The 288,358-nt window shown below is 40.8% G+C and overlaps 2 protein-coding genes across 2 annotated transcripts; both read left to right on the forward strand.

Moving 5' to 3' along the window:
- The first annotated feature begins 2,302 nt into the window (after nucleotides 1–2,302).
- snx9b (sorting nexin 9b) lies at nucleotides 2,303–119,898 on the forward strand. Its single transcript, XM_072265365.1, has 18 exons — nucleotides 2,303–2,534; nucleotides 30,681–30,767; nucleotides 45,412–45,486; nucleotides 47,142–47,264; nucleotides 52,372–52,561; nucleotides 56,142–56,289; nucleotides 56,694–56,778; nucleotides 67,635–67,760; nucleotides 68,957–69,074; nucleotides 70,618–70,748; nucleotides 77,131–77,234; nucleotides 77,469–77,572; nucleotides 101,825–101,902; nucleotides 111,645–111,721; nucleotides 112,219–112,308; nucleotides 114,043–114,157; nucleotides 116,592–116,683; nucleotides 117,184–119,898. Exons 1-18 carry the CDS (start codon nucleotides 2,523–2,525, stop codon nucleotides 117,232–117,234), a joined length of 1,806 nt encoding a protein of 601 aa, XP_072121466.1. The 5' UTR covers nucleotides 2,303–2,522; the 3' UTR covers nucleotides 117,235–119,898.
- A 14,877-nt stretch (nucleotides 119,899–134,775) lies between these two features.
- Nucleotides 134,776–247,014, forward strand: LOC140201364 (synaptojanin-2-like). Its single transcript, XM_072265366.1, has 27 exons — nucleotides 134,776–135,070; nucleotides 139,369–139,455; nucleotides 154,850–155,114; nucleotides 160,006–160,231; nucleotides 169,051–169,134; nucleotides 175,130–175,191; nucleotides 181,339–181,435; nucleotides 184,883–185,055; nucleotides 190,043–190,124; nucleotides 191,766–191,918; nucleotides 198,967–199,123; nucleotides 199,253–199,444; nucleotides 204,144–204,228; nucleotides 204,947–205,087; nucleotides 211,387–211,579; nucleotides 215,617–215,775; nucleotides 218,246–218,405; nucleotides 219,541–219,646; nucleotides 226,486–226,707; nucleotides 227,536–227,614; nucleotides 229,838–230,006; nucleotides 231,935–232,090; nucleotides 232,182–232,304; nucleotides 232,390–232,505; nucleotides 238,042–238,150; nucleotides 238,270–238,361; nucleotides 239,515–247,014. Exons 1-27 carry the CDS (start codon nucleotides 134,947–134,949, stop codon nucleotides 240,124–240,126), a joined length of 4,224 nt encoding a protein of 1,407 aa, XP_072121467.1. The 5' UTR covers nucleotides 134,776–134,946; the 3' UTR covers nucleotides 240,127–247,014.
- Nucleotides 247,015–288,358: the final 41,344 nt, after the last annotated feature.

A 288,358-nucleotide genomic window follows, 5' to 3' on the forward strand; every position in this document is an offset into this window, starting at 1 on the left:
ATCCTTTGATGAGGATTGGTGTGTGTTCCCTTAATTTCCCCTTCCTAAAGTCCACAATCAATTTCTTGGTCTTACTGACGGTGAGTGCAAGGTTGTTGTGACACCACTGATCTACCTTGCTCCATCTGAAATTTCTTGTTACCGTCTGAAATTCTGCCAACCATAGTTGTGTCATCAGCAAATTTATAAATGGTGTTTCAGCTGTGCCTAGCCACAGTTGTGGGTGTAGAGAGAGTACAGCAATGGTCTAAGCACACATCCTAGAGGTGTACCAGTGTTGTTAGCGAGAAGGTGTTATTTCCAATCCGCACTATGGTCTCACGATGAGGAGGCCAAGGATCGAGTTGAAGAGCAGGTACAGAGGCCCAACTTTGGAGATTGTTGATTAGAAATGAGGGTATGATTGTGTTGAATACTGCTCTGTAATAAACAGCAGCCTGATGCTTCAACATGTTGTCATCCTTAGAGGTATTCAATACCAAAAGGCCCTTCTCCATTGGTTGCTCCTTCCTACTTTTTGAATTGTTACAAACTTAAGACTTCCCAATATCCCCCTGGCTAAATCATGACCTTGTCCTAACACTTGAAATCCATGAAACAAACTGTCCCTCTGTACTCTGTTGTGAGTCCAGCAGAAGTTCAAAGTACCCTTTAGCATAGGTTCAAAAGGTGATAAGTCTTCCTGCATACAAAAACCTCATGGAGATGTCCTGCAGTTTCTACATCTTTCAGAAATTGCAGGCTATGGATTTCAGCTGGTCTATCACTCTTATTAGAATCAGAATCAGAATACAACATACACATCTGCCCCTGGCACTTTCCAGGGCGCAAGCCTGGGCAAAGTTGTATGGAAGATCAGCGGTTGGTCCAAGGGAAGGGCATTAGGACCCATAAAGCTTGGCACCAGTGTCGTCGCAGAGCAATGTGTGATTAAGTGCCTTGCTCAAGGACACAACACATTGCCTCGGCTGGGGCTCGAACTCACAACCTTCAGGTTGCTAGTCCAATGCCTTAACCACTTGGCCATGCAATATAAGTTACAAGAAGAATATAAATAGTGCAAAAAGAGAACAAAATAATGAGGTAGTGTTTGTGGACTGTTCAGAGATCTGATGGTGGAGGGGAAGTAACTGATCCTAAAATGTTGAGTGTGCATCTTCAGGCTCCTGTACTTCCTTCCTGCTGGTAGTAATGAGAAAAGGGCATGTTCTGGATGGTGAGAGTCCTAATGATGGATGTTACTTTCTCAAGGCACCATCTTTGAAGATGTTCTCAATGGTCAGGAGGTTATGCCCTCTATTATTTATACAATAATTGTTAATTACATCTAAACAATTTTAATATATTAAGTTACATCATTTTCAATTCAATCCTTGAGGCTGTTCACTTGCCTTTTTGTTCTTGATTTGCTATTAATTATCCATTCAACACTTCCTTCTTAAACCTTGTTCTGTTAATTTATTGATCATTTAATCACTTATTACTTAACTAATTGTTTACCTTCTTCCCTTTGGGTGCCAGATACCTGATTTTTCATGGTGTAATCATACAAGTAAGCACTTTCAATATTTCTCCCCACTAAAAACGTTGAAGTCTGGATGAGCAAGATCTAATGAGACCCTACCACAGTAAAACCTGGGCCATTATTTTAAGTTGTCACAAACAGAAAAATATAGATTACTGGACTCATTTTGAATTTCTTCCCCCAAACTACATAAAATTTAAGCGTCCACAATTCAGATCTATTATCCAATATTTTGACACCATTTCTGCCGCGGGTAACACTTGTCGCTATATGGGGAAGCTGTCAGTTTGCAAATCAACAAATCTGTGTCCAACACCGATTGGGACTCTTAATTACGCGTACGTTTAGCAGCAGGCAGAATACCCATTTAGCTGAAGGGTATCCTCTCTCTCTGAGCATACTCCCCCCATATTATGATTTTGCACGGTCCCAATATCCCAAGACCATGCGTCCAAAAGACCACTCCCACTACTGAATCCCTCTATTCTGAGACGCTTCAGCCCTCTAAATCTATCATCCGTCAGATGGTCCTAACCTTCACTTCACTCCCGACCACCGAGCCTCAGCTGCCCCATCTCCCACTCACCCCTCAGCTGTGCCGACCTCCCCAGTCCACGGTCCCGAGGATCTGATGAAGAAATAATTTACTGGGCCTACCCGATCCCTGCGCCACATTTAACAACCGAATCTGTTTTTGTTTGGTGCTTCGGATGTGCAATGTTTTATGTTTCTATTAGCAAAGCAGAAGCAGCGGAGGTGGGAGGAGACGCCGAGAGGCGGCGGCGGCGCGCATCCACTGCGGCCAGGCCGAGCAGAGCCTGCAATTTGGCTTGTGTGGAAACTGTGTAGGAAGTTGTGTAAATCGGAGGCTGCTCGGGTCAAAGGCCATCAGCGTTAGGTGATGTATTAAAACTTCGTCCGGCTGGCCCGGGAAGACTGAAAGATACGGCTGCGGCGGCCAGGGAAGTGAAACCAGCACAAAGAACAGAGCGACGGGATGGCGACGAAGGTAAGGCGGAGGAGGGATGGGGGAACACGCCCGGAGGGGTGGGGGTCGTAATCTTGGCCCCGGATCCCCAGCTCGAACAGCGAATCGTGCCGGCTTCCCTCGATCCCCCCTCTCCCCAACCGGCCAACGTTCGGGAATGTTCTCCCACCGCTCCGAATGAGGGGAGAGGCAGTAGGTGATTCGAACAAGAACTGGAACTTCCAGCTGTCGAGCTGGAAGTGCGGCGCTGGCGGAGGAGGGGGCTCTCCTACACCAGCCGGATAACCAGGGAAACGGGGCTGATTTCACTTCGGGCCCTGTTTAGGCACACATTCACGAAGACTTCCCGCGAAGCCAGGGCTAAAGTGGAGTTGCGTGAAATGAAATCGGGTGTGTCTGGAAAATATATCCTGAGATGTGCTGAAACGGTGACTTCAGAGTCGACTTGTTATGCTGCCCTGTAGTCGATGAAAATGTGGAGTTTTCACATGACTTGCTTTAAAAAAACATCATGACTCATGCTCCTGCACTGACGAAAAACCGATAATGACTTTTTGCAGTTTTGGTTTAAAAGTATTTCGGAGGTAGTACTCAGCATTGGTGCAGGTATTCTTATCTTGCCAATAATGTCTTTATTACTTTTAATCTGCTTCAAAGCCCAAAGCCTGTGGTTTAGCTACAATGTTATCTAATTTGGCTCACTCAGAGATTTTATGTCGAGTAGCAAAGGGAGGAAGCTATGTTTATCTAAAAGAAATCAAACCTCAAGGTCTAGTTTCTCATGAGTTTTATAAGTTTTAAATCTGGCATTGTTATCTCTGTTGTCAGGAGCAGTGATGTCATCAAGCAGCCTGAACAAATCAAGGAAATTAAAAGCTTGGATCATAAATTGTATAAACAAGAGAAAATATGCAGATGCTGGAAATCCAAGCAACACACACAAAATGCGGGAGGAACTCAGCAGGCTAGGCACTATCTATGGAAATGAGTCAACATTTCAACAGTCAACATTTCGGACCGAGACCCTACATCGGGAGTGGAGAGAAAAGACAAGAAATCAGAGTAAGAAGGTGGGGAGAGGGGAGGAGGAAATACAAGGTGTTAGGTGATATGTGGCCTTCATAGCAGGTCTGGGTGAGCACATGGTTGAAGAGTCAGCAGGGATCAAAGGGGGAGCAGTGGGCCAGGGTTTCACTGAACTCTCCCTTCAATGGAAGTGCTCACCCAGACCCACTACAATGGCCACATATCACCTATTTGTATTTCTTCCTGTTTGCTCTTTTCCATTGATGCTGCCTGGCCTGCTGAGTTTCTCCAGCATTTTGTATGTTTTAATAAATTTTATTATCACTTTACAGAAAGTATATTTGTAAGTAACTTATTTTCTGATGGTTTTGATGGCAGACATTATCTACGACAAAAATGAAAATTCCATTTATTCTTTTCAAATTCTGCAGGGATGTTTATGCTACTCAGTCACCAAGAAGTTTGATATGATCTTGGTCAAACCTTTTGTTCAAAGCCGGTCCTTTTGATGATGGAGCACAGAGTGTTGCTTAGATTGTTTGTTCACAACTCTGCAGTTATACTGTACCCAAAAATTTAGGCAATTAAGAGTGTAATCACGTTCATCATGGCTAACAAGTAACAGTGCTGGCGTCATTTAAACATAACAGTTCATAAACTATTACATTCATTTTGCTAAGTGCATTTAAAGGCATCCTATAAATTTTTAGATTATGAGAACACTTAGTCCTCGTTTATTGTCATTTAGAAATGCATGCATTAAGAAATGATACAATGTTCCTCCAGAGTGATCACAGAAAAACAGGACAAACCAAAGACTTAACACTGACAGAACCACATAATCATAACATATAGTTACAGCAGTGCAAAACAATACCATAATTTGATGAAGAACAAGACCATGGGCATGGTAAAAAAAAATCTCTCCAAGTCCCGAGTCGAACGACTCCCGAGTCCCCGATAGCAGGCGGCAAAGGGAGAAACTCCCTGCCATAAACCTCCAGGCACCGACAACTGCTGATGCATTGGAAGCAGCCGACACTGGTCCATCCGTCCAAAAACTTCAAACCTCCAACCAGCCCCTCTGATACAGCCTCCTGAGAGCCATCCTCTGCTGAGCACCTTCGACCTCGCCTGGCCGCCAGAACAAGCAAAGCCGAGGATTCGGGGCCTTCTCTGGAGATTCCAGACCATATAGTAACAGCAGCAGCGAAGCGGGCATTTCATAAGTTTCTCCAGATGTTCCTCCGTACTCTCACGTCTGTCTCCATCAAATCAGAATTGTGCATGGTACCCTACTTGACAAATAACAGACATCACCACCGAAGTGGCCGTGCGCGCTGCGCGTCAGATTTATTTAACTTTTATAGGCAGCTCCTCCATTGTAACAAGAAGCATTTTCATACATGGACAGAAAATGCAGAATTGATTTTGTATATAATCGTAGATTCTACTTGCAGATAATAAGTTTGATATCAAGTAACAATCTAAGTGTTGAATTACTCCCTTTAGAACAAATGTGCTTTCACTTGATGCAAAGGATAGAGTAGTTGCACTTTTTCTTAAACTCTTTGGGGCCTTCTAAATGTGTAGCTGCAAATACAAGGGGGGATCTGGAAGAGGAAGTTGGACAGCTAGAGAGCAGCCAAAAAAAGATAAGCTGGTAATGGAAGGCTACCCATGAGCTGTCTCCTGAATGGTGGAGAATGGATGGATGGTTTTAAAAAAAAGCAAAGTTAGCATGCAGTCAGACAGTCAGGAAGGGCAGGCAATTGATAGGACATATTTCAGCCAGTAGGGTGAGTATCAGTGTATTTGGGATGCAGAATCAAAAAGGGTAGCAAATACAGTACTCAAAGTGTTATATCTCAATGCACAGAGTATAAGAAATAAGGTGGATGATCTTGTTGCACTTTTACAGATTGTCAGGTATGATGATGTGCCCATCACTGAATCATGGCTGAAGGGTGGTTGTAGTTGGGAACTGAATGTCCAAGGTTACATGTTGCCTTGGAGTGATAGGAAGGCCAGCAGAGGGGGCGGCATGGCTTTGCTGGTAAAGAATGGCATCAAATCAGCAGAAATATGTGACATAGGTTTGGAAGGCATTGAATGTTTGTGACTTGAGTAAAAAAACTGCAAAGGTAAAACGACCCTGATGGCAGTTATATACAGGCCTCCCAACAGTAGTTGGGATGTGGACCACAGGTACAACAGGAAACAGAAAAGGTGTGTCAGAAGGGCAATGTTATGTTAGTCATAGGAGATTTCAGCATGCAAGTCAAGAGGGAAAATCAAGTTGGTAATGGATCTCAAAAGAGAGATTTTGTTGAAGGCATATAAGATGGCTTTTTAAAGCAGTTTGTCAATAGAGCCTACAAGGCGATCAGCTATACTGGATTGGTTATTGTGTAATGAACCGGAGGTGGATTAGGGAGCTTAAGGTAGAAGAACCCTTAGGAGCCAGTGATCACAATTTGATTGAGTTCAACTTGAAAATTAATGGGGAGAAAGTAAAGTCTGATGTAGCAGTATTTCAGTGGAGTAAGGGAAATTACAGCGGTGTGAGAGGGGAGTTGGCCAAAGTAAATTGGAAGGAGATGTTGCCAGGGATAATAGCTGAGCAGCAATGGCGTGAGTTTCTGGGGGAGAATAAGGAAGATACAGGATAGATGATTTCCAAAAACAAATACTCAGATGGTAAAATAGTACAACTGTGGCTGAAAAGGGAAGTCAAAGCTAATGTCAAAGCAAAAGAGAGGGCATACAACAAATCAAAAATTAGTGGGAAGGCAGAGGATTGGGAAGCTTTTAAAACCCTACAGAGAGCAACTAAAATAATCATCAGGAGGGAAAAGATGAAATATGAAAGCAAGCTAGCAAACAAAATTAAAGTGAACAGTAAAAGCTTTTTAAAGCTATGTTAAAAAAAATATAAGTGAGATGCCCCTGAAAGTTCTGAAAGAGGTAGCAGTAGAGATTGTGGAGGCATTAGTAATGATCTTTCAAAAAAAAAATCATTGGACTCTGGCATGGTACCAGAGGACTGAAAAAATTGCAAATGTCACTCCACTCTTTAAGAAAGGAAGTTATAGACCAGTTAGCCTAATCTCAGTGGTTGGGAAGATGTTGAATTCAGTTGTTTAGGATGAGGTTATGGAGTACTTGGTGACACAGGACATGATAGGACAAAGTCGGTATGGTTTCCTTCAGGGAAAATCTTGCCTGATGAACCTGTTGGAATTCTTTGAGGCAATTACAGTAGGGTAGATAAAGGAGATACAGTGGTTGTTGTATATTTGGACTTTCAGAAGGCCTTCAACAAGATCCCACGCATGAGGCTGCTTACCAAGTTAAGAGCCCAAGGTATTACAGGAAAATTATTGGCATGGTTAGTGCTTTGACTGGTTGGTAGGGGCAGTGAGTGGGATAAAAGGATCCTTTTCTGGTTGGCTGCCAGTGAGTAGTGGTGTTCCGCAGGCACTGGTGTTGGGACCATTTCTTTTTATGCTGTGTATCAATTTAGCTGTTGGAATAGTTGGCTTTGATGCCAAGTTTGCAAATGATACAAAGATTGGTGGAGCAGCAGGTAGGGTTGAAGAAACAGGTAGGCAGCAGAGGGAGTTGGACAGATTAGGAGAATGGGCAAGAGAGTGGCAAATGAAATACAATGTTGGAATATGCATGGTCATGCACTTTGGTAGTAGAAGTAAATGTGCAGACTATTTTCTAAATGGAGAGAAAATCCAAAAAACCTGAGATGCAATGGGACTTGGACAGAACACCCTAAAGGTTAACTTGCAGGTTGTGTCAGTGGTGAGGAAGGCAAATGCAATGTTAGCATTGATTTCAAGAAGTCTAGAATACAAGAGTAGGGATTTGATGCTAAGGCTTTATAAGGCACTGGTGAGGTCTTACCTTGAGTATTGTGAACAGTTTTGGGCTCCTTATCTAAGAAAGGAAGTGCTGGCATTGGAGATGGTTCAGAGGGGTTCACAAGGATGATTCTGGGAATGAAAGGGTTATCTGTTTGATGGCTCTGGGCCTGTACTTGCTGGAATTTAGAAGGGTGAGGGGGGGGGATCTCATTGAGATCTTTCAAATGTCGAAAGGCCTAGATAGAGTAGATGTGGAAAGGATGTTTCCCATGATGGAGGAATCTAGGACAAGAGGGCACAGCCTCAGGATAGAGGGGCATCCATTTAAAATGTGGAGAAATTGATTGGACACAGCATCAAAGGTTTTGGGGAGAAGGCCAGGGAGTGGGGCTGAGGAGGGCAAAAAAAGGATCAGCCATGATTGAAAGGCGTAGCAGACTTGTTGGGGCAAATGGCCTAATCCTGCTCCTATGTCTTATGGTCTTAACATAAAATCATCTCTACTTGAGGAAGCAGGATCATGGTTAAGGACAGAATAATCACCATTTATTTTCATGTTACGTTTAATCTTCTAGAGATGACAAATAACAAAAATAAAATGCTGTTACTTGAGAGGACAACAATATTGAGATTGACCAAGTCACCTGATGTGTATGAGGTACAGCTTTGATGGAAACTCTGCTAACAATATTCCAAACATTTTTAGTTGTCTTGAGTATTTAGTGGTAGAAGATTAGAGATATGCAAATATTATTTTGCTGTTTTAAAAAGTGGTTGAGGAAGTGTTGAGACTGCCAAATATAATCTAGAATACCAAGAATATCAAGGTTGAGAAACCTTGCTGGACATGCCCAAAGCAAAATTAAGTAGCTCTTAGAAATATTGGTAAATAAATGTACATTAGTACATCCTTCTAAAAGCAAATCAGATGTGACTAACTTTAGTGAATTCTTTGAAGTAACAGAAGGTTGATCATATATCAATCAGTATTATATAAGTTTTCAAAATTCATTGAGGAAGTATTTCACTTTAGCCTTTTCAGCAAAATTTGAGGCTGCAGAGTTAAAAGAGTACGTGACTGCTTGTCACAAGATAAGTGGTAGTAGCGGTTAGTTTTCACACTGGCCACTAAGTGATACAGCAGTACAGGTTTCCCTCTCCATCCGTAGGTAGAGCGTTCCTATGAAACGGTTCGTAAGCCGGAATGTCATAAAGCGAAGAAGCAATTACCATTTATTTATATGGGAAAAATTTGTGAGCGTTTGCAGTCCCAAAAATAACCTGCCAAATAACGTATAAAACCTAAAATAACAGAAACATATCGTAAAAGCAGGAATAATGTGATAAATACACAGCCTATATAAATTAGAAATACTTCTCTACAACGATTGCCTGCACTGTTCTCCGTAGCAAAAATCTCACGCAAGCGCTCTTGGCAAAACATGGCGCAAGTGCCATCGTCAGAAAATCTCGCGCAAGCACTCTTGGCAAAATCACTCTCTCCTGTAACCTTTAAGCTATGAAGCTGCCAAATCATACCAAATAACCCATATTGCTGATTGCATAGAACAAGTGAAACTGGCAATCGCTTCTGATCTGGGCTGACATTTATGTGCCGGGCGGCACCTAATTAATTTGCTTGTTTATTTCGGCTTTTTTCTTAAAGACGTGCTGGTTGCCTCCCGGCTACCACTGCATTCTCCGCGAATTGGTATCTGTCTACGGCCTGGGGGTTGGACCAGTGGGGTGTCATCTCATCGTCGATCAGGGCAGGCAGGTCATCTTCTTCTATGTTTGCCTGCCTCAATGTCGAAGGTCGAGGTTCGTTGTCTGCTGTGGCTGATGTGGAAGGCTTGAAAAACGACATTATGCTTGACTGCTAGCCTCGCACATTTTTCTACCATACAGTTCTTTGTAAACCATCTTGCAAATACGCCCTAAGCCGATGTACCCTTTCAAAATTAAAGTCGTACTTTATCATTGCAGCGAAAATCTCACGCAGTTGCCTCACGTTCAGTTCCTGGACGACTTCACTTTCGGTCCGTTCGCTACTGCATTCGGTTTTGATTGTTATCCTTTCCTCTTCCAATTGCATCAGCTCTTTGTCTATCAGTTCTTGGTCATGTGATGCCAAAACCTCTTCAACATCATCTTTGTCAACTTCCACAAGCCAAACTCACTTTGTCCTTACTTCGTTCACCACGATCAAAATGCTTAATTATGTCTAGTTTTACGCTAAGTGCAACACCCTTACGAGTTCTTTTAGGCTTTTCCGATACCTTAGAGCTCATGTTGCTAACGGATGCTCACAGGCACGTAGTTAAGCAATGCTGGTGAGAATGCCGTTCCCGGGGAGAAGCGGCTGCTCGGGGTGTGCGCTGCTTTTTTCGTAACAGTGAAAATACCTTCTGTTCACGAAAACAGGTAACTAATGTAGGTCTTTCGTAACAGCGAGGTTTCGTAAAGCGAACGTTCAAAAAGTGGGGGACACCCGTAAAGAGGACCCTTTTTTCCTTCTGGATGGATCAAGGATAGAATTTCAATGGCTTTCACTTTCCATCCCACCAGCCTCTGCACTCAATGCACTAATCACCATTTCTAGAACATTGAATGAGATTCCACTGTCCTCCCCTCTGCTTCCTCTTCCAGCATTTCCCTTCAAAAATCTTTGGTCTTCTCTTTCATCTCCACTAACTATTCCCTTTGCAATACTTTTCCTTTCAACCATATACAATGCAGTGTACCTCTTTCTACCATCCAAGGATCCAGTCATCCTTCCAGGTGAAGCAGTAGTTCAACTGCACTTCTTCCAACCTAGAGAACTGCATGTAGCATTCATGTGGCCTCGACTCCAGTGGAGAAAGAAAATGTAGATTGGGTGATCACTTTGTAGAGCACGTGGGTTCAGTCTTCAAGGAAGTCCTTGAGTTTCTTATCATTTAAATGCTCCATCCCACTCTCACTGTGACCTATTAGTCTGTGGACTCCTGCATGGGCTCACTGTAAACTTAAGGGACTGCATCTCATCTCCATCTGGACATGTTATGGCCTTCTACATTCAACTTTGAATTCTACAAAACTGAGTAACACTACAGTACTATGCAAAAGTCTTAGGCACATGTAAAAATAATTCCATATAGCAAAGATGCTTTCAAAAATAATGAAATGAAGTTTCTAAACATCAAAAAAATTTACGATAAAGAGCAGTAAACAGTAAAAAACAACTGAACTAAATCGATATTTGTTGTGACTACCCTTTGCCTTTAAAACTACATCTGTTCTGTTAGGTACATGTCATCTGGTAAGTTGTTCCAAACATCTTGTGAAAACTTTCCATAGTTCTGTAGACTTGGGCTCGCTCACTTGCTTCTGTTTTCAGGTAATCCCAGACAAGCTCAACAAATTAGAGATCAAGGCTCTGTGGAGGCCATACCATCTGCTGCAGAACTCTTCATTCCTTTTGTTGAAGAAACATAGTTCTTTATGACCTTGGCTGTGTGTCTGTCCTGCTGCAGAATGAAGTTGGGACCGATCAGATGCTTTCCTGATGGTATTGCGTGATGGATGAGAATTTGTTTGTACTTCTCAGCATTAAGGATTCCATTAATTCTGACCAGATTACCAACTCCATTTGCAGAAATGCAGCCCCAAATATGCAAGGAAGCTCCATGGTGCTTCACTGTTGTCTGCAGACACTCATCCATGTAGCATTTTCCAGCTCTTCTATGGATAAACAGCTCCTGTTTGAGCCAAAAATTTCAAATTTTGACTGTGTGTAGGTGAGTCTCTTGGCTTTGTTTCCACTTTGGAGGAATGGCTTTTTGGCAGCAACTCTTCCCATGAAGACCACTTCTGATAAGACTTCTTCGGACTGTACAGGCATGTTCTTGTGTTTCAGTGGTTTCTGTGAGTTCAGAGCTGTTAACGGTGCTGGACGACTTCCAATTTAGAAGAGACATCAGTTTGATACATCTCTCATCTGCTGCACTCAGTTTCCCTGGGTGACCACTGCATTTCTGGTCCTCAGCCTTGCCTGTTTCTTTGTACTTCAGAAGAGTTTGGTCAGTACATCTTGAAACTCCTGTCTGCTGTAAAATTTCTGCTTGGAAGAGACCTTGCTGATGCAGGATGACCACCTTGTGTTTTGTTGCTGTGCTCACTCTTGCTATGGTGTAAGAATTAATGATTTGTAGGTTAAATTGTCACATCTGCACACTCTCACCTTTCAGTTTGGTTGTTCTTCGCGTAGTTTGATTCATTCTACATCTGTTTGTTTCAGTCAATCACTTGCAGTTCATTCAACTCGTGTCATTGATCATTAGCATCTTGTTTGTTATCTTTGTTTAATCACACACTGGGATATATACCTACAAAGTTATCAAGTTTTTATTTGAAAAGTTTTACTTCGTATCACAAAGATAGGAAAATCTGTAGATGATGGAAATCCAGACACACACAAAATACTGAAGAAACTCAGCAGGCCAGGCAGCATCAATTAGTTAGTCCTGATGAAGGGTCTTGAAGTGTTACTCTTGACCTGAACGTCGTCTGTTTACTCTTTTCCATAGATGTTACCTGGCCTGCTGAGTTCTTCCAGCATTCTGTGTGTGTTGCTTTGACTTATTATGTTACTTTCTTCAACAACATTTTTTAAAAAAATAAATATTTGCTTGTAAATTCTTTTAGTATATTTTCTTTTCTTGCTGGCGGTTTGATGTTTATTTTTAGAAGCTTTTTGTATGACGCATGGCTCCGGGGTTGTACACCTAATGGGTTCTCTTTTTTTTCTCACTTTTCTGCTCAGTAGGTTTTTTTTGTTTGTTTTCAATCTTTAAGATGATGGTTTTTTTTTGAGGCATTGTAAGTGTTGTTACTTCGATGTACTCATTATTTTTCCTATATATACAATAAAAAGATTTGAAAAGAAAAATAAATATTTGGGAGTCTAAAATTTGTTCTTTTTTACTGACATCATAATACAGAAGACAAAACAAATCTGTGGTGCCTAAGACTTTTGAGCAGTGATGTATGTCTGTATCAGAGCAGACTGGGTCACCCATCTGTGATATGGCTCAGTTTTACTTTCCAATTTGCATACCCTGATCGGCCAGTAGTGCCTTGTAGCCCTGCATTTCAAAACATTTCATTCCTTTACCTGCATTCTCACTATGTTGACCTTATTTCATTAGCTTGTATAAATAAAGGACCAGGATCTCTCTATAGCTATTAAACCTTTGATCAGTTGACCTGCTTTATAGTTAATCCCCAGGGCAACCCTCATTTTACCCTATCACAGAGATTCCCATTGCATTTATTGCATTCCAGGTTTGACTGAGGGTTTTTTTTAAAATAACACTTGTCTGTATTAAACTACTCCTTTGTGTTAAGTTGCAAAAAAACCTAAGTGGAGATGTGGATATTTGAGAGGAAATAATTTGCTGGAGGATAGAGTGGATGCAGTGGAGTTTTGTTGAGAGGAAGTATAGCTGGCTCCTATGAAGTAATAAATAATATTTCCTAATTCATTTAAGGGATGTGGAAATGGAGCTTTAGCTGGTGGAGAGATGAGGTTGGTGCTGTTCTCCTCAGAGCTCCTTAAAGGAGCTCTAAAATGCTAATTATTGAGTTTATTATTTTCAAATATAGCAAGGTACAGTGGAAAACTTTGTTTCTCATGCCATCCATGCAGATCATTTCATCACATTAACAATCAAGGTAGCATGAAGGGAAAACCAAAACAGTATGTGGAATATAGTCTTAACTTAGAGAAGTGGTGGTGTCGGCAGACAATAAGGTGCAAGGCTAGGACAAAGTTAATTCTGAGGCCAAAACTCCACCGTATCATACACAGGTTAGGGTCAATTACCTTATAAACAGAGGGGTTGTCCTTGAGCCTAATGGTAGGTACTTCCAGGCTTTTGTATCTTGTGCCCAATGGGAGGGCGGAGAAGAGGGGATATCTGGTGGGAGTTGGGGCTTTGGCTGCTTTACCGAGGCAACAATAGGAGTATAAAGACTTTTTGGTAGGGAGGCTGGGTTTTCTGGTGTGCTGCACAACTCTGCAGTCTTGGACAGAGCAGGTGGCCATACAAAGTTATGGTGCATCCGGATAGGATATTTTCTATGGTGTATTTATAAAAATAGGTGAGATCATTGGGGCAAACAGTCTGAGGAGAGTGAAGGTGCCCTTTTGGTTGTGACATCTATGTGGTTGATTGATGTAAACTGGAGAATATGCACCACCCCTTTCCTGAAAGTTACTGATTAATTCTGTTTTGCTGACATTCAGGAAGGTTGTCATGAAACTGTCACTCGGCTCTCTATTTCCTTACTGTTCTCTGGCTCATTATTTGAGATATGGCACACTATAGTGATGCTGGTAGATGGAATTAGCACAGAATCTGGCCACGCAGTCGTGATGTATCGGGAATAGAGTAGGGGCTGAGGATGTAGTCTGGTGTTGACAATAATTGTGGTGAAGGTGCTGCTACTTAACCTTACTGATGTGGTTTGTTGGTCGGAAGTCAAGGATCCAGTTATGAAGGGAGTTGTTGAGTCCCAGGTCTGGGGTGGGGGGGGGGGTGCGGGGTTAGAGATGATGGTGCTTGGAACCTGAAAAGATTGGCTTGTCTTTGAAAATTGAACTGTGAAATGGAATGCAAAGCCAAAAACGGTGTTAGATGTACCTTCAATAATACATTTTGTAAGGGAATTCAATAAATAGTTGAATAAAGAAAACTTCTTGTGAGGAAGAGCAGAAGAGCGAGACCGAGTATCTTTTCGAAGTGTTTGTAGTGGTACAGTGGGCCACTCGACTGCCTCAGCAATGCCTCATTCTATGAATGTTTACTATTTTAATAGGGTCCAAAAGGTTAGTTCAAACTGCCAAATGAAGTGCCTTTATTTTTACTGTAGATTTTGAAGTACAGGAGGACGGTCCTGACCTTGACTCCTCTATTTTACATTTTTAAAAAGTTAACCTGTTTTCTGTGATGTGGAAATGCCATAACCTTACAAAGTCTACAACTACAATTGTATTATCTGCATGTAACTTTTACACTTCTGATGCACAGTAGAAATGTGATCTGTTAGTTTTCAAAGGCACATGTACTCCAATATATTTTGGCTCAATACAAGTGTTCTCACTGCTAGATCAGAAAATCATGCATAGATTTGGTGGTTGTAACATCAGTAAAAATGCTAGTTTCATGCCATTGCTCATCATGAAACTCATAGCAACTTATGAAGCGCACATTTGCAGTTAACCAGCTAGTGCCAATAATTCCCTCCACCACAGAGAACTGTTTTGCAGCCGTCTCTAGTAATGATTGATCAGACAAGAAATTAAGCTATTTAGGCATCATTTTCACTCCAAGGTACCCTGATATGATATTATGCAACAGTTTTTAAAGTTATAAACTATAATTACTGTTCAGCACAGATAAGAAAATCTGCAGATGCTGAAAATTCAAGCAACACATGCAAAATGCTGGAGTAACTCTGCAGGCCAGGCAGCATCTATGGGAAAGAAAGTCAACAGTTGATGTTTGGGCCGAGACCCTCCATCAGGACCGAAACATCAACTGTTTACTCTTTTCCATAGATGCTGCCTGGCCTGCTGAATTCCTCCAGCATCTTGTGTGTTTCACTATTCAGCAGCTTTTATTAGTAATCTATTTCTAATGTGTGTGATTTTCTCCAATAAATATTTCAAAATACAATGCAACTTAAAATATTCACAATTTTAACTTAAGCTTGTATGACAGTGTCACGTACTCACAACCCTGTAAAACTATCAGCAGCAATAGAACACACCTGGAGTCTGGTTTTGCTGATAGCAAAACACTATTTTATTAGTAACTACGTCATATAGTAACTTAAACCAGGTAAATTAAGAGTTAATGGTGTTATGCATATAATGGTGTACATGTATAAATCCCCAAACTACTTCAAGCTTAGGTGGTAAGTGATACAGTCTTATGATGGTGTGGTAAGAAAATTCAGTTCAGTCCACGGGATTGAAGTGAGAGAGAGATATTTGTAATCCAAGTAAACAGGTGTCGTCGATCCTTCTCAATGTCCTTCAAATCTTCCAAGTTAGCCAAAAGTGACCAACTTAAGAGCGCCATCTTCAAGTGATAATCTACCAATCCATTCAAGGGTTAGACACACTGGTATATTTCACAGGGTCGCCCTTACACACACTGATAGTCACGGATCAATTCCTCTTAGTTGATCCTCAGCCCCACCGTTGTGGGCACTTAAATGTTCAGTGGCAATTCTGCCACCAGCCTTCGTGCGTCTGCGTGTCCTGCGAAAGAGACAGTTATGCTTGTTTAAATACTGGTGTGCTGAACAGCAGCTGTCCATCATGTAGCTCCTCCCCTTTCTCTTTCTGCAAACTTCTTCTAGTTGCTGCACTTGTGAGAGTCATTTATCAATACTGTGGATCGATCTCAACTCACCCCTTTGGGCTACTGGAAGTTTAAACCAGTGACCGACTCACTGGTGTCTTCCATTGACTGAGTCCATCTTGACTCTGACTTTGTGTCTCTGTGTCTTTGTATATTCAAAACAAGCTGCAGAAAAAAAATGTAAACATTCATTGTCTGTCAAATAACTCCACCCCTCTCACGATAGTAACCAAGCAATTTTGCAGTCAGCAGAAATCTAACAGTGTCTAAAAGTCAGTCTCATTCTCTCGGCGTTTTAACGTGACAGTCCACAGAAAAAATTAACCCTGGGGGTATATAAGAGACGGCCCTACACTTTATTTTGTATTCTGTAAAAATGCCATCTTCTTACATGAATAAAAAGGGTGATGCCTTTTTTCTTTCCTTGTTTACATCTGCAAGTGCTGGTAGGCCTGGCCTATAAGGGAAATTAATTCCTGAGAACTGTCCATAAGCCTATGGTTTTTTTTCTCTCTCCAAGACAAACATCCGTTCTCTATAGTTATCCACATCATATCACTGATATAATTCCTATAATTTTTCATCAAATAATCACTCACATATTTTCAAAGATTTAATGACAAGTTTTATTTGTCACCTGTACATCTGATTTATTCAATGGAATTTGTACTATATCCAGTCATTAATTAATACCACATAACATATTATCTGGAAAAATTCTTTAACAGTTAATGGAAAAAAATGTATAAAATCTGGTTTCCTTGACTTAGGTTTTCAATAACCTGGGAAGCTCCTGTATTTTTCACCATCCTTGGCTGGCTGATCTGATAAATAATCTGTTTTATGCTTGAACCCAATACCAGACAAAACCAACTTGGATCCACACCACACAGAGAACAGTAGATCTTTGGGGGTATCTATCTTTGATTGCTTCCAGGGGTCTGAATTCAAACTACATAGAATGGTCTTCTGCTTTGAGCTTTAATCTAGAGATTTCAGAGTGTAATCCATGCTAGTACTTCAACACTGTTAGATACTTTCCAAATAAGATATGAAATCATGGCCCCTTCTGCTGCTCAAGTGAATGTAAATTGTCTTGCAGTCAGTAGAAGTTCTGTTCACCAGTAGCTTTTCTTCAACCAATATACCATAAACAGATAATCTGGTCATTATCTCAGTGTGGTTTATAGGATGCTGTGCTTAAATTTACTGTTATTTCTCCCACCATTACAATGCTAACTTAAGTTTAAGAGTAGCTGTTTGGCTGTAATGCATTTGGGTTTAAATAGTGGTTATTTTAACTAAGTGTTTCCTATATTATTTCTCATTAATGTTTAATATACTGGGACATTGTGACCAGATCTGGGGCAGGATGCTGTTGTGGGGTTGCTTTGAAATTAATTTGGTAAGGAGAGAAGAACTAAGATGAAGAGATGTATGGATAATCATTAGGGACAAATGACAGAATAAAAGATCCTTCAGAAGTGGGAGGAGTAATTTTGAAAGAGATGTGGTACACCTTAAATGTGGATTTTATGTGCACGTATGCAAGTGTCGAGCTCCTGTAGGCAAGTGCTGCTAATAGGTTTATTACTTTTGTGATCCCAGATAGTGTTGCATTCTTGGAAAAGCTGACAGAAAACAGAGAGTAGCGATTAACGGGTCTCTTTCAGAATGGCAGGCAGTGACCAGTGGGGTACCGCAGAGTTCAGTGCTGGAACCGCAGCTGTTTACAATATATATTAATGATTTAGATGAGGGAATTAAAAGTAACATTAGCAAATTTGCCGATGACACAAAGCTGGGTGGCAGTGTGAAATGTGAGGAGGATGTTATGAGAATGCAGGGTGACTTGGACAGGCTGGGTGAGTGGGCAGATGCAGTTTAATGTGGATAAATGTGAGGTTATCCACTTTGGTGGTGGTAACAGGAAGACATTATTATCTAAATGGAGTCAAGTTAGTAAAAGGGGAAGTACAAGGAGATCTAGGTGTTCTTGTACATCAGTCACTGAAAGCAAGCATGCAAGTACAGCAGGCAGTGAAGAAAACTAATGGCATGCTGGCCTTCATAACAAGGGGAATTGAGTATAAGAGCAAAGAAGTCCTTTTGCAGCTGTACAGGGCCCTGGTGAGACCATACCTGGAGTACTGTGTGCAGTTTTGGTCTCCAAATTTGAGGAAGGACATTCTTGCTATTGAGAGAGTGCAGAGTAGGTTCACAAGGTTAATTCCCAGGATGGTGGGACTGTCATATGTCGAAAGATTGGAGTGACTGGGCTTGTATACTCTGGAGTTTAGAAGGCTGAGAGGGGATCTTATTGAAACATATAAGGTTATTAAGGGATTGGACACGCTGGAGGCAGGAAGCATGTTCCTGCTGATGGGTGAATCCAGAACCAGAGGCCACAGTTTAAGAATTAGGGGTAGGCCATTTAGAACGGAGTTGAGGAAAAACTTTTTCACCCAGAGAGTGGTGGATATATGGAATGCTCTGCCCCAGAAGGGTCTGGAGGCCAAGTCTCTGGATGCTTTCAAAAAAGAGATGGATAGAGCTCTTAAAGATAGCAGAATCAAAGGTTATGGGGATAAGGCAGGAACTGGATACTGATTGTGGATGATCAGCCATGATCACAGTGAATTGTGGTGCTGGCTCGAAGGGCCAAATGGCCTACTCCTGCACCTATTGTCTATTGTCATTTTAGTTTAAATCCATTTGCTTTTGCTGGGAAGAGGAACTATTAAACTGCTTCTTGACTACTATACGAAGGCCATGGAGGAATATTAATCTAGAAGAAAGTATCATAGCTGTGACACTGGTAATGCTTGGTTAAGAACTTGGAAAATTTTATGATTTTAAAATCCTCAAAGTTATTACACAGCAGACAAAATGAAGTTAAAGAGCAAGGCACACAAAATGCTGGAGGAACTCAGAAGGCCAGACAGCATCTATGGAAAAAAATAGAGTTGATGTTTCAGGTCTGCCGAACAGTTTGAGTCTGAAACACCGGCTATACTTTTTTTCCATAGATATTGCCTGGCCTGCTGAGATCCCCCCAGCATTTTGTGTGTATTGCTTGGATTTGCAGCATCTGCAGAATTTCCTCTTGTTTGTAAAGAGCAAGGGATGGTTTCAGTCCATTGATGTCTGGGTTTGTTTTGAAAGGAAAATCTGCATGAAAGGTTGTTCTGTCAAACAAGGAAAAATGCTTTAGAATGAATAGAGGATTAGTCAAAGGTCAAAACACTGAGAATGATTGAGCAACCTTTAACCAGTTAGCAAGGATAGAAGAAAGATCAATATTGCAACCTCTGCTTTTACATTCTGTATTTATGACTTGGATATACTGTTAAACTACCTTCCTTTAAGTTTGCTGATAATACAAAGTGAATCAGCCATGATTGAATGGCGGAGCAACCACAATGGGCCAGATGGCCTTTTTCTGCTCCGATGTTGTATGGCCTTCTGGAATCCTGAGGTTGATGGAGTTGGCAGTGAGTAACAGGCAGGTTGAGCATGTGGGCAAGAGGATACAGGAGAGTTAATGCATGAAATGTAAGCTTTTTGTTGGGAAGAATAGCAAAACAGTGCAGTTTTTCAATGGTGAAAATATTTTAAGCAAGAGAGCAGTAAAACATCTGTTATGTTGACTGATTTCCATTTTGTTTTGAAGCCTTGCACAATTGGGAGCCTTGTGGTCTCCTACTATTTCTCTCATTAATAATAGTATATTGCAGGAGACTTACAGAAAATTAAAAATAATAAATGAATAATAAATATTGACCTATAATTATCCTAAAGCAGTCTGAGGAGAAGAATGATTTGGGACAGAGAAACGTAGAAAACCTCCAGCACAATACAGGCCCTTCAGCCCACAATGCTGTGCCGAACATCTACTTACATTAGAAATTACCCATAACCCATGCTCCATGTACCTTTCCAGGAGCCTCTTAAAAGACCCTATTGTATCCACAGCCACCACAGTCGCTGTCAGCTCATTCCACGCACTCATCACTCTCTGCATAAAAAAAACAACAACTTACCCCAACATCTCCTTTGTACCTACTTCCAGCTGTGCCCTCTCATGTTAGCCATTTCAGCCCTGGGAAAAAGCCTCTGACTATCCACACGATCAGTACCTCTCATCATCTTGTACACCTCTGTCAGGTCGCCTTTCATCCTCTGTCGCTCCAAGGAGAAAAGGCCAAGTTCACTCAATCTGTTCTTGTAAGGCATGCTCCCCAATCCAGGCAACATCCTTGTAAATCTCCTCTGCACCCTTCCTATAGTTTCCACATCCTTCCTGTAATGAGGTGACCGGAACTGAGCACGGTACTTCAAGCGGGATCTGACCAGGGTCCTGTGTGGCTGTGACATTACCTCTCAGCTCTTGAACTCAATCCCATGGTTGATGAAGGCCAATGCATCGTATGCTTTCTTAACCACACAGTCATCCTGCTCTGCAACTTGAAGTGTCCCATGAACTCAGACCCCAAGATCTCTCTGATCCTCCCCACTGCCAAGACTCTTACCATTAATACTATATTCTGCCATCAGATTTAATCTACCAAAATGAACCACCTCACACTTATCTGGGTTGAACTCCATCCCTACAATTGCCAAGGTCTTTTTCCGTAGTGAATACTGAAGCAAAGTGTTCATTAAGTACCTCTGCTATCTCCTCCGGTTCCATACACATTTTTCCACTGTCACACTTGATTGGTCCTATTCTCTCACGTCTTATCCATTGTTCCACAATGCTCACTCATCTCTTCATATTATGTAAAGTGAATCACATTGTTTGAAATCTTCATTTGTGGGGACCTCGGAGTATGAGGGAATCACTTATTGGACACCCCTGATAGCATGTGATAGCAAGTACACTTATGACTTACGTTTCACCCTGATCCCGGGCTCAGCCTTGAAAACAGCATTCGTGGAGGATCCACCAGCTGATAGTTCATTAAATGTCCAGTGTATTTATGACACAATTTGCAGCACTGAAGTTTTTATTTTGATGCTTAAGGTGCATGATTCTAACTCTTAGTCTACGATATGCAGTTTTGTGTTCTATCACCAATATGACATCCTACTTTCAAAAATGCCTTGTTCTGTGTTGCCATGAACTATACTCAGGGTGTCATTCATAGTCCTGCAGTTAGTGCTGCGCCTCTGTTCCAAACCTTGGATTGTGTCTGTGTGGAACTTGCACATTCTCCCTGTGACCTATATGCATTCCTGCTGACTTCTAGGGTTTCCTCACATACCTCAGAAACTGGCTGGCTACTGCAGGTTACCTCTTATTGTGACTTACACTAAGAAACAGAAAGGAGTTGATGGGAATGTGAGAGAATAGGGAAAAAGAAAAGAGGAACGTGTGTGATATGATTGCCCTGCTGGGATCTAGTTTGGCTCCAGTAAGATGAATAACCTCATTCTGTTCTGTAATAAGTATAATTTTTCTTTTGAGGACCAGATCATAGAGCTGGAATGCTGTTCTGCTCCTGATACTAGACAGTGCCATCTTTGAGCTTTGGGTCTCTTAAACAAATTCATTTATCACATTTTTGTCATTGACATAGTGCAAAGTGTTCCCTGTGTGGAAAATAGGGCTTGATTTCAGGAATGACTGTGTGGTGTTTACTTCTAATTTTGAAATGCATGGGTATCTTCACCAGTCATAAAGCTTAGGTTTGAGCCTTATTTTCTAGTTTAAAGTACATCCCAATCTGTGGACTGATTCTGTTTAATATGTGGCTTCTTCAATAATACACTCAAGTTGAAAGCTATATGTCACATGAAAAAGGAATACTTACTGTTAACAAGCTGTGCCTATCTATTGTGACTGATTGAGGAGACGTATGGAATATTGAATGTGGCTGTGGATGTCAGCTTCATTCAGATGTAATTCTCTGATCTAAACTGAAAGTCGTTCTTGTACGAGTCCAAAGAGGAACAGCAGATGTGTCTTTGCTTACACCTGTTGATCAATTTATCAATCAGTTGGAAGATGGTTATAAACGAGGTTTTCATTTAATGATAGGAAGTTTGCAAACATACACTTGTGTAGCAATAATCAAGCAGCCTTTGATGCTTATTCAGCTTTGCTTCCTGTTTTGTGAAGGACAACAGGTATTTGGTTGGAATAATAGATATGAAATTTAGTCATTTAAGGAAACAAGAAGCCTTCATGGTCTGCTCATTTTCACACTGGCTTAGGAATATTATTTCTGATAGCTTGGTGGTTGTTTGCAAAGGATAATTCAATGACGTTATTGTCTTTAAAGATACAAGTTTACAAGTTTTTAAAGATGAAAATAGTTTATAATTTGAAGCTTACTAAGTTTAAAAATTGGAGAGTACAAAACAATCTAGGTCATTTTTGTGATATATAGTGAGACTGGCAGAGGGGACTTGAGATTGTTCTTGTGCTGACAAATATAATTTGCAGTGAATCTGGATTCCGTGCTTCAGTTAGTCAAGCTGCTGTGTTAGCTCCAGTAACCCAGATTCAATCCTCCAATGCTTTCTATTTGGAGACTGTATGTTCTCCCAGTGACTGCTTGGATTTCTCTTAGCTCAACTTGTTTTTCTCTCATTTTCCAAAGTTGTTTGGGTTGGTAGATTATTTAACCTCTAGAAATTGTCCAAGAGTGTTGGGAATTATTTTAAGTAGTTGATGGTTGGTGTGGACTCAGGAAGCTAAAAGGCCTGTTTCCATGCTGTATGACTCTGATTTAATGACCTGCATTTGGTTTGGTAATGAGAATAAACTGTGAATGGAGCTCATGGTATGCCAGATGTTAATATTGACGAGCTGGAGATGTTTGCACCAGCAAGATTGGAACCTGGGGAACTTGGGGCTATAATGGAGAAATAGTCAGGATGATAATGCTGTTGAGTTGTACCTAAGGCTGAATAGAAATAAGGGTAAATCCATTTTACTTTCAATTTAGACCACTTTCTTCCTCCTTTCCAGAGGTAAATGGGTTCGTAAGTAAAATAACCTCTTGTAAATTGTTCCCAGCGAGTCAAGGTGTTGAGGAATCTGGAGAAAGTTGATGAGAATAAAATGAGATGAGTTTAAGTAGGTGCTTGGTGGTTTATATGGATTCAGGAGGTAGAAAGAAAATGGGTGGTAGTTGTGCTGTCTGTTTAACATGAAAATAGGAGTAAGTGGTCAGTGAGGAAAGGAGGAATGTTTGTGGAATACATTTCTAACTAAGGGGTTTCTTCTTTTATGTTACGGCTAAGACTAATAAAATGGCTTCTTTGTTATGTTATAATAAAATGGCTTCTCTGTAATGTTAACTGCTGAGTTAACGGTAGCAGCTTGTTTGGGTTATAATTACTGATAATGAGAATTGTATTCAATTACTAACCAATTGGGATAGATGTTATTCTTGTGTGTCTGTAAACTACTGTTTTTGCGGGCTTTGGGCAGAAGGCGCGATGGGGACAGAGAGAGGAGACATGATGCTGTAATCTGGGTGATGGAATGGACCCCGAGCAGGAGTCCGAGGCCCAGGGTCTTCGGTGAGGAGAGGAGACAAGGACAGACTCGTGGAGCGTTTGGTTGACCATTGAGGGTGGTCCCATTTGAGGGTCGGCGGAGTTCTGGAGGAAAGGGAGACTCCATTAATTGAGCTCCAACGGTTGTGCACGAAGTGGTTGACCTTTGATAAGTTTGGTGCCTTTTACTTTCCTTTTGTATTGTATCTCTATTAGTTACATAGTTCCAGTACATACTTATAAAGTGTAATTACTTAATCGCATATGGTGTACTGTCTGTTATTTCGCGTGGTGGGGTACCTCACTCAGCATCTACACAAACATGATTACCCAGTTTGGCGGGGCTGAAGGCTGTTCCTCGTAGACAAAAGCGAGCTGAGCGAGCCTGAGGCTTACCGGGGGCTACATAACCTTTGTTTTATAACAAGTACTCTATAAGCATTTAGCTTGCAGAAATTGATGAGATTGTTAGATTGGAAGCTACTGATCATGTAATTGGAGCATTATGTCTCCAAAAGGAACTTGAGGAGACCAAGCGCAAAATAAGTGTGCAAGAACTGAATTAATTCATCTTTTAATCCTAATTGAGTTGCATCTGGGACAGAGACTGTAGGTCCTGCACTGGAGTTGCCAAGCACCTTCAACTCGGATTATAGTGAAAGCAAGACATCCTTTCTCTTTTAAAGAGGGAGCAAGTCATTCTAAGTTCACTGATGCCAGGATAGTGGTAGGGCTCATCAACAATGATGTAATGGCCTCAAGAGAAGAGGTGGAAGAGCTTGAGACCTAGTGCCAGGCAAATAACCTCTTCCTCAGTGTCAACAAGACAAAGGAAATGGTTGTTGACTTCAGGAGAACTTGCACTACTCACACCCATCCTTATATCACACACAACTGCTCATGGTTCCAGAGCATATTCTGCATAATCGGGAAAGCTTACCAATGCCTCTACTTTCTGAGAAGGCAGAAGAGAGCTGACTGTGCACATCTGTACTTGTGTCATTCTGCAGATGCACAGCTGAGAGTATCCTGACAAGCTGCATTACTGCATGGTATAGAAACTGCGCTCCAGTGTGTCACTGGCTCCAGCCCATCCACCATCAAAGAGATGTACAGAAAGGTGCCGGAAAAGGGCCAGTAACATCATGAAGAATCCCACCCACCCTGCTCATGGACTGTTTGTCCCACTTCCATCAGGGAGGAGGCTACATAACATCCATGTTAGGACCACCAGACTCAAAAACAGCTACTTTCCTAAAGCAGTAAGGCCGATCAATACCTCCACCCACTAATCCACCCATCCACACCCCCAGTCACCACTGCTAGCATCACTTTATGGACATTTTCTCTCTCTATCTCTGTCTGTAAATTGTGTTTTCTATTGTGTTCTTTATCTTATTTTTGTGCTGTATCAGGTCCAGAGTAACAATTACATTCTCCTCTTTACTTGTGTACTGGAAGTACCATTAAACAATCTTGAATCTTGAAATCTCCACCCCAAGGGACAAATTAAAAAGATAAAGTAACAGTAGGAAGTACAGGATAATAACCTCCAGATTGCAGGAGGCCTTTGTCAGTTTATGACAAAATAAGGAACTGGTTTCTGTAATCACAACTCTGATCAAATATGTTTTCGATCTTGGACAACAATTTGTACTTGTGCACTTGTTAAAAGTACCCCTGAGAATTAAAAGAAAAATTGGAGATTTTGAACCATTGAGAAAGCTTAAGACAAAAATAACTGAAGACTAAGGAGAAAGGAGTGGTAAGATGATGATGCACTCGGATGCAGCTGCCAGTCTGGATCCAATCAAAGGTGTAGTTGTTCATCTTGCACATCTCTTTTATGATCACAAGTTGCTGCTGGATACTAAGAACGATGAGTACCGCAGGACTATCCTATCAGTGAATTGCTCGATAGTGATGGAGCTGGACTTGCTGAGTTGTCGCCTGGACCTGTTGCCTACCATTGTGCCGAGATAGTGTATAGTCCAAAAAAAAGGTGTGAATAATTGTCTTGGATGTTTTTATTGTGATCGGGAGACCCTGTCAGATATTGGTAAAGTAGAATACTGCAAGCCCAGTACACTGGTTCATTACCTCGGTTGTTATGTGAAAATGGCCCACGTGCCTTGGAGTCACTGACGAAGGAGATGAAGATTAAATAAATTGAGGATTAACTTGGCCCCAGCATTCCCAAGAAAGTAATATTCTATGTAGATAAGTAAAAATTAGAGGTGCTGCAGATAATTGGACAGGAACAACTTGATAACTGCAAGAATTTGAATGATTCTCATTCAAAAAGTGTATTTTTATGGAGCGTGGGAGGCTAGTTGGAAGAGCGATATAAAGTGTTGTGGGAGGTGGAAGTATTGATAAAGAAGGTATCCAGGTTGAATCATTTGGAATCTTATAGTGAGATTAAAAAATCTGCAAAGTATATTTAATTTGAAACAGAATTTTCACCCAATTGAAAGCATGCTTATTTGTCAGAAATATTTTTGCTCAGCCTGGCAGATTTCCCATGTTGTGTAGATCATGAGCAGATCATGTGTGATGTATCCTAAGATAATGGATTCACCATGGATTCCTGTTAAATTGGCTCACATGAGGACCAGTACATTTTGGCCCAATTAAGTGGCTGACTCAATTAGTGAAAATTTCATGCAAGTAGTTAAAAGGGTAAATTTAAAAAAATAACTGCCATTTTGCTGAGTAACAAGTTATGCATTTAAATGAAATGCAGAACAAATTAGAACACTCAATATTTTTACAATACTACTAGACAACGGGGTGACCCGTTGGGGCACCTTTGAGAGAAGTGTAGTACAGTCTGATGTGACTAGAATGAACATTAAATTTTCCTGAATGCTATTGGTATCGCTCTGCTTTGGAAACTGAAGTAGAAAACCTCAATTTATTAAAGAAGAACGACATGTAGCAAAGCGAATATAGCTCCTCCATGTTTAACGAAGGACACTTCTGATGGCATCATTTCTGGTTTACCTGCCACCCTTGTGCTGCTTGTTGTCGTTCTGGAGACGTGCAGACCTTTGATCCCCTGTCTCTTCATCTCTTCTGCTGTTTGTTGTTTGTCTCTGATCCTGGAGACGTGCATGCCTCTCCTCCTCTGTCTCTTCTCTCATTTTTTTTGTCCTGACACTCTGATCCTGGAGTCGTGCAGCCCTGGCCTCATCCGATTCTTGTTCTCTCCCTCTCCTTGCTGCTTCTCAATGACATTTGGCGTCATCTCTTGACCATAATGTCCCCATTCCCTGTCCACACGGCATAATTAGGCTGGCCATTTTTTTTTTTACCCTAATGTTGGATAGAAGATACGAAGCAGTAACACCAAAGGATGCTGGTTATTCTTGATGATGTGGTTGGCGCTGTCCTAAACGGATGTGATATAGTCACCACTATCCTTTACTGCAGCAAAGGGTTTTATGGGTATCTCGAAGTACATCATTACAATAAGATTTAATTATCTCTTATTGATGGGTGGCAGTTAGATCTGTCCCAATCCTGCACATGCTGATGGTGATTAGCAGAATGTGACCCCTCGAATAGAGCTGCCCTGCCCTTTTGCTCTGGTAGGTGTCGCTGCTGAGGCTGGCCGTGCGCATGCATTGGGCTGTCGCGTCCCGACTTCCATGATGGCCGATCGGCTGTCGGGTTAAAAGGGAACTTGTTGATTTGTGCAAATGAGCAATTTTATATGAATATATAACCCTGAACTTTGCCTGCATTCTGTAAGTTAGCGCATTTTAATTTGATTTAGCCCAAAAAAGTGCCGCTGTAATGCACCGTTTGCACTAATTGGAGGTCACAAACAGACAGACAGACATAGCATGAGAGTTTTAGTAGTATATAGATAAAATTGTATTGGTTTCTAATAGTTATTGGTGGTGGAATTAATCCAGTCTATGCTGCTGTGTCCTATTTGACTGTAAATAAACAAAATCAGCGCAGACACCTCGTGTAGATAATGGAGTGCCTTCAGACAATGCTTTTGACAATTGCATTCTCCCAACCTTCATTTTCATTGTTAATATTAAAGATGATTATTGATACCCTCAAATTCTTCTTAGAGCATTATTTGTTGAAGTAGCAAAATCATTTCATTTTCATTCCTTGCCATTTCTGGCATCTCCAAGCCTGAATGTTTGGAACAGCAGTGAGCAAAACAGTTCTGAACTGTCTTACTACTTACTTCTCATGAACAATCAGTGACAATAATATGCAACTGATGCTACTTAAAAACTGTTTGCTCTAAGCATGGTCTAACGGCCGCACGAGTGTACATGACTGATACTAGTTAGAAACTTTTTGGCAAGTCTCCTGTCCCAATAAAGCAGCATAGTGTCCCAAATCAATGACGGGAATCCCGACTATTTTCTCACTTGGTTTTTGTTGTTTAAGAGTTGTTCTAAATAAGCAGCTTCCTCGATTAATCGATGGCCCAATTGACCAGAATCCACTGTATCTATTTCTCTTAATTGTTTGGGTTCTTCTGTGCTACTTTTATTAACTTTCTGCTCTTGTTGCTTCTCAGTTTTGTCAAACCTTGCGGTCACATACTTTGAAATTTTTTTTGGACTCCTTATAGATAAAACTGCTCTGTTTTAGATTGCAAAACACAGAACAAGATGCTAGAGGAATTAAATAAGTCGGGCAATATAAATGGAGGAAATAAACAGTCAAGATTTTGAGCTGTGGTCCTCATCCAAGGCTGGAAAAGAACATGGCAGGAACCAGAGTAAGAATGTTGGGACGGGGTAGGAGTACAGCCTGGTAGGTAATAGGTGAGACCAGTTGAGGGGGAAGGTAGGTACATTGGGGAGGGTGGGAATGATGTGAGAAGCTGCAAAATAATAGCCAGAAGAGGGAAAGGGTTGAAGATGAACGAATCTAATAGGCGAGTGAGTAAACCATGGAATAAAGAGAAGGAAGTGGAGAACCAGAGGGAGGTGATAGGTGGGATATGAGGGTGAGAAAGAGGAAGGGTAGGAGGCCTACTAGAATAAGGGAAAACAAAGGGGGAGATCATAAAAGTGGGTACTGAAAGTTAGAGGTCAATGTAGATGCCATCAGATAAGGGGCTGCCCATACAGAATATTAAGCGTTGTTATTCCAACCTGAGTTTGGTCTCATCATGGCAGGAGGCAGCTGTGGACTGGCATGCCAGTGTGGAAATGGAATTGAAATGGGTGGCCACCCGGCAATCCTGGCTGTTGTAGACAGAGTGAAGGTGGTCAACAAAGTGATCTCCCACTCTGTGTCGATTCTCACCGATGTATAGGAGGCTGCACCAGATTCAATAAGTGACATTGACAGACTTGCAGGTGAAGTGTCTCCTCACCTAAATGGTGGTGAAGGAAGAGGTGTAGGGGCAAGTGTAGCATTTAGCATAATTGTAGGGATAAGTTCTTGGACAGACAAGTGGACAAGGTTCAAGCATTCGTGGAGAGAATGGTTGCTATGGAAAGTTGTTGGAGGGTGCACAGAAGGAAGATATGCCTGGTGGTGCCATCTTTTTGGAAATGGCAAAAGTAGCGGAGAATGATGTGCTGGATAAGGAGGCTTGTGGCATGTTAGGTAGGACAAAGGGAACCCTATCTCTGTTATGTGGGAGTTGGATGGGATGTGAGAGCAGATAATGTGTAAAATGAAGGAGATATGGCAGGCAGCATCGAGAGTGGTGGAAGGAAAATGTTAGTGGTTTGGGAATGGAAAGCTTCATCCTGAGAACAAATGAGGTAGAACAACTGAGACTTTTTTTTATTAGTAAGTGACAGAAAAGGAAGATAACTGGGAGTCAGTGGGTTTGTAAAAGGTGTCAGTAGATAATCTGGGTCCAGAGATACAGATTATTTTAAGCGTATTTTTTAATTTATTTAGAGATCCTAAGCAGAATAGGCTGCACTGCCCTACAACCGACTTATTTAACACTAGCCTAATCACAGGACAATTTACAATGACCAATTAACCTACTAATCGGTATGTCTTTGGACTATGGGAAGAAACTGGAGCACCTGGAGTAAACCTGTGTAGTCACAGGGAGAACGTACAAACTCCTTACAGACAGCTCTGGAATTGAACTCCGGACTTCAAAATATTCTGAGCTGTGATGGCATCGCATTAACCACTACGCTACTGTGGTGCCCTCATCGAGAAAGGGAAGGGAGGTATTAAAGATGTCCAAGTAAATTTGAGGGCAGTGGAAGTTGGAGGGAATGTTAATGAAATTAATGAGCTTAGCATGGGTGCAAGAAGCAGCACCAATACATTCATCAATGTAGCAGAAAAAGAGAGGACCATTACAAGTGTAGGTTTGGACCATTGATTGTTCCACATGGTTGGTGAAAAGTCAAACATAGCTGGGTAACATGCAAGTTCCCATGGCTACACCTTTTTGGGAGATTAGTATGGACCCATTTATCACTAGCCAGATTGTACTCCTCCCCCTTCCTGCTTCCTTTCCAGTTCTAATGAAGAGTTTCAGCCCGAAGTATTGATCGTTTCTTTCTCTCCATAGATTCTGCTTGACTTGCTGTGTATATATTGTTCAAATTTCCAGCATCTGCAAAATCTCTTGTGCCTCTGTTTTGGATTGATACTGTTCACTGAATTTTGAGTTGTGTATTAAAATAGCAGTTATGCATTAAAATAATTGTACTCGTCAAATGTTTTTATCCTACTTATGAAAGGAGTTATTTTACATGTACGTGGTTTACAGTTAGTTCAATTTGATCATTAAAATAGAAACTATGGGCTGAAACATTTTATCTTTGTCATGACTTCATTTTTTTGAATTATTATTTTCACACGACTTTAAAGACAGCACATCATTTTCTTTGCAAAATTTTCTTGGTAGATGAAATGATTTTTTGAAATTTCAGAAAATGTGCAAATAGTCTACAGAGTAAACTGACAGTTTTGTTCAAACCACTACTAAGTTTGACTTTGTACCTTAGACCAGGGGTCCCCAACCTTTTGCGCACCGCGGACCGGTTTAATATTGACGATATTCTTGTGGACTGGGGGGCGGGGGGTGGGTTGGGGAGTGGTGTTCAAGTTCAACAGTGTGTGACAGGGAATGAGGAAAGGTGCAGCTGACTCATGTCGTTTCATATCGCCAAATCATATCGTTTCTGCGCGGCCTGTTGGTTGGGAACCACTGCCTCAGACAAAGGAGGAAGAAAAGTCTCATTCCTCTTTTGGTTGCTGCCCCAATAGGCTTTGTTAAGTGACTGGGGTGAATTTGATTTGCTGTTATTTTATATAAGAACAATTTGACAACATTCAGTTAATATTATTTATTTGTCATTGAACAGGCCCGTGTTTTGTACAACTTCGTAGCTGAACCTGGAAATGATGAACTGACAGTCAACGAAGGAGAGATCATCACCATAGCCAATCGGGTAAAATTCTTTTCTGAATAGTTTTCTTTACTTTCATTGGTTTCTTCCTTTTGTTCTGAAAGCCAGGACACAACTTGAGTCTAAGATCTTGCTGTCTGTGGAAAGTCTACTCTGCTGATAAGCACACACAAATGCTGGAGGAACTCAGCCAGACAGGCAGCATTTATGGGAGGGAATATGAGATTGATGTTTTGGGCCAAGACCCTTCATTGGGACTGGAAATGTAGGGGGTTTAAAGACAAAACCAAGATTTATATCACTGCATTATTTCTTGTGTCTTGATAGCTACAACTTTACATTGTATGCCTTGATAGTTAGACCCTCTTTATTATAAATATTCCTTCAATATCAAGAAATGTAAAGGATTCACTGATATCCATAACATAAGTAAAATAAAATAAATTAGGAATTCAACAGGACTATGTCAAGAGAGGGTGACTTTTGCATGTTATGGGGAGTACATTGAAAATGTCAAGAAATTGTTGTAAAATATAGATCTGAACATTAATTCCTTTATATTTAGAAAAACAGTCCCAATAAGATCTTAGTTTTAATAAATTAACATTTTAAATTAAAGAAAGTTCATCCTTTAGGCTCCAGTGCCTTTTTGAAATGCATATTATGATCGTTAGCCTTTACATTTGTCTATCAGTTTCCTGATTTTATTTTGCACTGAATTTCATTACTCATGTGCACTTCTTAGCTTTTTGTACTACAATAAATAACTTGAGGCCTAAAGATAACACTCACCAAAGATTCCATCTTTTCCTATTTCTCTAAGATTGTTTTGAAGTGTATAATGACCTTATGATTCTGATCTGATTTTTTTTAAACTTCTATTTGTTTTATTTGTTAACAGATTTGCATATACATTAACTCTTATTTCTACAACAGCTTCTGTATTAATTCTACTATATTTGCACTTAGCTTCACATTTCCTGTATTTATCAACACTCCTCTGATATTTCATATATTTTGATTGAAGCTGTTGTACTTAGGATTTTTTCAATAGAGATAAGCATATTATTGAATAATTAAAGATTAAAGTCTGTCACAAGCCCTGTGGCCCATCAGGCCGGTGCTTATGCTGGTTTCCGTGGCGTGAAGCGACTGCGAGTACGAGACTCCCCCCCCCCCCCCCCCCCGGGATAGGATGCCATTCTATTGCGAGGTTAACCCCCACCATTCTCAGCTGGGTAGACTGGACTGGTTAAGTGCCTTGCTCAAGGACACACACACGCTGCCTCAGCTGAGGCTCGAACCCACGACCTTCAGATCGTTAGTCCAATGCCCTAACCACTTGGCCACATGCCGCACTATTCAGTAATTGAACTGAGTTTTTTCAGGTTGAAATACAAGTTTAACTTTCAATATGGAATGAAGGACATTAAGAAAAATTTTTTTAAAAATCGATTTTCTTTTGTTAAGTTGTCAATACAGAAACATTTGTCAATAACTTACATAAATGAATAGAAAGCAAATTCACTGGCTGCATTGCAAGTCGACTGGAAAGGAATGAGACTTGTCAAGTGTATAAAATGTCAGCTTGTGCAAGAGTTGGAAGTTCACTTGCTGTTTTGTGTAATTGGTGAGGACTCTGTGCTCCAAGAAGAGCCAGTGACGTAGGGGAGATCAACAAATGTACGAAAAGAGAGTGAAGAGACATAACACTCATAAAAAAAAAAAGTAGAACCGTGGAGTTAATATAAGGCTATTATACCCCCTGTGAGCAAAATGGCAGAGGGAAAAATCAGGAGCATCAGGGCAATGGTGCAAGGTTCCCATTAAAATAAAATGAAACTGACTAAAACAGAAATTTTAAAAGAAGGAGGGAGCAGCTTAAAAATTGTGTGGAGAGAGCAGGAGTGCACATGGAGGGGTGTCCAAACTTTCTCTGCATTGCAGCTCTTGTCTCATTAGAGCTTTGTACACTTATGGCATAGGTTATTTGCCTTCAATCTAAAGCTTAGTACTCTTGCTATTGACATCTTTCTCTTTTGCAAAGATCAATAAATATGGTGGAAGTGGATCACCTCTGTTATGTTTTCCCTGTTAAAATCCTCTGTAGCATTTTTGTTGTCACAAGTAATTAATAATATTGTTTCTTTCTATATTATTAGCAATACATTTTCAGTAACTTGAATGTATGTCCTTTATCCAGACAAAAATAGACATGATACTACTTGAATTTCAGGAAATCAGTTGTTTCCACCCTTTACGTATTTGCACCTTCCCATTGTCTGTGTGCTATTGTTTTTCCTTGTGATTTCTAGTCTTGTGCTTTTTAACAAGCTCTCCATCCATGCTGCTTTCTTTGTCACCAACTTCCTGTGTAAAATCTTCTATATGTCATTTTCCCAGTAAATGCCTTTGGAAAATTCAAGTAGAATAGACAGACTTGTGCTCTTGTAACAATCCTTCTTATGTTGTCAAAAATTTTTCATTAAATTTGGTAAATATCTCCCTTTGAAATCTTGTCAGCGTACTCATTTGATAATTTTCAACTTCCATAATAGTAACTTCCAGCATTTGTTTCATAATTGACTTGAACATTCTCTCCCCCCCGTTAACTATTTATATGATATATGCTTTTCCCCCGTGACTGCAGATGTGAGAACCCAGAAATTATATTTCCAATATTTCTGTAGCCACCACCTTGAAAAGTTCAATATAAAGGCCATCAGGCCAGAAATTAGTTAACAATTTGTTAAATTAATAATTTAGAATTATTAATTTCTCCAATCCCTCTTATGTCACTCACATAAAAGTTGCTGGTGAACGCAGCAGGCCAGGCAACATCTCTAGGAAGAGGTACAGTCGACGTTTCGGCTTCGTTAGTCCTGACGAAGGGTCTCGGCCCGAAACATCGACTGTACCACTTCCTAGGGTTGCTGCCTGGCCTACTGCGTTCATCGGCAACTTTTATATGTGTTGCTTGAAATTCCAGCATCTGCAGATTTCCTCATGTTTGCCTCTCATATCATTGATTGCATTCAATCTTTGGTTTCCCATTATCTTCATCTTATTTTGTGTCTTTTAATGTCCAAATTGGTACAAGATGTTAGAATAGACACATATGTGTTTACTATAGTCATAGTCATACTTTATTGATCCTGGGGGAAATTGGTTTCTGTTACAGTTGCACCATAAATAATTAAATGGTAATAAAACCATAAATAATTAAACAGTAATATGTAAATTATGCCAGGAAATAAGTCCAGGACCAGCCTATCGGCTCAGGGTGTCTGACCCTCTGAGGGAGGAGTTGTAAAGTTTGATGGCCATAGGCAGGAATGACTTCCTATGACGCTCTGTGTTGCACCTCGGTGGAATGAGTCTCTGGCTGAATGTACTCCTGTGCCCAACTAGTCCATTATGTAGTGGATGGGAGATATTGTCCAAGATGGCATGCAACATGGACAGCATCCTCTTTTCAGACACCTCCGTCAGAGAGTCCAGTTCCATCCCCACAACATCACTGGCCTTACGAATGAGTTTATTGATTCTGCTGGTGTCTGCTACCCTCAGCCTGCTGCCCCAGCACACAATAGCAAACATGATAGCACTGGCCACCACAGACTCGTAGAACATCCTCAGCATCGTCTGACAGATGTTAAAGGACCTCAGTCTCCTCAGGGAATAGAGACAGCTCTGACCCTTCCTGTAGACAGCCTCAGTGTTCTTTGACCAGTCCAGTTTATTGTCAATTCGTATCCCCAGATATTTGTGCCGATGACACAAAGCTGGGTAGCAGTGTGAAATGTAAGGAGGATGTTATGAGAATGCAGGGTGACTTGGACAGACTGGGTGAGTGGGCGGATGCAGTTTAATGTGGATAAATGTGAGGTTACCCACTTTGGTGGTAAGAACAGGAAGACAGATTATTATCTAAATGGAGTCAAGTTTGGAAAAGGGGAAGCACAATGAGAGCTAGGTGCTCTTGTACGTCAGTCACTGAAAGCAAGCATGCAAGTGCAGCAGGCAGTGAAGAAAGCTAATGGCATGCTGGCCTTCATAACAAGGGGAATTGAGTATAAGAGCAAAGAAGTCCTTCTGCAGCTGTACAGGGCCATGGTGAGACCACACCTGGAGTACTGTGTGCAGTTTTGGTCTCCAAATTTGAGGAAGGACATTCTTGCTATTGAGGGAGTGCAGTGTAGGTTCACAAGGTTAATTCCCAGGATGGTGGGACTGTCATATGTTGAAAGATTGGAGTGACTGGGCTTGTATACTCTGGGAATTTAGAAGGCTGAGAGGGGATCTTATTGAAACATATAAGATTATTAAGGGATTGGACACGCTGCAGGCAGGAAGCATGTTCCCGCTGATGGGTGAGTCCAGAACCAGAGGCCACAGTTTAAGAATTAGGGGTAGGCCATTTAGAACGGAGTTGAGGAAAAACTTTTTCACCCAGAGAGTGGTTGACATATGGAATGCTCTGCCCCAGAAGGCTGTGGAGGCCAAGTCTCTGGATGCTTTCAAAAAAGAGATGGATAGAGCTCTTAAAGATAGCGGAATCAAAGGTTATGGGGATAAGGCAGGAACTGGATACTGATTGTGGATGATCAGCCATGATCACAGTGAATGGTGGTGCTGGCTCGAAGGGCCGAATGGCCTACTCCTGCACCTATTGTCTATTGTATTTGTAATCCTCCACCATGCTCACACCGACCCCTAGATGGAAACAGGGGTCACTGGTGCCTTAGCCCTACTCAGGTCTACCACCAGCTCCTTAGTCTTTTTCACATTAAGCTGCAGATAATTCTGCTCACACCATGTGACAAAGTTTCCTACCGTAGCCCTGTACTCAGCCTCATCTCCCTTGCTGATGCATCGAACTATGGCAGAGTCATCAGAAAACTTCTTAAGATGACAAGACTCTGTGCAGTAGTTGAGGTCCGAGGTGTAAATGGTGAAGGGAAAGGGAGACAAGACAGTCCCCTGTGGAGCCCCAGTGCTGCTGATCACTCTGTCGGACACACAGTGTTGCAAGCACACATGCTGTGGCCTGCCAGTCAGGTAATCAAGAATCCATGATACCAGGGAAGCATCAACCTGCATTGCTGCCAGCTTCTCCCCCAGCAGAGCAGGGTGGATGGTGTTGAACGCACTGGAGAAGTCAAAAAACATGACCCTCACAGTGCTCGCTGGCTTGTCCAGGTGTGCATAGACACGGTTCAGCAGGTAGACGATGGCATCCTCAACTCCTAGTCGGGGCTGGTAGGTGAATTGGAGGGGATCTAAGTGTGGCCTGACCATAGGCTGGAGCAGCTCCAGAACAAGTCTCTCCAGGGTCTTCATGATGTGGGAGGTCAATGCTACCGGTCTGTAGTCATTGAGGCCGCTGGGGCGCGGTGCCTTTGGCACAGGGACAAGGCAGGACGTCTTCCACAATACGGGAACCCTCCAGAGCCTCAGGCTCAGGTTGAGTACATGGCGAAGTACTCCACATAGCTGAAGGGCACAGGCTTTGAGCACCCTGGTACTGACACCATCTGGGCCTGCAGCCTTGCTTGGGTTGAGATGTTTCAACTGTCTTCTCACCTGTTCAGCTGTGAAGCCCACTGTGGTGGTTTCGTGTGGGGGAGGGGTATAGTCATGAGAGCAGGGTGGGGGACTGTGAGGAGGGGTAGGGGGAGAGAGTGGAATATGTGTTGGTTGGGGGCTGACAACAGATGAATCGTGGGGGATGGGTGGGGGCCACAATGTCAAATCTGTTAAAGAACAGGTTAAGTTTGTTGGCCCTGTCCACGCTGCCTTCAGCTCTTCTGTTGCAAGTTTGCCGGAACCCAGTGATGGTCATTTACCATTTTGGCCATTTGCAATGTAATTTATTCTGGCATGGAATTTAAATAATCTATTATGTGGTTAGTAGAACTCTGTGCGTTCTCTGGGCATTCTTCAGGCTACAGCTGTGGATTGTCCAGTTTGTACAAAAGTTACATTCTCCCCCAACAATTACTGCATGACCTGACTTACAGACCCATTTCTCTTGATTGAAACCATTGTGAAGTACAGTTACATAAGAGGCTTTCCATATTTGAGGTAAGGAATTGGTTTGTGCTCCTTGTTTCTGATTTCTACCTATTTTAATTCTGCCTGCTCAAAAAATACCAGTCATTCTCACCTAAATTTATAACTTATATAAACTGAACATAGACTGTTACAGCACATAACAGGCCCTTTGGTCCATGATGCTGTGCTGATGTTTTAACCTACTCTAAGGTTAATCTAACCCATCCCTCCTACGTAGCCCTCCAGATTTCTTTCTTTTGTGTGTCTATTGATGAGTTTCTTAAACGTCCCTAATATATCTGCCTTTACTACCATCCCTGGCAGGACATCGTATGCACTCACTGCTCTCTGATTTTTGTATTTCTGCCTTTAAGACACTTTAAAATTGCTTGGGAAAAGTGTTTGAAACCCGTTTTTACTGGGCGTCTCTAGAGGTACAGCTCATAACCCCTCACTAACAGCCACCGGACTCAGTGGTGAGAAAACTACTTTTCTCAGCTCCGTACATCTTGGATGGATATGACTTGGGTTCCACCAAACCCAGGGGTTTGGATGTCTCGCCCACCCAAACCCTGATCTGTGTGAATACTGTGTAATTACTGTTCCCGTGCAATCGCCCGTCGGCAAGAAATAACAGACTGTACACTGCATGTAATTGTAAAGGAAGTATGTTTACAAATTTCAGCTTTATTGAGTAGTTAGTAGGAAAAAGAAAAGGAAAAAAATAAAAAGGGCCCATTACAGTTAATCCAGTCAAAATATACACAAGTTGGAGCTCATCTTGAAGTTGTCTTTAACTTGCGTTAAAGACTTCGACCCACAACAGTGTCCATTACAAAACCTTTTCCGCACAACACTTTCTAGAATCTTTTCCCAATTTAACCATCCTGATTAGATGACACTACGTTCCTACATCACACCCCCTTATCTTTAGCTCAAACCCAAACATGCTGAAAGCAGAGCAGACTGCTCTTCAAATCTACTAAAATGAAACACCTGCAGCGCAGCAGTGTAAAAATCTTAACCAGGGTGTTACACTCTTTCCCCACCAAAAATAGTCATGTCCTCATGACTTCGAAATTTATCAACCCATCTGTAATAACAATTTTCAAAGGAATTTTGTGACATCAGGACCTCCAATCCATTTGTAAATGGTAGTGATATGTCTCACTGTGGGATAGATGCAACGCTGTTCCCTCAGTGCATCATAGGCCAGCCTATCTGGGGGTTTCCTGACCCTTTGAGACTTCCTTATACCATCTTTGGCTCTTCCAACTTCAACCATTCCTTGTGACCTTTCCTGTCTACTAGAGGGTGCCTCCCCCTGCCTATCACTCGTGTCATCTGGTGGCTCAGGTCCCCCTGCTCCGTGACTGAACTTAGCTTCCTTCAGTTTAAGCAGGTACTGACAAACATCTTCAACCTCCACTGGTGCTAACCAGTGAGACTTCTCTCAGAAAGGTGTGTTCTCAGTTGCTCTAATAGTGTGACAAGTACTCCTGGAGTAACCAACCTCAGCCTTGTTAGTAGAAAACACATCTTCATGTCCAACATCTTCTCAGTTAATCTCTTTTTCCATTCGTCGGGCATTCCAGCAAACATGGGGGTTCCTGTCACTGTAGCTACTTCTCCAGGATCTAACATGACAGGTATAGGTCTGGGTGTACCACACAGTTCCTTGTTTCTGCTCATCATCCTGCTTAGGAGGAACTTGCACCTTCTCAAAAGCAGCCATGAACACAGGGTGAATGAATAAGGTTTTCAAAAAGGTCTCTCCATTTCTCTCCTTGTATGCTCCCATGAGCCTTCTCAGAGCAACAGTATTTGTTCCCACAAGCATGGAGGCTCCGCCCTTTTCAGCTGGGCCCAGGCAGACCAACACTGGTGTTTCGATAGTCTCAGTTACTTCAACATTGTTTCCGAAAACTCCAGTTTCAGCGACAAGTAACCATCATATGGGTACTCATCAGTTACTAAGCATCCGAATCTCAAGGGTACTGTGTGGTGTCAATGGTAAGTGCGTCAAATATTGGTTGTAAAAGGATCTAGAAAGCAAAGTAACTTGAAAACCTGTGTTAACTATGGCTCTAGTAATAAGCACCTTCAATCCATATGGATACATCAGAGCTTGGTCCCACTAAACCTTAAGGAATGGTGTTTTGTACTTTACTATTTCCCTTGAGACATTGTCGGGAACATATCCTCTCCAAAATGCCAACCCACTCCTCACTGGGTCCCTCCGTAGTTTTACCTCTTCTTCTCTGTTTGATTAACTGCTGATCAACTTTCCGAAGGTTTTCCTGTCCTTCACACTTCCACTTGAAATGTCCATCTTCTCCATAGTTGTAACAGAAAATACCAGTCACTTCCTTTGTCAAGGGACTCTGCTCAGTAACAGCCCTGGTCTTGGTACGTCCCACCAGTGGGTTTGGCTTCCTATCGTCCTTGTCATCGTGGTGGCAGCACCAACTGATATCATCCGCAGTACTTCAGCCCTCAGATCTTTCATGGCATCCTGCAAAACCCCCGCTTGTGTGACATCAGGGGTCGCTTTGGCAACAGAGGCTACTACCGAGGACTTTGCCCTGCTGGCTGAGGACTGGTCCTGGACTCCCCCCACGATAGGAAACATTTTCTTCATGTTCACTTGATTCAGACCTTCCAATATTCAATAGGTTGCAATGAGATTCCCCCTCATTCTTCTAAACCCCAGTGAGTATTGGCCTAGAGGTAGCAAATACTTATCTCTGGGATCATTCTCGTCAAGCTTCTCAGAACACTCTTCAATGCCAGCACATCTTTTCTTAGATAAGGCGCTCAAACTATTCACAATACTCCAAGTATGGTCTAAATGATGCCTTATAAAGCCTCAGCACTGCATCTCTGCTTTTATATTCTAATCTTCTCAAAATAAATGCTAACATTGCATTTACCTTCCTCACCACCGATTCAACCTGCAAGAGGACTCCCAAGTCTCTTTGCACCTCTGATTTTTGGATTTTCTCCTCCATTTTGAAAATAGTCTCCACCTTTTTTCCTTCTGCCAATGTGCACGATGATGCACTTCCCTACATATTATTCTATGCCACTTCTTTGCCCATTCTAACAATCTAAGACCTTCTGCAGACACTCTGCTTCCTCAACGTCACCTTTCTTTGATCGACTACAAAGTTGGCCACAAAGTCATCAATTCATTCATCCAAATCATTGACATACAATACCAAAAATGACCCCTGTGGCACACCATTAGTCACTGGCAGTTAACCAGAAAATGCCCCCTTTATTCCCACACTTTACCTCAAGACCAATCAGCCAATTTTCTACCCATGCTGGTACTTGTCGTGTAATACCATTGGCTTTTAACTTGTTACACAGCCTCATGTGCAACACCTTGTCAAAGGCCTTCTGAAAATTGAAGTAAACAACATCCACTGACTGTCCTTTGTCTACCCTGCCTGTTATTTCCTCGAAGAATTCCAACAGATTTGTCAGACAACATTCCCCTCATGGAAGCCATGCTGACTTTGGCGTATTTTTTCAAGTGGCTGCAAATACCCTGAAACTGCGTTCTTAATACTAGACTCCCAATATCTTTCCAACCACTGAAGTTAGGCTAACTGGCATCTAATTTCCTTTCTTATGACTTCCTCCCTTCTTAAAGAGTGGATAGATATTTTCAATTTTTCAGGCCTCCGGAAACATTCCAGAATCTAGTGAATCTTGAAAGATCATTACTGATGCCTCCACAATCTCTCCAGCTACTTCTTTCAGAACCCTGGAGTGTAGTCCATTTGCTTCAGCTGATTATCTACCTTCAAGCTTTTCAACTTCTCAGGAAACTTCTCCTTACTAATAACAACGACACTCACTTCTGCCCCCGACACTCTCGGATTTATTGCATTCAACTATTATCTTGTGAAGATTGACGCAAAATACTTATTGAGCTCTTAAGTCATTTCTTTGACCCCATTACCACCTCTCTGGCATCAATTTCCGGTCATCCAATATCAAATCTCTTCTCTCTATTTGTATCCTCTTTATATAATTAGCTAGATAACCTTCATATTTTATTTTTTCTCTTCATTTTTTAGTTGCCTTCTGTTGTTTATTCTTTTTTTTTAAAGCTTCCTAATCCTCTAAAACTTCCCACTATTTTTTGCTATATTATATGCCCTCTTTTTTTAATACTGTCTTTGACTTCTCTTGTCAACAATGGTTGCCTCATCCTTCCTTTAGAATACTTCTTCATCTTTGGGATGTATCTTTCCTGTGTCTTCTGAATTTGCCCCATAAACACCAGCCATTGCTTTTCTGGCATCATCTCTGCTAATATTCCCTTCCAATCAACTTTGGCCAACTCCTCTCTCATGTCTCCGTAATTCATTTTACTCCACTGTAATACTGATACATTTGATTTTATCGTCTCCTCTTAAACTGCAAGGTGAAAGCAATCACATGATCACTGCCTCCTAAGCATTCCTTTACCTAAAGCTTCCTAATCAAATCTGGGTCATTACATAACACACAATGTAGAATTGCAGTTCCCCTAGTGGGCTCAACCACAAGCTGCTCTAAAAAGCCATCTCATAGGCATTCTATAAACTCCCTTTCTTAAGATCAAGCACCAACAGGATTTTCCCAGTCCACCCATGATCTTTATCGCAACATTGCCAGTTTTACATGCCTCTTCTATCTTCTGTTCTACTTTGTAGCCCCCTTCCTGACCACTGTTTGGACGGCTGTATATAACTCCTATCAGGGTCTTTTTACCCTTGCTGTTTCTTAACTGTTCCCGCAAGGATTTTACATCTTCTGATCCTATACCACCTCTTAACAAGGATTTGATTTCATTTTTTTACTAATAGAGTCATTTGACACCCCCCCCCCCCAACCTACCTCCTTGCCTGTCTTTCTGATACACTGTGTATTCATGGGTGTTAAGCTCCCAGCAATGATCATCTTTCAGCCATGACTCAGGGGTGCCCACAACAGCATACCTGCCAGTCGCCAAAAGACCATTCCGTATGCTGTGTGCATTCAAATATAAGACCTTCGGACTTGTGTTCATCACCCTTCTTGATTTTGGCCTCCTGTTACACTTTAACGTATACCACTGACTGCAATTTTGCCCTATCATCTACCCATTCTTTTTCACAGCCTCACTGCATGCTGCATCTAGTTGTATACCAACTGGCCCGTTCTGAGCCCTTTCATTCCGGGTCCCATCCCCTTTGCCAAATTGGTTTAAATCCTCCCCAACTGTTCTAGCAAACCTGCCCACAAGGATATTGGTCCCCCTTGGGTTCAGGTGTAATCCAGCCTTTTTGTACAGGTGATACTATACCTTCCTTAGAAGACATCCCAATGATCTAGAAATCTGAAACCTTGCCCCCTGCACCAATTTCTAGTCACTCATTCATCTGTCAAATCAAGCTATTCTTGCCCTCACTGACACATGACACAGGTTGCAATCCAAAGATTAGCTACCCCAGAGGTCCTGCTTCTCAGTTTACTGCCCAACTTTCTATTTTATCTCTTCAGGACTCCTCCCTTTTCCTATCTGTGTCGTTGGTACGAACATATCCCACAACTTCGAGTTGTTCACACTCCCCCTTTAGAATGCCGTGTAACCGATTTCCCCCTTTAGAATCCCTGACCCTGGTACTTGGGAGGCAACATACCATCTAGCTTTCTCTTTCACATTCACAGAATCTGCTTTCACTACTGCCTTCCTCTTCTCCCTCCTTTCCCTGCTGAGCCACAGAGCCAGGCTCAATGCCAGCAACCTAGTCACTGCGTTGTCCCCTCGCAACAGTATCCAAAGCGGTATACTTATTATTGAGGGGAATGGCCATGGGGTTGTTCTGCCCTGGCAACTTATATTTTTTACCCTCTCCTGACAGTCATCCAGCTACCTGCCTCCTGCAACTTAGGGGTGACTACCTCCCTGTAGCTCCTATCTATCTCCACTTCATTTTTCCATATGAGCCGGAGGTTATCCAGCTGCAACTCCAGTTCCTTTACACAGTCCTTTAAGGAGCTGTAGCTTAATGTACTTTGTGCAGATGTAATTATCAGGGAAACTGGAGCTCTCCCAAATTTCCCATTTCTCACATAAGGAGCATACTGCCAGCTCTGGATACATTCTCTGCGCACTAGCTATGTACGAACAGAGAGGAAAAAAAAACTTACCAGAAACTGACTTTCTTACTTAGAACCCATGCCTGTTCTTGTCAAAGGCTGTTCTCACCCCAGTCTGTTGAGCCAAAGTAGGACCACTCAAACTCAGGCCCACTCACACTATGGCAGCTCCAACAACGTCTGCTCCGCTTACACCTTCTTTCTTTTATTGGTCCTGTAATGATTTCACCCTGCCGAAAGGAAGCTGAAAGCTTCTGAGCTCTTTATAAACTTAGCACTGTGTCACCATTGAATGACCTCATGCTGATTTCAGCCCATCAAAAGAAATTTGAATGCTTCTGAGCTCTTTTTAAACTTCAAGCTGCTTCACCAAAGAACGACGTCTGCTGAAAAGGAAGAAAGCTGGAATTAGTTATCGAAATACTTTGGCTTATGGCTGTTTTAACATATTTTTGGTAAGTTCTTTGGTGATTTTTTTAAAGTCAGCTCAGAAATATAGGATTCAGAATTAATGCCCCTGGTGTTTTCCCTGGAAGAGAGAACCTTAATTTTTTCTTCATTTGTTGGAGGGGAGCTTATTGGCTTTGACCTGGTGCATTCTCAAAGTAATTTTGACACTGGAAATTCAGTGCTATAAAACCGTACACCGTGAATCATGCACATCTTCCACTGCTTTCACAGGAAGAAAGAAACATGATTCAGAGAGAATCTCACTTCCCTTTTATATGAGTGACCCCTTGGGTTAGAACAATGACCTTTACTTCCAGATTCACCCACTACTGGAACCATTGTCTATCAAGATTACTCAGAATTTTAGTTTGTCCATCACAGTGGCAAACATATTCAAATCTGGAAGTCAATCAGTGTATGGTTAGATATATAATACTTAAATGAAAGATGAGAACTTGTGCAGTGAAAAGCCATGTGATTTTTATGATACAAGAACATTGAGATTAGTTTTGATGCCATATTTTCCACTGGAGTGCAGACTGACGATTATTGCTGCAGTGTCTTTTTATATTATTTAATCTTTATAGGCCAGTTATTATGTAACATAATTATGGGGAATGTGCACTTTTATCCAAATTACTTGCAATACATGCAAGTCTTTGAGCTTGTTGCACAGTTAAAAAAAATCAGTGGATGTGTTATTATAACACAGTTGGTCAACCATTAACCAGATGTGTACTGGTGTATATTGGATTGTCCCAGATTAAATTTTACGTTTTCACATTGTCAGATAAAATACGTATTACAAAATTGAAATAGTAAATTGGATCCTTGCTCCAGGTTTAATCTGTTTCTGTGACTGTCAGAAATTCCAAAAATTGAGAGTGATGCTGTTAACACATACAAAGTGTTGGAAGAACTCAGCAGGCCAGGCAACATCTGTGGAAGAGTATAGTCGACATTTTGAGCCAAGACCCTTCATCAAGACCATAGAAAACAAGATGAGGAGTCAGTTAGAAGGTAGGGGTAAGGGTGGAAGAAACACAAGGTGATAGATGAAACTGGGATGGGGGGAGCAAGGCTGAAGTAGAGCTGGGAATTTGATTGGTGGAAGAGATACAGGACTGGCGTTGGGGACATCTAATAGAAGAGGACAGAAGGCCACGAAAGAAAGGGAAGGGGGGAAGGGGGGAGGAGCACCAGAGACAGGTGATGGGCAGGTAAGGAGATAATGTGAGGGAGGGAAAAGGAATGGGGAATGTTGAAGCGGGGGAGGGGGCAATACTGGAAGATTGAGAAATCTATATTCATGTCATCGGTTTGGAGGCTACCAAGATGGAATACAAGATGTTGCTCCTCCAACCTGAGCGTGGCCTCCTCGCCATGAACTGGCATATGGGAATCGGAAGTGGAATTAAAAGGGGTTGCCATTGGGAGTGATGAGGTTGGAGGAACAACACCTTGTCTGGGTAGCCTCCAATCTGAAGGCATGAACATTGATTTCTTGAACTTCAGGTAATGTCCCTCCCCCTTTCACAATTCCCCATTCCCTTTTCCTTCTCTCACCTGAACTCTTTACTTGCCCATCATCTCCTTGTGGTGCTCCTCCCCCTTTTCTTTCTTCCATGGCCTTCTGTCCTCTCTTATAAAATTCCCGCTTTTCCAGCCCTGTATCTTTTTCATCAGTCAACTTCTTAGCTCTTTACTTCACCCCTCTTCTCCCCTCCTCCCGGTTTTACCAATCACCTTGTGTTTCTTCCTACCCCAACTTCTAACTCTGACTCATCTTTTTTTCTCCAGTCCCGATGAAGGGTCTTGGCCCAAAATGTCGACCATACTCTTTTCCATAGATGCTGCCTGGCCTGCTGCGTTACTCCAGCATTTTGTGTGTGTTGCTTGAATTTACAGCATCTGCAGATTTTCTCTTGTGAGTGATGCTATTAGGTTGTCTCTTGGCTGCAGAGGCTTAAAAGTTTCCATTTCTTGGCAATAAATTCTTCATGACATATTCTCAAATGTAGCTTATGCTTATTTTCAGAACGTAGGTGGTGGATGGTGTGAAGCAACAAATGCTCAGGGAGTGACAGGTCTTGTTCCAACTGACTATGTGGAGGTGAGTATTTTTCTCTTAACATGGCCCAAGCGCTGGCTGTTCTCTATGTAAAGGAAAATGACATCAATCTAAATTTCCTAAGTAGCTGAAGAGATCTTTTATTGACCTGCTATCTTTCATTGTTCTTTATTGATTCATCCTCAGTAAATAGGAGAGGAAAAGGAGACTTTGCAATATGCTATGGATTTGTGCTACAAGCTACATGCAATGATAGTTTCCAATGTAACAGTGTATTAGCTTACCTTCAGTATTCAATGATAGTCCCTTTGCCTGGCCCTGCTATCAGCATCCTAAAGAGAAACATTAACCAAAAATTCTGCTGGACCAGTTATGTCTGTTGGTTGGTTGCAACAGTAGCTGCAAGAGGAGGTTGGGTATCTTGAGTCAGTTGCCCAGATAGCTTCAAAACCTTGTCACCATTTACAAACCAAAAGTCATCAGTGTGATAGAATATTCTCCATTTGCCTAGATGAATGCAGCTACAACAATTCTGAAGCTCAGCATCCAGAACAAAGTAGCCTGCACTGCAACTGGAAGTGGAGATAATAATATGAACCCACATTTTCTACTAAACAGTAAATGCGTAGAAGCACAACCGCTTGCTAATCGCCTCAAAGACAGACACCATCGAGACTCAGAAATACATTACAGGGTCTAAATTCTGGAACAACAACCCAGAAGATTCACTAGTATCTTTCATAAAGGATATTAAGTAAGAACTTTGACCAATGAAGAAGGTAGGTATAGGAGAGAGGGGAAAATTGTTTAGTTTCAAGAAGTAATGATTAATATGATGGACTGACTAGTCTGCTCTTCTGTATGCTATTGACCTTAGTAATGTGATAGCATATGTTCAAGAAAAACACACAAAAAAAACAATAAATGCTGGAAATTCAGAACAAAAAACAGAACCTTGGTTACTCAATGGATGAGAAGCATCTGCAGTAAATGAAGTGTTCATAGATGGAAGGAATACAGATGTTAATGTATTATGACACGCAACATGAGAATACAGGTTCAAGGGGAAAGAGAAAAAGGCTATATTTACATATTACCTTTAATGTTTTTCAGGACATCCCAGCTTTTCACAATGGAATTCTATTCACAGAATATGATGGTAAAATTGTGAACATCACGTTCTCACAGACAGGAGTGCAGTAATAACTAGACTCTGTTTCTTGATACTAGTTAAAGGATATAATTTGACCATACTGGTAGAAATAATTACCCTGCCTGTCAAAGAAGTATGAAATCTACTTGGGGTATCTGTTTTGGCACTTCTGATATTGCAGCTCTCATTCAGTATTGCATTGAAGTGTCAGCCTAGATTGTTTTTCTGCCAAAGTAGGTGATCGCCCATCTGCTGTCAGTTTTGCTGAAGGGGCTAAGGAACACTGTCTGGGAAACTGGTGGAAACAATTACTGAAATCTCAATCTTTTCAATTATAAAAATATATTCCAAACCTCCTAAAATCTATCCTTGCTGTAACATTTGCATGACTTTGTCACAGGAATTAATTATTTAGGAATTACTTTCCTGAAGTTTTATAACAATTAATAAATGATTTGAGGTTTTGAGGAGAAAGGCCTCTTTACTGTTGGATTGAAAATTACTGTCAATTTTAGAGCAATAAACTTTATACTTTGACTTTCAGATTATTTCAGGAAGTGGAGCAGCACAGAGTCAAGCAAATAACCTTGCAGCGTTTGATCCCTTCTCAACATCTCATGGTGGTGCAGGATTCGGAAGTTCATTTACCCCACAAAATAATAGTCAGGTACTGCAATGTTTAAATCAAAAAAAAAGCTAAAGCTCTTTGTGATTTAATCTGCAAAAAGTTAATGAATTACCAGCTGCGGTTTGTAAATAATGAGTCTTCCTTTTGCTAAAGCAATTATCTCACTTGGGTGTCAACAAATATTGATTGGCATCCCATAGAGCAGGGGGTTTAGATGGGGTGGAGTTTGTTAGGTGGTGTTCAGGAAGGTTTCCTGACACAATATGTAGATAAGCCTACAAGAAGAGAGGCTGTACTTCATCTGGTATTGGGAAATGAACCTGGTCAGCTGTCAGTCAGCTTTCTCAGTGGGAGAGCATTTTGGAGATAGTGATCATAATTCTACCTCCTTTACCATAGCATTGGAGAGGGATAGGAAGAGACAAGTTAGGAAAGCATTTAATTGGAGTAAGGGGAACTATGAAGCTATCAGGCAGGAACTTGGAAGCATAAATTGGGAACAAATGTTCTCAGGGAACTGTACGGCAGAAATGTAGCAAATGTTCGGGGGATAGTTGTGTGGCATTCTACATAGGTACGTTCCAATGAGACAGGGAAAGGATGGTAGGGTACAGGAATCGTGGTGTACAAAGGCTGTTGAACATCTAGTCAAGAAGAAAAGCTTATGAAAGGTTCAAAAAAACGAGGTAATGATAGAGATCTAGAAGATTATAAGGCTAGCAGGAAGGAGCTTAAGAATGAAATTAGAAGAGCCAGAAGGGGTCATGAGAAGGCCTTGGCGAGCAGGATTAAAGAAAACCCCAAGGCATTCTACAAGTATGGTGGCATGCAAAAGTTTGGGCACACCTGGTCAAAATTTCTGTCACTGTGAATTGCTAAGCAAGTAAAAGATGAACTGATTTCCAAAAGGCATAAAGTTAAAAATGACACATTTCTTTAATATTTTAAGTAAGAAGACTTTTTTATTTCCATCTTTTACAGTTTCAAAATAACAAAAAAGGAAAAGGGCCCGAAGCAAAAGTTTGGGCACCCTGCATGGCAGTACTTAGTAACACCCCCTTTGGCAAGTATCACAGCTTGTAAACGCTTTTTGTAGCCAGCTAAGAGACTTTCAATTCTTTCTTGGGGGATTTTTGCGGCCAAAAAGTTCTATTCAAAAGGTTCAAAGGAACATATAAACAAGCCTGATGCATCCTGTGGACTGATGAAGTTAAAATCGAACTTTTTGGCCGCAATGAGCAAAGGTACGTTTGGAGAAAAAAGTGTGCAGAATTTCATGAAAAGAACCCTTCTCCAACTGTTAATCACAGGGGTGGATTGATTATGCTTTGGGCTTGTGCTGCACCCAGTGGCACGGGGAACATTTCACTGGTAAAGGGAAGAATGAATTCAATTAAATACCAGCAAATTCTGGAAGCAAACATCACACCGTCTGTAAAAACGCCAAAGATGAAAAGAGGATGGCTTCTACAACAGGATAATGATCATACACACACCTCAAAATCTGCAATGGACTACCTCAAGAGGCACAAGCTGAAGGTTTTGCCGTGGCCCTCACAGTCCCGACTTAAACATCATCGAGAATCTGTGGATAGACCTCAAAGGAGCAGTGCATGCAAGACGGCCCAAGAATCTCACAGAACTAGAAACCTTTTGCGAGGAAGAATAGGCGAAAATCCCCCAAACAAGAATTGAAAGACTCTTAGCTGGCTACAGAAAGCGTTTACAAGCTGTGATACTTGCCAAAGGGGATGTTTCTATGTGCTGACCATGCAAAATGCCCAAACTTTTGCTTCAGGCCCTTTTCCTTTTTTGTTATTTTGAAACTGTAAAAGATGGAAATAAAAAAAGTTTTCTTGCTTAAAATATAAAAGAAATGTGTCATCTTTAACTTATGCCTTTTGGAAATCAGTTCATCTTTTACTCGCCTTGCTATTCACAGTAACAGAAATTTTGACCGGGGTGCCCAAACTTTTGCATGCCACTGTATGTGAAGAGCAAGAGGATAAGACGTGAGAGAATAGGACCAATCAAGGACCAATGACAGTGGAAAAGTGTATGGAACCAGAAGAGATAGCTGAGGTACTTAATGAGTACTTTGCTTCAGTATTCACTACGGAAAAGGACCTTGGCGATTGTAGGGATGTCTAACAGCAGATTGAAAAGCTTGAGCATATAGACATTAAGAAAGAGGATGTGCTGGAGCTTTTGGAAAGCATCAAGTTGGATAAGTGTCTGGGACCGGACGAGATGTACCCCAAGCTACTTTGGGAGGCAAGGAAGGAGATTGCTGGGCCTCTATGATCTTTGCCTCATCAACAGGGATGGGAGAGGTTCCGGAGGATTGGAGGGTTGCAGATGTCGTTCCCTTATTCAAGAAAGGGAGCAGAGATAGCCTGTGAAATTATAGACTAGTGAGTCTTACTTCAGTGGTTGGTAAGTTGATGGAGAAGATCCTGAGGCAGGATTTATGAACATTTGGAGAGGCATAATATGACTAGGAATAGTCAGCATGGCTTTGTCAAAGGCAGGTCGTGCCTTACAAGCCTGATTGAATTTTTTTGAGGATGTGACTAAACACATTGATGAAGGTAGAGCAGAAGATGTAGTGTGTATGGATTTCAGCAAGGCATTTGAAAAGGTACTCCATGCAGGGCTTATTGAGAAAGTAGGGAGGCATGGGATCCAAGGGACATTGCTTTGTGCATCCAGAATTGGCATGCCCACAGAAGGCAAAGAATGGTTGTAGACGACTCATATTCTGCATGGAGATCGGTGACCAGTGGTGTGCCTCAGGCATCTGTTCTGGGACCCCCTTCTCTTTGTGATTTTTATAAGTGACCTGGATGTGGAAGTGGAGGGATGGGTTAGGGTTCGGCACAGCATTGTGGGCACAGCATTGTGGGCCGAAGGGCCTGTATTGTGCTGTAGGTTTTCTATGTTTCTATCTCAGGATCTATCCTGGGACCAGCACATTGATGCAGTTATGAAAAAGGCATGCTAGCAACTGTAATTCAGAAGAAGTTTGAAGAGATTTGGTTTGTCATCAAAGACTAGCAAATTTCTATAGTGTATGGTGGAGAGCATTCCAACTGATTGCATCACCGCCTAATATGGAGGCTTCAAAATGCCAGATTGAAAGAAACTGCAGAGGATTGCAGACTCATCCAACTCCATCATGGGCACAACTCTCTCCACCAGGAGGTGGTGCCTCAAGAAGTCAGCATCTATCACTAAATATCCTCACCATCCAGGTAATGTCCTCTTATCATTACTACCATCAGGCAGGAGCCTGAAAGCTCACACTCAACATTTCAGGAACAGCCTCTTCCCTTCTGCCATCAGATTTCTGAAAGATCCATGAACACAACCTTGCTATTCCACTTTTTTTTTGCACTGTTCAGTTACGTTTTGTATTTCATAGTTATTTTTATGTCTTGCACAATACTGCTGCTGCGAAACAACAAATTTCACAAACGTATCAATAAGTAATCCTGATTTTGCTCTTAAATAGGAACTAACAGTTGGTAATTATTTGGTGGGAGATCTATCTTTTTCCTATATCTGTACCTGTCCACAGACACAGGGATCTGCTAGTGGAGAAAATATTTTTGCTTGTACAATCAAGCAGACTGCATTTCCTGGAAGGAAAAGGAACAATATTCTGGAAATAGCAAATCAGGCAGCATCTGCAAGGAGGTTAGATGCCTTGGAGAAGTTTAATTACGCTTGGAACTCCATTTGTTTCAGCATGTCAGGAATGTAATGAACTGCTTCCTCAAGGAAAAGCTGAAAGAGGCAGATTGTGAGCTTACCTATCACTGGGTACCCAGTTTCTGATCTGTGGTAAGCGCCAAACCCGAAGAGATTGATGAGAGAGACCTTAGTAATGATAATATCAGTGAATGGCAATATTCATTGATATTGCACACAAACCTGAGATAGAAATATAATGGCACCCATTTGTAGCTATTGGTTCAATATCCTGCAGTTTTCTGCTGAGCTGTACGGTGTGTGTTCCTTTCCCACACACACTTGATGGTAGAGATTAATCAGGACCTGGTCGGGGATAAAGCATTTGAGGATGGGCAATAAAGACAAGTGGGCCCCACTCCAGTAATTTAAAATTTGTGATTTGCTACTTCCTACATTGAACTTCCTGGAATAAATTACAGGCACGTTAGTGCCAGTTTGGATTTAAGAAAGTAGTGGATTTAAGAAAGTGGAAATGTTGTTGTTATTTCTCTCTCCTGCTTTTTATCCTCTGAAAGATGGTTTTTCGAAAGATGGACTTGCATTTTGCAGTGTTGCTAACCATCTGGTAGAAAACCAGGAATTGCAAGTTAAAATTCTTGATTTAATGTAAAATCATGTACAGAAATCAAAATGGAATTCAGAAAATAGGGCTGAAGAGAAGTAATAAAGTAGAACATGTGATTTTATTTCTTCAGAAATAAATCAAGCCTGGAAGTCATAACTATTTTGATTTGTTTATGGAATAAGTATCTCAACTTTGTATTGATGTGAGCATGTCATGAAGGCTCTTTGTGAATTACATGTGAACTGAACTTCATGGAAAGGCAGGGCAACCAGAAAGCAGCTGCTTGAATTGTGTTGTTTTCTTAGGGCTTAGTTTGTAATCTGCCATGCCATATAACATAGGCGATTATGGTCTTTCCATGACATTACTCTTCGTGGCAAATTTTTCTTCCGAAATGGTTTGCCATTGCCATCTTCTGGGCAGTGTCCTCAGTCATCATCATTTCTCTTCAGAGATTGTCTGTCTGGCATCAGCGGTTGCATAACCAGGACTTGTGATATGCACCAGCCGCTCATACGACCATCCACCACCTGCTCCCATGGCTTTATGTGACCCTGATCAGGGGCTAAATAGGGTGGTACACCTTACCCAAGGGTGACCTGGAGGTTAGTGGAGAGAAGGAGTCCCTTGCATCTCCTGTGAAAGAGGCGTATCACCACCCCGCCACCTAATTAGGACACGTGTACCGATAGCAGAATGTGCTGTCCAGTTGGTAAAATTATAATGATGATCTCATTTGGTGTTGGTGCAAAATCCAAGCGTTATGGTGGACAAATCATTTTTGATTTGTCATTAACTTTTACATAATTTATATTAACTTGATAGACACAGAACATCACTGATCCGTGGTCTAACTGGCAGACAAGCTCAGCTGGAAACTGGAACACAGATAATGCACGTAACAGTGGAAATGCCTGGAATGCCTGGCCGACAAACACAGAGAGTTTTAATGCACAGGACAGTGGCAATGGCGGTACAGCTGGCTACGGTCATCCACAGGCTTACCAGGGTCCAGGTCAGTGTTGGTCATGCATTTCACTTTTGAAAGAAGTTTTGGGACTTGTACCCATATTGTTTAATGTCTATGATTGAGAATGAATATAGCTTCAGTGGCTTACAAATCTTCTCCGCAAATAATGATCTACAAAGCTGGTGTGGTACTAGAGTGATGTGGAAATAGATGTATGAATAAGGGGTAAGGTGTATGTTCTTTTCAGATGACTCCCTCAAATAGTGAAGGCTAGTCCATTTATGAAACTGTTTTCTGTTAATTAGCAATTTATGATAGTTCTGTTACTTTTGGAGACTTTTATTCAGCGTGTCAGTACCTGCAAGGGAAGAGCTATCCAGTCTGTTCATCTGTACCCACGTTCTGCCTACTGGTCTGTAACGCTTTAGGTTAAGGCTTGTCGCTTGGATATCAAGAAAATTTTCAAACATGGCTGAGTTCAGATCTGTTGGCACACTTCACCCCCCCACCACTCTCCACTTGCATCGTACCTACATCTTTGACTTCCAGATTAAAAACTTCCTTTGCATTTCTGCTAATATCCTTTATAGAGCCTTAAAACATTACAGCTCAGAAACAGGCCATTTGGCCCATCTAGTCCATTCCAAACTATTATTCTGCCAAGTCCCATCAACCTTTACCATAGTCCGCTATACCATTCCCATCCAAGTTCTTAACCAAAATTTTCATAAATGTTGAAATTGGACCTGCATCCACCACTTCTACTGGCAGCTCTTTCCACACTCTCACCACCCCCTGAGTGACGAAGTTCCCACTCATGTTTTCCTTAAATATTTCACGTTTCGCCTTTAACCTCTGTCGTCTAATTTTAGTCTCACCCAACCTCAGTAGGATAAGCCTGCTTGCATTTATATCTATATCCCTCATAAATGTGTATATTCCTATCAAATCTCCCCTTATTCTCCTATACTCTAGGGAATAAAGTCGTAACCTATTTGACCTTTCCGTGTAACTCGGGTCTCAAGTCCTGACAACATTCTTGTAAATTTTCATTGTACTCTTTCAATCTTATTGACAACTTTCCTCCAGGTAGTTAACCAAAACTTCACACAAAACTCCAAATTAGTCTCCCAACCATAAATTGTGTTAGCTGCTTCCATCTGTCAAATGGAACCACAGCATTAAAGCCAGGACCAACAAGCTACAGGACAGCTTCTTTCTACAAGCCAATAAACTTACAAATTCACATGTTTGTACATTGCAGTGGAGTCATAATGCAAACATTTTTACTCCCTCACGTTGTGGGACGGAGGTAAGATTTAAATAAATTCAGAAACAAATTAAAAAAATTAGGTCTCATCAACATCTTATAGAACTTCAATATAACATCCCACTCCTGTACTGATACTTTGATTTATGAAGGCAATGTTATCTACTTCAACCTATGCAGTATTTTTTTTGATCTTGCTGCTATTGGGCCCTATCTATACAATTTACACTGTTCATAATTTTATATATCATATTCAAATTTTCCCCTTGTATTTGTTCCAAACAGCACCGGTCTAAGCAATCTCTCTGTGCTGTTAAAATTCTCAACTCCTGGCGCCATTCCTGAGATCTTTGTTGTCTCCTCCAGTAACAATGCATACTTTCTGCAGTGTGGTGGCGATCATATAACGTGTCCCATAGACCTTAATCACCTAACCTACTTTCACTACCAACTTCAGCAATCTGTAGCTTTGTACTTCTCTTCCTTTACAGTTCTGAACGCATTTCCTTCTTTTGTTTGACCACCCGCAAGTCCTGGTTATGCAACCACTGATACCAGACAGATAATCTCTGAAGAGTATTGATGATGGCTGAGTTTTTTTGTAATGGTTTCACACTTCTGCAGGTTAAATTCCATTTCCAACCTTTCTGTTTGCCTTACTAAAGATTGATATTTTCATTTCTAAGTCTTTCTCACTGCTATCACACCTACAAAAATCATTATAATGTTTTTTTGTATATAAATAATTGATATATCCCTGTAAAAATCAAGATGCCAAGCTTTTGTGTCCTGTAGAATTGTTAAAATTGTCACTGAATGCCTTGCTATCTGAAATGAATTTTTAGGTTTTAGGTATAATATCTGTTCATATTTGCAACAAAAAGTCTTCATTATCATTTTCAAAGTGTGATGCAATACACTGAAATGTACATATCTTTCCATATTTTGTTTAATAACCTTATTCTTACAATCTGAAGTTTTTATTTTAGCAATATTTTCAGTGCCATGATTGCTCTTGATGGATGGAAAAGCAGTGATTGGTTAGTGATAATCACAATTTTGTTGGAAACCAAGGTGGGGCAATTTGGTGTGCTGGATTATTGTTAGGATACTATTCCTAGTCTATCCTTGAGGATCAGTTTTGAATGCTGGGTAAATTTATATTTGGAACAATATTCTTTGCCCTCAAAATTGTTTTAAGGATCAAATGCCACTCGTAATTCAGTTAGATTGCAATAGTTCCATTTAATATCAGAGAAATGTATACAGTATACATCCTGAAATTGTTGTTCTTCACAGACATCCACAAAAACAAAAGAGTACCCCCAAAGAATGAGTAACAGTTAAAACATTAGAAACCCAAAGCCCCCCTTACTTGCCCACCCATGCACAAGCAACAGCAAAGCAATGACCCTCCCCTCCCCACCCACTTTCACATGAAAGCATCAGCACCCTCTAACCACCAAACATACAATGGGAAAGACCCCAATAAAGACAGTGATCCGCAGTACAAAAAAAACCATCGTTCACCTGACTATTTGTCATGCAGCAGGTTCTCTCTGTCACTCCCTAATAAAGGGAAAAAGAAGTGTCCTTTTTCACAGTGAGACAGGAGACATAACAAAACAACTTGCTGCTATACGGTGATGAAAGTCTGTTGCACTACTATTTTTTCTGAGTTCTCCACTCAGAGAATTGGCAATAATCTCTTGCGAGAGAGAGAGATAGAGATATAAAAAATAAAATAAAATAAAATAAAATAAATGAACGCACACACGGCCTGGCCAAGTACAGAGCATCTGACAGCTGATTGAATATTCCATGCTCCTCAGTTGGTGGCACCGGCTTAGAATCAGCCGGTCAACGGAGCCGTGAGCCCCGGGAGCAGGTCTCACCACCGCAAAGAGCAGAAGTCTCAGTGTAACAGGTCATGGTCTTCAGCAGAACCCCCATCCATCCTGAAAAGGAAAAGGAGAGGTTTCAAAGGTGGAAATTAAGCTATTTTCGCAGATGAACACGAAGGGGGTCTCAATTTAGTGTCATTGTACTTCTGCCTTGCCTACGTCACAATAAGTCTTCAGTCCCAATTTGGAGTTGCACATTTCAAGTATACTCCTTTCAACTGACAAAGCTTAATGTACTGCCATGAAGAATCTCAGCTGTCTGCAGATTATTTGCAGAACTGCTCCCAGATGCAGGTGGGCTAATTGGCCTTTTCTTTTTAACATGACCTGAACTGAAAGAATGAGAAGAGACAATGCAGAGCAAAAAACCGCTAGAAGATAGAAACTGCATTTGTGGAGAGCTCCTGCATGCATGACTCCTCTTAATTCAAGTTTGTTTTTTCTCCTCTAGGTGTTGCGGATGATGATGAGTGGGATGACGAATGGGATGAGGCCAAGGTATCTCCAAATATTCTTCCACGGACTGAAACGGAGTCACCTGAGACAGCTTTGGCTCGTGGAGGTCCTCGTAACGCTTCAGTGAAGATGTCACTCAACAGGTAATGTAAATTAGTAACAGGGACATGTAAGTGTACTTGTTACTAAAGCAATGAGGAAGAAGTTTTCTGATGAGATGAATAATTACCCAAGTAAAATGTACCAAAATAATTAAAATGAGAAGACTATTTAATCTTTTGACCTTGGTCAATAGTGTTGGCTGTGTGTGTGAGATCATGTTTGGATATGAATAATAAGGTAGTGTTTGATTTAAAAAGAAGTGCTTAGCAAGGAGGCTAATTTCAATCTTGTGATGGTGTTGCTAGTTAAAATGTGGTGGTTGGTCTCATTGCTGCTTTATTTTGAATTCTGACTTTAATTTAAAAAAACAAAAGGCCATGTTAGTTTTAAGTATGATTATCTGGGGAGAAAATATAGATGCATAATCCAAATTTGTTTTTTGTAGATTTCCAACATTTTCTAAACATGGGCCTGAAGTCTACCTACTTTCAAAACAACCATTAAAAACTGATGAGAAGATCATAATCCATGTAAGTTATAGTAGCAATTGGATAGGAAGAGTTATTCCTTAAAGCAACTCACTATTGGTTAAGAATGTAGTTATAGTAATTACAGAAACTTTTCTGTAAATTCAGTTTGAACTAAGGCCAACAAATGCATGACTTGGTATCTAGGTAGGGATAGAAGAAACTGTGAAATGAAAAATACTTCAACCAGTTATTTTTTTGTCATTGCTAAGGCAGTACAATATCTTAGAGAAAAAAAGTCCATTAGACATAGGAGCAGAAGTAGGCCCTTCGGCCCATCGAGTCCTCTCTGCCATTCCATCATGGCCGATCCCTTATCCCACTCAACCCCGTACACCTTCCTTCTCACCATACCCTTTGATGCTCTGACCAATTAGGAAACTATCAACTTCTGCCTTAAATATACCCACCACAGTGGGTATATTTCCACACTGTGGCAGAGCATTCCACAGATTCACCACTCTCTGGCTAAAAAAAATCCTCTTTGCCTTCGTTCTAAAAGTTTGTCACTCAAATTGAGGCTGTACCCTCTAGTTCTGGATGCCCCCACCACAGGAAATATCCTCTCCACATCCACCCTAACTAGTCCTTTCAACATTCAGTAAGTTTCGATGAGAATCCCCTGCTTGCTTCTAATTTCCGGTGCTGCCAAATGCTCCTCGTATGTTAACCTCTTCATTCCCAGAATCATCCTTCTGAACCTCCTCTGGACTCTAGCCAATGACAACACATCCTTTCTGATATATGGGGCATAAAATTGTCAACAATACTCCAAGTGTGGCCTGACTAGTGTCATGTAAAGGCTCAGCATTAACTCCTTGCTTTTATATTCTTTTCCCCCCTGAAATAAACACCGCTAAAACATGGTTGATCCTTTTTTTTTGTCCTCCTCAACCCCAGTTCCTGGCCTTCTCCCCATAACCTTTGATGCCACGTCCAATCAAGAAAATATCAATCTCTGCCTTAAGTACACCCAACGACCTGAGCTCCACAGCTGCATGTGGCGACACATTCCACAAATTCACCACCCTTTGGCAAAAGAAATTTCTCCGCATTTCTGTTTTGAAAGGGCGCCCCTCTATCCTGATGCTGTGCTCTCTTGCCCTAGACTCACCCACCATGGGAAATATCCTTTCCACATCTACTCTGTCTAGGCCTTTCAACATTTGAAAGGTTTCGATGAGATTCCCCCCTTATCTTTCTGAATTCCAGCGAAAACATACTTAGAGCCATCAAACATTCCTCGTATGATAACTCTGGAATCATCCTTGTGAACCTCCTCTGGACCCTCTCCAATACTAGCACATCTTTTCTAACAACACACGTCAAAGTTGCTGGTGAACACAGCAGGCCAGGCAGCATCTCTAGGAAGAGGTGCAGTCGACGTTTCAGGCCGAGACCCTTCGTCAGGACACCTTTTCTAAGATGAGGGGCGCAAAACTGTTCACAATACTCAAGGTGAGGCCTCACCAGTGCCTCATAAAATCTCAGCATCACATCCTTGCTCTTGTATTCTAGACCTCTTGAAATGAATGCTAACATGGCATTTGCCTTCCTCACCACTGACTCAACCTGCAAGTTAACCTTCAGGGTGTTCTGTACAAGGATTTCCAAGTCCCTTTCCATCTCAGATTCCTGGATTTTCTCCCTGTTTAGAAAGCAGTCCGTACATTTGTTTCTACTACCAAAGTGCATGACCATGCATAATCCAACATTGTATTTCATTTGCCACTTTCTTGCCCATTCTCCCAGTCTAAGTCCTTCTGTATCCTACCTTTCCTCAACACTACCTGCCCCTCCACCAATCTTCATATCATCTGCAAACTTGGCAACAAAGCCATGTAGTCCATCATCTTAAATCATTTATATAGAACATAAAAAGAAGTGGCCCCAACACTGACCCCTGTGGAACACCACTAGTCACTGGCAACCAACTAGAAAAGTATCCTTTTATTCCCACTTGCTGCCTGCTACCAATCAGCCAATGCTCTAACCATGTTAGTAACTTTCCTGTAATACCATGGGCTCTTAACTTGGTAACAGCCTCAAGTGTGGCACCTTGTCACAGGCCTTCTGAAAGTCCAAATATGCAACATCCACTGCATCCCCGTTATCTATCCTACTTGTAATCTCCTCAGCGAATTCCAACAAGTTCGTCAGGGAGGATATTTCCTGAAGGGAACTGTGCTGACTTTGTACTATCTTGTCCTGTGTCACCAAGTACTCCATCACCTTATTCTTAGCTATTGACTGTTAACATCTTCCCAACCACTGAGGTCAGGTTAACTGGTCTATAATTTCGTTTCTGCTGGCTTCCTCCTTTCTTAAAGAGTGGAGTGACATTTACAATTTTCCAGTCCTCTGGCACTATGCCAGAGTCCAAATGATTTCTGGAAGATCGTTTCTAATGCCACCACAATTTCTAACGCTGCCTTGTTCAGAACCCTAGGATGCAGTTCACCTGGTCCAGGTGACTTGTGTACCTTTAGGTTTTTCAGTTTTTTGAGCACCTTCTCTCTTGTTATAGTAACTGTTCCCACTTTTCTTCTTTAACACACTATAACGTCAGGCATACTCAGTTCATCAGCCATCTCCATGGCCCCTGTTATTATTTCTCCTGCCTCACTTTCTACTGGTCCTGTATCCACTTGTCATTTCTCTTTTATTTTTAACATATTTGAAAAAACTTCTCCTATCCACTTTGATATTATTTGCTAGCTTGCTTTCATATTTCATCTTTTCCCTTCTAATGATTTTTTTAGTTGCTCTCAGTACGTTTTTAAAAACTTCCCAATTCTCTATCTTCCCACCAATTTTTGCTTTGTTGTATGCCCTTTCATTTGCTTTTACAATACTTTGACTTTCCTTGTCAGCCACGGTTGTACTATTTTACCATTTAAGTACTTCTTCATTTTTGGAATACACGTCTCCTGCACTTCCCAGAAATGCACACCATTGCTGCTCTGCTGACATCAATGCCAGCAGCTCTTTCCGGTTTTCTTTGGCCTCTCTCATACCACTGTAATTTCCCTTACTCCACTGAAATACTGCCACATCAGATTTTACTTTCTCCCTATCAAATTTCAAGTTGAACTCAATCATGTTGTGATCACTGGTTCCTAAGGGTTCTTTTACCTTAAGCTCCCTAATCGCCTCTGGTTCATTATATAAACACCCAATCCAGTATAGATGATCCCCTAGTAGGCTTAATGACAAACTGCTCTGAAAAGCTATCTCTTAGGCATTCAACAAACTCTCTGTCCTGAGATCCATTAACAACCTGATTTTCCCAATCGACCTGCATGTTAAAATCTCCCATGACTACCATAACATTGCCCTTTTGACTCGCCTTTTGTGTTTCCTGTTGTAACCTGTGGTCCACCTCCCAGCCACTGTTGGGAGGCCTGTATATAACTGCCATCAACGTTCTTTTACCCGTGCAGTTTCTTAACTCAACCCACAAGGATTCAACATCTTCCAATCCTATGTCACATCTTTCTACTGATTTGATGCCATTCTTTACCAATAGAGCCACACGACCCCCTCTGCCTATCTTCCTATCACTCCAATATAACGTGTAACCTTGGACATTCAGCTCCCAACTACAACCATCCTTCAGTCACGATTCAGTGATGGCCACAATATCGTACCTGGCAATCTGTAATATTGCAACGAGATCACCCACCTTATTTCTTAGACTACGTGCATTCAGATACAACACCTTGAGTACCGTATTTGCTATCTTTTCTGACTCTGCATCCCTAATGATTTGATAATCAGCCTGTTGGCTGCAACTAAGTCCTGCCTGCACTTCCTAACAGTCTGACTGCACACTATCTTTATTTTTTTTTACCATCTGTCCTATCCTGACTCCCTTCACTCCAGTTCCCAACCCCCTGCCAAATTAGTTTAAGCCCTCCCCAACAGCTCGAACAAACCTGCCTACAAGAATATTGGTCCCCCTTGGGTTCAGGTGCTACCCATCACTTTTGGTCAGTGCCTGTAACCTGGTCGCCATGGCATGCTCCTGGTAGGTCATCCCCCACAAAAGTATCCAAAGTGATGTACTTTGTTTGCATAGAACATAGAACAGTCCAGCACAGTGCAGGCCCTTTGGCCCACAATGTTGTGCCGACCCTCAAACCCTGCCTCCCATATAAGCCCCCACCTTAAATTCCTCCATATACCTGTCTAGTAGTCTCTTAAACTTCACTAGTGTATCTGCCTCCACCACTGACTCAGGCTGTGCATTCCACGCACCAACCATCTCTCTGAGTAAAATCCTTCCTCTAATATCCCCCTTGAACTTCCCACCCCTTACCTTAAAGCCATGCCCTCTTGTATTGAGCAGTGGTGCCCTGGGGAAGAGGTGCTGGCTATCCACTCTATCTATTCCTCTTATTATCTTGTACACCTCTATCATATCTCCTCTCAACCTCCTTCTCTCCAAAGAGTAAAGCCCTAGCTCCCTTAATCTCTGATCATAATGCATACTTTCTAAACCAGGCAGCATCCTGGTAAATCTCCTCTGTACCCTTTCCAATGCTTCCACATCCTTCCTATACTGAGGCGACCAGAACTGGACACAGTACTCCAAGTGTGGCCTAACCAGAGTTTTATAGAGCTGCATCATTACATTGCGACTCTTAAACTCTATCCCTCGACTTATGAAAGCTAACACCCTATAAGCTTTCTTATCTACCTTATCCATCTGTGAGGCAACTTTCGGGGATCCATGGACGTGTACCCCCAGATCCCTCTGCTCCTCCACACTACCAAGTATCCTGCCATTTACTTTGTACTCTGCCTTGGAGTTTGTCCTTCCAAAGTGTACCACCTCACACTTCTCCGGGTTGAACTCCATCTGCCACTTCTCAGCCCACTTCTGCATCCTATCAATGTCTCTCTGCAATCTTTGACAATTCTCTACACTATCTACAACACCACCAACCTTTGTGTCGTCTGCAAACTTGCCAACCCACCCTTCTACCCCCACATCCAGGTCGTTAATAAAAATCACGAAAAGTAGAGGTCCCAGAACAGATCCTTGTGGGACACCACTAGTCACAATCCTCCAATCTGAATGTACTCCCTCCACCACCACCCTCTGCCTTCTGCAGGCAAGCCAAGTCTGAATCCACCTGGCCAAACTTCCCTGGATCCCATGCCTTCTAACTTTCTGAATAAGCCTACCGTGTGGAACCTTGTCAAATGCTTTACTAAAATCCATATAGATCACATCCACTGCACTACCCTCATCTATATGCCTGGTCACCTCCTCAAAGAACTCTATCAGGCTTGTTAGACACGATCTGCCCTTCACAAAGCCATGCTGACTGTCCCTGATCAGACCATGATTCTCTAAGTGCCTATATATCCTATCTCTAAGCATCTTTTCCAACAGCTTTCCCACCACAGACGTAAGGCTCACTGGTCTATAATTACCCGGACTATCCCTACTACCTTTTTTGAACAAGGGAACAACATTCGCCTCCCTTCAATCCTCCGGTACCATTCCCATGGACAGCGAGGACATAAAGATCCTAGCCATAGGTCAGCAATCTCTTCCCTCGCCTCGTGGAGCATCCTGGGGAATATTCCGTCAGTCCCCGGGGACCTATCCGTCCTAATGTATTTTAACAACTCCAACACATCCTCTCCCTTAATATCAACATGCTCCAGAACATCAACCTCACTTATATTGTACTCACCATCATCAAGTTCCCTCTCATTGGTGAATACCGAAGAGAAGTATTCATTGAGGACCTTGCTCACTTCCACAGCCTCCAGGCACATCTTCCCACCTTTATCTCTAATCGGTCCTACCTTCACTCCTGTCATCCTTTTTTTCTTCACATAATTGAAGAATGCCTTGGGGTTTTCCTTTACCTTGCTCGCCAAAGCCTTCTCATGCCCCCTTCTTGCTCTTCTCAGCCCCTTAAGCTCCTTTCTTGCTTCCCTATATTCCTCAATAGACCCATCTGATCCTTGCTTCCTAAACCTCATGTATGCTGCCTTCTTCCACCTGACTAGATTTTCCACCTCACTTGTCACCCATGGTTCCTTCACCCTACCATTCTTTATCTTCCTCACCGGGACAAGTTTATCCCTTACATCCTGCAAGAGATCTCTAAACATCGACCACATGTCCATAGTACATTTCCCTGTAAAAACATCATCCCAATTTACACCCGCAAGTTCTAGCCTTATAGCCTCATAATTTGCCCTTCCCCAATTAAAAATTTTCCTGTTCTCTTTGATTCTATCCTTTTCCATGATAATTATAAAGGCCAGGGAGCGGTGGTCACTGTCCCCCAGATGCTCACCCACTGAGAGATCTGTGACCTGACCCGGTTCATTACCTAGTACTGGATCTAGTATGGCATTCCCCCTGGTCGGCCTGTCCACAGACTGTGACAGGAATCCATCCTGGACACACTTAACAAATTCTGCCCCATCTAAACCCTTGGAACTAATCAGGTGCCAATCAATATAAGGGAAGTTAAAGTCACCCATGATAACAACCCTGTTATTTTTGCACCTTTCCAAAATCTGTCTCCCAATCTGCTCCTCTGTATCTCTGCTGCTACCAGGGGGCCTATAGGATACCCCCAGTAGAGTAACTGCTCCCTTCCTGTTCCTGACTTCCACCCATATTGACTCAAAAGAGGATCTTGCTACATTACCCACCCTTTCTGTAGCTGTAATAGTATCCCTGACCAGTAATGCCACCCCTCCTCCCCTTTTTCCGCCCTCTCTATCCCTTTTAAAGCATTGAAATCCAGGAATATTGAGAATCCATTCCTGCCCTGGTGCCAGCCAAGTCCTTTTGTTCCTTTTGTTTCATGCTTCTGAAATTTACTGCAAATTTTGCTCCATCTTGCACACATTTGGTGGCTTACATCATGTTTTCTGTAGCATAACAGCAAATCTTCTGTTCCTCAATTCTAACCAAACAAGATTCTATTTTTGAATCCTTTCATTCTGTTGTTGCTGTACAATTGGTCATTGAATTGTTTTTAACTGCCTTATTATAATCCTGTGTCTGCAGCTCAAGAAGATTGTTTGTCAGATCTCCACATAAATGCAGTTCAAATCTGCCTTAATTATTAGCGTTGCTCCTCTGCTTGAGCCTTCCTTGTCTGCTCATTAAAATAATATTTTTCTTCATCCATCTAGCCATCTTGAATCTCTTCTCTCTTTGGTGCCTCTCACCCTGCCAGAGAACTACATTTCCCTACAAGAAATATCACCAAATTAGACTGTAGATAAATGGGCTATGAATTATTATCAAAGTTAGAATGAAATGCGATCCCCAAGTGGTCAGTTTTATGATTGTTGTTTTTCATAAGGTATGTAGGAATGATCTAGACACCAGCAAAGTTCAGGGAGACTGAAGATTTACAATGAGAAAACAATTTTGAGAGGAAATATAATCACAAAGGGGGATGAAGTTGCTAAAGAGGCTTTAAATGCCTACTTTCCAATCTGTGAAGTTCCGGGACATGTTGATAAGTCAATCAAGAATTTGAAATGCTTGGCTTTGTAAATAAGGAATTAAAGACAAATTGCTGAAATTATCCTGGACTCTTTTGCTCTGCTGATTTGTTTTTCAGTGAAACATTTTGTCTTAACATGCCATTATTACTTCCTATTAAGTTCTTCAAAATTAAATTATCCCCAATGTGCAAGATTATTTTCTGAAGTTAAAGCTATTCTGATAATTCAATAATTCTTGTAAAGGATCTTGAAATTGTGGATTAAAATGGATATTGCATTTTATTTTGGTTAATTTTAAATTTATTAAGAATATGAAAGGGGCAGGAGTCTTGAAAACAAATTTCCATTTATTTTGGACCAGATTGTGTTGTCTACTATTAGTTGGTTTGCATTTTCAACTCAAAACCCTCTCTGACAACAAACACAGTCCTTCAGGACTGGAAAGAAAGGGAGAGGAAGCCAAAATAATAAGGTGGGGGTGAGTAGGGGAAGGACTACAATTTGGCAGATGATAGGGGAAGCCGGGGAGGAGGGTGTATGAAGTAAGAAGCTGAGGGGTGATGGGTGGAAAAGGTAAAGGCCTGAAGAAGAATCTGATCGGTGGGAGAGTGGGTCGTGATAGAAAGGGAAGGAAGAGGGAAACCAGAAGGAAGTAGTGTTCCTCTGCTGAGAGGGATACCACTTCCCTCTAGTGTGTTGTCCCTCTGACCAAAGGGACACGAATTTCCTTTGCATTAGGGCAGGTGAGGAGAAGGGAAAGGGGTGTAAAGTATGTTGACTGTTTATTCCTCTCCATAGATGCTACCTGACTAGTTGAGCTCCTCCAACATTTTGTGTCTTGCTCAAAATTTCCAGCATCTGCTGAATCTCTTGTGTTTATGATTTGCTCTCTCAAGTTGTTGAGAATGCAAGCATGCAATCGTGACATAGTGAGAGAAGAAATGTCATATAGAATCAAACTCTAGAGCAACCTTTCTCAACCTTTTTGCCCTGGAGGAACCCTTGAAATAATTTTCAGGCCCCTGCATAAAAATTATTATATCTGCAGGTATGTTAGTATGATCAGTAAGTTGTAGATACAATAATCTAAAAATAATTGCCAATGCTTTTTTCAGTAGAGAATGAATTTTTAGCCAACCTTTCTTGGAAAAAAAAAAACAGGTAGTTAAGTGTAGCTTATCTTTCTTGAAATTAATCTTTCTTTCCCTTTCATAAATTTTAAATCTCAGAAGGCCAACATAATAAATTTCTGTTAAATAACTGGCTTAAGCCAAAATGGGATATAAATTTTCTAAAGGTAGGCTCGGTAGATTTAATTTAAATAAAGGTTGTAAATTGATTTTAATTAATGCTATTTACAACATTCAAATTTATTGCCAGTGACTTATTCAAGTGGTTCATATGATGAAAAATATCTGCTGAGTAGGCTAGTTTCTGCAGCCATTCTTCATCTTCAAAGCACTCAGCAAAATCTGGCTGACTGTTTTCTTGAAAGTACTCCTGCAATTCACCTTTCAACTCAAACATCCTGTTGAGAACTCTTCCTCTGCTAAGCCACCAGATTTCCCTATGCAGCAGGAGATTGATGTGCTCTTTGTCCAAGATTTCACAGTTTTTAAACATTCTCGAGTGAACTAGCCTTTGTTTAATAAAGTTAACCATTTTTGTCGCATCATCCCGAACTTTTTTCATTTCATCTCCCAAGAGTTTTTGACATCTTCACCTCTGTGAAGAAAGCAGTGTGTTGTGAAAATGTCAGAATTTTTCTTTTCTTGAGAAATCAAACCTCTCATGGAGTCAACTATTGATGGGGCACCATCAGGATAAATGACAACACAGTTCCTCTAAGACAGTCCTCTTGTTTCCAGATATGAAGACAAAACATTAAATATATCTTGGCATTTGCTTGTTTCAGGCTACTATTTCCAACAGAAAACATTTTCTTGAATTTCGCCATCATTTACAAATCTTACAAATGCTACAACATGACATTTTTTGGTGAAATCTGTTGACTCATCAACCTGGATAGAGAAGCTGTTGTTTTTCAGTTTATCACCCAAAACCTCTTCAGCATCATGTGACACATCATCAATAAGTCGACTTATCATACCGTTTGAGAGTGAAAGCTTTCAAATTCTCGTAGTTGCATCTTGTCCTAACATTTTACCCTCTATAATTTTACATGCTGGCTTTATTCGGTTCTCACCAACTGTGTGACTTTTCCTTTTCTGGGTAATAAGTTCTGCTACAAAATAACTTGCTTCCTGAACCACCTTTAGAATTAAAATTTCCCTCCAATTTTCTACTACACCAGTAGTTTGCTTGCTCCCACAAGTCAATTGGCAGTGGATGAGGGGAAGTTAGGGGAGGTAATTTGAGAAGGAGAGGCTGACGTCACAGCTGAAGTTAGGCAAGTCCAGAAAACGCACTTCAGAAAACGCACTTCACACTCCTCATCAGCCTACCCGCCGTGCAAAACAGTGTCACCAATTATCAATGGCCTCCCCAATCTCCCATCAAAAACAGAGATTGCTAATGAGGCTGCTCGGTCACTGCCCACCACAGTGAGTGTTGCATCACGCATTGTGCAAAGTTCAAAACAAAATATGTATTTTTTAAAAATTATATTCTCTCGCCTAACCCTCGGGTTCTGTGGAACCCAGGTTGAGAAACCCTGCTCTAGTGATATAATGAGTGAAAATGGAGTACTTTAAAGCAATACTAGATCAAAGGGAATAAAATTGTCATCTTGTAGGTGTAGCATCACAGTTGAGGGAAACAGGAAAATCCTGTTTCTCCATCTGTTGTGCAGTTTTAATTACATGACATCTTTCATTAATGTCGACTCCACCTACAGTCAGCCTGATGATGGCCTTGAATTCCAATTGTCTGTGATGCTCTAACAGTCATTTCACAGAAAGGAAACCTGCAAGTTGCTTTTTTATGCATGTGGGCAAAATTGCATTTGAGGAGGCAGGAGAGAAATGTTTCTGTCTAGCTGCTCTACAAGCAACAGTCTAAAGGCACTTCCCTTGCATGATTGTTCTCACATGCAGGGGGCTGTCAGGTTTCCCAGTGCTTCAGAAACCCTATCAGACAGAACCATCCTTAAGAGAAATCTTGGGGAGTGTATTGGTTGTGCTCTCTGTCTGCACCCCGCCCCCCCCCCCCCCCGAAACCCACTCTGCCTTGAACTTGGTCACATTTGTAAGTTGGGGGAAAAAGTCAGCGCCTCATGATTTCAAGTGTTTTGTTTTGCTTTTGAATGGATGGGAAGAATTAAAATTGATCTCATCTTAGTCCAGATGTTTTTTGCCTACATCAACATTTGAGAACAATATTATGATTTCTTCTTTCAGAAAGGTGAAGTTGGTCCTGTTTGGGAATATCCTGCATCCTCTCTGAGCTGTGTAGTTGCTGATCCAAAAAAGGGATCCAAGCTATATGGATTGAAGAGTTACATTGAGTATCAAGTAACTCCCAATGTAAGTTTAAAAAGGAAAATTATTTACAAAAGATTAGTACTGTGTTATTTCACCAACTGCATTGCCATGCCTAACTGTGATTTCACATAGCAAACTTGTGAAAAGAATTGACAAGGCTACTCCTCTCCACTTTGGTAACGTGGGCACCTGATCAGGATTCTGGATATGGCCTGTAATTTATTAAAATGCTTCAAGGAAGCAGGTTTCTGATTTTTTGCTTTCTTGTTTGGAAGAAATATTCTGAACAGGTGTAGTGGATTCTGATAATTGGGCCATTGGTTAATTGAGTCTTAAATATTAGAGATACTTGGATACTAGAAGAGTCAGAGGTTATAGGGAGGAGTCAAGAAAGTGAGGTCGAGCCAGGATTAGATCAGGCATAACCCTGAATGGCAGAGCTGACACTGACAGACCACATGGTTGCTCCTTGCTCTGATGTATATTTTCTTAACATGAGGTTGAGTAGGGAGGTGGGACTGAAGGAAATGAGGTTCAAAAATGGGTTTACACTTCCAAGAGAATTGTCTCACCTAAAGTTTGGAATCTTTTTCACTATTTATGTTCCTGGCTTGTTGATATTATCTGAGTGCATTTTACTGACCAGTTACTGTTCATCATTATTTTTCTGACCTATACTCTCCAATTCCACCAACAAGACAGTACAATTAGATGGTTAAGTTGCTAAATATTAGTCAGAAATCTGGACCATTGACCTGGTGTTTTGGATTTGAATCCCACCTCAGCAGCTGGGTAGACTTAAATTTGGGGGGAAAATCTTGGTAACATTAAGCACAAAGTAATTGGAATCCTCTGAGCATTCCATTTTGTTTTCTACTGCTTTGAGATTTGTCCACTTTCTTCTGCAGATGACAAAACATGGAGGTGAATAGAAAAAGATACTAAAGAGAGAGCGACAGACAGCTTGCTTGGGCAGATAAGTGACAGGTGAAATTTAGTGCTGAGAAATGGAAAGTATTAAATTTTGGGAGCAAGAACGAGCAAGATATATGTACATGACTGTTGAAATTGGCTGGTCATTTGGTTAAAAATGCACATGACTTTTGATATCTTTATGGCAAAATATGCATTAGAATTCATACCAATGAAATATTTGACTTGTTTAATTTGTTAGGTTTTTAGTCATGCATACAGAATTGAGTGTTGAAGTTTCTTGATCTTGTGCCTCTTGTGTACAGAACACTAATCGATCAGTCAACCACAGATATAAGCATTTTGACTGGTTATATGAGCGTCTTCTGATCAAGTTTGGTTCAGCTATTCCCATTCCTTCACTTCCAGACAAGCAAGTTACAGGTAACTGGAAACACTTTATAATCTACATAACAGATGTTGGTTGTTCTGCGGTAATTTTTGAATGAATCTATTCACCACTGGGTTTATAAGTCAAAGCAGAGTTATTTGACATTGTTTTATTGTTACGCAAATCCTCAGCATCCTTTTGCAGTATGTGAAATTCAAACATTGAAAGTTACCTAAAATGCAGCATTTGGTATTTTGAGTATAGTTACACAGTTTCAATTCATGTTTATTGTAATAAGCATGTACAATGCACAGATGCAATGGAAAAACTTGCAGTAGTATTACAGGAACATGGGTTCAAAACACATAGACTTCATAATTTATGTATCATTTCTACAAAACAGTGAAGAAAAAGACCAAAATATTAGTGCTGAAAATGCAATGGGAAATGGGTTCATGGTTGTTGCTGAGGTATGATTAGGGTTGCACGTTTGGTTCAAAAACCTGATGGTTGTAGGAAAATAGCTGTTCCTGAACTGGTGATATGGAATTTTAGTCTTCTGCCCAATGGTAGCAGCAAGAATAGGATGTGGGTACCTTGATTATAATGCTGCCTTCATGAGGCAGTGCCTCCTGTAGATGTGGGGAAGGTTATGGCTGTGACGGATTAGACAATGTCCACTTCTCTTTGTGGTGTTTTGTGTTCCTGTGCATTGAATTTCTCCCACTGGGCCATGGTGCATCTAATTTAAATGTATTGTTGTAGACATGCATATCAAAGTTATAAATCAGCTGCTTGCAGCATCAGCACAGTAATTATTGTTTAGCATCTTAAGCAGCTGCATACTTTCTGAGTCACCAGTTTCATTAACATAGTAGTGACCTCACTGTCCTCAGAAACAATATCTTCTTCCCAGTATTAATTTTGATGTATTTCAATTACAGTTATCATAAGCAAGTTATGAAATATATGCCCATATTGCATTTAACTCTAAGATTGTAAAGCTCTCACAATATGAGAACACAGGAAAATAGAGGGAAAAAGAAGTTATCTGGCTTAGGCCTGTCATCCCATTGAAATGATCATGGCTGATCTACTCCAGGCTGCAAATCACCTTCTATGTCAGTTCTCCATTATTTTGAATTCTCCAATCTTTCAAAAAAAAAAAAATCTACCTCTTTAAATACCTATAATTTCACAACAATATAATTTCCACAATGCCCAGCATGAAGAATAATTGTGATATGAAAGGATATGTTTAAAAACTTTCTTGCTCCTCCTGACCCTGAGAAAAGTAAGATTAACAAATTTACTTTAGAAACAAAGGCAGAGTTTTGTGGTTTAAATACAAACAATACAAATATAACTTCTTTTCTGAAAGTTTTGATTGTGTGAAAAGATTTGAGCAATTAAAGATAATGAGCTGAAATAAGAATGCACTGAAATAGCGATATTACACCAGGAATAATACAAAAACCCTGAAGGGGAATGTTTCTGTTGTTTTTCCAACGTGTATTTTCTTAGCGTTTGAGCTGTGAAGTAGGCTTTGATGTTTGATATCCTTGAGACTTATTCACCTGATTTAATGTGGTAAAGGTCGGTTTGAAGAAGAATTCATCAAGATGCGAATGGAGAGATTGCAGGGTTGGATGAATAGAATGTGTCACCATCCAATCATTTCAGAGAGTGAGGTCTTCCAGCTCTTTATCACTTACCGAGATGAAAAGGTAAGAATGTGGAAGCTGAATACTTTGCAATGAGTTGGTGTCGTGTTAGTAAAATAATGAAACATTTTTTTGTGAAAAATTGATTAAAGGAATAATCAAACATGATTGATACTTTCTCCTTGGTATATTGAAGCTCTAATATTTCAAAAATCATGTTTAATGTTTTTTAATAGCCTAATGGTGTGATGTGGAAGCAGGTGGTTGCAGCTAGTACTTTGCTTTCTTGCTGATAACTAATTTGGAAGTTTTTTTTTCTCTGCTTGTCCCTGAGGCAAGGGAGTGTTTGACTTCATTCCCACATTAAAGTATCTTGTTATACACTCCAAAACTTGACAATTAGAAACAGCATTTTTTTTGATATTGTCCTTCTAGCTGCAATTTACCTTTGCTACCATTTCACCTACTTTATTCCATTCAGCGATGTTTAGTGATCAGGATTCATGGAGTACTACTGCACAGAAATACTGCCACTGGATACTGTAAAACAGTTATTGTGATTTAACTATTTAACCTTACAACTTGATCAGAGCAATTTGCTAAACTTCTGTTCATTCACTGGTTTATTTTTCGGTATTTTCACAGTTTTGGTTTTAAAATAAAATTAGCATTGAAAGTTAAGTAATGACATCCCTGATGATCTGGTGGACGAGAAGAACAGCATATTTCTAATATTAGTTGTATACCATTGCTGTACTAAAATGTGAAATGTCCTACTTTGAAGCAACATCAGAGCTGTTTTGGAAAAGCTATTAAACATTATATATTGATGTCTGGAAAAAATAATTCTGTTTATTGTGTCACCTCATGTGATTTTTTTTCTCCCCTTGATAATATTTATGAATTTCAGTTAAAATTCTTGTTTATTCTCCACATTTCTCCTTATTATGCCATCAAACACTTGCTAGTTCAGCAAGATCAACAGTATTCTTGGAATTAAAATTTCAGGTTGAAAAATACAATAGTATGACGAATATGGTCTCCATTCTGACTCTGCTGCATTTGGGCTGTCAACTAATGATATCTCACAGGCAAAGATGGAAAGTGCACCCAGCTCTTTAAGCAATGAAGAAGGAATAAACTTTTAGAATGAATTACTTTTCAGCCATAAGATACTGCTTTCTTTTAGAAATTGTGTAGAAATAGAATATTAGAAGCTATTTGCATTTTTAGAGTCATAGAATTTGTTGTACTATACCTGTGTTTTAATGAAATGCTGGTTTGAATGTCAATAAGAGTACACTTCATGCAACAACGTTTTATTTCAATGAAATAGATTCATTGTAATTCTCGTACTGTTGAGATATTTTAAGGCAACTGTTTGTATATTTTCACAGTCCCAATCCTACCAGAAAATTACACAAAACCCTGGCTCAGGTATGGTTCAATATCCACTAACTCTTAGAAATGACCAGTCTTAGTAAGTGGGCCTAGTTATTGAAAACTGACAGGCAGTTACACCCTTGAGTGTCATCAGTTGTTCCTGATCTTAATCAGATGTGTACCCTTAGGAGAGTAAAGGATAATGCTTGTGCTGGAGAATTCTAGTTGACAAAGCCAACCTTCATTATCCACATTCTGTAACCTATTTCAGCAGTCCCACTGCTATCCTTTGTAGAAAGCCATAAATGGAGCAAGAGTGAGGGAGTATTGTTTTTTTAAAAATTGTTGATTTAGCCTTTGAGGTGTTGTATCCAATTCTGCGCATCATGGTTCAAGAAGAATGTAAACAAGTTGGAAAGGCGTAATGAGTATTAGTAGATTGGTGTTAGAGTTAAGAGCAAAGAGAATGAAAGGAAGATTTAGTGGAGGTTTTCAATGTTGTGAAAGGATAAAATAGAATAGTACAGCACAGTACAGGCCCTTTGGCCCACAATGTTGTGCCGACCCTCAAACCCTGCCTCCCATATAAGCCCCCAACTTAAATTCCTCCATATACCTGTCTAGTAGTCTCTTAAATCTCACTAGTGTATCTGCCTCCACCACTGACTCAGGCACTGTATTCCACGCACCAACCACTCTCTGCGTAAAAAAAACCTTCCTCTAATATCCCCCTTGAACTTCCCACCCCTTACCTTAAAGCCATGTCCCCTTGTATTGTGCAGTGGTGCCCTGGGGAAGAGGCGCTGGCTATCCACTCTATCTATTCCTCTTATTATCTTGTACACCTCTATCATATCTCCTCTCATCATCCTCCTCTCCAAAGAGTAAAGCCCTAGCTCCCTTAATCTCTGATCATAATCCATACTCTCTAAACCAGGCAGCATCCTGGTAAATCTCCTCTGTACCCTTTCCAATGCTTCCACATCCTTCCTATAGTGAGGCGACCAGAACTGGACACAGTACTCCAAGTGTGGCCAAACTAGAGTTTTACAGAGCTGCATCATTACATCGCGATTCTTAAACTCTATCCCTCGACTTATGAAAGCTAACACCCCATAAGCTTTCTTAACTACCCTATCCACCTGTGAGGCAACTTTCAGGGATCCATGGACGTGTACCCCCAGATCCCTCTGCTCCTCCACACTACCAAGTATCCTGCCATTTATTTTGTACTCTGCCTTGGAGTTTGTCCTTCCAAAGTGTACCACCTCACACTTCTCCGGGTTGAACTCCGTCTGCCACTTCTCAGCCCACTTCTGCATCCTATCAATGTCTCTCTGCAACCTTTGATAATCCTCTACACTATCTACAACACCGCCAACCTTTGTGTCGTCTACAAACTTGCCAACCCACTCTTCTACCCCAACAGCCAGGTCATTAATAAAAATCACGAAGAGTAGAGGTCCCAGAACAGATCATTGTGGGACACCACTAGTCACAATCCTCCAATCTGAATGTACTCCCTCCACCACGACCCTCTGCTTTCTGCAGGCAAGCCAAGTCTGAATCCACGTGGCCAAACTTCCCTGGATCCCATGCCTTCTGACTTTCTGAATAAGCCTACCATGTGGAACCTTGTCAAATGCCTTACTAAAATCCATATAGATCACATCCACTGCACTACCTCATCTATATGCCTGGACACCTCCTCAAAGAACTCTATCAGGCTTGTTAGACATGATCTGCCCTTCAAAAAGCCATGCTGACTTTCCCTGATCAGACCATGATTCTCTAAGTGCCCATAAATCTTATCTCCTAAGAATCTTTTCCAACAGCTTTCCCACCACAGACGTAAGGCTCACTGGTCTATAATTACCCGGACTATCTCTATTACCTTTTTTGAACAAGGGGACAACATTCGCCTCCCTCCAATCCTCTGATACCATTCCCGTGGACAATGAGGACATAAAGATCCTAGCCAGAGGCTCAGCAATCTCTTCCCTCGCCTCGTGGAGCAGCCTGGGAAATATTCCGTCAGGCCCCAGGGACTTATCCATCCTAATGTATTTTAACAACTCCAACACCTCCTCTCCCTTAATATCAACATGCTCCAGAACATCAACCTCACTCATATTGTCCTCACCATCATCAAGTTCCCTCTCATTGGTGAATACCGAAGAGAAGTATTCATTGAGGACCTCGCTCACTTCCACAGCCTCCAGGCACATCTTCCCACCTTTATCTCTAATCGGTCCTACCTTCACTCCTGTCATCCTTTTTTTCTTCACATAATTGAAGAATTCCTTGGGGTTTTCCTTTACCTTACTCGCCAAGGCCTTCTCATGCCCCCTTCTTGCTCTTCTCAGCCTCTTCTTAAGCTCCTTTCTTGCTTCCCTGATAATGATAATGAATTATCATTTCCAATAGCAGAAGGTCTGCTTAGCTTGATGACATTAATTGCAAGTTAATTTGCAAGCAAATTAAATGGCATGAGGTGGTCTTTCACATTATTTCATTAACATGAATGATACTACAGATGCTGGAACACCAGAGCAAAGGACACAAAAATGCTAAAGGGTCTCAGTGGGTTAGATAGCATCTGTGGAGAGGACCAAACAGTCAACATTTCAGGACGATGCCCTTTATCAGGACTGGATAAGAAAAAGGGAAAATAAGGTGGGAGGAAGGGAAGAGAATCAACTATAGAGTAATCCCTGTGGAAAGCAGAGCGTGGAGAAGATGGAGAGATTAATGTGCTTAGTGGTAGAATCCCATTGTAGATGCTGAAAGTTACAGAAAATGATTTGCTGGATAATAACAAGAGGGACAATGAGCTGAGGGCAGAAATATGGCAAGTGGAGGAAATGCAGGTGAGAGTAGCATCTTACTGTGGCTTCCCTTCCTTTCCAGTGCTGAGGAAGACTCTTCGCCTGAAACATTGATTGTTTATTCCTCTTCATAGATACTGCCTGACCTGATTTTACATTATTTGTTAATTGAAGGAAAAATGCACCAAAAGAACCAGATAGTAGGATTTATGTGAATAATACGAGTATCGGGCAGGAACTAGGGAGAAATTAATTGGCAATAGTTGTTTAAATGGACATCTGACACGATGAGGGTGTTTAAAATCCCAACTGCAAGGAGTACAAGACAGGTATGCTCCAGTAAGGAGGTAGGACAGGTATCTTTGGACTGCAAGAGAGGTGGTGAATTTGGTCAAGAAGAAATGTTGGATACAGCATGATATTGATCAGAGTTTTTAACTTAGCCAAGTGTGAAGTGTTGCACTTTGGGAAATCTGATGGAATGGGATAATACACAGTTAACAGCAGGATACTTAACAGTATTGGTGCACAAAGGTCAACTCCGTACCTTCTCAAGTTGATAACGGTAGTTGAAGCATGTTGCCTACTTGCCTTTATTAGTTGAATCATTGAGTTCAAGAGTCAGGAAGTTATGTTGCAGCCTTATAAAACTCTGGTTAGGTCATATCTGGGGTATTCAGTTCTGGTTATCCCATTATACGAAGGTTGGAGGGGATGCAGAAGAGGTTTACTGGGATGTTGCTGGATGAGAGGGTGTGTACGGTATTATGTGGAGAGGTTGAACAAACTTGTGTTGTTCTCTTTGGAGTAGCGGAAGCTCGGAGCAGAACTGACAGAAGTTTATAAGATTGACGGAGTAAACAGTCAGTAGTTTTCCCAGGATTGAAACGTGTAATACTAGAGGCCATGCATTGGAGGTGAGAGGAAGTAAGCTTAAAGGAGGTGTACAGGATAAATGTTTTTTATTAACATTCAGAGTGGTGGGTGCTTGGAATGCACTGCAATTGGTGGTAATGGAGACAAATATGATAGTCATTGAAGAGGCTCTTAGATATGCTTATGAATATGCAGAGAATAGAGAGAGATGGACTTGTGTAGGCAGAAGGGATTAGTATGTGTTTAATTACTAGCTTAATTAGTTAGGCACAACATCTTGAAGCAATGGCTTTGTTCCTGTCCTGTACTCTTACACATTCCATGTAATTATTTAAAATCCAAAAATGACATGAATTTGCCTCAACAGTGCTGTGATGTGTGACTCATCTGCTCCTGTTTGTCCTATGATCATCACAATGTTTAATTAAATGTTATGCTCCTGTGTTGTTTGACCAACTTTCTGCATAAATGACTTTATAACAGAAGTTGGATTTAGTTAGATAGGATGGTACTTAACCAAACTTGACCAATTTTCTCAGAGGTTATAAATATCTTGATGATTACTTATTGTATTGATAAATGCTCTGCAATTCTGGGTAATATTTTTATTGAATCTAGTATGTAACTCTTGTCTTTTCATGTAGACTTTCCTCAAAGAATTCATTCTAGTTGGTCAAGCCAGATCTTCCCTTTTTAAAATCTGGACTGACACTGTTTATGATATATTTAACAAGACCAGAATTAGAGTTATTCTGTTAAGAAAGTTGTCCCCTCTAGAGTGTTATAAGTATTAATTATATTATAACTGTTGCTTTAATTATTTTGAATAGTTTTGTTTTTCCCTGGTGTTAATTTAGTTGCGAGAGTTTGATGAAATAAATATATATTTTTAAAAAACTCAAACCATCAGTTCATTTTGGCATACTTGCTGGATTTGAGAGGATCTGAAAGTGGACCTCTTCTTATGACAAATAATGTATTCCATGGAGTGCACTTCCACCATGACAGTGCTCCTTTTGAGCTGATTTAAACTGTAATTTTGAAAGAAACATAGTAGGCCTAGATCAACTGGCATTATGCCATATTTATACTATAAGCTTTTTCAGGAATTGAAGATACATCTGAAAAGCTGCTGCATTCATTCTAGCTGGCAGCTCTTAATGAAGCCTAATTTCAGCTCCTTCACAACAAGTTACAATTGTTGCGCCACTTGTTTGGATTATAGCTTTGCAACCAAGCAGATGCCAAATTGTCCTTTGTTGTGAATGAGCTCCTGTTCAGTGCAGAAAAGGGGATAGATTGGAAGGGTTTTAGATTTCTTTACATTTAATGCTTCTTTTCTCCCTTATTTACTGAAGGAATGGAAATTAGGCAAGCGAAAAACCGAGAAGGATGATGTTGTTGGTGTCATGATCTTTTCAACAGTGGAGCCACCAGCCGAGGACATTGGCCTATTGGATGCGTATGCATTAATTTTACAAACTGCAAGCTCAGCACTGCAAAGCTGAAAAATTAGTAATTTTAAGAAATGGCAGAATCATTTTATGTATCAAGTATAATCATGCCTAATTCTTCGCTTTATTATTATTTTGGTTTTGGGTTTATGCTTTATTTTGTACGCTTGGCCTTGCATTCACAGAACTTTAATTGATCCTTGTAAAGGATCATGTCATTTGATGTGCCTTTTATCTTGCAGGGAACAAAAGGTTGAAGTATTTAGTAAATTCACTAAGGCCATGGATGATGGAGTCAAGGATCTTCTCAATGTGGGACAGGAGCATTGGAAGAGGTGTACAGGGGGTAAGTATGAAAAGCTGTTTTATCAATGAAATTAAAAAGAGAAAATGCTGGAAATACTCAGCACTTAAGGCAATGCAAAAATAAAAGGAACGTTTCAGGCCAGTGATTCTTCATTTCTCTCAGAACTTCAGTCTTTATTCCAGGTTTCCAGTATCTGCTCTTTCTGAATTGTTTTATACTGAATGCCTTTCATTGATTAAAAGCCTGTGAAAGGTATGGTGAAGTGCTCTCTGCCCTATTTTAGAAATGTGTGCATCCATAGTACAAAGGAGGACATCATGTGGGCAGGGAAGAGGTATTCAATTCATGTCGTGATACAAATGTTCCGCAGAACAGATCAGTTTTAGAATCAAACTCACATCTGACAACGATGAGGACATTTAATTATATAAACAGTTTGATTTTCTATTTCTTGTAATCATGCTTGTAGACAGAGTTCTCATTGCTCCACTGTGCCTTAGTCTATCACTAATGTAAAACATTATTCTACCATGCCAAGCATGTACCCACCAGTACTCTATCTCATTATTATACAGTGACAGATGTATATGCATAGAACTGTACTGGTTTTAAGGTGTCAAGTGTCCACCAATACCATACCCCAGTGTTATATGGCAACAATGTTGTGGGTGCTGTGGCTCCATAGTTGTACATGGACAAGGTTCTGAATTCTGGATGCAGAAGATTAGACCTGGGCTGATATGGTCCCTGGGTTCCTTATTCATGGGTTCTCATGTGAACCCCCTGATAGAATACTGGGTCAAAGCTGTGATCCCAAGGTTTAATGTTCAGGTGTGTACTTTATTTGGCAATTGAGAGAGGACAGCATCAACTTTTCTACTGTCTACACATAATTTAAATCACTCATTCCTTGTGTGATTCTAGTCTGATTCTAAACAAAGTCATGCTCCAGAGCCAAACCAGTAATTTATAAACTTCAAAAACAGCTTCCTTACTTTTGCAGATTAATGCCTCTATTATAAAGCTAAGGATGTTATGTGCTTTTTCAAACAAGTGTTGCTCACAATCTGTCTTTCCAACTTCAAAGATTTATTCTAAGTTCCCATGTCTTTGCTCCAGTAACCCCTTAAAATTTTATTTATTCTCCATTCTTCACTGCCCATGAGCAGTGGTGAGCTGTAGTATTCCCACAGTGCTATTAGTTAGGGTTCTAAAGGATTTAGACCCACCTACAAAGAAGGATAGACGTTCATGTTATAATTCTACTTGTCTTGAAGGGGATCATGTAAGTGGTAGTGTTACGATATACCTGTGTCCTTTGCTTTTTTGATTTGGAAGCTTGATCAGATAGCCGAGATAAGGAGCTGGAAAGCGTTTTGTTACACTCTTCAGCTGAGGTATGATGGTACTGGAGTTTGAGTATTTAGCATGGTGTATGAAGTTGCAGTGTTGATTTTTATTCTGGATGAAGTTGAGTTGCTGGACTATTGTTGGATTGGCACTCAGACAAATGGAAAGTATTCTATCGTTGACATATGCCTTGCAGTTGGTTGAAAGGTGGCATCAGATGGTGATTTGCTTGGCACAGATACAGGTGTTGACCTACTCTTGTGGCTCATTCAGATGAATTTGAGGTCAGTAGTGACTCCACCCTCCTCAAATATAGATATTTATGTATTAGTTTTAGAATGTCAAGCATAAATGACTTGATTTTGTTGTCAGAGATAGTCATTGCTCAATACTTGGGTGATGCAATAGTTAACAAAAATTTACAACAATGCTCAATCATGTTCAAAGTAAGCAGCAGCCACTGTTTTCTGTAAACTATTAAGAACTAGTGAAGGCTCCTGAACCGAAACGTGAACTGTCCATTTCCTCTGTAAGTACTGCCTTGACCCTTTGATTTCATTTTGCATTTTGTAAGTTATTCCTAATCATGTCTTGGGTTTCCAATTGTAAATGAATCCTGTACCTCAGACTCTTTTCCATTAACATTCCTACCACTGATTTAAGGCTCACTGGACTGTAGCTCCCAGACATATCGCTGCTATCCAATAAAGCGATAACATTAGCCATCCTCCAGTTTTCTGGTACCTCACCTGTGGCTAATGAAAATATAGTTATTTTCCAAGGACCTAACAATCTCCTCTCCTATTTTTCATAACATTCCAGTATGTACCTTCATCAGCACCAGGAATTTATTTGCGTTTGTGTTTCAGGATCTCAAGTACCTACTCCTTTGTAATGTTCAAGTTAAATTGTTATTCACCATATACATGGGAGCGGGCCAGAGTTAGAGTGGGGAATTCAGACTTTGGCTCATAGAGGCTTTAGCGAGGAGAGGCGAAGGCCGTAGATAGATTCTTTTCATTTAATTTTCCTTTCCTCCTCCATTTCTTCTTACACAGTTAGAACAATGGGGATGCTAGGCAGGATAGTGAAATTCTTATCTTGCGGAATGTGGGAAGGCAAGGAGTCCCTGATGACTACACCTACAAGAAGTGCATCCAGCTGCAGTTTCTTTCAGATTGATTTAAGGAATTGAAGTTGGAACTGGTCGAACTCAGGATCATTCGGGAAGCTGAGGGGTTCATCGACATGGAGGTAGTTACAACCAAGGTGCAGAACACAGGTAACCAGGTGATCATCAGGAGTGGGAAAGGAAATAGACAGCCAGTGCGGAGCAGTGTGTCCATTCCCTTCAACCACAGGCATGCTTCTTTGGATACTGTTGGTAGACGTAGATGGGGCTGGATTGACCCAGTAAAGGAAAGCCACAGTGGTCAGGTCTCTGGCACTGTCTGGCTCTGTGGGAAAGGTGGAGGGGGGACATGCTGTAATGATAGGAGATTGATTGGTTAGGGGAACAGGCAGGAGGTTCTGTAGACGAGACTTGTATTGTCGGATGGTACGTTGCTTCTCAGCTGCCGGGGTCAGGGACATCTCAGATTTAATCCACAGCATTCTTAAGAGATTAGCCAGAGGTTGTGGTCCATGTCAATGCCAGTGACATTGGTAGTAAGGGGGGGTCAAGATCCTGAAAAATGAGTTCAGTGAATTAGATGCTAAGTTAAAGGGCAGAACCTCTAAGACAGCGGTCCCCAACCACCGGGCTGCAAAGCATGCGAGCCGCGAGGAAACGATATGATTTGGCGATATGAAACGATATGAGTCAGCTGCACCTTTCCTCATTCCCTGTCATGCCCACTGTTGAACTTGAACGCACGCGAGGTCATCAGTGACCCAATACGTGCAAAGGAATGGGTCCGTGACCCATTTGTGAATGTTTCTGGTGAATCTTCCATGTCAGCGTGGGAAAAAGATCAACTCCTTGAGCTTGCAAATGACGGCGGGCTGAAACGTATGTTTGACATAACATCTCTGCCGGCATTCTAGGTCAAAGTCAAGGCTGAATATCCTGAGATAGCCATGAAAGCACTGAAAACATTGCTTCCATTTCCAACATATTTCTGTGAAGTGGAGTTTTCTGCAATGAATGCAATGAAAACTAAATTGCGGAATAGACTGGACATAAGGAACCCCCTTCGAGTATCGCTGTCTCTCATCACCCCTCGATGGGACCGTCTTGTTGCAGGAAAACAAGCCCAGGGCTCCCACTGATTCAGCGATATTCGTGTGTTGCAATGATTTTATATGTTCATACGAGGAAAATATGCGCCGTGTGTTTAATATCCAAACATTACTTAAAATGTTATGATGCTAGTGACTTATAAGTGACTTATAATTCAGTTGTTCTCAACCTCTGGGCTGCGAAGCATGCAGGGGTACAGCGGTGGTCGGAACGCACCCAGCACATCTTGAAGAAAAAAAAGCCGAAATAAACAAGCTAATTAATTAGATGCCGCCCGGCGCATAATTGTTGGCCCGGATCAGAGGCGATTGCTGATTGCATCGCTTCTGATCTGGGCTGGCATTTACATGCCGGGCGGCAACTAATTAATTAGCTTGTTTATTTCGGCTTTTTTCTTAAAGACATGCTGGGTGCGTTCGGACTACCGCTGTACCCCTGCTACCCCTGCATTCTTCACGGCAATGTATTGGCCCACGGCCTGGAGGTTTGGGGCCACTGTTATAATTGACATCACTATATTCACGTGAGGAAAATGTGCGCTGTGTGTTTAATATTAAAATATTAAATTCGTTAGATAAACCCCCTTAGAAACGAAATTGAGTGTATTTGCCACTTATAAGTGATCTATCACCTATATTCCGGTCGTGATTAACACCCCCCGCCCCCCGTCGGCCGGTCCGAAAGAATATTGTCAATATTAAACCGGTCCATGATGCAAAAAGGGTTGGGGACCCCTGCTCTAAGGTTGCGATCTCAGGATTGCTACATATTCATGTGCTATTAAGGCCAGAAGAAGGAAGATCAAGGTTAAATAGATAGTGTCGGAGGCAGGGCTTCAGGTTTTTGGATCATTGGGCTCCCTTCCAAGGAAGATGGGTTCTATACAGAAGGATCAATTTGTACCTGAACAATATCTTTGCAGGAAGGTTCACTTGTGCTGTATGGGAGTGGTGGGGGTGGCTGGTGGAGGTGGTTTAAACTAGAGTTGCAGGAGGATGGGAACCAGAGCTCCAGAGCAGATGATGGAGTGGATGTGGGAAAAGATGTTGTTTAGCTTACATACAAGTCAAGAATCAAAAGATTGAGATTGAGTATGGTGGGCCTAATGTTATGAGTTGTGTATATTTCAATGCAAGGAATATTGTAGGAAAGGCGGATGAGCTCAGCATGTGGAATTATGACATTGTAGCCATTAGTGAGACTTGGTTGCAGGAGGGGTAGGACTGGCAGCTCATTGTTCCAGGGTTCTGTTTTTTTTTTAGACATAATAGAGAGGGGGGATTAAAAGGGGAGGGGTGGCAATACTTGTCAGGAAAAATGTCATAGCAGTGGTCAGACTGGACAGGCTGGAGAGTTTGTTTACTGAAGCTCTATGGGTGGAACTGAGGAATAAGAAGGGAATGACCATGTTAATGGAATTATATTACAGACCACCCAACAGTCCGCGGGATTCAGAGTAGCAGATTTGTAGGGAGATTGCAGACTGCTGCAAGAAATATAAGGCCGTGATAGTAGGTGATTTTAATTTTCCACATATTGACTAGGACTCCCATACTGTAAAAGGGCTGGATGGGATAGAGTTTATCAAATGTTTGTTTAGTAAAGTTTCTGTTAAGTTTTGTAACTCTAAAACATAAAACTAATTGAAAAATAACCATGGGAACAGGGAGGTGCATATCAACTTTGTTTTTACATTATGTGAGGTGTGTATATATATATGACATGGTGAGTTAATAACATATGCCACATTTACATACTTTTACATATAACCTGTAATAAGTTATTTCATAAAGAATGATTAATTATGTTTACAATGTTACTGAAATATTAAATACATAACACTCCTTGCTGCATTGCTAAAAACTCCAACTCAATATAGAATGCAATTCAACTTGCAAACTCACTTTTTTTTTCATCTCACCCCTTATGAATGGTACGTATGTGTATTTTCCCCTCAATCTTGTGTCCTCTACCAGAGGCCTGGGAACTTTGAGGGTTCAGCGCAGTATCTTTGCTATTCCTGGTAGTGAGCTCTTCTGAATCGAGATCTCAGATATTGTTCCCTGGATTTGTTGGAGCCTCTCTTCCAGCTGAGGTGTCACAGCTCCAAGTGCTCCTATCACTACTGGGATTACTCTGACTTTAAATTTCCACATTCATTCTATCCAGTATTTCTTCAGCTTCTCATTCTTTCTTCCTGATGTTATTGTTATTCAGGTTGCCATGTCTATTTACTATTGCTTTCATCTCTCTCAAATATTACAATGTGTGGTTGGTTGGCCACACTGGCATATATATACAGTGCCTATAAAAAGTATTCACCCATCCCTTGGAAATGAACATGCTTTATTGTTTTACACTATTGAATCATAGTGGATTTAATTTGGCTTTTTTGATACTGATCAACAGAAAAGATTCTTTTGTGTCAAAGTGAAAACAAATTTCTAGAAATTGGTTGAAATTTATTACAATTATTAAACACAAAATAATAGGTTGCATAATTACTCAGCCCCTCGAAGTCAGTATTTAGTAGATGCACCTTGGCAGCAATGACAGCCTTGAGTCTGTGTGGATAGGTCTCTATCAGCTTTGCACATCTGGAGACTGCAATTTTTTCCCATTCTTCTTTGCAAAACTGCTCAAGCTCTGTCAGATTATATGGCGATTGTGCGTGAACAGCCCTTTTCAAGTACAGCCACAAATTCTCAATTGGATTGAGGTCTGGACTCTGACTTGGCCACTCCAGGAGATTAACTTTGTATTTAAGCCATTCCTGTGTAGCTTTGGGTTTCTTTGTGTGGTCATTGTCTTGCTGGAAAACAAATCTTCTCGCAAGTCGCAGTTCTCTTGTAGACTGCATCGGGTTTTCCTCCAGGACTTCCCTATGTTTTACTACATTCATTTTACCATCTTCCTTCACAAGCCTTCCAGGGTCTGCTGCAGTGAAGCATCCCCACAGCTTGATACAGCTACCATCATACTTCACAGTAGGGATGGTGTGTTTGTGATGATGTTCAGTGTTTGGCTTGTGCCAAACAACATTTAGTGTGCTGGCCAGAAAGTTCAATTTTGGTTTTATCAGACCACAGGACCTGTTTCCAGCTGACTTCAGAATCTCCCACATGCCTTCTGGCAAACTCTAGCCGAGATTTCATGTGAGTGTTTTTCAACAGTGGCTTTCTCTTTCCCATGGAGCTGCAACTGGTGAAGCATCCAGGCAACAATTGGTGTATGCGCTGTCTCTCCCATCTCAGCCACTGAAGCTTGTAACTCATCCAGAGTTGTCGTAGGTCTCTTGATGCTGTCCTCACTAGTCCCCTTCTTGCACGGTTACTTAGTTTTTGAGGATGGCCTGCTCTAGGCAGATTTACAGGTGTGCCATATTCTTTCCATTTCTTGATGATTGACATAACTATACCCCAAGGGATAATCAGTGACTTGGAAATTTTCTTGTATCCATCTCCTGACTTGTGCTTTCCAATAACCTTTTCGTGGAGTTGCTTGGAGTGTTCTTTTGACTACAATCAATTGAAACACTCTGAATGCACACAGGTGATCTCTGTTTAACTAATTACCTTTTGGCCACCACAGTGATGATCTGGCGTGTCGTATTAAAGGGGGTGAATGCTTATGCAATCAATTACATTGTGTTTTATATTTACAATTAATTTAGATCACTTTGGAGAGATCTGTTTTCACTTGATGTGAACTTTTTTTCTGCTGATCATTGTTTAAAAAAAGTCAAGTTAAATCCACTGTGATTCAATATTGTAAAACAATAAAACTTGAAAACTTCCAAGGGTGAGTGAATTTTTTTTATAGGCACTATATGTACAGTATACTATATAATGCAATTACTATATACACATCCGTGCTTAAAGATTTAATCACTGTGGAGGATTTCTTACTCTTGTGGGGTAACATCTTACCTGACTGGGGGGGGGGGGGGCGCTCTGCTTAGCAGGAGAGACTTGTGGCTGTGACACAATCTCAGGTTCCGGGTTCTCCTCTGTGGTTGCAGGCGTTGACTCTGGGATTGTAAGAAGTGGTTCTAACTGCTCTGAACACATTTCTTCTCTAACAATTGTCTCGGCTCTCCTCAAATGATCAATGTAACATCTTCAGATATAGGAGAGTGGTCCAGTTCTGCCCTTAATCTTTTCAAGGACCCACTTTTGATCAGCTCTAGTCCCTCGCCAGGACTGCTTGACCAGGAGTGAAACATTGAACCTCCTTGTTTGAGGAACCCTCAGCCTGTGTCAGCTGTTGGATCTGCATACTCCTGAGATTGCATTTGAGGAGATTCAAGTGTGAGCACAAGTGAAGGTCCAGGAACAGCATAGCAGGTGAGTTGTTACTTGTGGAGTGTTGTTGCATTGCGATATGCAAAGAGGAAATTGGCGATCTTCTGATTCAGTGATTGCTTGCAGTGCATTCTTTAGACTCTGGATAAACCTCTCCACCAAGCCGTTTGTACCTGGGTGGTACGGTGTAGATGTAATATGTCCTATTCCATTCATTTTCAAGAATGACAGAAATTGTTCCACAACAAACTGTGGTCCATTGTTACTGGTATTCTGGAACACCAGTCCTTGAGAAGAGAACTTGCAAATGTCACTCCACTCTTTAAAAAAAAAAGGAGAAGGCAGCAGAAAGGAAATTATAGACCAGTTAGCCTGACCTCAGCGGTTGATAAGATGTTAGAGTCAATTGTTAAGGATGAGGTGATGGTGTACTTGGTGACACAGGACAAGATAGGACAGAGTCAGCATGGTTACTTTCAGGGAAAATCCTGCCTGACGAGCCTGTTGGAATTCTTTGAGGAGATTACAAGTAGGGTAGATAAAGGGGATGTAATGGATGTTGTATATTTGGACCTTGGAAGGCCTTAGACAAGGTACCACACATGAGCCTGCTTACCAAGTTAAGAGCCCATGGTATACAGTAAAGTTACTAACTCGGTTAGAGCATTGCTAATTGGTAGGAGACAGCGAGTGGGAATAAAAGGATCCTTTTCTGGTTGGCTGCAAGTGACTAGTGGTGTTCCGCAGGGGTCGGTGTTGGGACTACTTTTTATGCTCTATATAAATGATTTAGATGATGGGATAGATGGCTTTGTTGCCAAGTTTGCAGATGGTATGAAGATTGGTGGAGGGGCAAGTAGTGTTGAGGAAATGTAGGAAACAGAAGGACTTAGACTGGGAGAATGGGCAAGAAAGTGGCAAATGAAATACAATACTGGAAAATGCATGGTCATGCACTTTGGTAGTAGAAGTAAATGTGCAGACTATTTTCTAAATGAGAAAATCCAGGAATCTGAGATGCAGATGGATTTGGGAGTTCTTGTGCAGAACACCCTGAAGGTTAACTTGCAGGTTGAGCCGGTGGTGAGGAGGGCAAATGCCATGTTAGCATTCATTTCAAGAGGTCTGGAATACAAGAGTAAGGATGTGATGCTGAGGCTTTATAAGGCACTGGTGAGGCCTCACCTTGAGTATTGTGAACAGTTTTGGGCCCCTCATCTTAGAAAAGATGTGTTGGCATTGGAGAGGGTCCAGAGGAGGTTCACAAGGATGATTCCAGGAATGAAAGGGTTATCATACGAGGAACGTTTGATGGTTCTGGATCTGTACTTGCTGAAATTCATAAGGATGAGGGGGGGATCTCTTTGAAACCTTTTGAATGTTGAAAGGCCTAGACAGAGTAGATGTGGAAAGGATGTTTCCCATGGTAGGAGAGTCTAGGACAAAAGGGCACAGCCTCAGGATAGAGGAGCACACTTTCAAAACAGAGATGCAGAGAAATTTCTTTAGCCATAGGGTGGTGAATTTATGGAATTTGTTGCCACATGGAGCTGTGGAGGCCAGGTCGTTGGGTGTATTTAAGACAGAGATTGATGCCATATCAAAGGTTACGGGGAGAAGGCTGGGAGACTGGGGTTGAGGAGGAGAGAAAAAAAGGATCAGCCATGATTGAATGGTGGAGCAAACTTGATGGGCCAGCTGGCCTAATCCTGCTCCTATGTCTGATGGTCTTAAGAGGCTTTTCGACATACCAATCATGTGTGAGGTTGTGGTGGAGGCTATTGGGAAGACCTCTGGCCATTTTGTAACTGCATCCACTACTATCAAGAAAGTTGTGCCCATGGTCTGGCAAAATCTACGTGAGTCCTCTGCCAGTTCCATTCCCAGGGATGGAGAGGCGCTGCTCTTGGCATCTTCTGGACATGTTGGTATCCCGAACAGTGCACAGCAAGCTATCTGATCTGCTGATCTATCCCAGCTGACCAGACAAACCTTTAAGCCAACACTTTCATTTTAACCGCTTCTAGATGATCGGCAGGTAGCTCCTCCAACACTTTAGCTCTCAACTTGGATGGTACAATAACTCTCAAACCCCACATAAGGCAACTCCCCTCAAGAGAAAGTTCATCCCAGCGCTGGTAAAAATGGGGGAACTGGGATTTCTCCAGCACTTTCGGTGGCCATATAGACCTGAGACAGTGTGGGGTCTTTCTGGTTTTCCTTTGGATTATCTCTGCTGTAATACGAAGACTTTTACTCTGCATTATGGGAAATATTTAGGAAGAGTGTTGTCTTTCATCAATTTTTCAAATATTTCCTTATCTATGGGTAAATGGGACAATCCATCAGCATTTCCATGTTTGGTTGTCCTTATGAATTCAGTCTTGTAACTGTGTCCTCCAAGAAACATCCCACCTCTTCATTTGTGTTGCCACTGTTAGTGGAACGTCCTGTGGGTTGAAAATGGACATAGTGGTTGATCGGTAATGAGAGTAAATTCTCTCCATACAAGTACTGGTTGAAATGTTTTACATCTTAAACCAGTCTCAAGGCCTCTCTGTCAATCTTTGCAAAATTTTTCTCTGCAGTGGTAAGGGAATGTGACGCAAAGGCTCTGGGGCGTTCACTTCCATCACTCATTACATGCGCCATGCCTGCACCTATACCATCAGGCGCCACAGACAAACTTCACTGGACGATGTGGATCGTTTTGTGTGAGTACAGTGTTTGATGTCACCACTTCCTTTACCATTTTGAAAGCCACCTCACACTGCTTTGTCCATCGCCATTACTTCCCAAACTGTAGTAATGAGTTCAAGGAGTGAAGCACAGTGGCCAGGTTTGGCAGGATCCTCTTATACTTGTTGGCAAATCTCAAGAAAGACCACAACTGTCCTTTGGCCTTGGGGCATTCACCATTGCTTGAATTTTCTCTGCACGGTTATGTGATGCTTGTGCTCCAATGATGTGACCATAGTAAGTAAGTGATGCTTGATTTAAATAATTCACACACTTAGCTTCATGTTCTTGAGCCCCTTAATCTTTTAATCTTTTGAACGCTGTCTTGTGATTTTGGAGATGTTTCTTGTCATCCTCACCAGTAACAATGTCATCTATGTAACACTGAGTGCTTGGGCAGCCTTGCAGCACCTAGTCCATTGTTTTCTACCAGAGTGCATGTGCAAATGCTACTCCAAAAGTAAACCGATTACACCCTATCCTCGTTATATGCGGGGGATACGTTCCTCGAAGTCGCGCATAATGTGAATAATTATTTGTGGAAAAAATAGGGATGCGTTCCAGAGGGCTTCCTAATATGTTTTATCTGTAAATTATTCACATTTTCATACCAGTATGATATAAAAGCAGTACTACAAGACAACATTTCTATTATATTTCATCAATTTAAGGTAATATTCAATGTAATAAATCACAGAAAGTTAACATCCTAGGGTGTACAGTACTCACCAACAGTGGCAGATGTGTTCGCTCTGGGAGATGAGTGGTTGTTGTGGTGTCAGGCAGCTTTACATGGATAAGGTAGATGGTTGTGGTCGTCAGGATCATTTCAAGCACAGCAAGGGGTGAAGGAAGACTCACAGAACTCTTAGAACTACCGGCAGCAGAAGATGACACCAATTTGAAGAAAGTGGTGAGGGTTGTTTGCTTGGCAGCATTTTGTTTTTCAGCATAAATTTGCTTGTACGGAAGAAGGGTTGACTGTAGGGAACAACTAAACTGCTGACTCCGTTCTAAACTTGAGTCCATGTCCATCGCCATTTGTGCCAAGTGTTCCGACTTCCACCATTCCCTCACCATTGGTAAACTCCTGGGATTTTCAAAATCGCCTGTTGCTTGCAACATCTGAGAGATGTTTGCTGCTTAAAAAAATATGTACGCCTTGAATGTGGATTACACCTTTGTCGAGTGGTTGAATCAGCGATGTTGTGTTAGGTGGCAGGAAACGCACTGTTATGTTAGGATGAATGCTGTCCAAATGTTTACGATGGGCTGGCGCATTGTCAGGCAACAAAAGAACTTTAAAGGCAGGATTCTTTTCCTGGCAGTAGTGTCCCAGAGCTGTGTTACCTTCAGCTGATGCTGCGCTGTTTATAATTTCCAACTTTTTTTCAAGTGTTAAAGCGGTTCTCTGCTGCTCAGCTGATGGCCCAGCACATGACATAGAGACATAGAAACATAGAAAATAGGTGCAGGAGTAGGCCATTCGGCCCTTCGAGCCTGCACCACCATTCAGTGTGATCATAGCTGATCATCCAACTCAGAACCGTGCACCAGCCTTCCCTCCATACCCCCTGATCCCTTTAGCCACAAGGGCCATATCTAACTCCCTCTTAAATATAGCCAATGAACTGGCCTCAACTGTTTCCTGTGGCAGAGAATTCCACAGATTCACCACTGTCTGCGTGAAGAAGTTTTTCCTAATCTCGGTCCTAAAAGGCTTCCCCTTTATCCTCAAACTGTGACCCCTCGTTCTGGACTTCCCCAACATCGGGAACAATCTTCCTACATCTAGTCTGTCCAATCCCTTTAGGATTTTATACGTTTCAATAAGATCCCCCCTCAATCTTCTAAATTCCAACGAGTATAAGCCTAGTCGATCGAGTCTTTCGTCATATGAAAGTCCTGCCGTCCCAGGAATCAATCTGGTGAACTTTCTTTGTACTCCCTCTATGTTAAGGATGTCTTTCCTCAGATTAGGGGACCAAAACTGCAAACAGTAATCCAGGTGTGGTCTCACCAAGGCCTTGTACAACTGCAGTGGTACCTCCCTGCTCGAATCCTCTTGCTATGAATGCCAGCATACCATTCGCCTTTTTCACCTCCTGCTGTATCTGCATGCCCACTTTCAATGACTGGTGTATAATGACACCCAGGTCTTGTTGCACCTCCCCTTTTCCTAATCGGCCACCATTCAGGTAATAACCTGTTTTCCTGTTTTTGCCACCAAAGTGGATAACCCCACATTTATCCACATTAAATTGCATCTGCCATGAATTTGCCCACTCACCTAACCTATCCAAGCCACCCTGCATCCTGTTAACATCCTCCTCACAGCTAACACTACCGCCTAGCTTCATGTCACCTGCAAACTTAGAGATGCTAAGTTTTAATTCCCTCTTCTAAATCATTAATACATATAGTAAACAACTGGGGTCCCAGCACTGAGCCTTGCGGTACCCCACTAGTCACTGCCTGCCATTCGGAAAAGGTCCTGTTTATTCCCACTCTTTGCTTCCTGTCTGCCAACCAATTCTCTATCCACATCAATACCTTACCCCCAATACCGTGTGCTTTAAGTTTGCACACTAATATCCTGTGTGGGACCTTGTCAAAAGCCATTGAAAATCCAAATATACCACATCCACTGGTTCTCCCCTATCCACTCTACTAGTTACATCCTCAAAAAATTCTATGAGATTCGTCAGACATGATTTTCCTTTCAGAAGTCCATGCTGACTTTGTCCGATGATTTCACTGCTTTCCAAATGTACTGTTGTCACATCTTAGGTAACAGACTCTAGCATTTTCCCCACCATCGATGTTAGGCTAACCGGTCTATAATTCCCCGGTTTCTCTCTCCCTCCTTTTTTAAAAAGTGGGGTTACATTAGCCGCCCTCCAATCCTCAGGAACTAGTCCAGAATCTAAAGAGTTTTGAAAAATTATCAATAATGCATCCACTATTTCTTGGGCTACTTCCTTAAGCACTCTGGGATGCAGACCATCTGGCCCTGGGGATTTATCTGCCTTTAATCCCTTCAATTACCTAACACCACTTCCCTACTAACATGTATTTCCCTCAGTTCCTCCATCTCACTGGACCCTCTGTCCCCTGCTATTTCCGGAAGATTATTTATGTCCTCCTTAGTGAAGACAGAACCAAAGTAGTTATTCAATTGGTCTGCCATGTCCTTGCTCCCCATAATCAATTCACCTGTTTCCGTCTGTAGGGGACCTACATTTGTCTTAAACAATCTTTTTCTTTTCACATATCTATAAAAGCTTTTACCGTCAGTTTATATGTTCCCTGCCAGTTTTCTCTCATAATCTTTTTTCCCCTTCCTAATTAAGCCCTTTGTCCTCCTCTGCTGGACTCTGAATTTCTCCCAGTCCTCAGGTGAGCCACTTTTTCTGGCTAATCTGTATGCTTCTTCTTTGGAATTGACATCGGATGTTTAGGAGGCATAGTTAAATATTTCAAGCACAAAATCACTGCACCATAGGTAAAACCAACAAAAGTTTAAGTGCAAGATCGTGCATCCACACCTTGCCAAAACCAATGTGAGACTGCTGGGAGTGAGATTGTGAGGTGCGTGCACCTGACTTGTATTGGCGGGAAAGCGGTTCTTCTCATCCCAACAGTGAGACTGTGAGGTGTGCGCACGTGACTTGTATTGGCGGGAAAGCAGTGCTCCTCGCATAACTCTTGAGTTTTGGACACATATAAGGAGATGTTGGTAGAAATAGGTTCCTCGCATAACTGTGAATCCACATTGTCTGAAGACACATATAACAAGTATAGGGTGTATAGCAGTAAAGCCCTTTGTGACCATTTATAGTGAAAAGCTCTTTGGACTCTTCCATTTCCATCTGTAGTTAGGCCTTAGCTATGTCCACTTTGCTCCAGAAAGGTTTGTAAATTCTCTGTCCTGGGCAGAGAGTATTAATCTACTTCAGTACTTGGTTGATAGTACCTTAAAATCACCACAGATCCTGACAGACCCATTCTTCTTACGGGGACCACTGACGTTGCCCATGGGTTCCATTCAACTTTGCAGAGAATTCCTTTAGCCTCATGCGATCTAGCTCACTGGCTACTTTATCATAGAGGATATAAGGAACTGGATGGGCTTTGTAAAATTGGGTGTGGTATTTTCATTTAACACTCTTTTACCCTTGATGTGTTTTGAATTTTTCAACACCAACCTTGAACACATCATCCAGTACCTTTCTTATTTCGCTTTCAGTTGACTCTATTGCAGGGGATGGGACATGCAAATGGTGGATGGATCTCCAATCAATTGTAGTCGTCTCAGCCAACCATGGTCCCACAGTGTGGCCCACCTGATTTTTTACTACATACAAGCCAAATGAGGCTTGTTGGTTGTTGTATTTCACAGTTATAAATGTCATTCCCACAGGAGTTATCTTTTCTCCTGTATAAGTTCTTAGTTGGATATCTGCAGGCTTCAGTTCAGTATCTTTGAAGTGCAGTTCAAAATCATTTTGTGTAATAACCAGAACAGCCAAGCCAGTGTCCAATTCCATTTTAATTAATTTGCTGTTCATTTCTAGTGTAAGCCATATTGCTTGTCTATTGTTAGTATTTTCATTGTTAATCTCAAGGCTAACCAGTCTTGTACCATAGTCATCCTTATCAGATTTTTCAACAACATGCTGATCAGTGTTCTTTTTGAAACTGCAATTTGACTGTGTATCTTTTTCTCTTCCACTTATTGTAGTGTGCCTAACATGCTCTTTGTATGTGTCCTACTTTGTTGCATCATCTGCAAGTTTTGCCATTAAACCTGCAATGGTCTGTTGTATGTTTGCCCCTGCCACAACAATAACACAATTTGTTTGGCCAGGCCGGTTTCTGTTTAGACGTGATTTTGTTCACACTCCTTTTTATTCCTGACTACAACTCTATTGCATCTCTGGCTGCTATTTCTATTGATACAGTGATGTCAACTGCTCTTTTAAATATGAGTTGTGCTTCAGTTAGGAGCTGATTTTGAGTACTTTCTTCTGAGATTTCACCAATGAAACAATCTCTCTGTGCATTATTAAACCCAATGCTGAACTGTCAGTGCTCAAATAATATCTTCAATTCTGCCACATTCACTGAAATTGACTCCCCTTTCTTTTTATTCTGCTTTTGAAACCTAATGCAATCTGCAGACAATAATAGTTTCTGTTCCAATGTTCCTGCATTACTCTCACGATATCGGAAAAGCTGATTTCACTTAGACCATAAGACAAAGGAGCAGAAGTAGGCTATTCGGCCCATCGAGTCTGCTCTGCCATTTTATCATGAGCTGATCCATTTTATCCTATTTAGTCCCACTGCCCCGCCTTCTCACCATAACCTTTGATGCCCTGGCTACTCAGATACCTATCAATCTCTGCCTTAAATACACCTAATGACTTGGCCTCCACTGCTGCCCGTGGCAACAAATTCCATAGATTCACCACCCTCTGACTAAAAAAATTTCTTCGCATTTCTGCCTGAAAGGGCGCCCTTCAATCCTGAAGTCATGCCCTCTCGTACTAGACTCCCCCATCATGGGAAACAACTTTGCCACATCTACTCTGTCCATGCCTTTTAACATTCGAAATGTTTCTATGAGGTCTCCCCTCATTCTTCTAAACTCCAAGGAATATAGTCTAAGAGCGGACAAATGTTCCTCATATGTTAACCCTCTCATTCCCGGAATCATTCTAGTGAATCTTCTCTGTACCCTCTCCAATGTCAGCACATCCTTTCTTAAATAAGGAGACCAAAACTGCCCACAGTACTCCAAGTGAGGTCTCACCAGCGCCTTATAGAGCCTCAACATCACATCCCTGCTCCTATACTCGATTCCTCTAGAAATGAATGCCGACATTGCATTCGCCTTCTTCACTACTGACTCAACCTGGAGGTTAACTTTAAGGGAATCCTGTACGAGGACTCCCAAGTCCTGTTGCATCTCAGAACTTTGAATTCTTTCCCCATTTAAATAATAGTCTGCCGGTTTATTAAGTGCATAACCATACACTTTCCAACATTGTACTTCATTTGCCACTTCTCTGCCCATTCTTCCAATCTATCCAAGTCTCTCTGTAGACTCTCCGTTTCCTCAGCACTACTGGCCCCTCCACCTATCTTCGTATCGTCAGCAAACTTAGCCACAAAGCCATCTATTCCATAATCCAAATCGTTGATGTACAATGTAAAAAGAAGCGGCCCCAACACTGATCCCTGTGGAACACCACTGGTAACCGGCAGCCAACCAGAATAGGATCCCTTTATTCCCACTCTCTGCTTCCTGCCAATCAGCCCACGCTCTATAATTCCATGGGCTCTTATCTTGTTAAGTAGCCTCATGTGTGGCACCTTGTCAAAGGCCTTCTGAAAATCCAAATATACAACATCCACTGCATCTCCCTTGTCTAGCCTACTGGTAATTTCCTCAAAAAATTGTAATAGGTTTGTCAGGCAGGATTTTCCTTTAAGGAATCCATGCTGAGTTCTGCCTATCTTGTCATATGCCTCCAGGTACTCGGTAACCTCATCCTTGACAATCGACTCGCCCAACCACCGACGTCAAGCTAACAGGTCTATAATTTCCTTTTTGCTTCCTTGCCCCCATCTCAAATAGCAGAGTGACATTTGCAATCTTCCAGTCTTCCGGAACCATGCCAGAATCTATCGACTTTTGAAAGATTATCGCTAATTCCTCCGCAATCTCCACAGCTACTTCCTTCAGAACACGAGGGTGCATTCCATCTGGTCCAGGAGATTTATTGACCTTGAGCCTATTCAGCTTCCTGAGTACTTTCTCTGTCGTAATTGTGACTGCGCACACTTCTCTTCCCTGCCACCCTTGAGTGTCTGGTCTGGTTGGAGCAGTCAAACTTCTAACCAAGCGGTATGCCCTTCCACCAATTACACTCAGCAGACCTGGCACTTGTATCTCATCGGCTATTCTATTTGCTTCAAAATACTCTATTTGTCCAGTATACATGATCCATTTATCTACTGTGAAATCGAACACATCTGTTTTTCTAATGTGGCCAGCCATTTCTGCTTTTTAAATGTTTTTGTTATTATTATTATTATCATCATATTAATGATTTTTATTTATTATCACTGTTTATGATCCCGTGAATATTGTCTACTTTTCTGCCTTTCATTTTACTCAACCATCTTCCCCCTTCTAAGGGGGGCGGGGGTGCTGCGAATTTTTTTTCTTTTTTTTAGACTCAGATGTCTGGCTGTGCTTCAACAGGTAGGTGGTTGTCTTCGGTTCATGTTAAAACTTAGTTGTCACCACTGTTATGTTTTGTAACTCCAAAACATAAAACTAATTGAAGGAAAAATACAGAAACAAAGAGATGTGTGTCCCTTTTGTTTTTACTTTTAGTGAGGCACAAAAACATGACGGTGGCATAATGATGTATGCCATTCGCATACTTTTACATACCCTATAACCAGTAATGAATTATTTAAATAAAATGAAGAATACTTATGTATTTACAATATTACTCAAATATTACTGAAATATTACTGAAATATGAAATACATAATATTACTTAGTGTATAGAGGTCCCAGCTAGAGAGAACGCGATACTAGATCTGCTATTAGGGAATGAGACTGCGCAGGTGACAGAAGTTTGTATAGGAGAACACTTTGCAACTAGTGATCATAATGCCATTGGTTTCAAGATAATTATGGAGAAGGATATGTGTGGTCCTCGGATTGAGGTTCTAAATTGGAGAAAGGCTGATTGTGATGGTATCAGAAATGATCTGGCAAGTGTGGATCAGGTTGTTTTCTGGCAAAAGGTGTACTTGATGAGCTTGTGTGTGCCTGTCAGAATAAAGGGGAAGGGTAACAGGTTTAGGGATCCTTGATTTTTGAGAGATATTGAGGTCCTTGCGTATGTTCCCTCTAATTGGTAATGACCAGTGTGCAGAAAAATGTTGTCCTATGCAATTTTTTGCCCAGCGACAACAATGTGTGCATGGAACAATTTCTTCAATGAACACAGTATAAATATACCAGTTTTAAAATCTGTACACAAATCATCACAAACTCCATGTTGCCAGCACCATCCACATCAGAAATGGGAAAAGGAAATGTGATCGTGTACGGTCGTGAAATATACTTAACATGCCAACGAGGTAGAGGGTGACAATCTTTTGTGCACAGTTTAAGTTCTTTTGTGTGCTAGTAGCAAAATGTCTACGCGTGCACACGCATGCACCTTAGGGGGACATTGTTTCTGGTATAGCAGGTACAGATAGGAAGGAAAAATGAGGTACTTGACTATAAGAAATGCAAGAGAACACTTAAAGAAATCAGGAGGGCTAAAAGAAGGCACGATGTTCCTCTAGCAGACAAGGTGATGGAGAATCCCAAGGACTCTACAGATACATAGATTAAGAGCAAGAATATAGCAAGTGACAGAATTGGTTCTCTGGCAGATCAGAGTGGTCATCTATGCAGGGAGCCGAAAGTGATGGGGGAGATCTCAGATGGAGTTTTTTGCATCTGTGTTTCTTGTGAGACAGAGTCTGCAGAAGAATGGTAAAAGAGTGAGGTCATGGATCGGATACAGATTACAGAGGAGAAGGTGTTTGCTGTCCTGAGGGGACATTAGGGTCGATAAATCCCTAGGGCCTGCCAAGCTGTTCTAGTGCAGAAATTGCAGGGGCCCCAGCAGAGATACTTAAAGTGTCCTCAGCCATGGGTGAAATGCTGGACGATAGCTAATGTTGTTCCGGTGTTTCAAAAAGACTCTAAGAATAAGCCAGGAAATAATAGGCCGTAATTATCAGCAGTTGCAAACTCATGAGAGTTTCTGCACATCTCACACAACTCTCATGGTGTCAGGACACATCTCACAGTCAAGAAAGCTCACCAATGCCTCTACATTCTGAGGATACTAAAGGGCTGGACTATGCTAACCAATACTTACAACCTTCAATAGATGTACAGTGAAGAGCACCTTCAAATGTTATGTCATTGCATGTACAGAACTGCACCATGGCAAATAGGAAGGCTCTAAAACGGGTAGTGAAAACTGTCCCAACGCATCACTGGGCAGCTGCCTACCCGCCTTCAAGGACATACATCTATGTATGTATATCTTAGGCTGTCCATCGATTTCGATGTTGACTGTGCTGAGAGTTTAGTCTCTGCAGGCACGTTTATGGGCCACAGGACCAGCATTGGATCGGCACTGTCTCCCACATCGGTTGCATTTGTGATTTGACTAGTCTAGCACCGAATGTCTGCGTTTATGACCTGCTTCATATTTCTTCTGCCTTTTCTCCTCATCCATCCATGCCAGGACTACCAGACTCAAACATTCCCCAAGCAGTACAGACGCTCTTGTGCCTAGTGTCACTTCATGTACATAAATCAATCTTTGTATAAGTAATCTTGTGAACAGTGGATTCTGGTTAATTGGGACACATCAAGACCAATACATTTTGGCCCAATTGCGTGGCTGCCCAGATTAGCCAAAGTTTCGTGGAAATAGTTGTAAAGGTATAAAAAAGACAAACTACCATTTAACTGAGTAACAAATTATTAATTCCTAACAGTTAACGACAGAGGAATTCATTGAATGTATGCTGACATGTTCTTTTGATTGACTGTAACAAATTCAGTGCAGACACCTTATTGCAGATAGTGAATTGCCTTCAAACAGTGCTTTCAGTGATTTCATCTTACAAATCTTCATTTTAGTTGTAACATTCAAGATGATTGTTGATACCTTCAAATTCTTTGTAGCTCCTCACTTTATTTTCTTAGTTCATTTATTTCCTCAGTTCTTTTTCATTTCCGGTGTTTCTAGCATCTCCAGGCCTGAATGCTTGAAACCGCAGTGAACAAAACAGTTCTGAATTGTGTTCCTGCTTATTTCTCACTAACTATCAGTGACAAAATTCACTGCTTTTTGAACACAAACATGCAAGTGACTCTTTTTTATATAAAAAAAACAGTTCACTCTAATCATGGTGTAGTGACTAACGGCCACACGACATGCATGTGGCTGAAGCTAGTGAGAAAATGTTTGGCAACTGTCTCCTGTCCCAATTAAATGGCGTAGTACTGCAAGTAAACGAAGAAATGAAGTAAACATTCAACACTTACTTCAAGCTCCCCTGATAATTGACTTATCACTATATTCATGCAAGGAAAATATGCGCTATGTGTTTAATATTAAATTCGTTAGATAAACCCTTTTAGAAATGAAATTGAGTGTATTAGCCACTATCACCTATATTCCAGTCGTGATTAACACCCCCCTCTCCCCCCCTGTACAGAATCGCCAAAAACGATTTGTAGAAAAAAATTGGTACGAACACGCATGCACATGTTATGCATGTGCACTGGTGCCTGCGCAAGGCTTCATGGTCATTGTAGTCTTTCTCGGGTTAAACACAACGTATTTGACTGCTACTCTTGTCCATTGGCAATCCTACACCCCCCCCCCCGGGGTCAGCTGGTCCACAAGAATATTGTCAATATTAAACTGGTCCACTGTGCAAAAAAGGTTGGGGACCCCTGCCCTAAACTATCTAGGTCTCTCTGCAGGCTCTCTGTTTCCTCAACACTACCCGTATCATTGGCAAATTTAGCCACAAGTCCATTAATCCTATAGTCCAAGTCATTGACATACATCGTAAAAAGCAGGGGTCTCAACACTGATCCCTGTGGAACTCCACTGGTAACTAGCAGCCAGCCAGAATAGGATCCGTTTATTCCCATTCTGTTTTCTGTCGATCAGCTGATGCTCCACCCATGCTAGTAACTTCCCTGTAATTCCATGGGCCCTGATCTTGCTAAGCAGTCTCATCTGCAGCACCTTGTCAAAGGCCTTCTGAAAATCCAAGTTCACCACATCTACTGCATCTCCTTTGTCTACCCTGCTTGTAATTTCCTCAAAAAATTGCAGCAGGTTAGTCAGGCAGGATTTTCTTTCAGAAACCATGCTGGCTTTGGCCTGTCTTGTCATGTGTCTCCAGGTACTCCGTAATCTCATCCCTAACAATTGATTCCAATAACTTCCCAACCACTGTTGTCAGGCTAACATGTCTATAGTTTCCTTTCTGCTGCCTCCCACCCTTCTTAAATAGCGGAGTAACATTTGCAAATTGCCAGAATCTATTGATCCTTGAAAGATCATTGTTAATGCCTCCACAGTCAGAATAAAGCACGCTAAGTCTACTACCATCACTGTGTGTGTGTGTGTGTGTGTATACACACAAAGCTAGGCAGAGACTTAAAGACCTCAAAATCACACAGGCTAGAAGCTTTCTTCATAGCTTTTAATGAGAACTTGCTTGTGAAAAGCTTTGCTGTTTTAAGGGCAAATAAAGAAAGGATGGAGATGGATATCTTTCCACCTTGTGTGCTTCAAGTTGAAATCCAAATTACTCTGTGCAGGAAATTCTATTTTAAAGAAAACACAAAATAATCTGCAGATGCTGGGGTCAAAGCAACACTTACAACATGCTGGAGGAACTCAGCAGGTCGGGCAGTTTCAGTGGATACGATCAGTCAACGTTTTGGGCCTGAAGCCTTCGTCAGGCCTGAAGAGTGAAGGGACAGAGGCCCTATAAAGAAGGTGGGGGGAAGGTGGGAAGGAGAAGGCTGGTAGGTTCCAGGTGAAAAAGCAGTAAGGGGAAAGATAAAGGGGTGGGGGAGGGGAGGCAGGGAGGTGATAGGCAGGAAAGGTGAAGAAGGAATAGGGGAAAACACAATGGGTAGTAGAAGGAGGCGGAACCATGAGGGAAGTGATAGGCAGCCGGGGGTGGGGGCAGAGTGAAATAGAGATAAGGGAAGGGAGGAGGAGGAGAGAATTACCGGATGTTGGAGAATTCTATGTTCATACCAAGGGGCTGGAGACTACCTAGATGGTATATGAGGTGTTGCTCCTACAACCTGAGTTTAGCCTTATCTTGGTAGTAGAGGAGGCCATGTATGGACATATCTGAATGGGAAGCAGAGTTGAAGTGGGTGGCTACTGGGAGATCCTGTCTGTTGTGGCGGACAGAGTAGAGGTGCTCGACGAAGCGGTCCCCCAATCTGCGTTGGGTTTCACCGATGTAGAGGAGGCCGCACCGGGAGCACCGGATGCAGTAGATGACCCCAACAGGTTCGCAAGTGAAGTGTTGCCTCACTTGGAAGGACTGTTTGGGACCCTGAATGGTGGCAAGAGAGGAGGTGTAGGGACGGGTGTAGCACTTGCGCTTATAGGGATAAGTGCCGGGTGGGAGATCCGTGGGGAGGGACGTGTGGATCAGGGATCAATCCCTTCGGAAAGCGGAGAGGGAAAGATGTGCTTAGTGGTGGGGTCCTGTTGAAGGTGGCGGAAGTTGCAGAGGATAATGTGCTGGATCCGGAGGCTGGTGGGGTGGTAGGTGAGGGCAAGGGGAACTCTGTCCCTGTTGTGGTGGCGGGAGGATAGGGTGAGGGCCGAAGTGCGGGAAATGGAGGAGGTGCGGGTGAGGGCATCATTGATGACGGCAGAAGGGAAACCACGATCCTTAAAGAAAGAGGACATTTGAGATGTTCTGGAATGGAAAGCCTCATCCTCGGAGCAGATGCGGCAGAGACGGAGGAACTGGGAATAGGGAATGGCATTTTTGCATGTGGCAGGGTGGGAAGAGGTATAGTCGAGGTAGTTACGAGAGTCAGTGGGCTCGTAGAAGGTGTCAGTGGACAGTCTGTCTCCAGAGATGGAGACTGAGAGATTGAGAAAGGGGAGAGAAGTGTCTGAGAAAGACCAAGTGAATCGTGTATTTTAAAGAAAGCTTACATACGGGAGATGATGTTCATACAAAACACACTGCATACAAATGAACTGTGCTTCTAGAGACCAGAATACTAACTGAAAGAAGAAGCTCTTAAAATGATACAGAAGTGAAACCCAAAAGTCTTAAATAAATTACTAAAAATAAATTATAATAATTTGTATCATAGTAGTTCTTATCTTGCAATATGTAAAAATTTACCTGTTTTGAAGCTTTCTCATTCCATTTACCATTATTTAAAAGTATTTGAAAAAATAAATAATAGGCACTATTATTTTAATATGTGTTTATCATTTTGTTCTATTAATAACACATCACAAGGTGGCACCATATAGTGTGTTGATTAGTACTGCTGCCTTACAATTCTGGGGATTGTTTTCAATCTTGGCTGCTGTTTAATTCAAGTCTATGCACCCTTTGCCACTTGTGTTTCTTCTGGCTGCTTCCGTTTTTTAAAATCATTTTCTAAGACATGCTGTGTTTGGTCGTTTAATTATTTGTGTTAATTGCCCCTAGTATTGATGGGTGGAAGGAGAATTGGGAATTGATGGGTAAATGAGAGAAAATACTGGGAATGGGAAATGTTCTGAGAGCAGCAAAGACGAGGTGAGCTGAATGGTCATCTCCTCTGTGGATATGAGATAGCTGAAAAAAGTGTGCAAGGTAAAGTTTATAAATTACAGTCAGAAAGGCAGGGGTAGTATAATAGGACAATTTTTTTGAAAGTCAACTGCTTTACCTATGTTCCTGAGCATCTGCAGATACTGTATGTGCAATTTGTATTGATTTCAACACTGAAGATAATTTAAGCTGACTGTGTTCTATGTTCTCTTAAAGCACTGCCTAAGGAGTATCAGAAGATAGGAAAAGCTCTGCAAAATCTTTCCCAGGTCTTCACAACCAGTGGTTATGAAGGTACTATATTGCAATAATTTTTGCAGCTGTTTTGCATATATATTTGATAAGCTGTTAAGTTAGATTTTTGCCCTAATTTCTTATGAATGTACCTCCCCTACATTTTCTATATTCCTTTCAGTCCTCCCCTGTTTTCACTTATCTTGCTTTACTATATGCTTCTCCTTTTTTTTCCCCTTTATCCAGCTCTCGATACTCCTTTTTCAGGTTTACTTGGAATCATTGTCCTTCTCTTTCACCCTTCAGGGAACTCATTGGCCCTGGACGCTTACATTCCACTTTAGAATGACTCCCACTTGTCAAATAACTTGCAAATAATTTCGTGAAGTTCACTTTACCAGGTTCTGCCTCTGATGATAAAATCCTCCAGACCAGAGGCTTAATTTCTGGTTCATCCTTGGAATTGGCAGAACATTGGTCACAATTTCCATAATTTTGTCTTTGACTGTAGCCACTTACCCAGTTATATTTCCTGATTAGGTCTAATGCTCCAATATGATCATCTACGTTTGACTCAAGAAACTTCCCTGAAGTCTTCAGGACTGGTTGGCCTTATCAGGAATGATGACAGATGCAGTATAGAGAAGTGGAGCAGCTGGTGGATTGGTGTGAGGAGAACAACCTAAGCCTGAACATGGAGAAGACAAAGGAAGTCATTGTGGATTCAGGAAGGTGCAGACAAATCATCCCCCTCTACGAATACATGGATCCTCTGTACAAAGAGCTAAGCGCACTAAGTTCCTGGGAGTTCACATCACGGATGACCTCACTTGGTCCCTCAACATCACCTCCCTGAAAAAGAAGGCACAGCAGTGCCTCCAATTCCTAAGAAGATTAAGGCAAGCAAGATTCCCACACCCCTCCCCCACCATCATAGCTGCATTTTACAGGAGCACCGTTGAGAACGTCATGACAAGTTGCATCTCCATCTGGTATGGGAGCAATCGAGCATTGGACCAGACGTCCCTACAAATGACTGTGGAATAGCTGAGAGGATCATAGAGGTCTCCCTACCATCTATTGGGGACATTTATCAGGAGTGCTGCATATGCAGGGCCCTTAGTATTATTAAGGATCCCACCCATCCATCCAGCATTCTCTCTGACTTTCTACCATCAGGCAGGAGATGATAATGCATAGAAACAAGGATGGTCAGGATGAGAAACAAGTTCTTCCCCCAGGCCATTAGACTTCTGTTTGAGTGTCACTGGTTAATCTGTTCCGTACCTTACAATATTTAATATTAATGCACTTTAGTTTGCTGTGTATGTGTGATTCATCTGTAGATGTTATCCTTACCTTCATAATTTATTATGTGTTGTGTGTACTACTGTCCTTTACACCCTGGTACGAAGAAACATTGTCACATTTCTATATCCATTATGGTTATATGTTACATGCATGTATGCCATTTAATGACAAGAAACTTCACTTGACTTGACATATCTAAACCAACTAAAAATTATTTAATATGAAGTTTAATTATTGACTTATAAAAGTTATTGAAATACAAAGAGATCATCTTTGTCCCATAGCTATAATGATCTTTGGTAAACCTTTTATCATCCACCCGAACCCCTCTGTAGCCTTGTTGGGTTCATGCAAATTAATGCAGCATAAGACATAATTAGGCCATTCAGTCCATTGAGCCTGCTCTGTCATTCCATCATGGCTGATTTATTATCCCCCTCAACCCCATTCTCTTGTCTTCTCCCTGTAACCTTTGACACAAGAACGTATCGGCCTCCATAAGTACAACGAGATCTAGATGTCTTTGTTCATCAGTCACTGAAAGTAAGCATGCAGGTACAGCAGACAGTGAAGAAAGCTAATGGGATGCTGGCCTTCAGAACAAGGGGAATTGAGTATAGGAGCAAAGAGGTCCTTCTGCAGTTGTACAGGGCCCTGGTGAGTCCACAGCTGGAATATTGTGTACAGTTTTGGTCTCCAAATTTGAGGAAGGACATTCTAGCTATTGAGGGAGTGCACGAGGTTAATTCCAGGGATGGCGGGACTGTCATATGTTGAAAGATTGGAGCGACTGTGGTTGTGTGCACTGGAATTTAGAAGGATGAGAGGGGATCTGATTGAAACATATAAGATTATTAAGGGATTGGACACGCTAGAGGCAGGAAACATGTTCCCGATGTTTGGGGAGTCCAGAACCAGAGGCCACAGTTTAAGAATAAGGGGTAGACCATTTAGAACAGAGTTGAGGGAAAATCTTTTTCACACAGAGGGTTGTGGTTCTGTGAAATGTTCTGCCTCAGAAGGCAGTGGAGGCCAATTCTCTGGATTCTTTCAAAAAAGAGTTAGATAGAGCTCTTAAAGATAGCGGAGTGAAGGGATATGGGGAGAAGGCAGGAAAAGAGTACTGATTGTGGATGATCAGCCATGATCACGGTGAATGGCGGTGCTGGCTCAAAGGGCTGAATGGCCTACTCCTGCACCTATTATCTGTTATCTATTTAAATATACCCAATGACTTGATGTCCACAGCTGTCTATGGCAATGAATTCCATAGTTTTACTACCTTCTGGCTAAAGAAATTCCCTTCAGAGCAATAGGCAACCGCCTCTGATCTGGGCCAACATTTATGTGCCGGGCGGCACCTAATTTGTTAGCTTGTTTATTTCAGCTTTTTTCTTAAAGATGTGTTGGGTGCGTTCCGACTACTGCTGCACCACTGCATTCTTCGCGGCAGTGTATCGGTACGCGACCCAGAGGTTGGGGACCACTGTTATAAACATACAGTGCCTACGAAAAGTATTCAATCCCCTTGAAAGTTTTCATGTTTTATTGTTTTACAACATTGAATCACTGTCAATTTAATTTTGGTTTTTTTGACTCTGCTCAACAAAAAGGACTTTTTTGTGTCAAAGTGAAAACAGACATAAAACAAAGTGATCTAAATTAATCACAAATATAAAACACAAAATAATTGATTGCATAAGTATTCACCACCTTTAATATGACACACCAAATCATCACTGGTGCAGCCAATTGGTTTTTAGAAGTCACATAATTAGTTAAATTGAGATCACTGTGTTCAGTTAAGGTGTTTCAATTGATTAGTTAAAATACACCTGTATCTGGAAGGTCCAATTGCTGGTAGTCAGTATCCTGGCAAAAACTACACCATGAAGACAAAAGAACACTCCAAGCAACTCTGCGAAAAGGTTATTGAAAAGGACAAGTCAGGAGATGGATACAAGAAAATTTCCATGTCACTGAATATCCCTTGGAGTACAGTTTAGTCAATCATCAATATAGGGTAAGAATATGGCACAGCTGTAAATCTGCCGAGAGCAGGCTGTCTTCATGAATGACCGTGCAAGAAGGGGACTAGTGAGGGAGGCCACCTAAAGACCTATGACAACTCTGGAGGAGATACAAGCTTCAGTGGCTGAGATTGGAGAACTGCCCATTCAACAACTGTTGCCCAAATTGAAGTTTTTGGCCATCAGACCAAGCACTATGTTTGGCATAAGCCATACATAGCACATTATCAAAAGCACACCATCCCTATCGTGAAACATGGTGGTGGCTGTATCAAGCTGTGGAGATGATTCACTGCAGTAAGCCTGGGAAGGCTTGTGAAGGTAGAGGGTAGAATGAATGGAGCAAAATACTGGGAATCTTGGAGGAAAACCTGTTGCAGTCGACAAGAGAAATGTAACTTGGGAGAAGATTTGTTTTCCAGCAGTGCAATGATCCTAAGCTTAAAGCCAAAGCTACACAGAAATGGCTTAAAAGCAACAAAGTTAACCTGGAGTGGCCAAGTCAAAATCCAGACCTCAATCCAATTGAGAATTTGTGGCTGGATTTGAAATGGGCTGTTCACTCATGATCTCCATGCAATCTGACAGAGCTTGAGCAATTTTGTAAAGAAGAATGGGGGAAAAATTGCAGTGTCCAAAGCTGATAGAGACCTATCCACACAGATTCAAGGCTGTAATTGCTGATGAAGGTGCATCTACTAAATACTGACTTCAAGGAAGTGAGTAATTATGCCGTCAATTATTGTGTTTAATAATTGTAATAAATTTAGACCAATTTGTAGAAATTTGTTTTCACTTTGACACAAAAGAATCTTTTTCTATTGATCAGGGTCAAAAAAGCCAAATAAAATCCACTGTGATTCAATGATGTAAAACAATAAAGCATGAAAACTTCCAAAGGGATGAATATTTTTTGTAGGCACTGTATGTCCCTCTGCTCTGAGACTGTGCCCTTTGGTTGTAGCCTATAGAAAACATCCTCTCCAAATCCGCTCTTTAGGCCTTCAATATTTGATGAGTTTCAATGAGCTCTTAGCAGCCACACTTCCAGTTGTGCTTCCCTTTTACTGATAAATGAATATGAAGCTAAGCCATATTTGAAGAACTATATGTTTGTTTTAGGCTTATATCCTGTATATAAATAGGTTATTTCTTGCTTGCCTGACATCCAAATTGTCTAAGCAGGAGGTTGCTTATTGTTTGCTACTTCCCTAAATGTCCAAAAAATTTGGCTTTTATGTCTGTCCCAAGTAAATTCATCAACAATAAAAAGACATGTACTTTCCAGCATGAAGCTGGTATGTATGTGACAGTTGTTTTTGTAAAGTGGCATGCAAAAGTTTGAGCATCCCTAGTCAAAATTTCTGTTACTGTGAATAGCTAAGCGAGTAAAAGATGACCTGATTTCCAAAAGGCATAGAGTTAAAGATGTCACATTTTTAAAATATTTTAAGCACGATTACTTTTTAATTTCCATCTTTTACAGTTTCAGAATAACAAAAAAAGAAAAGGGCCAGAAGCAAAAGTTTGGGCACCCTGCATGGTCGGTACTTAGTAACGCCCCCTTTGGCAAGTATCACAGCTTGTAAACGCTTTCTGTAGCCAGCTAAGAGACTTTCAATTCTTGTTTGGGGGATTTTTGCCCATTCTTCCTTGCAAAAGGTTTCTAGTTCTGTGAGATTCTTGGGCCATCTTGCATGTGCTGCTCTTTTGAGGTCTATCCACAGATTCTCGATGATATTTAGGTCGGGGGACTGTGAGGGCCATGGCAAAACCTTCAGCTTGCACCTCTTGAGGTAGTCCACTGTGGATTTTGAGCTGTGTTTATGATCATTATCCTGTTGTAGAAGCTATCCTCTTTTCATCTTCAGCTTTTTTACAGACGGTGTAATGTTTGCTTTCAGAATTTGCTAGTATTTAATTGAATTCATTCTTCCCTCTACCAGTGAAATGTTCCCTGTGCCACTGGCTGCAACACAAGCCCAAAGCATGATCGATCCACCCCTGGCTTAAGAGTTGGGGAGGTGTTCTTTTCATGAAACTCTGCACCCTTTTTTTTTCTCCAACCATACCTTTGCTCAAAAAGTTCTATTTGAACTTTTTGAATAGAACTTGAATAGAAATGGGCAAAGGTATGTTTGGAGAAAAAAGGGTGTGGAATTGCATGAAAAGAACCCCTCTCCAACTGTTAAGCACAGGGGTGGATCGATCATGCTTTGGGCTTGTGTTGCAGCCAGTGGCACGGGGAACATTTACTGGTAGAGGGAAGGATGAATTCAATTAAATACCAGCAAATTCTGGAAGCAAACATCACACTGTCTGTAGTAAAAAAAAAAAGCTGAAGATGAAAAGAGGATAGCTTCTACAACAGGATAATGATCCTAAACACACCTCAAAATCCACAGTGGACTACCTCAAGAGGTGCAAGCTGAAGGTTTTGCCGTGGTCCTCACAGTCCCCCGACCTTAACATCATCGAGAATCTGTGGATAGACCTCAAGAGCAGTGCATGCAAGACGGCCCAAGAATCTCACAGAACTAGAAGCCTTTTGCAAGGAAGAATGGGCAAAAATCCCCCAAACAAGAATTGAAAGACTCTTAGCTGGCTACAGAAAGCGTTTACAAGCTGTGATACTTGCCAAAGGGGGAGTTACTAAGTACCGACCATGCAGGGTGCCCAAACTTTTGCTTCGGGCCCTTTTTCTTTTTTGTTATTATGAAACTGTAAAAGATGGAAATAAAAAAGTAATCTTGCTTAAAATATTAAAGAAATATGTCATCTTTAACTTTATGCCTTTTGAAAATCAGGTAATCTTGTATTTGCTTAGATATTCACAGTAACAGAAATTTTGACCAGGGTGCCCAAACTTTTGCATGCCACTGTATGCTGCAATATCATAAATGTACATACAAAGATTGCTGCAATACTCCTGTACGTGCCCAGTATGATGATTGATTCTTAAAGCTGAAAAGTACTATTTGAAAGGAAAAAGTCAAGTAATTCATAATCCAGTTTATACGTAAATATCCTGGAAAAGTATGGCTGACAATCATCTTGCAGCAGGACTCGATTATATTTTGAGAAGTTACGTTAAACTTTTGCAAGCTTATTATTTCAACCTGTTACAGGAAGTATTACTTTAATGTTTTGCAATCACTCCAGCACTTGTCTAGGTTTTAAAACTTAAAATGCTCCATCTTCGATTTTGGATCTTTTTACATCGTTGGTGGCAAGTCTAGTGAGTGTTAGTAAGTTATATTTCTGCGTTAATATTATACTGTAATCTTTAGTGAATGATGATCCACAGAATGCAAACTACCTTAAATAACATTTCAGAAACTGAGTCTTATAATATTGTATATTTCCATCATTAACATTATCATCAAAGTTAGGAACGCAAACAACAGGAATTCTGCAGATGCTGGAAATTCAAGCAACACACAGCAAAGTTGCTGGTGAATGCAGCAGGCCAGGCAGCATCCCTAGGAAGAGGTACAGTCGACATTTCAGGCCGAGACCCTTCGTCAGGACTAACTGAAGGAAGAGTTAGTAAGAGATTTGAAAGTGGGAGGGGGAGGGTGAGATACAAGATGATAGGAGAAGACAGGAGGGGGAGGGATGGAGCCAAGAGCTGGACAGGTGATTGGCAAAGGGGATATGAGAGGATTATGGGACGGGAGGTCCGGGGAGAAAGACAAGGTGGGGGGGAAACCCAGAGGATGGGCAAGGGGTATAGTCAGAGGGACAGAGGGAGAAAAAGGAGAGAGAGAGAAAGAATGTGTGTATAAAAATAAAAAACGGATGGGGTACGGGGGGATGGGGCATTAGCGGAAGTTAGAGAAGTCGATGTTCATGCCATCAGGTTGGAGGCTACCCAGACGGAATATAAGGTGTTGTTCCTCCAGCCTGAGTGTGGCTTCATCTTTACAGTAGAGGAGGCCGTGGATAGACATGTCAGAATGGGAATGGGATATGGAGTTAAAATGTGTGGCCACTGGGAGATCCTGCTTTCTCTGGCGGACAGAGCGTAGGTGTTCAGCAAAGCGGTCTCCCGGTCTGCGTCGGGTCTCGCCAATATATAGAAGGCCACATCGGGAGCACCGCCTGGAAGGACTGTCTGGGGCCCTGAATGGTGGTAAGGGAGGACGTGTAAGGGCATGTGTAGCACTTGTTCTGCTTACATGGATAAGTGCCAGGAGGGAGATCAGTGGAGGGGGATGGGGGGGATGAATGGACAAGGGAGTCGCGTAGGGAGCGATCCCTGTGGAAACCAGGGGGTGGGAGGGAAAGATACCACTAAGCACATCTTTCTCCTGGCACTTATCCTTGTAAGCGGAACAAGTGCTACACATGCCCTTACACTTCCTCCCTTACCACCATTCAGGGCCCCAGACAGTCCTTCCAGGTGAGGCGACACTTCACCTGTGAGTCGGCTGGGGTGATAAACTGCATCCGGTGCTCCCGATGTGGCCTTCTCTATATTGGCGAGACCCGACGCAGACTGGGAGACCGCTTTGCTGAACACCTACTCTCTGTCCGCCAGAGAAAGCAGGATCTCCCAGTGGCCACACATTTTAATTCCACATCCCATTCCCATTCTGACATGTCTATCCACGGCCTCCTCTATTGTAAAGATGAAGCCACACTCAGGTTGGAGGAACAACACCTTATATTCCGTCTGGGTAGCCTCCAACCTGATGGCATGAACATCGACTTCTCTAACTTCCGCTAATGCCCCCCCCCCTTGTACCCCATCCGTTTTTTATTTTTATGCACACATTCTTTCTCTCACTCTCTTTTTTTCACCCTCTGTCCCTCTGACTATACCCCTTGCCCATCCTCTGGGTTTCTCCCCCCCGCCCCCATCTTTCTTCCCCCCGCCCCCATCTTTCTTCCCAGACCTCCTGTTCCATGATCCTCTCATATCCCCTTTGCCAACCACCTGTCCAGCTCTTGGCTCCATCCCTCCACCTCCTGTCTTCTCCTATCATCTTGTATCTCCCCCTCCCCCTCCCACTTTCAAATCTCTTACTAACTCTTCCTTCAGTTAGTCCTGACGAAGGGTCTCAGCCTGAAACGTCGACTGTACCTCTTCCTAGGGTTGCTGCCTGGCCTGCTGCGTTCACCAGCAACTTTGATGTGTGTTGCATCAAAGTTAGGAGTTTGTTTTCTTTTGTCAAAGTGAGATTACATTCTTGGCTGCAATAAAAGGGCTTTTGTGAAGTTAAACATCCTATCGTGGGGAGCTTCCACCATAGAGGCAATTGTGATTCCAATACAAATTGCAACCACCTTGAAAAGTTTCTTCTATCCCATCCCTTCCTCAAACCCCATAGGTGGCTGCTAAACTCATTGGCCTAGTCACAAATCTACCTTGAATTAGCATAATCATGTTATATTTTAAAACTTGTGTTTTTGTTGGAATGTAGGGAAATGAGGAAAGACTTTATTGAAGTGTTTAAAATTGAGAGGCATGGATGAGGTAGATGGTAACAGCCTTTTTCCTAGAGTAGTCCAAAACTAGGAAGTTTATGCTAGGGGTGAGAAGGAAAAGATTTAAAAAGGATCTGAGGGGCAACTTTTGCCATGGAAAGGGTAGTGACTATATGGAATGAACTAACCGAGGAAGTGGTTCATTAAGAAATACTTGGATAGGTACTTGAGGAGTTCGGTCTTGGAGGGACATGTGCTAAACACAGGAAATTGGGTCTAGCTGGGTGGACAACATGGTTAGCATGGACTGGTTGGATTGAAGGGCCTTTATCCATACTGTATTGCTCTCTGACTCTAAACTACTTTCTGAAGACAGTAACTTTGTGATTTGATCAATACGTTTAAAAAATAGTTTGGTCACAAAAAGTAATTATTTAAAAAGCAGCATCAGCTTAATATGTGAATACCTGATGATAAATTGATAGAAATTGCAAAAAAAAAACAAGGAAACAGAAATTGGGTCCTAAACACAAGAGATTATGTAGATGTGGAAATCCAGAGTAACTCTCACAAAATGTTGGAGGACCTCAGCAGGTCAGGCAGCATCTGTGGGTAAAAAAAATAAGCAGATGGTGTTTCAGGCTGAGACCCTTCATCAGTATCTATACTTCTTTGGGCTAGGAATGAGTGCAGTGGGCATAAACTCCATGTGGCAGTCTGGTTCTGTGTGGCAGGTTGGTTCTGTGTACAGTTCAGAGTCTGCATTTAACACAATGTATATTAATGCTGAAATGGTGGAGACTTTATTGGCACTGAATGTAACTTGCGTTTAAAGTTGTGTGATATTTTTGAGGCCAGAGTTTGGATAACAGTGCCACAGTCAATACAATCAAAAGGAGGCTCTAAGCCTGTTTGCATTTGGACATGGTCATTTTGTAAAAAAAATCTTTTCTGTGGCTTGGTATATTATTCATAACAATTGTAATTTAATTTGCCAAGAACTCACTGTTTATTCATTTGTATTTCAGGTGAATCCATTCTGACAGATCCTTTAACTGAAGCAGGAAAGACCTATGAAGAAATAGCTAACCTCTTTGCAGAACAGGTATAAAAAATGTTTTTAGTTTGGGTGATTGCATGGAAATGTAAAATAGGCATGTAACATTCATAAATGCATTGCATGTGAAACAATGTCATTTTAATTTAATGGCAGCTTTTTCATTGTGAACCATGATCTAAGTGGTGGTGAAACACGAGATTTTGATCATTCTGCAAGTAGTACTTAAATTTTGATTCAGCTTGACAATTTTTGACCATGTTGGTATTATTACTGTTAAAGTAAGTATGAGTTAGATTATAAGTATACTATACCTCAGGCTACTGATGTGGTTCAACACCGGGAAATCAAAGAGGTGATGAAGAAACATGATAAATACTGATTTTGGTTTGAAGAGAGATTGTGCACTTACAATATGTAAAACATTGTTCTTTATCACATGGGAGAAACTACTGGAATTGAAATTATGACATCCAAGTATGAGAGAGATTTTTGCAGCATGTGCCATTGTGTGGAAATGTCATATAAACTTGTGTCTTCAACAGCCCAAAAAAGATCTGCATTATTTGATGGAAACCAACCAGGAATACAAAGGATTATTAGGATGTTTCCCTGATATCATTGGAGTGCACAAGGTAAAAGAAAATTAACAAGTGAAATGTTCTATTGAAGTTTTTTTTTTGCCGAGTCAGACAACAATAAGAGCAGAATTTTAAAAAATTGAAGCAAGATGATGTGAAGCTAAACATCCAACATAAGGCTGGAGAACTATATCAATGTAATTCATAATCCCAGTATTGATGACACATTTTATAAAGTAGGATGTGTAGATAGAGATGAAAAATGCATAGCCAGCAGATGGAATAAACTCCATTTTACAATCGGTATTAAGAATGCTGTCAACTGAGTAGCAGCTGGAAACTGAATATTGAAACATATATACAGTGTAAAAAGTAATTTTTATGGGCCATATTTACTATTCTTGCATTTTAGCGTGCTGGTTTGGGCATAACAGCCAAGTTGTTCAGCTAATTTTATTTAGAGATATTGCACAGTAACAGGCTCTTACAGTGCACCGAGCCTGCACCACCCAATTATAACCATGTGACCAATTAATCTACTAACTTATACATTTTTGTTATGTGGGAGGAAACCCACATGGTCACAAACATTCAATCCTCAACCGTATTTTTGAATATGTTTAAGTAGTTTAGCAAGTATCTCAGTGCAAGGGCAACGAAGGACAAGAGGCACTCCAGCTTCAATTGAGGAATCTTTCCAGCCTCTATCATAAATTATGTTTCAATAGATGCACTTGGACCAAAGTTGTATCAAAGTTAAGAGCTAAGTGATCTTGGTAAAGCCTAATTTTAGCATTACTGAGCAGATTACTGATAGATGGTGCATAATAATAGACTATGATGTCATCTGCCACTTTAGAGATATTTATGAAGAGACGGAGGACAGATTGGATTTATCCTACATCGTGTGGTTAGAATATGTCTTACAGTTTTCTTGATGATTGAATACTAGTCTTGAAGTTTCATCTAAAAATGCTTGACTCTTGACTAGTCATATGGCTAATTCCAAAGCATATCTTTTGTGCTGCAGCTGGAAAACATCAGGGCAAGTAGCCATTGCTCTGCACACTTTAGTTCATGCGTTTCTCAATATTATGGAGAGAATTAAACTGAACATAGAACTGAAGACTGGCTTCTGTATTGTTTGGGATTTCATCCACTTCACACTTCTGGTTGAAGAACATTACAAAGATATCAACGTTGTCTTTTAGTGTTGTGCAGTGACTTCACCATTGTTAGTGATGGGAATGTTCATAGAGCGGCTCCTCTTACCTTTCCGTTGTTCGCCAAAATTTATTCGAAAGGTACCAAAGAGTACGAAGAGCACAGGAATATGATATTCATAGTGAATGATGCAGCTGGCGTATTCCAGTCCTATTTTCTAAGTTTTCTATTTATGACTGGAAACAGCAAGATGTTATAGTGTTTTAATCTGATTCATTGATTGTGAGCGCACCCATATAAAAAATGTACACAATTATCACAATTTAGAACGTGTAATTCTGTACCAAACCTTGATTAGGCTGGCATCTCACATTTGGATATGCCTTATGCTACTCCTGATCTGATATTTTCTTAATTTAAATTTCTGGTAGGAACTAACCTGTTCAAAAATGTTACTGTTTTGATGAAACTTTTCATGGCAAAGTCCTTTACTGATGAAGAATTGCTCCAGAATTTTAATGAGTGATAATATTAACTAAGATTATGAATAGAATTTTTATGGAGGGATCATATCTCTGATTTTCACGGTTCATTTTATTATTTTTATTGTGATATTTTAAATAGGGTGCCATAGAAAAAGCCAAAGAGGGTGACAAGTTGGTTGCCTTAAATAAGATAACAGCACAGGAAAAGAGCACCATGGTGAGTCGTATTGGCACCATGTCTTATGCATTACAAGGTGGGTACAAAAACAAAATGGAAAATGACATGCTTTTAATCTGTATTTGTTTACAGTTTTGCATGGGGCAGATGAAAATGGCTCGGGGTAGATAAAAGAGTAAATATGTGAAGCCTTTATCGATTGTTAATAGTAATGGTAGTTAAGTTTGCCAGCTCTGGAGATGTGAACACGTGACAAATATTAATGCATTATTCTTATAAAGGCACTATTGTGGTAATTCAGCATTTTGGCTTTAAAGCTTTCTGCCAGCTGCTATAATGTAAAAAGTTTCAATGGTGGGCAAGTTGTTGGAGAACATCCTGAGAGGCAGGATTTATGAACATTTGGAGAGACATAACCTGATTAGGGATAGTCAACATAGCTTTGCCAAGGGCAGGTCATGCCTTACAACCTTGATTGAATTCTTTGAGGATGTAACAACACGCATTGATGAAGGTAGAGCAGTGGATGTAGTGTATTTAGATTTCAGTAAGGCATTTGATAAGGTTCCCCATGAGGGGCTCATTCAGAAAGTAATGAGACCTTGCTTTGTGGATCCAGAATTGTCTTGACCACAGAAGGCAAAGGGTGGTTGTGGATAGTTTGTATTCTGCATGGAGGACAATGACCAGTGGAGTTCAGCATGGATCTATTCTCGGACCCCTCCTCTATGATTTTTATAAATGACCTAGATGAGGACGTAGAAGGGTGGGTTAGTAAGTTTGCTGATGATACAAAAGTTGGGGGTGTTGTGGATAGTCTTGGAGGATTGTCAGAGGTTACAGCGGGACATCGCTAGGATGTAGATTTGAGCTGAGAAGTAGCAGATAGAGTTCAACCCAGATAAGTGTGAAATGCAACACACATCAAAGTTGCTGGCGAACGCAGCAGGCCAGGCAGCATCTGTAGGAAGAGGTGCAGTTGACGTTTCAGGCCGAGACCCTTCGTCAGGACTAACTGAAGGAAGAGTGTGAAATGGTTCATTTTGGTAGGTCAAATTTGGAGACAGAATATCATCTTAATGGTAAGACTTTTGGCAGTGTGGAGGTTCAGCGAGATCTTGGGGTCCATGTCCATAGAACACTCAAAGCTGCTGTGCAGGTTGACAGTGTTGTTAAGAAGGTGTATGGTGTGTTGGCCTTCATCAACCATGGGATTGATTTGAAGAGCGGTGAGGTAATGTTACAGCTATATAAGACTAGTTAGACCCCACTTGGAGTACTGTGTTCAGTTCTGGTTACCTCATTACAGGAAAGATATGGATGCTATAGTGAGTGCAGAGGAGATTTGCAAGGATGTTGCCTGGATTGGAGAGCATGCTTTATGAGAAATGGTTGAGTGAACTTGGCCTTTTCTCCTTGGAGCGATGGAGGATGAGAGGTGACCTGATAGAGGTGTACAAGATGATGAGAGGCATTGATTGTGTGGAAAGCCAGAGGGTTTTTCCCAGGGTTGAAATGCCTAACATGAGGGGCATAGTTTTAAGGTGCTTGGAAGTAGGTACAAGGGGGATGTCAGAGGTAAGATTTTCACACAGTGGTGGGTGTGTGGATAGCACTGCCAGCGAAGTTGGTAGAGGCGGATACAACAGGGTCTTTTAAGAGACTCTTAGATAGGTACATGGAGCTTAGAAAACTAAAGGGCTATGCGGTAGGGAAATTCTAGGTAGCTTCTTGAGTAGGTTACATGGTCGACACAACATTGTGGTCTGAAGGGCCTGTAATGTGCTGCAGATTTTCTATGTTCTATCTGTGAGTAAAAGAAAGAAACCGAAGGAAGACTAAAAGTGCAGTAACTTTGGTAACTATGAAATTGCACTGATTACTAAAATGATACCACTTAGCTTTCACCCATCACCAATGATATATAATATTTTCAGCCACTGGCAACAGGTATGGTTTTTCATTATTCTACCTGTGCCAAGTATTAATCCTATCCCCCATTAACATTGACCTTGATATGGAACCAAAATCCCATGAACTGCAAAGGCTACATGCAAGATATCTTTTTTTAGCCATTTTTTTACAGGATTAATCTCTCTCATATCACTTTTGTCCTGGTTTAAACTTCTGCTTCCGTTGTATATTAAAATGTTGCACCAAGAACTTCAGTTTTTATTGACATTTGCTGTTTAATCTTGACCTAATCTTGAACTGTTTATTCTGACCCCTCCACTCATTGCTCAGATCCTTCACTTTCCCGATTATTGATGGGAAGCAGACGTAGTAAGTTGGGGCACAGAAGTCTGATGAGTCATAAATATTTTACTAACTTTTGTCCATAATCCCTTCATGAGCCATTTCACCTTGCATTGTCTGGAATAAGGGAATGTGAAAAAGAGAAAGCTGAGTATCAGAAAAATTTGATTGCATCATAGAAAGTTAAACATAGTTAATTTTCTTTCATTGTTTTAGTAAATAAAGATGATTAACTTTCCATACTTTCATTACAGCTGAGATGAATCACTTCCACAGTAATCGGATTTATGATTACAATTCTGTAATGCAACACTACTTACAGCAACAAGTCCAGTTTTATGAGACAGTAAGTGGCATAGTTGATCTGTTTTATTTTGGATTCCATTGGGATAATTGGCGAAATGCCAATTTCTTTTCATCATGCAATTAAATTCTATGTGTTTGTTTAAGTAAAAAGCATTTGTTTCCTATAGCTAAACGATCCAGTTTTTTTACCTGCTGCTTCCAATAACCTATTGATCAAATGACCTCTATTCTTATCCCCATCATAATCCATGCCTGTCCTTATCAGAGTCATTCCATTTGCCTCTTCCTTATTCTGCCAACTTCTCGCTATTTAAAACTAACTTGTTTTCTTTCACTGAGGAGTATAGTTGAGAGATGGCTATGTGTTAGAATTGACTATAAAGAGGGAAACAATTCTAAAGAATGATATGGGGAGTAAAAAGCAACGAATGAGAGAATGCCATTGAACAGTTAATCAATGTTTACACATTTGTTGGAAGATCTTAAAGAATATGTTGAGGTTTATTGCAACTGAAGATTATTTTTATTATTTTGCACTAGATTGCAGCAAAACTGAAGCAAGCATTGAGCCATTTTACAGTGCAACAGTAAACCCTGCAAAGTAATCAGCCTTAATTGACCAGAAGTTGAGGAAACCCATGCTGTGAAGTGTGTTTATGAAGGAAAAGCACAAGAAAGACATCTCAAATTAAGGTTTTGTTTGAGATAATGTTAAGCATGCAAAACAGCTGTTTGGACCATTTATTGTTCTGTTGCTGCAAAATTGTTTCATGACTTTTGAGTATAAACATGGTGAACTTTTGTTACTTTATGCATTATTCTTTGTCTCTTTCTTGTTTGTTCCTTTTCAGGACATATGCACAGTTGTATTTTTGACCAGCAGTGACATCATTTTAGGAATTATTGTTGATATCATGATGCCATAGTAGCTGCTACTGCCTGTATAAATTTCATTGTTGCAGATTACTTTGGTTACTAAATGGGCTACAGGAAGAAGAAATGCTGCATTCTGGGGTGGTGGTGGGGGGATTATTATGATATTGGAGGCAATAACGATGGAACTTGGGAACTGATTTTTGTTCTCCATGCAAGTACTTTCTGAAGGCATTCTTTCAATTCAAATGTGTTTTATCTTTAATACATCAAATAAATTTCATGTCACTTATGCATTCTATAAATAAAGTGGGCAAGAACAAGACTATTTTAAAAACAATTGGAGCAGATAGCAAAGAGAAAGCCATTTAAAGAAAGGATTCCAAAATGCCAGTAGATGGATGCAATTCAGCGAAAAGTAGTGCAGCACAGACATGGAAACATATGGAAGGAGAAACCTCTTGCAGTGCTTAAACTTTTTATTGCTCATTATTTCAATTTTTCAATTCGTATAGATACCAAGAATATATCAGACCTTGAAAAATATATCTTAACATTCCTGACTATGAACTTTGCCATTTATTCTTGACCAAATTTTACTTGGGACATAGCTTTTCGCTCCATCCCCTTTCAGCGATAGCATTAGTAGAACAATGTCAAAGGTTATACTCTGAGGTGCCACTCTGAAAAGCTTAATGGGCATAGTTGGTTTACAATTTGGCTTTTGTAATGAAGTGTATGTCACATTTTTGTTTTACAATAATCACCATCTTTGGCCTCTTCATCATTATTATTGCTGCCTAAGCTACCAAACTACCAAAAAGTTGCTTTTTGAAGAATTATATGTTAACAATATTTTAGCAAAATGATTGCTATTCTTAACTGATTATCAGTTCTTTTTGAAATCCAGCCCTCCAAAGTTCAGGGCTGGCATAAACTTCATGTAAATGCAAAAAAATTCAAAGTCATTCTGAATAGAGCTATTAAATTACCTGGAGCCCTGCTTAAATTTAAAATGACTGCACAAATATATCTGTAATTATACAGACATACATTTATGAATCTAAGAGGACTATAAGAGCATGTTTGCACCAAAGATAACTATTTAATTTTGTATTGACATTATTTTTGGATGATGAACTAATAAATGTTCTATGCTTATACATTTTTGATATTTGAGTTTGTCATGTTCAAGTGCTAAGCTGGGAGAAAGTAAATTTGAAATGTGGAATGTGTTTTGTAATATAGGACAAAAGAAAACATCTTTATATTGTCAGTGATGAAGAACATTCTGTGCATAAGATGGTTAACTAGAATATTTTTAAAAACAGAAATATTTGCACTCATATTTTGCCTTCTATACCCAATTTGGTGGATGAAAAATACAAATGCAGTGGATTCTGGTTAATTGGACCATCGGTTAAATGGGGCTGCCACTTATTTGGGCCAACTCTTTAAGAATAAAAAGTAAATGAGAAAATAACTGGGATTTCTTTTATTCATTTGAGGCACTACGCCGTTTAGTTGTGTCAGGAGACAGATACCAAATAGTTTCTAACTAGCGCTGTTCGCATGCACTTCTGTGGCGATCAGACATGGCACCATCCTTAAAGTGAACAGTTTCTAAATAGCATCAATTGCATGTGCTTGTATTCAAAAAGCAGTGATTTCTGTCACATTGTTGGCAAGAAATAAGCAGAGAGACAAGTCAGAACTGTTTTTCTAACTGCGGTTTCAAGCATTCGGGGTTGAAGATTCCAGATATGCCCAGAAGTGAAAATGAAACAATTTCACTACTTTAACAAGTTAGGAATTATGAAGAAGGCATTGACAATCATCTTGAATGTTACAATGAAAATGAAGATTTGGAAGATGCAATCATCAATAGCATTGTATGAAGACAGTCCATTATTTACACAGTGTGCTGATTGTGTTCATTTATAGCCAATCAAAACAACATGGCATTTTACATATGCTGAATTCCTTCATCAATAACTGTTAGGAACTAATACAGTTTTATAGTACTGTAGTAGTATTGATTGTGTTCTAATTCGTTGTGTATTTCATTTGAATATATAATTTGTTACTCAGTTAAATAGTAGTTCGTCTTTTTTTTATACCTTTTTAATTATTTCTATGGAATGTTGGCTAATTGGGCAGCCACTTAATAAAGCCAAAATGTGCTGGTCCCGATGTGTCCCAATTAACCGCAGTCTACTGTATTAAATTATTGAGATGTGTTAACTTTATATGAGATTTGTAACAAGATATTACATTATTGCTGTGCCTTCTGTACACAAATTATACAAATGTAATTTATCTTTGTTAATCCCAATGTGAAAATATCTTGTTGAAATTAAATGTCAGATTTATCTTAATCCTATTATAGTACAGAATTTCTGCGATGAAAGTTTATATTTAATCAGGAATGCTGTAACATCCAGTCAGAGAACAGTAAATCTCACCAAGCTTTACTTCTGAACACTGAAATTCATTGGTTAAGTAACTGCTTTATAGCAAACAAGGGAATTAAGATTAGCTATATTTGTCATATATACATCAAAATACAGTGAAATGTGCATTTATGTCAAAACCAACGCAGTCTGAAAACTGCAGGGAGCAGCCCTCAAGTTGTGCCATGATTTACAGCACCAAGATAGCATAGACACAATTTATTAACCCAAACCCATATGCTTGTTTTGAAATGTGGAAGAAAACCCACACAGTCAGTGGGGAGAACATACAAACAGTGATGGGAATTGAACCCCAATCTTCTGATTGTAGATGCTGTAAAGCATTACAAGGACCACCATGTAACCATGCTGTCCTTCTGGGAGACCTAAAGGAAGGCAGGTGGGGACACACCATTTTGTCTGATGGATGATTTGAGCCTGAGGAAAAGGATGTGCTATTGGAGCTAAGCAATCTAAGTAGATCTATTATTTTGTATTTTATATTGTTACCATACAATTTTCAAAGTGAACTTCAGTCTAAAATTGGTTTGTTTGAAATGATGCAAGAACAGTTCAGTAATATTACTGTTCTTATATTTACATAATTTTGATACGAGTGCCTGAGGTGTCTGACCTTTGCAATGATAGGATATAATAGTGATGCAGTGCTTAAATTTGTGGACAAGTCCATCATTCTGTAGGAAAAAAAATCTGAAATTGGTGTTCCAAATGAAATCTGCTGGAAATTAAAGGTGGTTCCTGAAATCCAGCCGATTCACTTATGTCTATCTAACCTTGATCTGAGCTGATCTGGTTATGGCTCTGGATTCATGAATGTTAATTGACTTTTAATTGCCTTCTGAAACGTAAGCTACTCGGGTGTGTCATAGCTGTTGAGTTTTTAACAAGTTTTAAACTAAATCAGATAGACCATATGGCAGTGACATAGGTACAAAATCTCATGACCCAGAGCATTGCTCATGTCTCAGTAAAGTATGTAAAGTCTTCATCATGAACATTTCAGAACCAGTATATAAATTGGTAGGGCCATCCTATAGACCATTTAAGCAAAAAAAAAAATGCTGTGGTTAGTCAAAAGGGAATGGTATCATGTCAGACATTTCAATGTTAATATCTGGGCCTGAGTTTTGAGAACTGCACATTGGGGTGATATCAAAACCTTGATGATGATATATATTGTTTTTATAACAGAAAATTTATCAAACATTACAGCTGAAGTAACAACAAAGATTTTGATGATTGAGAAGGTAACTTCCTCTGCCAAATTAACTCCATTGATCAGGTCACACATGGATCTGTTCTTTCTCCTGTTGTGGGAGAGAACACTAGAGAGACAGAGGCAACAGAAGACACCTAACACCCTGATGGCTTGTCTACTGTATTCAGTGCACCTGGTATGACCTCCGTTGCATTAGTGAGACCTGACGTAGATTGGGGGACTATTTTGTTGAGCACAGTCGCTCCATCCACAAAGAACAATATTTCCTGGTGCCCAATCATCTTAATTTCAGTCCGCATCTGTCTTCTGCCATGTTGGTCCATGGCCTCCTCTCCTACCATGATGAAGCCACTTTCAAGTTGGAGGGGCAACACCTCATATTCTGTCTAGGTAGCCTTCAAACTGATGGCATGAACATTGATTTCATCAACTTCTGGTAATACTTTCCTCTTCCCCTTCCCTCTTCAATTCCACACTCTGACGCCCCCCCCCCACTTTTACCTTTTCTCTTAACTTGCCTATCATCTCCCCCTAGTGCACCACCACCTTCCCTTTCTCCCATGTTCCATTCTCTCCTATTACCTCCCAGCTTTTTAACTTCATCCTCCTCCCATTCCCACCTGGCTTCACCGACCACCTTCTACCTAGTCCTCCTTCCCTTCCTCCCACCTTCTAATTCTGTTATATGCCCCTTCCTCTCCAGTCCTGATGCAGAGTTGCAGCCTGAAACGTCGACTGTTCTGTCACTTCCATAGATGCTACCTGACCTGATGTTCGTCAGCATTGTGTGTATTGCTAGGAGTACCCCACAGATTCTGCAGTTGAGAACAACAGAAGAAAGTGCTGTAGAATACCAGTGTTGTTTCTCTCCAGCCATTGGAGATAAATTGGTGATCTTGAAGATATCTGGTGACAAAAAAAATCAGATACCTGTGTCATAACACTTTAATCACTTTGACTATATCAGCATTGTGTGACAGATTTGAATAAGAGCAACAATTTAAACTTTCCTACAACAAAAAATCACACTAGATTCTTAACGTGTATGGAAACAGGTGGTAGAGCCTGTGGCCCATTTGGCTGAGTGCTCCTTTCCAGAGCATTCCCCCCTCCCCCCCAGCAATATGCTAACTCAGACACGTGTACCTTGGGTTGCAAATTTCGACCTGTTCATCTGGTTGTATTTTCACAAGTGAGCAAGAATACACAACAATGATGGAGAGTCTGAAATGAGGACTGTCCTCCATGCTGTTCATTCTGATGAATGTAGTCTACTTCACTATCCATTCAAGAAAAGTGCTATTTTTGAGTAGCAGCAGAAAATCTAGGACACGAGCAGGATTTCCACAGATATTGTTCATGCTTGACAAGGAAATACTGGAAATCATTTCAAGCAGGAGTCAGTGGATGTTGTAGGGCTAGTTCACAATATTTATTTACCTTCAGAAGTAAATGATCCCTTTCATTATACCACAGAGTTGATTTGACAAATGATTTTGTGTTCACTTGTGAGTTCTAGATACCAGCACACCTTAATGCTTAATGAAGACGGTGGACTTGGAAATTGCATCATTCAAACAGCTCTCCAACCAGTCAGTAGTATGGACATGAAACTGGCCTGTTGAATAATGTTGGCAAAAGTGAAGGTGGAAATGAAAATTCCATTTAGAACTGTCTCCTGCTTCTCATTTGTTGCTTCTCCATCTTCTGTCAGTAACCAGCATAATGCCCTCTCTCCTGTATGGTTGGCTGATCCTGTGCAGGAGCACCAGGCAAAACCTATTATTGTTAATAATGATCATAAGAATTGCTGATTGTTGTCAAAATGAGCTGGAATTTTCAGTCATTAGTAATATGTTTCACCATCTCTAGTCTCCTGTCTTTTGCAATGTTCAACAAGCTTTTTGAGCAGTTTGGATTGGACATGGTCTTTGTCAAGAATTATCCCCTAAATCTGCATGATGACTCTACTGTCTGGATCACTTCCAGGACACACACTGTGGCAAACATTAATTATTACTGGAAGGCTATCAGCTTTGTGAAATACCTCTCTTTTGACAAATTGTGTGGCCTACCTATGCAAGGAACTTTTAACCATAAGACATGGGAGCAGAATTAGCCATCTGGCCCATCGACTCTGCTCTGCCATTCAATCTGCCCCTCAACCCCAGTTCCTGGCCTTCTCCCTGTAACCTTTGATGCAGTGTCCAATCAAGAACCTATCAATCTCTGCCTTAAATACACCCAGTGACCTGGCCTCCACAGCCGCATGTGGCAACAAATTCCACCACCCTTTGGCTAAAGAAATTTCTCCACATCTCTGTTGTGAAAGGGCGCCCCTGTATCCTGAGGCTGTGCCTTCTTGTTCTAGACTCCCCCACCATGGGAAACATCCTTTACCATGGTGAACATTTTTTTAACAATGGAATGCTGCAGACTGTTACATTTGAGGGTGCAGGAGGATGTAGTCATAGCAAATGCTACCTGGGGAAAAGCTGTGAAGTCACCTTGAGATCCTTTGATAAAAGATGATTTTAAAAAAACTATCCACAGAATCTGCTGAACAGATTATCAAAATAATTTCAGAAAAAACACCACCAAGCACTAAAGCCTTGGTGGTGTGATTGTCCCTCCAGTTAAATTCTTCATGCACAAGCCAAAGTCTCAATAGCACAATAGACTGCCTTTGAAATAGCTGCAGTGGGGATGAGACTGCCATTTTTTTTCTGGATTGAGTACTTGCCAAGGAAATCTGGAAGGGAATGGAACACAGAGAAAAAAATGTTGAATTTTTCTCTCACAGAATGAATCTTTAAAGTTAATCTCATGCTAATGTAAACCTAACATTTTTATTTTGTGTTGGAATGATGACATTATACAGTATTAGGTCTTTGCAAATCTTAGGAATAAAAAGTTTTTTACAAAATGAAGTACTCACATTCTGTTAATGAATCAATAAAGGTCATCAACTTAAGGACATCAGCATTGTGATGACAATATCCTAAGTTGTCACTACTTGCGTAAGAAGGATATCATTAAAAAAAAATTCTACTCTATTTTTGTATCCCCTCCATTATCTCCCCCTACCCCTATAGACTATAACTCTGTAATAGTTGTTGTTACAAGGATTACCCCTTAGTAATGATGAGCAGGTTGGTACAGAGAGAAATCTGTATTTACTGACAAGTACCGTTATTATCTCAACTAACAAGCACGTGAATTCACAACATGACTAACTGTGTGCACACTTACAAGGTTTCCCTGACCCTCCATGAACAGTTAAAGAATAGAAACTGTAACACCTGGGCAAAAAGAGTCTATGTTGGCCAGGCGTTCCTCATGGTCCAAATACGATTTCTGCATATCCGACATGGAGTCCTCCACATCGTCGATGGTTGGTCTCCTGAGTAGTTGTTGCTTTGCATTCAAAACTCCTTACTTTAAATACTTATTATCAGTTCAAATATATTTCAATCTTACTGGTTTGAGGTCATCGGACTGACTTGTGTCACCTTCCTATTCGTCATGGTCCAAGATAGCATCAATTTTTTGCCCCCTTTGGAGAGTGACAGCTGGTAATTTTTGTCTCTTTGTTCTAAATCAGAGCAAACCAGCCAGTTACTAAGCTCAAGTTACTTGGGGCAGACACAGATCCAACTACTCATAAACCTGCATGTTCTATCATACCAAAGATTCCTCACAAATAACTTCTTATTTGGAAATTATCTCTGGTCCTGCAGTTTATCAGGAGATTCAGTGTGTCTACTTAAAGCACTTTGGTTGCTATTTCTGAGCAAAACCAGTTCATAAGACAGCTCATAAAATGGCAGCCTCCATTTCTTCAAGCACCTGGCAAGAACAAAGACAAGTAGTTTGTCTACTTCCACTACCCTTGACTCATTGTAGTTCTTTCTGGCCAACATTGTGTCCCATTAATTCTGTCCTCCTGGTTATCCTGCATATTATTACTCTTCTGTTGGCAGCAGCTTCTTCTGTTTCAAAGTCGTTAATTTCTACCATTTCCTTCCTATTTCCATTTCCTCCTTTTAGACACACGCTAATATCTCTTTGACTAAATTTCACTCTTTCCTTATCTCCTTTGGAAAAGGTGACTGATAATACTCTTGTGAAGCACCTTTAGACATTACATATTAAAGATGCCAAAAAAATTAGAAGCAATTGTTTTGCAAAAATTATGCATACTTAATCTTTTTCCAGGTTTTCCCTTAACTGTCATTGGAAATGTCAAACTTTAACAGATTCTGGAAATGAGTTCATATTGTCAGGAACTGGGCATCTCTGGCAAGACCAAAGTTTATCGTCTATTCCTAATAGCGATGAACTACATTATTGAGCCTTTCCAGTCTCGATGTAGGTGCACCGATGATGCTGTTATGCAGAGAGGTCTAGGACTTAGACAGTGATGATGAAGTGCCAGTGATACATTTCTTAATTGTGACCTTTTCTGACATGGATTGAAAGTTTAAAATAGTGAATCAGGTACCAATTATTTAGGCTCCATTATTCCGATTGGTGTTATGCTTGAGTGTTTTTGGATTTGTGTTCATTCCTGGCATTAGAGAGTATTCCATCATGCTTCTGGCTTCTGACTTGTATATGGTGGCAAATGTCTGTCAGAGGACAATTCCTTTGTCACAGGATACCCAGCCTCTGGCCTTTAAATGACTGATATTTAAGTGACTGGCTTACTTGAGTTTCTGATTAACAATGTAAACTCCCGGATATAGTATTGGCTGTCACATTTCCTACACTGCAATAGACACTGCATTTCTAAAGAATATCACTGGCATTAAAACTGAGAGCCAATGCCTTAAATCACAATGGTTACAACATGCAAGGAGACCATTTGGCCTGTCATACAAGCTCAATGTAAGAACAATTTAGCTAATTGTACCTCCTATTGCTCTAAAAAAAACCTCTAGCTTTTAGATATTATCTAGTTCCCTTTTGAACACCACAAATGAATTACATTTCACTTCCAACCCTACATTGATTTGAAGACCAAACCACAATGTGAATTTTCATAGCAATTCTTGGTGTGTTGAGGTTGCAGAGCATAGGCAAAGATGACCGAGGGAGCTTCAGTTGGAGGGTCTATGGAAATTTCTCAACACTGCTTTTGGTTGGAGAGTGTAACATTGGCTTAGTCATGGGGGGTGGTCAATAAGTATCCTTGTTAAATAAAATGTGAGTACAGAGATTGGATAGTATTTTAAGAGGCTCTTTCTAAATTAATTTGGCAGGTGAGCTCAGTTCTGTGTATTGTACAACTTGCAGCATGTGGGAATGCCAAGTTTCTCCTTGCAGTCCGGATGACTGCAGCTGTGGGATGATCAGCTTGGATGCTGATCCGAGATACTATGCTATTGAGCATTCACAAATCTGAAAGTTAGGTTCATAGGAGGTGGTTACCCTGCAGCTGAAGGAAAGACAGTCAAAGAAATGTGACCCAGGTGGAAGAAGGTTGGAATTTTGGACTGTATCTCACTCCAAAATAGTTCCTTCTTGTTGGGAAATAATGGGTGAATGTACCTCTGAGGAGTCTACAGAAAGTCACGATTAAAGATGGTTCATGGGTAGATGTAGGAGGAGCAAAAGTCCAAGGGCAACAATGTTAGGAGACTTGATAGCAATGGAATTGCAATGAAAGCCATTCAAAGGGAAAATAATGTGAATTTGGGGCCAACATATTCCTGTAAAGTTGAAAGGTAAGGAAAGCAAATCCAAGGAACTCCTGCTGTCAAGGGATATCAAGCATTTTATAAAGAAGGAAGCATGCAACAGGTATATCAAACAAAATATGGGAAGTACAGGAGTGGCAACACGGGCTGGTGGCATTTGAAAAGTTAGGAGAAAAAAAGATGGGGCACACAAGGTCAAGGAAAATCTCCAGGCATTTTATAGGTACAGTAATAGCAAGAGGGTAACCTTGAAAAAAAATGTGGGTTAAAAGTGGCTGTCCAATTTGGATTTAGATGAGCTCCTAAATGAAAACTTCTCATCGGTATTCACAAAAGAAAATGACATTGTATTTGGAGAATTCAGAAAGGGCTCAATGAAAGTCCAGCAAGTTATCAATAAAAAGCAAGTGGGTAAACCTTAGTGGGCGTTAAGGTTGACAATCCAGGTTAGGTGTATCCCAGGCATTTGTAGGGCCATAGTAAAGACTATTAAATCGCCACTTGATATATGACTAGAGGACACCAAATGTTTATTTTTTTAAGAAAGGTAGCAATGTTAGGCCAGGTAGTTATAGGACTATTTAATATGAATGGTAGGGAAGTTATTAAATATATATATATATTAGGGATAGGATCAAACTACATTTGGAAATGCAGCGATTAATCAAAGAAAGTCAGCATGCCTTTATGAGAGGAAACTCATACTTGATGAATTTTATCATTTTCCAGGAGGCACCAGAATCTATTGCTGAGAACATTGCCATTGATATAGTCTGCTTGGATTTCAGCAAGGCTGCAACATAAGAAACCCATCAACAAGCTGATCAGATCTTGGAAGAGTTGGTAAATTGGATCCAAAATTAACTTGGTAATGAGAGATGAAGGGTGATGGTGGACAATTATTTCTAAAGACAAAGTGGTGTTTTACAGGGAGCAATTCTGGGATGATTGTTGTTATGTACATTAATGATTTGGATATGAATATATAATTATGATTAGTTCAATTGTAGCTGATACCAATGTTGTTGATCACGAGGATTCCAATCCCACCTTTCTGAATTCTTCGTATCATTTTTTATTGTTTGAGAATCTACAACGTCTCAGCATTTGCAATGAGCTTCTCATTTTTTTTGACAAACCAATGATCCATTGCCCAAATTCAAAGTTAATGGTTAGAATTTGTCTAAAAACACAAGACATTCTCCTCTAAAGCAAACTGCAGGTTTAATTGCCAGTTAATGTGAAAATAGTATATGATGTACATTATACTAAATTATATTTTACATTGAACTTTGACATAACATTATTTTTATGGTTTTCCTCGTGAGGGTATTAATGTGTGGTGCATCAGAACCACTTAAGTTGCTAGATACTCTCTTCATCTGGTCTAATTAACTATTCTACATGTGTAGGATCAAGATAATAAGTGCTCATATATATTTGAAGAATACAATGCTCCATTATAAATGAGCCTAATTATATCCTCAGGGTATATCTAAAGACAATGTGGGTTATTTTAACATGCAGTGGCATAGATAATAGAGGCTGAGGGAAAGGAGTGGGACTAAATTATTAAAAATGGGATGCTGATTTAAACCCACTGTAACAGCACCTATTCCCGGGCAACACAGACAACATGCTGAAGGAACTCAGCAGTTCATGCAGCATCTATGGAAACGAATAAACTGTTGATGTTTTAGGCTGAGTCCCTTCATCAGGACTATTTCCAGGGTGCGAGGTTAGCTAAGAAGCTTGTGTGTAAGAACTGGGTTGGAAATTGTTTGCTTGAGATTGGAATAGGTTTCTGCTTCTGCAGTGTCACACGGCAGGTTGAAAGTCCACTTCAAACACATTGTTACAATGACGTTGCTGATTAAACCATAAGACCATAAGACAAAGGAGCAGAAGTCGGCCATTCGGCCCATCGAGTCTGTTCCGCCATTTTATCATGAGCTGATCCATTCTCCCATTTAGTCCCACTTCCCCGCCTTCTCACCATAACCTTTGATGCTCTGGCTACTCAGATACCTATCAATCTCTGCCTTAAATACACCCAATGACTTGGCCTCCACTGCTGCCCGTGGCAACAAATTCTACGGGTTCACCACCCTCTGGCTAAAAAAATTTCTTCGCATCTCTGTTCTGAATGGGCACCCTTCAATCCTTAAGTCATGCCCTCTCGTACTAGACTCCCCCATCATGGGAAACAACTTTGCCACACCCACTCTGTCTATGCCTTTCAACATTCGAAATGTTTCTATGAGGTCTCCCCTCATTCTTCTAAACTCCAAGGAATACAGTCCAAGAGCGGACAAACGTTCCTCATATGTTAACCCTCTCATTCCCGGAATCAGTCTAGTGAATCTTCTCTGTACCCTCTCCAACGTCAGCACATCCTTTCTTAAATAAGGAGACCAAAACTGCCCACAGTACTCCAAGTGAGGTCTCACCAGCACCTTATAGAGCCTCAACATCACATCCCTCCTCCTATACTCTATTCCTCTAGAAATGAATGCCAACATTGCATTTGCCTTCCTCACCACCGACTCAACCTGGAGGTTAACCTTAAGGGTATCCTGTACGAGGACTCCCAAGTCCTGTTGCATCTCAGAACTTTGAATTCTCTACCCATTTAAATAATAATCTGCCCGTTTATTCCTTCTGCCAAAGTGCATAACCATACACTTTCCAACATTGTATTTCATTTGCCATTTCTTTGCCCATTCTTCCAATCTATCCAAGTCTCTCTGCAGACCCTCCGTTTCCTCAGCACTACCAACCCCTCCACCTATCTTCGTATCGTCAGCAAACTTAGCCACAAAGCCATCTATTCCATAATCCAAACCGTTGATGTACAATGTAAAAAGAAGCGGCCCCAACACGGACCCCTGTGGAATACCACTGGTAATCGGCAGCCAACCAGAATAGGATCCCTTTATTCCCACTCTCTGTTTCCTGCCAATCAACCAACACTCTATCCACATATATAACTTTCCCGTAATTCCATGGGCTCTTATCTTGTTAAGTAGCCTCATGTGTGGCACCTTGTCAAAGGCCTTCTGAAAATCCAAATATACAACATCCACTGCATCTCCCTCGTCTAGCCTACTTGTAATTTCCTCAAAAAAGCTACAGATGTGTTCTTGATGACATTATTAAATGTGTTCTTTGTAGTTCAAAATACTACATTCTGCGACCCACAGCAGCGGAGCCTCATTGCCTTGGTTGTTGTGTGGACCAGGCCTTTATGCCACGGTGTTACCTGCTGAAGCCAGCCAGGAGAGGAGACACTGAGGCAGCGTGGATAAGAGCAGAGGCGCCTGTGGGTGCATTGGAATCCATACAGGGTTGGGGACTGGCCGTTTCTGTCAGTGCTGCCCTTCAGTGTTCACTTGGTGGAAGACAAGCAGGACCAGAACAACATACCATGTAACATCAATCTTGGGTTAAATTGTTATTTTTTTGTGACTATGTTTTTCTGCTATCGTAACTATATGTGCTATGTGTTGTGTACAGTTGGTACTGTGTTTAGTATCTTGGATGAACACTCTTCCAGTTGGCTGTACTCATGTAGATTTGAATGACAATTAAATTTTACCTTGAAATGTACTTCACATAACACTGTATTTCTGAAAACACTGAGAATATTCTGTTTTGTAGGTTTGCAATTTTCAGAGATGCTGTAAAATCTAAATCTATCTAAATTGTCTGTGGTTCTATTTGAAGAAAAATGGTTAAAGGACTGAACAAAAAAAAGTCAGCTAATGGAAATTTAGTCAGTGAACGCATTTCCTACAGATGAGATGTTGAACCAAAACCCCAAATGAACTGAAATCCCATTGGTTAAATAAACAATAAATTTACTGTGAAGCAATCTTAAACAGAACTAGCACTATTTGCATCTCAAATGACATCAGTTAAAAAGCTGGTCATCTGTTGCACCGTTTATTCCTGGTGTAATTTCCAAGTTGTCAACCACAGGTGCTGACATGGATACCCTTCACAACAGTAACTCATTAGTTTCAAAGGACTGTGAAAGTATCCAACTAGTAAAGATGATTTGAAAATAAAAGCCCTTATTTGCCTATTCACATCTGCAAAGCAAATGTTCTAATTAAGTTTTTTCTTTAAGAACAGATTTTCCAATACTGTTCCAATGAAGTTGTTATTGAGACACAGACATTCCCGCAGGTGGGCCAGGTGCTGTTTGATGAAGTGGTTTGGGAGGTCATTTAACTGGGCTTCTTCATGCTCCTGGTGAGTGGATTTAAGATTCTCAATGTCCTGCATACTCCATTTTGAATAGCCAGTGGCCAAAGACTTCCACGGGTCAGTGAGGTTGCCTCTTTCTTGTAAGAAAACATTGAGAATATCCTTGAAAATTTTCTTCTCTCCTTATTGCCATGAAGGAGCTCAAAACAGAATAACTATTTTGGGAATGTGATGTCAAGCATTCCTGTTGATCTGAACCAGTAGGGTGTAGTTTGTGTTTCAGTGCTTTGGAGAGGCACTAATGTTAGATATCTTACGCCTTGCTCTTCTTTTTCACATCGATTCATATCAAACTGCTTTCACTCAAAGCAATTCTATGGAGTGCAATTTAAAATTAAATGTAAAGTAAACATCAATTTAGAAATGATAGATCTAGCCAGCCTGAGAAATACACTCGTTAAACCAAAGCTTTTTGTAGATGAATTTCTTTCAAGTGCAGATCTGCATCTGAAAGAGAGCAATAGTTCTAACAATATAGGGGATAAATTCCTGGAATGTATCCCTGGTAGATTTCCACATTAGAGTACTGAACCATTGAGGGAGGAGGCAAATTTAGAACTACTATTGTGCTGGGAAAAAAGTAACAAGTTTAAGGGTTGTCAACATTTTACAATTCAATAAAGAATTACCAAAACATAAACAAGTGTGAAGTAGGGTATGAGAGTAAAGTAAACTAAAAGTTTTGAGTAAGCTAAAAACAAACTTTGTTTTCCTTTTTTCAAACCAAAGAATATCTACTGGTTTGTAAAAAGATTAGCAAGGCAAATGTGAATTTCTTGCAGGTGGAGACTGCAGAATTTATAATGTGGATTAAGGAGATAACAGTGAAATTAAATACTTTGTGTTTGTTTGTCGTCACAGAATTACAACTAGAAATCTTGACAAATTTAGACCTCACAGTCTACATTCCAGTGTTTTGAAACAGCTGGCTATGGAGAAAGTGGATGTTCTGGTTATCACCTTCCAAAATACAAATGATTCTGCAATGGTTCCTGCAGACTGGAAAGTGGTAAATATGACCACACTATTAAGAAATGAGAGAGACAGAAAACGTGGAAAATTGTTTTGTAGGTGGGAAAAACATAGGTGGGAAAATGCTGGCACCTAAGGATGTGGTACCAAGATATACGATTGTCATTGAGTCATAGAAAAGTACAGCACAGAAACAGGCCCCTCAGCCCATCTAGTCTATGCTTAACCATTTAAACTACCTACCCCCATTGACCTGTACAAGTACCATAGCCCTCAATGCCCCTACCATCCATGTACCTATCCAAACTTATCTTAAATGTTGAAATCAAGCTCACATGCACCACTTGCTCAGGCAACTCATTCCACAGTTTTACGGCCCTCTGAGTGAAGAAGTTTCCCCTCATGTTTCATCTTTCACCCTTAACCCATGACCTCTAGTTGTAGTCCCACACAACCTCAGTGGAAAAAGCCTGCTTACAGTTAGCATATCTGTATGCATCATAATTTTGTATACCTCTATAAAATCTCCCCTTTAGTCTTCAACATTCCAAGGAATAAAGTCCTAACTTATTCAATCTTTCCTCAAAACTCAGGCCTCCAGTCCTGGCAACATCCTTGTAAATTTTCTCTGTACTCTTTCAACCTTATTTGCATCTTTCCTGTAGGTGGGTGACCAAAACTGCACACAATACTCCATATTAGGCCTCTCCAATGTCAACATAACATCACATCTCCTGTACTCAGTCAGGTTGACCTTCACTAATCCGGCACCATTGGGACCTGAGGAGTGCCGGATTAGTGAAAATGCCGAATTACAGAAGGATCACATTAAGCATAATCAGTGCCAGATTATCAAAGGAACCGGATTACAGGTAGTCAGATTAGTGAAGGTTGACCAGTACTTCAATTTATAGAAGGGCAATGTGTCAAAAACTTTCTTTATGACTCTTTCTACATGTGATGCCACTGGATCTGTATTGCCAGATGCCTTTGTTCTACAGTACCCCTTTCCATACGATAATTGTGCTAAGTGAACATGGATTTATGCATACAACATGGACCCTCAGAAAATAGAAAGCGTGTGTTGCTTGAATTTCCAGCATCTGCAGAATTCCTGTTGTTTGCATTTTCAAATCTCTTACTAACTCTTCCTGACGAAGGGTCTTGGCCTGAAACGTCGACTGTACCTCTTCCTAGAGATGCTGCCTGGCCTGCAACTTTGATGTGTGTTGCATGAACAGGTCCTTCTCAGACTGGTTGTCTGTTACTATGATTGGACCCAAACTAATCCATGACAGCAAGGATTTGGATGAGAAGATCAAATGTGATGTTTCCAAGGCACTGATGATGCAAAACTGACTGAAATTGTAAATTGTGATAAGTTGCAAACAGCAGTGATAGAGGGAAGTTGATTGAATGAACACTAACAGGACAGATAGCATACTATATGGAAGAATGAGAGTTTATTCTCTTTGGTAGAATGCTGAGTTTTTTTAAAATGGTCAGATATTTGGAACTGAATTGGATGCAAGGTCTTGACTTGATACACCAACTGTTCTTTTGCCTCCACATATGCTGCATGATCCCTTGAGTTCTTGCCGCGGTTTAGTTTTGGTCCACATTCTAGCATCTGTAGTCTCTTGTGTCTTCACACATTACCGCTGCTGATTTAATTATCAGCATTCTGGGTCAAGGTCATTCATCAGGCATGGAGAGAAAGACAGTCAGCATAAAGAGGGGGAGTGATGAGACTGGAGTCGGTAAGTGATTGGTGGACTGAAGAGGGCTGGAAGATAATGTGCAAAGGAACCAGGTTGGCAAGGAAGGGTGGAGTTAGAAAATAGAGGTCGGTGGGTTTAAGGTGGAAGGAAAGGAACTGGTGGAGCCCAATTTTGGTGAGGTACACAGGGAGGCATTAACTGTTATCTCCAACCCTCTTTCCCCCCCATTTAAACGCCCTTCCCCAGTCAGTTCAAGCCCCATTGAAGTACTGTACCACAGTCATTCTCTGAAAGTCAGATACTGTTTGTTTTGAAAACATGAAATAAAACAAAATCGAACATTTTTTTCTTGCTTTCTTAACCACACAATAGCCAGCCTTACCAATTTGTTGAATATTTAGTTTCTTTAAAATAAGACTGCTTGAGTTAATTGTGCCAAACTTTCCCTCGCGTACATGTAAAAGATCCCCAAAACATCAATTTGAAGAAGAATATTGGAGTTATTTCGGTATCCAAATTAAAAATCTATCGGACCAGTAACCCTTTGAGACAAAGTTTGCCCATTTAAGTCGGGGCATGTCTGGGATATAAACTCCATGGTCACCTTCACCCTCAACTTAACAGCCCATAGAGTGTTGTCCCTGTCTCCTCTATAGTTAACTTGGACCACTACTCACTTGCTTACCACAAGAACGCGGAGTGCCAGAGTCCAACCCAGCTCGGCTATTTCTTCTGGACCACTGTCTCCACCCTCCCCATCAAAGGCCATATCATTGCGGAGCCCCTGCGTGACTGCAGTTGCCTCTTCGTTTACAACCTCTCGATGGCGCTCCCGCCCAAGTGAAAGTTGAACGAGTTCTTGGCTCCGTACCTGCTATTGGCTGTGCTGCCCGAGACTGATCCACCTTGGACAGGGCGGAAGGAGAGCTTTGGGCTGGGTAGCGGGAGTGGTCGGTTTTGCGGCAAAGTTTCCGGGGAGATTGAACCGTAGGTGGCGAGCCGCTGCGTAAATGGAAGCCAGACTTAGGAAACGCGCCGCACTCTGACCAGTGTTTCTCTCGAGCTCAGCCATGGCTTTGACCAAAGGGTTTCGAGTGTTTGAGAAGCGGGAGCCCGGTTTCTGTAGCGTGCTGCTGGGCTCTAGGAATCGCCAGGATTGCCTGCTGTTCAAGGCGGGTGCGGTAGCCGTCGTGTGTGAGTAGTCGCCCGCGTTTCCGGGGTGGCAATAGGGTGCACCCTTGGGACTTACCCGGTTCAGTTTAGCCCTAGGAACACGCAAAAAGCAGGTGGGGGGGGGGAGTGCTTCTGGGCGCTCCAGTTAATCCAGGTAGAAGGGGAAATCTGTCTGTTCTGTAAACTGAGCCCTGGTTTAGTGATGTGATATTAAAAAATCGAACTCAAACAAAATACTGGTATTGACAAATTTGTATCTTTCCCTTCAAACACTTTCACCTTGCCGGCATTGGTTAATGCAGAAATCTTTGCAAAATATACTTTTTATCAGTCTTCTGCGCGGATATTCAGGTTGCGTGTATGTGGGAGGGCATGAGCATTAGCCGAAATTGGGTACTAAATTGGGAAACAGGATGTCGTGGCAATAACCTGATTAGTTTTCGACTGCCGTGCAAATTATCGGAGGTAAATATTCGGAAGGAGAGGTTGCATTTCACTGGGCCCTGACATTAAGGTTCTGGCCAGTATGGTTTTGCGATTGGACTGCTTTTTAACTATATTGGTGGGACCAAGATATTCATGGAGAAAAGTAAATAGGATTGTAACGAAGGCAATTTATTTCGTATGAAGGGAATTTCCACCGCACCACAGCATACATCACGCAACTGCAAGCAACTAGCTAACAAAGTGATGTTGACTTTTATACAAATGGCAGGGAGTGAAGTCTGAAATGTAAGACTGTGTATGGTTTTAGTCCGCAAGTCTATTTGCTCAAGAGGGGTTGTCTTCATCTAATTACACAAGTCAGTTAAACTTGTCCACAAGGGTTCTGACAGTGCAAAGCGAGGGGAGAAAGCAGGCTGTGAGCCAATTGCAAAGGGACACACAGATTCGACAGGGGGATGGAAGATGAAGTACAGTCGAGGCAATTGTGAAATAATAATGACATACCGAATATTGCAAATACATGAACCCACTAACATTAATATCCTATAATTCTTTGCAATATGTACTGATTTTCTCCTTGAAGTATAGATGTAAGTACAGTTGATTAATAATAAAGTACAATTGTACCAATTTTTTAATTTGCCTTGTTGAGTCATTTGCAGGGAAGTACAATTCTGTATATGCTTCCATTAGTTAATGCCTTATAGACCTAAATTGAATTAATGTCACATTATTTAGGTTGCTTTGCAGTGGGATGCAGTTTGGTTAATGTTCAATGAGAGTGGAGTGAATGCCTTCCATGTTCCCTGACATAAGTACTTCTAAAATTTTAAAATCATATTTGGTTTAGAAAAAAAAGCAAACTCGTTCTCCCAGCCTACATACCTAATAACCTTCTGTTTGTTTGTGGTTTTAATATTCATCTGAAGAAGTAGATGTTGGTTTTGCATCTCAAGGATGCCTTTTAATTATCCTGTGTGGTGTTGTTTTGAAATTGTCACCTGCATTTGATAATCCTGTATTGGATGCTATATTTTTGACAGTTATGTTATTAATAGTTCGGTTAGAGCAGACATTGTCCAAACAAGAGAGGTAGGTTTATACATGTATCCAAAGGTGTATTTGTTTTTGAAATCTTAAGGAATGATGAAAACAATGGCCTTGAAGTTCCACAAAATGGTTTGATTGGGCAGGAATCTCCTATGCAGGAGATTATTAGTGCTACAAGAGACTGCAGATACTGGAATTTGGAGCAAATAAAATTCAGGAATTCACCCGGTCAAGCAACATCTGCAGATGCTGGAATCCAGAATAACATATGCAAAATGCTGGAGGAACTCAGCAGGTCAGACATCTGTGCAAAGGAATAAACAATGTTTTGGGCCTAGACCCTTTATGAGGATTGGAAAGTAAGGGGTATTGACAATTTCTTTCCAGATGCTGCCTATCCTGCTAAGTTCTCCCAACAGTTTGTTTTTTTTTTGATTTACAGGATAAATAGTTTAGGTAGTAATTTTAACTGTTTTATGTTCTAGTGTATGATATTCAGCCATGAATACACTGATACAGGTTATTCACTTTTTAGCAGTGCTCATTAATATTGGATGTCACTGTTAACAGATCCCCATTGTAGTGATTCGCAACATATACAGAATTATATGTTCTATAATTTCTATGTTTCTGTAACAGTAATTTAGTGTAGTTTTTGTTCTGACCATGTAAACTGATGTGAATTGAAGGATGCTGCATTGATGGGAGCTTAATTTAATTAGACAGGCTGAAGTATTCTCTTCATAAAAATATTTTCACTGATACATCTCAAAGGTCAGTTCAAGGTGAATGGGAGAACTTCTTGCAGGACTTGACATTGGGACATGCTGTCATAGATTAACTGTTGCCTCTGCAAATTTCTGGTCTGGTTCAGTTCAGTCTGCAAGAATGAAAAAGGTTGTTTCAAGGTTCTGTGTAGGTTTGTTTTTGTACAGAGTGTGGTAGGGTGCCTGACATCCACTGCGGGGGGTGGTGGTAGAGATACATGGATGTAATAAAAATGAAAGGGTATAGACTGAAGGTGGAAAGGATTAGACTGATTGTGGAACAGGCTGATCTAGTTCGGCACAATGTTGTGGGCTGAAGGGCTCGTACTGTGCTACACAGTTTTACGTAAATATGTTTTTAGCCATGGCAAACACACCGTGACTAGGTCTGAAAGAAAAGTAACCTACCAGTAATGGGAGAAGATATGAGATCTAAGGGATTCTGTGAATGCTGGAAATCTTGACTAACAAACAAAATGCTGGAGAAACTCAGCAGGTCGGCAGCACCTAGGAGGGGAGATAAACAGTCAATGTTTCAGGCTGAGGCCCTTCACCAGGACTGGAAAGAAAGGGACAGAAGCCAGCATAAAGGAAGTGGGGAAGGGGAGGCAAGCTGGCAGTAACAGGTGAGTCCAGATGAGCAGGAAAATGGGAATGATGTGTGAAGCTAAGAGATGATAGGTGCTGAACAAGATGGAAAGGGCCGTAGAGGGAATCGGATAAGATAGTAGATCATAGAATAAAAGGAGGGGAACCAAAGAAAGGTGATCGATGGAGGAGGGGAAGCGGAGGGGTGATAGGGCCACCGAAATAAGGGAAAAGAAGGGGAATAACCATTTCTCTCCGTTTTCTTTGATTTCCTGTGCCTTCTCACCCCTCTTCCCCAAACCTTGTTACCTGTCCATCACCATTTTACTTACCAGCTGCTTCTCTATTCTATGGTCACTTGTCCTCTCTTAACAGATTCCTTATTCACCCTTTTGCCTCTTCCACATCACCTCCTAGATTCTCATTTTATTCACTTTCATCCCCCCTTCCCCTACCCACTTACCTTCTTCCTCACCTGTACTCACCTATCACCTGCCAGTTTGTGCATCTGTTCCTCCCCCTATCTTTTTATTCCAGCTTCTACCCCCTTTCTTTCAAATCCTGCTGAATGGTCTCAGCTCTAGACAGCAACTGTTCATTTTCCTCCATTGATACTGCCTTGACCTGCTGAGTTCCTCCAGCATTTTGTATGTGTTGCGGAAGATATTAAATGCTGTGTTCATAGAAATCACAACTTGCCATGAGGAGTTTAGCAGTGGTATTACCAGAAGCAACACACGAGTAAGTCCACTGTTCTGTGATTGGTACCGAGAGCTAGAGGGTAAGAAATGTTAACAGTTTAAAGCTTGAAGGGAGAGGGGATGGAGTTATGAAGCAGATCATATTAAGCGCATGGCAACATGGACTGTGCAATTTATAAACACAAACAACAGGAATTCTGCAGATGTCTATTACCTGTCCAGCTCTTGGCTCCATCCCTCTCCCTCCTGTCTTCTCCTATCATTTTGGATCTCCCCCTCCCCCTCCAACTTTCAAATCCCTTACTCACTCTTCCTTCAGTTAGTCCTGATGAAGGGTCTCGGCCTGAAACGTCGACTGCACCTCTTCCTACAGATGCTGCCTGGCCTGCTGCGTTCACCAGCAACTTTTATGTCTGTGTAATTTATATTTGTTTTGAGTTGCCTTTAGTGCAGGGGTCCCCAACCTTTTGCGCACCATGGGCCGGTTTAATATTGACAATATTGTTGTGGACCGGGGGGTGGGGGGGTAGTGTTCAAGTTCAACAGTGAGTGTGACAGGGAATGAGAAAAGGTGCAGCTGACTCATATAGTTTCATATCGCCAAATCATATCGTTTCCTCGCGGCCCAATAGCACATGCTCGAGGCCTGGTGGTTGGGGACCACTGTTTTAGTGGATGTTAAAGCTCTTTCATTACTTAACCACTATTTAAATTCCAATTAGATCCCACGTCATTTGTGTAATGGGAATGTTTGGTTTTGTTTCAGCGTCAGTAGAGAAGGAGGTTGCGAAGGAACGTTATGAGAAAATAATGGATGCATATGGCTGTTTGGGTGTACTTCGAATTAAGAGTGGTAAGTGAACTAGTGGTGTTAAAATTTCTGAATATAATGGGATCAGGTAAAATAGGGATCACTTTTATAAAACATCTCATTTTAAATACAAAGATTAAAATAGCAAATCTGTGCTTCTGCATTCTATAATGCTGGTTTTATTAAAACTAATATTGTTGATAGTGTACGTATGCATATGTTTTTCTATTTTTTCATTTTCATTACGTTCAAGATATTTTGAAATGCCAACTTATTTCATACTAGAATGCACTTGTATTTTCAAGTATACTTCCAATTCCCTTTTTAAAATTACTGTGGAATGTTCTATCAGATTATGACCAGCTGTAAAATGAATTAGCCCATTCTACTTCTCTTGCCAATTATCTTAAATTTGTATTCTGACTTCTGTTTTCACCATTGAATTAATCGAGACTCTTCCATACGCTGAACACTGCTATTTAATCCCTATCCTTCGCTTTCCAAGAAGAACAATCAAACCTATTCTCTCCCCCTTGTCTATTTTGATACATCTCCTCAGTGTCTTTTAGGAGATGTTGATATCCTAACTGGACAAATTACCTCCACTGAAGACTAACCAGTGATTTATAACAATTTACAATTACCTTTGTACTCCTTTTATCTTCCTTTTTAAAAAAAAAGGATAATTTGTTGTTCCAGTTATGGTGTTGTGGTTAAATTACCAGATCAGTAAGTAATCCAGACATGAGGATTAACAATCCACAGGTAGAGTTGAAATTCTGTTATTACAAATGTGGAATGTATACTTGGTTAATTAAATAATCTGGAATTGAAAGCCCATCTGTTTCATTGATGTGTTATGTGGCATTACTGTTGTGCTGTATGGGATAGATTCCAGAATAGGTTTGATAGCTTATAATGGGACTTCATAGCACCATGTTTGGCTGTGGAGGACAGCATGATCTGTAATTTCAGAGCCAGGTAGATCAAGGATGAGTACAATTAGTACTTAAAAATGTATTTGGCTTCTGAAGAGTACGTGTCTCTAATGGCATTTAGTCTTCCGTCTTTTGTTAGTATCAGACTGTGACTTCTGAATTTAAAGTCACATCAAAGTCAGTTGCCCATTGAGAATGGAGTGACTTGGGCTGGTGGGTGGAATTGTCCTATTTTGAAGTCTCCTAGCATGCCTTAATCCTGGGAAAGAAGCTGGTATTTAAAATAGAGATCAGTGCCATCTCTATATGAAATGGAGGGATTTTGTCTGACAGTCACGTCAGCGTGTCCTCATTTCTAAAGATATGGACTGATTGCCAGGCCGGTGTGTCTGCATCATGTTTTAAGTAATGGGTAGAAGGGTTAAAGAGATGATAAAATGTTTACCTCAGGTGGTGGTGGAGGTCTGGAACTGGCTATCTGAGAGGGTGGTAGAGATTGAAGCACACCACATACATATTAAAAAAAATGCCTGTTGTGATCTGTAAGGCAATAGACCTAAGAACGGGAAGTGGGATTAGGCCGGAGTTTGTCTTTTAGCCACCCATTGAATGACTTTTTCTGTGATTTCCCTGATCTGTAATATTGTGCTGTTTACTATATGTTACATTTTTTTGTTCATCAGTTCAGTTTTCTTCTATGTCTGTCAATTCAGCAGTCTATGACCACATTCAGTTATCCTCAAGGATCAACTTTTTTTTAAATGTTCAAGACTTTTTAAATATGTGGAGAGATGATGGGATTTAATTTCTCTGCTACTTTTTATTCTCTTGTTATTAACAACATTTTATTTATATTCAGAGAACTTCATAGAAAAGCTAGAAAGTCAAGGCTCTTGTGTAAATAAGGAAAGTATTAAAAACTGATAAATCCCAAAGCTGTGAATCCCAGAGGTGTAAGTGAACTGGTGTCACAGGTTATTAATGCTTTAACTTCTAAAATTCTATAGATTTTGAATGGATCCTGGAGGATAGAAATGTGAGTCCATTATGAAAGAAAGGAACAGGAGATAAAATTGAGAACTAGGATTTGAGATTATACATTGGTAGTAAGAAATATGCTGGAAGTTTTAATAAAGAATATGTATAGACTCTTAGAAAATAATAATAGACCAGCAGATTTGGCAGGAATCTATGGCGGAGAAATCTTGTGTTAGTAATCTATTGGATATATCTAGTGTTGTACATGCATTAGAATTGGTGAATGTTGTGTATTCAGATTTTCAGAAGGCTTTTGAAGTCCCATATGGCAGGTTGGTGAAAAATTAGAGCACCTAGAATTGATGGCCATGTCTTGGATAGAGAAGGAAGTGTAGATTGGCTGGTTCTGACTTGTGGGTTATTGTTAAATTCACTGCCATTTCTATTCTAGCAATAACCAGTGAATCTCCCGCATCTTCTGTTTTAATAGCTACTGGCGATTATTTCCAATTAGCTTTGGCCTGATTTATTCGGCTTATTCTCTTCCAGTTGACCATTCGTATCTCTGAATGAACATACCCTTTTTCAAAAAAATGCTACATATCATAACAATCAGTTTCCCAAAACAACATGTCCAATTTCATTTCCAGACCTCCATCCAGTGCAGCTTAGGCTGGTCAAGGAAGTTCTGTCACAGACCTTTCAGGAATTTTTCTCCTACTGAAAGTTTTGATTTTCTGATTCCCTCTCCCATCTGTCTTGGTGTTGGAAGCCAATAGGCAGCAGTGAAAACTGCTGCACTATTGTGTTGCTCTCTCATGTCATAGAGACTTCAGATATTATACCAAAGGAAATTTGGTAAATGGCAAACCGGTAATGACAAATGAAATTGAATTTGGAAAAGTACAGGATGTTGCATTTTGGAAAGCCATATCCAGTTAGGATTTCAACAGTAAATGGCAGGGCTCTGGTGAGTGTTCTTGAACAGAGGAACTTTTGGAATACAAGTGTATTGCCCCCTTAAAGTGAAGTCACAGGGAGATGGTCATGAAGAATGCTTTTGGCATTCAGGGGATTGAGTTTAAAAGTTGGGAGGTCGTAGTGTGGTTGTACAGGATGCTGGTGAGGTCACACTTGGTGTATTGCATTCAGTTTTGGTCAGCCTATTAAGGGAAATATGTTATTAAACTAGAAAGGGAGCATAAAAGATTTGCAAGGATATTGCCAGGACTTGAGGGATTGAGTTATAGGGAGAGGTTGGACAGTCCAGAAGTTTACTTTTTGAAGAATAGGAGACTGAGGTCCTTATAGAGGTGTATAAAATCACGAGTGGCATAGATAGGGTGAATGCACTCAGTTTTTTTTCCACACGGTTGGCGTCTTGGTCTTTTTCCTTCGATCAAGAAGCAGAGGACATAGGTTTAAGGTGAGAAGGGAAAGATTAAATAGGAACTTGAGGTCAACTTATTTACACAAAGGGTGAAATAGATATGAAATGAGCTGCCTGAGGAAGTGGTGAAGTCATGTACAATAACAACTTTTAAAAGACAGTTGGACAGGTATACGAGTGGAAAAATTTAGAAGGCTGTGCTCCATATGGTGGCAGATGGGACGAGCTTGGATGGAGCACCTTGGTCAGCATGAACCAGCTGGGCTGAAATGCAGAGTGGAACCGACCCAACTCTATGAAATCAGTTGGTTGAAAGAGAGCAGGAATTAAAAGCAGCATATGATCTATGGGGATAGTGTGTTTCTGTCTGATATGCTGGCCTGATTGCCCAAATTCTTACAAGAACTATTCTGGCTAATTTTACTTAGAATTATGAATGAGAAAGGACACCAACCCATCTATTCTGCCCCAGTTTTCAGAAGAATTACATTTTGAACCCATCACTTTATCCTTGGGATTCCTTTTCCCTCATCCATCTGTTGATCCTTTATTGATGGTTCTACTGAAACCATTTCCAAAGCAAATCGGGCATGGTGTACCTCAGCAACAGACAAAATGCTGGAGGAACTCAGCAGGTCAGGCAACCTCTATGGAAATGACTAAACAGTCAACGTTTCAGGCTGAGATCCTTCTTAAGGACTGAAAAGCAAGGGTGAAGATGCCAGAATATGCCTAATTCTAAATATGCCTCATATTAAATAATTTCTTCCTCTCATACATTGCTATTTTTGCTTTTCACTCTGAATCTCTGCTGTCAGTATATTGACTTCCCAGGTACTGAAAATAGTTTTAGTTTATCTGAAAGCTTCATGACACTGGTCTACCAAATATCTACTGCTCCAAAGAGAAGGAAGCACAGTTTCTGCAGTCTATTTATGAAACCTCACAAATGAGGTACATTTCCCTTGAATGGTAAGAGCAAGTAGGATCAGTCAAGTAAACGGAATTAGAGAGATTTCCATCATTTAAGATTTTGTGTTTGTTTATAACACCTTTAGTCAAGAGAAAGTTGGATTTTTATTGATTTCTGTATCACCTAAAATATTTAAACATTTTTGTCAGGTTAGGAATTAATGGTGTTGCTGTAAAGCACAAATGATTAATTCTCTACAGTGTCTTTTCTACAATAATTTTGGTGTTTTAAGTTCATTAAACAAGGCAGGTTGTGGGTACAATATAACATTGCTCATGCACCTTTCAAAAGGAGAAAAAAACCCTGCTTTATGGAAGTGGCTGTTTATGCTGACAAAGTACTTTCCAGATCTGGTAGGAGTTGGTAAATCTAATTGCCAATGAATTATACCCATCAACATATCCAACCCAAGGCAAAGCTGAGTTAACTGAACTTGGAAACCAGTTTTTCTACTCCAGTAGCTTTGTGGTGATAAGGAATCAGTTGCCAACAGGTAACTGAAGGTCTGGGGCTTATTAGTTTGCTAACTGTTTTCAGTGTTTCAGATCAATCTGAAATGTGCATGGAAGGAAATGTACTTAAGCTAACCAGCAGATCCAAGCATGTGTTCTGAATCTTCAGCTAATCCTTTTGAGTATTTTCCAGCTTGCTTGGAATTTTGTATTTTAACTATGATTGTTAATTGAGAACATGTAAGTATGAAATTCAGATTTATTTATCGCATGTACATGGAAACATACAATGAAATGTATCGTTTGCTTTAACAACCAACAAACCCAAATATGTGCCAGGGGCAATCAGTGAATATCAGCACACATTTTAGTGCCAGTACAGGATGCTCACAATATTCAGCAGAACAATACAAGCAGAAGCAGCAACAACAGAACTAAACAAGACAACAATAGCAAACCAAGTCACCCTCCCATTTACCCCCCCCCCCCCATATACACAGATAATCCCCACTTCACACCACCTCCAGCCTCCAGTTCTTGGCCCTGGACTCTCAAACTGGCAGACATCAGACCTCCAGCCCCTAGTGCCTGCCCCAGGCTCATAGACCTCTACCTCTGAGTTGCCAACTTCAGTCTTCAATCTTCAGGCTTTCTACATTAGACTCACTGAACTCTGGACTTTGATCTTCGGCTTTTCCCTTTGGACTTTGCCAATCTCTGGGTATTGACTGATCATGGTTTTGACCTCTGGACTCACATGGACCTCCAACCCTGGTGGCCTGGGGGTTCACAAGCCCTCGTCACTTCCACCTTTATGGACCAGCGTCTTGAGACTCACCTGTGGATCACTGGTCTCCTCAGTGCCTGCTGACCCAGTCTCCAAGATAGCTGGCCTTTGACCAAGGAGCACTTCGGGCCTCGACTTCCAGATTTATACAAACCCCTGACCCCAAGTGACTCTGACAGTTAATAGCAGCTCAGCTGCACAAGTAATCTGTTGTTTGGTTGCTCTCTCAGGATCATTTAGCCTGTGAGCTGATATATAAATTGGCCTTTCACATGGTCAGTTTTAAAATACAAGATACTAACCAAGCTGGAAAGTACTTTCACCTTTATGACAACTTCTATAAAATTACCCTAAGCATTATTCACAAGAGCAACCTCAATTTCGTGTCTTTTCACCCAACAAATCCTTCATCCTCCAGAAGGGCATTGATAAGAGTGAGTGGGGGAATGATTTTTGTCGTGCAGGTTTAAGATGATGGATTAGAATAAAAGAGTCATAGAGCACGACAGCACAGAAATAGACTCTTCTGCCCATCTAGTCCATGTCAGTAGCCCCATCAGACTGCATCTGGACCATATCCCTCTGTACCCCTCCCATCTATGTACCTGTTCAAACTTCACTTTGGCAGGGAGCACGTTCCACACTCTCAACACCCACTGAGTGAAGAGGTACCCCCTTAGATTCCCTTTAATTATTTTACCTTTCGTCCTTGACCTGTGACCTCTAGTTCTAGTCTCACCCAACCTCAGTGGAAAATGCCTGCCCTCTATCTGTACCCCTCATAATTTTGTATACCCCTCATTCTCCTGCACTGCAGATAATAAAATTCTAATCTCTTCAAACTTTTCCTATAACTCAGCTCCTCAAGTCCTGGCAACATCCTTGAAAATTTTGTGTAACATTTTTTTCAGGAAGCAAGTTAGAATCTGATTTGCTTTAGCTGGAGGTGATAGGAATGGATTCAGCGATAATTGTGATGAGCAAAGTTGATGTCAGCTGTGGGTCCAGTGGGTGTGATTGATGCTTACTATGAATATCTGTTTCTTTGGGGCTGGTTTGTCGTGATTGATGATCACCAACAGATCAGTGACTCCATGATCTCTATTATTTGAGGAATTTATTCTGTGTGGAATGATTGTCATGTTGCTTCTGGAGCAGTTTCTGAGATGCCCAATATTATTCACTGTAAATTTCAGTTCCTTCAGTCTGATCAAACATAATGAGCACAGGCATTTATGGAAATTAGTCATCCCCTCTTTCATCAAAAATAGATTCATAGTGTTTACATATTTATTAAGGCACATTTAAAAAAAAAATTCAACAAAGACAAAACTGCAAAAAGAAAAAATATCCCAAAGCTACTGATAAAGAGTAATTCTGTTGTCAGTTCCTTCTCGGCAGTACATTGGATGTAAACTCTTCTCTTAAGTTGTCTGCTTCATGAATACAACTTCTGCATTTTGAATGTCTTCATACTTAGTTTACTAATTAACTCCTCAGTTCACTAGCACAAGACATTCTGCAGTGCTGGAAATCCCACAAAATGCTGGAGGGACACAGCAGGGCAGGTAGCATCTGTGGAAATGAACAAACGGTCAACGTTTCACAACTGGAAAGGAAGGGGAAGATGCCAGAATAACAAGTTGGGGGAGGGAAAGAAGGAAAGCTATAAGTATTAGGTGAAGCCAGGTGGGTGGGAAAGATAAAAGGCTGGAGATGAAGGAATTTGTTAGGAGAGGAGAGTGGACCATGGGTGAAGGAAAGGAGGAGGGGCATCATGGGGAGGTGATAGGTGAGAAGAGGTAAGAGGCCAGAGTAGGCAAGCGAAGCAGAGGTGAGGGGGAGGGAAATTGTTTTTACTGGAAGAAGAAATGGATATTTGTTGCATCAGGTTGGATGCAATATAAGGTGTTGCTGCAAGGCAGGAATAGGAATCAGAATTAAAATGTTTGGCCACCGGGAAGTTCTGCTTTTGGCAGATGGAGTGGAGGGGCTTGATGAAACACCCTTCCAATTTATGAAGTCTTCACTAATGTAGAGGAGGCCGCATCGTGAGCACAGGATTCAATAGACAACCCCAGCAGATTTGCAGATGAAATGTTGCCTCACCTGGAAGGACTGTTTGGGGCCCTGAATGGAGGTGAGGGAGGAAGTAGATGGGCAGGTGTAGCACTTTGCCTGCTTGAAGGGATAAATGCCAGGAGGGAGGTTAGTGGGGGGGAATGAATTTTCAAGAGAATCATGGAGGGAGCAATCGCTGTGTAGAGTGGGGAGGGGGGTAAAGCTGTACTTGGTAGTAAGGTCCCTTTGGAGGTTGCGGAGAATGATGTGCTGGATGCGGAGGCTCATGAGGTGAAAGGTTCGGACAGGATGAACTCTATCACTGTAAAGGTGGCGGGAAGATGTGGTGAATGCAGATATCCGGGAAATGGAGAAGATGCACTTGAGGGCAGCATCAATGGTAGACAAAAGGAAATTCTGTTCCTTGAAGGAGGAGGACATCGCTGATGTCCTCGAAAGGAAAGCTTCAGCCTGAGAACAGATGTGGTGACGACAAAGGAACTGAGAAAAGGGGATAGCATGTTTACAGGAGACAGGGTGGGAAGAGATATGGTCAAGATGGCCATGGTCTTGGTAGTTTGTAAAAGATATCTGTCGACAGTTTTTCTCCAGAGATGGAGATGGAGAGATCAAGAAAAGGGAGGGTGGTGTCAGAAATGGACCAAGTGAATTTAAGGGCAGGCTGGAAGTTGGAGGTAAAGTTGATGAAATTGACGAGCTCAGCATGGGTGCATGAAGCAGCACTATTGCAGTCATCAATGTAGTGGAGGAAGAATTAGGGAGAATTACCAGGGAAGGCTTGGAACATGGACTGTTCTACGTAGCCAGTGAAAGGCAAGCATAGCTGGGGCCCATGGCTGCACCTCGAGTCTGGAGAATGTGGGAGGTCCGAAGGAGAAATTATTGAGGACAAGTTCTGCCAGATGGAAGAGGGTGGTGGTGAAGGGGTACTGATCAGTTCTTTGTTTTGTCAGACTGTCATAAGGACACCTTGAGTCAATACTGAATAAATGTGATCACATCTTAACTTTATTTTGAAGCACAGAAGTAAAGGACGAAACCTTTTGGCTCTTTGAGAATGTTTTCTTAACACTAGCTCATTAAACCTTTATACCCTTGCCTAATAATAGGACTTAACCTTAGTTTTGGAACTTCTTTAGAACCAAGCCAGGTTTCCCCTTGTGCTTATCTTATCATCAATTGTCAGTCAAATGGATCTTCCCTTTCTTTGACTTCCAGCTTTTCCACTCTGTGATCACTCTCAGTATCTATTGCCCTTTCCGTGAAAGCTTCATGTATATACACAGGAAGTGTATTACCTGCCCTTTAACCCTTTCCCTTACCTCTTCTGTCCAGGGTTCAAACATCCACCAGACTTATGAATTACAGTGTAGTCTGCTATTGAAGAAATTGGCACATTAGATGATCTCATTCGGGTATGGTTTTATTCAGACTGTAAGCCTGACTTGAGCTTCCAGTCCAGCCATTTTCTGCATTCTCATTAATCTACAGTAAGCTTCATCACGTTGCTCATCAAATATCTGTTTGCCTGTGTCATAAAATATTTTTCAAAAACTCTTACTTCCATTGTGCATTGAGGAAGAGTTACAGAGGCTTGAGACTTCCTTCACCTAGTGTCTTAATTGGATGACCCCTTATTCTTAATCAGGAACCCGAGTTGTAAATTCTTCCACAAAATGAAATAACCTCTTCACTTCCAACCTAACAAGATCCTTGGGATCTTGAATGATTTTACTCAAGTTCCTACTTGCTTTCTGCACTCTGGAAGGTACAAGGCGAATCTGTCAAATCTTTCCTCGGGACATATTGCTTATTTGAAATGTTAATGTCTCAAACCTCTATTTCCAATTCATCTATAAAGAGACAGGCATTGTCCCATGTACCCCTATGTGGTCTCAGCAATGCCTTTTATAACCAAAGCGTAGTCTCCCTGAAATAGAAATAGAAAATGCTCAGCAGGTCAGGTTGTGTGTGTGGGAAGAGTAGCAGAGTCAACAGAAACCTGACCAAAAATCTTCAACTTGAAATGTTAACTCTGTTTCCTTTTTTATTCATGCTTTCTGACTTGAGTATTTCCAATTATTCTCTATTTTGTTTCCAGCATCTGCAGATTTTTGTTTTTATAACTTGTGTACTGTTTTGATTATCCAAAAATAAACAGTGATGTTAACTTTATTAATTACTTGCTGTATTTGTGGACTGGCCTTCTGTTAATCAAATGCTGAGTGTACTTGGAGCCTTCTGCAATGTTCTTTTGAATTAAATATTGTAAATCGCTGATTTGTTCAGATGGTCCAGCACTTGACTTCATCATCAGGCCAGTGTGTGAGCCGAGGGACCAGAAGTGTGTGGCCAGAGCCAACAATCTGATGTGTAGCCATGGCTGGAATCTGGGCTATGGGCTAGTTGTACAGCAAATATTGGGGTTCAGGCCAGTACCATGAGTGACTTTGTGACTGAACAGAAGTCATAATAGTAATAGGCATCCGTTAGTCTCATGAGATCATGGACTTGCGCCTTGGAAGGTTTCCAGGGCGCAGACCTGGGCAAGCTTATATGGAAGACCAGCAGTTGTCTATGCTGCAAGTCTCCCCTCTCCACACCACCGATGTTGTCCAAGGGAAAGGCATTAGGACCCATACAGCTTGGCACCGGTGTTGTCGCAGAGCAACGTGTGGTTAAGTGCCTTGCTCAAGGACACACGCACTGCCTCAGCTAAGGCTTGAACTAGCGACCTTCAAATCACTAGACGAACGCCTTAACCACTTGACCACGCAACAGAAGTCAAGAGTGCTTGTTGTCTCTTGCTCCTCTTAAGGTCACCTGACTGGCTATATTACTGTGGGTTTGAGTATAAACAAGTAAAATCCACAAAATCTGCTAGTTTGACACTGTCAATTTCCCAAGGTTTATTTGAGTTTTATTGTAATAAGCTTTCTTCCCTGCAAAAATGGACAGTTTTACACTTACCCACATTATTTTCTATTGGCTAGCTCTGTCCGTTCACGTAACCTATCTGTAGACCTTCGTATTCGCCTTGTGTTTTCTTTGTAACTTGTCAACCAATATGTGTGCCATCAGTAAATTTAGCAACTGCACATTCAGTGGCTGTGTCCAGGTCATTCACATAAATGCTAAGAAGTTGAAGCTGCAGCATCGTTCTCCCTGGCACGCAAACACTTTACATCTTGCCAAACAGAGAAAAGACCTAATTACTGTTTCCTGTTGGCCAAATACTCTGTCATTCAGCACCATCTACTTCGGTATTCCATTTAAAACGCCACTGTGTCAAATATCTTCTACTTTTGGACTTTTTAACTATTTTCTATATTCTTCTGTGCTTAACAAATTTAAGGTGCGATCTTACTAAAACATAAGACCCCAAGGGGGCTGTGACAGGGTAGATGCTGAGATTTTTTTTACTGATGGGAGAATCTTGAGCAAGGGCTCGTAGTTTAAAAATATCAGGAAGAATTAATTCAAAACTGCAATGTGTTGTATCTTTTCAATGAGGGTGATGAACCTTTGGAATTCTCTATCCCGGAAGTTTCTGGAAGTTAGCTCATTGAGAGCACTTAAAGAGGAAGTAGATTCTCTTTTGAAAGATTAGGGAATTGGGTGATGTGAGAGACTGGTACAGATGGGATGAAGCTGGGGCAGACTATTTGGGTACACTTTGGACAATGGGGTAGGCTTGAAGAACTGAGTAACCTGCTCCTTTTTTTTTCTTGAATTTCTTATGCTTCTGATATGTGGGCCTGAGGTTCATAAAGACGTTCCACATGCTGCATTTTACCTTAGTTATGGGGCAGTGTTTTCCAGGACTCAGTGTGGTTAATCCATTTCCTTAAGGAGGTGTTCAGAACTTTTCCTCCAGTAACCTGGTAACTGCTTTCCACTTGCAGCTCAGAGTAGTGTGTTTCTCTCTGCTATCTGGTGTTGGACATAGCTTGCCCAATGGAATTAAATGAATGTAATTAAGGCTATGGTGTTGGGGACTTTGACATGAGAGAAGATGCTGGTGATATATTTCATCAACATTCTCTACCTTTGCTGAGATGTGTCCAAGAGACATGAATTGGTTGATGTTTTTGATGATCATTGACCTTTATTGTCAGGGCATGGTGTTTTATAGAAGAGCAGGCTGATAAGGATCATTGTGTTCAGAGTTTGAAAACAAAGCCTACCTACTAATTTCCTTTAGTGTGCAATTGGGAAGTTGGCCTCTGAATGAGCAGAAAGACAAGCATCTTTGTATAACAAATATCCACTGTTGAGTTTTAAATTATCTTGGTTTTGAGTGGAGGTTTTGCTTAAGTGCTGTCAGTTCTCTTTGCATTGCAATTGAATACCAGCCAAGAGTATTATTATTGACTTGGTAGAAGCATGTTTTTTTTGAAGCAGGTTTTTGGTTCAAGCCTGCTCCAGAAACTTGAATGTTAAATTTAAATAAACTCCAGAGCAGCTTTGAGGAGATGATATTCTGAAGCGAGTCATGTCTTTTGTTTGTGTCACAGGACTCTGCCCTCTGCCTTTGTCTCAAGTATATGAAAATATCCCACAATACTATCCAAGAAAGAACATGGTTTTCCCAAGATTTCGAGCATTACTTATCCCTCAATCAAGTTTGTAGAAACAGGCTTGCCAAGAATTTATCCTAGCCCAGTGTACTAAACCCATTAGATTGTGGATTATGCCTCTTTGAACTAGTGCTCTAATATCAGTAGCCAGTTTTGTACTTTACTCTTACTGCTGTTTGTGGGATTTTATTCTGCACGGATTGGCTGCACGTTTTCTCATTACAATTGGTACAGTTCAGAAGTACTTAATTTGTTAGGAGCTTTGAAATGTGAAATTTCTACAAATACACCTTTATCCTTTTGTTCATGGGTGTATTTAAGTGCCATAGCCATACATCTCTTGAAGCCTTGAGCAAAACAGCATAGGGATATAGGTACATTGTAACTTGAAAGTGGTGACACAAGTAGAAATGGGAGATGAAGAAGGCATTTGGAATATCTCCAATAACAGCTCGGAGTAGTGTGTTTCTTTCTGGTATCTAGAGTTGGGCATACACGTTTTATCCCCAGCAGCTGCGTAACAGAGGACTGTCTGATCTACGGGCTGTTCCCAGGGACGCACACGGAGACCAACATCCGGTGCTGCTGGCAGATCATCAACTCGGTGAAAGACGCTCTTTGGTCGGCCCGAAACTTGATGATCTACCAGCACATGGAGATGTCCGTGGGAGAATGCTGCCGACTGGCACATTCTCGGCTGCAGGAGTACGTGCTGAGGGACGCACTGAAACTCGGTGCAGCCACCACAAGGGTCCGGTGGGGAAGGACCACAGTATAGGTTTCTCCACCCGTGGGAGTGGGAGGGGTCGGTGGGCGGGGAGTATACCCCTCAACAATGATATGCTAAGCTGAACTACTGGAGTGCCACGTGGGTGGCTATAAATACGGATATGTACTGAGTATAATGGAAACGTATGTAAAGGATGAAAAGTTATTGAATGGTTTATTGTATATATTTATTTTTGAATAAAGTATATTTTGAAATTAAAAAAAAAAATCTAGAGTTGGGCATAAGAATGACATAACCTGCCCAATAGAATTAATTGAATTTACTGAAGGCATGGTGCTTTGGTCAGAGATTGGAAATGGGATTTTCCAGGATAGCATTTTGATTTGGCCAGCAAAAATATCATGGCTAAATAACATTTCCTGGTGTACATTTCTATGATTTCACTCCAAAATGACCAAGGTCTAATTTAATGACTCATTTATGATTCCCCAAAAAACAAATAATTAATCTGCAGCTACCTAATCACCCTGCAATGTCTTATACTCTGGACAAATACAAGTCAGATTACACAAACTCACCCTCAAGTGTGGCTCCCGCTAAGCTCAGAATTTGTCTAATAATTCTCGATATAGTCAAAACTCCGATGTACCCTTGAGATGATTTCCGAGAACTGCGTACTGTACTACAGAGAAGACTGGCCAAAGCTGTGTACAATTAAATGTTTTCTGTTTAGTATTCTAGTCCACTTGAGACCAGCATTCCATTTGGCTTTTTGAATGCATTCAATATCCATCCACCACTTTTTTTTCATCAGAGCACTTTGTATTATGCCACTGTTAGAACAGCCTGACTTCTAAGGTGTTGCATACTGACTTTCTGCCTAGAGAGGGTAAAATAAACAGTTCATGGAAGAGACCAGAATGGCTTATGAAAAAAGTAGTGTTATTAAAACACAGTATTTATGTGTGTCAACAGAGACAACACAATGGCAGAATTTAATTTGTTTTTGCATTTGTTTCCTTGCCATCAGTCACCACGGTTCAATGTATTACATCTTTTATAGACGCTCGTGCTTGGTAATCTCCCACCTCTTTCAGGGTCAAGGATCAACTGGTCATAAACCCCAACCTTGATTCTAATTTGTTCAGTATCCTCTCAGTTGCTTTGACTGTTGAGCATTCAGCTGGTGAGGCTTCTGACACCTGAGCAGCATCCCCCAGTGCTGGTAGGGAAAGTGGGATGGTACATGGCATATGGAGCAATGTCACCCCAAGCTATGTTCAGAGCCCAAATATATACAACGTGTGAAACAGCTGGAATTGGTGAATAATAAATAATAAAACCAATCTTCTCTGCTATCGCTCAAAGCTGACTGACACCTGCCTCTCCTCTGGTTTGTACCGAATCCTTATCATATCCCATCGTTTCTTCTCCTCCTCCTCTGTCTTCCGTCATGGTAATGTTAACACCATTTCTTAAACCTGTATTGAAGTACTCTGGCACCAGTGCAGGGAGAAACTACCTTGTGCACATTACCCCAGGATGCACATCATACTGATCTGGAAATACTCAGCAAATCCCTTATCATTTCTGATCAACTCCTTGGAACATGTACCTCTGCATGAATTTCTTCCACACACCACTGCAATATTTGAAGTAGGTTACTCATTCTCACTTTTCTGAGGCTTGCCACATTAATGGTTATTTATATTCGACTTCACAATGTCATATAAGTAGTCTATTTGCTGTTCTTCATGGAAAAGAACAACTAACCATGTACGAAAAATAATAATAGCTGTTAGTCAAATCCATTTCCCTCGCAGACTTTGTAACTTACAGGACTTAACAAGGGAGTATCAGGATGAAAGACTGCAAGTGAGAGGAAATCTTAATTAAAAAATAACTGAGGTGCATTAGGCTTTTAAATGTTTCAAAGAAAAAGGTAATGAAAAACATAATTGGACTAAAATTGTACAGGATATTTCAAGACAAATTAATTCAGTTATGCAGAGATACACAAGGGGTTTTGGTTCAAAGGTGATGCAATGTCTATTTATTGATGCGTTTGTTATGATAAATGATGGTAGAGCTTGCAGGGAGAAGGTTTGGTATCAGGTTGGTGTGAATGGACTATATTGGTAAAAATCTACAAGGAGATGAGACAACTGTTATATACTCATCAACTTGTAGTTTTGAATGCATTGCCTGAGGCTTTTATAAACAGATTTGAAAGTAAATTGAAAATATTATTTTAAAATCCTGGTATTGTTTAATCAGGAACACATAGATGATGGGGAAATAGCACTTATCACAAGTTAATAAATGGATGATTACAGTTTGAATGTTCATATAATGGCACTTCTAACTCCTTTGTTGCTACAGTATTTATCATAGCCATATATTTTGTATCTCCCTCTTTGCCCATTTCTGTTGAAGGATGTGATCTTTACATTAATACTCTGATTTCTCTTTTCTTTCCTCCCAGCTAAAAACTGAAAATTGTAATTCTGTCCTTTCTGTTTTCAGGTAGCTCAACACTCTGCTTTCTGGTCATGGTGACAGGATGTACATCAGTTGGAAAAATCCGTGACACTGACATTTGTAAGATTACTGCTACAGAGTTTGTACCTCTGCAAGAAGAAACAACAGATGAAGAGCGAATTATTTCTTTGAGGAAATTACTAAATACCGGCACATTTTACTTTTCATCGATTGGTTCAGCTTTTGATCTGGATCTTTGTGCACAGAAACAATTTGCAAAGGATCAAGAGACTGCAAGTCACTTTTTCTGGTAGCTCATGATTTTACTTTATTTAGCTGTACTGAGAAATGATGACCCTCGAAAATATTAACTTCCTAGTTATGTATTTAAGATCTCAGTGCAATATGGATTAAATGCTTTGGGCCCAAGAGTTCTGCGTCCAAAGGATGGTAAATTGAGTAATGTTAATAGTCAGGTTGTAGTTCTACATTATGATTGGGGAAATGCAGAGATTTGGTTATGATTTCCTCCCTAACTGCTTTCTGACAAATGTGGAAGTTAGTACAAGTTCCCCTGAGATTTCCAGGCTTTAAATTAATGGTGACAGGCAAATAATAGACAATGTTAGTATTAATACAGGTTGAGTACCCCTTATCCAAAATTCCAAAATCCAAACACCTTCGAAATCCAAATTCTTTTTTTGAATACTGACATGACATCACAAATGGAAAGTTTCACAGATGCTGGGAAGATTCCCAGGCAATGCACAGGTCTCTGCACACAACAGATTGTTCTCAGAAGTGTGTAATAAACAGAAATTAATGAAAAATAAAAAAAAACTGCAGAAAGCAAAAAAATGAAGATCTCGATCGTGTATCATCTGAGTCGGAGTGAACATGTGCTGCTTATCAGTATGCTGATCATGAAACAAGCAAGGATCTATCACAATGAACCGAACATTGAAATCATTATGAATATACAGCAGGCTGGTTGCAGAAATTTAAGAAAAGGCAGGGCATTATATTTTTAAAGCACCTGCTTGTCACAAAATCTAGCACCGGTGCAAGTCTACAATACTTATTGTTTTATACCTTACATAAAACCTACAAAATAAGTAAAAATATAAGCAACACACATCAAAGTTGCTGGTGAACGCAACAGACCAGGCAGCATCTGTAGGAAGAGGTGCAGTCGACGTTTCAGGCCGAGACCCTTCGTCAGGACTAACGAAGTCTCGGCCTGAAACGTCGACTGCACCTCTTCCTACAGATGCTGCCTGGCCTGTTGCGTTCACCAGCAACTTTGATGTGTGTTGCTTGAATTTCCAGCATCTGCAGAATTCCTGTTGTTTGAAGTAAAAATATAAATACATTGTACTGTAACTTTTTAATCAAAATGTTACAGCATCGTAGGTGGAGACTGAAAGCCTGCCATTGTTTGTTATTGTTCAACAGCTGATTCAGGTCTTCTCCCGATGCTGTTTTTGTTACCCTGCACACATTATATTTTCATTATATTGATAGTATGTAATCATTTTTACTGTTAAGTACATAAGTGTGATGAACACGATAAAGATAAAGACTGCTTAGCAGTAGCACATAAATTTAGAGCCGTAAGTGACGGCGGTCCCAATCTAACTCACTATGTCTTCCAAAATCCAAATAACTTCCAGCCCCAAGCATTTCGGATAAGGGGTGCTCAACCTGTATTATGTTCGTACCTGATAATTCTTGAGGCACTGGTGCATCTGCAGCATTTGGAAATAGCCACTCCTGCTCCTGTTAAAGAAGCTGTCATTTCATGGATGATTTAAACAGTTCATTCAAAATTAACTGCATTTACACACCAGTATGGGTTATTTCAAATAGTTTTATATGCAAGCACAAAGTAGAAGCAAATATCTGGGGACTAGATTTTATCACCCTCCAGAACAGGTGAGGAAAACACAATTTACAGCTAACCTAAGCCCATTTGGAGTAGTGCATACAGCAAGCCACCTTTTATGTAACTTGCTCACTATGATTAACTTTACATCCAGTTGTCAGTGCTCGTGCTGTTCATTGATGCGACATTTGAAACATAATGATGCTTGGCAACAGTTAGTGCCATCTAGCACTACTTTAAGGCCAATTTCACCCTTTGTAGGGGAAATACATTGTGGCTGCTGTAAAGACTGTGAAACTGAAGCTGACCTGGGAACCTGGAGGTGTGGAGAGTGATGCCATATGTTGTCAATTGCTCTGTAAAACACAAAATATCATTGCCATTGTTTGATTGGATTAATAATATTAGAAAAAGTAAAGATCAAGTTATGTGACATTATGATAATTTTTAACAAAACAGTTGCTGAAGATGTGAATTAAACAGAAAACACTGGAAACTGAGCATCTCTGACAAGAGGAAAAGTTAATGCTCCTGATCAAGGGCGTAGCTTAGTGCTTGAGTGATGTGGGTGTGTGTGTGTCACTTGCCCCATTTAGTTGCATGCAGGTAGGGGCTGCTTTAGTATTTTCAAGTGTATGAATTAAACTGCAATTGGAGCATGTAGAAAATGATGGTGACGTTTTCAGGTTAAGTGAGTGGAGCGGGAGTAAATATGAGGAATGGGGTGGAGTTATCTGCACAATAGGTGTGGGTGAAAGGTCAAGTGACTCAGTTTTTTTCTGAGTGATTCGTTCTTTAAAGAGCTTCCTGCATTGAATCGTATGCTATGGCTCAGCACTGCTACTGTCTGTTTCTTGGTCACCTCCAGCTTAACTGGTTACAGGCCAAAAATTTTTTCTGCAGAGTTAGGAGCAGGAGTAGGCCAACTGATCCTTGCAGCCTTCTCTGTGACTCAACAATTTCTCCTTTCACCTCAGTACTGTTCTCCTAATTCATTACCACATCTATTGTCCCAATTCTAACCACACACTGGTCCTTTAAATGCTGCATTTGCAATCACATTTGTAACTCCCAACCACACTTGCTGTTGCGTGCTGGAGATGAGATGGGATGTGGGGAGAAATATCTAATGATGAAAGCCCTCTTAAAATAACACATTCCATTATGCCAAGATTAATGAGTTTTGCACATCACCCAACTCCATTCTGAAGCATGTATGGAGTTTTTATTAGGGATTGAGTACTTAATGGGGAGAATACTTTGTTTATACATTGGGGATGGAGGAAAGCATAAATGGCTTTTGGCACGAGGTCACAGTGAATACAGAGGTTCAACAACTCCCTGTATTCAAAATGGTAGCTGTATGTTGGAATGTACAGCAAAGTCATCGTCAGCAATATGAGAAAGCCACAGGATTAAAATGGCAATGTATATTATTAACGTAATTTGAAATTGAAATACAGCCAGCAGCGCTGTGCTAAAGGAGAAAGGAAGTATATTGTGTAACCAATACTTCCGGTGTAGGTTACATTTGATGAGCTTCCTTTCTCATTTTGATGCATGGGAATGGTATTTGAATTAAATATTTCACGTTCATGAAAGTAATTGATTATTAAACTTGTATGAGTGGAAACTTAAGGAGTTCTAACCTCAGCAGAATGCTCCTCGCTGCACAGATTCAAACCACATCCAGTATTTATGACTACAGTACTAGTTGTGTGTGCACACTTTGATATTTTGTTTCATTGAATATGGTTTCCAGTTAGTGGGAAGGTAATTTTGAAGGGGATGCTGCGTCAGTTTAGACAGGTTAAAGAGAAGAAAGGCTTACACTGCGTGTTACAGCATTGTTGGAAAGCATTCTGTTCCAATACAGTGTCCAAAAGATACTTTCCTTTGAGCTTTAACGCAGAATGCTATTGTAAGTATTAATGTGCATTAATAACCAGCAGGGGAACTTGCAAAACACTTCAATAATCCTATGATACTGTGTGCCTCAGTAGCTGCTCCCACCTGGAGTAGTACCCTAGAGGAGGAGGCTTGAGTTAGGGCAGGTTTACGAGAGAGGAGGAGGGGGCTGAGAAGAAGGGGTTGTGGCAGGTTCTTGGGGGTTGAAACTGCAGTGAAAGTTCAGTTGCTGAAGATAGAGAAAATGCGCTGGTTTAAAATGAATGCAGATGAGAATCTGCAATACAGGAAATATTGGGATAATATGATTGGTCCTTCAGCATGTGGAAGTAATTTACTAGGGAACCTTGACACAGATTCACAGATAAAATGCTGGATGGAGACAAGCCCAACGTTTTTGGCTGAGGCTCTTCATCAGGACCACTGCATGTTTTGTTCTAGGTGTTGTTGATTTGAAGTAATTGGCCTCCTTTGGAAGAAAGCACTAACATATCTAGAATGCAGATACCTTGTGGGGAAACCCCTATTATGCTTTATAAGAGACATAAAGAGGACAGTGAATAACTTGACTCAGATTAGCTTTGACTGACTTTGTATTGACACTTGTGTTGAAGTATGCAGTTTCTCTCTTCTAGCTGATCAGCAGTGCTGATTCCATCAGTAAATCTTACTAAATTTAAATACTTAAAACACCTACATGGCAAACTTCAAGGACTAAAGATCCTGCTAATAATTGAATATATGTCTGTTGTCAGTGATTTAGGATGAGAATTAACATTTTCATTCTATCCAGTGGTGGTATTGGAACATCAGAATTGGACGAGGAATACTTTGAGAGTTGATAGCAGGGAATTACATTGTGCTTGCAGCAATTTATGATGGTAAATTGCACAACTTTAACACATAATCCCAGAGGTTTAATTGTTGCCCTACTGTTGTTAATTGACCATGAAAAGAGTTGTTGAGTTCTTGTGGTTTATTAGGAACCACTTTCAAAGAACTTGTATAAATTCCCTGCTTTCATGTTGTTTTTGATAGTGAGCTAAATTACGAGGACCACTTCAAAGGCGGGTTAAGTCAATAGTGGGCAAAATAGGCAATGTGTGAGGTTAATTTAATGAATGTCTACTGATTTGGTTCAAGCACTGCAGTGACATTTAGGCAATAACACATGCAATTTTTTTTTCACTGATTCCTGACTGATGGGGGTTTAAAATTCAAAGTGCATATTTGCGAACTGATGATGAGAAAGTAATGGAACAGTGGAAATTGCCATTGACCATGAGAACACTACAGTGTGAATTTTTCCTCTAAAGCTGATGGAGAAATAAACTGCTTGATCATGTTTACTTCTGAGAAGTGGCTAACAGTTCCCATTTGATCTTTGCCTCCATGTAACATACTGTAGGAATCAGAGTTTGCACGTACATCTCAACCAGTTCCAGGTGAAATGCTCTGACTGGCTGCTGAAGGTGATCTGCGGTGTGGTAGAAATCCGCACTGTCTATGCTACAGAAAAGAAGGCCAAGGCTTGCCTGATATCGCGGCTCAGCTGTGAACGTGTTGGATCCAGATTCTACCTACAAGGAACTGACGATGACGGACTTGTATCTAACTTCGTTGAAACAGAACAGGTATTTTAGACATTACAAACATAAGGTCTTGTGTATATGTGATACCATTCAGGCCGACAGGTCTGTGCTATTATTATGGCCTGAGTGAAGTTTAATCTGGACAAGTGTAAGGTGCTGTATTTTAGGTGGTCAAATGCAGGAGGAGATTATACAGTATATAACAGGGTGCTCTGGAGAATTGATATAGAGATGGATTTTGAGGTGCAAATCTATAGCTCTTTGAAAGTTTGAAAGTACATGGGTGGTAAAGTAGGTGTTCAGCATGGTTGCCTTCTTTGGTTGATGTGTTGAGTGAAAAGGTCACTAAGTCACATTTACAACTGTATAAAACTTCAGTTCAGCCACCTGTTAGTTACTGTATGCAATTCTAGTTTCTGCATTACAGTAAGGCTTTGGGGAGGTTCACCTGGAAGTTGTCTAGATTAAAGAGGATTAGGTGTAAGGAGAGGTTAGATGAACTTGGTTTGTTTTCTCTGGAGAGTGAGTGGCTGAGGGGTGACTTAATTGAAGTATATGAAATTAGGAGAGGCATAGACAGGGTAGCTGGTCAGAATTTTAATGTGAAAAGTCATTGCTGCAATGTCAGAGAGAGAGAGAATTTAAAGGAGATGTGTGTGGCAAGCTGTTTTTACACAGAGAGTGATAGGTGCCTGAAACATATGACTGGGAGTTCATTTGGGGTGATGGGGTGGCGACTAGCGGAGTCAGATATGGTGACATTTAGGGAATGGAGGACATGGTCATATGCATACAGATGAAATTGGTTTAATTTGGCATCATGGTTGGCAGAGACACCATGGGTCTGTAGGGCCTTTTCCTGTGCTGTGCTCCTCTGTCTGAAGACTAGCATGCTCCTGTCAGCCTGAACGGCTGGTTGCTGTGGATACTATAAAATGAAGGATCCTGATTTGCAATGTGTATTATATCAAGATGCATTCTGGCCTGGGTTTTGAAATGATCATGCTCCCTGGCCCAGAAAAAATAGCAAACTGATTCAGAGCTGTAAGTTTGAATGAGCAAGGCACATTTACAACATTGCGGTACAGTTAACACTGAGTAAACACTGATGTATTACAGATTTGATGTGTCATAATTCAATGCCTCTTGCATGACAACTTGCTGACTGCAGCAACATCAGGGGATTGATAGACCATTTCTGGAACAACTTAATATTTGAATAAATGTATTTCCTCTGCTCTAAATCTTGATGCATTTCAATACACCGTAACCATGCAGGCACTCCATGCAAATGTGGTTTGACAGCTGCCCGAGATCCAGGCAATTTGCTTCCTCACATTTCCCTCCCTCCTATAACTAATTTAATCCAATAATTCAGTGTCATTACCTTCCAACTTATCAACCTCCACATTCAATGTACTGTCTTCATCATGTTTTAGCTGCTTTCAAAATGTTATTTATTTGTTCTTGTATGTGGACATCTCTGGTAATACCTGCATGAATTGTTCATCCTGATTTGCCCATGAACTGAGGAAGCTGCTTCTCTTCCTCCTCTCCCCCTCTCCTACACTCTCTCAGGAGAATGAGGAAGTGATAGATATAAGGTACAGGGAGGTGGTGGCGCCGACGTTGCAGGAGGCAGGTAACAGGGTGACTGTCAGGAGAGGGAAACGGAAAAGGCAGATGGTGCAGAGTGCCTCTCAATAACAGTAAAGCTTTGGACACTATTGGGGCATGGTGGGTGACCTACCGGGGAAGCTGCAATAACCAGGTCTCTGGAACTGAGCCTGGCTCTGTGAATCAGAGGGGAAAGTGGGGGGGTGGGCCAAATAGAAAAGCAGTGGTGATGGGGGTTTCAATAGTTGTGAGCAGACAGAAAGGTCTGTGGATCTGAAAGAGACTCTATATGATACGTTGCCTCCCAGTTGCCAGATCAGGCCCACAGCATTTAAAGGGGGAAGGTGAGCAGTTAGAAGTTATGGTGCATATTGACATAGACATAGAAAACCTACAGCAAAATACAAGCCCTTCGGCCCACAATGCTGTGCCGAACATGTCCTTACCTTAGAAATTACCTAGGGTTACCCATAGCCCTCTGTTTTTCTGAACTCCATGTACCTGTCCAGGAGTCTTTTAAAAGACCCTATCGTATCTGCCTCCACCACTGTCAATGGCAGCCCATTCCATGCACTCACCACTCTCTGCATTAAAAAAAAACACCTACCCCTAACATCTCCCCTGTATCTACTTCCAAGCACCTTAAAACTGTGCCCTCTCATGTTAGCCAGTTCAGCCCTGGAAAAGAGCCTCTGACTATCCACATGATCAATGCCTCTCATCATCTTGTACACCTCTATCAGGTCACCTCTCATCCTCTGCCACTCCAAGGAGAAAAGGCCAAGTTCACTCAACCTATTCTCAAGGCATGCTGTCCAATCCAGGCAACATCTTTGTAAATCTCCTCTGCACCCTTCCTATAGTATCCACATCCTTCCTGTAGTGAGGTGACCAGAACTGAGCACAGTACTCCAAGTGGGGTCTGACCAGGATCCTATAGAGCTGCAACATTACCTCTCGGCTCTTAAATACAATCTCATGATTGATGAAGGCCATTGCACCATATGCTGCCTTAAGAGTCGGCCTGCGTAGCAGCTTTGAGTGTCCAATGGACTCGGGCCCCAAGATCCCTCTGATCCTCCACACTACCAAGAGTCTTACCATTAATACTATACATTGGTACCAATGGCTTACAGCAGGGTGGAAAAAAGGATGGCTTCCTGAAGAGCAAATATAGGGAACAAGGTAGGAAACTGAAAAGTAGGGCCTCAAGTGTTGTAATAGGACATAGGAACAGAATATGGCCATTCAGCTCGTCGGGTCTGCTCTGCCATTGCATCATGGCTGATTTATTATCCCTCTCAACCCCATTCTCCTGCCTCCTCCCTGCAACCTTTGAACCCCTAATAATCAATTTCCCCTTTAAATATGACTTGGCTTCTACGTTCATCTGTGGTAATGAATTTCACAGATTCATCACCCTCTGGCTAAAGATATTCCTCTTCATCTCTGTGCTAAAGCTACATCCCCATATGCTGAGGCTGTGCCCTCTGGTCTTAGACTCCCCCAAAATTGGAAACATCCTCTCAACATCCACTCTATCATTCAAAGTAAATCTATTATCAAAGTACATGTGTATCACCATTTACAACCCTGATATTCGTTTTCTTGCGTGCATATACATTGGAATCAATGAAAGACTGCACTCAGCAGGAAGGACAAACAGCCAATGTGCAAACGATAGCCAACTGTGCAAATGCAAAAGAGAAACACAAATAAATAAATAAGCAATAAATATCAAGAACATGAGATGATGCATCCTTGAAAGTGAGCTTTTAGGTTGTGGGAGCATTTCAGAGATGGAGCAAGTGAAGTTGTGTGGAGCTATTCCGTCTGGTTCAAGAACCGGATGGTCGAGGGTAATAACTGTTCCTGAATCTGCTGGTGTGGGCTCTGAGACTCCTCTACCACCTCGGTGGCAGCAGCGAGAAAAGATCTAGGCCTTTCCTGATCAAGAGTGTCCTTATTAGCAGTGCAGTGTACAAATTAAACTGGGAAGAAGATAAAGAAATGAAGTGCCCATTTTACATCACTTTCCTCATTCAAGACCTTCTCTGAATTGCTGTCTGTGCCACTTGCTAGTGAGGGTAAGAATAGGTTGATTTGCAGATGAATGTGAGGCTGAGGAATTGGTGCAGGGGGCAGGGTTTCATATTTGTGGATCATTGGAATCGCTTCTAGGAAAGGCATGACCTGTACAGAAATGACAGGTTATAACTGAAACTGAGGGTTACCAATATCCTTGTGGGCAGGCTTGCTGGAACTATGGGGAGGGTTTTAACTAGTTTGACAGGGGGAATGGGAGCCAGAGGATGGGGCAGTTGGTGTACAGGTAGGGAGAAGCTGAGGAAGAATAGGCAGTTGATGGGGCAAAATTGCAGTCAGTCAGATAGGTTGAAGTGAGACTATTTTAATGCAAGAAAATGGGGAGCAAGGGTGGTGAATTTAGAGCATGGGTCAATACCTGGAACAATGATGTTGTGGACATTATAGAGATTTGGCTGTCACAAGGGCTGAAATGACTGCCAGGTTTTTCAGAGTTTAGGTGTTTTAAAAGGGACAGAGGAAGGTAACTGAGGTGGGGAAGTTACATTGTTAATCAGGAATAGTATCACAGCTATAGAAAAGAATGATATGATGGAGGGATCAGCTACAGAGTCAGTGTGGGTAGAAGTCGGAAACAGGAAGGTAGCTGTCACTCTTTTGGGAATATTCTGCTGACTCCCCAATAGCAACAGAGACATTGACAAACAGATTGGGAGGCAGATTTTGAAAAGGGCAAACATTACAATTGTCATGGCAACACACACAGAATGCTGGAGGAAATCAGCAAGCCAGGCAGCATCTATGGAAAAGGGTATAGTCAATGTTTCGGGCCGAGATCCTTCAGTAGGACTGTGTTCAATTCAATTGTCATGGGTGATTTCAACTTCAATAATATTAATTGGTACCTCCTTAGTGCAAAAGTTTTTTTTCTTTATTTAGAGATACAGCACAGTAATAGACCCGTCCAGCCCAATGAGCCCGGGCCACCCAATTACACCCATGTGACCAATTAACCTACTAACTTGTATGTCTTTTGCAGGAGGAAGCAGAGCACCCAGAGGAAACCCATGTGGTCATGAGGAGACCTACTCCTTCCAGAGAGAGGTGGAAATTGAACCCCAATTGGTGATCACTCGCTCTGTAAAGCACTAACCGCTGCAGTTAGGTGTGTCAAGGAAGGATTCTTGACGCAGTATGTAGACAAGCCAACTAGAAAAGAACCCATACTGTCTCAGATAAGTACTTAGGAGACAGTGGCCACAACTCCCTGAATTTTTCCATAGTCTTGGAGAGGTACAGGATCAGACAGTATGGGAAAGGATTTAATTAGAGGAGGGGGAACAATGATGTTATTGGGCAGTAATTTGGGAACAGATGTTCTCTGGGAAATGTACAACAGAAATGTGAAGGTTGCTTCTGGAGGAATTGCATGGGGTTTGTCTCATTGAGGCAGGAAAGGATGGTTGGGTGAAGGAACCATGGTTGACAAGAGAGGTGGAATATCTGGTCAAGAGGAAGAAAGAAACAAGGATCAGATAGGGCTCATGAGAGTTACAAGGTTGCCAGGAAGGAGCTAAAGAATGGATGTAGGACAGCTAGAAGGGGACAGAGAAGGCCTTGGAAAGTAGGATTAAGGAAAACACCCAAGGCATTCTACAAGCATGTGAAGAACAGGAGGATGACTAGAGTGAAGGTAGGACTGATCAGGGATAGAGGAAACCTGTTGAGTTGGTGGAGGTAGGTGGGAGGTCCTTAATGAAAACATAACTTCAGTGTTCACCAGTGAGAGGGACCTTGACATTTGTGAGGACAGTGTAAAACAAACTTTATATGGGGTTATGTGGGAGGCAGGGTTTGAGGGTTGGCACAAGATTGTGGGCCGAAGGGCCTGTACTGTGCTATGTTCTAAACTGATATGCTAGATCATGTCGGCTTTAAGAAAATGGATGCACTGGAACTTTCAAAAACATTTTGATAGATAAGTCCTCAGGGTGGGTGAGATGCATTCCTGGTTACCATGAGAAGCGAGGGAAGAGATTGCTGCACTTTTGGCAATGGTCTTTATGTCCTCATTGATCACTGGATTAGTTCGAGATGATTGCAGGGTGGCAGATTAGGGTAACACTGGAAATTATCAGTGGTGAATCTTCAGTGGTAGGCAAATTATTAGAGAAGGTTCTGAGAGACGAGATTTACAAGCATTTGGAGAAGAATAGTATGATTAGGGATAATTGGCATGGCTGTGTGAGGAGCAGGTTATGTGTTACAAACCTGATTTAAGTTCTTTGAGAATGTGACAAAACTTGTTAATGAAGGCAGTTCAGTGGATGTGGTGTATATGGATTTTAGTAAGCCATTTGGTAAGGTTCTGTATGTAAGCGTCATTGAGAAAGTCAGAACGCATGGAATCTGGGGAAACTTGACTAGTCGTCTGGATTCAGAATTGGCTTGCCTATAGAAGGCAGGGAGTGGTTGGAGATGGAGTGTATTCTGCCTGGAAGTCATGACCAGTGATGTTCCACATGAATTATTGTGGGACCCCTTCTCTTTGTGATTTTTATAAATGACTTGTATCAGGAATTAGAAGGGTGTAAGTTTGCAGATGACACAAAGTTTGATGATGATGTGGATAGTGCGGAAGGTTGTAGAGGGTTATAATGGGAAATTGATAGGATACAGAGCTGGGCTGAAAAGTGGCAGATGGAGTTCAACTCAAAAAAAAAAAGTGTGAAGTGATTCACCTTGAAAGGTCAAATTTGATGGCAGAATACAAGATTAATGGCAGTATTCTTAGCATGTGAAGGAATAGAGGGACCTTGGAGTCCACATCCATAGGTTCCTCAAAGTTGCCAAGTAAATTGGTCTTCATTAGTTGGGGGATTGAGTTCAATAGCCAAAAGGTAATGTTGAGGCTCTTAAAACCCTTCTTAAGACCACACTTTGTGTATTGTGTTGAGTTCTGGTTGCTTCATTGTAGGAAGGATGTGGAAGCTTTAGAGAGGGTGCAGAGGAGGTTTATCAGGATGATGCCTGGATTGGAGAGCATGTCTTTTGAGAAAAGGTTGAGCAAGCTTTCTTCTATGGAGCAAAGGAAGATATAAGGTGATTTGATAGACGTGCACAAGATGATAAGAGGCAGGAATTGAGTGCACAGCCAGTGATTTCTGCCCCCCCCCCCCCCCCCCAGGGCAGAACTGGCTTATATGAGGGGGCATAATTTTAAGGTGATCTGGGGAAGTATAGCGGGGATATTAGTGTCTTTAAACTGGATGGAGTGTTTGTTGAACATACTGCCAGGGCTGGTAGCGGAGGCAGATACATTAGGGATATTTAAGATGCTCTTAGATAGACACATGGATGATAGAAAAATGGGGGGCTGTGTGGGAGGGAAAGGCTAGTTGATCTTAGAGTAGGTTAAAATATTGGCATAACATCATGGACTGCAGGGCCTGCACAGTGCTGTCATGGTCATGTTCATGTTCGGAGAGTCACATGTAAATCAGAGTAGGAAAGGACTACAAATGTATTTCCCTAAAGAGCGTTGGTGAGCCAGATGGGTTTTAATGCCCTTCTGGTAGATTTTGTAGTTATATTTACTGAGACCAGCCATTTTAAATATGATTTAATTAATTATTTTAATTTGAATTCCCCACTGTAATGTTAGGTTTTACACTTGTTTGACTTGATCAGTGATCCAGCTCTCTAAGTGCTAATTGAATTAACTATGATGCCACTGCCTAGCATCTGCTTTCACTCTCCTTTCAGCATTCCAGACAGACTGTTTCCTCAATGATTCTCTGGCTTTCTCTTCTATGATCAGCCAAATTTAGTTTTCAACTCTCATCTCTTTAATCAGTTAAATTCCCGAGTCTCTTCCCCTATTAAAGACTTCCCTGTTGTACTTCCTGCCTGAGCTCCTTATGCAGGGTCATCTCACACTTCTCCAAAAAGATCACCAACCTTTCTCCTTGCTGCAGATATCACATATGCAGTTTTTTAAATTTATGAATTGTGCAGTTTTCTAGAATACAAGTAAGATTCACAAGTGATATTTATGTTTGTCTATTGGAGATGGATCCAATTTGGACGAAGGTTTGAAATTCCATCTACTGACACTTGGGCTTAGCAAACCAGCGAAAATTTTCAATCATTTAATATTTTGCAAAGTTCCTGATATGACATTCAGGAAGTACTTGGTCAGCTTAATGCTCCCCAGTTGTTGTGCACCCTAACTATAACCAAATGGATAAATAATTACGTTTTTGGATTCTTAGTTTTTATTTCTTGCCGATGTTGTGGCTTTTCTAATTAAATGTTGGATATACTGCATATGGGAAAACTGTTCCAGAAAAGTAGTTACCTAGCTGAGTAAAAAAAAAATGTAGATGGCTTCAAGCTTCTAACCCCCCCTTTCACTGCACTGATCATAAACTGTCCCCATATGCCTTGGCCTCCTCACCTAATCACCCACTATTTCTGCTAGCAGATATTCCCATCGCAGGTCTTTGCCATTCAGAAAGACAAATTAAACGAGTGGCCCAAATGTCCTTTTTGGATACAGTGAGATTTCTAGATCTGAAACTCCAAATATGCAGTATAAATCTTAGGAGACATGGATTACAAACATTTAAGACATATTTCATAAGAATGATGGTGTTTCCAATTGTTATTTGAATTTTGTGAATAGCAGCATATATTTCCATGTGCTCTTTCTTTGGTGTAAGTTTAGCTTAGATTCACCAGGTTGATTCCCAGAAGGAGTGGGGTCATGGGATGGAAATGCGAGATTGTCCTTGAAGAATGAAGATTGTCCAAGAAGAACAAGAGACGCAACGTCCTGAGACTCCAGGAAGTTTTTCCTTCTCTGTGGAGAGTCCCGAATAGGGAAGTTATGGCCATGACCTCGGGTTAAGTGAATAGCCATTTAGGATTGAGAGCAGAAAATTACATCCTTGCAGCGAGTCATCCTTTCAAATTCTCTGTGTTGGGGAGCTGTGTCATTTATCTGTGGCTGAGATAGATCAATTTTTTGATTTTTGGGAGTTTATGGTGATCAGGTAGAAAAGTGGAAGATGTACATAATCAAATCTTATCGAATAGCGAAGTGGAGTTGAATGATCTGCTGCAACATCTGCATCTATATCCTCATGGGTATTGTGACTTCTATATACTGACCTAATGTTCTTTTCAACTGTTAGGTAATATACTTGGATGATGCAGTGTCTTCCTATGTTCAGATACGAGGGTCGGTTCCGTTATTTTGGGAGCAAACTAGAGTACAGGTAACTTGGACCTTGTTAATTTCTCTTTATTCCAAATATGTAATTCTCAACACTTCGTGGAATTGGGCAATTAGACATTGCTGGGGGTGTTGGGAGATGGCAACTCAACTTGTGTCTTGATAATTATGTAATAGATACAAACTTTGCACTTGTTGTTTAGTACTCATTAGATTTAGTACCTTCACGGATTCTTTTAAAGAGAGCCTGCAGTTATATCATCATCTACTTTGCACTTTTAATATATTTCAAAAAACAGAAACTAATTTCAGGTTATTAGTCTCCATAGCACATTTCCGTTGTTACAATACCGTGATAGAGGAGAAGGATCTTGCATCCATGGGTTATTTTTCATTAAACATTGCTGAAGTCAGAGCTGTAATGATTTAAGAGGAGAAATGTGAGATGAACTATATTAGGGGGAAAGATTAACTTAAGATGGAGAAGCCAATGCAAATTTGCTTTGCTTTCTTTGTCCATTACATTGGAATGCAGTGACAAGACGAGTTGAGACTTGTGAAAGTACGGAGAGTTGGCCATCAGAATCTGATGCATCTGTGTTGAAGACTCAAGCTTTCAATAATAGTTTGCACAGTAGTTCTGAGGCACTGAGGAGACGTGTCGAACTAACCTCTTAACGACAATCAAACTATTAATAAGAATTGACTGACATGTATCCTTGGAGGTGAATGCTTAAAAGAAGGAATTTGTATAAACCTATTGTCAGTTCCTTGCACTGAGAAACAAGTTTAGCTGTAACTGAAACCTGCTATGGAAAAAAAAAAATTAGTATGCAGGATTATTGGTATGGATTACATCAGGAAGGAAGTTTGTGATTTATTTCTATAAATCAAAGGTGAGGCTCATTTAGGCACATTTCAGGAAGAACAGGTTCATAAGATAATTGCTGGGATGGTAGTGTGAAACAGTTTGGTCATTTTGTAGACTGGAACGACTCGACTTATTCTCCTTAGTGTGAGAAAGAGCTTATCAAAATGTTCAAATATGTGCTGAAACTTGAAAAATAAAAAGAAACAAATGGTTTCCGGTCGAAGAAGATAAATGATCAGAGAGCACAGATTGAAGGAATTTTGCATTTCCTTGTGATAAATGTGAACGAATTACTTAACACTCAGTAGCAACTTTCAAAGAGGAATTGGATAAATTGTCAGAACGAAAAACATGTAATTGGCCAGCGCCAAAAAAAAAATGTGGGGCCAGGCAAAAATTAATACAGGTCAACCACCTCAAATCCAGCAATCAGCAATCTGGCTCCACCGCTGGTTCGAACATAATTTTCTCCAAATCTCAAATTTCCCATGTCACCACACGAATTTGTCACCACTGTTTTGGTATTTCAGAAATTCAGAAGGCATGGGATCCAGGGAAGTTTGGCCAGGTGGATTCAGAATTGGCTTGCCTGCAGAAAGCAGAGGGTCGTGGTGGAGGGAGTACATTCAGATTGGAGGATTGTGACTAGTGGTGTCCCACAAGGATCAGTTCTGGGACCTCTACTTTTTGTAATTTTTATTAACGACCTGGATGTTGGGGTAGAAGGGTGGGTTGACAAATTTGCAGATGACACAAAGGTTGGTGGTATTGTAGATAGTGTAGAGGATTGTCGAAGATTGCAGAGAGACATTGATAAGTTGCAGAAGTGGGCTGAGAAGTGGCAGATGCAGTTCAACCCGGAGAAGTGTGAGGTGGTACACTTTGGAAGAACAAACTCCAAGGCAGAGTACAAAGTAAATGGCAGGATTCTTGGTAGTGTGGAGGAGCAGAGGGATCTTGGGATACATGTCCACAGATCCCTGAAAGTTGCCTCACAACTAGATAGGGTAGTTAAGAAAGCTTATGGGGTGTTAGCTTTCATAAGTCGATGGATAGAGTTTAAGAGTTGTGAGGTAATGATGCAGCTCTATAGAACTCTGGTTAGGCCATGCTTGGAGTACTGTGTCCAGTTCTGGTCGTCTCACTATAGGAAGGATGTGGAAGCATTGGAAAGGGTACCGAGGAGATTTACCAGGATGCTGCCTGGTTTAGAGAGTTTGCATTATGATCAGAGATTAAGGGAGCTAGGGCTTTACTCTTTGGAGAGAAGAAGGATGAGAGGAGACATGATAGAGGTATACAAGATATTAAGAGAAGTAGATAGAGTGGACAGCCAGCATCTCTTCCCCAGGGTACCACTGCTCAATACAAGGAGACATGGCTTTAAGATAAGGTGTGGGAAGTTAAAGGGGATATGAGAGGAATGTTTTTTTACTCAGAGAGTGGTTGGTGTGTGGAATACCCTGCCTGAGTCAGTGGTGGAGGCAGATACACTAGTGAAATTTAAGAGACTACTAGACAGGTATATGGAGGAATTTAAGGTGGGGGTTATATGGGAGGCAGGGTTTAAGGGTCGGCACAATATAGTGGGCCGAAGGGCCTGTACTGTGCTGTACTATTCTATGTTCTATGAAAACAATGAAAGAGCGAAAATGTTGATAACTAGATAAAGTTCTCATAAAGTGGTTTAAACTCTGCATCAGTGTAGAACTGTCAGGAGAGATGGTGAAGAAACGAGTGAAATTACTTCATGAAGAATTAGGACTGGATTAGGAGTGTGATTACAGTGAAAGGTGGCTTCAGCACTTCGAGCAACAACATGGCATAAAATTTCATGCAGTATGGTGAAAAACAGTCAGCAGACAAGGAAGCAGCTGCTAAGTTTATTGATGAGTTTGTTAAGTTATTTTCTGATGAAAATTGAAGTGCCGGGCAGATCTACAATGTGGACGAAACCACCTTATATTGGCATTGACAAACACTGGCTACAGAGGATGCAGAATCACCAGTGGGTCAGAATCAGAATCAGGTTTATTATCACCGGCATGTGTCGTGAAATTTGTGAACTTAGCAGCAGCAGTTCAATGCAGTACATAATATAGAAGAAGAAGAAAAAGATAAAATAATAACAAATAAGTAAATCGATTATAGTATACATATATTGAATAGATTAAAAATCGTGCAACAAAACAGAAATAATATATATTAAAAAAGTGAGGTAGTGTTCACGGGTTCAATGTCCATTTAGGAATCCGATGGCAGAGGGGAAGAAGCTGTTCCTGAATCGCTGAATGTGTGCCTTCAGGCCTCTGTACCTGCTTCCTGATGGTAACAGTGAGAAAAGAGCGTGCCCTGGGTGCTGGAGGTCCTTAATAATGGATGCCGCTCCTTGGTGTCCTTGGTAGTTTGTAAGCTGGTACCCAAGGTGGAACCGTCTAAATTTACAACCCTCTGCAACAACTTTTGGTCCTGTGTAGTAGCCCCCCCCCCCCCCCAAAACTAGACAGTGATACAGCCAGTCAGGATGTTCTCCACGGTACATCTATTGAGTTTTTGAGTGTATTTGTTGACATACCAAGTCTCTTCAAACTCCTATTGAAGTATAGTTGCTGTCTTGCCTTCTTTATAACCGCATCGAAATGTTGAGACCAGATTAAATCCTCAGAGATCTTGACACCCAGGAATTTGAAACTGCTCACTCTCTCCACTTCTGATCCCTCTATGAGAATTGGTATGTGTCCCTTCGTCTTTCCCTTCCTGAAGTCCATAATCAGCTCTTTCGTCTTAATGACGTTGAGTGCCAGGTTGTTGCTGCGGCACCATTCCACGAGTTGGCATATCTCACTCCTGTACGCCCTCTTGTCACCACCTGAGATTCTACCAACAATGGTTATATCATCAGCAAATTTACAGATGGTATTTGAGCTCTGCCTAGCCACATAGTCATGGGTGCAGAGAGAGTAGAGCAGTGGGTTAAGCACACACCCCTGAGGTGCACCAGTGTTGATCGTCAGTGAGGAGGATTTGTTATCACCAATCCGCACAGATTGTGGTCTTCTGGTTAGGAAGTCAAGGATCCAATTGCAGAGAGAAGTACGGAGGCCCAGGTTCTGTAACTTCTCAATCAGGATTGTGGGAAAGATGGTATTAAATGTTGAGCTATGGTCGATGAACAGCATCCTGATGTTATAAAGCATCAGAAGATCGTGTCACTGTGTTGGACTGCTCTAACGCTGGATCCCCAGACAATGGCATATTACACCCTTTAAAGGCTAAATGTCACTCCCTGTTTATGAAGCAGCTACTGAGTGCAGTTGACTCTGGCAGACCAGTGCAGGAGTTTGTGAAAGAACTGTTTTTCATTTTGTCATTGGTTTTTTCTTCATTATGCAAAGGTGAGGTGCTCATCAAGTAGGTAAGGGGTGTGTATTTAACCCTAACCTAACCACCTGTGATTCAGCAAAATTACTAATCCAGCACTGCACAGGTTCTAGTCATCCTGGATTTGTGGTGGTCAATCTGTACCAGGAGTATGGCTGCATTAAAGATCTTGTGTAGGCACAATGGCCTAAATGTTAATGCATGAAGTTATTGCACAAAGGTATGATATTATCCTTTAAGTATTTTCGGGATCCATGTCTTTACATCCTCCTTCTGGTCAGCTTGTGGCATCGAGTCTATCACAGCAGCTGTGGCAGCCAGCACTCACCCTGCAGATTCATGTAACCATCACACTTCACACTTACTCTTTCCGGGGAAATGGATACCTTCAGAAAGGCGGTCCATCCCTTCTTGCTTCAGAACTGAGGAGGTAGCTCAGAGCTAATCATAGTGGTGTGTTTGGTTGTCATCTATACCAGTTGGCTCCCCTGAAAGTTGTTGGTGTCTGAAATGGATATTTTTCCCACTACACTAATGTACTTTCATGATCACCGTAAGTACCACTGAATTCCCTGGCTACTGGTTTGAGGTGTATCTAACTATAGTTTTCTATCAATGGTCAGAACTTTGGGTGCTGCTGCAATAACTTGACCACTATGCCGTCTGGTTGCCATACAATGAGTTTGCATACATCCATCCTTTGCCAGGGACATTGATAATTTCCCATTGGTAGTATGCTTGTATACTCCTGGATGTGGTTTTGGTTTCTTGAGTGCCGGTTAGTCTGAAGCTTAATCTGTGCAGAGCCTTTTAAAATTATAATGGTAATACATTTATTTAATCTGCAAATTACAGATATTGGAAATTTAAAATAAAAATACTGACTGCTTGAACTAGCAGTTCAGGCAACATCTGTAGCGATTGGTTGAGAGTGAAAGAGTCCTCATGATAACTTGATAATCTTTCTTCAGAAAGGCCATTAATCTGAAACATGAACTCTTGTGTTTCTGCTGACTTTTGTCCGTATCCTTGGTTCTTATTTCAACTGTGTCATCCGTTGTTTTCACCATGTTTTCACAATGCATCTTGTGATGTGTTGACCTTGGTGAGTCAGTGTGTATAAATACACCCAGCTTCCCTGTTCCCCACTTTGTACAAGCAGAAAGCCATCTCTTGTAGTATATGCAGAGGTGATTCATCACCTTCTTGCATCGACACTGAGTGCATCTTCTGAGATTTTGAAAAACCAATCACATGGAAACTACTAAAAATCAAAACAAAAAGTCTTCATTCAGTTCAACTACTCAATGTGATGGATGCTCCTTGAAAGTAGAAGTGCGATATGTACTTTCAAATTATGCAAACTGGATCCATCTGCTATTGTAATATATCTAGGAAAATACAGCCAAGGAGTGTTCTGTGAAGGGCTTGGATCTTGAACGTTCTCCACCACCATAACCAAATAGCACATTGGAATTATTAGTTAGTATTGTAATTGCAGGTAACTTCCTTCAGAAAGTATTTTGGATGAATACAAATGTCTGCTGTGTGGAGACCATAACTGCCAGTAATTATTGTGGGAAAGTGTGTGGGCTGTATGTGTATGGATATTGTATAATCCTTCATAGTATTGAGGAGGTGACCGATATTACAAAGATGCGCCAACTCCCTTAGAACTATAACACAATAGGAGTGATCAAGGATAAGTGAAGGGAAGGAAATGTCTGCTGTTTCATTAAAATAGGAAAGATTACTAAACTGCTTAATCTACTAATTAATTTTTCAGGTTGGTTCTCATCATCTGCGCCTGACTCGAGGTCTTGAAGCAAATGCCCCAGCTTTTGACAGGTAATGTACAATATTGAGAATTGATCTGTACACTGAACAATTCTCTAAGTAACTTTTAAGGCTTTGCTCAGTTCCCTGCCATTTAATGATTTCACTGTTTTCTGACAGTAATAAAATACTTCAGGATCAGGCAGTGAAACATTGATCAGCATTCAAATTGCCATGCATTTTGAAGTGCGATTTGAATTTTAAGTAATTCGTCAAGCAACCTTTAGGATTATATATTCACCAGGAAGGTGGCAAGTTCCTTGGATGCTTTGTACCAGGGGACAGTCACATTCCATAAGATAAGGACTTCTGATCTGAACAGTGGTCAGGAACTGAGTTTTTTTTGCCACAAGTGAGACAAGTAGAGTTACCCAAAGGTTAGGAATGTCAGAGCTTCAACCTTCAATTTTCAGATAGGTTTGGATTTTTTTATTTTGTTTGGATGAAAGTGGGAACTGATGAGATTAGTGACTGTGATGCTGTGGTACAGGGAGTCATTCAGGTTGGGAGTGGGGTGGGGGAAGGAAACAAGAATGTAGTTCAAGGAGTAAGAGTACAAAAGGCTGTACTGCGTGCCTGATGCCAGTGTTAGGAATATCTGCTCAGGGCTGGAGAGGGAAAGGTGATATCCAGATACTTGGCATGTGTGGTTTCTACTGGAACCATGACTAGTGGACCATTGCCCTCCTACTGTATTCCTCTCCAGTCCAGAAAAGACATCCTGAACCCTGGCATCACCAGTATGTAGAGCTTGGCACCAATTTAAAGAGCAAAAGCTGACAGGCTCATGCAGGTTGGCAAAGGGCAGTGAGAGGGTGACATAAATTGGAGCTAGGTTATTGTAAGATGTATGGCAGTGTAGTTTTGGTACAGTCTACACTGATGAGCTGAATTGAAGAATCCAAGAAAGGGAGCAATTTGAGGAGCGATAAAGACACAAGATTACTTGCGTGAGTGGCGTTACAGGTACCCTAACGAAACAAAGCTCCAAACAATAACCACGTGGTAGGACAGTGTATAAGGGAAGAAAAAATAGCAGCTTGTCAGAAAGTGATTTGAGGGGCACAGTAGCCTAGTGGTTCCAGCACCAGTGACCCGAGTTCAATTCTGCCATTGTCAGTCAGGAGTTTTTTATGTTCTCCCTGTGATTGTGTGGGATTCCTCCTGGTGCTCTAGTTTCCTGCCACACTCTACAGACATATGGGTTAGGAGGTTCATTGATCACACGGGTGTAATTGGCTGGTGCAGGCCATGTTATATCTCTAAATAAATAAAGTGATGGTAAGGGATTTTAATTACAGAGGACACAGAAAAATCTGATGGGCAGGAAGAATACTAATATGAGGAAGTTACAGCATTCTCAGGATGGTTTCTTATGATGTTCTGTGCCATGATATAGCATTTACCTTGTCAATTAATCATTGTATAGTGCAATTAATCATTGACCCTATTGTGAATGCATCTGTTGGTAAAAGCAATTATAATATGATTGACTTTTACTTGCACTTTGAGGCAGAGAAGAACTGATCCAAACTTTGGTATTCTAAACCAAATAAGGCAACTATGAGGGCATGAAAGTAGTGCTAGTGAAAATAAACTGGAAAATAGGTTATGGGATCATTCAATTGAAATACTCTTTCAATTTAGAGGGCTCTTTCAGAAACACAGAATAGGTACATTAAAATGAGAGGGAAAAATTACAGAGGAAGCACACACTGTCTGTGGTTAACTAAAGAAAATCGATCATAAATCAAATATTGTTTAAAAATTGCAGGTACTATAATTGGTAACAGCCACATGAGTCATCTGCCAGATAACTGGACAGAATATCAAAACCAACAGAGATTGATTAAAAGGTAAATAAGGAAGTACAGATCAGGGTATGATCTAAAGTTAATATACAAATAGCAGTAACAATAGGGATGAAAATGAGCATTAGTCATTGTATTTTGGGAGTTTAAACTATGAGCTGTGGCTGTTAATAGAGTGAGTGGATTACGTTAAGGGTGTTACAAAGTTATTGCCAAAAATTCTATTGACTGCGCCCTGCATCAACAGGTTTGCCGTCATAACACTTTCTGGTTCACAGAATGCTAAAAACCTTAACTCTAGCACCTGTGTTGCTATTGGAAAGAGCTATTTAATTGATCTGTCTTTGACTGGTCATGCATAATGTCCCCTTTGAAACAGTATTGTCAACACATTGCAAATCACTATTGAAGCTGTATTTACGATTTTTTCAGTAATCCATTCACCTCTATTATTATGGAGGGTAACACAATTAGTTCTTTTGTTGGTACACTGTTAGTACCTTCTGCCAGTAAATGAACGTTAGTACCTTCTGCCTCCATAGGAATGAACTCCCCTTTTCCTGATAAGTTCCCTCCAAAGTACTGGCATTCTTCCTGAAATATGAATGGCGCTGAGGTTGAGAGATTCAAGTTCCTTGGAATGAGCATCACCAATAGCATGTCCTGAACCAACCACATAAACACCACCGCCAAGAAAGCTCACCAATGCCTCTACTTCCTCATAGGATAAAGAAATTTGGCATATCTCCATCGACTCTTATCAATTTTTATGAATGCACCAGAGAAAACATCCTCTCTGGATGCATCAAAGCCTGGTTTGGCTACTGCTATGCATGTGACCACAAGAAACTGCGGAGTTGTGGGCACAGTTCAACACATCACAAAAACCAGCCTGCCCTCCGTGGACTGTATGTGTACTTCTTGGTGGCTCAGTAAAGTAGCCAGCATCACCAAAAACTCCACCCATCCTGGACATTCTCTCTCTCCACCCTCCCATCGAGCAGAAGAAACAAAAGCATTGAAGCATATACTACCAGTTCGAAGACCGCTTCTGTCCCACTGTTATAAGATGATTGAAAGTTTCCCTAGCACAATTTTTGACCTCAAAATCTACCTCATTATGATCTTTCACCTTATTGTTTACCTGCACTACATTTCCTATGTAACTGTTAAACTTTCTGTATTTTATTGTTTTACTTTGTCCATCTTAATGCACTATATTAATTCGATATGTCTGAACAGTATGCAAGGTGAGCTTTTCACTGTATCTCGATACAGGTGACAATAATAAACCAATTCAAATTCCAGTGCCCACAGTTTGATCCAGCAATGTGGCTGAGGCGTTGTCTGGGTTTGGTTTTATCTCCTTCACATTTTTCTCAGTGCCACAGCTGATAAAGCAAATTGGTTCAACTGCATTCAAAAATGTTTGTGTGATTTCCCTCTCTATTTCTGTGGTCTACATAATTTGTAATTTATATTTCCTTTTCATTCCCTTCAATAGGCAGAAAATATCATTGGACTAAGTTTTATGTGGCATATAGTTGACCATTTCACCATACTCAAATGTCCTCGGAAGTCTTGCTCTCTCCTCCAGTGTGGCCAGTGCAGGTTGTGAAATTATGTCTTGTATGTCCAAGTCTTAAGTCACTGGCATATGCACCCTGGCCAGTTTATTAGGTACACCTGTACACCTGCGTGTTAATGCAAATATCTAATTAGTTGATCATGGCAACAACTCAATGCATAAAAGCATGCAGACATGCAGAGATTCAGTGTTGTTAAGACCAAATGTCAGAAGGGGAAAGAGATGTGATCTAAATGACTTTGACCATGGAATGATGCCAGATGGGTTGGTTTGAGTATGTTAGAAACCGTTGATCTCCTGGGATTTTCATGAACAACGATCCCTGGAGAATGGTGCAAGAAACAAAGAAACGTCCAGTGAGTGGCTGTTCAGTGGGTGAAAATACCTTCATAATGAGAGAGGTCAGAGGAGAATGGGCAGACTGGTTCAAGCTGACAGGAAGATGGCAGTAACTCAAATAGCCATGCGTTACAACAGTGGTGAGTAGAAGAGCACCTCTGAATGCACAACACATCAAATCTTGAAGTGATGGGCTACAGCAGCAGAAGACCACAAACATACACTCAGTGACCACTTTACTAGGTATCAAAGGTAACTAATAAAATGGCCACTGAGTGTATTTCAAAAAGAAGAGTGGGTCAAATGCTGATTCCTTTGGAGATGAGAGAGTATATTTTGTCTGATAAGCAGCTATTCACCATTACATGTTATTTCATTCAATTTGAAAGCAGCAGAAGGGTTTAGGTGTGGTTATTGAAACATTGCAGGAATGTTTACCCCTGGTTGTTCCATACTTGTAATTGCTTTTTGTTTCTCTCAAGAAAGGGTTTGGTTTTGCATGAGGTGGAGCATGTACTCAAACATAGTTGTTATGTGGGACTGGCTCGGTGGTACAAAGGTCTCTTCCTGATTATTATTGTTTGCATGAATACTGGTTCTAAATAATTAATGCATATCAGTAGAAGGAGTGGTACGAATCCCAGCCTTTTGGAGGGGGGAGGTGTTCACAGCAACTGTCTACTTGTCCAGGTGTCTGGAGAAACACTATTTACCACAGTTATGTGGCATTGATTCTTTCAGTTTCTAAGGAGTTGCAAATGGAATTGGACATTCTGTAACCATCAGCAAATGTCTCCATTTCTGACCCGGTGATGGAAGGAACGTCACTAATAAAGCAACTGGAGATGGTTGGCACAAGGGCACTGCCTGTGGATCATTCGTAGGTGATTAGATTCTCTTTTGTTGGAGATAGCTAATAGCTTGCAATTTTGTGGCACTTAAGAACATAAATAATGAGGTGAACAATATTGGCACATTGAATGTTCTCTGCCACTCATTAATATGTCAGATCTTCTCTTTCATGTACCACATCTAGCCTGCCAAGCACTTCAAGAATTGTGTACATTTTTATCAGACCCCCTCTTGCTCTCCTGAGTTCCAGATGATAGAGTCCTGGTCTATTCAATCCACCATTCGTGGAACCAGTCATGTGAACCTTCACTGTAATTTGTTTGGCAAGGGTGTCCTTTCTTAGAAAAAGAGATGAAAGCTGTGCACAATACTCCAGTTATGGGTTCACCAGAATCCTATATAATTGTAATAAAATTCCTTAATCTTTTATTTAAATTGTCTTGTAATAATGGTTAACGTACTACTTCTCTCGTTCTTCTATTACTGCACTTGCATATTAGCCTTCAGAGAACTACAGACGCACCTTAGTCCCTTTGAACATCAGTACTAACCAATCTCTCATCAAAGGATCTGTGACTTGCACAAATATGACTTGCCTAAATGTTGTTTAGGACTCTCTCAGTTTCTAAGGAGTTGGAAATGGAATTAGACGTTCTATAACCATCAGCAAATGTCTCCATTTCTGACCCAGTGATGGAAGGAAGGTTACTGATAAAGCAACTGGAGATGTTTGGGACAAGGGCACTGCCTGTGGATCTCCTGCAGTGATGACTAGGGGCTGGTCTGATTTTCTCCAGTGAGCACAAGCATCTTCCTCTCTGCATGAAATGACTCCAACCACTAGAATGTTTACCAATGATGTCACATTTGCTTAAAGATAATATTGGTGTAAAGGGCAGTCACCCTCACATCATCTCTGAAATTCGGCTCATTGGTCTGTGTTTGGACTAAGGCTGCAACAAAGTTTTGCTAATTGTTTTTCTTAAAACTCTGTGCATCCTATCTGTTTGGTTTGCCTTGTTTTGGTTCCCCTGCTCTTGTTATATCAATTTTAAATGGCACCTAGGTTAATATTTGTTCTTCAAACAAAGAGGACACTCTTAATGGGATCGCTACCTGAGAGGGCAAAGGGCACCAGAGTGTAATGTTCCATCCAAACACTGGCACCTGTGGAAGTACAGTGACCCTGGCCCAGTGTCAGTTGTGTTCAATTCTGCATTGGGAATTCAAACCACAGTATTATGGTGCCTCATACAATGACGTAAAATCTGCCAATCGTATATTTACAAAATAAATTTGCCTCTGGGATGTATGGTTGATCATGTATAAGGCCCATTTTCAGAATCAGATTTATTATTGCTGACAATTGTCATGAAATGTATTGTTTTGTGACAACAGTACACTGCAAAACATGAAAATTACTGTAAAGTACAAAAAGAGGCGAAAAATAAATAATGAGGTAGTGTTCCTGGATCCATGGACCAGTTTTATAGTGTAATATATCATTGTTTTAAAGACAAAGTAATTAACTCTTATATAGAAAGTAAAATGTTACCATTAATTTCTCAGGCATCTGATGTTGCTGAAGGCACAGTATGGAAATCAAGTTATTGTCAACCTATTAAAAATTAAGGGAGGAGAGGAAGTCCTCAGCAGAGCTTATAAGGTATGGTTACAAACAATGGCAAATCACACACTTTATGCGGTTGATAGAATTGTGAGTGATCTTCGTGACAATAGTCGTATCACAGGTCTAAAACTTTGCTCTGCAACTCTTCCTCACTGTCGTAATTTTCATGGTTCCAATCAAGTACTCAAATGGACTCTGTTTGAGCCTGTTTTCCAGTATTACTACTGAATCATAACCACATGAGGTAACTCGTACCTAAACTTCACCAAATATCTGTCACATTCTGTGTTTTTGCTCATAAGCATTCCAAGCATGTCCTAATCTGCTTAGCAGTTTCCGAATGAGCTGAAACTTTAAACCGGATATTCCTTCAGGGGCATGGGGTGTGGTAGTGGGAGGGTTGTAAATCAGCATAGTCAGAAAATAGTTGGGTTCTTGGTGACTTACAGTTCTCCCACTATCAGTTTGCAAATTTGAACTGGGTGAAATTTTAATTGTAGTTTTGGCTGATGGCAGGTAATCTTAGTGATTTGAGTTTGCTGGTAATTAATGTCCATTTGCCCAGAGCCTCACTTCTTTAATATTATCTTGAATTGGATTTAATTCACAGCTTTGACACAGGCTGATTTAAAAAGTTCCTAATGTCTTTTTTCTCCCTGATTGCTTTCCTGCCTCATTCAAATAGGGGGATGAAATGATTGGACGGCTTTAAAAATTGCTGAAAAATCGATCAGCAAGATTTCGTGCTCCACTTTTAGTTGGATGGTACTTATCCGGTGAAGTTCAAGATAGGCAGTTTGAACATAAGACCAAAAGAACAGAATTAGGCCATTCGGCCCATTGAGCTTTACCATTCCATTATGGCTGATTTATTCTCCCTCAGCCCCATTCTCCTGCCTTCTCCCCATAACCTTTGACACACTGATTAATCAAAAACCTATCATCCTCCACCTTAAATATACCTAATGACTTGGCCTGCACTGCCTTCTGTGGCAATGTATTCCACAAATTCATCATCCTCTGGCTAAGTAAATTTCTCCTCATCTCTGTTCTAAATGGATGGCCCTCAATTCTGAGGCTGTGCCCTCTGGTCCTAGGCTCCCCCATTGTAGGAAATATCCTCTCCACATCCACTCAATCTAAGCCTTTCAATATTCAATAGGTTTCAATGAGATACCCCCTCATTCTTCAAAACTCCAGCAGAGTACAGGCCCAGAGCCATCGAATACTGCTCAGATATTAACTCTTTAATTCCTGGGATCATTCTCATGACCCTCCTCTAGACCTTCTCCAATGCCAACACATCTTTTCTTACATAAAGCGTCCAAAATTGCTCACAATATTCCAAGTGTAGTCTGACCAATGCCTTTTGAAGCATCAGCGTTACATCCTTGCTTTTATATTCTAGTCCTCTTGATATGAATGCTAACATTACATTTGCCTTCCTTACCATAAACTCAACCTTCAAGTTAACCTTTAGGGAAGATCATTTAGGGAAGATAAATATTATAAGTAAAAAAAATACCAAGTACTTTATATTTGAATCACACTTGTGATCTCATTACCCTATATTCATGTAAATTAAATTAAATTGTAATATTGAAATATGATAATTTATTATACAAAAAAAAGAATCTAAACCCACTACCAAGGTCGAAGCTGTTTGGTAAAGAAAGAAAAAAGAAAAAAAAACTTATCATATGGTGATATTAGCCAACATCTGTACTTTAACAGCAAATCAAAAGTTTTGAAAATAGTTCAAAAATGGTCTCCACAATGTTTGAAAGTCTTGGCTAGATTCAGAAATTGAACAACAAATCTTCTCTAAATTTAAGCATGACATAATATCACGTAACCATTGAGCATAAGTAGGCATCCTTCCATTTAAGCAAGAGCGCCCTCCAAGCTGTAAGAGAAATAAAAGCCAAAATGTGCAAGCCAGATATCTCCAGAATAATATCTTTTCCTCCAATAATACCGAATAAGGCAGTCAAAGGGTTGGGCTTAAAATTTACTTTGAAAAGTACAGAGAAAGTTTGGAATACTAATATTTTTCAAGACTTGGGCATGTCCAAAACATATGAATTAGTGAAGCTTCTCCGTTGTTACATCTATCACAATAGGGAGATATATCCGAATAAAAACAAGGTCCATCTTACTATCTTAACTGTACTTGAAAATGTTTTCACCTTAACTGCTAGTCTGAATTGATACAGGTGAACTTGGCCTTTAAACTTCTTTTCAGCTTCTTTATTAAAGTGAACGAACATTTTTAGGTAAGTCATGCGCTTTGTTTTGTGAGAAGAGCAAGTTTTACAATCCAATAAGACCATAAGACACGTATGCAGCTTTGGGCCATTTGGCCCATTGAGACTGCTCTGCCATTCAGTCATGGCTCTCTCAACCCCACTCTCTTGCCTCCTCCCATCACCTTTGACGCATCTACTAATCAAGAAACTATCAACCCCCACTCTAAATATACCAAATGAATTTGCGTCCACAGCCATCTGTGGCAATGAATTCCACAGATTCACTGCCATCTGGAAAAGGAGTTCCCTCCGCTCCTCTGTTCTAAAGTGATGCCCTTCTAACTGAGTCTGTATCCTGTGGTCCTAGACCCGCACTATGGGAAACATCCTCTCCATCTAGGCATTTCAATATTCGATAGGTTTCAATGAGATTCTCCCTCATTCTTCAAAACTCCAGCGAGTACAGGCCCAGAACTCAAACAGTTCTCATATGTTAACCCTTTCATTCCCAGGAAAAATCTTGTAAACTTCCTCTGGACTCTCTCCAATGCCAGCACATGCTATTTTCAGATAAGGGGCCCAAAAGTGCTCACAATATTCCAAGTGCCGTCTGGCCATTGCCTTATAAAGCCACAGCATTACATTTATGCTTTTATATTCCAGTCCTCAATAAGTTTTACCCTAACCACGCATAACCAGCAATACACATTTTATCCATGTTTAAAGACAAATGCTATAAATCTTGCTCACTGCTGCCTTCCTGCCGTTAGTACCACTTCACCAGTCCAATGGCTGTTCCATTGCTCCCTTCCACCTTGCCTAAATATTCTTCTGGGAATAGAAAATTCAGGAATTATTCAAAGGGCTGGACAAAATTTATGGAGGGAGAAGTAGTAATTCAATGACAGACTATCAAACTTTAGTGCTGTTTTTGTCTTTATTGCACTGCCTCCCTCTTTTGGGTTTTTTCATTGTCTTTACATTTCCTGGATGTGTCGTATTTTGCTTTCCAACATCTCCCATGCTTATGAAAAGCACTTCATTGTCCTGATTGGTGAGGAGTGAGGGGTTTATTATAACGTCTATTCATTAACAAATATTGACTTGGTGCCTGTGGAGCATGTGAGGTAGAGGTAGTCTGTGAAGGCAATAGGATCAGTTGAAAATAAGGGACACAGTCGGCTGAAAGGTCAGATTTTGTACTTACTCTGATTTTATGACTATTTATTAATAGAAGTTGTTGTGGGCCTCCCTTCATGCGATCTGCACACCAATGATAAACTTTGACTGCTATCACTGTTTGAAGAGTGGCAAGGTGGGGAAGCTGCATTCACTGATAATTCCTCAGCTCGAGGAACACCTGGAACGGTTCGGCTTCTTCACCAGCAGAGAGCATGCCCCTCTTCGGTGAGTCTTTCAGATTTGTTTTGCTTTCATACTACAACTGAAATAATGAAACACAGTCATGCATATGCTTTTTTTTATATGGTTCCCATTGGCATAAGGCTCACTAAAAGAATTAAACATACTCTGCTTTTAAATTACACATTAGTGTTGTGTGAAACAATAGAAGTAAAATGTTTGCTCAAACTGAACAAGCAGGAATGTTGCCTGCAAGACGAAATGGTTAAGTACTGAGGCTTGGTAGAGCATCTACATAACACTGCTTTTTCCAACTGATACTCTGTAATGAAGCTTGCTCCTCTCTGATTGCTGTAAGTATAAATCAATAAATTGGCTTTTTATTCTCAAATGTGCCAAGGTACAGTGGAAAATCTGGTCTTGCATGCTGTCCATGCAAATCGATTTATTATAACAGTGTATTGAGGTAGTACAAGGTCAAGCAATAACAGAGATCAGAATAGTGTTATTGTACAGAGAAAGTGCAGTGTAATTAGACAATAAGGTACAAGGTCACAACGAGTGATTTGTGAGTCAGGAGTGTACCTTGCCGTACTAGGGAAGCATTCAATAGTATTATAGTTGTGGAATAGAAGCTGTCATTGACCCTTCAGGTTTTTGTATCTCCTGCCTGATACAAATTGTAGAGAGATTGACCAGGATCTTTGATTATCCTGGCTGCTTTCCTGAAGTAGTGAGAAGTGCAGACAGAATTGATGGAGGGCAGGCTGCTTTCTGTGATGCACTGAGCTGCATCTCTGAAGTTTCTTGTAGTCATGACCAGAGCAATTACCATACCAAGCTATGACGCATCTGGATAGAATGATTTCTATGGTGCATCGATTAAAAACCTGTAAGAGTCAAAGGGGACATGCTAAATTTCTTGAGCCTCTTGAAGAAGTGGAGACACTGGTGAATCTTCTTGGTCATGGTGTCTACATGTTTGGACCAGGGCAGTGTACACTCCTGGGAATTTGGAACTCAACCTTCTGAACCTCAGCACCACTGACGTAAAAAAGAGCAATGTGTACAACCACTTTCTTGAAGTTAGTGACCAACTTTTGTGTATTGCTGACACTTTCTTTTTAAATCTTTTTATTGAATTAGTACACAAAAGGTAAACCATATAGGCACTGATACACAGTTGCAATATAACTTTACAAGAGATATTAATACACAAAAAAAAGTTAGTACAAACAGTGCGGTTTAGATATAAAATAACCAGGTAATATAATAGTATACTAATTTTCAAATATGTCAATATGGAAAAAAAAACACCCAAAAAAACCCCCCCAAAAAGAACCCACCATGCAACTAAACTAAAAAGCAAAGCAAAGCAATGGGCTAACTAGGTATCAAGTAGAGTTAAACAACTTAAAACAATCACGTCCTCAAACCCGACCTCCATTAAAAACAGTTTTAAAGAAAAGCAAGAAGGGAATGTAGATATGGCCAGAGAAAGAAAAAAAGTTACATTAAATTAAAATGTTGAATAAAAGATCTCCAAGTCTGTTCAAATTTAACTGAAGAATCATAAAGGTTACTTCTAATTTTCTCCAGATTTAAATATAGTATTGTCTGGGAAAACCGAAAGAATGTAGTTGGAGCATTAATCTCCTTCCAGTGTTGTAAAATACATCTTTTCACCATTAAAGTAAGAAATGCAGTCAATCTACAGGCTGAAGGGGAAAGATTACTGGGAATTTTAGGTAATCCAAAGATAGCAGTAATAGGATGGGGAGAAATATCTATATTCAATACCTTTGAAACAATATTAAAAATATCTTTCCAAAATGTTTCCAAAGTAGGACAGGCCCAAAACATATGAGTTAAAGAAGCTATCTCCCCATGACATCTGTCACACCAAGGGTTAATATGAGAATAAAAACGAGCTAATTTATCTTTAGATATATGTGCTCTATGGACAACTTTAAATTGAATTAGGGAGTGTTTAGAACAGATAGAGGAAGTATTAACTAGTTGTAAAATATGCGCCCAGTCATCCACCAGAATAATAAGACCCAATTTCTTTTCCCAATCTGACCTAATCTTATCAAATGGAGCTTTCCTAAGTTTCATAATAGTATTATAAATAATAGCCGTTACACCTTTCTGACATGGATTAAGGTTAATTATAGTGTCAAAAATATATGTAGGAGGTAGCGTCGGAAAGGAAGAGAGTATAGTACTTAGGAAATTTCTAACTTGGAGATATCTAAAAAAAAATGTATTCTTGGTAAGTTATATTTGTTAGATAATTGCTCAAAAGACATAAGGGAACCATCTAAAAATAAATCCAAAAACCGTGAAATACCATTAGTCTTCCAAACTTGAAAGGCACGGTCAGTGGAAGAGGGAGGGAAGAATATGTTACCTAAAATAGGAATCGCAAGCCCAAATTGATTAAGATTGAAAAATTTTCAGAATTGAAACCAAATACGTAAGGTATATTTAACTATCGGGATACAAACCAGTTTACAGCGTTTCAGATCAAAAGGAAGAGAAGAACCTAAAATAGAGCCAAGTGCATAACCTTGAGCAGATTGTAATTCCAATACTACCCATTTAGGAATGGATAGTGTATCTTGGTCAAGTAACCAAAATTTCATATGTCGAATATTAATTGCCCAATAATAGAATCTAAAGTTAGGTAATGCCAAACCTCCATCTCTCTTAGCTTTCTGTAGATGTATTTTACCCAATCTCGGGTTTTTATTTTGCCAAATAAATGAAGAAATTTTAGAGTCAACTTTATCAAAAAAGGATTTGGGAACAAAAATCGGTAGTGCCTGAAATACATATAAAAATTTTGGAAGAATAAACATCTTAACAGCATTAATACAACCAATCAAAGTTAGATAAAATGGAGACCATTTAAATGAGAGTTGAGTAATGTGATCGATTAAGGGTAGGAAATTAGTCTTAAATAAATCTTTATGTTTACAGGTAATTTTAATCCCAAGATATGAAAAACGATTATTAACCAACTTAAACGGAAGATTCTGATGTAAGGGAACTTGCTTATTAATCAGAAAAAGTTCACTCTTACCGAGATTTACAACCTGAAAAAAAGACTAAATTGTGCTAATAAATCTAAAGCAGCAGGGATAGATTTTTGAGGATTAGAAATATATAAAAGTAAGTCATCAGCATAGAGTGATACTTTATGGGACTTTAAACCCCGAGTTATCCCAATAATATTTGGAGATTCTCGAATGGCAATTGCAAGAGGTTCTAATACAATATCAAATAATAAAGGACTAAGAGGACAACCTTGTCTGGTACCTCGAAAAAGAGGGAAAAAAGATGAGCTTAAAGAGTTAGTACGGACTGAGGCCATAGAAGAATAATATAACAATTTGATCCAGGATATAAATTTCGGGCTGAAATTGAACATTTCAAGCACCTTAAATAAGTAAGGCCATTCGACTCTGTTGAAGGCTTTTTCAGCGTCTAAGGAAATGACGCACTCAGGATCACTTTGTGAGGGGGTATAAACAATGTTTAACAGTGTACGAATGTTATAAAAAGAGTAACGACCTTTAATAAAACCCGTTTGGTCTTCCGAAATAATATAAGGAAGTGCTTTTTTTTAATCTGTTTGCTAATAATTTAGAAAAGATTTTAGAATCAACATTTAATAAGGATATTGGTCTATAAGATGCACATTGAGCAGGATCTTTATCCTCCTTTAATATTAAAGAGATCGATGCTCTATAGAAGGATTCAGGACGTTTACCAAGTTTTAATGAGGCCTCTAGAACCCTGAATAACCAAGGGATTAATGAAGATGCAAAACATTTATAAAATTCCACGGTAAACCCATCAGGACCAGGAGCTTTCCCTGGACTCATAGAGAAAATAACATTCTTAATCTCATCAGTAGTAAAGGAAGTGTCAAGCATAGAAGATATATCATGTGAAATCTTAGGGAAATCTAGGTCATCTAAAAAGTCATACATATATTTAGAGTCTCGTGGAAACTCTGATTGATATAAGGAGGAATAAAAATCAAAAAAAGATTGATTAATCTCAGCTTGATCAGATATCAGTTCATCATTTTGATTATAAATCTGATTAATTTGAAATTTGGAATAGTTAGTCTTCAACTGGTTAGCCAACAGTTTACCAACTTTGTCACTATATATATAAAATTCACTTCTTGTTTTCATTAATTGATTTGCAATCGAGGACAAAAGTAATAAACTATGTTCCATTTGAAGTTCAGTTCTTTGTTTATACAACTTCTCAGAGGGAGCTGCAGCGTATATCTTATCGATTTCCTTAATCTATGTATCGCTGATACTAAGGGGAAGTTTGTTGTCAGGACACCCTGCCACTGGGCTCTGATCTTGACAGCTAAAGGCATGGCTCCAATAGTAGAGAAATTAAAATCAGTAGTACTCAAAGAAGCTTTGAAGAGTATTGCAAGGTTGGAGAAGAAATGGAGGAATATAAAAACAATGGTGGGAACATTATAACTGGAAATGAGTATAGGTCAAGAGATACACCATTTGGTTAGCACATGGGCAGCAGGGTCTTTGAAATCAGGTTTCTGAAGTGTAGAATAAGGGAGGCCAGGCAGGATCCTACGGGTGTTACAGATAAGAATGAGAATTCCGCAATAGGTAAAATAAGGTAGAGTTGGATCGTGACATGATTGTGGTGATGGAAAACAGCTGAGTGATGGTACAGAAGTAGGTGGGAGTTCATTTTGCATTGGATATTGTGACATTATATTTTACCCACTGCTGCCCTGTCAGGGTGAGGATTGCAGTTGGGGCAAGGTCACAAGTGCATGTGCTGAGTACTAAAGACAGTGGCTCAGTCTTGCCAGTACAATACTTTTGTTTGCGAGTAATCCTGTACAACATACCACTGATTCCTCCTGGTTTTAGTGGGTTATTGAAGTATGCAATCTGAAGACTGAACATTATCTTCTTTAGATTAGGGGAGGTAAAACCCTGAATTCTCATGTACGGTGTTTTTAAAGTTTTCAGACGGGAACATTCAGAACAAATTGTCTTGACTGCCTGGATCGAACCAACAGTGTCCAGTCCTTTGTGGCTTTGGAGGTAATTATTTTAGCTACTGAAAAATTTAGTTAAAGAGTGTTTTGTTTGAAGGAGATAAAAGACCATAAGGTCCAGGAGCAGAATTAGGCCAGTTAGTCTATTGAGTCTGCTTCGCTATTTCATCATGGTTGATCCATTTTTCCTCTAAGCCCCAATCTCCTCCCTGTATCCCTTCATACCCTAACCAATCATGAATTTATCAACCTCTGCCTTAAATATACATAATGATGGCTAACAAAGTTATCTGTGGCAGCAAATTCCACAGATTCATCACTCTCTGGCTAAAGAAATTCCTCCTCGTCTCTGTTCTAAAAGGACAGCCCTCTTTTCTGAGGCTGTCTTCTGGTCCTAGACTCTCCCACCATAGGAAACATCCTCTCCATATCACCCTCCATCAAGGCCTTTCAACGTTTGATAGGATTCAATTAGGTCACCCTTCATTCTTCTGAATTCAGGCCCAGAGCCATCAAATGCTCTTCATATGACAAGGTGTTCAATTCTGGAATTATTTTCATGAACCTCCTTTGAACTTTCTCCAGTGCCAGTACATCCTTTCTAAGATAAGCGGCCCAAAACTGCTCCCAATACTCCAACTGAGGCTTCACCAGTGCTTTATAAATACACATGTTTGCTTTTATATTTTAGTTGTCTTGAAATAAATGCTAACATAGCATTTGCCTTTCTCACCATCAATTCAACCTGCAAATTAACCTCTGGGGAATCCTGCACAAGGATTTCCAAGTCCCTTTGCACCTCAGATTTCTGAGTTTTCTCTTCATTTAGAACATAGTTAACCCTTTCATTTCTTCTATGAAAGTGCATGACCATTCACTTCCTGACACTGTATTCCATCTGCCACTTATTTGCCCATTCCCCTAATCTGTCTAAGTCGTTCTGTAGCCTCTCTACTTCCTCAAAACTATCTGCCCCTCCACTTATTTTCATACCATCCAACAACTTTGCAATGAAGCCATCAATTCCATCATCCCAAGACATTAACATATAGTGGTCCCAACAGAGACCCTTGTGGAACACCACTACTCACTGGCAGCCAGCCAGAAAATACTCCCTTTATTCCCACTCTTTGCCTCCTGCCAATCAGCCACTGCGTTATCGATATATGATGGAATTGTAAGAAACCTTCTTTAGTAAAGAATGATAATTTTGATTAATAAATGATAGATGATATTTTTAATGGAGAGGATCTATGGAGATGTTTAGATCTCTTTCCTGGGGAGAAATGTCGAAAACTACAGGACATCGCTTTAATTTTTACCATCTCACTTTAAAGGAGATGTGCATGGTAAATCTTTCACACAGCTGGTGGTGGAAACAGACGTGATAATTGCATTTTGAGAGGCATATCTACATTCAGAGAATGGTCCCTGCAAAATATTTGTTTTATTTGGCATTGTGGTTATCACAGACGTTGTGAGCCAAAGAGCCTGTTCATGTCCTACTGCGTGTAACTCTAAAGATATGATCGAAAGGTTGGCAGTGGTTGAGTTGTAAAATGGAGAAGAGTTTGTTATGGTATGATAAAATATCAATCAGTCATAAATAATAAAACATTTTCAGAATACGGAAGCAAAACTATCAAGGCAAATTATGACTCTGATTTATTTTCTTGTCAATTCATAGGTTTTGTACAATCAGTTGGAGAGCTTGGAAATGGCTAGCAAGAAGTCAGTAGTGGAACGCTTTGTGGAATTCTACAAAACAATGTGGTCAGTGAATGGACATAACTTAAGCAAGATTTTCATAGGAAATCGTGCACGAGAAGGAAAAACGAAGGTAATATATGAAGGGTGCATTTGAACACTTTCTAAGATGATATAGGAATATTTTATAGAGCATTAAAAATCATGTACAATATTTATAATTCTGTGTTTGTATGAGAGTGACTTCATCTTAGAGGGCTGCTTTCCAATCTTTGAGTAGAATGAAGCAAACTATACTCTCACTTTCCCAGTCCCACAAAAGTCAAAACATACAAATATGTTGCATTTTCTTAAAAGAACAAGGCAAAAAAATTAATATGCAAGCCATTATTGTGCCTCTCTAGTTGAGCACAAAAGCAGTTAAAACAGAAGACTGACTTGTAAGCTGGGAAATAGCTCGACTTTCAAAATAATAGGTCAGCCATAAATAGTACAAGTAATTTCGGCTCAGGTTTCTCAGATGCTGGAATTAAAACTGTCAAGGCTGTTCATTATATTTGGAGTTGGGTTTTTTCAGATTAATAATCATTGAGGTGTCAGCTAGAGACCCTGGGAATTGCCTTCGAGACAGTCCTTTATCATTTAGTTTCTTACCATTTAGGTAAATGATAGTCCTTTATCATTTAGCTGGATGACAATTTACAGAGCAAAACTCTCAGTAGGGCACCTGTTCTGTCCAGTTTGATCTTGGGGAAATTATTAATTTCTTTTTCTGGGTTGTAGCAAAAGGATCAGCCAGGTTCCTTGCTGAGCCCCATTATTCAGTGAGCCTACCTGGAAGATGAGCCTATGGGGTGGATAGGGGGAGAAACATGGTTTGTCTTTGTGTGGAATTTGTTCACTTATCTGAAAATTGTTGTATCCCAAGGGGTGCAGATGGCATTAAGTGATTTATACTTGACAGCATCCCTCTGAGAAATGAATGACAGTCATCTCGTATTGCTGGAGATTAATCTATCGACAAAATATCGTTAAACTCTTGTAGGATGTGGTGATTCAGCATTTGATTCAAGATTGCTTAATGTCATTTCCAGTACACAAGTGTAAAGGAGAATGAAATAAATGCTACTCCAGCTCTGATGTAGCACAAAAAATGCAATAATAAAAAAACATCATAAATGTAAATACAATCAATGTATATAGCTATCTTCTGTATGTCCACAAGGTAACACCCAGCGCAGGAGCATCTGTATACCAGGTGACTCTGACAGGAAATGATAAAGTAGGGGTATGGTAGGGTTCAGAATTCAGGTCACCATATACAACCCTCAGATTCATTTTCCTGCAGGCATACCCAATAAATCCAAAAACCATAATAGAAATGGGAAAACACACTACCAGGTCAGACAACAGGTGTGCAAAAGGCAAACTGTGCAAATACAAAAAGAAGGAAAAAATATTAATAATAAATAAGCAATAAATATTGAGAACATGAAATGAAGAATCCTTGAAAGTGAGTCCATAGGTTGTAGGAACAGTTCAGTGATGGGGCAAATTAAGTTGAGTGAAGTTACCCCCTCTGGTTTAGTTCCCTGGTGGTTGAGGGGTAATAATTGTTCCCAAATCTAGTGTTGTGAGTCCTGTGGCTCCTGTACCACCTTTCTGATGGCAACGGTAGGAAGAGAGTGTGACTTGGGTGGTGGGGGTCCCTAATGATGGATGCTACTTTACTGCAACAACACTCCTTATAGATGTGCTTAATGGTGGGGAGGGCTTTACCCGTGATGGACTGGGCCATATCCAATACTTTTTATAGGATTTTCTGTTGAAGGGCATTGGTGTTTCTTTATCAGGCTATGATATACTCTCCACTACACATCTATAGAAGTTTGTCAAAGTTTTAGATGTCACCAAATCTTTGCAAACTCCTAAGGAAGTAGAGGCGCTGATTTGCTTTCTTTGTAATTGCACTTGCATGCTGGGCTCATGACAGGGCCTCTGAAACGATAACACCAAGGAATTTAAAGTTGCTGACCCTCTCCACATCTGATCCCCTGATGAGGATTGGCTGATGCACCTCTTGTTTCCTTCTCCTGAAGTCAATAATCAGCTCCTTGGTCTTGCTGACATTGAGTGAAAGGTTGTTGTTGTGGCACCATTCAGCCAGAGTTTCAATCGCCCTCCCATATGCTGGTTCATCACCACCTTTGATTCAGCCTACAACAGTGGTGTCATCAGCAATCTTAAATATGGCATTGGAGCTGTGCTTAGCCATGCAGGCATAAGTGTAAAATGAGTAGCGCAGGGGACTAAGCACACAGCCTTGTGGTGCCCCTGTACTGATGGAGATTATGGAGGAGATGTTGTTGCCAATCAGAACTCACTGGGGTCTGCAAGTGATGTGGCTTAGTGGGTGGAGATGTGGATCAGTCTAATTACTTGGGGAAGGTAACTGTCTTTGAGTCTGGAGGTCCTGGCGTGGATGCTATGTAACCTCCTCCCTACTGGAAGTGGGACTAACAGTCCATGAACTAGGTGGGTGGGATCCTTCATGATGCTGCCGGCTTTTTCGATATATACGTCCTAGATGGAGGGTAGGCTGTTTCCCATGATGCATTGGGCCATTTTGCCCACCTCTTGCAGAGCCTTCCTGCCACTGCAGTGTACTTTTCGTACTATACAGTGATGCAGCATGTTAGGATGCTCTCTGCTGTGCATCTGTAGAAGGATGCAAGTATGGATGTGCATAGTCCGGCTTGCTGGACTCCAATCAGTAGAAAGCATTTCAAAAAGTATTTGGGTCTGCGGTTCAGAGATGTCCTAAACCAGCCTGGGAAAGAAAAGCTGAGAACCATCTCAGCAGGTTTTTAAGACCAAACAGTAAATTCACGGTCATCATTGGCCATGTCAGTTTTTATTCTAGATTTTATTTATTAAGTCCCCAGCTGTCTTGGGAATTCAAAATTGTGTCTTCAGGTCAGTGCTGTGGTCTTCTGGCCATGAGCTTTAAGTTGACTCCCAAGATTGCCATGCCCCGTACCCCTGTAGCATGTTCTGATATAACTTAAGGAAGGGAATAGCAGCAGCAATACTAGGTACCTCTGTACAGCATAGAGTCATAGAACAATACAGCACAGAAACAAGTCCTTTGGCCCATCTAGTCAGTGCTGAACTATGAATCTGCCCTGTCCCATCGACCTGCACCAGGACCATTGCCCTCCATGTCCCTCCCATCCACATACCTATCTAAATATCTCAAGTGTTGAAGTTGAACCTGAGTCCACCACTTGCACCGACTCTGTCCATGTTCTCACCACTCTCCGAGTAAAGAAGTTCCCCCTCATATTCCCCTTAAACATTTCACCCTTCACTCTTAACCCATAGCCTCTAGTTTATTCTCACCCGACCTCAATGGAAAAAAACCTGTTTGCATTTATCCTACTTATACCCGTCATAATTTTGTATACCTCTGTCAAATCTCCCCTCATTCTCCAATGTTGTAGAGAATATAGTCCTCACCTATTCAACCTTTCCCTATAACTCAGGTCCTCAAGTCCTGGCAATGTCCGAGTAAATAGTCTCTGCACTCTTTCAATCTTTTTGATATTTTTTCTTTAGGTAGGTGACCAAAACTGCACATAACACTCCAAATTAGGTTTCACCAGTGTTTTATGTAACCTCAACATAACATCCAATCTCCTGTACTCATTACTTTGATTTATGATTGCCAATGTGCCAGAAGCTCTCTTTACAACTCTCTCTACCTGTGATGCCACTTCCAAGGAATTATGGATCTGTATTCCAAGATCCCTCTGTTATACTGCACTCCTCAGTGCCCTACTGCTCACCATGCTAGCCCTATCCTGGTTTGTCCTCCCAAAGTGCCATACCTCACACTTGTCTGCATTAAATTCCATCTGCCATTTATCAGCTGGCCCAGATCCCAATGCAAGCTTTGATAGCCTTCCTCACTGTCCACTGTTCTCCTAATCATGGTGTCATTTGCAAATTTCCTGATCCATTTTACCATATTATCATGCAGGTCGTTGATACAGATGACAAACAACAACAGACCCAGCACCAGTCCCTGCGGCACACTACCAGTCACAGACGGCTTCTCTGACAAAGCCAATGTCTAATGCAATTTACTAACTCTTACTGAATGCCAAGCAACAGAACTTTCTTGACCAACCTCCCACGTGGGACCTTATCGAATGCTTCATTTAAAGCAAATGTAAACAACATCCACTGCCTTGCCTTCGCCAACATTCCTGGTAACTTCTTTAAAAAAACACTCTGTAAGGTTTGTTAGACATACCCTACCACGCATAAAGCCAGGTTGACTAACCCTAATCAGTCCCTGCCAATCCAAATATTTATATATCCGCTCCTTTAGAATACCTTGCAATAACTTACCCACTTCCGATGTGCGGTTCTCTGGCCTATAATTACCCATCTTACTTTTAGAGCCTTTCTTAAACAGTGAAGCAACACTAGCTACCCTCCAGTCCTCTGGCACTTCACCCATTGCTGTATTAAATGCCTCTGCTAGGGCCCCTACAATTTCTGCACTAGCTCCCACAGGGTCCGAGGGAAGATCTTCTCAGGCCCTGGGGATTTTTCCACCCTAATTTGCCTCACAACAGTAAGCACTTCCTCATCTGTAATCTGTATATGGTCCATGATCTCACTGCTGATTTGTCTCACTTCTGTAGGCTCTGTGTCTGTCTCCCAAGTAAGTACAGGTGCCATGGTAATAGAACAGTTAGTGCGATGCTATTACAGCTTGGGACATCAGAGTTCAGTTGTGGTGCCCTCTGTATGAAAGTTTGTACGCTCTTCCCATGTGTTTCCTCTGGGTCGAAAGGTGTACCTGCTAGTAGGTTAATTAGCCTTGTAAATTGTCCTATGATTAGGCTAGGGTTAAGTAGAGTGGGTTGCTGGGTGGTGCTGTTTATTAGGCTGGAAGGGCCTTTTCTGCACTGTATCTCTAAATAAAAATAGATAAATAAAATCCCCCATCTCTTTCAGCTCCATGCATAGATGACCACTCTGATCTTCAAAAAGCCAAATCTTGTCCCTTCTATTCTTTTGCTCTTAACATAACTGTAAAAGCCAATGTGATTCTCCTTCATCTTGTCTGCTGGAGCAAACTAATGCCTCTTTAGCCTCCTGATTTCCTCCTTAAGCGTTTTCTTCCACTTCTTGTACTCCTCAAGTACCTTGTTTGTTCCTTCCTGCCTGTACCTGCTGTGTACCTTCTCCTCCTCCTTAACCAGGGCCTAAATATCTCTCGAAAGCTGAGGGTTCCTTGAATGTAAACCTGTTATCCTTGTCATTTATTCTATAAGGAACATACCAACTCTGTACTCTCAAAATTTCACTTTTGAAGACCTCCCACTTATCAAGCAAACTTTGCTTGAAAACAACCTGTCCCAATCCACACTTCCCTTTCTGATGCCATCAAAATTGGCTTTCCTCCAGTTTAAAATCTCAACCCAAGGACCAGATCTATTGTTCTCCACCATATCTTGAAACTAATGTCTTTATGATCACTGGAGCAAAGTGTTCCCTTCCACCACCTCTGTCTCATTCCCTAATGGAAGACTATTATTGTACTCTCTCTACTTGCGACCTCTTTGTATTGTTTAAAAAAATTTTCCTGAACACATTTGACAATCTATATCCTACACAACACTTTCTCAGTATAGGAATCTCAATCAATACATGGAAAATTAATATCACTTATTACCACAACCTTATGTTTCTTGTAACAGTCTGCAATCTCTCTACAAATTAGCTTCTATAATATTATCCCTTTAACTTGATCGTTCCTCAGTTCTACACATATAGCCTCGGTAGTAGATGAGCTCCCCAGTCTGTCCTGTCTGAGCACTGCCGTGATATTTTCCCTGATTAGTAATGCCATCCTTCCCCTTTGAGATCATTCAAAGTCAAAGTCTGTCCTGTTTATGGCAGTTGCTGTGGCATGAAGCGACTGAGAGTACGAGACTCCCTCCCGGATAGAACACCAGTCTATCGTGAGGTTAACCCCCAGCATTTGCCGGTACCCATTTTCAGCTGGGTGGACTGGAGCAGTGTTTGGTTAAGTGCCTTGCTCAAAGACACAACACACTGCCTTTCATTAAAGTAATCATTAAAGTAATGATCATCAAAGTAATACAATTCATGAAGGAAAATATCCAAGATACAGGAGCATTAGCAAGTAAAAAGATGACGCTGAACTATCTAAGCATGTGACTGAAAGGAATGGTTCTGTGATTAGGGCTGACTATGTGGTTACTTGAATAAATGTGGCAGAGTTTTCTCAGTTTGGAAAATTGAGGATTTTGCAGAACTCTCTGGACCATATATGCTTTTCCTATGCTTAAATCTGGTTCTTCAGTTGAATGGGTGATTTGCCTAGTTTTTTTTGGAGCAACTGACTTGGCAAATAGATTTCATCCCGTTGCAGTTTGTACAGAGTATTGGTGAGACCACAGTTTTAATACTGTATGCAGTTCTAGGTGCTGCACTATAGGAAAGATTAAGCTACAGAGGGTACAGAAAAGATTCAGAAGGATATTGTTTGAATTGGTGGAGTTGAATTATGAGGAGAGCTTACATAAACTGAGTCTGTTTTTCTTGGAGTGAAAGAGATTGTGAAGTGACATGATCGAGGTACAGTATAATAAATTATGGAAGGCACAGATAGGATAGGTAGTCAGAGTTTGCAGGTATGGGTGTTTAAAACTAGAGACAATAGGCTTAAGATGAGAGGGAGGAGGCTGAAAGGAGAGGTAAAATGTTCACCGAGTGGATGGTGTTTGAGATCAGCCTGAAATGAGGTGATGGGGGCTGGAACAATTAAAGGCACTTAAATGAGCAGGGCAGGGAAGGTGATGGAATTAATACGGGAAAGTGGGATTACACATGATGGTTGGCAAAGATGGCATGTTTCTGTGACTCTCTGACCTGAAGGCAAATTGTGAACCAGATGGGTTCTTATAACAGTATGGCTTTCACACTCAGAAAAACAACTTATGCAAGATTATTTAATTGACTGAAGTGAAAGAAACCAGCTGCAATGATGAGGAAAAAATACTTGTCTCCAGATTAATACTTCGTGCTTATATCCCCCAGCTTTTGCCTCCATTAATAAACTATTTGTGTTTGTCAAGGTAAAGGATGGAGCACGTTCTGTGTCTAGAACGATCCAAGCTAATTTCTTTGATGGAGCTAAACAGGAAGCCATTGATTTGCTTCTTAGGGGGAACTTCTACAGTGAAGATTATGCAGAGAAGGCGAGGATTCTTATGGAAAGCAGTGCACTTGTCAGTAAGTAACCAGCTTCATGACAGGTTCAGAGACTCAAAGTATTAATGTTTCAGTTTTCATCCATGATGTCTTGTGCTTTTTAAAGAAGTCAGTGATGTAAAATAATTTATTATTTTTACTGTCCAATAGCTCCGCCTGCAATTTTAAAAGCAATGTGTGAACGCCACATGGAATATACAAATTTCAACCGTGCTCGCATCAGCGTAGGCTCATGGAATATAAATGGTGGTAAGCAATTCAAAAGCAAGATGCTCAGTGTTGTGGATCTCACTAGCTGGTTACTTGATGGACTCCAACACTGTAAAGAAGCTAACTTCCGAGGTATGCCTCTAAATCTTGCTTTTCAAGCTTATCGTTAGATGAGTATGTTTAAATAATATAAGCATTTCACTCAGAGTTAAAATAGCTTTATTGGTTAAATCATTTTTGTGGGTGAAGCCATTAACGTTTTGAATTCTGTTCTCATTTCTGTATTTTCACTGGCCTCCAAGGAAATATGGATAACTGAAATGTGTTCTTTAATTAGTGGGCAACAACCTATCCTGTATTTTGCTGTGTTTTTTGTACTTCTGCTATAGTGTTGTACTCCTAGGAAACCTCACATAGTGGAAAATAGCATTATAAACAAAACTGTCAATAGGAAAAGGGTCCTTCAGACTCCAAAGTTTCAGACTGGCAACTACAAAGTTATTTTACCTGCAGGATTTTCAAAAATAATGTTGTTATAACTTATTGGGCCCATGTAATATAAATAGTGTTCTCAAGTTCATCAATCACACTTTATCAAATTTATGTGATGGAAACACCTTGGAGCAGAACTGTCTGTACTATTCAAATGTGTCACAGGTGACAGTGTCCCTTTGTAAAAAGGATTAGCTTTATCTGTTACATGTACATCAAAGCATACAGTAAAATGTGTATTGTGTCTAAGACCTACACAGTCGGAAGACTGTGTGGGAGGCCGCCACAAGTGTCACCATGCTTCTGGTGCCAATGTAGCATGCCCACAACTTACTGACCCTAACCCGTGGGGAGAAACCAGAGCACCCAGAAGAAACGCACATGGTAACGGGAAGAGTGTACAGACTCCTTAGAAACAGAAGCAGGAATTGAACCCTGATCAGTGATCACTGACACTATACAGAATTGCACGAACTGCTAGATTACTATGCCACCCCAATATTTTGCATGTATTTGAAAACTTAAAAAAAAAGGAACAAATGTGAGAAATGGTCATCAGGGAGTTTTGTGGAAAGGGAAGCAATGTTATGTTTCACTTTTTTACCTTTCATCAGAATTTAGTCATCAGAAACAGGAAAAAAAGCGAATGGAGAAAATAAAGAACAAAAATGTTAAAGGCAAGAATGATCTAATATTAAATAATGATGAAGACAAAACAGAGTAAGCAGAGAAGCAATAGCAATAGGGAAATAAAAAGCTCATGTACCAACTGTTGCCTCAACTTGGACCAGCAGGTATCCCCATCGAAAGTACTTGCTCACACCCGCTCTGTGCCTCTCACCCTCTGATTGGAACCTTGGAGGAAGGAGGCCATAGAAGAAGAGTTGGGATGAATATTGAGTATTGAAAATGAAGCTCACTATTGTTACTTGTAGACTAATATGAACGAAGGGTTCAGTTTTGTCCTTTAAAGATTTTGATACGCAATCTCCCTACCATTTTGATAAAGCCTTTTGACTTGTGGATCTTATTTCCTTCCCGTGGGGCATGTGAAAGGCAAGACAAATAAGTCAGTCTTTGGTAATTGTTTAATGTTCACTTCAAAGGACACTGCCAGTGTCATAGCTAAATGGTGGTACAAAGGAAATGCATTTAACAAATACAAGCAATTTTCAATGGATGAGACAAAAGAAAAATAATGCAGTTGGTTGACTTGGTTGCAGGGGTGGGGGTGATGTTGGAAGCAGTTGTGGAATTTTCAGAGGCAGGGTACCATGGTCCAGTCCACTCAGAAAGGTGTGAGAGGACTTGGAGATGTTACTGTGCAGTAAAAGAGAGGGTTGTGGAGAATGAAGTAGGTTGATGTTTTATGTTTGAGCTTCCAAATGATAATGGACACTGTGTTATTTTCTCACTAGACATGTCAGCAGAAATGAAGGCCTCTACATTAAAGACCAGTGGCTGAACAAGTCAGCCATTGGCTCAGGACCATTGAATGAAATTAAAACATTACAAATCTGAAAGGAAATTGAAAGTGATATAAAAACTTGGCAAACTAGGCAGCATCTATGAACCAAGAAACAGGGTTAAACTTTCAATGAGATGACGTTTTGTTAAAACTCAGAAAAAGTGAAGGTGAGGTACATTTTAATTTGCACATACGGAGGGAGAATGTGGTGATTAGTAGGTCTGTAATTGGATAGAAAGCAGGAAAGATAAAATAACTGAATTGATAATATGGCATTATAAATTAAATAACCAAGGTTACTTCATTGAGTTGTGTAAAAACATGAATAAAGCCTAACATCAGAAAAGGGGACATTAAGGAAAACCTGTATGTTTTGAAAGATGATAGAAGACTGCTGATCTGATACAATTGAATTCTGTGCTGAATACAGAATCGTGAACTCTACTGCAGCATATTGAATTTCAAGAAGTTTGAGGGAATCATTGCTTTTCAGGAACAGTGTGTCTGGAATACATGACACAGAGATGTGAGAAGGTGGAATGGCAAGTGCTGCAGTTTCTGCAGAAGCAGATGTAGCTGAAAATGGAGCCTTTACAGTAATAACTCTTCTTCAGACTGGAGGCAAGGTTCTGGATACCTTCCCAATATTTTTATGTGGGGCCACTATTTAATTAACAAAAGTGACCTGTGCTCATGAATAGTTAGAAAACTTTGCAAATGACCTAAAACTTGGAAATCCTGTAAAATCTCACCAGCAGGTTATTGGAGTAGAGAAATGGAGGCAGATGACAGATGAAAGTTACCAAAAGCGTGTCAGATGAATAATTTTAAAGGGAAATTAACCAGTGTTACATTTGGGAAGGTTTTGTCAGTCAATGTGATGTCATTGACAGGGCTGGTAATCATTGTCTGCTTGTAATTTTCTGTAATTACTCCGTGAACTAAGTTGTTTGTTAAGTCACATCAACCACATTGATGTGCCTGTTCTCACCTGGAGGCCAGACCAGATAACTGACAAGATTTCCTTCCTCACATGGCATTGTGATCCAGATGAGCTTGGACAACAGTTTGCTAGTTTCACACTAATTAATAGGCTTTTTAATCATTATATTTTAAATTGTATATGTAAATATATTTGTCCTGGTACAATTTAAATGGTTTTCACTGTGCTGTAATGTGTTGTGATTACTTCTATATGTTACTGTGAAACAGTGCAGCTTGGAGAAGGCATTGCTGTTGGTTTACATGTACCAAGATGCAATGAAAGCATAAGCCTAGTCTTGCATACTGTTCATACAGATCAAATCATTACACAGTGCATTGAGCTAGAATAAAGTAAAACAAAATAAAGTTAAGTTTAAGGGGAACATGAGGGGAAACTTCTTCACTCAGAGGGTCGTGAGAGTGTGGAAAAAGCTGCCAGCACAAGTGGTGCATGTAAGTTTGGATAGGTACATTAATGGCTAGGGACATGGAGGTCTTGGTCCCGGTGCAGGTCATTGGGAGTAGGCAGTTTAAGTGGTCTGATGGACAGAATGGGAAGAAAGGCCCGTTTCTGTGCTGTACTTTGCTATGACTCTAATATGGCCAACGTACTGTGCAGGAATGCCTCCGGATGTTCAAAAGGTATGGGGGAAAGGTAAAAGTTGTTGGGCAGTAGTATTGCTATCAGTGAATAATTTCACAGTTACAGAAAGGGAGGATGTTGTGGAGGGATCATCGACTGAGTCAGTGTGGGTGCAAGTCAGAAACAGGAAGGGAGCAATCACTTTTGGGAGTATTCTACATACCCCATCAGTAGCAGGAGAGGTGTAGACGATAGGAGGCATAGATAGAGTGGATAACCACCCCTTTGTTCCAACAATAGAAATAGCTAATACAAAGGGGGCATAATTTTAAGGTGATTAGAGGAAAATATAGGGAGAATGTTAGAGGTAGACATTTTACTGAGAGTGGTGGCTGCATGGAGCACACTGCCAGGGTGGTGATAGAGGCTATTAAGAATGTTTAAGTGACTGAAGGAGGAACATGGATGGAAGGGTTAGATTGATTTTGGATTAGTTAAAAGATGGGCACAACTTTGTGAGCTGAAGAGCCTGTGTTGTGCTGTTCTGTGTTCTAATGTCAATGCAGAATATTGTCAATTCAACAGTAAATGGGATTCTGAGTGGTGCAGCTACTCAAACATAAGAAATAGAAGTAGAAATAGGATGTACCATCTTTCAACCCTCCGGTTTACTTTCCCACACAGTGCTCAAAGTCTTCTATTCTTTTGGTATCCAATAATTTATTGGTCATTGTTACACTGATGAGATGCTTTTGGAAGATCATTGAACCAATTCAAGCACTGCATCCATGTGCCAGGAGTTTTGCCACTTTGCGAACGTTCTCCCCTGCACGAGCATCAGGTACCTGGTCTGTTTCCAACCAACTGTCCATCATTCCTGGTCACCAAAAACACGAGGAGGAGAGTGGAAATTCCTTTATTCTGTGTCTCCTGAATCGATGGAGCACACCTGAGAACATCGGGGGATATTCCCTCTGGCTTTTAGCAATGAACCTCACTCTGTACTCCGCCGAAATCATACTTTTTATTCCACGGGCAGTGCTGGAATACTGGCGGCAACAACAGCGACAATATCTGCGCTTCAATGAACAATGGCTGTTTCATTACCCACCCAGGTTTCTGAGGGTAGTAAGTTAAACTACTGTTGCTTCAAACAAGATCTGGATTTAAAATGACAAAAGATCTATTAAGCTTTAGACTGATCGAAAACAAAGGAAAACAAATCATTTTTGCTGCCAGGTGTCAGAATCATGATTACTATGATTCTTTAACTCTTTATTTTGTCCTTTATGCTCTCCACATAGATAATGAGAACTGCCCACCAGATATTTTTGCAATTGGATTTCAGGAAATGGTGGAGCTCAATGCTGGAAACATTGTTAGTGCAAGGTGAGTAAATCTAATCTAATGCTTTCTTGTTGCAATAACCAAGTCTTCAAAGTATTGTTTGATATTTTGTATTTTTATTTAGAGATACAGCATGGTAACAAGCCCATGCAGCCCAATTACATCCATGTGACCAACTAACCTACTAACCCAAATGTTCAGTAATGTGGAAGGAAAGTAGAACACAGAGAGAAAACCCGCACGGTCACAGGGAGAAAGTTCAAACTCCTTACAGACAATGGTGGATCGGAACCTGGGATCACTGGCTCTGTAATAGCATTACACAAATTATTGTGTTGTTCCTCTTGGCAGATGGTTAATGGTTTCTTCTTTTGTTATTATGTTATTGCCGTCATAATACTTCAGAATTGGGTCAAATTTACATATGGAAGTTCTCTATATTGGAGCCACTGCCAAGTGTAAGCTATTGATCAAGTGCTACTTTATTAACGTTTGCATCCTGTTTCTGCGTCAAAAAAGAAAATTAATTTTCCATTCTAATTATAACAGTAATTTAATTCAATTTGCAATGTGAATTGAAAAATGTCAAGTGGGAAGTCTAATTTGAACTTAAAATAATTTTATTCAGATTAGATTTATTTAGACTATATATTATTTCCCATATACGTGAATGCCTTGGCCACAATTGCAAAATTCCATGCTGTGCAAAATATTGAGAAGTATTGCGTTGTTTTCTTATGCTTTGCTTCTTTTGTTGCAGCACAACAAACAGGAAAATGTGGTCAGAACAACTTCAGAAGGCAATCTCCAGAACACACAAGTACATCATGCTGTCTTCAGGGCAACTTGTGGGTGTCTGTCTGTTTATTTTTGTACGACTCCACCATGTGCCCTATATTAGGTTAGCAGTTACTGTTTAAACAAATTTAATTACATGAAATTGCATTAAGCTAAGCAGATTGTCTTTTTAACTCTCCTGAAGTGAGTTCAGTTTCTACTTCTACCCTTTTGCTCTACCCACTGAATTTAATATCTTGATCAATTCTACTTGAACTGCTAAACTTTTCTGTTTTCGTTTCACTCGAAGACCACACACTAACAAAGAATTTCACAAAGCGAATGTCAGATTTTTAAAATTCCCTGTAATAACCTCTCCCCTTTACTCTACTTTTTCTTTCATATGGTCTTAGGCCCAACTGCTTTCATCTGTAATCAATAGCATTTACTTCATTATGGCTTTTCACCAGTGATTCTCATTTCTGATTCACTTTTGTAGATCTGTAATGCATTTACCAAGTAATGATCATTGCCACAATTACCAGATATCTGACAAACAATATTTTAATGTGATATATTTATTCACTATTTAGCATGAACTCACTCATACAAAGACTCTAAGAGCAGGTCAGAGACTGGGCACTTTGAAGCAAAGGGCCCACAAAGCTTTTGCTGTATTACAAGGTGAAAATTAGGTTTGTGGTGGGATACTGCTCACTGTAGGAGCGATGGCCTTGAGGAAGCCTGTCAACCATCAGCAGAAAGAAGTCAGCTTTATCAGTCCACAATCACCTGGGCACATTTGATCAGGATCTTGCAATTCCCTCCCAAATAACACTGGGGCCTCCCTACTACATTGAAAGAAATGAGGAAGAATTTCTTCTCTTACAAGCTCACAAATGGTCAAAATTATCTATTCCAGCTATAGAGACCAAACCATGAGTAATGGAGGGAAGTTGAGGGTTTTAAACAGCGATCAACAAAAGTGGATCTGAGGACAAGGTCCGCGACAGAGCTCACTGAATGGCTAGATCTCACTGGAGGTTTGGAAGTTGACAAGATGGCGGCACACATGGTCACAGTGGTCACTTCAGCTCCAATCACTGGTGACATTTCTTGTCCTGTTCACCTTTTCTATGATCGAAAAGCACTGCTGATCATAAAGAACATCAAAAGTCTGCCTCACTAGTGAGCGGGATAATGAATGCGCTCTGTAGTTATGTTCTAACGCGTGTTGCAGGCTCAGGCTCTATGCAGCAGCCTACTGCAGCTACTCGGGGATGCGGCAGTCAGAAGTGGCGCTCGAGAACGCAGAAGTGTGGTAAATGTGCTGATATATGAATGAGATCCCTGCGGGTCCACACTCGCGCTCCAGGACCCCATCCGTCCAGAAGGCCAAGCCTCCTTTCGGGTGGACAGAAATGCTGCGATCTCTGCCAAGACCACCGAGGATGTCTGTGTTTCTATGCCAATAAGAACTGGTGTGTGAACGCCTTGGTAGTAACAGCTCACTGCTCACTGCCATTAGAGTTTTAATGGTGAAGTACAGGCTCTTCTACTTACCGAGGGAGTTCACTGCCACTGGGGTTATTGCTGCTGCGTCCCTCCCCCCCCCCCCCCCCCCACCTCCCGTGCTAGTGCTGGGAAGGGCTTCAGGAGCTCCACGGCACCGTCCACAACCTCAAGGCCACTCACCCCGATGGTGTCTTCATTGTTGCTGATGACTTCAATCATGCCAACTTAAAAACAGTCGTACCAGCATGTCAACTTCACAACCAGAGGAGAAAATGTATTAGACATGGTTTATACCAACGTTTGTGGATTCCACACAGCTGTCCCCTGGCCTCACCTTTGAAACTCAGACCGTATCTTGTTAATCCTGACATGCAGGCGACTGATTAAATGAGTCGAACCAGCTCACAGGGAGATCAGGACCTGGCTAGAAGGAGCCACCTCAGCACTGAAGGACTGTTTTGAAAACACTGACTGGAGCATATTCATGGAGGCAGCTACCTACAGTCATCACATCATTGATGAATATGCAGGATCGGTGACTGGCTACATAGGGAAATGGATTAAGGACCTTACCATGATTAAATACTACATTGCTAGGGCTGACTGCAGAGGTTTGTGTACTGCTTTCAGATCAGGGAATGGGACAACTCTAAAGTCAGCAAGAACCATGCTGTCCTGTGCAATTAGTAAGGCAAAGCTTGAGTACTCACAGAAAATTCCCGGGCACCCGTTGTGACAGCAGCACATGTAACAAGGTATGGAAACCATAACTGATAACAAGTCCAGTCTGAACATCAACGATAGAGATACCTCCCTTCCTGATGGGCTGAATGTCTTCTGTGCGTGATTTGACCACGTTGATATGACTTGGAGGAAAGCCCCTCTCTTCTTGAGGAACAGGCACTCTGACTGTCCGCAGCTGAGCTGAGGGAGATCCTAGCCAGGAGAAACTTGCGCAAGATGTGAAACCAGGCAACATGCTGCTCAGATGCTGAGGGACTGTGTGGCCCAGCAAACAGAAGTCTGAACGAACATGTTTAATATCTCTTTGAAACAGTCCACAGTCCCTGTAGGCGTCAAGGCAATCACCATTATTCTGATGCATAAAAGAGCCATGGTAGCTGGCCTAACAGTGGCACAGACTTCAACAATTGTGAAGTACTTTGAGCAGGTAGTAATGGATCATATAGAATCCCAGCTTCCAGTTACATTGGGCCCTGTCCAGTTCACCTACTGCTCCAGCCAGTCCACTAACAGTGCCATAGCCTCAGCCCTCCACTACGTCCTGCCCACCTGGAAAACGATCAAGATTATGTTCATTAACTTCAGTTCACCATTTAATTCAATTATCCCTCAAGAGGCTGGTGGGTAAACTGTCCTTGTTGGGACTCAACACACCTCTCAGTAACTGGATCTTGGGTTTCTTAAGTCCAAGTTAGCAACAAATCTCAAGCTCCAGTACGCTGAGCTTGCTGCCTCCCCAGGACTGTATGCTTAGTCCACTGCTGTTCATGCTGCTGACTTGTGACTGCATGGCCAGTTCCAGCTCTAACTGCACTGATAATACAACGGTGGTTGGCCTCATCAGTCGGCATACAGAGAGGAGGTAGAGAGGCTTGTCAAGTGGTGTGAGAACAACAACCTGAGTCTGAACGTGGACAAGACAAAAGAGATGATTGTGGACTTTGGGAAGGTTCAGGTCAACCAGTCTCCATTACACATCAATGGCTGTTCCATGGAGAGAGTGAAGAGCACGAAGTTCCTTAGTGTGCTGATGGATGATCTGACCTGGAACCACAGCACCATCTCATTAGTCAAGAAGGCACAGTAGCATGTACACTTTCTGAGGATATTGAGGCATGCAAGGCTCCCCGCTCCCATTCTAACAACTTTCTACAGGAGTACCATTGAGAGAGGCTGCATCATCGGTCCGCAAAACCCTGCAGAAGATTGTAAAAACCACCAAGAGGATCATCAGGATCTCCCACCCTCCATTTGTGATATTTACTGGGAGCATTGTAAACAAAGAGCCCAAATATCACCCATCCCGCAACCGCCTTGACTTACTACCATTTGGAAGAAGTTACAGGAGCATCAGAGTGGTGAATCTGTGGAATTCTCTGGCACAGGAAACAGTTGAGGCCGGCTATATTTAAGAGGGAGTTAGATAAGGCCCTTGTGGCTAAAGGGATCAGAGGGTATGGGGGGAAGGCTAGTACAGGGTTCTGAGTTGGATGATCAGCCATGATCATACTGAATGGCAGTGCAGGCTCGAAGGGCCGAACGGCCTACTCCTGCACCTATTTTCTATGTTTCTATCAGGGTTAGAACTGCCAGACTGGGAGACAACTTCTTCCCTCAGTCTGTGAGACCAATGAATATCCCGCTACCACCAAGGTCTCGTCACTAGGACAGCAAGCTATTTACTGTGCTGTTTACTACTTACCTGTGCTGCACACCGCGTGTGTTTTAGGTTCATAAAGAAGTACAGCGCAGATACCGGCCTTTCAGCCCATTTAGTCCATGTCAAATAGAGACACACACACACACACACTGACATGGCAATGAACTTGAACTTGTTAAAGGGGTCCAATGTGATTGCTGGCCTCCGGCTACTGCAATGAAAATATGAGTTGATTTTGGATGTGATACCAATAATCTGTATTTCCATCTGCTCAAACTTACTTGGTGCTGGCGCCTGTTCTTGGCTAATGACAGTGTCTTGAAAAGGTATTCATGCCCCACAACTATATTTACATTTTATTGTTTCATTTTCTAAATTTAAAACATATTGAAGTAGGAATTTTTTAGCTAATCTACAAAACTTTGTGCATCATGTCAAATTGAAAGAAAAATTCCAAAACCTTCAGCAATTTACTAAAAATTAAAAACCAAGTTATGATGCCGAAGAAGTATTTATCCACTTCGTAAGTATTGTGCTAACTTTCCTCAGGTGCAATACTGCATATTACCATACTAACTCACCCAATTGTTGATGCAAAAAATTGGAGGATCATTTGCTTTCATAAGAATAAATACCCCCTCTCTCTGTAAGATCCAACAATATACTATATCTTAAACTGACAAAACCGAAATGAAGACAAAAAGCATTCAAGGCAAGTCAGGGAAATTCAGGGACAAGTCACTGATCATATCTCGGAGCTCAGTGCAGTCCATCGTGAAAAGTGAAAAAAAAAATAGGAAACCACATCCACACTGGCTATGACAGGCCATCACTCTAAACTTAGTCAGCAGAGAAGAATGGCACTTGTAAGAGAGGCTATTGCGACACCAACAGTCACACTGAATGAGCTGCAGAAGTCAGTGGCTGCAACTGGAGATGAAGTTCATGGCTCCACAATCTCTGAGGCTTTGCACAAAAATGCTATTTATGGAAGAGTGGCAAGGAAGAAGCCCTGGCCATATATATTCTTGCCTGTCAAGACTTTGCAAACTGTCACTTAGAAGATAGCGTAAAGATGTGGAAGAAGGTCTTGTGGTCGGAGGAGGCTAAAGTGGAACGTTTTGGCCTCAATACTAAGTGGTACAGGTGATGTAAATCTCATACTGTGCATCAGCCAGGTAACACCATCCCTACTGTAAAGTATGGTGGAGGTAGCATCATGCTATGAGGATGCTTTTCAGCAGCAGGGACTTGAAATCTAGTCAGAATTGATGGGAATCTGAATGCTGCTAAATATAGAGAGACCCTGAAAGAAAACCTGCTAGACTCTACCAGAAGGCTTAAACTGGGGAGTGAGTTTGTCTTTCAGCAGGACAACAACCTAAAACACACTGCCAGAGCAACCACTGAGCGGCTTCAAATGATGAAAATTGATGTCCCAAGTTTCCCAGTCAGGGACCTGCCCTTTAACTGGATCAACATCTCTGACAAGACCTCAAGATTGCTGTCCACCGCCACTCCCCAACTAACCTGGCACAGCTTGAGCAATTTACAAGGAAGAATAGGCAAATCTAGCTCCATCGTGTTGTGCAAATCTAATAGAGACTTATCCGAAAAGACTACGGGCTGTAACAGCTGTGAGAGGTACTGAGCAAAGAGGGATGAACACTTCTGATCTGCTGACATTTCAGGTTTTGAATTTTTAGTTCTTCATGCTTTACAATTTTCCCTTTTTTGGGCTGTACATGATAAAAGGAGCAAGTAAAAATTCTCAGTTAAATTGATTAAAATCCCTGGTTGTAATGCTCATGTATGTGAACAAAGGGTTGGGGGCTGAATACTTTTGCAAGGCACTGTACGTGCCTCTTTGCAGCTTCTGTTCTGCCTTCGCAGAACGTATTGCTGAGCACACCCTCCCTCTGGATGACACAGTTTTATGATGCAAATGACTTCTTATTCTCAGATAACTGTCCTACTTAATTTTAAAGCTCATTTTCAAAGCCCTGATAAAAGTCACATTTACTGATATGGATTTCAGTCTGACTAATCATTTTACATCATTTGGTACATTGCTTTTGAATAGCATGGTAGATCACAATTGGTTCTTTTTGAAAATTGAAGAATCTTGGATACTGGCTCAATGACCAGTTTTGTTGGTTTAGGTTTCTAAAAACAATGCTTTCAAATCAAACCAACAAATGCTGTTTGGTAATTAAATTGTCATCTTTGCAAAACTTAAACTCATGTTTTATGCTTTGTTGAAGTCTGCATCACTGGATTCTGAAATATCCTGGGCAAAGATTTTGAAATGTAAATGTTTGCTCTAGGTACATTTAAAACTGAGGGGGGAAAAAAAGGTTTTCAGCCCTGAGAATTCAAGAAAATGAGAGGGTGGAGTTGGTTAGTTTAAACATCCTGACACAGCAGACTGTTACTTATTAATGTTGTTATTAAAATGGAGAAGTGGGAAGTGCAACACAGGAAATATTTTTCCTTTTTTCCAGAGAAGTTGCAATGGATCGGGTCAAAACTGGGATGGGAGGAAAAACTGGGAATAAAGGAGCTGTGGCTGTTCGTTTACAGTTTTACAGCACCACACTTTGCTTTGTAACTGCACACCTGACAGCAGGACAGTCACAAGTGAAAGAAAGGAATGAAGATTATCGTGAAATCATGCAGAAACTCAGCTTCCCTATGGTATTTATTCATTTACTTATTTTTTACAAACTGACCTTTTGAATAATGTTGGGGTGGACTAGCTTAATGTCTTCAGAGTTCAAAGTAAATGTGTTACCAAAGTCCATGTATATCCACAAGACATAGGAGCAGAATTAGGCCATTCAGCCCATTGAGTCTGCTCCGTCATTCCATCATGGCTAATCCCAGATCCCACTCAACCCCATACACCTGCCTTCTCACCATATCCTTTGATGCCCGGTCCGACTCAACCCCATACACCTGCCTTCTCACCATATCCTTTGATGCCCGGTCCGACCAGGAAATGACCAACTTCTGCCTTAAATATACACACAGACTTGGCCTCCACCGCAGTTTGTGGCAGAGCATTCCACAGATTTACTACTCTCGGGCTAAAAAAAATTCTCCTTACCTCTGTTCTAAAGGGTCGCCCCTCAATTTTGAGGCTGTGCCCTCTAGTTCTGGATACCCCACCACAGGAAACATCCTCTCCACATCCACCCTATCTAGTCCTTTCAACATTTGGTAGGTTTCAATGAGATCCCGCTGCATTCTTCTGAATTCCAGTGAGTACAGGCCCAAAGCTGCCAAACACTCCTCATATGTTAACCCCTTCATTCCCGGAATCATTCTTGTAAACCTCCTCTGATCTCTCTCCAATGACAACACACCCTTTTTTAGATATGGGGCCCAAAGCTGTTAACAGCAGTGCAGCCTGATTAGTGTCTTATAAAGCATCAGCATATCTCCTTACTTTTATATTTTATTCCCCTTAAAACAAATGCCAACATTGCATTTGCCTTCTTTACCGCTGACTCAACCTGTAAGTTAACCTTAGACCATAAGACAAAGGAGCAGAAGTCGGCCATTTGGCCCATCGAGTCTGCTCCGCCATTTTATCATGAGCTGATCCATTCTCCCATTTAGTCCCACTCCCCCGCCTTCTCACCATAACCTTTGATGCCCTGGCTACTCAGATACCTATCAATCTCTGCCTTAAATACACCCAATGACTTGGGCCTCCACTACTGCCTGTGGCAACAAATTCCATAGATTCACCACCCTCTGACTAAAAAAATTTATTCGCATTTCTGTTCTGAATGGGTGCCCTTCAATCCTTAATTCATGCCCTCTCGTACTAGACTCTCCCATCATTGGAAACAACTTTGCTACATCCACTCTGTCCATGCCTTTTAACATTCGAAATGTTTCTATGAGGTCTCCCCTCATTCTTCTAAACTCCAAGGAATACAGTCCAAGAGCGGACAAACGTTCCTCATGTTAACCCTGTCATTCCCGGAATCATTCTAGTGAATCTTCTCTGTACCCTCTCCAACGTCAGCACATCCTTTCTTAAATAAGGAGACCAAAACTGCCCACAGTACTCCAAGTGAGGTCTCACCAGCGCCTTATAGAGCCTCAACATCACATCCCTGCTCCTATACTCTATTCCTCTAGAAATGAATGTCAACATTGCATTTGCCTTCTTCACTACTGACTCAACCTGGAGGTTAACCTTAAGGGTATCCTGTACGAGGACTCCCAAGTCCCGTTGCATCTCAGAACTATGAATTCTCTCCCCATTTAAATAATAGTCTGAAATAACCTTCTGGGAGTCTAGCACGAGGACTCTTAAGTCCCTCTGCACCTCTGATGTTTGAACCTTTTCCCCATTTAGATAATCGTCTGCACTATTATTTATTTTACCAGAATATATTATCATATATTTCCCAACACTGTATTCCATCTGCCACATTTTTGCCCATTCTTCCAATTTGTCTAAGTCGTACTGCAATCATATTGCTTCCTCAGCACTACCTACCCCTCCAGCTGCCTTTGTATCATCCGCAAACTTTGCCACAAAGCCATCAATTCCCTTGTCGAAATATTGACAAACAATGTGAAAAGCAGCGGTCCCAATACTGAACTGACTCCTGAGGAACACACATACAATGTCACCATATACAACCCTGAAATTCATTTTCTTGCAGGCATACTCAACAGATACAATAACCATAACAAAATCAAAGAAAAACTCCAACAGGGCAGGTAACCAGTGTGCAACAAACTACAAATTGTGCAAAAACAAAAGAAAAAAAAAATAATAAATAAGCAATAAATAACGAGAACATGAGATGAAAAGTCCTTGAAAGTGAGTTCTTGGGTTGTGGGAATAGTTCAGTGATGGAGCAGGTGAAGCAGAGTGAAGTTACCCCCTTTGGTTCAAGAGCCTGATGCTTGACGGGCAATAGCTGTTCCTGAACCTGATGGTCTGAGTCTTGAGGTTCCTGTACCACCTTCATGATGCTAGCAGCGAGAAAAGAGTACGACCTGGGTAGTAGATAAATGCTGCTTTCCTGCAAACTCTATGAGCAGATTAAAATTTAGTGCAAACTCTGGAGGTACTGAATTCCCTCATGTTATTTCTTTATTCTCTAGTTGCAACAGCCTGAGTTGGTCAATCCAAAACAGTGACAGTTGCCTATTGCACAAGACTTTGCCATGTACTGAAGTGGAGTTTCAATTAGGATATGACATAAAGATGTTCAGCATTGGGTAAACAAGTAATCTGAAGGAGGAAGGAAACATGGCTAGTACAATCATGATCTAAGTTGGAGTGAAACTTGAAAAATTTTATACTAATGTTTAAGAACTAAGATAATTCACTAAAGGCAGTTCAACAAAGGAGACTTAATTTTGTGGAAAATAGGCAAATCAGGCAGTGAAAAAGAAGGAAAAGATATTTCAGTTTGAAATGGGTAAAATACGAGTCAGATGTACTGAGTAGGGTGTGCCAAAAGTCAAGTTTATTTGGATGATGAAGATAGAACAATGGTTAGATTTCCCAAAAGCAGGTGATAAAACACAGAAGGAGAGCTGCCTGTTGAACTGATGCCAGATTAGACCATATGGAAATTCAGCAAGTTGTCATTGAGAGGGAGAAGGGTGTATTGATATATTTTTAATTAAGTTAATTAACATATTAAATATGCATTAAGTTAATCATGAATAAATATACATTAAATATGCATTGTTAATTGAATAAATTACATTAAATATGCATTAAGTTAATTCATGTATTTAAGAATACTTTGGTTTTCTTAAATGCTGGAATTTATCTTTTAATATGTTTGCAGCATGGTACTGCTGGTGTTGCACCACCCTGATTTGATCTTGATGCTTGTTGTATGCAAGGGGTCAGCACGGTGTCAGGGACATATCCCACATCCTAGAAGGAACTGGTTTGCAGATTAATTCACTGCAGTAATTGTCCTCAAGATTAGAGGCTAATGGTGGAATTGGAGGAGTGTAAATTTTCTTGCATGCAGGAGTATATTGTAAGGAAATGGGGGGAATGGGATTGAATTGAGAGTTGGAATTTTTTCATTTGGACTCTTCGGCTTTCTGTATTGAAAGGAAATATTTAATAGTGCTTCAATGTTTTGATTCTTCACAGTGTCAGAGCCAGTGAGTGTTGGGAAGAAAGCTTGCACACATTAATAGTTGTTAGATTAAAAACAAATTTCTGGCAATAGTTAGCAGGTCAGAGAGATCTGTGGAAAGACAAATGATTAAAATTTCACATCTCCAGCTTCTGCAGATTTTTGATAAACAAAACTGTTTGCCAGAAAATTGAGATTTCTCAGGCATCTCACTGCAGTGTTATCAACACCAACAGCTATTTTTGGGTCATAAATTTACATTAACATTTTGCTTATAAAACACCAAATAGTAGGTGAAAAATATTTTCTCCTTTATCTAAAAATATCTAAGTGTATACCACTTGTTAAATAAGTGCATTTTTCCTACAGCTGTGCTTACTGTCCAGATGGTCATTGTCCCATCTGTTTACTGTAAGCAGCAAGTGTATTCCTGCAGTTTATTGTTCAACTGACATGCAGTTTTTAAAACATAGCTTCTTCATTTTAGCCTTTGTTCTCAACACTCCTTCAGTTACCTTCATTTTCTGTTTTAAGTGCTATGCAATTTTTACCAAAGGTTGAAGGGATAATATATGTTTCTCCTCCTTGTGGCAGGGAAAGAATGTTTTTTCACATGACTACGTATTCTGGTGTGGAGATTCAAACTTCCGCATTGATCTTCCACATGATGAAGTCATCCAATATATTAAGAGACGGGACTGGACGGGTCTTCAGGCTTACGACCAGCTTCAACAGCAGAAGGCCGATGGCAAGGTGAATGCAAAGAACGAGCATGAGGATATACAAGGGGGTTTTACTTTAACAGTAAAGTGGTTTTGGTTCTTTCAATGAATTGTAGTATATTGGGCCAATCAAGGAAAACAGGTTTGAGCTATCAGATATTCAATTAAGGAATATCATAGGATAAATCTATTAAATGAAGAAAATAAAGAGCCAGCAATTAGATTTCAAGGATGTTGCATGCTGAATTTATCTTTAACACAATCATGGGAACAGGTAGTAGTGATTTGTGAACAAGACCGATCATCGTTCATTAATTAATAGTACAAGTTATGTAGAACATATTTTCTTTAACATTGCACACAAAAGACCAGTCTGTGTCAACCTGTAATTGTTTTGGTGTGAAGATGAGTACATGGTGTGCACTTGTGATTTTAGAGCATCTTTTGTTGCTGGAATTCAATTGTGCTCAACATGTACTCTTAACAAAATGGTTGGGATCACTGCACTGGGGATAGATGATGAAAGGGTGCAAGTGAAGTGAGAGCTCCACTTAAAGCCATCTCAGTACTTGCATGTTATCCTCTTCTCCAGTATTGACTTTGCAGCTTGGTTCACCCCTGTAAATAGGTACAGATGTAAGTAATAAGAGGAGGAGCCCAAACGACTCCAAGAGAATGGTCCACTATTCAGCCCTTATGGTGTTGGTTATGGGTACAACTTCTCACTTGTTCTAATTACTTTGACCTTCATGACTCCCTGCCTTTCAGAATTTCAAAGATGTGTGGCCATCTGGGAAAAAAATCTTTTTCTTATTACATGTACAATGTCTTATTTTGAAGTTCAGATCCTTGGTTCTCACGGCTCTCAGAAAGGGAAATGTTCTCTTGGCATCTGTGCTGTTAAAATGCCTCAGTTATAATTTTCAATCAGTTCAACCCTGCTTAATATATATTTCAGTTAGTATTGACCCAAATTGGTCAGTCTTTCTTTACAAGGCAACACTTACGTTACAGGAATCAACCTTGTGGGAACTGAAAACCTTTATTTTGTCCTAATATTTTATACCTGACCCAATGAGCTTTTCGGTTCAATAATATTTTGTGTGGAACCAAATTGAATACCTTGAGGAAATACAAATATGCTATATCTTCTGGCGGTCTTTGATTTTCATCATTGAAGTTCTTGAATAAATTTGTCAGACAAGATTTTCCTTTCAATGAAAAGCTTGTTGACTCTGCTTAATTTTAATATTCCTACTGTTACTACTTAATGATGGATTCCAGCATTTTCCAATAACTGACATGATGCTGACTGGCTAAGTAATTTCCTGTTTTCTATCAGTTCATTCTAAAATAGAGACATTACTTTTGCAAAATTCTGCTTCCCTTCAGCTGAATCAAGGGCCTTCACTGAATTGAGGACTGCGACCATTTTGTTCAAGTTCCAAGGCCTCAAGTCATCAATTGTCCAGAAATGACTGTTGTCAGAATTGTTTGTTTTCCTTTTCTATTGTTTTGAATATTTTTCTTTTCTACCTTCCCATAATACCTGGATTTTATGATAGTGTAAGGATGCTTTTATTGTCTTCTGCAGATGCAACTTTCCTGTTTCCCATTGTTAATTCTTCAGACCTACTTTTCAAAAAGTCATTTGATTCCCTTGTGTATTTGGGGTCTGCATGTGAGAGTTCCATCTTTTGTGTGAGATATAAACTGTATCCAATCTCCTCTGACTGTTATTTTTAGGTAATGTTCTTCCCATGCAAACATGAAGGGTTTCTTTGAACTTCAAATTCTTTAAGAGGTCAAAATTCAAGTCATATTAGCAGATTTTATGCAATCTCTTTGTTATTCTGGAGATCTCATCACGACCTGGTGAATAGGCAGTGCAAGTTCTTCTAAGCCTAATAACTGAATTCTAATGTTGAGGTGTCAGGATTGTACACAGTATTGTAGATTTAGTATAACTTAGCAGAACTAGAGAAAAATTTCCTTCCCTTTAAATATTTTTAGCTGTTCCATTTTTGGGATCCAAGCAGATGGAATGCTGAAGAGCAACTGCCAGATTAGTACTTTAGAACGGACACGGGGAAAGCAGTGTGCAATGAACCCAGGTGCTCATTTCATGTGATGTAGGCAGCTGTACAAGGCTGCTCATTATCACGAGTTGTATGTAGAATCTGCACTACCTCTGGTATTGGTTGCCTCACTGCATTACAGACCTGTGCTGTAAAGGCAGTGGTAGGAATCACCTGTGACAGTCATTTTCAGGAATCTACGTTGAGGGCCTGTGTGCAGTGCATTGACCTGACTTGCGTAATGAAACCTCAAATGCCCTTTTCTCTTGCTGCACGAGACTGCTTGGTGCAGTATAATTAATAAAAGTAATCGAAAGAATTTTCTGTAATGTTAAATCATCAAAGGAATCAATTTCTGAGGAGTAATCATCTGCAATGTTAAATATCCTTCAAATTAAAATAAAACATCATTCTTTCACTTAGATTTTTAAAGACTTCTTTGAAGGCACCATCACCTTTGCTCCAACATACAAATATGATGTGGGAACAGACGTTTATGACACAAGTGACAAGTGCCGGACTCCAGCCTGGACTGATAGGGTGTTATTTTGGAAGAAAAGTAAAATGTCCTGTGATATAACAGGTATTTATGTTACTAAATTGAGTTATTAGCCAAGTAGAAAATAAGGAGTGCAAGTATATCCTGCAACAGTTTGAATAATTACCTCGTATCTTGAAAGCAGCCGTTTCCTCTCATTAACAGAGCCAAATTATCTGGAGATAGGCTTTTGACTCTGGGTAAAGAAACTTCATTCATGAAGAAACCACAAAGCCATATATTAACTCAATGATGCCTCTTCAAACAAATATAGAGCTATAATCGTTATTGTATAATTAATATTTCACATTTTGTTTGTCTAGTGTGATGCTATCATTAAATTTATTTAGATCTTGTAAAGTTTAATGTAGAGTTATTCCTTCCTTTCTGTCTGAGTTGCTATCTCTCCCCACCAAATTTCTCTGTCGTTCTGACGGATTGGTATGTTTTTCTGTGAGTTAGATCTTGCTGTATCTGGGGTCTTGTTATTTTATTCATATGTGAAATTATTTGGTTTCTAGTTTTGTTCCTTTAACTTCTTGGTTATTAAACCACATTTTTCTTGATGCCTTTGCTATTGTTAGGCAACTTGTATTTCTTACACCCACAATGAATTCTGTCTTTCCCAGAATTTCACAGGTAGAGTATTGACCAAATAACCTTCATTGATCTTAGCAGTAAACATGGCTAAGAAGACTGTTTACATCCAACATGAGTCAAAGAAGTCTGTGCCAGTAAGGAACATGTTAGTATAAGCTGAAAGGAGCCTTTCACACCTGGTCCTTGCAGAGCCAAAGCATCAAATTCCTCCAAAGTAGACACAGGAATGGCTCCAGCCAGATTGAATACTGTTCAGGTTTTTAAGGTTAGAAGGGAAGTTTAAAGGCATCGTGAGGGGCAAGTATTTTTATGCAGAGAGTGATAGGTGCCAGGAATGGGTTACCAGCAGCAGTAGTGGAAGCAGGCAGTGTGGTGGCTTTCAAGAGGCTTTCAGATTCAGATAAACACAGGAATATGAAAGGAATGAGGGATATGGATAATACACAGGAAGAGGATATTTAGTATAAATTGGCATCAAGGTCTGCACAATGGTGTGGGCCAAATGGCCAGTCCTGTGCTGTACTGTTCTATGAATAAACCATGGTGATTATTTGACATATTGCCATTTACTGTATTTCAGATGTAAATTTAAGGAGGTCTGATTGTGAACTAGAGATAAAGAAGAGAGAGATTGGAAGTGATCTGCTCTATTATGGGAGGGCAGAGCTGACTGCATCGGATCATAGGTAAGTGACAGAAATTACCATCTGAAATTCTCATGGAGCCTGATGGTCAAGGACCGGCAGTCACTATCTCAAAGTAGGGGTTAGTTGTTCAACATAAAAATGAGAGGAGTTTCTTCTTCCAAGGGATAGTGAAGCTTTGGAATTTTCTGTACAATAAGGGTGTGGAGACTCAAGAGATTGCATATATTCAGCGAATGAAGGGATATAATTTTGATATAGGGAAATGATTCTGAGGTAGAAAGTCAGCCTTAGTCTAACTAAATAACAGGCCGAGGAATGGAATACCTAACTGCTCCTTTTAACAGTGACGTGTTTCTATTAGAAATGTCAAGGTGTGACCTGGGGTATTTTCAGTTTCCAGAAGTACTTTAGTGCACAGTGTCTTTCCAAAATTAATCTTTTTCAAAGTAGTTTTTCATGTTAGTATTGTATGGAAAAGGTTTGGAGGTTGGTGTAATTCTGATATTAATAGTCACTTCTAGCTTTCTTCGCCATATTCTAAATGATTGGTTATGGGAGGCTGTGTATGAAAGGGTTAAATGGATTGCGCTGAAAATTAAAAGCATAAATGAGTAATGGTGCAGAATTACTTGCCTACCACAAGGTGTCACCAGCATGTTTGTCAAATGTTGGATCATTGCTAGAAATTCCTTTGGGCACTGCACATGGTACAAATAACACTACTGAAAATTGACTAAGTGCCCTCCATGCTTGTGAAACAACACACAATGACACTCTCAACAACTGAAACACCTAGACTGGAGTCTGCTCCTGACCATTCCCCACCCCCTTCCAATCACAATTCCGACCAATTATTATTTATTTTATTTTTAGCGATACAGCAAAGAGTACGGCCCTTTACGCCATGTTGCCCCGACAACCCCCAACGATTAACCCAAACCTAATCACAGGACAATTTACAATGACCAGTTAACCTACCTTGTCCTCCTTTATTCTGTGTGAAGAGACCAGAGAAACCCCACACATTCTACGGGTAGGATGTACAGAGAATTCTTAGAGAACAACACCAGAACTGAACTCCAAACTCCAGGACCCCCAAGCTGTAATGGCATCACGTTAACAGCTATGCCACCGTGACACCCACACCCACATCGGTAATTTCCCTATTCCCTGGCCTGGTATGATTCCATCTCCACCTGATCCCCAGTTAGAATAGAGATGAGGGGAAATTTCTTTAACCAGAGAGAGGGTGGTAAATTTGGAATTCATTGCTACAGACAGTTGTGGAGGCCAAGTCATTTTAAAGCGGAGGTTGATTGGTTTTTGACTAATAAGGGTGTCATAGATTATGTGGTGAAGGCAGGAGAATGGGGTTGAGAGGGAAAATAAATCAGCCAAGATCAAATGGTGGAGCAGACACGATGGGTTAAATGCCCTAATACCATCCCTATGATGTCTGCCAAATGCCTATTCAAGTTTCCCTCATGAGTCACAGCCAGACTGGGTGCTGTACTGTAGCAAGAGATATACAGCTCCTGTTCTGTCATACGTGATATCCTGAACAAAGTATTGCTGAGCGGCCCATTTTAATAGGCTGTACAGTTTTATGATACATGTCTTTATTTTATATCAAAAGAATGTGTGAGTATGTATTTCTACTTGCCCCTAAATTTGTTTTGTAATATAATTTTTATTATACTTTTAACAACCAAATTTACTAATATGTGATGCTGTTGATGCAGTCTGCAGTCTCAAGGTGGTGTTGTAGCTCTACCAGATCTTTTAACAATGCCACAATTCCAGCAGTTATACAAAGCCCTGTTTATAATACCAGTTGAACATTAAACTTTGGTATTATATAACATTTTTATTGCAATTTCATTTTATTTTAGTCAAACTTTCCATCTAGTTTAAGAAATTTGTAAATTGCTTGAAATATTTTGAAGTTGATCGGATGAAGCATCCATTTATTCCACCTTAATGAAGCTACTGCAGCTAAATCTGATGTGTGTATTTATTAATTGGAACTTATTCAGGCAACGATTGAGAAAGAGGAAAAGCTTCTCTACACTAGATTTGTTGTTGGAACATATAGAATCATGTTCTTGTGTGGAATCACAGTCCAAAAAGCCAAGACGTACGTTGTATGTTTTGGCAGACTCCACATTTTTGTACCTCTTCATCATAAATAGGTAGTTTTTCCATTGCATGTAAAGAATTGATGTCCTGTAATTAGAATTCATAATTCTAAATGACCCATTATATTTTGGAAAACTTAATTTCCATTTTCTTATTTACGCAGTGTTGCCTTTGAAGTACTATTGATTGCTGAATTAAAGTACTTTGCATGATACTTCTGGGAAAAGCAGGTCAGCCGGAGCAGCTGTCCTTCCAATGATTTATTGTATATTCGCAAAACCTAATTATGGTTTTATTCTTAGTGGAACCCCTCTTCCTTATTTTGTTCTGTTGAAGAAATATATTTGTTTTTAGTCCACCATCAATTTTAGCAGCACATTTCTTTGAAAGCATTGATCAGACTGCATGTATGAGAAGTGGTGTGTGAGAATATCACTGTATTGGTAAGTTGTGGGAGTGCCAGCTTTCTATTGGTACAGATTTCTTTCATGCATAGCATGAACTCCACAATGTAATGAGATTATAAATGCTTAGGCATCTCAGTCTCACTCAGTTTCATAGACAGTGCAAGCGTTGGAAAAAAGTTTGGCTGCAACTGACTGTTATACTGAAGGCAGCGGGCAGTGTAACGTTCACAATAAGAATTTGATCGAACTTGTGTAGTGGTATTTACAATGGGTAACTCGATTTTGCAGATCTTGTTGCAGGCAGTTACAGAGCCAAGGTGGATGAGGGTACTTGGGAGGCAGTGGGAATAGAAGAGATTACTCTTGGCATCTGTAACACTCCCTCCATATTGGCCTCAACCTTCCCACACACTTTATTTTTTTAATTTGCCTATCCCTAATTACCCTTGGGATGGTGAACTGGAACATCCTTCAGGTGAAGCTACTCCCACAGTCCTGTTGAGCGGGGAGTTCATGGATTCAGGTGCAGAATCGGTGGTATATTTCTCAGATGGGGAGACCTGCAGGTGGGGTTGTTAGATATCTGCTGTCCTTTTCATTTTTGGTGGTTGGGTTCATGGTTTTGAGAGGTGCTGTTAGTCTAGCTGAGGTAACTGCACTGTAATTTGCAGATACAGAGATGGAGGGGAATGCATGTTTAGGGAGTTTGATGAGGTGCTCGTCCAGAGTTGCTGTGCCCTGGATAATTGTGAATCCTGTTAGGTTGCTGGAGCTGCGTTTGTCCAGGCGAGTGGAGTGTTCTGTATCAACTCTGCACTTATGTCATGTAGATTGCAGAAAGGTTTTAGGATGTCAGGATACCCAGTCTCTGATTTCTCAGCAACAGAAAGTATGTTGGTGATGCAATCACATTTTTGATCAGTGGTGAAACCTCCCCTCCAGGGACTGTGATAGATAGCAACTCAGCAATGCTTTTCCCACGGAATGCCAAGGATAGATGGCTAGACCCAGCCTTGGTGTTAATGACCATTGCATAGAACTTTGGTGGAGTGAATCAAGAAAAATCTGCTGGAGGAACTCAGTGGATCAAGCAGCAACTGTAAGAAGAAAGGAATTGTTAATCTTTTGTGTTGGCAACCCTGCACCTAGATTTCAGACTCTTGTGCCCCTTTGGTGGAGTGAAAGTTGTTCAGGATTTGGTGAATACAGGCATGGATTGTGCAAATTGAAGTGGTATTGTGAATGGAATTGATCGTAGTGCACAAATCTCTACTTCTGACCTCTGCTACAGGGAAGGTCGATGAAGCAGCTGAAGATGGTTGGGCCTTGTGTACTGTCCTGAGGAACTGCTGTACTGATGTCATGGAGATTGGATCATTAACCTCCACCAAACATCACCTTTCTTTGTGTGAAGTATGACTTCAACCCCTGGACGCCTGTGGACTTCAATGTTCCCATGGCTCCTTGATGCCATACTTTGTCAAATGCTGTCTTGCCATCAAAGAAAGTTGTTCTCCATTTGTGTCTGGAATTCAGTTCATTGGTCCATGTTTGAACCAAGGTTGAGATGAGTTTTTAAGAGGCTCTGGAAAAACCTATACTGGTCATCTGGGTCAGGGTATCAATGAGCAAGTGCTGCTTATAGCCATTGTTGATGTCTGCCATCACCTTGCTGCTATTGGGAGCACACTGACAGGGCCATGTCTTCTTTATTTTTTGTGAGGAGGACATAAAGAGATTTTTTTTTCCCAAGTTGGGGTAAATTTCTGAGCATTATTTATCAGTTCCTTCTTCCCTTTCCTTCCCAGCCGTATAGGCAGTTCACTGCATGGCTGAAAAGGAAGCCTGTCAGTCTGGCTGGCTTATGGGCAGAGAAGCTGCCAGGCAAAAACAAAAGGATACGTTGGAGTTCAACTGCAGAGTGTGCAGGTACACATGGACTCCTGTTGTCATGGGAGGTAGCCCTGTTTGCCAGCCCCTCGTAGTCATCTCTTTTAATGTGTTGGCCTACTTTACTATTACTGGGGAAGTGGCAAAGGAGTTATTATGTTAGGAAAATAAATTGGTGCTGTAGTATTTTTTTAATGGTTCGCATTCATTTAAATCATTTTTGTAAAAGTACAGCACAGAAGCAAGGTCTTTGGCCCATCTAGTCTGTGCCAAGTCATTTAAATTTTCTAGTCCCATGTACCTATCTAAACTTCTGAAACATGGAAGTTGAGCTCACATGTCCCACTTGCGCTGGTAGCTCATTCCACACTGTCATGACCCTCTGACTGAAGAAGTTTCCCTTCATGTTCCCTTAAACCTTTGCTTTTCATCCGTAACTCATGACCTCCAGTTGTAGCCCCAAACAACCTCAGTGGAAAAAGCCAGCTTGCATTTACCCTATCTATGCCCTTCATAACTTTGTATACCTCTATCAAATCTCCCCTCAATCTTCTACATTCCAAGGAATACAGTCCTCACCTGTTCAATCTTTTAACTCAGGTCCTTCAGTCCCAGCAACATCTTTGTAAATTTTCTCTTTTAAACTTGTTTACATCTTTCCTGAGGGTAGGTGACTAAAACTGCATGCAACACTCCAAGTTAGGCCTCACTACTGTCTTATACAATTTCAACGTAACATCCCATGTACTTAATATATTGATTTATGAAGGTCAATGTGCCAAAGCATTCTTTATGACAGTATCTACCTGTGCCGCCACTTTCAATGAATTAAGTACCTGTATTCCCAGATCCCTTTGTTCTTCCACACTCCTCAGTGCCCTACCATCACTGTGTATGACATATACTGGTTGGTCCTCCCCAAGTGCAGCACCTCACACTTATCTGCATTAAATTGCATCTACCATTTTTCAGCCCATTTTTCTGGCTGGTCCAGATCCCACTGCAAGCTCTGATAGTATTCCTCACTGTCAACTACACCCCCAGTCTTGCCACCATCTGCAAATTACTGATCCAGTTAACCACATTATCATCTAGATCATTAATATAGATGGCAAACAACAATGGACTCACCAATCCTTGTGGCACTCTGCTAGCCACAGGCCTCCAGTCAGAGAGGCGACCATCTACTTCCACTCTCTGGCTTCCACCATAAAGCCAAAGTCTCATTTAATTTTCTACCTCATCTTGAATGCCAAGTGACTGAACATTCTCGACCAACCTTCCAGCAGGGCATTGTTAAGCACCTTGCTGAAGTCCATGTGCTTGCATATGGTGTCACCAAGCAGATATCAAGGGCCAGTCAACAGATGATATTGCTGAGCTGAGGGCTTCATCTGTATATATACATGCATATTTTGTGTAGTATTTTTACTGGTGTTCTATATGGGTTTGTTGACTCCTAAACATCAAGCAATAGTGTCGTGGGGGTTGGGGGTAGTGGGCCTCGGGACTCTTTATTAAGTGATTGTGATCTTGTGTGCGCTTACTGTTTGTGACTCTTGGTAATGTGTCTTTGCACCTTGTCTCCATAGTAATGCTGTCTTGTTTGGCTGTATTCATATATGGTTAAATGACAATTAAACTTGAATTGAAAGCCATGCTGACTATTCTCAATCAATCCATGCCTATCCAAGTATTTGTATATCTAGTGTCTTAGAATACCTTCCAATAACTTGCCCACTACTGATATCCGACTCACTGGCCTGTAATTTCCTGGTTTATGTTTAGAGCCTTTCTTAAACAGCAGAACAACATTGACTATCTCCCAGTTCTCTGGTACCTCACAGATATTTAAGTATCTCTGCATGGACCATTGCAATTTCTGTACTTGCCTCCCTCAGGATTCAAGGAGAACACCTTGTCATTATTCTGTCCAGAGATCAGAGGTACTCAGTGATACTTAGAGTAACCTAGAGTAAGTGTAGTGATTGCTCATCTCCCAAATGTGTAAAACTGCTTGAAACATCTGATGATCAAAGACCATAAATGTGAGGAGAGATGTGTTTTGATTTAACCTGTATCTCACCTGATCATCTTGGGACACTGGATCAGTCATCATTGAGATCCACCTTCAGCTACCTTGACAGGTTTGGATTCTAACACCTATACAGGACAGGACATGAATTTTATACGTACATTTTGGTTAATGAGATGATTATTGCTTTATTTCATGAAAGATGGTGCTAGTTATTTGTAATATTTGTAGTTTTTCTTAGCGTGCTGAATTACCCTTATACAAAATGGTACATGTAGCATATTGGAATGATAGCTAAACTACAAAAGAAATTTTAATGATATGCTGGAGTATTGATATGTCCATGTCATTTGTAATATTATTTCATTTTGCTCAATTTTAAAACCCTCTTCACGCTTCAAACGTAGGCCTGTGTTAGCTGTCTTTGAAGTGAATATTGAGGAAGTGGATATTCTTGCACGTGAACAAATACTCCAAGAAATTACATCTTCACAGGGACCATCAGATGCGACTGTGGTGGTGTGCCTTAAGGCACCAACCAACGAACCAAAAGAGGAATTTCCAGATGACCTAAGGAATGAAATAATTTCTTACTTTCAGAGTTATGGCACTGTTGTTGTGTTGGTGAGGTAAGTGTTATTTATCAATAAGAAATGGGTACGAGTATAATATTGATTGGCTCATTCTCTGACTCTCACTTATTGAAGTAAAGGCTGGGGCTTTTTTTCCTAGATTGCAGGAGTCTGAGGGCTGACCTTGGACAGGAATGCAAACTCTACAAAAGTATTTAGATGAGGTGAAAACTCATGATCTTTTTTCCCAGGATAGGGGAGTCAAAAGGGCATAGATTTAAGATAGGTAGGAATTTTCAAAGCAAATGGTGCTGGATACATGGAACTAGTTGCTGGAGGAAGTGTAGTAATTGATGTGGGTACAATTACAATGTTTAAAAGATTTGGACAGGTACGTGGATAGGAAAAGTTTGGAGGGATATGGGTCATATGTAGGCAAATATCACTAATACAGCTCGGTGGGCATGGATGAGTTGGGCCAAAGGGCCTTTTCTGTGTTGTGTTGCTTTATGAAGAGAGATATTGGGGAAACACCGAACAGGATGATTGCTAAGTCTTTGGAAATAGACAGTAACTTTTTTTTTTATTGCATATCTCAATGAAATATAAATAATGTCTGTAATGTTCAGTCAGCCAGTTCACTTCATTAATGCCTTTTTAATAAATTCCTGTTAAGTTCAATTTGCTACCAGATGTTAGAGCTGCAAGTCATGTTTTCTGCTTTCACTATTGTAATTGCAGCATCATTTTGTGCTGTGATTAAACTAAACCTAGCTCCAGGAAACAGAAGTAAATTGCTGCAGTTGATTAATGTGAATCACTTTACTGATCTTGATTTTTGCCCCAGACGCTTGGATTATAATTGTGTTATTAACTTTCTCTTAGGTTTGATCGTGGACAGATGCTAGTGACTTTTCAGGATAGTCGCATGGCTTTGAAAGTTTTGGAGCTGGATGGAAAAAAGGTGAACTTACTTTTGTAGTAGTGTGGTCACCATTGTGTGTTGATTTATGATGCATTCTCAATGGCAGTTGTGAACCTGCAAAGTCTGAGCAGAGAAGGATGATGGGGATGAAGTCAGTGTGTGTGATTGAATGTATTGGAAGAGAGGTCTGTGTTTATGTATGTTTCAGAGAAAGCTCTCCTCTACAATCACTCTGAGCACCGGTGCCCCACAAGGCTGTGTGCTCAGCCCCCTGCTGTACTCACTGTACACAAGTTTCCATCAAACTCAATATATAAGTTTGCTGATGACACAACAATTGTAGGCCGTTTCTCAGGTAATAATGAGCTTGAGTACAGAGAGGAAGTTAAGAACCTGGTGGCATGGTGCGAAGACAATAACCTATCCCTCAACGTCAGCAAGACGAAGGAATTGGTTGTTGACTTCAGAAGGAGCAGTGCACGACCCGATTTACATCGATGGTGCACAAGTGGAACAGGTCAAAAGCTTTAAGTTCCTCGGGGTCAATATCACAAATGACCTGACTTGGTCCAGCCAAGCAGAGTTCACTGCCAAGAAGGCCCACCAGCGCCTTTACTTCCTGAGAAAACTAAAGAAATTTGGCCTGTCCCCTAAAACCCTCACTAATTTTTATAGATGCGCCGTAGAAAGCATTCTTCTCGGGTGCATCACAACCTGGTATGGAAGTTGTCCTGTCCAAGACCGAAAGAAGCTGCAGAAGATCGTGAACACGGCTCAGCACATCACACAAACCAATCTTCTGTCCGTGGATTCACTTTACCCCGCACGCTGTCGGAGCAGTGCTGCCAGGATAATCAAGGACACGACCCACCCAGCCAACACACTTTTCGTCCCTCTTCGCTCTGGGAGAAGGTTCAGGAGCTTGTAGACTCGTACGACCAGATTTGGGAACAGCTTCTTTCCAACTGTGATAAGACTGCTGAACGGATCCTGACCCAGATCTGGGCCGTACCCTCCAAATATCCGGACCTGCCTCTCAGTTTTTTTGCACTACCTTACTTTCCATTTTTATATTTATGATTTATAATTTAAATTTTTAATATTTACTAATTTTAACTATTTTTAATATCTTTAATATTTAATATTTGTAATCCAGGGAGTGTGAAGCGCAGAATCAAATATCGCTGTGATGATTGTATGTTCTAGTACCAATTGTTTGATTTCAATAAATTATAAAGTATAAGACCTTGTGGTCCTACTGATACTTGTTCCACTTTAACTCTGACTTGTATTTATTCACTGGGTTTATCTCCCTCTCAACTTACTTGCAGCCTATTGCCCTACACGTTTGTCCTTGCCCACACCCTCACTTCCTGGTGTGTTCCCAGCCTCCTCCTGGCCATGCTGATTTTTCCCTTTACCCCATTGCCTTGTTTATCTCGTCACTCCTGAACTTCCCTGCTAATATTTTACTGCAGGCGCACAACTCCTGTCTGGCCCCACTAATTATCTCTGCGCCATCTTAATCTGAATCCATGTATCTTTGTTCCCTACAGTTTTGTCTGTGTTGATGAATCCGTACAAGGCCCACAGTACGGTATATATGTCAATATTTAACAAAGCTTGGAAGTCCTGGTCCAGAGACAAAAGTTTAGACATTTTGTGTGATCGTAGGTTGTCTCCAGGCAAAAGTAGAAGAGTGTTTGACTTAATTATTTGACAAAAAGCATGATGATTGGAAAACAACACCTCAAGTAACATTACATCTCAGGAGGCCCAAGACAGGATGTTACTAGGAGTAGTAGCGAGGTACCAAACAGCAGAACGAGGTATGTACAGAGATGAGAGGGTGCCTTGCAGGGCAGAGGAGGGCTGGATTTATTCCATACCTTCAAAACTCAGGCATTTTGAATCACAGATCATGAATGACTCTTGCCCCTGAGAGAAGAAGAAAATCACAGTAGGTCGTATAGATCAGATGATTTGGCTAAAAGGCCTCCTGTGCACTATGTGGTTCTATTATATATGGAAAAGGATGAATTCCAATGTAATTTTTGTTTGTAAAGATTGAATTCAAATTAAAGAAATTGCTACCCTTCGAATTGAATGAAAGATGATTTTTGTGACCGTGAGTGATGATGTTAGGAAGTTGTCGTGTTCATCGGTGCTATTGGTAAGCTGGAATTCCTAGCTTCCTGAAAGTAGCCAGCCATAACATTGAACCATTACAGCAATCACAAAATCAACTTTAATACCTTGCAGGTTAATGGCAGAGTGATGAGTGTTAGACCTCGAACCAGGAACTGGCTGCATAATCTACATGAAGAACTTAATAGAAACAGAAACAGTATTGCTCCTATGTCTCCAACTGCAAATTCTTGCTTGCTTGAAGAAAGTTTTGATTTCAGCAGTCTGGATTATGACACTGAAGGTAACATGGCTGCATGGATTTTCTGTAATATTTCTAACACGCTGTCACAGAAAATTCAAAGTTGATGGTTGTTGACCCTACATCTTGTCCATGCAGTGATTCATTTATTAGCTGCTGTTGATTTGGGAACATGTTGCCTTGGTCTGTGTAACATATATTTCATATTACCAATAAGACCCTTTACTGTAAACTCCTTAAAATACTCTATCATTGTATCTACTTCAAGTTGATTGGGTTAGTTTTCCATGTCTTTTCTATTTGTTAGCAATATATTGTTGTCATCTGTCAAGACAAATGGCCCATCATTAATGTCAGTGACATTTCCCCATCTCAGCTTTCCTTGATGACAGTTTGTTCTCCATGGATTAACACCTTCTTTTAAGTAACAAATGCAAATCTGTAAATTAATCTTGGATTGAAGAATGAAGATATTATTATTTTGTTCACAGGTTTTATAGGATTTAACAGTCCACCCTTGTTAGCTGCATCTTCAAAACATAATTGTCAACCCATAGAACCTTATGTTTTAATACACTTATATGATTCTTTTCCTCTCTCTACCAGCAACTCTTAGTCCTTTTGGATGCTTGTGTGTTTTACCTTTTGAATCTCCTCCATTACTGAATGAGATCCTGGTTCTCTTCGAACTCAGCTCTTCATCAACGTTCCCTCTAATTATTTTTATAACCATTGCTCTGAGAGGAAATTTTTGTTTTATTTATTAAGATACAGTGCAGAATACGCCCTTCGAGCTGTGCCATCCAGCACCCCCCAATATAACATTAACCTTATCACAAGACAACTTACAATGACCAATTAACCTACCAGCCAGTACAACTTTGGACTGTGGGAGAAAACTGGCACACCTGAGGAAACCCAACAGTCATTGGGAGAACATCCAAACTCCTTACCAAACCCAGCTGGCTGGTACTGTATAAAGCGTTGTGCTAACCACTTTGCTTTCAGGCCCTTACGCGGCTTGTAAGAGGTGGAAGCTAATGGACCTTGCACAGTAAGAGAGTTTCTAATATCATTCTATTGTTGCTCTGTCTTCTGGATGTAGCAACTTCCCTGTGCTGAAGTGACAGGTTTATTTCTTGATCTCCAGTCCTGATCTCTGCCTGCTCAGTGATTCACTCTCTGTCCCATCCACACCTCCACAATTGATGGGGTCATTCTCTCTGTTCCTGGCTCCCGGATACAGCCCCTGTCTTTATGCCAGGGTGCAGATCACTCCAAAAAGGAGGCTTGAGACCTGCTCTTATCCGATAGGATCTTCTTCATCCAACCTCTGAGATTGTTGGCTGTTTTTGTTTATCCCACACCCTTTCCATCACTGTATTGAACCTAGGAAATGAATTTCTTATCTAAACTGATGCCATTCTTAAAGCACTTGAGGGTGAATGGATTATTATTGAAGCAAAGCCATTGATGTTTGTGGCAAAAATGGCAACGTTTACTAAAAAGTCATATCTCAGAAAGTATGAAACTGAAATATGATCGGACAAGGTAGCACAAAACTATTATAATGGAACATTTTACAAGGGATCTGGTGTGTTTTACCCAATCACTGAGAAACATCTCTACATTGGTCAGAACAGTGAAATACTCTTGGTAGCCAATATGTTGGGAGTGAGGAAACTCGTCAGTGGTTAACTGTTTCTCCTGCCATAGATGCTGCCCAATCTGCCTAGTATCTCATTATTTTGATTTCAGCTTGTTATAGTAAAGCAGTGGAAGAGGAGTAAAATGTGTAAATTACCCAACTTATAGGAAGTGAATGGAAAAGAAACCTGGGCATCTGATTTCCTGTCAACCTGGCACCCTTCTGATTATGCTGACTCTTTTGAAACTGAAAGAATGTGTGTATTAAGTTGTATGAAACTGTTTATGACATAAACCAAAGATATGTCATTTCTGGTGCACAGGAGATATAGATGAAGACTTGGATGAAACTATTCCTCAGCAATTGCTGACAGGACTGAACGTGAACCACAAAACTGCACCAGAAGGATTTTCTGAAACTGGTGCTGAATTCTATTTGTCAAATAGACCACCTCATTCTGAAAAAGCTAAAGTGGATGGTATGTAACCACCTTGAGATGATGAATATGCATGCTTTGCTCTTCTTATGTACAGAAAGCTCAGTATCTTTGATATTTTATGATATTGTAGATGATGGAGAATCTACCACAATAAATGAGAAACTGGTACCAGGTGAATTCCGACCACGAACAGCAAGCAGATCAATATCTGTACCTGACAGACCTCAGCCTCCGCAGCGACCTCCTCCTCCAAGTAAGAGCTGTCGCAGTTCAATAGCAACCATCAGCATCCGCTTTGTTAATCCTCTATTTATCATTACATTAATTCTGTTTTCCAGCTGTGCTAAGTTTGAAGAAATCTGCATCTGAGATCTTGCATCCCCCTGAAGAAAGTTGTTTTCAAGCCAGTGCCTTCAGTGCAATGCAGAATTTTCCAACAACTGCGCAGCAGTCTGTAAGTGATAGAATTGAAATTCATAGACTGACAAACTCTGGGTGGTCACCTGACCCATTGAACACATGTAGTGTCTTTGAAAAAGCTGTTCCGTTTGTTCAGTCTTCTGATCTCTACTCGGCATGAGTATATTCTGTTTTGTTTCCTTTTAAATGTTTTGTTGCACAGTCCTGATCATATGGCACCCACAAAGCAAATGGTCTCATCCTCTCTGTTTGAATGAGTGCTTTTATGTGAATGTCTTGAAAATGTAGTAGCTGCATGTGTGGGAAGGGAATCTGAACATCTGAAAATGTGAGGTGCTACACTTTGGTAGGACTGATCAAAATAGGATGTACATGGTAAATGGTAGGGCATTGAAGAATGCAGTAGAACAGAGGGATCGAGGAATAATGGTGCATAGTTCCCTGAAGGTGGAATCTCATGTGGATAGGGTGGTGAAGAAAACTTTTGGTATGCTGGCCTTTATAAATCAGAGCATTGAGCATAGGAGTTGGGATGTAATGTTGAAATTGTACAAGGCATTGTTGAGGCCAAATTTGGAGTATTATGTACAGTTTTGGTCACCAAATTGTAGGAAAGATGTCAACAAAATTGAGAGGGTACAGAGAAGATTTACTAGAATGTTACCTGGGTTTCATCACCTAAGTTACAGAGAAAGGTTGAACAAGTTGGGTCTTTATTCTTTGGAATGTAGAAGTTTGAGGGGGACTTGATAGAGGGATAGATAGAGTTGACGTGGATAGGCTTTTTCCATTGACAGTGGGGGAGATTCAAACAAGAGGACATGAGTTGAGAGTTAAAGGGCAAAAGTTTAGAGGTAACGTGAGGCGGAACTTCTTTACTCAGAGTGTGGTGGCTGTGTGGAATGAGCTTCCGGCAGAAGTGGTTGAGGCAGGTTCGATGTTGTCGTTTAAAGTTAAACTGGACAGCCATATGGACAGGAAAGGAATGGAAGGTTATGGGCTGAGTGCAGGTCGGTGGGACTAGGTGAGAGCAAGAGTTCAGCATGGACTAGAAGTGCCAAGATGGCCTGTTTCTGTGCTGTAATTGTTATATAACATTTCAGGATGAAGACACTACCTCAGAGCTGTGAAGGAGTTTGTGAAGCCGCAGGGAGGATGGGGATGTCTCTGATAAGTTGTAAATAAGGCTATCTCATCAATGTTTTCAGTGAAAGATTGCGAATGGAGAGAGAAGTTGTTGGGAATGGTAATGTATCCAGTAGATCATTTGAGAAAGGTCTTTTCCTGAAAGGGCTAAGAGAGTTGTAAAAGAGCGCCTGAAGGCTTTGTGTGTCAATGCCAGGAGCATTCGTAACAAGGTGGATGAATTGAAAGTGCAGATTGCTATTAATGATTATGATATAGTTGGGATCACAGAGACATGGCTCCAGGGTGACCAAGGATGGGAGCTCAACGTTCAGGGATATTCAATATTCAGGAGGGATAGACATGAAAGAAAAGGAGGTGGGGTGGCCTTGCTGGTTAAAGTGGAGATTAACGCAATCGAAAGGAAGGACATAAGCCGGGAAGATGTGGAATCGATATGGGTAGAGCTGCATAACACTAAGGGGCAGAAAACGCTGGTGGGAGTTGTGTACAGGCCACCAAACAGTAGTAGTGAGGTCGGGGATGGTATTAAACAGGAAATTAGAAATGTGTGCAATAAAGGAACAGCAGTTATAATGGGTGACTTCAATCTACATGTAGATTGGGTGAACCAAATTGGTAAAGGTGCTGAGGAAGAGGATTTCTTGAAATGTATGCAGGACGGTTTTTTGAACCAACATGCCGAGGAACCAACTAGAGAGCAGGCTATTCTAGACTGGGTTTTGAGCAATGAGGAAGGGTTAATTAGCAATCTTGTCGTGAGAGGCCCCTTGGGTAAGAGTGACCATAATATGGTGGAATTCTTCATTAGGCTGGAGAGTGACATAGTTAATTCAGAAACAAAGGTTCTGAACTTAAAGAAGGGTAACTTTGAAGGTATGAAACGTGAATTAGCTAAGATAGACTGGCAAATGACACTTAAAGGATTGACAGTGGATATGCAATGGCAAGCATTTAAAGATTGCATGGATGAACTACAACAATTGTTCATCCCAGTTTGGCAAAAGAATAAGTCAGGGAAGGTAGTGTACCTGTGGCTGACAAGAGAAATTAGGGATAGTATCAATTCCAAAGAAGAAGCATACAAATTAGCCAGAAAAAGTGGCTCACCTGAGGACTGGGAGAAATTCAGAGTTCAGCAGAGGAGGACAAAGGGCTTAATTAGGAAGGGGAAAAAAGATTATGAGAGAAAACTGGCAGGCAACATAAAAACGGACTGTAAAAGCTTTTATAGATATGTAAAAAGGAAAAGACTGGTAAAGACAAATGTAGGTCCCCTACAGACAGAAACAGGTGAATTGATTATGGGGAGCAAGGACATGGCAGACCAATTGAATAATTACTTTGGTTCTGTCTTCACTAAGGTGGACATAAATAATCTTCCAGAAATAGTAGGGGACAGAGGGTCCGGTGAGATGGAGGAACTGAGCGAAATAATTGTTAGTAGGGAAGTGGTGTTAGGTAAATTGAAGGGATTGAAGGCAGATAAATCCCCAGTGCCAGATGGTCTGCATCCTAGAGTGCTTAAGGAAGTAGCCCAAGAAATAGTGGATGCATTAGTGATAATTTTTCAAAACTTGTTAGATTCTGGACTAGTTCCTGAGGATTGGAGGGCGGCTAATGTAACCCCACTTTTTAAAAAAGGAGGGAGAGAGAAACCGGGGAATTATAGACCGGTTAGCCTAACGTCGGTGGTGGGGAAACTGCTGGAGTCAGTTATCAAAGATGTGCTAACAGCACATTTGGAAAGCGGTGAAATCATCGGACAAAGTCAGCATGGATTTGTGAAAGGAAAATCATGTCTGATGAATCTCAGAATTTTTTGAGGATGTAACTAGTAGAGTGGATAGGGGAGAACCAGTGGATGTGGTATATTTGGATTTTCAAAAGGCTTTTGACAAGGTCCCACACAGGAGATTAGTGTGCAAACTTAAAGCACACGGTATTGGGGGTAAGGTATTGATGTGGATAGAGAATTGGTTAGCAGACAGGAAGCAAAGAGTGGGAATAAACGGGACCTTTTCAGAATGGCAGGTGGTGACTAGTGGGGTACCGCAAGGCTCAGTGCTGGGACCCCAGTTGTTTACAATATATATTAATGACTTGGATGAGGGAATTAAATGCATCTCCAAGTTTGCGGATGACACGAAGCTGGGCGGCAGTGTTAGCTGTGAGGAGGATGCTAAGAGGATGCAGGGTGAGTTGGACAGGTTGGGTGAGTGGGCAAATTCATGGCAGATGCAATTTAATGTGGATAAATGTGAAGTTATCCACTTTGGTGGCAAAAATAGGAAAACAGATTATTATCTGAATGGTGGCCGATTAGGAAAAGGGGAGGTGCAACGACACCTGGGTGTCATTATACACCAGTCATTGAAAGTGGGCATGCAGGTACAGCAGGAGGTGAAAAAGGCGAATGGTATGCTGGCATTCATAGCAAGACGATTTGAGTACAGGAGCAGGGAGGTACTACTGCAGTTGTACAAGGCCTTGGTGAGACCACACCTGGAGTATTGCGTGCAGTTTTGGTCCCCTAATCTGAGGAAAGACATCCTTGCCATAGAGGGAGTACAGAGAAGGTTCACCAGATTGATTCCTGGGATGGCAGGACTTTTATATGAAGAAAGACTGGACGAACTAGGCTTGTACTCGTTGGAATTTAGAAGATTGAGGGGGGATCTGATTGAAATGTATAAAATCCTAAAGGGATTGGACAGGCTAGATGCAGGAAGATTGTTCCTGATGTTGGGGAAGTCCAGAATGAGGGGTCACAGTTTGAGGATAAAGGGGAAGCCTTTTAGGACCAAGATTAGGAAAAACTTCTTCACACAGAGAGTGGTGAATCTGTGGAATTCTCTGCCACAGGAAACAGTTGAGGCCAGTTCATTGGCGAAATTTAAGAGGGAGTTAGATATGGCCCTTGTTTGCTAGGGGGATCAGAGGGTATGGAGGGAAGGCTGGTGCAGGGTTCTGAGTTGGATGATCAGCCATGATCATAATAAATGGCGGTGCAGGCTCGAATGGCCTACTCCTGCACCTATTTTCTATGTTTTCTTCCCCAGCCCTATTTGAATTGTGCAATTAATTTGAATTAGTTTGTGAGCTGACGTTGCAGACTAAATTGTAAAATGTTCAGAGGCAGCTTTTCCTTGCTCCCCAAGATCTTTCTAAATTAGAACATTTTCTCTACACTTTACATATAATGAAAATAGTTGCTGTAGAAATGACTGGGAGGAATATGTTCAAGTGAAGAGTGTGTTGGTATCATGCCAGAGTATCAGAATCCTGGGTGTAAGGATGCAATATGCCCCTTTGAGGCTGTCCTATCAATTGTGAAGACTATGGCTGATTATCATAGTGCTGAATGGATTATATTGCTTCTCTAAGGGAGGGGTGGGCACATCCAAGCCAATTTCAGCTCCTGTGTCAACATGTAAATTAGGAAAATGAGAGGAGTTGAAGATAGGAAAGAAATGCCTCCAGAAGTCCTTTTGGTGAAAGGAGTAATGAAGGGAATAGATATCTGCAGGTGTGATCAGAAAACTGGAATTTCCCAAAGATTTGGAAGGTGTTACAGATGGAAATAGGCAAGGATTGAACATAAGAAGACTGGAAATGGGCAAGGGGTTGGAACTGAATGTGAATCTGGCAGAGGCAGTAGTCAGTGGAGTTGGACATTTGGAGGCTGATTACTGGAAGGGAATGAGGTCGGTAACCTATTGCAGGTTTTGTAAAGATCAGCAAGGTGTCCTCTTGATGTTCACTCAGTGAGACTGTCAAATATTAAAGATTGAAATCTGATCTTATAACAGGTGTAAGAGTGAGGTCATCTGCTTTTAATGGGTCTCTATGTACATTCCCATGCCATGCTGTTGATGAATGTGTGTCAAATTATTTTTCTATGCATTGTTCACAATGTTTTAGAATGCTTTTTGAGGAGAGAAATGCAGCTCAGTCAGATATTGTTAAAAGTATTATCTTCGAGGGTTGCTTGAAAATGGAGAAATACATAGCTGATGACTTCTCAGGATTGATCTAATAGTTTGGTTTGGGAGTGAAATGAAGTTTGTGTGGTACCTATGAAAAATGAACATTCTAAGAAAACCCAAAAGCAAGTTTTTGTTGGGAATCACTTGTAATGATGACACAAGAATAAAAATAATCATGTCCGCTTTCTTTTCAGAAATTGTCAAGGTTGATGTACTAGAGTAATGGTGAATCTGAGGAAATTAGATGCGTTGAAGTCAAAATCTCAAGGAAACTATAATCATTTGTAGTTTGACATGTTCTGAAGAATATTGGGTTGGCTCAGAGTAAATAGGCCTGTTTCTGTGTTGTAGTGTTCCATGACTGTGAAGGATTACTCTGCACAAAAATTAACTGCTCTATTTTCACGTGAAATTAAATGTAACTTTATTTAACAGTTATCACAAAGAACTGGAATAAGCAAACCCTACAATGTGAAGCAAATCAAAACAACATCTGCAGAAGAAGCAGAACAGGCAATAAAACATTTAATGGAGCTGAAATCAGGTGAGTTTGGGTAAATTTGCATGTACATGCAAAGACAGTAATATATTTTTATATGTATATTCCATTTTCAGAAGTGATATCTTTGAAAGTCAACTTTAAACTTTTCCCTCCAACTCCAGGCCACTTGCCAACCTCTTCTCTTTCAAAATCACTTCCATCAAATCACCAACATACTCCAAGTCCAGTCACTGAACAGTGGAAAGGTCAATTGGTGAGTTACATTCTGCACCATGCCTTTTATGCTTTAAAGTGAATCATACAATTTTTGGAAATGCTATTGTTAAAATATGCTACATGCACCTGCCTCTCACTGTAACTTCCTGTCACTGGTTTGTTCATGAAAATGCTCCATGAAGACAATTGTGTCCAGCTACAAGTTCACAGTGTGAGTTTCACTGCACATAAATTTCCACTTCTGAAAATCAGCAACAAACATAAATGCCATCTCAAACAGATTATGACACTAAAGAAGGGTCCAGGCCCATTGAGCTGAGAGAGGTGCCTACAGCAAAAACATCAATTCCTTTGTAGTTCAACTGCAGATAAGCCTACTTCCAGAGCACTCTGCTGTTTCAGCAAGCTCGAAGGAAGTGATGTGAAGCTCAACGTCAATCTATCTAAACACCTATTTCTGAGCAGTTTATGTTACAAATTCTTCATCAATGCTAAGACCCAAGGTAGGTTCCACTACAGATACAATCTCCCTCTTCTCCTCAGTACTGGCTCCCCTCCGAGTGCAAGACAACAAGTGACACAACCTTTCAGTGCAACAAAACAAAGATCAAGTTTCTACACCCCTCATAACTTATCTGTGAACTGCACTGAAACTACAACCAACTTGTTTTAACACAAAAATCCAATTATTGCAACCACATTCCAAACATTAAAGTAGAGACGGCATGGTAGTGTGGTGGTTAGCCCAACACTTTACAGTACAGGCAATGTGGATTCCATTCCTACCCCTGCCTGTAAACGTGTGGGTATCCGCTCAGTGCTCCAGTTTCCTCTCTGTCCACAGTTGTACCAGTTGGTAGGTTAATTGCTCACTGTAAATTGTCCCGTGATAAGATTATGGTTAAAGTGGGGGTTGCTGGGTGGCGTGGCTATTTCATGCAATATCTCAATAAATAAATGAGTCTGTAGCAATGCAGACACAGCTGAATCTCTTTCCTATCCACTCTATCACTCACAGACAAGTCATTTGAATTGCCATTATTATTTTTTAATCCAATAACACCCTCACCGCCCACTAAATTTCTCACTTGCAGCTGCAGCAACATAAAATGTTGCATCTTCATGACTGATCCAGTATGATATACATTTTCATTGCATTTAATTTCTTTTTAAAAAATCTCTTTCCACAGGCTGCAAACAGTAAGGAACCTAACATGGGTACACTGACTTCAAAGTCTAGCCAAGTGGAACAATCATCATCGTTTCTTTCCTTAAAATCTTCAGGAGTGATCAAAGAGATATCTGCTCAGTCAAAATACAATCCCAAACAAGAGAAGCAGTGTATAACTGACATAACTTCACGTGAACTCAGTACTAGCCAAGGCACAAACTCAGGAGATGTAACCACTGCACCAGTTGCCCCTCCACGCCGAAAGAAGACTACACCTCCTGATCTTCAAGATGATCACAGTGTCCTCATAAAATCAATGAACAATAATACCACTCACACTCTCCACCCTGCCTGTAGGTCAGGTCCTCCTGGAGTGTGCAACACCCATCCCTCCCTGAGCAATCGCTGTAAGCTTCTGCAGAACACAAACCCTTCAGGTTCCAACTGGTTCACAGACAACTCTCATCTTCTAGCCCAGTCTAAAAATGAACTTCAAACAAAACAAACCCCCTTCAACAAATTTATAAATGATACTGAAAGGAAAGCACATCCCGTTACAGCTTTTCAAAAAGGACGCAAACCCTCAAGTATTAACTCAGACAAGAATTATGTTTCTTCAAACAATTTGTAGCAGTCCATGACTAAAGGACCAACAAGACAAGCACAGCTTCAGTCCTTTCAAAGACAATTTAATTCCATGTCACCTATATGAAAGCATTTTCTGATCAAGTTTCTTACAAAGAATATATTGACCAGATGCATAGATGTACAGACATGACTGAAGGAACAATATAATCATAACATATTTTCACAAGAAAACTGAGAACAATATTTCTTTCATTAGTTTATTCTTTATTCTGTACATAGTTGACAGAACATTCCTTTATATAATACTATTTATTCAAAGAGTTTACGAAATAGACAAATGCTGAAGTGACACAATTTGAAAAATATTTTCACCTGGGAGTGATTTTCTCACACCACAGGGTACCACTGCACTAATGCTCCTTTAAAAACTCTACACAATGACAACTTTCACTTAGAATCACACCTCACAACAGCAACAGGTCCTTTAACCCAGTAATCCCATTTGCCTGCCTCTAAACCTGTCCAAATCTCTTTTAAATATGGTAATTGTTCATACCTCTTCAGGCTCCTCAGTTCCTTATACACACCATCTTCTGTATTAACAAGTTTTCCTGCAGGTCTTGTTTAAATATTTCCTCTCTCATTGTAGATTCTTCTACCCTAATAAACGCACTGACCATCAACCTTATCTGTGCCTCTCATAATGTAATATACCTCCAGAAATTCACCCATTCAACCTGCTGCACTCTACTGAAAACAGTCCCAGTCTGTCCAATTTCCCCGTATGACTCAAGCCACCCAGACGCAACGTACATCTTTCTTAATCTTTTCTGCACATATATACTCCAATTGCAGTCTCACCAAAATCTTGAGCATCATATTCCAGCTCAAGTACTCCTGGCTACATTTTAAAACAACTGTTCATAACGGTAGCTATGACAGGACAGTCAGACTGAATACAGTGCTCATATTTAACTAAATTTTGCTCATTGGGTGAATTACCCTTTGTCCACCCCAAAACTAGGAACAATATCTACATGGGTTGTACTATATACTCTACCATTCAACAACACTGTCCCTCTTAATCCTTGACCAAATTGAACACATTTATCTTTCACTTGAAGAATAACATATCTAAAAGATTTAACCTCCACAAATCACTTAAGTCAAATCTTGGATTCATTCACTATCTTTTGACAAAACACATCCCACCACATCAACAGTTATACTGGGGGCAATACCTTCTGAAAAACAACTCAACAACATGCTCTGAAATTCTATCAGTTAATGCTCCTTTAATCTTCAATGAGGAGATCTCACAATCTTTTCACGTATAATGAGCATCAACCTACCTTCCTTCAATGATACGACAGCTGATTCATCACATCAATCAAGCTACAAAAAATTGTACAAACAATTCCAAACTATACTCCTTAAAGGAGAATTAAAAACAACAGATAAGGTGCATTCACCCCAATTCTGCACAAGTAAAGAATATTTTCCTAACTTCTAAACTCCCTCTTAGCAATACACTCCTTAATTCCATTCCCCTTCTAATTATATGTTTTAATCACACATTTCCATTTCTGCATTACCTTCACCCTCCATATATCAAGACATATTTTAAAAAGTACAACTTTGTTTTTGTACCAAACTACAATATCTCATTTCCCAACCTTCCCAGCTTCCACATTCTCACCATCTCATCTTACCGCTTTCCTCCATAGACCCATTGAAATCCATCCTCGAATCACAAATACAAGCCCATTGTCTGTGTGCTTCAAAGTATATATGTATTATACAACCTTGAGATTTGTCTCCTAACAGGCATCCACAAAACAAAGAAACACAAAAACAAACCCCATTTATATGAAAAAAGACTGTCTAATACCAAATGTGCAGAGAATAAAAAATTATATCATGCCCATAAAAAATAAAATAACTCCCTAATAAAGACCATCAAACACCCAATGTGCAATTAAAAAAAATCATGCAAACAGTACCGCAAGCAAATAGTGTTTCAGAACTGAAGTCCGCAAAGGAATTTCATAGTTCGGCGCAGAGCCGAATAACCTTTGTGGAGGAGTGATCTTAACCGGCCTGTACCTTGCCTTGGGCCTTGGGCCTCGACACGCTGACCGTTTCAGCCTGGCCTGGCACTTAACTCTCCGTCTGAACAACAGGTTCTGCAGCTTGGATATGCTGGACTTCTCTGTTTCGATTAGGCCTGCAAATCTCCGTCCACAGATCTTGGTCATTCACGTCTGGCACCTGGACCCCGTGGCTTTGATTCGTCCTGTGACCTATTTTTCATGCTCTTCCACACTCTCGGTGATGGGCCAACCCCCTCACCATGCCTTGATTCTAAATCGAATTGTCTCCAAGTCTAAAGAAAAGTTATACACTATTACTTGTGATGATCTTTTGTCAGAAAAAGTGTGGTTTACAAAGTACTTAGTTGCTATCCTTGTTTCATTAGCTACTAGCCAGAAGTCACAGAGGTTCACCAGCATCATCTTAACTGGAAGTGCTTCCTGCATCCTTGACAAGGATCATTGCTGCCTTGTACCTCAGTGCTAACCTCCTGTCACTTCTCTCAGCCTTCAATATTTTAAGCAACCAATTCTCTGAAGGATATATTCCCCACCTTAAATAATTTTCAGTCATCACTTTCCCAACTCCTTGTTTTGAAACTGTGACCCTGAGTCCAGGTAGCACATTAGGAAGAACACCAGTCCATCAATCATGTTAACTCTGCATTACAGATTCTTGGTCTTCTGATCTCAAGAAAGCTGCAATCCTCTGATTTAACCTTTTCTCATACCAAATATGCCACTCCCTTTATCAAGCATGTCAAGTATATTCTTCCTTCCAGAGGGGGAAGCAGGCCTGTTGCACATAATGTTCAAAATACAGGGTAACCAGGAACATGGAGCAAAATATCTCTGCTCTTCTGCATTAATACCTCACTAACAATTCAGAATGTGTCCCACAGAGAAATGTGCTGATAGAATCAATGCAATAAGGAGTCAACACATTACATAATTCAAAAATGGTGTCATAATTTAAAACTGGCCTCTGTAGTGTTGCACCATAAACCCTGTAGAATACGACAAATTGACTGACTACTCTCTCACCCACACTGTGCCATCAGAAAATCATTTGCGATCCAAAATAACTGGCCTCACAATCCTTCAAAGCTCAGAGTCAACCCTTCCAACTCCCAAAATATAAATCTGAAGACCTTCAGTAACAAGCACCTCCAGCTTAAACAGAATCAGTGGTCCACTCATGTGCCCACAGCGAACACTACTGAGGCATGGTTTCCACTCAGCACCTTCGGGGTGTGCAATTACCACCCCCCCCAACACAACATGGGTAAACCCCAAACAGCATCTTACAACATTGTAACAGAAAAATAGTGATTTGGCCCACCTTGCTTATTCAGGTATTCCATAACAGCTAGCAAATTCTGTATCAAAGTGCAAACATCTTAATTTTGAGTCACAAGGAATCAATCTTGATAACCACATCACCTTCAATTTTACTCATGTCTATTAATAGCAACATTGGTAAATACTTATTGTTGGTCCATGCATGCAACAAGCCATACTCCTATTCCACCAGTGAGATTGTTCCAAGAGACACCTGCTTGAAATCCATGCAATTGTCATTTGAGAAACTCAACTTTCCCAACCGTAACTAAATATTTCCCATGCTTTCTAAAAGTTTATTCACCAAATTCTCATTGGTTACAGGTTACTCCATCTTATCATAAGCCTGGAATATTTACAACTTTGTCATTCTTAACACACTGAAGCACATTTGCAGCAATGAATTTTTTAAAAAAGTACAATTTCAAGATAAAATAAGCAACAAATGCAAACTGAGTGAACTCAATAAGTCATGCGGCATGTGTACAGAAATAAAAAGTCAATATTTCAGGTCAAGACCTTTGATCTGCACTGAAAAATGTAGAAAAGGCAGCCAGGATGAAGTAGTGATGGATTGCTTGCCCTTACCTTTCTACTGACTATTTCCACATCATCTTTCAGTCCAAATGAAAGGTTTCAACCAGAAATGTCAACTGACCATTTTCTTCCACTTACACAATTTCTATCCTTAACATAAGCAGGGATAGGTTGCTGCCAGGTATTTCAAATAACACTGTGACTTGTATCCTCTTTATCCCTATATTCTAATTTTATCATTGTCTGTATTAATTACAGTGTTATCATCTGCTTTTTTTGATTTCAAAGTACCACATTTAGCACATCAACCATATCCTCTACCATAAGAATTTTTTAAAAATCTGTGATAACCTGTATCACAAGCACATTGTGTTGTTTTTGATATTAACTGATAATCGTATCTACGTGCTTTTTACTCCCCTGCTCTTCCTTGTCACATGAATATGATATAAAAATATCAATTACATTAAATTAGAAGTTTGTAGCACTTCTCTGATCTCCCTGAATTATTTACTGACAAGAAGCAATAGGTTAAAGGGACCATCCACCTTGATCCCTCCCACCGCTCCCATGTTCTCTTCACAATCTACTTCAGGTGGAGATTGGGACTTTTTTGTCTTCAAACTATTTTCTCATTGATTGTCCACGCAACCATTTAATGAAGTGCTAATTACAAAAATTACTATTTAAGATAGATTAATCGTGAAATGCCACAAAAAAAACAGCATAAAAACAGAAAATTGAATTATTAGCATGAACCTTCCACTGGAAGAAATCACATAAAAACAACTCTTCAATATAACAAAATGGATCAAGCAGAACAGGTAATAACGGTTGACATCCTTGTTAATTCAGGCCAGACAGTTTTCACACATCAGTATTCCAGGTCAAATTTTAGACTAAAACAGCCCTTTTAGCCCACCATATCCATGCCAATATTCAAGTGACCCCATCTATATTCTTGCTCAAAACTCTACAGTCATTGACAATTTAAGCTTTCTTCAGGATATTTTTTTAAACGTTAAGTGTCTCTGCCTCCCACATTCGATACCCCCCAGATTCCAGACACACTCACACTGAAAACAATTTTCCTAGAGTCCCCACCATACCACATCCCCTTAAGTGCATTCCCTCCCCATTTAGATATTTCTGTTAGGTTGAAAACTTTTGCACTAGCTTGTCTATTCCCCAGATAAATGGCACATTCACATCTGCATACTTCATTTTTTTTATTACACAACATAGGAGCAGGATTAGGGCATTTGGCCCATCAAGTCTGCTCCACCATTTCATCATGGCTGATCCATTTTCCCTCTCAGCCCCAATCTCCTGCCTTCTCCCTGTATTCCTTCATGACCCGACTGATCAAGAATCTATCAACCTCAGCCTTAAATATACCCAATGACTTAGCCTTCACAGCCACCTGTGCAATGAATTCCACAGATTCACCACTCTGGCTAAAGAAGATCCTTCTCATCTCCATTCTAAAAGGAAGCTCCTCTATTCTGAGGCTGTGTCCTCTGGTCTTAGACCACCCCCTCACCCCACCATATGAAACATCCTCTCCACATCTCCCTTATCAAAGTCCTTCAACATTCAATAGGTTTCAATGACCTCACCCCTCATTCTTCTGAATTCCAGTGAGTACAGGCCCAGATCTATCAAATGCTCTCATAGGACAAGCCTTTCAATCCTGGAATCATTCTCGTGAACCTACTTTGAACCCTCTCCACTATCAGCACATCCTTTATGTATTTGAAGGAACTTTTGTTCTATTATATGCCCTCTCTTTGGCTTCTCTTGTTAGCCACATCTTGCCTTTAGAATACTTCTTCTTGTTTGGGGTGTAATCCAGCACTTTCCAAATTGCTTCCAGAAATTCCAGTCATTGTTGCTCTGCCGTCATAGCTGCCAGCTTTCTTTTCTGATCAATTTTAGCCAACTCCTCTCTCATGCCTCTGTATTTCCTTTAACTCCACATTTGACTTTAGCTTTTCCTTCTCAAATTGCAGGTTGAATTCTATCATAATATGATCACTTGCCTCTTTAAGCTCTAATCAGTTCCGGTTCATTGCACAGCTCAGAATCCACAATTGCCAATCCTACAGTAGGTTCAACCACGAGCTGCTCTAAAAAGCCATCTTTATAGATATTCTAGAAACTCCCATTCTAGGGATCCAGCACCAACCTGATATTCCTGATCTATCTGCACATTAAAATCCCTCATTTCCATTGTAACATTGCCATTTTGACATGCATTTTCTATCTCCTGTTGTAATTTGTGGACCACATCCTGTTCAGTGGTTAATATGCCATGTCAGAAATTTTGTTCATTTTTAAATGTTTTTCCTTACATCAATGTTCAGATGCTCTAAACAAGGAATATTAATATTCTAACTCAAATTTGTATGTTCACAGTTCATTAGTTCTATTAGTGAGTGCAGCAAGATCAGAACATTTTCATCCAAACAAGATGACTGTTCTAGATAGTAGAGTTGTTCAAAGTTATCACTAATATTTCAGGCCAGATACAGTTTATTAACTATAACACTACATGTTATTAACATTACAAGCCTGACAAACTGCACACCTAAGATTAATATTTGGGTTAATGCATTGTATACATTCAACAATAAACCATGATAAATACTGCATGGACATGAAATGAATAATCAAAATAGATTTATTTTGAGAACATTATATTAATTTTGATGTAAAATATCTCATTTGCTACCTCAGAAAACACCAACAGCATTCTCATGCATATCCTATTGAAGTTTGTTGGATGAAGTATAACAACTCACTCATATTCCAGAGTGCACATTCCATTTCTATCTCAGTACAGATAATACATAAATATGTTATTAATATTCTAGACTAGGCACTCTAACAATATTTTGCTAATATTTCAGTCTAGACCTTGTATGCAATTGTTCTGAATAATATAGGTCAGTAATATACCATATTTTGCATTCACACATTACTCATATTTTATTTAAAATCTAGACACATGTACCACTAACATTTCACTCCAGGCATTGTCTGCAATATGTTCTAAATAGGGTTAAAATACATGTGTTATTTATATAACAGACTACACATGGCATGCAAATGTCATTAAAATTATATTTCAGACACTGCACACATGTGTTATCAACATTTTCAGGCAAATTGTGAATACACAGCATTGAATATTCAAGATCACACAGAATGCATATGGTATTAATATTTCTATATCAAACACTGCATAGGCATCTCATTATTTAGAGAATTACTTCATACTCGTTATGCATGTGACATTAATATTCCAAGGTAAACAGTGCATATTTCTCAATAAAACAATTGTGTACAGGAACGTTATACTACTGGATGCACACCATCACACCACATGCAGATCACTAGTTCAGGTACTAAGAACCCAACACATCACTTTGCCTTCTGCAGACCACTCTCCACAAACCAGTAATATTCTAAATTACTAACATCACAGGTATCACTACATTTCTAACTAAGATATTGTACACATACTTAACATTGTAAGTGAACTATTTCATGCTTATTTTACATTTTTCTGATTACAAAATTTACTTGTAATTAATTTCAAAGTCAAAAAGACTAGCAACTTCACTATTATAATGAAGACATTAGATTTTCCAGCCTGAATGTTTCACATCTGACTTTAATATTACAATGTACAATCTATACATGAAAAATCCAGGTAAAATATCCTACAATCTGAAAAAAAAATCACCGTTGTCATATATATTTGAATCCTAAATAAGACACGATGCATATACAACAGTCCATGTAAAACATTTAAACTTATTATATAGTATACAAGATATTAAGAGGAAGAGATAGAGTGGACAGCCAGTGCCTCTTCCCCAGGGCACCACTGCTCAATACAAGGGGACATGGCTTTAAAGGTTGGTGGTGTTGTAGATAGTGTAGAGGACTGTTGAAGATTGCAGAGAGACATTGATAGGATGCAGAAGTGGGCTGAAAAGTGGCAGATGGAGTTCAACCCGGAGAAGTGTGAGGTGGTACACTTTGGAAGGACAAACTCCAAGGCACAGTAAAAGTAAATGGCAGGATACCTGGCAGTGTGGAGGAGCAGAATTATCTGGGGGTACATGTCCACAAATCCCTGAAAGTTGCCTCACGGGTGGATAGGGTAGTTAAGAAAGCTTATGGAGTGTTAGCTTTCATAAGTCAAGGGATAGAGTTTAAGAGCCGTGACGTAATGATGCAGCTCTATAAAATTCTGGTTAGGCCACACTTGGAGTACTGTGTCCAATTCGGGTCGCCTCACTATAGGAAGGATGTGGAAATATTGGAAAGGGTACAGGGGAGCTTTACCAGGATGCTGCCTGGTTTAGAGAGTATGCATTATGATCAGAGATTAAGGGAGCTAGGGCTTTACTCTTTGAAGAGGAGGAGGATGAGAGGAGACATGATAGAGGTATACAAGATATTAAGAGGAATAGATAGAGTGGATAACCAGTGCCTCTTCCCCAGGGCACCACTGCTCAATACAAGAGGACATGGCTTTAAGGTAAGGGGTGGGAAGTTCAAGGGGGATATTAGAGGAAGGTTTTTTACTCAGAGAGTGGTTGGTCCGTGGAATGCACTGCCTGAGTTAGTGGTTGAGGCAGATACATGAGTGAAATTTAAGAGACCGCTAGACAGGTATATGGAGGAATTTAGGGTGGGGGGTTATATGGGAGGTAGGGTTTAAGGGTCAGCGCAACATTGTGGGCTGAAGGGCCTGTACTGTGCTGTACTATTCTATGTTCTATAATACTGAATTTCCACATCACAATTTGTGGTCCAGATGTTTATTTATATCATATCAATTTGTTCAGTGCTAGTGGTATATATTTGCTCACTCTTTTATTTGCAGTGTGAGAAATGCATTGTTTGAGGGTTCCTTACCTGTCAGTGTCAGGTGTGCCAGCAGAAAGCTACTAAAACTATACATCCCCAATGCCAATTTAACACAAGTTATGACAGTGTAGCCAACACACCATTAATCATGACAAGAGCAGGTAAAATGCTCCTCAATCTGTGCAAGAGATTCTTAATGGTTTTTACATTTATCTGTAATTACCAACAGGGTCATTAGGTATCAAGAACCTAATGCATTGTGAGTGCATCTCCAATGGGAACCCTTGCACTAGAATTGATGCAGTAGGTTTTTGTTTGTGTCATAATAAGGAGAACATCAAATCAAGCAAACAGAACAGCAAGACAATAAATGGGCCAGAACAGTCCCAACCAAATAAAAATTCACCGATCTGAAGTCCTGGCTTAAGACCAATATGTCCACAGGTTTAACCTTTCCTAAGTAATGGTCACCAAGTCAAAACAGTTTGGCTTGCATCACTATGACAGTGACAGTCACAATGATTTTTGCTTCTGTGAGATTCTATTAGCTGCAGCACACATGTATTGATTCAGATTTATTAATCACATGTACGTGGAGGCATAGCATATGTCTTTTGTGTTAACAACCAACCCAAACTAAGGATGTGCTGGGTGCAGCCTGCAAGTGCCACACATTCCACAGCCAACATAACATGTCCACAATGTTCAGTTGAATATCACAAGCAACAGTAGTGACAAAACAAGCCCCTTTCCTCTATCCCACCCACTCACACGCAGGCCTCCAACCCCAGGACAGGTTGCCTCTGGACTTCCAACATCCAACTCCTGGCCTGGACTTGCAGACACTGGGCCTCCAACTTCTGAACATGCTGACCCGGGGGATTCGGCTTCTGAAATCGCTGACTTTGATCTTCAACCTTTGGTATCAACCAAAGGACTCACTGTCCCCAGGGACTTCACTGGGTGTAAAACTTCTGACTCACCGACCTAGAGGGAGGTGACTAGCCACCTTAGGGGTCACCAGCACTTGTAATGGGGCCTGCCAACCCAATATTCGTTCATGGGAATTATTGCCCTTCTACATTCCAACCTGGACTCTGGTTCTTCATTTATTGCCCTGGCCTCCAACTCCCCTCAAACCTGTCCCTACATCCTAATCTGGAACGTTGAACATATCAGGAACAGACCCTTCGGCACACAATGTTGTGCCAAACCAAAATAGAAATCAAATGGCCAGCTAAACTAGTCCCTTATTCCTACACAATGTCCATAACCTTCCATTTTTATCACATTCACGAGTCTACAGTATCTAAACATCTCTTCAAAGTCCCGAAAATATCTGCCTCTGCCACCACCACAGGCAGCAAATTCCAGACACGCACCACTCTATGTAAAACAAAACTTGCCCTTCACATATGCTTTGAAATTACCTCTCCCCCATCTTAAATAGATGCCCCCTGGTATTAGACATTTCAACCCTGTGAAAAACACTGGCTACTCTATCTGTGCCTCTCATCATCTTATAAACCTCTACCAGATCTTCCCTCAGCCTCCACGGTTCCATAGAAAACAACACAAGTTTGTCCAACCTCTTGTGACAACACATACCCTCTAATCCAGCAGAATTCTGATAAAACTCTTCTGTACCCTCTCCAAAGCCTCAACATCCATCTTTAATGGGACAATCAGAACTGTATGCAATACTCCAGACGCAGCCAAACTGGAGTTTATTGAAGCTGCAACATAACTTCCTGACTTTTGATTTCATTGCCTTGACTAATAAAGGTAAGTATGCTAGGTCAGAAAAAGATGGCATTGCCTTCTTAACCACCCTATCAAGCTGTGGAGCCACTTCCAGGGAGCTATGAGCTTTGACCTCAAGATCTCTTTGCTCATCAACACTGTTAAAGGTCTTGCCATTAACAGTGTACACTCTCTTTACATTTGACTGACAAAGGTGTAACATTTCACATTTGGCCAGGTTTTAACTTCCATTTCTCCACCCATATTGCAAGTTATCCTACTGTATTCTTTGCCAGTCTTCTACACTATCAACACCACCACCACCTATCTTCATATCATTTGCAAACTTACTAACCCATCCATCTACATTTTCATCCAGGTCATTTGTGTACATCACAAACAGCAGAATTCCCAGCTCAGATCCCTGCAGAATACCACTAATCACAGACTTCTAGTAAGAATAAGTCCCTTCGACCACCACCCTCTGTCTTCTGTAGGCCAGTTCTGAATCCAAACGGCCAGTTTTTCATTGATCCCACACACCTTAACATTCTGGATGAGACTTCCATGAAGGACCTTTTCAGAAGCTTTACTAAAATTCATGTAGACAATATCTACAGTTGTACTTTCATCAATCATCCAGTCACTTCGTCAAAAATCTAAATCAAGTTAGTAAACCATGACTTGCCCAGCACAAAGCCATGCTGGCTCTCCCTAATTAAGCCATGGTTTTCCAAATGCTCATAGATCCTATCTCTAAGAATTCTCTCCAGTAACTTCCCTACCACTGATGTGGGACTCACTGGTCTATAGTTTCTAGACTTATCCCTGGTTCACGTTTCGAACTATGGATCAACATTAGCTGCTCACTAGTCCTCCAGGACCTCACCTGTGGCTAGACAGGTCACAAAAATATTGGTCAAGACTCCAGTAATCTCTTCACTTGCCTCTTTCAACACCCTGGAGTACGTATATCCCATCAGGACCTGGGGACTTATCCACCATAATGCTCTTAAATAGACCCAACACTACCTCCTCTCAGTGCTGATCTCCGTATCCTCCACATCCTTCTCCTTGGGAAATACTCATGAACAACCTCACCCACATACTTCACATCCAAGGAAATGTTACCCCCCCCCTTATCCTTGAGTGGTTCTACCCTCTCCTTAGTTGTCCTCTTGCTCCTGATGTATGTATAGAATGCCTTAGGATTCTCCTTATTCCTACTTGTCTAGGACTTTTCTATACCCTAATTCTCCACACTGCCCCCAAAACCATCCCTACAAACCTAAAAAACAACTAAGTCTGAGCCTTGACCTTGACAGACAGCGGAGCTTGCACCATCTTGACCAGAATTGACTGTTTACAATTTACAATGCATTGCCACATTTCAAGAAGTGACAAGAATTCCTTTAGGACCAGCAACCAACATGATTACAGCTGGAAGAGCACTCCTACAGACATCCCATTAAAGTCTCCACAATACAGTGCCATCTTTATCTGACCTGGCATACTGGCCTTTGGTTGAGGCACTGAATTCAAAAGTCAGAAAGTTATGTTGCAGCTTTATTAAACTCTAGTTAGGCTGCATTTGGAGTATTGCATACAGTTCTGGTCACCTCATTAAAGGAAGGATGGTGAGGCTTTGGAGAGGGTGCAGAAGAGGTTTATCAGGATTCTGTTGTATCCTGATGAAAGGTCTCAGCCTGAAATGTCAACTGTTTACTCTTTTCCATAGATGCTGCCTGGCCTGCTGAGTTCCTCCAGCATTTCGTGCATATTACTTTGATTTCCAGCATCTGCAGATTTTCACTTGTTTATCTGACCTGCAAAGCCTTTCACTTCCTTGATACACTAATCATTTGAAGTCTCATCCAGAAAACAATAACCGTTAACACCATTCAATCAACTTAGAAAATCCTTTCATCTGCAGCGGTCCAATATGGCCACCAAAAGCAAGCAATATTACCAGTCCAATTGGTATGTCTTTAAAACTTCCTCCAAATTCTTAGCTCCTCACTCCATTTAAGGCTACAAGAATCACAGTGGATCATCTAGCAATCAGAGTCAGAGAGCCAGCAGCTTAGTCAAAGCCATCATAATGGGCCTGAAGCAAGGTTCAAAAACTTGACCCAAAATAAGGACATGGTCCTGAGAGCAACCCTTAATTTGCTGTTGTCTTACAAAATCCAGGCTTTGTCCAGGTATGCATTAAGAGGTACAGTGGTGACCATAATGCAACAGGTTATGTCAACATCTGCAAGTCAAGCTTTGAAGGTCCCTTTGAAAGTTACCAAGCAATCAATTCTCACCCTTCACAGAGCTAGATTACATGGTAGGTATTAATGACAATGACCTGACTCAAATGTAACCCACAACCATTTTCAATAAAGTTTGCAAGATGCAAATAAACTTATTTCTTAGGTATTGCCTTTTACTGAGATGTTTTGTCCCCTCTGCCTCCTTGCAAAAACTTCTCCTGCTCTTTTTATCTTTCGTTTGTTATCAACATTTCCAAAAGGAAATGCCTTCGAACGCCAACATGCCTTAGAGCAACTGAATCCATGGAAGTCATAAAAACAGCTGAAGCTGCCCTGTAGGTTTCAGCAACTTTAAAGGGCTACAAAATCTTTAAATACTTGCACAATTCAAGCAGAACTAAGTAAGAATCAAACACCAATAAACCCAAAACCTTTTGATCACGCTTGTTGGGTTCTTTCCAGCTGCTGAATGCTTGTTCAGCCAACTGAGTTAAATTTGACAGCACAGGCCATATTTGAACACTTCATGGTGACTAACAACATGATCTGATCATGTGGCAAATTTTATTTGTAAGGAGCAGAATTATGACCCAATCACGTTGTATTCTTTCACATAGTTTTCACTCATTGTAAAGAGAAACACAACCAAACAGGAAAACAGCCATTCAGCCCATTGTGCCATGCTGGGCTGACTGTTGACCATTGAGCTAAACAGTAGCTTAATTCTGTTCACTAGCTCATGTGCCACACAGGAGGCTGCTTACCAAGTTAAGAGTCCATGGTTTTACAAGAAAGTTACTGGCATGGTTAGAGGATTGGCTGAATAGTAGGAAGTGGCAAGTGGGAATAAAAGGATCCCTGGCTGATTGGCTGCCAGCGACTAGTGGTGTTCTGCAGGGGCTGGTGTTGGGACAACTTCCTTTTATGCTGTATATCAATAATTCAGATGATGGAATAGATGGTTTTGTTGCCAAGTTTGCAGATGATACGAAGATTGGTGGAGGGGCAGGTAGTGTTGAGGAAACGGGCAGGCTGCAGAAGGACTTAGACAGATTAGGAGAATGAGCAAGAGAGTGGCAAATGAAATGCAATGTTGGAAAATGCACGGTCATTCATTTTGGTAGTAGAAATAAATATGTGGGCTATTTTCTAAATGGTGAGAAAATCCAAAAATCTGAGATGCAAAGGGTCTTGGGAGTCTTCTGCAGAACACCCTGAAGGTTAATTTGCAGATTGAGTTGGTGGTGAGGAAGGCAAATGCAATGTTAGCATTCATTTCAAGAAGTCTAGAATACAAAACCAGGGATGTGATGCCGAGGCTTTATAAGGCACTGGTGAGGCCTCACCTTGAGTATTATGGACAGTTTTGGGCTCATCATATCAGAAAAGATGTGCTGGCATTGGAGAGGGTCAGAGGCAGTTCACAAGGATGATTCCAGGAATGAAGGGGTTATCATATGAGGAACATTTGATGGCTCTGGGTCAGTACTCACTGGAATTCAGAAGGATGAGGGGGGATCTCATTGAAATCCTACGAATGTTGAAAGGCCCAGATAGAGTAGATGTGGAAAGGATGTTTCCCATGATGGGGGAGGCTAGGACAAGAGGGCACAGCCTCAGGATAGTAGGCAGCCCTCGATCCTAGGGCATCATGGGTTTGCACCTCTGGTGGACTGTGTCCTCTCCAGGGTGCAAGCCTAGGCAGGAAGTTTTGAAGAACCAGCTGTTGCCCGTGCAGTGGGTTTCCCATCTCCATGTCATTGATGTTGTCCAAGGGAAGGGCAAGCATCGATACAGCTTGGCACCGGTGTCATCGCAGAGGTTGCCAGGCGACGATGTGAACAACATCAAACTGCTTTAGGGACCCTGGCTTTGGGCTTCTTCCTCAGGGTTTATTCCTGAAGTTTTTCCCATGGGTGGGTATGGCTGCAAGGCAGTGGAGGTTTAAAATCAGAGTTTTCCTTCTACTATACGGACTGCCGTCCAAGGCTGACGAGCCCCACCTGACCGAAGCAACTGGTTTTGAAGTCCGCCTTTGCCCCTTCTCTTGTCAGTAGAAACAGTTCCTCCAGGCCTAATAACTAAGCCACACGTGAAGCCCAAGAGTTGGACTTGGTTGTCAGAGGCTGTTAGAGACGCACGCCATTTGGAGCACTTCATAGTTAGTGGGAGCTCATCCCCACTACCACCCCCAGCTATGACAACATTAGGAACCACTGCAGGATAGGGGGGCATCCATTTAAAACAGAGATGCAGAGAAATTTCTTTAGCCAGAGGGTGGTGAATTTGTGGAATTTGTTATCACAGGCAGCAGTGGAGGCCAAGTTGTTGGGTGTATTTAAAGGCTGAGATTGAAAGGTTCTTGATTGGACACAGCATCAAAGGTTACAGGGAGAAGGCTGGGGAATGGGGATGAGGAGGGGAAAACAAGATCAGCCATGATTGAATAGCAGACTTGATGGGCCAAATGGCCTAATTCTAATCTTATGTCTTATGGTCTTAATTCCCTATCCTTTCTGAATAGCCTTGCAAATTTCGCCTCACCAGTTGTTCACCATCTGTGTCAGAATGTAAACTGTCTCCAACATCTGCAAGCACTGCATTCCAGACACTACCAAAAGCTTCATAGAAAAGTTTTTCCTCAGTCTCCATAAGACCATAATACATAGGAGCACAATTAGGGTTAGGGCAATCAACCCATTGAGTCTGCTCTGCCATTCTATCATGGTTGATCCCGGATCCCACTCAACCCCAGCCACCTGCCTTTTTGTCGTATCCTTTGATGCCTGACCAATCAGGAAACTATCAACTTCCGCCTTAGGTATACCCACGGACTTGTCCTCCACTGCATTCTGTGGCAGAGCCTTCCTCAGATTCACCACACTCTGGCTAAAAAAATTCTTCTTTACATCTGTTTTAAAAGGTCGCTCTTCAATTTTGAGGCTGTGCCCTCCAGTTCTGGATACCCCTACCACAGGAAACATCCTCTCCACATCCGCCCTATCTAGTCCTTTCAACATTCAGTAGGTTTCAATGAGATCCTCGCACATTCTTCTAAATTCCAGTGAGTACAAACCCAAAGCTGCCAAACGCTTCTCGTGTGTTAACCCCTTCATTAACAGAATCATCCTCGTGAACCTCCTCTGGACTCTCTCCAATAACACCACATCCTTTCTGAGATATGGGGCCCAAAACTGCTGACAATACTCTAAAGTGCAGCTTGACTAGTGTCTTATAAAGGCTCAGCATTATCTCCTTGCTTTTATATTCTATTCCCCTTGAACCAAATGCCAACATTGCATTGGCCTTCTTTACCACAGACTCAACCTGTAAATTAACCTTCTGGGTGTTTTGCACGAGGACTCATAAGTCCTTCTGGACCTCTGATGTTTGAACCTTCTCCCCATTTAGATAATAGTCTGCACTTTTGTTCCTTTTACCAAAATGCATTATCATACATTTTTCAATACTGTATTCCATCTGCCACTTTTTTGCCCATTCTTCCAATTTGTCTAAGTCCTGCTGCAATTGCATTGCTTCCTCAGCACTACCTACCTTCGTATCATCCGCAAACTTTGCCACGAAGCCATTAATTTCATTATCCAAATCATTGACAAACAATGTGAAAAGAAGCGGTCCCAATATTGATCCTTGAGGAACACCACTAGTCACTCACAGCCAACCAGAAAAGGCCCCCTTAATTTCCACTCACTACCTCCTGCCTGTCATCCATTCCTCTATCCATGCCAGTATCTTTCCTGTAACACCATAGGATTTTATCATGTTAAGAAGCCTCATGTGTGGCACCTTATCAAATGCCTTCTGAAAACCCAAGTAAATGACATCTTCTGCCCCTCCTTTGTCCATCCTGCTTGTTACTTCCTTGAAGAACTCAAACAGATTTGTCAGGCAATATTTCCCTTCACAGAAACATTAGTCTCCAAGTACCCCTTAAAAGTAGACTTCAATGCTTTCCCAACCACTGAAATTAGGCTAACTGGTCTATAATTTCCTTTCTTTTGCCTTCCTTCCTTCTGAAAGAGTGGAGTGACATTTGCAATCTTCCAGTCCTCTGAGACTATGCCAGAATCAGTTGTTCATCCATCATTGACGTCAATGAGGACCTCAACACCATTATGGTGGTGTCGAGACTAGCGCGTGATTTGGATTTAAGTCAGGGAGAGTTGCACAGCGTCAGCCTCACTCTCTCTTCCCAATTCCCATCTGGATCCAGTGGCAAGACAGAGTCTAGACGGCTGGAGATGGGACTAGGCGTAGTGGATGACCAGGACGTCTTCTGTGTCTCGTCCTGCTCTACATGTTCCACGACGCTTGCAGAGACTGCCTTCTTGACCGTTGGACCTTCCATTGGTCTCATCCGCTCAATCTGCCGGAGTCTGTCTTCACATGCTGGGATAGACATGCTGGAATCAAGTGACTCTTGAAAGATTGTGACCAATGCATCCGTTAATCTCTTCAGCAACCTCTCTCAGGATTCTGGGGTGTAGTCCATCTGGTCCAGATGACTTATCCACCTTAAGACCTTTGAGCTTGCCGAGCACTTTTTCCTTTGTAATAGCAATGGCACTCACTCCTGCTCCCTGACACTCATGGACCTCTGGCACACTGCTAGAGTATTTCATTGTGAAGATTGATGCAAAGTACCCACTAAGGTCATCTGCCAGTTATTTGTCCCCTATTACTATCTCGCCTGCATGATTTTCCAGTGGTCCAATATCAACTCTCACCTCCCTTTTATTCTTTATATAACTGGAAAAACTTTTAGTATCTTGCTTTATATTATTGGCTAGTTTGCCCTCATATTTCATCTTTAAACCTTCTTATAGCTTTTTTAGCTGTCTTTTGTTGGATTTCATAAGCTTCCCAATCATCCAATTTCCCACTTTCTTTTGCTACCTTATATGCTCTTTCCTTGGCTTTTATGCAATCCTTAACTTCTTTTGTCAGCGACGGTTGCCTACCTCTGCCATTTGAGAACTTCTTCTCTGTGGAACATATCTATCCTGCGCCTTGTGAACTGTACTGAGAAACATCAGCCACCTCTGATCTGCCGTCATTCTCACCAGTATCCTCCTCCAATCCATCTGGGCAAGCTCCTCTCTCATGCCTCTGTAATTCCCTTTCTTCCATTGTGATACTGATACATGTGCTAATGCTTCTCCCTCTCAAATTGCAGTATGGATTCAATCACTACCTCCTCTGGGTGCCTTTACATTAAGCTCCTAAATAAGATCTGGGTTATAACACAACACCCAATCTAAAATGGCCTTTCCCTGAGTAGGCTCAAGCACAAGCCGCTCTAAAAAGCCACCTCATAGGCATTCAACAAATTCCCGCTCTTGCTACCCAACACCAACCTGATTGTCCTAATCCCTTTGCACTTTGAAGTCCCCCATTACAATTACGTCATTAGCCTTTTCCAGCTCCCTTTGCAAACTCAGCCCCACATCTTGATTACTATTTCAAGGCCTATGTATGATTTCATTAAGATTTTATTACCCTTGCAGTTTCTTAACTCCACCCACAAAGGCTCAACATTCTCTGACCCTATGTCACCTCTTTATAAAGATGTAAGTCTATCTTTTACCAACAGAGCCACACCACCGCCTGTGCCTTCCTGCTTGTCCTTTCAATACAAAACATATCCTTTGATGTTAAGCTCCCAACTATGGCCTTCTTTCAGCCACGACTCAACGATGCCCATGGTGTCATATTGAACAATCTCTAATTGCGCCATGAGTTCATCCACTTTATTCCGTATGCTACACGTATTTAATTACAGCACCTTCAGTCCTGCATTCTTCTCCCTTTTGAATTTTGCCTCTGTAATACAATTTAATTCTTTGCTCTGTCTCCGTTTGTACCCAGTCATTGGCTTGTCCTTCCTTACAATCATGTTACATCCATCATCTGCTTGTAAACCTGCTGGCCCATCCTCAGCTCTATCATCCTGGTTCCCATCCCTCTGCCATATTAGTTTAAACCACCATCAGCAGCTCTAGTAAATCTGCCAGCAAGAATATTGGCCCCCCTCAAATTCAAGGGCACACTGTCCCTTTTGTACAGGTCACACCTACCCTAGAAGAGGTCCCAATTATACAGAAATCTGAATCTCTGCCCCCTGCTCCAATTCTTCAGCCACACATTTATCTGCCACCTCATTCTATTCCTATCCTGACTGTCATGTGTCACAGGCAGCAATCCCGAGATTACTTCTCAGCTTTCTTCCCAACTCCCTGTATCAGGACCGCCTCCCTTTTTCTACCTATATCATCGGTACCAATATGTACAGTATGTACCATAATTTCAGGCTGCTCACCCTCCCTTTTCAAGATATCGTGGATGCATCCAGAAATATCACGGACCGTGGCACCTGGGAGGCAAACTACCATCTGTGTTTCCTTTTTGTGTCCACAGAATCACCTAAGATGTCTTGGTCCATTTTTTCTCAAGTCTGTAGACTAATTGACTGCAATCAGTTGCTTTAAGGCAGTAAAACTTTACACCAACAAGCAATGACCACAGAACTAAAAAGCAAATTGAATGGCCATTCCTACATTTTAATTTTCATATTCAGTATTATGTAGTTTTCCCTCTGGTCAAACCTTGGCATCAGTTACTAAAAGATTTACATAAAACAAATACAAGTCAAATGGGTTCTGGGTTGCTCTCGGGTAAACAAAACAACGAATTAGCAGGAAATAGTATGGGACAAAGGGAGATTTTGAAATGGAAGGCTGCAAGTGTGGTCCTAACATTCTATTTTATCAATTCATAAAAATGTAAACAAGCGTAAGGATGGTATTTGCAGAATTAAAAATTAAGCTAATTCAAAACAGTTCACATTTGTTTGTACAAATACTGTTTTGTCAGTTTTAAAGATACGAAATTTCACTGCATTCTCACAATGAAAATGCTCATTGAAAAAAAAGTAAGAACCTGCAACATTCCAGCCTCCTATTCAGCACACCAACTCCTTAACACTCAATTTAAAAATTAAATAAATGCAAGAGCATGCAAGCACTTAACTGTAGATAATATAACTTATATTGATTTTCAGAATGGACCCTATTAACCATAAATATTCAATCTCCTGCTTGATTATACCCGATAACCAATATTCATTATTCTCTTTGCAGAATTCCAAATATTCATGATATTGTACCTGCACATTTTTTTTTCATTTAATCTTTCAGCATACAGAACACTGGAAATATCTCTAAAAGAGAGATGGGCTAATTTCAACTAGCAGGAAGGAACTCACATAAATTCTAATCACAGGCGGTAAAGTATTTGTAAAGTTTACAGGCCTGAATACTGACAAACTTTTGGCTGCCACCTGACGACTTTAAGAGAAGTGGCTGTGGAGATACTGTGTGCAGATGATACTAAGATAGAAATTTTTCATAGCTCACTGAATTCCAGATGAGTGCCAGGAGACTGGAAAACAGCCAGTGTGACTCCTTTGTTCAAAAATGGAGGAAGACAGAAGGCAGAGAATTACATGCCAGTTTTTTTAACAACTATTGTTGGCAACATGTTAGAGTCAATAACCAAAGAGGAAATAATCATTCAGGAAAGCTGAATATAATCAAACTCAATCAACACGAGTCAATGAAAAGTAAATCATGTTTGACAAATTTGTTTGATTTCTTTGAGCAGCAGGTAGAGACAGTTATGAGAGGAGAACCTGTAGATGTAGCATTTCCAAAACTAGCATTTTTAGTTTTCCAAAAAGCATCTGATAACATAGAGGCTAAGGCATATGTTAACAGCTCACATTATTCGTGAAAGTGTATTGTTACAGATTCCAAAGTGGCTGCCAGGTAGAGGACAGAGATTTAGAATAAATGGGTCCTTTCAGGCTGGAGGGATATAACTAGTTGAGTATCCAGGGATCAGTTCTCATTAGTACTGACAATTACATGAATGACCTGGAAGAAGGAACACAATATAAACATAGGTCACAGATCATCCAAGATCTAATTGTATAACTACACTATTTACTCAATGAGGGTGGCATGGTAGCATAGTGGTTAGCACAACACTTTACAGTAAAGGCGACCCGGATTCAATTCCTGCGCTGCCTGTAAGGAGTTTGTACATTCTCCCTGTGACCACTTGGGTTTCCTCTGGGTGCTCTGATTTCCGTGTACTGGTTGGTAAGTTAATTGGTCATTGTAAATTATCCCGTGGTTAGGCTAGGAGGCTAGGGCAATATAGCTCAAAGGACTGAGAGAGCCTATTCCGTGCTGTACCTCAAAAAAACAAGTAAATACATCTCAAAGCATTAAAGAGCTTATTTCTATTCATCTAATTCATTCCAAGCACCTGGATGATGAGGAACTGAGAGACAGCAACATAGACTTTCATGGAAGAAATGTACTAAGACACGCAACAATTATCAGCAAAGTGGACGGGGGAACACAGCAAGCAGTGGGCCAAAAGAGCTTTCCTCTAGTCTTTGTGGAAAATTCTTTGAAATCCTTAAGGGCGTAGTGTATACGCCAAGATTCATGCATTGTGTAGTCTAACACTGAGTCAATCTCAAGGGCAGGGAATGCTAGTTCTCAAATGAACGTTTCCAGCAACATTTAAAGCCAAATAGTTAACCATCATTCAAATGTTTAATAAATTAACTCAATTGTTTTCCGCTGGCAAAGTTGACAAACCTTTCTATGAACAGCTCTGATGACAAGAAAACACTTGGTGTTTTGGATCGGAAGAGTGGCCATTAATCAGAGCAGAAATAGCTGTAGCTGCCAGTTTGGAAAAATAACATTTCAGATCTTAAACTGTACTGTCATAATGAAATCCCAAAGCTTTCATTCATTCTTTGTCCCTGAACAAATTTCAGTCTTAGAATTGTATAGCAGAGTTGGAGCCAAAAAGAGCTCTTCAATTTGGTCTTATATTCCAATACTTTGTCAATAACCCTGAAACTTCTCATATTTTCAATTATGTCAGAAGGTTGTTACAGGCATCCGCCACATCTGAAGTCTATAACATGACAAACATCCTTTCATATAACCATATATAACCATATAACAATTACAGCATGGAAACAGGCCATCTTGGCCCTTCTAGTCCGTGCCAAACTCTTACTCTCACCTAGTTCCATCGATCTGCACTCAGCCCATAACTCTCCATTCCTTTCCTGTCCATATATCTATCCAATTTAACTTTAAATGACGACATCGAACCTGCCCCAACAACTTCTGCTGGAAGCTCGTTCCACACAGCCACCACTCTCTGAGTAAAGAAGTTCCGCCTCACGTTACCCCTAAACTTTTGCCCTTTAACTCTCAACTCATGTCCTCTTGTTTGAATCTCCCCCACTGTTTTATTCTGGCATATCTCCCCCTTCCTTGCCAGTGCTGGAAAAGGGGCTCGGCTCGAACTGTTGACTTTTTGACCTGCCGAGTTCCTCCAGCATTTTTTGTGTGACGGTTAGGAAAGATCTGCCGAAGTGGCCCTGTCCATCCCGTCCATCATTTATCTTTCATTTAAAAAAGAAGCTCAACTTCTTTATTCATAGATTCTTTTAAATTTATGATTTCTAATTAACATCTTATGTGGTTATTCTATCTCCTTTTTCAGTTTTTCTCTCTCCCCTCCCCCCACGTATTCTGCTTAATCTTCTTTTCATTTCTAATCTGACATTTGTGGAGTACCTTCAACTAATTCATTTCTATCTAAATACAATATTTATTTTCTCATCCAAAGACCTATTGCTTTAAATGTCCTATCCTTCATGCCATGGTAAAGCATTTGATGTGGACCTAAGTTATGCCTCTCATAAAGGCCTCCCCAATACATATTTACTGATATTCTGGCCATCCAGTATTGCTATGCAATCTGATGACAATTCCATATCAAATTACCAAAACTGACTCTCTCTTGCCCATTTCCAGAACTGCATTGAAGTTCATTGTATTCTGATCAAACTGGTACCAGATTCTCCCAATGCAACACACTTCACTTTTCCTGCTTCATTCCCACAATACAGGAACAGCACAGTCTCCATCTTTGCTATACGTGATTTTAAAAGTTTACTTACTTTCTCTACTAACAGAATTCCCTTTTATCAAACACTCCATTTTCTTGATTTAAATTTGACGTATTTTCTGAAAGGGCAGGTTCACATCAAGGGTGAGGATATCCTTATCATTTCTAATGGCTTTTATTCTGCAACAAGGTGGTAATAAATGTGATATAAAAACAGGCTTGGCATATGGGCTGGAGGAAAATACCCTGGATCATAAGGAGATTTGCATAAGTGAAACAGAGACGCCAATGATCTTGGTGGACCTTTGCGGGATGGAAGTGGAGAAGGTGATTCATCTTCCAGGGAATCAAGAACTAGGCATTACCAATAAAAAAAAAGAGTTCATCTACTGAGGGCAGAGACGACATGTTTTCCTCTAAGCTTTTAGAGTTCATCATAGAATCATTTTTGTTTTATAATCCTGCTCGAGCTCTCAGATCTTCTTCCGCTGGTCTCTTAAATTTAAACAATCTCCCTCAAAAGATTATTGGCAGGTCAGCTTTTTTGAACTATGCTCCTAAACTGTGGAAATCAATACCTAAAACTAAGAGGAGTGCTCATTTGTCACTTTTAAACCTCAGTTCAAAACATATTTAACTTTGCTTTTAACTAACATCAATTGTCTTTTATTTTCACATGTATTTTTATTTTTGGACTTTTATCCCATTGCAAAGCACTTTGAACTACATCACCTGTATGAAATGTGCTCTATAAATAAAGTTATTATTATTAACCCTCTTCCACAAAATACAATCAACACGGAGTCTTCAGATATTAGGGTAGGAAAGGTGAGGTGGTCCTGAAGAGAGATTTTAGCAAGTTAGGTAGAAAGCTGAAAAACAGGACCTCCAGGGTAGTAATCTCTGGAATGCTGCCTATACCACCTGCCAGTGAGAGTAAGAATAGGATGATTTGGCAGATGAATGTGTGACTGAGGAACTGGTACAGAGGGGAGGGTTTCAGATTTATGGATCATTGGGATCTTTTCTAGTGAAGGGATGACCTGTATAAAAGAGACAGGATACACTTGAACCAGAGGAGACCTAATATTCTTGTAGGCAGGTTGATTTGAGCTGTTCGGGAGGGTCTAAACTAATTTGACAGGGAGATGGGAACTGGAGTGATAACACTCAGGATGGGGTAGTTGGTTTACAAACAGAGGCAGTGTGTAGTGAGACTGCTAGCAAGGAAAGGCTGGTGATAAGGCAAAATTGCAGCCAACAGGATAAGTTGCAATGTAAAAGGAAGACAAAATCAAAAAGGGTGAATACAGGACTGAAGGTGTTATATTTGAATGCACGCGATATATGGGAAAAGGTAGATGAACTTGTAGCACAGTTACAGATTGGCATGTATGACGTTGTGGTCATCACTGAATTTTGGCTGAAAGAAGATTACAGCTGGGAGCTTAATGTCCAAGGATAGACATTGTATTGAAAGGACAGGCAGAGGCAGAGGGGGTGGTGTGGCTCTGTTGGTAAAAAATGAAATCAAATTATTAGAAAGAAGGTGCAGAATCATTGTGGGTAGAGCAAAGAAACTACAAGGGTAAAAAGACCCTGATGGAAGTTATATACAGACCCCCAAACAGTAGTAAAGATGTGGGCTATCAATTACAACTGGAGATAGAAAGAGCATGTCAAAAGGTCAATGTTACGACAGTATTGGGTGATTTTAATATGCAGGTAGATTGGGAAAATCAGGTTGGTGCTAGATCCCAAGAGAGCGGGTATTTCATGAATGCCTATGAGACGGCTTTTTAGAGCAGCTCGTGGTTGAGCTCATTAGGAGATCAGCTAGTCTGCATTGGGTGTTGTACAATGAAGCAGAATTGATTAGAGAGCTTCAGATACAGGAACCCTCAGGGGCCAGTGATCATAATGTGATGGAATTCACCCTCCAATTTGAGGATGAGAAGCTGAAGTCAGATGTATCAGTACTACAGTGGAGTAAAGGTATGGGAGAGCAGCTGGCCAAAATTGAGTGGAAAGGAACATTAGTGGGGATGATGGCAGAGCAGTAGTGGCTTGGGTTTCTGGGAACAGTCCGTAAGGTAAGATATATACCTTCCAAAAAGTAGTATTCTCAAGGTAGGATGACACAAGCGTGGCTGACAAGAGAAGTCAAAGCCAACATAAAAGCCAAAGCAGGGGCATATAATAGAGCAAAATTTAGTGGGAAGTTAGAGGATGGGAAGCTTTTAAAAACCAGCAGAAGGTAACTAAAAAAGTCATAAAGAAGGAAAAGAATAAATACAAAGATAAGCTTGCCAATAATATCAAAGAGAATATCAAAAATTTCTTCACATATATAAAGTGTAAAAGAGAGGTAAGAGTAGATATCAGACCACTGGAAAATGAGGCTGGAGAGGTAGCAATGGGAGACAAGGAAATGGCAGATGAACTGACTAAGTATTTTGCATCAGTCTTCACTGTGGAAGACAATAACAATATGTTGAAAGTTTAAAAGTGACATGGGGCAGAAGCATGTGAAGTTGCCATTATAAGAAATATGGCTTTTGGAAACTGAAAGGTCTAAAGGTAGATAAGTCACCTGGACCAGATAGTCTACGCCCAAGGGTTTTTGAAAAAGATGGCTGAAGAGATTGAGGAGGCATCAGTAATGATCTTTCAAGAATCAGTTGATTATGGTATGATCACAGAGGACTGGAAATTATAATATCACTCCACTCTTCAAAAAGGGTGACAGGCAGAAGAAAGGAAATTATAGCCAGTTAGTCTGACCTCAGTGGTTGGGAAGATGTTGGAGGCGATTGCTAAGGATGTGGTTTTGGGGTGCGTGGAGGCACATGATGAAATAGGCCATCAACTGAATGGTTTCCTTAGGGCAAATCTTGCCCGACAAATCTATTGAAATTCTTTGAAGAAATAATATCCAGGATAGACAAAGGAGAATTCATGGATGTTGTGTGCTTGGATTTTCAGAAGGCCTTTGACAAGGTGCCACACGAGGCTGCTTCATGAGTGAAGAGCCCATGGTATTGCAGGAAAGATACTAGCATGGATAGAGCTTTAAGTGATTGGCAGGAGGCAAAGAATGGTAATAAATGAGCTTTTTCTGGATGGCTGCAGGTGACTAGTGGTGGTCTACATGGGTCTGTGTTGGGACCACTTTTTATGTTATATGTCAATGATTTGGATGATGGAATTGATGGCTTGTGGCCAGTTTGTGGATGATACAAATATAAATGGAGGAGCAGGTAGTTTTGAGGAAGCAGAGAGGCTACAGAAGGACTTAGATTAGGAGAATGGGCAAAGATGTGGCAGATGGAATACAGTGTTGGGAAGTGTATGGTCATGCACTTTGGTAGAAGAAATAAAGGGTTTTATTTCTTTTACCAAAGAATTTTCACTATTTTCTAAATGGAGAGAAAATTCAAAAATCTGAGATGCAAAGGGACTTGGCAGTCCTCGTGCACGATTCCCTGAAGGTTAATTTACAGGTGGAATCAGTGGTGAGAAAGTTAAATGCAATGTTGGCATTCATTTCAAGAGGACTAGAATATAAAAGCAAGGATGTAATGTTGAGGCTTTATAAAGCACTGGTGAAGCCTCACTTGGAGTATTGTGAGTTTTGGGCTTCTTATCTAAGAAAGGATGTGCTGACATTGGACAGGGTTCAAAGGAGGTTCATGAAAATGATTCCGGGATTGAAAGGACTGTCATATGAAGACCATTTGATGATTCTGAGCGTCTACTCACTGGAATTCAGAAGCATAAGGGGTGACCTCATTGTAACCTATCAAATGGTTAAAGGCCTCGATGGAGTGGATATGGAGGTATGTTTCCTAGGGTGGAGGAGTCGAAGACCACCAGAGAACACAGCCGCAGAAAAAAGGGATGTCCTTTTAGAACAGAGATCAGGGGGAATTTCTTGAGCCAAAAAGTGGTGAATCTGTGGAATTCATTGCCAAAGGTGGATGTGGAGGCCAAGTAATTGGGTATATTTAAGGACAATATTAATAAATTTTTGATTTGTCGGGGCATGAAGGATTACAGGAGAAGGCAGGAGATTGGGGCTGAGAGGGAAATGGATCATCATGATGAAATGGTGGAGCAGACTCGATGGGCCAAATGGCCTAATTTTCCTCTTATATTTTATGATCTTATGGTCTTAAAAATGCATTAATACTGAATAAACAATAGAGTTGAAAGTCACCATGGACAGAGTTTAGGTAGCTATCAGGTCAGCTATTACCTTAGTAAATAATATAATGAACTCCAGGGCCTGAGACATTTGCTCTTGCAAGATGCTTTGCCATTCCTTCCACTTAGCTTCATCCAGATCATGTCAAGAAATCAGGTTGTGAGTGCAGCAAAAAAATTGAAAATTAAGTTTATGCAGCTCTTTAAAGGATAAGGGCTGAATATTGAATTTACAAAATAAAAGAAAGCCATGCTTGCACCAAGCCTAGATTTTCAAAGTTTCCATATACTTTGGTTTTAAAGGATGGCTCGTTATCTTGAAACTATCTCTCCTCAAAAGTCAGAAATATACATATCACAATTTCGCCTACAATAAACTTTGCAACCCCGGGGGGTGGGGGAGGCAAGAGGTAAAAGGGCAACTGCAAGATCTCCTATAGTGATTGGAAAGATATGATATGGTTAGGAGCTAGTACAGGGGATCCAAAGGAAGACTCAGATGTCGCGTCCTTTCAGAATGCCTAAAACAATGGAATAATAGTTATCAACAAACGGTTAAATCATAATGTAGATTAAATCACTCAAGCCTCCAAAACACAACGGTCATTATATCTCTGTTGGTTCTGTGCTAGCACTCAAAATACATGTTGTTATTTACCCTGCTGCTTATAGACTTGTCACAGTGTAGGTACTGCACTGCCTTGAAAATCTCACCTGCTGCAAAATCACAATTTCAGCAATCTTTTTCATATAAAAGTCTCATAATCACTATGATCATTCTCAATGATTTGTTTTCTATGTCAAAAATATATCTTGTGTTTATTGCCTTAAAACTGGTAATACTTCTTACCAACTTAGTTTGCTTTTTCATTGTTATGTTTTTGTGGATCTAATAACCTTCCAATAAATTGTTGAAATTTAATACTTGAAAGTTTCTAAAGTATCTCAGCATTTGGAAAAAGAACAATCATTCAACATTCCTTAAAATCTACAACCTTCTGTTATCAATTAACAGAAATTCGTACCTCCTACATAATTCTTGGCATTATCTTTTTTCCAGCTAAATTTTCCCAAACCTACAGTATATGTGCTTTGCTTTTAATAAAGTATCATTTTACTTTTCTCTTTTCTTATTTCAGTAGGTTCAAAGTCCCAGATTATAATATTTTGAAATTTTAATATTTTGAAATTCAAGAGAACACAAACTGAGTTAATGTAACCTATTCCCTTAATACCTACAATCCCGCTCATGAAGCTGCTCTCCACCCGCAGTTAGTACACTGGATTCTGGTTAATTGAGCCATTGGTTAATCAGGGCAGCTGCTTATTTTGGACAACTCTTAAAGAACAAAAACTAATTCCAAAAATTACCAGGTTTCCCTTAAAATATTTGGGACACTATGCTGCTTAATTGGAACAGTAGACTGTTGCCGAACAGCCTCTAACTAGCATCAGTTGCATCCAGTTACGTGGCCTTTAGACAATATAATCTGCTTAGAGCAAACACTTTTTAAAATAGTGTCAGTTGTGTGTATTTGTGCTCAAAAAGCAGTCATTTTTGTCACTGATAGTTGGCAGATAAGCAGCAAGATGAGTCAAATTTGTTTTGCTCAGTGTGGTTGCAAGCATTCAGACTTGGAAATGCCAGAAACAGCCGGGAGGGAAAATGAAACAACGTCACTGCATCAACAAGTTTTGTACTATGAAGATATCAACAATCACCTTGAATATTACCATGAAAGTGAAGATGAAATGTGGCCTAACCAATATTTTATACACAAAATGCTGGAGACAGCATTTATGAAAAAAAACTAAATAGTCGATGTTTCAGGCCGAGACCATTCATAAGGACTGGAAAAAAAGAGATGAGAAGTCAGAGTATTAAGATGCGGGGAGGAGAGGAAGAAGTATAAGGTAGTAGGTATTAGGTGAAACTGGGAGGGGGAGGGGTGAATTAACAGCTGGGAAGTCGATTGATTAAAGAGATAAAGGGCTGGAGAAGGGGGATTCTGATAGGCAAGGATGGAAGGTCGTGGAAGAAAGAAAAAGGGACAGAGCCCAAGAGGGAGGTGATGGGCAGGTAAGGAGATAATGTGAGAGAGGGAAAAGGGAATGGTGAAGGAGAAGTGAGGGAGGCAATTACTGGAAGTTCGAGAAATCGATGTTTATGCCATCAGCTGGAGGCTACCCAGGCAGAATATAAGGTGCTTCTCCTCCAACCTGAGTGTGGCCTCATCGCGGCAGTGGAAGAGGCCATGGACTGACATGTCAGAATGGGAATGGGAAGTAGATTTAAAAATGGGTGCAGGAAGCTGAAAATGACCAGTATTCAGTCAGTGGGAGTGTGTAAGTCAGAGAGTGTTAATGGGTGAAGCATAATCTGATCTATCACTGGCTTTCTGAAATCATAACAGGCAGAGGCAATGGGACTGTCATCAGAGGAAATGTGAAAATTGTGAGCAGCCATGAGGGATGGGGAAGGTGCCTTAAAATGAGGATAGACTGACAGTGAGAAGGTATGAGGAGCTACGAAACTGAAGAGATGCGAATTTGAGCATTTTTTGAACATGAGCATTGTTTTAAATTCCACAGATGACATAAAATAAGCCGTGAGGAGGGTGCTTATGTTCTTCAAGTAGATAACAAGATGAAAAAATAAAATTTAATATAAATACATGCAAAACTGAATATTATTGACAGAGCAAATGAAGAGAAAGGACAAACAATTTTATACAATTTCAAAAGTACTATGGTAGAAACAGAGCGATCATAGAATGTACATGCACGAAGACTTGAAATTTACAGGGCATGTCAGAAGGCCATTAAAACCACATATATTGTTCTTTCCTCTATAAAAAGAGCCAAGGAAATTATACTAAATCTTTAACAAAATGCTGAAATCACTTTCCATACCCTCCCAAGCTCTTCTCTTGCACTGTAACCCAACATTTACTTTAGTGAAAGGATGGTAAGGAGATAGTACTTTAATGAGAGGATGGTACATCTGTGGAATTTGTTGCCACAAACGGCTGTGGAGGCCAAGTCACTGGGTGGATTTAAGGCAGAGACAGATAGGTTCTTGATTAGCCAGGACAGCAAAGCGTATGGGGAGAAGGCAGGGGAGTGGGGATGACTGGAAGAGTTGGATCAGCCCATGATTGAATGGCAGAACAGACTCAATGGGCCAAATGGCCTACTTCTGCTCCTATATCTTATGGTCTTACTTCTATGAACAAATTAGTGGTCAAGTGCTCTAAGATCATCTCAGGTGGCTCAAAGTTTTTTCATTAACTGTTTCTACTTTACATCTTAAGATCGAAGATGATTAGGAATTAGATGAGAAATTATAGGTCAGTGAGCCTGATGATAGGACTGGGTAAATTATTGGCAAGTATTCTAAAGGACAGAATTTATAAGAACTTGGATAGACAGGGACTGATTAGGGTGAGTCAAAATGGCTTTGTGTGTGATAAATTATGTCTAACCAATCTTAATAAATTTTTTCAAGGAAGTTACCAGAAAAATTGATGGAGGAAAGCCAATAGATGTTGTCAACATGGACCTTAGGAAAGCTTTAATCGTTTGACATGCAGGATGAAATAGCACATTTGATTCAACATTGGCTTATTAGAAGAAGCCAGAAAGTTGTAGTAGATGGTTGCCTCTCTGACTGAAGGCCTGTGACTAAGAGTGTGCCGCAGGGATCAGTACCGAGTCTTTTGTTGCTTGTTGTCTATATTAATGATTTGGATGATAATACAATAAACTAGATCAGTAATTTGTAGATGACACCAAGATTGGGAGAGTGGTGGACAGCAAGGAAGGATATCAAAGCTTGCAGCAGGATCTGGACTAGCTGGAAAAATGGTCTGAAAAGTGGCAGATGGAACTTAATGCAGACAGGTGTGAGGTGTCGCTCTTTGGGAGGACCAGCCACGGTAGGACTTAAACAGTGAATGGTGGGACACTGAGGAGTGCTATAGAATAAAGACATCTGGGAATACTGACCCATACTTCCTTGAAAGTGGCGGCACAGGTAGATAGGGATGTATAGAGCTTTGACACTTAGGCCTTCATAAATCAGAATATTCAGTACTGGAGTTGGAATGATATTTTGAAATTGTATGAGGCCAAATTTGGAGTATTGTGTATAATTTTGTTATCTCACCTACAGGGAAGATATCAATAAGATTGAGAGTACAGACAAAGTTTCTAAGGATGCTGTCAGAACTTGAGAAGCTGAGTTGTAGGGACAGATTGAATAGGTGAGGACTTTATTCTCTGGAGCATCGGAGAAAGAGGGGAGATTGGACTGAGGTATACAAAATTAAGAGGGGTAGAGAAAGGGTAAACACAAGTAGGCTTTTTCCACTGAGGTTGGGTGAGACTAGAACGAGAGGTCATAGGTTAAGGGTGAAACATGAAATATTCAAGGAGAACCTGAGGGGAATTTCTTCACTCAGTGGGTGGTGCAGGTGTAGATCGAGTTGTCAGCAGAAGTGGTGGATGTGCTTTCTGTTTTGCAACATTTAAGAGAGGTTTCGATAAGTACATGGAGGGGATGAGTATGGACGGCTATGGCCCAGGTGTAGGTCAATGGGACTAGGCAGATTAACAGTTTAGCACAGACTAGATGGGCCAAATGAACTAAATCTGTGCTTTACTGCTCTATGATTCTAAGTACTGATCTATTTTTATCCCATTACCAGAACTTACAAGTTAATCTTCTGAGCCTTGCATATTCAGGTGCTTATCAAAGTATAACATGCCTAATGTTAAAAGGCAGAACTGCTGAGAAATTTTACTCAAAGGTTTTCAGTTTCATGGAACTAGAGACCTGCCAAAGTAAATGTGATAATGGCTATTTCCATATCATATCACTGTGCAAACGCAGTTGAACACTAAACACTTGCATCATACTTGCTCTGGACATGACTTCTCGTTTTGGAGTGCAAGCAGTGTCCCATCCTGTCAAGATCTGACGCACATACTGTATTTGCTATCTTCCCCTTCTGCTCCATAGCAGCACACACCAAAGGAGCCCATGGCAATGAACACCCAAACCCATGCTCATTCCAGACAGCACTTTTTTGGCATTGTAAACCTTCCACACCCAAGCAGTCATCAGGTCACTCTGAACATTGAAGCAAAGAGGCAAGACGTGCAGCAAGCGTGGCTACTACCACCTTTACAGGGCATGGGTGCAATATCTGCATGTGCAATGTAATCCAACTTTAGTGGGAAAAAATTTCAGAACAAGATTAGAGATTACCAACATCTTCAATATCATACCTATACAGACGGATGACACTTCTTCAGTTTGATATGTGCACACTAGGCCAACATACACAGATGCATACCTTCACGTTCATTGGGAGGCCTCCTGTCACATTATTTCAAGGGATCCTAGTTCTGGACCCAATGCTTGGAATCCACTTCAGCTTCAAGAGTAACAGAATCAGAATCAGATCTATTATCTCCAGCATGTTTCATGAAATTTGTTAACTTAATAGCAGCAGTTCAATGCAATACATAATCTAGCAAGAAAAAAAATTAAATAAAAATAATAATAAATAAACAAGTAAATCAATTACATATATTGAATAGATTTTTTTTAAGTGCAAAACCAGAAATACTGTATATTAAAAAAAAGTGAGGTGGTGTCCAAAGATTCATTGTCCATTTAGGAATCGGATGGCAGAGGGGAAGAAGCTGTTCCTGAATCACTGAGTGTGTGTCTTCAGGCTTCTGTATCTCCTTCCTGATGGTAACAGTGAGAAAAGGGCATGCCCTGTGTGCCGGAGATCCCTTACTTGATCACAAATCTTTTTCACACCCCCACCACCCACCTCCATACACTCTTTGATCTTTATCCTCACATCCATTCCAATATTCTCCTGCTCTTCAAGCACAACTCTCCCCAAACATTGAAACCATCCCCATTTCTTCTCACCAATGACCAGTTCTAGGTCTAATGTATTGAAATTTCTGCCTCATCCAAGCCCAGAGATCCCTCGCCCCAAGATGAATCAGCTCATACCCTGCCTATCACTTCCCTCTGGTTCCCCTTCTCCTTCTCTTTCTTCCAAAGTCCATTGCCCTCTCCTATCACATTCCCTCTTCTTCCTCTTAGACCCATCTCCTACCAGCTTCTTACTTCATCCTCTTTCCCCACTCGCCTTCCCCTTCACCTATTCTCACCTATCACTTGCTAGCTTGAACTACTTACTGCGCACCCCCTCCCCCCCACCCCCAAGACCACCACCTTATTCTGGCTTCTGCCCTCATTCTTTCCAGGCTTGATGAAGTGTCTTCAGCCCAAAATGTTGAGTCCTTATTCTTCTCCATAGACGCTGCCTGACTTGATGAGTTCCTTCAGCATTTTGTGTGTGTTGCTCAAGATTTACAGTAACTGTGCAGAATTTCTTGTGGTTTCTGTGTTGAATAAATGCACCATTCTGGAAAAAACTTAAGTCCCCAAAATCCCAGGCGGCCTGCAGTATTAATTTAGGATGCATTTTAAGCGATTAACATAATTAACAGCTTGACCACTTGGCAAAGTGGTGCAGCATAAGCCTGCAACTAAGATGAGTGCAGTTAGATCATTAGGCAGGTTATAACTGCAGGGTCTCCACAAAAGAATTGGTCATGTGTGGCTGTTGCTAAAGTTAAAGCAGCAAAAAACTGGAGGAAGTGGACTGTTTTAAATCTCTTCTAATCATACAGTATGTGCTTATAGATGATGTACAAGTATCTTTCGAGAACTTCAGAAAAAAGTAATGGTTTCTGTCCTTCTGGCCTCTTTTTACCAGCTTGGTCTTCTGAAGAGATCCCGGCAAAATAAGAGCCTAATTTCACCATTAAAATAAAACCAGCCTCAATATATTCATATGGCTACTCCATTCTTAAAGAGCAAAAAGGTTAACCACCTCAATCCTGCATTTTGTGTAAAGGTGAGATGTTTAGGATCAGGATTGTAGAGGTATTTAATCCTGTGTCACTCAGTTAGCCATTCCCACACAGGAGGAGTTCACATCTTGTACAAGCAGGGGGATCAATAAAGTTCAGTTGAATATTCTGCATGCTGGTGTCCTGGTGAGCGCTGCACTCCCCCTCAATATCAAACACAAGGGTCAGATCAGTTCTTATTTTCAATGTTTAGCTGTCTAGTCTTCCATCTAAGTTCACCCACTGGGAAGCTAGTTACCCATTATATTTCCCACTCTGCATATAACCATTTAGATCATTTGGACAACACTGATGACTGCTGCATTGCTTTTGGTACTGCCTTTTAAATGAGATGCTAAACCAAAACAGTTGTTTATGCAAATGGCAGCCAAACTGACCCTATCTGCACAATCCTATCTTTAAAAATTGTGAATCAGTTGTATATCATTGGAGAGGGTTCAGAGGAGGTTCACAAGAAAGATTTCAGGAATGAAAGTCTTGTCACATGAGAAGCAACTGATGGCTCTGGACTTTACTTGTTGGAGTTTAGACGAATGGGGGGGTTCTCATGGAAATCTATCAAATGTTGAAATGCCTGGATAGAGTGAATGTGCCGAGGATGTTTTCTGTGATGGGGGAGTCTAGGACCAGAGGGCCTACCCTCATAATAGAGGGTAGTCGATTTATAACAGAGACGAGGAGGAATTTCTTTAGCCAGAGGGTGGTGAATCTGTGGAATTTGTTGCCACAAGTGGCTGTGGAGTCCAGGTCATTGGACGTGTTTAAAGCAGAGGTTGATAGGTTCTTGATCAGTCAGGGCGTGAAAAGTCATGGGGAGATGCAGGAGAATGGGTTTGAGAGGGAAATAGATCAGCCATGATGAAATAACGGAGCAGATTTGATGGGCCGATTGGTCTAATTCTGCTCCTGTGTCTCACGGTCTTACGGAAAAGCTTGAGAACAGGAAAGACACATTAAACATACAAGACCTTTCATCTTAAACTTGTTGGAGTAGAATATGAAGTGAAAGGCTATGTGGCACATTATCTAATTGTTTCTGATGATCACACACATGGAATGTGCTGATTGTGGACATTTGACAAAGACCTTGCAGTATTTAATGACTGGATTTTTTCCACATTGTGCACGTCTTCAAATGTACTATGTGCCAAAAGACAGGAAATCTCTGCTGCACACATTTCCTGCATGAGGACTGGCCAATAAAACTAGACTCACTTATAAAAATAAGACGATTTTAAGACATATTCCTTCTTGAATTCAACTTGCCTGATCAGAACAGACCTTAACCTCAAATACAGCATGTTGAATGTTGAACCTGCATTGCACTGCTTCATGTCGCTGCTTTGTACAGTAAGAACTTCACTTACATTTGAATTTGGAATTAACTTGAGAAAGATTGCAGGCAAAATAACAATGTCAGTATTCAATTGAGGGGGAGGGAGTTACCCAATTAGCTTTTTTATTTGCAGTTTGGTGTCTCCGTTGTACATAGTGGCAAAATACCGCCAGTGACTAATGGCGACGCATTGGAGACAACACACAAAACTAGGTACTCTTCTTCTTCCACATATACTACTACTTCTGAACTGCAATTGATTGCATCTGTAATTTCCCTTTTAAGGATGTATTTTTGAGCCAACTGAACAATCTGGTCCTTTTGCAATCTCCTGGGGGATTTGGCAAGGATGAGAGTGGAGAGTGCAGCTAAGGCTGGGGTGCCCTTCACAGGGGGCGGCTGCATCGATTCTTGCTGGTGGAATACAAACTTGTGACCGCTCCATTACTCTGCGCAGGGTTAAAGCGTTAAACAACATTGAGGATGAGAGTGAAAACGAACAGGAGCTCAGTGCCGTCTGCTTGCATTTGGCCAGTCTCCCTCTCTTCTCGCTGCTTCTGTTGGGCAGCAGGTGCTGAAGTCCTGGGTTCCATGCCACCAAGTTCAGGAGCTGTTGTCGCACTCCAGCCATCGCGATGGGCTTCACCCTCCTCAGAGCTAAACATGATCTGCAGACGTGGGCACTTTTGGGGACTCGGCAGATCATGTTCCATGTGCTTTTGTTCACTATTTTTTACTATTTGCATAATCAAGACATTTTGATGCTGAAATGCAACCATCTGCACTATTGTGTCTCTTTGTTTTGTGGCTGCCTGCAAGAAGACAAATCTCAAGGTTGTATACTGTATACATATTTTGATAATAAATGTACTTTGAACTTTGAACATAAGCAGGTGTACACCAGACGGACATGACATGATTTCATTTCAACTACTTCAAAGTCAAATTCATAAATGACATATAGAAGGCAATTTGGAAAAAGCATGAGCGCTGTTTAAAAAAGAAAAAAACCTTTGCTATTTCTGATAAAATCAATATGAGTTGTCACCTTAATCTCTGCAGTATGTAATAAGACCCAAGAGCCCTATTTCCCAGTAAAAGGCACTGGGTGGTGGGTGGTGGGGCCTATTCTGTGATGTACCTTGAAATTAAAATAAAAGGACACAGGAGAAAAATTAGGCCATTCAGCCCATCAAATCCACTCCACTATTCATTCATGGCTGATTTATTTTCCCTCTCAACCTCATTCCCCTGCCTTCTTCCCATAATATTTGACATTCTCATTAATCAAAAGACTATTAATCTCCGCTTTAAATATTCTCAATAACTTGGCCTCCACAGCCATCTGTGACAACAAATCTCATAGATTACAGATCCTTGGGTTGATGAAACTCCTCCCCACCTCTGTTCTAAAGGGATATCTGTGCATTCTGAGGTTGTGCTCTCTGGTCCTAGACTCTCTTACAATGGAAAACATCCTTTCCATATCCACTCTATCTAGGCCTTTCAATATTCAGGACATTTCACTGAGATTTCACCCCACCTCCCACTACCACCTCATTCTCCTAAACTCCAGGGAGTAGAAGCCCAGAGCTACCAAAGCTACTCATATTGATTTTATCAGAAATAGTGTAACAAAGATTTTCTTCCTCTTTTAACATTGCATTTGCCTTCCTTACTACTTACACAATCTACGAGTCAACCTTTAGTACCCCAAAGTCCCTTTTGCATATCTGATTTCCAAATACATTCGCCAGCTAGAAAATCGGCTCTGCCTTTATTCCTTCTAGCAATGTATATGACCATACATTTCACTACACTTGATTCCATCTGCCACTTCTTAGCCCATTCTCCTCAACTATCCAATGGGAAAAGTAAACCTGCTACCAATAACAAAAAAATAGACAAGACACATTTACATTTGCAGACTGCTTTCCTTGGTTTTATTCTTCATGGACAATACAGTACTTTTATAGAGCCTTAGAGAAGTACAGCACAGAGACAGGCCCTTTGGTCCATCTAGTCCATACTAAAACCATTTAAACTACATACTCCCATCATACTGCACAGTGACCATAGCCCTACTATCCATGTACCTATCCAAACTTCTCTTAAATGTTGACATAGAGCTAACATGCACCACTTGTTCTGGCAGCTCATTCTACACTTTCACGGTCCTCCGAGTGAAAAAGTTTCCCCTCATGTTCTCCTTAAATATCTCACCTTTTACCGTTAAGCCATGACCTCTGGTTCCACCCAATCTCAGTGGACATAGCCTGCTTGAATTTACCCTATCTATGCTCTTCATAATCTTGTATACCTCTATCAAATCTCCTCTCAATTTTCTATGTGCTAAAGCAGGGGTCCCCAACCTTTTTGGCACTGCGGACAGGTTTAATATTGACAATATTTTTGCGGACCGGCCGACCCAGGAGGAGGGGGTGGTGTTCAAGTACTGTTAAACTCACCTCAACATATCTTTTACAACTTTCTCACTCCCAAATAAGGGACAAAAGTAGCAGTCAAATCCTGGGACACTTTACCCCAGGAAAGACTACCATGACTATGAAGCCTTGCGCGGGCACCTGTGTGCACATGCGTGACGTGCGCATGTGATGTGCACATGTGTGTACATACCGATTTTTCTTTCCCCCACAAATCCGTTTTGCCTTCATCTTCCCGACTATACAGTACATACATTATTTTTACTTTATACGGGCTGTGTATTTATCATATCATTCCCACTTTTACTATACGTTAGTGTTATTTATTTTCGATTTTATGTGATATTTGGTATGATTCGTTAGGTTATTTTTTGGGTCTGGGAACGCTCAAAAATTTTTCTCATATAAATTAATGGTACAGTAATTGCTTCTTTGCTTCACGCCATTTCGGCACGAAAGGTTTCATAGGAACGCTCTACCTTTGCGGGGGAAATACAGGACAAACCAATTTAGCCCAATATACGGGATGTCCCGGCAAATACGGGACAGTTGGCAACTGTATGTTCAAGTTCAACAGTGCGTGACAGGGAATGAGGAAAGGTGCAGCTGACTCATATCGTTTCCTCACGGCCTGGTAGCAGACGCTCTGCAGCCCGGTGGTTGGGGACCGCTGTTCTAAAGAATACAGTCCTAACCAGCAAAATCCTCGTAGATTTTCTCTGCACTCTTTCAACCTTGTTTACATCTTTCCTGTAAGTAGGTGACTAAAACTGTACACAATACTCCAAATTAGGACTCATCAATGTCTTATACAATTTCAACATAACATCCCATCTTCTGTACTTAATACATTGATTTATGAAGGTCAATGTGCCAAAAGCTTTCTTTACGACCCTATATACCTGTGACGCCACTTTTGATGAATTATGTACCAGGCCGTATTCCTCCTCCCGGCTTACAAACAGAAACTGAAGCAGGAGGTCACGGTGTCAGAAGTAGTGTCGCGTTGGACGGAGGAAACAGATGAGGTCCTCCGTGACTGCTTTGAATCGGTGGACTGGTTAGTATTCAAGGTCTTGGCAGCTAACCTCGATGAGTATGCCTCAGTATATCACAGACTTTATTTGGAAATGCACAGAGGACTGTGTGTCTCGCAAGACGATCCGGGTATTCCCTAACTGGAAACCTTGGATGAATTATGAGGTCAAGTCCCTTTTAAAGGCTAGAGCTGCGGCTTTTAGGTCCGGGGATACCAGTTGCTACACGGAATCCAAGTGTGAACTCTGGAAAGCCATTAAGGGCGCCAAGAGGCAATATCGAGCCAAGTTGGAAGCCCAGGCTAACCAGAGGGATGCCAGTAGACTATGGCAGGGTCTAAACGAGATCACTGGGCGCAAAGAAAAGGCTGGGAATATTAACAACTGTGGTGCTTCTCTTCCTGACGAACTTAACGTATTCTACGCAAGATTCGAACAGAAGAAGTCCCGCTCCCTCCGGATGAACTGGACCTGGTGGCATCGAGATTCATCGTCACCGAGGAGGACATTAGAACGGCCTTCCTGAAGATAAATCCAACGAAGGCGATGGGCCCAGATGGCGTCCCGGGACGGGTTCTCTGGGCCTGTGCAAGCGAGCTGGCTGGAGTGTTTGCTGACATCTTCAACTGCTCCTTGCTTCGGTCTAAGATCCCCTCGTGTTTTAAGAAGGCAATGATAATCCCAGTGCCGAAGGAGAGCAAGGTGGCATGTCTGAGTGACTATCGACCTGTGGCTCTGACATCAATTGCTATGAAGTGCTTTGAGCGATTGGTTATGGCACACATCAACCACAGCCTACCGGACAACCTCGATGCTTTGCAATTCGCCTACCGGAGCAACAGGTCAATGGCAGATGCCATCTCTCTGGCCCGAATTTCCTCCTTTGAACACCTGGAGAATAAAGACGCATACGTAAGGCTCATTTTGATTGACTACAGCTCTGCCTTTAATACCATCATTCCAAATAAACTGATTCCTAAGCTCCAGAACCTGGGCCTTAGCACTCAGATCTGCAGCTGAATCTTCAACTTCCTCACAGACAGGACCCAGGCTGTAAAAACAGGGGACAAGCTCTCCTCTACAATTACTCTGAGAAGCGGTGCCCCACAAGGCTGTGTACTCAGTCCCCCGATGTACTCACTGTACACCCATGTTTGTGTAGCCAAGTTTCCATCAAACTCAATATATAAGTTTGCTGATGACACAACAATTGTAGGTCGTATCTCGGGTAATGATGAGTTTGAGTAGAGAAGAAATTAAGAACCTGGTGGCATGGTGTGAAGACAATAACCTATCCCTCAACGTCAGCAAGGTGAAGGAATTGGTTGTTGACTTCAGAAGGAGTAGTGGGCCGCACAACCCTATTTACATCGGTGGTGCACAAATGGAACAAGTCAAAAGCTTTAAGTTCCTCGGGGTCAATATCACAAATGACCTGACTTGGTCCAACCAAGCAGAGTCCACTGCCAAGAAGGCCCACCAGTGCCTTTACTTCCTGAGAAAACTAAAGAAATTTGGCCTGTCCCCTAAAACCCTCACTAATTTTTGTAGATGCACCGTGGAAAGCATTCTTCTAGGGTGCATCACAACCTGGTATGGAAGTTGTCCTGTCCAAGACCGAAAGAAGCTGCAGAAGATCGTGAACACGGTGCAGCACATCACACAAACCAATCTTCCGTCCTTGGACTCACTTTACACCGCACGCTGTCGGAGCAGTGCTGCCAAGATAATCAAGGACATGACCCACCCAGCCAACACACTTTTCGTCCCTCTCCCCTCTGGGAGAAGGCTCAGGAGCTTGAAGATTAGTATGGACAGATTTGGGAACAGCTTCTTTCCAACTGTGATAAGACTGCTGAACGGATCCTGACCCGGATCTGGGCCGTACCCTCCAAATATCCGGACCTGCATCTCAGTTTTTTTGCACTACCTTACTTTCCATTTTTATATTTTCTATTTATGATTTATAATTTATAATTTTAATATTTACTATCGATTTGTAATCCAGGGAGCGGGAAGTGCAGAATCAAATATCGCTATGATGATCGTACATTCTAGTATCAATTGTTTGGCGACAATAAAGTATAAAGTATATTCCAAGATCCCTTTATTCTACCGTAGTCCTCAGTACCCTACCATTTACTGTCCTGGTGGACCTACCAAAATGCAAAACCTCACACTTGTTTGCATTAAATTCCATCTTTCATTTTTCAGCCCATTTTCCAGCTGATGTAGATTTCTCTGCAAGCCATGATAGCCTTCCTCACTATTCATTACGCCCAATCTTGTTAACCACAGATCATCCAGATCATTGATATAGATGACAAACAATAAAAGACCCATCACTGATCCCTGCGGCATACCACTCGTCACAGGCCTCCAGCCACAGAGACAACCCTGTACGACCACTCAACACACATAAAAATTGCTGGTAAACGCAGCAGGCCAGGCAGCATCCATAGCAAGAGGTACAGTCGACGTTTTGGGCCATGACCCTTCATCAGAAAGATTGGAATACCTTCCAATAACTTTCCCACAACTGTTGTCAGACTCACCGGCCTATAATTTCCTGGTTTCTGTTTAGAGCCTTTCTTAAACAGTGAGAAAACATTGGCTTTCCTTCAATCCTCTGGTACCTCTCCTGTCACTAAGGATGTTTTAAATCTCTTCTAGGGCCCTGGCAATTTCTGCACTTGCCTCCTGCAGGGTCTGAGAAATCTCCTTGTCAGGCCCTGGGGATTTATCCACCCTGATTTGCCTTAGGGTAGCAAACACCTCCTCCTCTGTAATCTGTGCAGGATCCATGAAGTTGATGCCGCTTTGCCTCACTTCTATTAACTCTGTATCCATCTCGTGAATAAATACAGATGTAAAGAATGCATTTAAGATCTTCCATCAGCTTTGGCTCCATAAATGGATACCATTCTGGTCTTCCAGAGGACCAATTTTGTCCTTTGCAATCCTGCTCTTCACATACTTGTAGAATCCTTTAGGATTCTCCTTCACCTTGTCTGCTGGAACACCTTCATGCCTTCCTGATTTCTTTCTTAAGTGTTCTCTTACATTTCTTGTACTCCATAAACACCTCATTTGTTCCTGCTTGCCTACACCTGCTATGCACCACCTTTTTTCTCTTAACCAAGGCCTCAAAATCTCTTGAAAACCAAGGTTCCCTACACTTGTTATCTTTACCTTTTATTCTGACAGACACATAGAAGCTTTGTACTCTCAAAATTTCATTATTTTGGATGGGTCATACCTGAACTCAAACAAGTCCAATGTCCTTTTGGGGATGTTTGCTAGTGCTGTTGGGAAGACTTATAAGTGTGGCAAAGGATTAAGACATTGATCTACAGTAGGGGTCGCCAACCCGTCGATCTTTGAGACTTTCCCAGTAGATCCCAAAAAAAATCAAAAATAAATACACAAATACTGTTATATGGTTATTATTGAAGGCCTTCCACTTTCGCCAGAAAACAGCCTGTCCCAATCCACACTCGCCAGATCATTTCTGCAAGGCACTCCTTCCCTCCATTAGCCTGCAGGTTACCATCGGGCAAGGTGTAGCACCTGCTCAGCCAACCCACCCCCTCTGCCCAATCAGGGTCATGCAAAGCCACAGAAGCAGGTGGCATGAGCAGCTAGTGAATATCACAAATCCTGCTTATGTGACTGCTGACGCTAGGCAGACAATCTTTAAAGAGTATTAATAATGGCTGGGGTTACCCATCTTGTAAAGGCACTGCCCAACAAGAAAGCAATGGCAAACCACTTCTGTAGAAAAAGTTGTCAAGACCAACTATGGTTATGGAAAAACCATGATTCCCCCATGTCATATGACATGGCACATAATGAACAAGCATTTGTAGAATAAATATTGGCTCCGATACCAAAAACTTTTCTGTCTGATTTGAAAACTTATATCCTGGAATATTTTATGTGCACATGACAATGCCAACAGGAGATCAGTTTAATATTTCATCTCAGGCACAGTACAGCATTGCACTAAATAGTGTGTGACCGCAGATCACATTGCATTAGGAATCTCAAAGTCAGGAAGGAAGAACAAAATTGGATACACAGACATCTTGTGTAGACATCTGCCCCATGCCCTCTCTAACCCTAATGCAAGCAGTTCCTTTTGCACACACCTTTACTATCATCACCACTAATCATGCCAATTTAATGCACACAGAATCATTATCATTCTCCCTCATGTCCGAATCAACTTTCTGCCTCCACCATGACACTCACCCCAGTCCTGACGTGATACTGACTCAAGGATCCTGATGGCCATCAATGGCAGTTTTAAGAGGATTCTCAAATGGATGTTTATGCTACGTTTAATCATTGTGCATGATTATCCCTTTCACCATGTCTACCACATCCAATGGACGTAGACAGAACTAGTTCTTCAATGTCCATGCAGGTCATCTGCAAGAAAAGAGATTCAGAACACTTCAAGAATTGTATGCAAACACATTAAAACTGGCCAATTTTAAACATCAGAGGATGAGGTTTTGATATTTGTGCAGCAAACAATGGAATTATTTACACATTGAAATATTTGACAATATTATTACCCCAACTCAAAGCGTCAACTCAAGTGATTTCAAATTTTTATCAAGTATGGCTGTTTTAATTATTTCTACTTTAACATTAGCAGCATATACTTTCTCAATCATATTCGTCTCTCATGTTATCACTCAGGGACCACAAGCTGACATCATTCCAGATGAGAACACAGTGCAGATGTGGTAGCAACACAGAGCATTTCAGTGCTGTTAGACTGGATATGAATATGCAAATGACACAACTGAGCATTACCAGAATAATAAATGTGCCAGTGTGGCCTATTTATTAGTCTAGATGAGCTATGTTTAGCTTGGCAGAAATGCTGAACTCACGACATGGTGGTGGGGTATGAGCTAATATGGCTTTCACTTCTTGGCCTTTTGGCTCAGATCAAGTGCAGTTTCAATTATATGGCCCATGTGAAAGTTTAGTCAATACCCGCTGTTAGGAACCGTCCATCCTTCCACACCCATTCCACAATGCTACAAAGCACAAAAGAGACTTACCTGAAAAAAAATTATGAATCATGTGACAGGATTTTGTTGCCACACAATCTTCCATCAAGACTCCAGTTGTGTCTGTGAACCTGAATCACAGTTCCAATCAGCTTCAGAAAGCTCCCTGCAAACAATGACCACTCAGGTGTCTTCGGGCTTCTGTGCGCTGGGTTAAATGTCAGCTTTTCAAGAGTCATCATCAAGTTGCTCTCCAGAAGGGCGTCAAGAGTAAAGAACACAAATAAACTTAGAAAGAGAAATGGTTTTGAAGGAAAGTTATATATGTATTTGGGATATATGTGTATTTGAAGGAAAGCTATATACGTATTTGGATATATAAGCAATTGAAAATAAAGGAAAGAAACAGTCTCGACAACTTGCTTTAGATCACTAAATTTTAAAAAAGGGGGAAAAGCATGAAATGAGAAAAGATTAATACAGATGATCCAACTGGGAAGACCTTCAGTAATCCATTAGAGATACAATGGGTTAAAGAGTCACATCCACGGCCTTTTCATTCTGATTCTTATGATTTTCTGACTGTCTTATGTTCATGCCAGATGTGTCAGTAAATACCACAGATTCAAATAGAGAAAGTTAACTAACTGCACGAACATTGGAAGATGGGTGTTAATTTGAGTGTGGAAAACCTGCAGAACAACTGACAAGAAAATATTCTGAAACTATAAAAACCAACTATCAATAATACTGCTAAAATATACAGCAATGCGTATTTTATTGCTAAAAAAAAAAGAAAGCCTTGAATCCAAGCAGCTTAGTTCTAATACCCTTACTAGAGAAAGGACAAACTGCCTTAGAAGAGGCTCACTGGGTTGATTCTGGAGATGAAAGGTGTTTCGTTTATAGAAACATAGAAACATAGAAAATAGGTGCAGGAGTAGGCCATTCGGCCCTTCGAGCCTGCACTGCCATTTATTATGATCATGGCTGATCATCCAACTCAGAACACGCCCCAGCCTTCCCTCCATACCCCCTGACCCCCGTAGCCACAAGGGCCATATCTAACTCCCTCTTAAATATAGCCAATGAACTGGCCTCAACTGTTTCCTGTGGCAGAGAATTCCACAGATTCACCACTCTCTGTGTGAAGGAGTTTTTCCTAATCTCAGTCCTAAAAGGCTTCCCCTCTATCCTCAAACTGTGACCCCTCATTCTGGACTTCCCCAACATCGGGAACAATCTTCCTGCATCTAGCCTGTCCAATCCCTTTAGGATCTTATACGTTTCAATCAGATCCCCCCTCAATCTTCTAAATTCCAACGAGTACAAGCCCAGTTCATCCATTCTTTCTTCATATGAAAGTCCTGCCATCCCAGGAATCAATCTGGTGAACCTTCTCTGTACTCTCTCTATGGCAAGGATGTCTTTCCTTAGATTAGGGGACCAAAACTGCACACAATACTCCAGGTGCGGTCTCACCAAGGCCTTGTACAACTGCAGTAGTACCTCCCTGCTCCTGTACTCAAATCCTCTCGCTATAAATGCCAGCATACCATTCGCCTTTTTCACCGCCTGCTGTACCTGCATGCCCACTTTCAATGACTGGTGTATAATGACACCCAGGTCACGTTGCACCTCCCCTTTTCCTAATCGGCCACCATTCAGATAATAATCTGTTTTCCTATTTTGCCACCAAAGTGGATAACTTCACATTTATCCACATTAAATTGCATCTGCCATGAATTTGCCCACTCACCCAACCTATCCAAGTCACCCTGCATCCTCTTAGCATCCTCCTCACAGCTAACACTGCCACCCAGCTTCGTGTCATCCGCAAACTTGGAGATGCTGCATTTAATTCCCTCATCCAAGTCATTAATATATATTGTAAACAACTGAGGTCCCAGCACTGAGCCTTGCGGTACCCCACTAGTCACTGCCTGCCATTCTGAAAAGGTCCCGTTTATTCCCACTCTTTGCTTCCTGTCTGCTAACCAACTCTCCACCCACACCAATACCTTACCCCCAATACCGTGTGCTTTAAGTTTGCACACTAATCTCCTGTGTGGTACCTTGTCAAAAGTCTTCTGAAAATCCAAATATACCACATCCACTGGTTCTCCCTTATCCACTTTACTAGTTACATCCTCAAAAAATTCTATGAGATTCGTCAGACATGATTTTCCTTTCACAAAACCATGCTGACTTTGTCCGATCATTTCACCACTTTCCAAATGTGCTGTTATCACATCCTTGATAACTGACTCCAGCAGTTTCCCCACCACCAACGTTAGGCTAACCGGTCTATAATTCCCCGGTTTCTCTCTCCCTCCTTTTTTAAAAAGTGGAGTTACATTAGCCACCCTCCAATCCTCAGGAACTAGTCCAGAATCTAACGAGTTTTGAAAAATTATCACTAATGCATCCACTATTTCTTGGGCTACTTCCTTAAGCACCCTGGGATGCAGACCATCTGGCCCTGGGGATTTATCTGCCTTCAATCCCTTCAATTTACCTAACACCACTTCCCTACTAACATGTATTTCGCTCAGTTCCTCCATCGCACTGGACCCTCTGTCCCCTACTATTTCTGGAAGATTATTTATGTCCTCCTTAGTGAAGACAGAACCAAAGTAATTATTCAATTGGTCTGCCATGTCCTTGCTCCCCATAATCAATTCACCTGTTTCTGCCTGCAGGGGACCTACATTTGTCTTTACCAGTCTTTTCCTTTTTACATACCTATAAAAGCTTTTACAGTCCGTTTTTATGTTGCCTGCCAGTTTTCTCTCATAATCTTTTTTCCCCTTCCTAATTAAGCCCTTTGTCCTCCTCTGCTGAACTCTGAATTTCTCCCAGTCCTCAGGTGAGCCACTTTCTCTGGCTAATTTGTATGCTGCTTCTTTGGAATTGATACTATCCCTAATTTCTCTTGTCAGCCACGGGTGCACTACCTTCCTTGATTTATTCTTTTGCCAAACAGGGATGAACATTTGTTGCAGTTCATCCATGCAACCTTTAAATGCTTGCCATTGCATATCCACCGTCAATCCTTTAAGTGTCATTTGCCAGTCTATCTTAGCTAATTCACGTCTCATACCTTCAAAGTTACCCCTCTTTAAGTTCAGAACTTCTGTTTCTGAATTAACTATGTCACTCTCCATCTTAATGAAGAATTCCACCATATTATGGTCACTCTTACCCAAGGGGCCTCTCACGACAAGATTGCTAATTAACCCTTCCTCATTGCTCAAAACCCAGTCCAGAATAGCCTGCTCTCTAGTCGGTTCCTCGACATGTTGGTTCAAAAAACCATCCCGCATACATTCCAAGAAATCCCCTTCCTCAGCACCTTTACCAATTTGGTTCACCCAATCTACATGTAGATTGAAGTCACCCATTATAACCGCTGTTCCTTTATTGCACACATTTCTAATTTCCTGTTTAATACCATCCCCAACCTCACTACTACTGTTAGGTGGCCTGTACACAACTCCCACCAGCGTCTTCTGCCCCTTAGTGTTACGCAGCTCTACCCATATCGATTCCACATCTTCCCGGCTTATGTCCTTCCTTTCTATTGCGTTAATCTCTTCTTTAACCAGCAACGTCACCCCACCTCCCCTTCCTTCATGTCTATCCCTCCTGAATATTGAATATCTCTGAACGTTGAGCTCCCATCCTTGGTCACCCTGGAGCCATGTCTCTGTGATCCCAACTATATCATAATCATTAATAACAATCTGCACTTTCAATTCATCCACCTTATTACGAATGCTCCTTGCATTGACACACAAAGCCTTCAGGCGCTCTTTTACAACTCTCTTAGCCCTTATACAATTATGCTGAAAAGTGGCCCTTTTTAATGCTTGCCCTGGATTTGTCGGCCTGCCACTTTTACTTTTCTCCATAGTACTTTTTGTTTCTACCCTCACTTTACACCCCTCTGCCTCTCTGCACTGGTTCCCATCCCCCTGTAGTGAACTAACCTCCTCACGCCTAGCCTCTTTAATTTGATTCCCACCCCCCAACCATTCTAGTTTAAAGTCACCTCAGTAGCCCCCGCTAATCTCCCTGCCAGGATATTGGTCCCCCTAGGATTCAAGTGCAACCCGTCCTTTTTGTACAGGTCACGCCTGCGCCAAAAGAGGTCCCAATGATCCAAAAACTTGAATCCCTGCCCCCTGCTCCAATCCCTCAGCCACGCATTTATCCTCCACCTCATCGCATTCCTACTCTCACTGTCACGTGGCACAGGCAGTAATCCCGAGATTACTACCTTTGCGGTCCTTTTTCTCAACTCCCTTCCTAGCTCCCTATATTCTCCTTTCAGGACCTCATCCCTTTTCCTACCTATGT

The sequence above is a fragment of the Mobula birostris genome, chromosome 8, assembly GCF_030028105.1.
Source record: "Mobula birostris isolate sMobBir1 chromosome 8, sMobBir1.hap1, whole genome shotgun sequence".
Taxonomy (NCBI): domain Eukaryota; kingdom Metazoa; phylum Chordata; class Chondrichthyes; order Myliobatiformes; family Myliobatidae; genus Mobula; species Mobula birostris.

What these genes read in the sequence shown, in the direction of transcription:
- snx9b (XM_072265365.1), top strand. An exon ending in TCATCACCATAGCCAATCGG is followed by an intron (nt 30,768 to 45,411) that starts GTAAAATTCTTT and finishes GCTTATTTTCAG; the next exon opens with AACGTAGGTGGTGGATGGTG. An exon ending in GACATTGGCCTATTGGATGC is followed by an intron (nt 77,235 to 77,468) that starts GTATGCATTAAT and finishes TTTATCTTGCAG; the next exon opens with GGAACAAAAGGTTGAAGTAT.
- LOC140201364 (XM_072265366.1), top strand. Translation starts at nt 134,947, where the DNA reads ATGGCTTTGACCAAAGGGTTTCGAGTGTTTGAGAAGCGGGAGCCCGGT. An exon ending in AATGCCCCAGCTTTTGACAG is followed by an intron (nt 175,192 to 181,338) that starts GTAATGTACAAT and finishes TTAATTTCTCAG; the next exon opens with GCATCTGATGTTGCTGAAGG. An exon ending in CTGACTGCATCGGATCATAG is followed by an intron (nt 219,647 to 226,485) that starts GTAAGTGACAGA and finishes CTTCAAACGTAG; the next exon opens with GCCTGTGTTAGCTGTCTTTG.